Consider the following 286130-nt stretch of genomic DNA (forward strand, 5'->3'; position numbering starts at 1 on the left):
TGAAACAGGATTCTTCTGGGTTTAGAACAGCGCCTGGCATGTGATAGACCCTTAATACTCACTGAATGAAGTGGCTTGCCCAAAGTAGTGGCAGTTGAGTGAATTTACTAGAAGAGGCCTGTTTTGCTCAAAGAAATTAAAATCAGTTTCTTTTGGTTGCAACCCGATCAAAAGAACTTGTGTAAACATGTCTGAGAGAAAAACGAGGGCATGGGGTGTGAGTAATCAAATATGTCCTGAGCCCTCACTGCTTATGTGTCAGATGCCATACTTGGAGCATCTTGGAGGATTAAAAGCTGAATGAGACATGGTTGCTGATAAGGAATGTGTAGTCTGGTTCATTATTCCAGTACAGGGTGAAAAGTATTATGATACAAGGTGCTAAGTGAACACAAACCAGGGACCACAAATCAGGGAGTCAGGGAGAAACTTCATGAGAAGGTCAGTTGGACAGGAAGTAGATAAGAAGAAAGAAAAAGACATTCCAGGAGAGAGCAATGTGTTCAAAAGTAGTGACACATGAAACAGTACTATTTGTTTAGGAAAAAACAAACAGGTAGGTGCAGTGGCTCACACCTGTAATCCCAGGCCAAGGCAGGCAAATCACTTGAGGTCAAGAGTTCAAGACCAGCCTGGCCAACTTTGGAAAACCCTGTCTCTACTAGAAATACAAAAATTAGCCAGCTGTGGTGGCACGTGCCTGTAATCCCAGCTACTTGAGAGGCTGAGGCACAAAAATCACTTGAACCCAGGAGGCAGAGGTTGTAGTGAGCCAAGATCGCATCACTGCATTCCAGCCTGGGTGACAGAGTGAGACTCTGTCTCAAAAAAACAAAAACAAGTAACCCTATATTGATGCCTTGATGACTTCATTCACATCTAGGATAAAGGAAACCAAATTAGGTTAATTTTAATATACTTGAAAGAATGACATATTTACTGGTATTGGTGTTATTTATTGTATTGAATAACTTTCTATCAGGCACATCATAGGCTCTGCATCTAAAATTGGCCTAGGCCAGGCACAGTGGCTCACGCCTATAATCCCAATGCTTTGGGAGGCCAAGGTAGGTGGATTGCTTGAGCCCAGGAGTTCAAGACCAGCCTGGACAACATAGCAAGACGCTGTCCCTATAAATAAATAAGAATAAAACTGGCTTGGACTAACGCGAGGTGATTTTTTACCTTTTTTTCCAGCCTCAAAAGCTTTCTATGATTATTATGTAAAAATACCAAAATTACTTGTTCCAAAGAAGATGATTTTTTTTATTTTTTGAGACAGCGTCTTGCTTTGTTGCTCAAGCTGTACTGCAGTGGCATGATCATAACTCACTGCAGCTTCAACCTCCATGGGCTCAAGTGATCTTCCCACCTCAGCACCTCAGCCTCCTGAGTAGCTAGGACCACAGGTGAGGGCCATCAGGCTGGGCTAATTTATATTTTCTGCGGAGACGGGGTTTGCCATGTTGGCCAGCCTGGTCTCGAACTCCTGAGCTCAAGCAGTTTGCCTACCTCAGTCTCTCAAAGTGCCAAGATTACAGGTGTGAGCCACCATGCCTGGCCCCAAAGAAGATTATTTTAGCGCACTCCAAACCTTTCCTATAGAGCAAAATAATTCAATTAACAGGTAGTACTTTAAGACAGAAACTGGGCTTAACCTCCAGCATGTGAAAAGGGAGAACCACTCCACTTAATGCTAACACATGATTACGTTGGGAAAAGTACCTGTCAAGAACCTAATAAAATATCATAAGGTTTGTCCGGACATGGTGGCTCACGCCTGTAATCCCAGCACTTTGGGAGGCCAAGGCAGGTAGATCACTTGAGGTCAGGAGTTTGAAACCAGCCTGGCCAACCTGGTGAAACCCTGTCTCTACTAAAAATACGAAAGTTAGCTGGGTGTGGTGGTGGGCACCTGTAATCCCAGCTACTCAGGAGGCTGAGGTGGGAGAATCACTTGAACCCTGGAAGCAGAGATTGCAGTGAGTCGAGATCATGCCACTGCACTCCAGCCTGGGCAACAGAGTAAGAGTCCATCTCAAAAATAAAATAAAAATAAAAAATGAATAAAATTGCTTCTTTGTCCTTTGGCAGGCAAAATAGCTTTTTTATTTTTTGACACAGGGTCTCGCCCTGTCACCCAGGCTGGAGTGCAGTGTCATGATCTCAGCTCACTGCAGTCTCCACCTCCTGGACTTAAGCCACCTTCCCACCTCAGCCTCCCGAGTAGCTAGGACTACAGATGCATACCACCACACCTGGCTACTTCTGTTTATTGTTTGTAGACACAGGATCTCACTATTTTGTCCAGGCTGGTCTTGAACTCCTGAACCCAACAGATCCTCCCACCTCAGCATCCCAAAGTGCTGGGATTACAGGTGTGAGCCACTGTACCCAGCCCAAGAGAGCTTCTTAATTATGGAATTTCTTCCCTGTCCATGTCAGCTGATGGTGAAATGTTTATTTTTTATTCATTAGCAGTGGTCCTTGTTCCACCTGCATTTAGCTGTGGTAGCACCATGGCTTATTAGGAGGTCACCAACTTCTGGTGGGAGATACGCAGTCTCTAGTCTTCTGAGACATAGAAGTTCTGACTGCAATTGACTATGAAGCAGGACTGGTCCTCTGAATGTTAACATGCATCTTGAAGACTTCTTAGAGTGACCCTGGGATGATGATGGAGGTAATAAGAATATTCTCAGATGGGGCTTGACTCACTCATTTGGAATATTAAAGGTGAAGTTACCTGGGACAAACTCAGTGACTTTATGAGGAAACAATCAGAGAAATACATAATGGCGGACAAGAACCTTTCTAGCCTTGGTTTCCTCAAAAAGTTAAATTTAGGGGGAAGGCCAGGCACGGTGGCTCACACCTGTAATCATAAAACTTTGGGAGGCCAAGGCAGGCAGATCACTTGAGGTCAGGAGTTCGAAACTAGGCTGGCCAACATGGTGAAACTCCATCTCTACTAAAAATATTTTAAAACGTTAGCCCAGCGTGGTGGCAGGCACCTGTAATCCCAGCTACTTGGGAGGCTCGGTCAGGAGAATCACTTGAACCCAGAGGCGAAGGTTGCAGTGAGCTGAGATCGCGCCATTGCACTCAACCCTGGGCAACATGAGCAAAACTCCATATCAAAAAAAAATTAAAATTGAAAAATTAGGGGGTTAAAAAAAAGAGGGGGACTGTTCTAGATTAAAAGAGACTAAAGAAACATGAAATTCAAATGCAGTGCATGAACCTTAGGTAGAATCCTGGTTCCAATTTTATTTTTTAAGAGATGGGGGTCTCACTCTGTCACCCAGCCTGGAGTGCAGTGGCACCATCACAGCCCACTGCAGCCTCAAACTCCTGGGCTCAAAAGATCCTCTGGCCTTGGCCTCCTAAAAGGTTGGGATTACAGGTGTGAGTCACCACGCCCAGCCCCTTGGTTCCAATTTTTTTAAGCTATAAATAATATTTTGTAAAGAATCAGAAATTTAATATGGACTGGATATTAGATAGTATTAGGAGATTACTGGGTTTTTTAGATGTAGTAATAGTAATATTAAGAATATCCTGGCTGGGCATGGTGGCTTATGCCTGTAATCCCAGCCCTTTGGGAGGCTAAGGCGGGAGGATTGCTTGAGCCCAGGAGTCTGAGACTAGCCTGGGCAACATGACGAAACCCTATCTCTACCAAAAATTAGCCAGGCAATATGGCACACAGCTGTGATCCCAGCTACTCGGGAAGCTGTGGTGGGAGGATTGCTTGAGTCCAGGAGGTCAAGGCTGCAGTGAGCTATGATTGCACCACTGCACTCCAGTCTGGGCAACAGAGCAAGACCTTGTCTCAAAAAAACAAACAAACAAACAAAAAAACCAAAGAAAGAATGTCCCTATTTTTATGAGATGTGTACCAGAATAATTAAGGACAGAGTGTAATGAGGTCTGCAAATGGTTCACACAAAAAATTAATACTGTATATATCCATGTCCATAAAGAAAGAGAAAATATGGCAAAATGTTTGCAATTGTTAAATCGAGGAGCTATTCTTTATACTCTTATTTAAACTTTGAAATTTTCTTTCTTTTTTTTTTTTTTTTTGATATGGCGTCTCGCTCTCTTGCCCAGGTTGGACTGCAGTGGCGTGATCTCAGCTCACTGCAACCTCCACCTCTGAGGTTCAAGTGACTCTCGTGCCTCAGCCTCCCCAGTAGCTAGGATTACAGGTGTGCACCATCACGTCTGGCTAATTTTTGTATTTTTAGTAGAGATGGGGTTTCACCATGTGTGATCCACCCACTTTGACCTCCCAAAGTGCTGGGATTACAGATGAGAGCCACCACATCCGGCTAAACTTTGAAATTTTCATAGCAAAATGTTGTAAGGTAGGATGAGATGTGCCCTTTATATTTCAAACTAAGAAAGCAGGATATTTCAGTAATTTATTTATTCATAAAGATCTTTTGAATGCCTGCCATGTGCTAGGCACTGTAATAAGGTCTGGGTGTACCTTGGTGATTAAAACAGTAATGTTTTCTTTTATAAATGTTATGCTGCATTACCCAATCTCTCCTTTAAGACTGAAGGATTTATTCCCCCAGCTTTTGGGAAGCTTGTATGCTGACAGCCTTCTTCAGTGACTGTCTTGCTAAAGAAAGCTGCCTTATTCAAGGTCCAGTCACCTTCTAGGGGCAGCCTGCAACAAATGACTAGTCAGTGTCGGAATGTTAAGACCTGATCCACGGTGGTTCATGCCTGTAATCCCAGCACTTTGGGAGGCCGAAGCTGGTGATCACTTGAGGCCAAGAGTTCGAGACCAGCCTGGCCAACATGGTGAAACCCCATCTCTACTAAAAATATGAAAAATTAGCTGGGTGTGGTGGCTGGTGCCTGTAATCCCAGCTACTTGGGAGGCTGAGGCAGGAGAATCGCTTGAACCCAGGAGGCAGAGGTTGCAGTGAGCCAAGACTGCACCACTGCACTCCAGCCTGGGCCACAGAGCAAGATTCCATCTCAAAAAAAAAAAAAAAAAGAAAAGAAAAAAAATACCTGTCCCTTTCACCTCCTCAGGGAACATCTCTGAAGAGTCATCCCAGCTTTAGAACTCCCCACGGGGTTGGCTGAGGGCTGGTTGTGACTACACTGCAGCCCACTTTCTCTTTCTGCCAGTTTTGCTTCCATCCTTTTCCTCCACAGGTCCCAAGAGCATCTACCATTGAAAAGGCATTAAATAACCAAGTGGAATGACTCAGCCAGTTGATGTCAGCCAGCTTTTTCATCAGCCACCCTAGTCCTGGCACAATGGATTCATAGAGGAGACATGGAAGCAAAGGAGGCTATCCATGGGCCCAACTGCATGATGTCCCACTTACCATTGTTAATCTAGCTACTGTCACAGCCAAATAATCACCCTGACACCAACAGAAACTGTTGCTGAAACTCAGTACAACAATATCCCTTGAAGATACCAACCAGCCACTTGATGGCAAGTTGACCCTATTGAACTCTTTCCATAATGAAAGGAGCAGCCATTCATTTTCACAGGAATAGGCAGGTATTCTGTGTATGGGTTTGCCTTTCCTGCCTGCAGTCTCGTCAAACATGACCATCCAAGGGCTTAGCTGTATTTGATCCACCAAGGTGGCATTCCACATATCATTGCAGCAGACCAAGGGACCAGCTTTACAACAAAGGACATATAGCAGTGGTCACATGACCATGGAATCCACTGGACCTATCATATGGCACACCACCCAAGCTACTGGCCTAATAAGCAATGGAACAGCCTGTTGAAAGCTTGGCTAAAGTGCCAGCTTGGAAATGATACCCTGTGAGGATAAAGCTTGGAATGCTTTTACACTGTTGGTGGGAGTGTAAATTAGTTCGACCACTGTGGAAGACAGTGTGGTGATTCCTCAAAGATCTAGAACCAGAAATACCATTTGACCCAGCAATCCCATTACTGGGTATATACCCAAAAGATTATAAATCATTCTACTGTAAAGACACATGCACACCTGTTTACTGCAGCACTATTTACAATAGCAAGGACTTGGAACCAACCCAAATGTCCATCAATGATAGACTGGATAAAGAAAATGTGGCACATACACACCATGGAATACTATGCAGCCATAAAAAAGCATGGGATCATGTCCTTTGCAGGGTCATGGATGAAACTGGAAGCCATCATTCTCAGCAAACTAGCACAGGAACAGAAAACCAAATATCACAGTTCTCACTCATAAGTGGGAGTCGAACAATGAGAACACATGGACACAGGGAGGGGAACATCACACACCAGGGCCTGTCGGGGGGTGAGGGGCAAGGGGAGGGAGAGCATTAGGACAAATACCTAATACATGTGGGGCTTAAAACCTAGATGACAGGTTGATGAGTGCAGCAAACCACCATGGCACATGTTTACCTATGTCACAAACCTGCACATTCTGCACATGTATTCCAGAACTTAAAATTTAAAAAAAAATTTTTTTTTAAAAAGCACTACCCTCCAGGATGCAGTAATGCCTGAAGTCAGTCACCATTATATAGTGCTGTATCCCCAAGAGAATACCTGGGAGATGAATCCATGGTGTGGGAGCAGCAGTGTCCCCACTTGCTATCAGTCCCAGTGACCCACTTAAAGAATTTATGTTTTCATCCTCACAAATGTAGCCCACAGGGTCGAAGGTCTTGGTTTCCAACAGGGAAACATTTCCACCAGGGAACACAGCAAGAGTCTTCATTGAACTTTAAGCTACCTCATCATGCAGGCACTTTGGGCCTTTCATGCCAAGGGCCAGCGGGCAAGGAAAGGATCCCGGTTGGGGTGATTGACTCTTATCATCAAGAGGCAGTCCAGCTGTTGTTACACAATGGAGGCAGTAGGCATATGTTTGATACCCAGATCATTGACTTGGACATCTGTTAGTACCAGCTTGGCCAATTTTGATGGCAAATGGACAAGTGCAGCAGCTACACCCTGAGAAGGTACGGCAAATGGGACAGAATGCCTCAGTTTTGAGAGTCTGAGTCACCTCACTAGAAAAGTCACCTAAACCTTCACAGGGACTTGTCGATGGTGAGGAGAATCTAGAATTCACAGCAAAGGGGTGGGGGGATGAATATCAGCTATAGCCTCAAGACCAGCTGCAGCTGCAGGGAGGCTGTAGTTCATCCTACCAACCCTCCTTTTACAAGTCATCCCCAGGAAGAGAGGCCCACCAGTGTCCCAAAGGAGCCACTCCCAGAATTCTTGTAAAGAAAGTAGATCTGAGTGACACTTGCTGTATTAGGCTGTTCTCACATTGCTATAAAGAAATATCTGAGACTGGGTAATTTATAAAGAAAAGAGGTTTTGTTGGTTCACGGTTCTGCAGGCTTTACAGGAAGCATAGCGCTGTTTTTCCGTTATGGTGGAAGGTGAAGGAGAAACAGGCAAGTCACATGGTGAAAGCAGGAGCAAGTGAAGGGAATGGGGTAGATGCCACACACTTTTAAAACTGCCAGATCTCATGTGAACTCAGAGCGAGAGCTCACTTATCACCAAGAGGATGGCGCAAGCCATTCATGAAGAACCCACCGCACCCTCCCCTGTGATCCCAACACCTCTCACCAGGCTCCACCTTCCAACATTGGGGATTACATTTCAACCTGAGATTTGGGTGGGGACAAATATCCCTATGCTATCACGTGCTGTGGACTGCCTTGCCTGGGTTATAGCTGTCATCCCTCTGGGGATGGCTTTAGCTGAAGAGAGCTGCCTCAGCGTAAGGCCTGTGCCAAACAGCTAGTGTACGGCGACTGAGTGATGCCCAATCCTATTTCCTGTTGTTCAATGGGTGTTGATTAGAGTGCCCCCTCGTAAACTTCCTATGTGCTAATCTCCATCTCGCAGTTGGCTTCTGGGGAACATCTTATCTGTGACAGTCTCTCCAGTGTAGATTACAGTTTGCAGAAGACAGCAAACAAGCAAAGGAGATTTGTGATTTGTACACTGAAGGAAATGAACAAGATGCAATGATAGCAGATAACAGGGAGGTGTACCTGGAAGAGGTGACACTTAAGCCAAGAACTATAAACAGATAGATGCCAGCCATGTGAAAAGCAGGTAGGAGAGTGTGTCCCAGAAAGAGAAACAGTTCTGATAAAAGCCGATCGCAAAGAGTCAGGCATGTTTAAATACCACCCAGAGCTTTGTAATCTTTTTAAAAGTTTTTCTGTGGCCAGGCACGGTGGCTCACACCTGTAATCCCAGCGCCTTGGGAGGCCAAGGCGAGTAGATCACCTGAGGTCAGGAGTTTGAGACCAACATGGCAAAACCCTGTCTCTACTAAAAATATAAAAATTAGTCGGGCATGGTGGTGCATGCCTGTAATTCCAGCTACTCAGAAATCTGAGGCACGAGAATCGCCTGAACCTGGGAGGTGGAGGTTGGAGTGAGCCAAGATCACGCAACTGCACTCCAGTGGTGCGATCACATCTCACTGCTGCTTTGACCTCCCCAGGTTCAGGCGATCTCCCACCTCAGCCTCCCAAGTAACTGGGACTACAGGCATATGCCACCATGCCCCACTAGTTTTTTTGTAGAGACGGTTTCACCATATTGTCCAGGTTGGTCTCAAACTTCTGGGCTCAAGCAATCCATCCACCCTGGCCTCCCAAAGTGCTAGGATTACAGATGTGAGCCACCATGCATAGCCTAAAGGATTTTATTTCAAATGCAATGGAAAGCCTTCAAAGGGTTTTAAGACAAGAGAGTAACATGCTATGATTTACATTTTTAAAAAATTCTGTCTGGATACAGTGTGGAAAACAGATTGGATGGGGGGAACCATTAAGAAGGTTATTTGCAGGGTGGGGTGTGGTGGTTCACACCTGTAATCCCAGCACTTTGGGAGGCCAAGGTGGGTGGATCACGAGGTCAGGAGATCGAGACCATCCTGGCCAATATGGTGAAACCCTGTCTCTACTAAAAATACAAAAATCAGCCAGGCGTGGTTGTGTGTGCCTATAGTCCCAGCTATTCAGGAGGCTGAGGCAGGAGGCTCACTTGAATCCAGGAGGTGGAGGTTGCAGTGAGCCAAGATTGTGCCACTGCACTCCAGCCTGGGCGACAGAGCAGGACTCCATCTCAAAAAAGAAATAGAAATTAAAATAAAATAAAAATGTTATTGCAGTATCAAGGAAAGATGCCCACCCAAAGTCTGTCCCTTTGCACTAAACCATAGTCCAAATGCCCAAGACCTTGGAATTCCATGCCCAGACAACTCCAACCCACTTCCAAGATTTGCATGGGCCTCTTCCCTAGGTCCTTCTCCTCAACAGCAGACTCCACACACCTAGAGCCATGGGGTGGCCTGTCTGTTTGTGGGGAATGTGGACAGAGTTTGGAAGAGAAGTATCCACAAGCATGTGGGTGAAGCCCCTTGCAGTGCCAGATGAAGCCAAGATTGGAATGGAGGGGGATGAGGTGAGGGGAATGGGGCCAGGGTGGTAATTGTGGGGAAAAGCAAGAGAGATCAGATTGTTACTGTGTCTGTGTAGAAAGAAGTAGACATAGGAGACTCCATTTCATTCTGTACTAAGACAAATTCTTCTGCCTTGAGATTCTGTTAATCTATGACCTTACTCCCAACCCCGTGCTCTCTGAAACATGTGCTGTGTCAAACTCAGGGTTAAATGGATTAAGGGCAGTGCAAGATGTGCTTTGTTAAACAGATGCTTGAAGGCAGCATGCTCTTTAAGAGTCATCACCACTCCCTAATCTCAAGTACCCAGGGACACGAACACTGCGGAAGGCCACAGGGACCTCTGCCTAGGAAAGCCAGGTATTGTCCAAGGTTTCTCCCCATGTGATAGTCTGAAATATGGCCTCGTGGGAAGGGAAAGACCTGACCGTCCCCCAGCCTGACACCCGTAAAGGGTCTGTGCTGAGGAGGATTAGTATACGAGGAAGGCATGCCTCTTGCAGTTGAGACAAGAGGAAGGCATCTGTCTCCTGCCTGTCCCTGGGCAATGGAATGTCTTGGTATAAAACCCGATTGTAGGTTCCATCTACTGAGATAGGGAAAAACCGCCTTAGGGCTGGAGGTGGGACATGCGGGCAGCAATACTGCTTTGTAAAGCATTGAGATGTTTATGTGTATGCATATCTAAAAGCACAGCACTTAATCCTTTACATTGTCTATGATGCAAAGACCTTTGTTTACGTGTTTGTCTGCTGACCCTCTCCCCACAATTGTCTTGTGACCCTGACATATCCCCCTCTCGGAGAAACACCCACGAATGATCAACAAATACTAAGGGAACTCAGAGGCTGGCGGGATCCTCCATATGCTGAACGCTGGTCACCCGGGTCCCCTTATTTCTTTCTCTATAATTTGTGTCCTTTTCTTTTCCAAGTCTCTCGTTCCACCTTACGAGAAACACCCACAGGTGTGGAGGGGCAACCCACCCCTTCAGTAATCACTCCCTACACTGCCAAGTTCCAATATGGAACCCTTAGGATTTCTAAATTCAAGGTATGGCCATCCAAGTCACTAAAAAGCTGTATCTGTCAAGATAGGAGGATAGGCTGGGTGTGGTAACTCACACATGTAATTCCGATGCTTTGGGAGGCTGAGGCTGGAGGATCATTTGAGCCCAGGAGTTTAAGACCAGCCTGAGTTACATAGCGAGACCCCCATCTCTAAGAGAATAAAAAAAATAATTAGCCAGGTGTAGTGGTGCATGCCTGTAGTCCCAGCTACTCAGGAGGCTGAGGCAAGAGGATTGCTTGAGCCTGGGAAGTTGAGGCTGCAGTGAACTGTGATTGTGCCACTGCACTCCAACCTGATGGATGACAGAATGAGACTGTGTCTTAAAAAAAAAAAAAAAGGAGGATAGAACATATTTTATTTAACAAGTTATTCGCTTGATTTCTGACTTAAAAATTTTTAGACATATGGTATCCCCCATTTGTAATTTTGCACTGGGTGCTACAGATGTTCAGGATAGCCCCGAAAGTCACGTTATCTATAAAGAAACAACAAGAGACCGAAAGCTGGTTTCTTATTTCAAACAGTAGATAATGCACAGAGGATAATGCAGTATCTTCAAAATGAAGGGGAAAATTTCTGTCGGTTTAGAATTTCCTGTCTAGTTAAACTGGTATTCAAAAGTGAGGATAAAATAAAGACATTATCAAACCAAGACTAAGAGAATTTCCCACTCACAGACCCTTGCTGGAAGAAGTCCTGAAAGATGTAGTTTATTTATTTATTTTGAGACAGAGTCTTGCTCTGTCACCCAGGCTGAAGTGCAGTGGTGCAGCCTTGGCTTACTGCAAACTCCACCTCCTGGGTTCAAGCAATTCTTCTGCCTCAGCCTCCAGAGTAGCTGCGACTAGGTATGCACCACCATGCCTGGCTAATTTTTTCGTATTTTTAGTAGGGACGGGGTTTCACCATGTTGGCCAGGCTGGTCTCGAACTCCTGACCTCAAGTGATCTGCCCGCCTCGGCCTCCCAAAGTGCTAGGATTATAGGCATGAGCCACCGCGCCTGGCCAGGATGTAGTTTAGAAAGAGGAAAAATAAACCCAGCAGAAAGGATCAGTATGTGAGGCTTCATGATGAGCAAAGAAATGACTGATTTTTAGAGGATAAGCACAGAGTGGAACTAGACTAGTACCTAGCAATCAAGTGAAAGGTGAGAGGCAAGATTCACAGTTAAAACAGTCTAAGATCTTTATGATGTAAGGTATACAATTTAAACTTTTTCAGCTATAACTTTTTAGTTTTTTTTAATCTCAGAAAAAAAATATGGAATGCTTCACGAATTTTTTATTTTTGTGTGTGTGGAGATGACGGGGTCTCACTATGTTCACCAGGCTGGTCTTGAACTGCTGGCCTCAAGCAATCCTTCTGCCTTGGCCTCCCAAAGTGCTAGGACTACAGATGTGAGCCACCTTACTGGGTCTCAGCTATAAATTTTAATATTTTTAAAGTAACTATGTTAAGCAAATATGCAAAAAGAAAGAAAAGAAGTGAATAGTTAGGATGAAAGACCCCCTCCCCCAAAAAAGCAAAACAAGTTTAGTTGTTAGTACATATAAAATAGTCCTCATTTCAATATGAGAAAAGGCACTAATTTTTTTTTTAAGACGGAGTCTTGCTCTGTCGCCCAGGCTGGAGTGCAGTGGCACAATCTCGGCTCACTGCAAGCTCCGCCTCCCAGGTTCACACCATTCTCCTGCCTCAGCCTCCCGAGTAGCTGGAACTACAGGCACCCGCCACCATGCCCGGCTAATTTTTTGTACTTTTAGTAGAGACGGGGGTTCACCATGTTAGCCAGGATGGTCTTGATCTCCTGACCTCGTGATCTGCCCGCCTCGGACTCCCAAAGTGCTGGGATTACAGGTGTGAGCCACCGCACCCGGCCTACTAATTTATTTTTTGTAAAACTCCTCTAACCCAAACCACTGGCTATAAAATACCACCTCTGCCATAATTGTCCCACAAATACAAGTTATTTTTCATCTGTGAAGGAAGCTTTATGAGAGCTATTGCACTTTATTCTTATAAAACTCCATGAAAGATAGACATTAAAATGTTTGCAGAAATCTCATAAACTTGGCTTTTCAATGAATGAGTCAGTCATCAACAGCTATTTGCACAAAACTTTACTCTTTTCTCTGAGCAATACAAAGAAAACAGGACAGTCCCTCCCATGAAGGAGCTTAAAATCTGATTTGGCAGACGCAAGCTGTATAAACTCACCTGGAAATAAAACCTGGGATAGAAGACAGCAAATAGTGAAAGGCTGCAATTGGTATAACCCTTACATATCTTGGAAGGCTTTGACTCAATACATGAAATTTGAGCTTTAAGAGAGGTAGAATATCGTTAGAGAAAACTGGGGACTGGCATAAGCATAAAGCACTAAAACAGCAAAAGGTGTTAGAGCCAAGACAGAAGATATTTTCAAAAAAGAAGGGTAGCTGGGTGTGGTGGCACATTTCTGTAGTCTTGTAAATGCCCAGTGGGTTCGTTTTCCTCGCTGCCCAGATAGAGCTGATTTATCCAGACAGGGGAGTCATGATACAGAGTTTAACTCACACAGAGCTGGCTGACAGGAGACCAGAGTTTTATTATTACTCAAATCAGTCTCTTCAAAGATTTAGAGACTAGGGTTTTTAAAAGACAGTTTGGTGGGTACAGGGCCAGTGAGTCGGGAGTGCTGATTGGTTGGATCAGAGATGAAATCATAGGGAGTCAAAGCTGTCCTGAGCTGAATTGGTTTCTAGGTGGGGCCCACAGGACTGGTTGATGAGTCCAGGTGGACCCATTGTTCATCAGAAATGCAAAAACCCAGGCCGGGCGAGGTCACTCATGCCTGTAATCCCAGCACTTTGGGAGGCCGATGTGGGTGGATCACAAGGTCAGGAGATCGTGACCATCCTGGCCAACATGGTGAAACCCCGTTTCTACTGAAAAAAAAAAAAATTAGCCGGGCATGGCGACGTGCACCTGTAGACCCAGCTGCTCAGGAGGCTGAGACAGGAGAATGGCGTGAACCCGGGAGGTGGAGCTTGCAGTGAGCTGAAATCATGCCACTGCACTCCAGCCTGGGCGACAAAGCGAGACTTCGTTTCAAAAAAAAAAAAAAAAAAAAAAAGGCAAAAACCTGAAAAGACATCTCAAAAGGCCAGTCTTAGGTTCTACAATAGTGATGTTATCTGCAAGAATAATTGAGGAAGTTGCTAATCTTGTGGCCTCCACAATAATGGTTGGTAATATTTTAGCTAAGCCTGTATCTTAATAGAATCCAGGCCCCTCCCATCCTCCTAACTTGACCTTCCATTAGGTTTACAAGGGCAGTTTAGTTTTGGGGGAGGGCTATTATGGTTTAAACTATAAACTAAATTTGCCCCAAAGTTACCTTGGCCCACATCCAGGAATGAGTGAAGACAGCCAGCCTGTGAGACTGGAAGCAAGATGGAGTCAGCCATGTCAGATTTCTTTTACTGTTGTAATTTTGCAAAGGCAGTTTCAGCCCGAGCTACTCAGGAGGCTGAGGCTTCACTTGAGTCCAGGAATTCGGGCTGTAGTGCACTATCATGGTGGCTGTGAATAGCTGCTGTACTCCAGCCTGGGCAATGTAGCAGACCCAGTCTTTAATTTAAAAAAAAAAAAAAAAAAAAAGGACATATCCTAATCTGTCATGGGATTAGAGTTTAAAAAAAAGGGGGGGGGGGGTAATCATTATGTGAAATACTGAGAGAAATCATTTAATGAATCATAATATGGACTGAAGTAAACACAAGGATGAAATAATTGAAAATACTGTTTTCAATATGACACCAACTTCAGTATTTTATCTCATTTCCCTTCTTGTATATGCCATTAAAATTTACAAAAAATGTAGCAAATATAAATACAAGATGTTGACTTTCTGTGAGTTACATATATGAATAGCTTACAGTTTTACTGCTTCTACATGCAACTTTGTTTCCTAGACTTTCTCTAGCTTAAAAAAATCCTGCAGACAAGATCACCATTATATTGCTTGTGTTTTAAGTTCAGGGCTGTAGGCTTCTGGTTTGCAATACTGAGAGAAATGCTATTAATAGTATTCCTAAAGGCATAAAGCTTTCCTCCAAACCATGACTCTCGGACCAAGGCTCCTTTCATTTTGTGGCCCTGCCATCTTCAACAAGTGGTTTCCAGGGTCTTTGCAGAAGGGGAAAGAACAAGGAGGACCACCGTGGGAGAGCTGCGTGTGAGCTTAGCCTGGAAATAGCACGCTTCTCTTCCTTTTGTTACAGTAGGTAGTAGGCAGACATGAGCAGGGCAGGAAAGCACCCCCCTACCACAACCAGGAATGTCAGGAAACCATCAGGTAATGGTCAGGCGGTTGTTAACTGTCTCTCTAAAATAATAATTGGTTGCAGCCAGCGCCAGAGAAAGGCAGGCTCTCAATAAATAGAAAACACCCGAAACTGGTGATCAGCAGCTTCCTGGTAAGATCTCAGGAGTTGGGTGAGTGGGCTCAAGCATGAAAACTAAGGCAAAATGGCAGAGTTTAACCAGTATATGACCTTCCTCTAGAACACTCAACAGGTAAGGGAAAAACGCCTCAAGTGAGCATGTGCACGCTTCAGTAAACACACTGCACATGCGGCTCCTCCCAAGTGCTGGCAGGCCGGTGCGAATGCAGACAGCCCACCCCAAACGAAGAACTGGGAGAAGAGATGTTACCCGCTGGAAGCATGCCAGTGTATAAAGCCCCGAGTCAAAGGTCAAACTGTACACTTGAATCTTTCACGTTACCTGCTTGGCCCTCTTCCAAGTGTACTTTTTTAAAATTCCTGCTCTAAAACTTTTTAAAGACTTTCACTCCTGCTCTAAAACTTGCCTCAGTCTCTCCCTCTGCCTTATGCCCCTCAGTCAAGTTCTTTCTTCTGAGGTGGCAAGAATTGAGGCTGCTGCAGACCTGTACAGATTCACTGCTGCTAACACTTTCACATTCCACTGATCAGGACTCAGTTGCATGGCCACAGCTAACTTAAGTGAAGATGGAAAATGTGGTTTAACTGTTTGCTCAGGAAGAAAAAGAAACAGTTTAGTAAACAGTTGGCCAGTCTCTGCCATACATACGTTTTTCCCATTTAATCCTAACAACTCTATAAGATATGTGCAGTAACTTATCCCACTTTATGGATGAGGAAATTGAAATCTTTTTTACGTGTACAAATTTATGGGGTACATGTGAAATTTAGTTACATGTATATAATGTGGACTAATCAAGTCTCGTTTTTTTTGTTTTGCATTTTTTTTTGTTTGTTTTTTCTTTTTTTTGAGACAGGGTCTTGCTCATGGCTCACTGCAGCCTTGACCTCCCAGGCTTCAGCAATCCTCCTATCTCAGCTTCCCTGGTAGCTAGGACTATAAGTGCATGCCACTGTGCCTAGCTAATTTTTTTATTTTTTGTAAAGACGGAGTTTCACCATGTTGCATAGGCTGGTCTCTAACTCCTAAGCTCAAACCATCTGCCCACCTGGGTCTCCCAAAGTGCTGAGATTACAGGTGTGAGCCACCATGCCTGGAAAGAAACTGAAATTTTGATAGGCTGAGTACCATACCTAATACCTCACAGTTAATAAATGGCAGAACTCAAACTCAAACCTAGGCAGTCCAACTCCAGAAACCATATTCTTTAAAAAGCTACTGTAACATGACTGATATTCCTTTTACTGAAGAAGAATATTTAAGCCTTTTTTAGTTGTAAGAGGGGTATGATAATTATGGAACTTTAAGTAAATACAAACCCATCATTTTGGAGAAGATGATACTGAGATTTAGAGGCGGAATGTTCTACTGAAGGTTAAATCATTGCTGCCTATGTACCATATGATGTAAAGTAACATTTTTTAAAGAGAACGCAATCTTGGCCGAGCGCAGTGGGCCTGTAATCCCAGCACTTTGAGAGGCCGAGGTGGGCGGACCACTTGAGGTCAGGAGTTCAAGACCAGCCTGGCCAATATGGTGAAACCCCGTCTCTACTAAAAATACAAAAATTAGGCCAGGCACGGTGGCTCACACCTGTAATCCCAGCACTTTGGAAGGTCAAGGCAGGTGGATCACCTGAGGTCAGGAGTTCAAGACCGGCCTGGCCAACATGGAGAAACCCCGTCTCTACTAAAAATACAAAAAAAAAATTAGCCAGGTGTGGTGGCACATGCCTGTAATCCCGGCTACTTGGGAGGCTGAGGCAGGAGAATCACTTGAACCTGGGAGGCGGAGGTTGCAGTGAGCCAAGATCATGCCATTGCACTCCAGCCTGGGCAACAAGAGTGAAACTCCGTCTCAAAAAAAAAAAATTAGCCAGGCGTGGTGGTGGGCTCCTGTAATACCAGCTACTCGGGAGGCTGAGACAGGAAAATCACTTGAAACCAGGAGGTAGAGGCTTCAGTGAGCCGAGATCACACCACTGCACTCCAGCCTGGGGGACAGAGCAAGACTCTGTCTCAAAAATAAAAATAAAAAAAAAGAAAATACAATCTTCACAACTTAATAACTTATGTTATTCTTTCTAAAAATTAATTTCCTAAACCATGTAGTTTAATGTGATTTAATGTAGTTAAATACTAGCATTAAAACTTGTTTCTTGAAGGGCGCAGTGGCTCACACCTGTAATCCCAGCATTTTGGGAGGCTGAGGAGGGCAGATCGCCTGAAGTCAGGAGTTCGAGACCAGCCTGGCTAACATGGCGAAAACCCATCTCTAGTTAAAATACAAAAATTAGCTGGGTTTGGTGGTGCATGCCTGTAATCCCAGCTGCTCGGGAGGCTGAGGCACGAGAATTGCTTGAGCCCAGGAGATGGAGGTTGTAGTGAGCCGATATCGCACCACTGCACTCCAGCCTGGGCTACAGAGACTCTGTCAAAAAAAAAGAAAAGAAAAGAAAAGAAAAGCAGAAACTTGTTTCTTGATGAAGTTTGTTTTCCTGGGATCACACACAGATCTCCCACGGTGGTCCTTCTTGTTCTTTCTCCTTCTGCAAAGACCCTGGAAACCGCTTGTTGAAGATGGCGGGGCCACAGAATGAAAGGAGCCTTGGTCCCTGAGTCACGGCTTGGAGGAAAGCTTTATGGCGTTTAGGAACACTATTGTTTGTTGGTCCTGAAGAGGAAGTACTTCACAGAGCAAGCCTGCCACCATGTGGCACGGGCCCAAACCTAGCATCAGTTAAAGGTTCATTCTCATTTACTTTGTTGCCTCTGGTTCACTTACTAACCAATCTAGATTTAATGCTGTCTAATAAGAAATTAATACCCAGGTGTATTCTATAAGTTTAAGTAGTTTTTAATTTCAAGATACATTTCTTCAATTCTGAAATTATTGCAATATTTCCAAACTGGCTACAGGAGTGACCACAACATTTATAATATGATCCAGGCACATTCACAAGAGGACTACTTCAGTGCATCACAAACATGGAAACAAACTCAGCAATTTGTAGGATTTATCTCAGTTCACTCAAAAGTTGGTCAATGAACCAGATTAGAAGGCAGAATTCCGGCCAGGTGTGGTGGGTCATGCCTGTAATCACAGTGCTTTGGGAAGGTGAGGTGGGAGGATTGCTTGAGCCCAGGAATTTGAGACCAGCCTGGGCAACAGGGTGAGACCTTGTCGCTATAAAAAATAAAAAAATAAGAGGCAGAATTCCTTGGAATGGAAACAGGTAGTGTGAAGGACTGCCAAAAATGGATGAAAAACCCTCATGGAAGGAGAGTCAGAACTTAACAGTTTCCTAGAGTTTTAACACCGTATAAGCTCACTATGTTCTAGCATGCCAGGCTGACGTTTCCCAGAACTCTCTCTACATTTATCAAGACAGGAATGACATCGGAAGTTGTTTGCAAGACTATAGGTCTAGCAGGTGGCTAAGAGGAAGTCTGGTATTGCTGCTGCGTCTATTTTTATGTATTTATTCATTTATTTTTTAAGACGAAGTCTCACTCTGTTGCCCAGCCAGGAGTGCAGTGGTGCAATCTCAGCTCACTGCAACCTCCACCTCCTGGGTTCAAGCAATTCTCCCACCTCAGCCTCCTGACCACCTCCCAGGTTCAAGCAATTCTCCTGCCTCACCCTCCCGAGTAGCTGAGATTACAGGTGTGTGCCACCATGCCTGGCTAATTTTGTATTTTTAATAGAGGGGTTTTACCATGTTGGCCAGGTTGGTGTTGAACTCTTGGCCTCAAGAGATCTGCCCACCTCAGCCTCCCAAAGAGCTGGGATTACAGGCATAAGCCACTGTGCCTGGCCTTGGTATAGCTGCTGCTTCTAACACTTGCTTCTAATGATTGGTGGGTGGAGGCAGCAGTACTCATATTCTGATACAGTTATTAAATGTTCCTTTTTTTCTTTGGTCCTGTTACTACTTCTTTCTTTTTCTACCACTGCAAACTCTGAAATATCTATTACATGTAAAATGTCAACTATAACTCACCTGATTTCACTGTAGAAAGCAATTAAAAGGGAAAAATTGTATTTACTTGAGGGTGAAAAAAAAACCCCACATCATCCTTTTCTTTATGTTCCTTTTTTACACTGATATATAAACTTGTTATTTCCACCTAACTAAATTGATTCATTTAATCCAGTGACTGTGGTTAAATTGAAAAAAGGTTTGAAAAGAGGGGGTGTCTATGGAAACCCAAACTTCTTCACACTCCAGCTTTTTCACTACCTTCTCACCTCCCCAGCTTCTATATTTTTGCAAGCATGGGTATATATGTCCCAAGGCTGTGGTTCCCAGGGGCCAAAAGTATATGAATAAGCCTATATTATGTAAACCTTTCATCTTTTAGGACATGCTGTGCCTTCCATTTAGAGCATTTATCATCTCCATTCTGATCACCATGTAACCAGATATGATGGGCCCAGTGATAGCTTCCCTAGAAGCCTCATCACTCCTTGTTCTAGAAAGGTCAGGTGCAGATGGCCTGACTCAGCCCAGCTCTAGAGACTGGGACACATCTCTGGTTCTTGTTCCTTCTTCTCTTTGGCCTATGTGTTACAAATCAGCCTTCCTTATCATTGAAGTAGTATGTGTGGGCTTAGGAAAGAGATCACTTCCTTTTTCTTAAAGAGCTCACCATATGGTCTAATCTAAACTAGCTCAGCAGGATTCTATAGTGGGATCTGGGTTTTAGCGAAATTAAATGTGCTATTTAGATGAATATTGTCTAGATTCCCTATTTAAAGTAAAAATGGCTCCTTTCCATATAAAATAAATGTATTGTTTCTGTAAGAAATTTCTTACATTCTTTTCTCTAATCATCTCTTTGCAATATGTGATGGATATTGCTTTTTTTTTTTTTAAGAGGCAAGGTCTTGCTCGCATGATCATAGCTCATGGTGGCCTCTACCTCCTGGGCTCAAGTGATCCTCCCACCTCAGCCTAGCTGAGACTACAGCCTACCTGGGACTACAGGTGTGTGCCACCATGCCTGACTAATTAAAAAAAAAATTGTTTTTGTAGAGACAGGATCTCACTATGTTGCCCAGGCTGGTCTCAAACTCCTGGCTTCAAGCAATTCTCCTGTCTTGGCTTCCCAGAGTGCTGGGACTACAGGTGTGAGTCACTGTGCCTGGCCAAGTTATTGCTAAATATTAACTGAATTACAATTGATAAAAAATAATATCCCACTTATGTTCTAAAATATTCCAGACTAAAATATAACATCCTTAAATATTATTTGCTATTGTATACTAACCTTTACCTATGTAGCCAGATTTCACAAATCTTACAATATAAATTTTCCCCAAGTCTTCTCCATGAATTATATTCCTTTGTATATGAAGAAAAACAAATGGCAACTGCTGTTTCTTTGTATGTGCTCATAATTGAATTTAAGGGGTCCTCAAACTTATAAAGGATATCTGTCAAGAACCTAGAGAAAATATTACATTTAATGGTAAAACATTAGAAACATCACCACTGAAGTGATGTATGGATTTTTACAAAATATGGTCACAAATTCTTTGGCACCCCACCCATTGAGAGGTGGCATCTTTGTACCCTCCCTTTGAATTCGGGTAGACTTAACAATTTGCTTGCAACCAATAAAATGCAGAATAAGTGGTACACACTGAGAAGTGTGGCTTCTCAGGCTGGGTCAGAAAAGGTGACACAGCTTCCTACTTGTTCACTGGAACACTTGGTCTCAGATCCCTGAGCCTTCACATAAGTGGTCTGACTACCCTGAGAATGCCATGTTGGAAAGAGGCCAACTAACATGTAGAGGCCATCTGTAAGCACTCCAGTTGATAGTCTCACTGAGCCCCCAGCTGACAGCAGCATCAACTGTCAGCCATGTGAGTGAGCCATTCTGGACATCCAGCCTAGGTGAACCATCAGGTGACTTCATCCCCAGCTGACATCTGACTGCAGCTGCTTGAGATACCCTAAGTGAGAACAATGTGATCTAGCCCTTCTTGAAATCCTGACCCTCAAAATCATAAGCAAAACAAAATAATTGTTTTAAGCCACTAAGTTTTGAGGTAATTTGCTTCACAGCAATAGTAACAAAAACAGACAAGGATTAGGAAAGTATGCCCTCTGTCACTGCTGTTATTTAATATTCAACTAGAACTTATGGACCAATAAGTAAATGAAATGGGAGGCCTAATGTTGGAAGGAATTAAACACGACCATCGTTTGCAGACAATGATTGTCTCCATAGACAAGTCAAGAGAATCCACTAAAAAAAAATTAGAACAAAGAAGAGTTCAGTATAAGTTTAATTTAATATAAGAAAGACATATAAAAATTAATAACTAATTAGAAAATGTATTTAGACAAAAGCGCCATTACCAATAACAGTAAAAACCCTAAAATACTTAGTAATAAAGTTTAAAAATACATAAAGGCTATATGGAGAAAATGTCTAAAGTTCACTAAAGGGCAGAATTTCTAGGAACAGTATCATAGAAGACATTGGGCAATTTCTTCCATAGATAATGATTATAAAAAACTGGACAAATTTATTAAAAACAACTATTTGTTGGTGTTTTTGTTAGATGACTCTTGAGAAGGGTTTACTCTTGAATGACGGATACTGCATCAGGTAAAAACTAAGAGTTTGTGACCCCTAAGCAGGGGGTCACTCCCCAACACCCTCCAGCTCTAGTGGCAGAAAACCACAGCCATACCAGCTTGAGGTGTCAGATAATAAAGTTTAAGGCAGCAGACAACTGGATATTCAAGGGGGAAATCCTGTAAAAATGAGAGCCAGAGCCACAGAAGGACTGAATTGAAAAGCTGAGTATAAGCTCCGCTCAAATCCCTGCCTGCCTGCTAAACTGCTGAGACACACAAGAGACCCCAGGCAGCCCAGTGAAAAAGCAAGCAGAGACTAGAGAGGCATCTACCCCTGTGAGACAGAACTGCTCCTGGTGAGGTTTGTGAGTTTGCTGCACTGTTGACTTAACATGCACAAAGCTCAGGTCTTGCAGAAAGCAAAAACCTTATTGGCTTGAGGTGCCATTGGGCAGAACTTGGGGCTGGCAGAGCAACTGGATATTTAGGAAGAAAGCAAGGGAGCTGTACAGTAGGTAAGCTTCAAAACCTGAATATAAATTCTTTCCAAATCTGTGGCTGACCCTAAACTACACAGGCTCAGGAAAGACTCCCAGGCACTAAGCCAAAAAAGAAGCAACTGGATCCTGAGAAAACTGTGCAGAACAATACATCAACTACTATAAATTGCTGGGGACAGATTTTTCAGTTTAAATGCAGGCAGGTTAACTGCCTACTAGAACAATATGGCAACAACCCTCAGAAGAACAAAACAGAATCTTGAGTGGGTATAACATTACTACAATGTCCAGTGTTTTTTGGTTTTTGTTTTTTTGTTTTTTTTTTTTTTGAGACGGAGTCTCGTTCTGTCGCCCAGGCTGGTGTGTAGTGGCGTGATCTTGGCTCACTGCAAGCTCCGCCTCCTGGGTTCACGGCATTCTCCTGCCTCAGTCTCCCAGGTAGCTGGGACTACAGGTGCCCGGCTAATTTTTTGTATTTTTTTAGTAGAGACAGGGTTTTACCATGTTAGCCAGGATGGTCTTGATCTCCTGACCTCATGATTCACCCGCCTCGGCCTTCCCAAAGTGCCGGGATTACAGGCATGAGCCACTGCACCCAGCCTACAATGTCCAGTTTTAAACCAAAAATTACTAGACATGCAAAGAATCAGGAAAGTGTTACTACTCTCAGGAAAAACAAAATCAGTCCATAGCAACTGAATCATAGTGGGCTCAAATGTTGGATTCAACAGACAAAGACTTCAGAGCAGCTATTGTAAATATGTTCAAGAGTTAGTAAGGCACATGTTTAAAGAACATAAGGAAAGTATGGCATTACTGAGTGAACATGTAGGAAATATTAATAGAGAAATGAAAATTCTAAAAATGAATCAAGTAGAAATTCTCAAGCTGAAAAGTATAATAGCTGAAAGTTCCATGAAGAATACAAAGGAAGACTTGCATAAATGGAAAGGCAACACATATTTCTAGATGAGAAGTCTCAATTGTGTAATGATGTCAATTCTCCACAAATCAATCTATTAAAAGCTACCCCAATTAGAATTCCAACATTATTTTTCCACCAAAGTGTTTAATGACATTTGAAAACATGATCTTAATGTTCATATGAAAAAGAGAGTACAGACTGGGTGTGGTGGCTCACGCCTGTAATCCCAGCACTTTGGGAGGCCAAGGTGGAGGATCATCTAAGGTCAGGAGCTTGAGACCAGCCTGGCCAACATGGCAAAACTCCATCTCTACTAAAAATACAAAAATTAGCTCAGTGTGATGGCGTGCACCTGTAATCCCAGCTACTAGGGAGGCTAAGGCAGGAGAATCACTTGAACCCGGGAGGTGGAGCTTGCAGTGAGCCGAGATTGTGCCACTGCACTCCAGCCTGGGCAACAGAGTGAGACTGTCTCAAAAAAAAAAAAAAAAAAAAGTACATTAAAATGACCACAAGATTTTGTAGGTAAAATGTAGAGGGCAGGAGACTTTTCCTATCAAATACAATAACATTAAAGATATTCATTAAACTAATGTGATATTAGCAAAAGATCCACAAATAGAATTGTGGAATGGAATATAGAAGGCAGAAACATCCAAACCCACACATACATATAAATATATGAATTTAGTGTACAATAACAGCGATACTTCAAGCCAGAAAAAAAGATAGCTCATTTAATAAATAATGCTTATTAAATTCATCTAAGTTGTTTGTTATATCGGCATAAAGTTTTCTATAATATCCTCCTTGTCAGCTTTTCTCCAGCTTTACTGAGGTATAAACTGTACATGATTCATGTATACAATTTGGTGAGTTTGGACATATATATCCACTCATGTTACCATAACCACAATCCAGGTAATAAATATATCCATCACTTCATCACCTCCAAAAGTTTCCTTGTGTCCCTTTGTTTATGTTTTTTGTTTTTCTGTGGTAAGAACACTAAATTTGAGATCCACCCTTTTAACACAATCCTAAGTATGCAGTATCTTATTGTTAACTATAGGCAATATGTGTACAGCAGATATGTGGACTTACTCAGCTTGAATAAATGCAACTTTATACTTTTAAAGTACTTCCCATGTCCCTCTCCCCCGATCCTCTGGTAACCACCATTCTGTTGTCTACTTCTACACCTTCAACTATTTTCGATGTCTCACATAAGGGGAATGATGTAGTATTTGTTCTTCCGTGACAGACTTACTTCACTTAGTATAATGTCTTCCAAGTCCATTCATGTTATCACAAATGATAGGGTTTCCTTCTTTTTTTTTTTTTTTTTTTTAGATGGAGTCTTGCTCTGTCACCCAAGCTGGAGTGTCTCAGCCTCCCAAGTAGCTGGGATTATAGGCATGCGCCACCACGCCTGGCTAATTTTTGTGCTTTTAGGAGAGACTGGGTTTCACCATATTAGGCTGGTCTCGAACTCCTGACCTCAGGTGATCCACCAGCCTCGGCCTCCCAAAGTGCTGGGATTACAAGCACAAGCCACCACGCCCAGCCCTGGGTTTTCTTCTTTTTTAAAGCTGAATATGCCAAGTGCAGTGGCTCGCGCTTGTAATCCCAGCACTTTGGGAGGCCGAGGTGGGCAGATCACGAGGTTAAGAGTTCGAGACCAGCCTGGCCAACACAGTGAAACACTGTCTCTACCAAAAATGCAAAAATTAGCCAGATGTGGTAGCACGTGCCTATAATCCCAGCTACTCAGGAGGCTAAGGCCGGAAAATCACTTGAACCCAGGAGAACAAAAATGAGCCCTTGGACATTTAAAATATAACAGCAGAAGTAAATATTGTGATGGAAGGATCGGAAGATAATGTTGAAGAAATCCAGAAAGTAGAGTGAAAAGGCAAAGGTGTAAGAAAGGAAAGAAAATATTTTAAAAATTAGAGACTAAGCAGAATGCAACAATCAAATAATAGGAGTTCCAGAAAAAGAGAACATTAAAAATGGAGTGGAGGCCAGGTGTGATGGCTCACATCTATAATCCCAGCACTTTGGGAGGCCGAGGATGGTGGATCACCTGAGGTCAGAAGTTCAAGACCAGCCTGGGCAACATGGTGAAACCCCAACTGTACTAAAAATACAAAAATTAGCCCTGTGTGGTGGAGCATACCTGTAGTCCCAGCTACTCAGGACGCTGAGGCAGGAGAATTGCTTGAACCCAGGAGGCAGAGGTTGCAGTGAGCTTGATCATGCCACTGTACACCAGCCTGGGTGACAGAGCAAAAAAGCTATTACTGATTAAGCACATTATACATTATATCTACATTAATTTATTTACTCCTCCCAACACCTCTGAGAGGTAATTTTTTTGTCCCCATTTATAGATGTGGAAACTGAGGCTACATAAGATTAAGTGCCTTGCCTCAGACTAGTTTTGTTGTTTTTGTTTTTTTAATAAATAGACACAGAGTCTTGCTAAGTCACCAGGATTGGTCTCAAACTTCTGGCCTTAAGCGATCCTCCTGCCTCAGTCTCCCAAAGTGCTGAGACTATAGACATAAGTCACCACACCAACCAGCTTAGTTTTTTCTTTTCACTTCTAAATATTACATCATTTTGCCAACAACTACTTTTATATATGTGAAAAGGGATCAATACAAAAGCTAAGAAAGAAGCAAGCACAACTCTATTTTTATTTATTTATTTATTTATTTTGAGATGTAGTCTTGCTCTGTTGCCTAGGCTGGAGTACAGTGGCAAGATCTCAGGTCACTGCAACCCCCGCCTCCCGGGTTCAAGTGATTCTCCTACCTCAGCCTCCTGAGTAGCTGGGATTACAGGCGCCTGCCACCACGCCCAACTAATTTTTGTATTTTTAGTACAGTTGGTGTTTCACTATGTTGCCCAGGCTGGTCTCGGACACCTGACCTCAAGTGATCCGCCCACCTTGGCCTCCTAAAGTGCTGCGATTACAGGTGTGAGCCACCACACCCAGCCAGCACAACTCTTTCTAGAAGGGAAGAATGACATTGCTACTATTGGATGAAGACTCCCAGGAGAAGATGATGAGTTGAAGAGAGTCTCTGGGTCAGAGTCTGAATTTCACTCCCTTGGGAGCCTTACAAGAGCCCCTTCTGGGAAGGACCGTGGACAAAGCCATATCTTAGGAAGGATAGGCCTCAGCATATTGGGGCAATATTGACAGACCTTTAGTGCAGGCCCAGCTCTATCGTCCAGCAGGAATATGGCCTTGGGAATGAACTACTGTGCGCGATCTACTTCAAGACACAGCTCCAGTCTCATGAGTGAGCAAATCAGAATACGTCTTGTGGGTTGAAGGGAGAATCCTTAGCTGGTTGTGGCTGTAGGGCCTGGATCCTGTGCTGATGAAGTTTCTCCCTTCCCCTTCATGCAAAATAAATACTTTGCTCATTGATGCACAGGGTAATGGTAAGTCATCTGGGAAATACAGCCAAGTCACAAGCACTAATCTTAGTTTCTAACTATGAAGTGACCTTCCAACCTCCTTCCTAATCAAGTTAGGTTTTTTTGGTTTGTTTTTCTTTTTCCTGCCAACTAAAAATATCCAGTTCAGGAAATGTGGCTGATTGAATAGCAGCTGCCATGGAGGACCTACTTTGGATATTGAAACAACCTTGGAAGAAGATCAGAAACTCACTCCCATCAGCTCCTGTTTTGAGGCAGGCCTGGAGCTCATCACCCAGATTAGTCTTGGCCTCCACATTGTCCTTCCTGTATATTTTTAGGAGAAAGTATCTGGCCACTGTTTCTTTTTCCTCTCAATGCTAGGAAACTTCCTGTAATATTGGAAAAGTAGAAGTTGAAGCGGCTTCAGTGCAAAACTAACATTCTCTGGATCTTTCTCACGCTGTTCGGAAAGTAGATCACCCACTGTTATTTCCTTTTCCTGGCTTTTTTTTTTTTCCTAAGAGACAAAGAGATGCACTGCCACGATACTATTTCCGTTCAGAGGGGGAGAGAGAGCAAAAAGAGACAGGCAGAAACATTTTCCCCAGCCTTGCCACATTCTTCACTCAGTTATAAAGAAACGCATTGCCAATAAAATAGAAAACAGAAATAGCAGGAAAATTCTGAAAGGTGAGCTGTGCTGTAAATGTAAAACACAAGCCACTTAACGCATAATCATTCAAAGTACAGTTTGTAATGAAAATAAAGACATTTCAAAAGAGCCCATAATCTGCTTACATTACATTCTGTATCTAATTGTTATAGTATGTTTTATTCCTCTTATACAAGAAAAAATGTTGACCTCCCTCATTCATATGGCATGCAGATGCATTTGAGCAGGGTTTTTTGGGTTTAATAATGTGATAGACTGGCTGGGCACTCATGCCTGTAATCCCAACCCTTTGAGAGGCTGGCAGACAGATCACTTGAGGCCAGGAGTTCGAGACCGGCCTGGCCAACATGGTGAAACACTATCTCTACTAAAAATACAAAAATTAGCTGGGCGTGGTGGTGCATGCCTATAGTTCCAGCTACCCAGGAGGCTGAAGCAGGAGGCTGAGCTTGGGAGGCAGGAGACTGAGTTTGGGAGGCAGAGGCTGCAGTGAGCTGAGATCATGCCACTGCACTCCAGCCTGGGTGACAGAGTGAGACTCCATCTCAAAAATATATATATATTATAGAATATTAGAGCTTTAGACATTACCTAGTGCAAACTTCTTGCTTTACAGATTAGAAAATTGAGGCTTAGAAAGTCTAAGTAATGGCCAAGCACAGTGGCAAATGTCTGTAATCCCAGCCCTCTGGGAGGCCAAGGCAGGAGGATTGTTTGAAGCCAGGAGTTCAAGACCAGCCTGAGCAAAACAGACAGACCCCCCCCAATCTCTACAAAAAAAATATTTAAATTAGCGAGGTGTGGTGGCATGTGCCTGTAGCCCTAGCCCTAGCTACTTGGGAGGCTGAGGCAGGAGGACTGTTTGAGCCCAGGAATTTGAGCCTGCAGTGAGCTATGATTGCACCACTGTACTCCAGCCTGGGCAACAGAGCCCGACCCTGTATCTAATTAATAATAACAAAAAGATTAAATAACTTAACCCAGGCAACACAGATGGAAAGTAGCAGAGCTGGGGGCTAGAATCCAGATCTAAATCTTCAGCCTGCATTCTTCCTAATTTATGTGGAGCCTCACACTGTCTTGCCCTGTCCCATGTGCAAGATAGCAGCCGAGAATGACTACTGCAGCATTCCTTCTGATTTCTTAATTTCTGACTTGAATATGCTACACCAGTAACAAAACTATGAGCACCCAAGACACAACCACACGCATGTGCACACACAGAGACGCACACACATACTGTTAACAGATACTGAGACAAAGATCTTGGAAGACAGCATTGTCTTCTGAAAAGATAATCTTCTGCTATGGAATGTCTGGGAAGGAAGTGTGACAGACGTTTTCGCTCACCCAACACCTTTCCCACTTTCTTCTTGCTACAAGTAGCATAATTTTATTCAGATAGCATGGAGTGGGGGCAGACGGGGTGGGGGCGATGCGCTCAGAGAAGGTAGACCCAGCCTGGCCAAGCCAAGTAATTTTATTCTCCTGGTCAGGAAGATGTATGGAGAAATTGGCTGGTAGGCTTTAGGAAAACATTTCATTTTTTATTACACAAATGCACACACATGCACACAAGCAGCCAAAAACACTTACACCTTTCCCTTTCTTCCTGCCTTTTTTTTTTCTTTGAGATGGAGTTTTGCTTTTGTTGCCCAGGCTGGAGAGCAATGGTGCAATCTTGGCTTACTGCAACCTCTGCCTCCCGGGTTCATGTAATTCTCCTGCCTTAGCCTCCCAAGTAGCTGGGATTACCGGTGTATACCACCATGGCCAGTTGATTTGTTTGTATTTTCACTAGAGACGTGGTTTCACCATGTTGGCCAGGCTGGTCTCGAACTCCTGACCTCAAGTGATCCACCCACTTTGGCCTCCCAAAGTGTTGGGATTACAGGCCTGAGCCACTGCACCTGGCCTCTTCCTGCCTTTCAATTCAGTTTTGTGAGAATAAGATATTTGATGTTGCTGCACAACATTGCTGGGGAGTCATCACACCTAAGTTGACAGTGCCGAAGCAGAAACATGGAAAGAGACCGGCTCTTTGATGACACTTGAGCTGCGAAACTGACCTGGAATGACCTCCTTCCAGATGTATTGTCATGAGAGAGAATAAGACAATCTCACTGTTTCAGCCACTTGCAGTGGGTGTTTTATAACTTGCAGCTGAAAGCATAGTTACCTCTCTGAGCCTCAGTTTTTTCCTTTAGAAAATGGCGATAACACTACTTACCCAGCAGGTCGTAGGAGGAAATGGTATAATACAATGCCTAACATAAAGGAACTCAGTAAATCGTAGCTAGTCATATCATAATCATGATAACCCTCATAGCAAAATCCTCAGTGGTGGGAATGTTTTCTCCACTCCGCCAGTGTCATGGCATCGGGTTGCTTCTCCCTACAGTGGTGGTCTGGAGACAGTTTGCCCCGCTGCCACCTCTTCTCCAAGTGCTGAGGAGATCAGGCATGGGAGCTTTGGGCCTGGGAGCTTTGGGCCGGGGAGGTAGGGAGTCCAGTCTGTAAAGGAAAACAATAAAAATGAAAAGCAAGCATGTAAAATCATAATAACATATTGAATAATCTTAGCAAGCCACAAAGTGTTCTTTATTTTTTATTTATTTATTTTTTTGGGACGGAGTCTCTCTCTGTTGCCCAGGCTGGAATGCAGTGGCATGATCTCAGCTCACTGCAACCTCCCCCTCCTGGGTTCAAGCAATTCTCCTGCCTCAACCTCCTCAGTAACTGGGATTACAGGTGCCTGCCACTGCACCTAGCTAATTTTTTGTATTTTTAGTAGAGACGGGGTTTCACCATGTTGGCTAGGCTGGTCTTGAACTCCTGACCTCGTGATCCGCCCGCCTCAGCCTCCCAAAGTGCTGGGATTACAAGCATGAGCCACCGCGCCCAGCCAAGTGTTCATTTCTTATGTCCCAGAAGTCCCAACTCTGGCAATCTAGCCCATAGAAATAATCCAAATGAAGAGAGAAATTTTACTCACCAAATCTTTAATTCAGATTTTTTTGCAGCCTTTAGACGTAAATAATAATCTATCCCCTTGATATAATATAATTATGAAGCCAACACAGTAATGTTTATTAGAAACTATGTAGGGGTGGCCCGGCGCGGTGGCTCACGCCTGTAATCCCAGCACTTTGGGAGGCCGAGGCGGGCGGATCACGAGGTCAGGAGATCGAGACCATCCTGGCTAACACGGTGAAACCCTGTCTCTACTAAAAAAATACAAAAAATTAGCCAGGCATGGTAGCTGTAGTCCCAGCGACTCGGGAGGCTGAGGCAGGAGAATGGCATGAACCCGGGAGGCAGTGTTTGCAGTGAGCCTAGATTGCGCCACTGCACTCCAGCCTGGACAACACAGCGAGACTCCGTCTCAAAAAAAAAAAAAAAAAAAAGAAACTATGTAGGAATAAGGCAATGTAATTCTTAATATAAATTAAATGAAAACAAAATCAGAATACAAAAGTGTATGTGTGCTCTGCTTACAACCACGTGGAGCACAGCTATAATTAAAGCGGGCTATACTTGGCACACTGATTGTTAAATAAGTGCAGCGAACACAGGAAATAAGGGGGCTGCGGGTTGTTGAAGAAACTGGCCAGAAAACGGAACAAAGAGGAGAGAAGCTAACGGTGCTCATCGTGTGGCACGCAGGTGCGTTGTTTTCTCTCCACTAAGGCTGCTGGGTGGGGCCAAAATAGTCCAGGCAGCCAAGTGCAGAGGCGTTGGGGGCGGCAAAGATGCAAAGGATCTCCACTGTGGCTGCACCCCGAGGAGGAGTCCGTGGCAGGAGGCCCACACCCAGGACCCGGCGCCAACAGTGAGGAGACGAACCTGGAAGACATCCCGCTGTCCAGACACCGCGAGGGAGGCGACTGGTGCTCGCAGCCTGGGACTTAGGAACACAGGGAAACAGCTTCCACATGCCATTTGCTGAATAAATATTTCTTGCAGGATGTTTCCTATGGATTCATTCTCTATCATGAAAGCTTTATTTGTGGTCAGCGTCCTAGGAAAGCAGAGGCAGACAGATTTCTGTTCTAGGGAGTTCTGTGGAGGGTTACAGATCAGCAATATTCCACTGAAACCAAATACCTAGGAAAAGCATGGAAGGACACACAGAAATCAAAAATTATTATATTATATTATATTATACTATATTATATTATATTATATTTATTTTTTGAGACAGGGTCTTGCTCCGTCATCTAGGCTGGAGTGCAGTGGCGCAATCATGGCTTACTGCAGCCTCAACCTCCCAGGTGCAGGTAATCCTCCTGCCTCAGCCTCCTGAGTAGCTGGGACTACAGCTGCATGCCATCACACCCGACTAATTTTTAAATTATATAGTTGTAGACATGGGTTCTCTCTATGTTGCCCAAGCTGATCTTGAACTCCTGGGCTCAAGCAATCCTCCTGCCCTGGCCTCCCAAAGTGCTGAGATTACAGGCATGAACCACCGTGCCTGGCCAAAATGTATATTTTAAAAAACATATAAAAATGGAGTTGGCTGGGCGCGGTGGCTCACGCCTTTAATCCCACCACTTTGGGAGGCCGAGGCGGGTGGATCACTAGGTCAGGAGATCGAGACCATCCTGGCTAACACGGTGAAACCCCATCTCTACTAAAAATACAAAAATTAGCCAGGCGCGGTGGCGGGCACCTGTAGTCCCAGCTGCTGGGGAGGCTGAGGCAGGAGAATGGTGTGAACCCAGGAGGTGGAGCTTGCAGTGAGCCGAGATCACGCCACTGCACTCCAGCCTGGGCAACAGAGCGAGACTCTGTCTCAAAAAAAAAAAAATAGAGTTAATAAATATATCTATGTGTTATAGATATACATAAAATGTGTTTGCAATCATTATCTACTGTGTCCTATAACTAATTAAGATCTTCACCCATAAAAATCCCAACCCTATTATGAATTTGGAGTACTTTCTGGTGGTGGACTCACACTTTTTCATGCAAGCTCCTTTGCCGCCTATGCAACCACTGCCCACGTTGGCAAGGCAGTGTTGTGCTCCAGGGCAGACCATAGTTCACAGGCGGAAGCAGGTGCCATCTAGGAATGAGACCACATGTACCACGAAGCAACGGAGCTCACTGATTCAGAGGCAAGATGCTGGCCCCTCTGGCTGTCACCATGGATGACTGCTGATTTAAGGTCTTTCTTGGTCATCCCACCTGGCACCACCACTTCTGGTCCCTTCTCTTCAGTTTCCTCTACCCAGCTATGTCCTCCTCTACTGATAAGCCCTGAAACAGAGCAAGTGGCCTCTTTTTTAATGTAACAAATATTTTACAATATTCATTTGTAAAGTCTAGAAATGAAAATAATACACAATAGCATCTACCTAGCCACACAATCTTGAAAAACAATCAGTATAATGCTGTAACTATAATGTAAGAAATAAATGAAGGTATTTATTTATTTATTTATTTATTTTTAGAGACAGAGTCTTGCTCTATAGCCCAGGCTGAAGTGCAGTGGTGCAAGTGGTGCAGCCTCGAACTCCTGGGCTCAAATGATCCTCCTGCCTCAGCCTTCTGAGTAGCTGGGACTACAGGTGTGCACCACTATGCCTAGCTAATTTTTAACTTTTTTGTAGAGACTGGGTCTTGCTATGTTGCCCAGGCTGGTCTTGAACTCCTTGTTGAGGATCAGTGGGAGATGAAAGGGAGGAGAGACAGTGAGGAGCCCTTGGCACTACCCACCTTCCCTACCCACCAGCAAGTCCCCAATGAGTGATGTCCGGTATGGGGCTGGGCGGGGCAAGTGATCCTCCTGCCTCAGCCTCCCAGAGTGCTTCAATTACAGATGTGAGCCACTCTGCCCAACGGAAGGTAATTTGAAATAAAATAATATATGTTCCCATACATAAGTGCTCAGGACAATCACATTAATGAAGTTGTCACGTTCTTGCATCTAAATATAGAATCCACATGAGCACCACGGCAGTGGATCGCCGTTTTGGTGCGTCTTATCAGCAACTTAAATGCCACGCTGTTATTCAAAGCACTGCTGTCAGTGATGTGATTTTCCAAAATAATGAGCAGCTCTTGGAAAAGCTCCAAACAAAACAAAGTGCAAACTTTCCTCAATGCACACAGTAGTTGTGTTTCTGGAAAGTGTAGTGTATATGAAAACCACATGAAAATAGTCTGCGTTTACATATAAAACAAAATTAGGTTCTAGGATCAGATAGTTTTTATTTTATTTTATTTTATTTTTGAGACAGAGTCTCCCTCTGTTTCCCAGCCTGGAGTGCAGTGGCACAATCTTGGCTCACCACAACCTCTGCCTCCCAGGTTCAAGTGAATCTCCTGCCTCAGCCTCCCAAGTAGCTGGGACTACAGGCACGCTCCACTATGCCCGGCTAATTTTTGTATTTTTAGTAGAGACGGGGTTTCACTATATTGGCCAGGCTGGTCTTGAACTCCTGACCACGTGATCCGCCCGCCTTGGCCTCCCAAAGTGCTGGGATTATAGGCTTGAGCCACCGCGCCCAGCCCAGATAGTTTTTAAATGGTGTTTTTTTTCTTTAAACTACTACATAAATGTTTGGGACATTCAAAAGTGAAATACAAATTTAAGAAACATTTTTTTCTTGCACAAAATATTCTTGGGTGTTATAGGATGTCTAGCATCTCTAGTCCCCACTCACTGAATGTCAGGCACATGCTCTAATCAAACTCTCCAAGAGTGGTCATTGAGAACTACTCTTTCCTGTATATGAGTAGACCTTGTACTCTCTGTCCACTTTTCTCCACATCTGGGGAAAGCTGAATCATGGGCATAAGTACCTGTAAACAGTCACTGATACACATGTTACACCTGTAGCAACCACCCCAAATTCAGATATATAGCTTAGGGCCCCATGGGTTGCCTAATACATGATGGTCATAGAGGGAGGAAATTTCTCGGAGAATTTCATTCAACTTTCAGCATGATTGGAGCATTGGTTCTCACCACAGTACCCACAAAGGTAACTTGTACCCCACCCAGCCCCATCTTATACATCACTCACTGGGGACTTGGTGGTGGGTAGGAAAGGTGGATGGTTCCTAGGGTTCCTGGCTGTCTCTCCTCCCCTTTGTCTCCCACTGATCCTCAACACAGCTCATGGCTGAGAACTTCTGATTGAGAGATTTATACAAGAAATTGCATTCCTCAAAGTAAGTGATTATTGAGGGAAAAAAAAAAGGAAAACCATGAAAAAAACCCCAATGCACCCTACTTGCTTATATGTGCATAGAATATCTCTGGAAAAATGTCTAAGAAACCAATGGTGTGAGCTGTTTCCCAGGGAGGGTCTGGCATGGCTGGAGCACTGCGGTGAAAGGAGAACGTCCTTGATGCTCTACTCTTTTGTACCTTCAGAATTTTGTATGGATGGCTTGAAAATAGAAAGAAATAGAATTTGATTTTTAAAAGAGGCAGTCCCTGGAAAAAAGTTATTAATTTGCATATTGCAAGTTGAGAAAGTGAGAGACCAGAGCAAGAGGAGGTCACAACAAGATAAAAAGGTGGGGGCCGTTATGGAGCCCAGGGAAAGGAGGGCTGGACAAGAGACTCCGTCCATGTTTCTCTAGCACTTTCCAGGAGAATAAAGCTCTTGTTCTAGCACTCTCCTCCTTTGGACCTATCTGTAGAGAGCAGAAAAGTGACCACGAGGCTCTGTTGCATGATAAACAACCCCTTAAAAACCACCAACTTTCCATGGTCTTCCAGCAACCCATTTGGATGTCGTCCCTACAGTTGACTCCTTCAGTCCCTGTGTGCGTCCTCTGCGTGCCCCTGGCCCCCTGCCTTCCCTTAGCTGTGCTGCACAGAAAACCGCCCCAGCTCTTGGGTCAAACAGATCCCATAAGAAACATCAGAAGAAGCATCCTGGCTTACAAGTTGTTTTTTGGTGAGTGCAATGGGCGTGCCGTGCTCCTCCAGGCCTGACCACCTGTATGAGAGTTGGCAGGAGGACATTTCTAAACTCACACTCTTAGGGCAGTAGAGATGGGGCCTAAGACCTTTGTCTCTCCTGGTATCAGTGAGCCCCGTGTAGCCCCTTTTCCTTATTCCAGGTCTGGAAGCTGCAGTCACAGACACACAAAGGTGCTGGGGCTTGCACATTCACCAGCGTCACTTTCTCCAGCCACACCACTACGTTTGAGGGCTCTCCTGTCCTTCTCTAACAGAACTAGTCTGGGACTAGACACCAGGCTTTGGGCTAAGTACTTGATGTGTCTTCACTTATTTAATCCTTCCAATAACCCTTCAAGTTAGGTACCATTATTATCGTCATCAACCCCATTTTATAGAGAAGGAAACTGAGGTGCAGAGAAATTCAGGTTGAGGTTCACAGCAAATAAGCAGTGGAGGCCAAGTGTGCCCCCAGGTGGACCCAAATCAAAGCCACACTGTTACCTTCTGCTCTGCGCTGCCTCCCGGGGCAGTAGCCCTCATGAGCCTCCCCACGTTGGGGTGTCTAATGAAAAGCTTCCCTGCTGGTTGAGCTGAAGGGGTCAGGGTCGGGGGTGTACGGAGAAACTCAGGCCACAAGGGCCTTTGGGCAGAACTGGGGTCACAAAGTAATCATGGTTTCCCAGCGAACACAAGACTTTGGCCCTCAGGCAAGGCTCCTTGATGTCTGGGGGAGCCTGTGCCCCCCAGCAGTGCTCACAGATCCACCCCTGACTGCCAGCCAGCCCCTTGATGGCGGTGCCTGTCTCAGATTCTGTGGTCAGTGCCACGCAGCTACCTCCAGAGGCAGCCTGCAGCCTGGCCATGTGGCCCCAAGCTCCAGGCTAGAGGCCAAGGGGAGTGTCCCTTCTCTCTCTGTATCACCCAGGGCATAGGTCACCCAGGCAGCCTGGCATGATGCCTCCAAGCCACTGTGCTAATGCTTCTACAGCTTCTGCTCCCTCCCTGCCTCCATGGGGCCCAAACCTAGCCCTGGTGCTGCTCTGGGAACTGGGTCAGAGCAGCACCCCAGCTCCCCCACCCCCAGGAGCCCCTCAACCTTGGCCTGCTGTCATCCTCGTCCGGCCCCAATCTTCCTGCAAATCGGGCCCTTGCAGGATTCCTGCTGACTCAGCAGCTGGGCCTGGACAGGACTTAGTCCCAGCGTGAGCCGATCCCGCTGCAGTGTGGGCGAGAATGACAAGCCCTCCACCAGACGATTCTTTATTGCTCTGAGACTTCCCTGGGATAATTCCACCCCCAGGAGCACCCTATCTGTTTCTGTCTCCTCCCCACACACCCCCTGGCCTTGAAAAAGGATGATCACCGACCACAGGCACTGAAAAGAGCAAACCAAGAGCAGCATCAATACCCTCACACAGTGGTGCACATAACACACTTTGAGTTTCTGACTTTTCCTAATCAGTTCTTCCTGCTAAAATACAGTAGCTTAACAAAAACAATGACAACAACAATCTGGTGTTTGCCATTTACAAGGCACTTTCTGTGTGAGTAGCATGACATGGTAAAAGAGAAAGAGATGAATTATAAAACGCAGCAAGATCATGAGTCAATGATTCACCCTGTCCCAGCCTGCTTCTTTTTTTTTTTTTTTTTTTTTTGAGACAGAGTCTTGCTCTGTCACCAGGCTGGAGTGCAGTGGCGCGATCTCAGCTCACTGCAACCTCCGCCTTCCGGGTTCAAGCGATTCTCCTGCCTCAGCCACCCGAGTAGCTGGGACTACAAGTGTGCGCCACCATGCCCAGCTAATTTTTGTATTTTTAGTAGAGACGGGGTTTCACCATGTTGGCCAGGATGGTCTCGATCTCTTGACCTTGTGATCTGCCCGCCTCGGCCTTCCAACCGAGCCTGCTTCTTTGCTTGTAAAATGGAAGAGTCATAACATCCAACTTGAGTCTTGACATTTTAATGAAATAATGCATGGGAAAGCAGAAAACAGCACAAAGATTACTGGTTATAAGAGCTAACTCACTGTGACTCCAGATCCAAATTCAATACCTACTGAATCAGTGGTTTCTGACTAGTCAATTTTTTTCTTTTTTTCTTTTTTTTTTTGAGACAGAGTCTCCGCTGGGTGCAGTGGCTCACACCTGTAATCCCAGCTCTTTGGGAGGCTGAGGCGGGCAGATCACTCGAGATTAGAAGCTGGAGACCAGCCTGGCCAACATGGCAAAACCCTGTCTCTACTGAAAATAAAAAAATTAGCCAGGCATGGTAGCACATGCCTGTAATCCCAGGTACTCGGGAGGCTGAGGTGGGAGAATTGCTTGAACCTAGGAGGCAGAGGTTGCAGTGAGCCGAGACTGTGCCATTGCACTCCAGCCTGGGCGCCAGAGCGAGACTCCATCTCAATTAAAAAAAAAAAAAATAGGAGAGAGACAGACAGAGTCTCACTCTGTCTTCTAGGCTGGAGTGCAGTGCTGTGATCTCAGCTCACTGCAGCCTCCACCTCCTGGGCTCATGCAGTTCTTGGGCCTCAACCTCCCAAGTACCTGGAACTACAGGCACACATCACCATGCCTGGTTAATTTATTATTTTTTGTAGAGACACGGTTTCGCCATATTGGCCAGGCTGGTCTTGAACTCCTGAGCTTGAGCGATCCTCCTGCCTTGGCCTCCCAAAGTGCTGGGATTATAGGCATGAGCCACCATGCCCGGCGACTAGCCAATTTTTTAAAAATTACATTTTCTAGAGGTGTCATTTTTACTGGGAAAAACACAGTGACACCATTCAAGAAAAAATTGAATGGTAACTTTAATCACTACATTAACACAATTTTAAAGTTTGATCTGCATCATACATACCTTTTAAAGAATGTTTTCATCATATGTAGACAGCTTTTTTTGTTTTTTGTTTTTGTTTTTGTTTTTGTTTTGAGGCAGAGTCTCGCTCTGACACCAAGGCTGGAGTGCAGTGGTGTGATCTGGGCTCACTGCAACCTCCGCCTCCCAGGTTCACGCCATTCTCCTGCCTCAGCCTCCCAAATAGCTGGGACTACAGGTAGGTGCCACCACGCCCAGCTAATTTTTGTATTTTTAGTAGATACGGGGTTTCACCATGTTGGTCAGGCTGGTCTCGAACTCCTGACCTCGTGATCCACCCACCTCAGCCCCCCAAAGTGTTGGGATTACAGGCCTGAGCCACCACGCCTGGCCATAGACAGCTTTTAAAAGAACACATGTGCAGCCTGGCCATCATGGCGAAACCTGTCTTTACGAAAAATACAAAAATCAGCTGGGCATGGTGGCACCTGCCTGTAACCCCACTTGCTTAGGAGGTTGAGGAGGGAGGATCACTTGAGCCCTGGAGGCGGAGGCTGCTGTCCAGCCTGGGCGACAGAGCAAGACTCGGTCTCAAATAGAAAACAAAACAAAACAACAACAACAACAACAACAACAACAACAACAACAACAACAACAAACAACCATGTGTGATTCCAAGCAAATCAGAGAATCTCTAGCCACCAGAAAAACCTTGAGGCATGTACTGAAAGGAAGAGGTCAGAATTCTCTGCGAGGAGCTCAGAGGATTCTGAGGGAAGAGAGAACGCGGCTGCGCTTGGACACAGCTCCGAGCTCGTGCTCCCTCCTTCAGGCACCCAAGTCTGAGTTGCTAAAAAATGGAGCTGTCACTGGGCCTTGCTCTGCCAGGACCTGCAGAGCCGGGGACCTCTCTGTGGCAAGCCCAGCAGGATGACTGCTCTGAGGCGCCCTAGGGCTGAGGGAGGGGCCGTGACACCAGCCCCGCCCCCCAGCCACCTGGGAAAAGGAAGCACAAAAAGGAGAAGCAGCAACGGCTGCTCTGCTTCCTTCCCATCTCGCTCTTGGGTCATGCCTGCCCAGCAGAAAGCAGCTCCATAGGGGAGGAGAGCCACGGAGGATCTCACAGCTGCAGTCTAATAGTAACACAGAGGTAATTTTAACTTTTTACTTTTCTACCCTTGGGAGTAGGGATGAGTAGAGGCTTACCTCCTTCCAGAGGCAGCTCATATCCCCCCACCCCCATTCCCGGAAGCTGAGATGTCTCTTCTCTGTTCCACGCAGGCATCGTCTAAGTTGGGAACAGGTCTTATGTCTTAAAATTTGGGATTCTTTAAAAACATATGTGGCCGGGCACAGTGGCTCACGCCTGTAATCCCAGCACTTTGGGAGGCCGGGCAGGTGGATAATTTGAGGTCAGGAGTTCAATACCAGCCAGGCCAACATGGTGAAACCTCGTCTCTAATATAAATACAAAAAGTAGCTGGGTGGTAGTAGTAGCTGTAATCCCAGGTACTTGGGAGGCTGAGGCAGGAGAATCCCTTGAACCTAGGAGGCGGAGGTTGCAGGGAGGCAGAGGTTGTGATGAGCCAAGATTGCACCACTGCACTCCAGTCTGGGTGACAGAGTGAGACCCTGTCTCAAAACAACAACAAAAATGTGTGATGGCACATGCCCATAGTCCCAGCTACTGGGGAGGCTGAGGTGGGAGGATGGCTTGAGCCTGGGAAGTCGAGGCTGCAGTGAGCTGTGATCATGCCACTGCAGTCCAGCCTGGGCGACAGAGTGAGCCCCTGTCTCGAAAAAAAAACAAAACAAAAAAAACAAAAAACAAACAAAAAAGCACATGTGGAGTGTTGTAGAAGTCATTGACCTTGGTAAGACAGTGGAGGAAACTGCTTTGCTCTGACTCATAAATTTGCCCCCAGTAAACAGTATTTATAAATAGCCCCAGTCAGGCACTGCATGAAGACATTTCAGTCAACGACAGACCACATATACAACGGTGGTCCCATAAGATTATAACAGAGCTGAAAAATTCATATTTTTCAGCTTAGTGTTGTGGCGCAACCACTACCTTTTCTATGTTTAGATACACGAATACTTAGCACTGTGTTACAATAGCCTACAGTACCCATTACAGGAATGCTGTACCGGTGTGTAGCCCAGGAGCAATGGGCCATACCATATAGCCTAGGTGTGCAGTAGACTAGACCATCCACGTTTGTGTAATTACAATCTATGATTTTGTAAAATGATGAAATTGCCTAATGAAGCATTTCTCAGAATGTGTCCCTGTCATTAAGTGACACCTCACTGTGTTTCCAAGACATAGTACTGGTCCTTGGGAAGCTCTAAAGAGAGGTCACCGTGAGCTGAACCATCCTTCTCACTCTGTGCATGGAACCCAGCTTAGCTTCCATTTCAGCATTTAGGCTTATAGGAGGAGAACAGGTTAGAAGCCACAGACCAGCAAGAATTGAAGACATCGTTCTGTAATTTCTACTGAACCAGGTCTGTCTGACTGGAACCTCATTTTGCCTCTTTGCTTTAACTCCTCAGGAATGTCTTCCAGGAGGCCCCTGATCTTCTCTGCTCAGGGACCACTCTTATCTGACCCAGAGACAGGTTAGCTGATGGTGACTCACACACCCTCACTTCCTTCAAAGCCCAGGCATCTGTTTAAAATCTGACCCTGTGAAGACTTTTCCTGTTTTGGAAAAGCTCTTCTGTTGTTTGCCTGCACAGATTTGTGCTCCATTTTTAATTTCAATTTTTGTAGAGAAGGCGGGTCCTTGCTTTGTTGCCTCGGCTGGTTTGAAACTCCTGGGCTCAAGTGATCCTCCTGCCTTGGCCTCCCACAGTGCTGGGATTACAGGTGTGAGCCACTGCACCAGGATGGATTTGTCTTCCTTCAGAAGACAGTAGCTGATGTGTGCCCTGGCCTTTCTCCCCTAGGATTCAGCAGTGGCCACCATGGGTTCTGTGAATTCCAGAGGTCACAAGGCGGAAGCCCAGGTGGTGATGATGGGCCTGGACTCGGCGGGCAAGACCACGCTCCTTTACAAGCTGAAGGGCCACCAGCTGGTGGAGACACTGCCCACTGTTGGTTTCAACGTGGAGCCTCTGAAAGCTCCTGGGCACGTGTCACTGACTCTCTGGGACGTTGGGGGGCAGGCACCGCTCAGAGCCAGCTGGAAGGACTATCTGGAAGGCACAGATATCCTCGTGTACGTGCTGGACAGCACAGATGAGGCCCGCTTACCCGAGTCGGCGGCTGAGCTCACAGAAGTCCTGAACGACCCCAACATGGCTGGCGTCCCCTTCTTGGTGCTGGCCAACAAGCAGGAGGCACCTGATGCACTTCCGCTGCTTAAGATCAGAAACAGGCTGAGTCTAGAGAGATTCCAGGACCACTGCTGGGAGCTCCGGGGCTGCAGTGCCCTCACTGGGGAGGGGCTGCCCGAGGCCCTGCAGAGCCTGTGGAGCCTCCTGAAATCTCGCAGCTGCATGTGTCTGCAGGTGAGAGCCCGTGGGGCTGAGCGCGGAGACAGCAAGAGATCTTGATCCAGACAGAGCAGCATATCTTTGCTCATACAAACTAGAAGAACCAGCTGATCCTTGAGAAATTTACACTCAGTCTATCAAACAAGAAATGCTGGCTTGGCCCGGTGGCTCATGCCTGTAATCCCAGCACTGTGGGAGACCACGGTGGGGGAATCCCTTGAGCCCAGGAGTTGGATAGCAACATCACAACACCCCATTTCTACTAATAATCAAAAAATTGGCCGGGCATGGTGGCATGTGCCTGTAGTCCCAGCTACTTGGGAGGCTGAGGCAGGAGAATCGCTTGAGCCCAGGAGGTAGAGGTTGCAGTGAGCCAAGATCACGCCACTGCACTCCAGTCTGGGCAACAGAGTGAGACTCTATCTCAATAATAATAATAATAATAATAATAATAATAATAATAATGATGATACTCTAAGAAAAAAATCTCAACATACTTCATTTAATAGCTTGTTACCAAGTGTTAATGAAGCAATATGTCATAATAGAGTAGCCACCGGTTGCATAATAATAGAGACCTAAATTCTCAAATAGGGAAAGAGGTTTTAAAATCAAATTTGAGGCCAGGTGCAGTGGCTCATGCCTGTAATCCCAGCACTTTGGGTGGCGGAGGAGGGCAGATTACTTGAGGCTAGGAGTTCAAGACCAGCCTGGCCAACATGGTGAAACCCCATCTCTACTGAAAATACAAAAATTAGGCATGGTGGTGCATGCCTGCAGTCCCAGCTACTCAGGAGGTTGAGGCAGAAGAATCGCTTGAACCCAGGAAGTGGAGGTTGCAGTGAGCCGAGATTGTGCTGCTGCACTCCAGCCTGGGTGAAAAAGACAGGCTGTGTCTCCAAAAAGAAAAAAAAAAGTCAAATTCAAATATCATCTGGACATGTCACAATGGATCACTTATGAGTGATCCTTATGAGTGATTTTCCCCAGTGGCCCCTGGGGATGTGCCACTGTCACTCAGAAGGCAAGCTAGGCAGGGCCCATACAACAGCAGGGGTCTGCAGGTTAGACGTTCCCTGCCCTGGGACGCTCACCCCTGGGCAAGAGGCTGGAAGTTCACACCATCCAAAATTTATCCTTGTTTTTTTTCTGATGCTAATTAGCCTCTCCCGATTTTATGACATCTTGTGTTGATCTTTTTCAAAAACTCATTTTCTTTTTTTTCCTTCTCTTTTCTCCTTCTTGTAGCACATATCTTTCCTTAAAGATCAGATCAATAAAATATTTTATTTATTCATTAATTTAACAAAAAAAACAGAGCATTTAGTTTGTGGCAAAAACACTGAGCTTTCGAATATGAATCATGTGCTTTAGGTGGGAGTTGTGAATTCTGAAGATACAGATGACAGTGATGAATGCCTTCTGTCTCATGATTGACAGGGAAAAGGACGGTTGACCATAGCATCCTAGAAGGTTCATCAGGTGATCATTACCTAGCATCCATGAAGCACCTGAAATTATTTGCAAAATGTTACACTTTGGACCATTTTTCCGGGGAAGGAGATCCAGAACTTTTTACCAGATTTTCAAAGACATCTGTGACTCCCAAAAGTTAACAATCACTGATGTGGTTGTTGTATCCCTCATCCAACCCCAGAACACTTTCTGTAATCTGAGTTTTTTAATGGCAAGTGGCCTATATTTAGCACCTGTTCTCATGTTAAACAGCTCTGAATGTTAGATATTCTTTCTTATCCTGGACTGGTTCTCTCTCTCTCTGGAGTAATGCAGTATAAATTGGCCATCAGTACCCTCCTAAAATCTGAGATCTGCCAGGCCCCTCTTCTAACACCAGGTTAGGCATGCTTGGTTATTTCCAGTACTTGTCAGTCAACATGTTTCAAGACGCTGTGTTAGACACTAGGGATGCAAAGATGAATGAGATAAGGCCTCAGGCCTCATGGAAGGTGAGACAGTAAAGACATTACTCCCATAAAAATGTGAGGAGAGAGACTCAGTTCAGCAACTGTTTATTCTGTTTATTGAGCACTTACTTGGACCAAGCGCTGTGGTCTTGGTGTTTTACATAGACTGTCTCTAATTCTCACAACTCTGCAAAATATATATATTCCCATTTTATAAAACTACAAACTGAGGCTCAGAGAAGGTGTGACCTCTTGTTGCTTGAGGCACAGAGTTATAAAGTAACATATCTGGAATTTGAAATCAGATCTGTTTAGGGCTAATGCTGCATTTTTCTACAACATCATGCTTCTAGAAGGTTTAAGCTAGGTAGGCTTTCAGCCAGGAGACATGATGGGGAGAGCCTTCTAATAAGAGGGAAGAGACTGCTTGGAAGCATGAAGGGAGGTGTAAGAAAGATAAGTCAGTGTACTTGCAACAGAGGCTTGGGATGAGGGGTGGGTGAAGTTGACATCACGATAGAAAACAAAACTGGAATGGGAGTTTAGGTCCAATTTGGGCAAGGTTGTTTGAATTTCAATAATCAGGGGTTTGGGTCAAGGAAGAAAAATCATGGGACTTGCCATTTAGGAGGATAATTTTGTGGTAGTGTGGAGGTGAAATAAAGAGAAAAGGGAACCTTGGAGCTGGGAAGGCAGGAAACCGGCTAGATGACCATCACACAGCAAAGGAGGGAGTGGAAGAGAGATGAGAAAATTGAGAGCTATTATTAAGAAAAACAGTTGAGAGAGGAAGAATTTGAAGAGGGCTCAAGATTTTGAGTCCACATGACAGAAGGACTGGAATGCCATGAACTGGAGAAGGTGAGCGCTGAAGAACCAGGATGGGACGGGGCTGGAACAGCTGGGTTCAGCTTTTGAAGGGTGGGTACATGTTTGGTTATAGCTGCTTTCAGATTGTTTCATTATCTGTACTCCCAACAACCCTGCCGGATATATTTGTTGGCTTTCACTCACGGAGGCTCATTTCCTTGCATGATTTGTCACTTTTGATTGTGAGCTCATCTGCAGTAGGAGTTGTTTATCCTGTGTGACTCCCATGTGCCCTGGTCTGTAACAACATTTCTACAGAGTGGTATCTACTAGGATCCTGGGGATTTCAATTATTTTAGACCAAATATTATGTCAGTTTCTCTGCCTGGGGCTACTGGACCTCAGAGGTAGTATACATCTGAACTGTGTACCCATTCAATGCACAGGCCCTAGGGATTCCATATGTGACAGGTGACTTTTTTTCCTTGCCTTTATGTTGTAAGACAGACAGCCTGCCTCCTCAAACTTCCCTGAGCTGGTGGGCAGCATTTTTTGAACCCTCTTTTAAGGAGGGGTCATCTCTCTGATGCTCTTCTTTTTTGCTGAGCTCAGATTAACATTTTCTACCTGGGTGCAGTGGCTCATGCCTGTAATCCCAGCACTTTGGGAGGCCGAGGCGGGCGGATCATGAGGTCAGGAGATCGAGACCAGCCTGACCAGCATAGTGAAACCCTGTCTCTACTAAAAATACAAAAAAATTAGCCAGGACTGGTGGCGGGCGCCTGTAATCTCAGCTACTCGGGAGGCTGAAGCAGGAGAATTGCTTGAACTTGGGAGGCGGAGGTTGCAGTGAGCCAAGATTGCACCACTGCACTCCGGCCTGGGCAACAGTGCGAGACTCCGTCTTAAAACAAACAAACAAACAAATAAAAAAACCATTTTCTCTCCTCCAAGCAAGCCTAAGGCCACATGTCCTATTCTCACACAGGTTTTAATTTCAGCCCAGTCTCTAGAGCCTAAATTTGGCTCCTCTACAATTTCCATGGGCTCTAGGTTTCCAGCTTATACTTACTGCTTTGGCTGTGGTTTCTCTCTTCCATTTCTACCACGTGAGGATTTCCTTTTATTTTGTTTAAAGACAGCACGCATTAAAAAAAACTTTTTTTGTTATCGTTTACCCAACATTTCTATGTTCTTTTCCATGGGAAGGCCATCTGCCATAATGCTAGACGTCCTGAACTTGTTTTGATATGTGACCCTGAGCCTTCCCGGGGTGCTGGCAGGATGGTGACATGATTAGATCTGTTCTTAGGAAGATATCCTGGGCAGCAGCATTTGGGTAGAGGTAGCATCCTGAAGGCAAGGAGACAGGTTAAAGAAAGACCAGAGGTGTCTTTTGACCCAGGTAGACACTACTGACACATTGGTCTGCGCAAACAGTTCACCACAGCTGCCCTTTCATGCCATAGGCTCGATTTTTCCTGTTCTCTTGGCAATCCCTCTGGTTCAGCCAGGACAGTAGCCTCCTCTCTGACACCAAGATGGGCCATGCTCTTCCCCAGCTCCAAATGTGTGCTCCTTGATGGAATAGACACAGTGGACAAGAGGACCCTCAGGTGGCTTTGAGTATTTGCCTCAAGCCCATCATCCCTGAAGGCAGATGTGCTTGATCTTAACAGAGCCCAGGAAGTCTCCCCTCAGATACAATTTTGGAAAAAGGACAATGAAAACAAAAAGTCATAACTGTCTAGGTTCTTTGCATTTTGAACAAAGAATTGGACAAAAAGCACAAACAAAGCAACAAAAGAAAAGCACAGATTTATTGAAACAAAAGTACGCTACACAGAGTGGGAGTGGGCTCGAGCAAGCAGCTCAAGAGCTTTGGTTACAGAATTTTCTGGGGTTTAAATACCCTCTAGAGGTTTTCCATTGGTTACTTGGTTTACACCCTATGTAAATGAAATAGTGGCCCACGATCAGTCTGATTGATTGCAGAAAGCAACTAATCAGAGGCTGAAGTGAAGATACAAAGTTACACCCTATGCAAATGTCTGATTGATTGCAGAAAGTGACCAATCAGAGGCTGAAGTGAACTTACAAAGTTATACTCCTCTGCAAATGAAGACTTGGCCTGTGACCAGCCTGACTGGTTGCAGGAGGGGACCAATCAGAGGTACTTTCAGTTTTCATCTGCAATGCAGGGGAAGTTGGGGTGTTGCAAAGGGAGTAGCCTCTGATCCTTTTGTTATTTGGGTGTGGAGAGGTGGGCTTTTCTTTTTGATTCAGTTCTAGGAATTCGGTGCGAATCAGCCTTAGGTTCCCTGCCTCCAGACCCTACTCTCCTGCCTCAATAGCCATGCCCAGTTAGTGTTAACTGTAACTCCCTGCTGGTCTGCCTCCTGCTAGGAGGGACTGAACATCAAATCACTCGCATCGAATTACTCAGCAGGTGAGTTCTGGGGATGATAACCACACAATTCTCTCTGCACGAAAGATGGGTTTGAGAGCCTCAGAGTCTGGGGGAAGCTCTGCCAGCCATCCACTTACTGGCTTACTGTTTGCCTGAAGTAAGCATGGGAATCCCACAGGGTACAAGGTCCCACATACCCTTCTGGGATTTCTGATGCCCTCTTTGCATGTGCTCTGGCCCATCAAGCTCCCATGCCAGGTGCAGTGCTTGTAGTTGCAGTAGTGACCATAGCAGTGGCAACAGTTCTACAGGGTCACAGAACTTTAGGGAAGCCTCCTAACACCCTTGCTCTTCGTTAGGCTGCAGCTGCTTTCCTGTCCATGATTTAAGCATCCTTAGATCCCAGCTGTCCAGGAAGCTCTCCCCACACACCTCAGCCTAAGTCCAGCCTCCCACTGAGCTCCCATGGCATGACTGTCCAGGCCCCAGCGCCCTTGTGCCCTAACCGGGGCTGTTCCATGTTGATATGTGGTCTCCTCAGGCATGGTGTACACTCCTAGAGAGGAGGGGCCAAGTCTTCCATCCTTCTGACCCTCTTCAAAGCCTGGAACAAAATTAGATATTGAGAGTTGTTCATTAAGTACCTGAGTGAATAATGAATAATTGATTAAAGCCAGAGAATCGGGTATCACAGTAAGGAGTCCCTGGGTCCTCCAAACTGTCCAGAATAAAATTCCAAAATGAGAACACCAAGAGGTTCCCTGGCTTGAGAGCCAAAATGGCAGCACAGACCTATATCTCAGGCACACTTTGTGGTAAAAACAAGAAGCCAGACACACTCTTTCTAGACACACGTCACACCCAGAATGACTTAGCTTTTAGTCTATGGAGGAAAAGGGTGGAAAGTGGAGACCTGGAACCAGATGAGAAGTCAACGGGAGCAGTAAGTTCAGTGTGTGCCTCCTGTCCCAGCACCTGGGTCAACATGGGCAAGACCTGATGGGGTGGTGGAGATGCTGACCTTTGCTGCTGCCTCTTGGGCCTGTAAGAGCAAATACAATTAAAAAAAAAATTTTTTTTTTATTTTTTTTTTGAGACAGGGTCTCTCTCTGTCACTCAGGCTGGAGTGCAGTGGTGCGATCTCGGCTCACTGCAGCATTCACCTCCTGGGCTCAAATGATCCTCCCACCTGAGCCTCCTGAGTAACTGAGACTACGTGGAGTAGCCACCCCACTTGGCTCATTTCTAATCTTTTGTAGAGACATGGTTTTGCCACGTTGCCCAGGCTGGTCTCAGACTCTTGGCCTCAACGAATCCTCCTGCCCTGGCCTCCCAAAGTGTGGGGATAACAGGCATGAGCCACTGCGCCTAGTCTGCAAATTCACATTGAAAGAAGAGGCCTGTTTGATAGATCAGTAGGGTGACTATAATTAACATTAATCTAATATGCGTTTCAAAAAAGCTACAAGAGAATAATTTGAATGTTCCTAGCATAAAGAAAGGATAAGCGTTTAAGGTGATGGATATTCCAGTTGCCCTGATTTGATTATATTAATGTTACCAAATTATTACACATACTTCAAAAGTATATACATCTATTATGTATCAACTAAAAAAATAAGAGTTTTAATTCTCCTTGTGGAAAATAAGGGAAGAGACTTCACCTCCCTCCCTTTTCTTAGAGATTTTACTTTAGGAAACTTCAACTTTTAAGTTCTTTCCTCTGTCTCTTTGAGATGTATGTAAATCTTTTAAAAAGCTAAATAAGGGCCAGGTGAGGGGGCTCACGCTTGTTATCCCCAGCGCTTTTGGAGGCTGAGGTAGGAGGACTGTTTGAGGCCAGGAGTTCAAAGTTACAGTGAGCCATGATTGCGTCACTGCACTCCAGCTGGGCAGCAACAGGGGCCCTGTGCTTTAAAATAATAATAAATAATAAATTTAAGAAGCTAAATAAGCCTCTTGGCAGCTTTAGGACTTAGAAATATCTTTTTCAAGGACCAAGGAGCCAACCTTTTGAAACATAATCATCAAGAGTTTCAATGGGAGGGTAGGAGCCTGACCTGGCAGGTGCCTCGCTCTAAGTTGCAAAACTACCTCCTGTCCTAAAGCTATGAGAGGTTTGTTTTTCCTTTGGATAAAGCCAATTAGCTAACATAGATGGTGACATCAGTTACCAGGTGAATCTGTGGTAAACTCTGTGCAACAAATGGGGCTGTCAAGTCCTCTTACTTGAGGACTGACTAGCTATTGTCTATGTGGAGAACCTGTCTGGAATAGGTCACCTCTGCATGACTCTATAAAAGGGTGAGGTCTCTTTCTGTCTTTGTAGTCTCTTAGGGGATTGTGTGGGATGTGCATTACGTTTTAGTTGAATGCTTATTCACTAATGAAACAGTTTTCTTTCTCCACTCCCTTTGTGGAGAGATTTCCTGGGTTGGCAGAGGTTTACTTTTAATAATATTTTCTCCACAGGCCCGTCGTCCCCTGACTCTGTGAGCTTTCAGCCACACCCAGGATCAGTCAGATCAACTGCTCAACTCAAAGGCATCCTAGTGAGCAAGGGAAAAGTCAAGGCGGTTTTTGGAGGGCGCTTAGTTAGGAAATGATGAACACAGTTCAACATGACTTGCGGCCCTCCCCATGGGCAAGAGTATGAACACCTGTGACTGTTCCTGAACTCACTAAGGAAAGTCTTTTACAGTGTGTGAAGGGTGACCTGGAGTTTCCTTCCCACATGGCTCATAAGAGCAGCAGCTCAGGAAAAACAAAACAAGTATCTATTTATTTATTTATTTATTTATTTATTTATTTTTAGAGACGGGTTCTCACTCTGTCACCCAGGCTGGAGTGCAGTGGCACAATCATGGCTCACTGCAGCCTCAACTTCGTGGGCACCAGTGATCTTCCCATGTCAGCCTTCTGACTGGCTGGGACTACAGGCATGCCCCCCATGTCTGGTTATTTTTTAAAAATTTTTATTAGAAGGCCAGGCGTGGTGGCTCCCGCATGTAATCCCAGCACTTTGGGAGGCTGAGGCAGGCAGATCACCGGGCCTGGTGGCTCACGCATGTAATCCCAGCACTTTGGGAGGCCAAGGTGGGAGGATCACCTGAGGTCGGGAGTTTGAGACCAGCCTGATCAACATGGAGACACCTCGTCTCTACTAAAGAAAAAAAAAATATTAGCTGGGCATGGTGGTGCATGCCTGTAATCCTAGCTACTCGGGAGGCTGAGGTAGGAGAATTGTTTGAACCTGGGAGGTGGAGGTTGTGGTGAGCCGAGATAGTGCCATTGCACTCTAGCCTGGGCAACAAGAACAGAACTCCATCTTAGAAAAAAAATGTTTTTATTAGAGACAAGTTCTTGCTTTTTGCCCAGGCTGCTTTTGAACTCCTGGGCCCAAGTGATCCTCCTGCCTTGGCCTCCCAAAGTGCTGGGATTACAGGGGTGAGCCACCATGCCTGGCCACAAAACAATTTTAGAAAAGAAAAAAGCCTTTTATTTTCACTTAATTGTCTTGATTTCCACTCCTCTGAGACATTCACCCCCAGGAAACTTGGCTATGTAGCTATAGATGATAAGTATTTTTAAATTCTCCTTGAGAAATGGCATTATTCTGCCTTAGATCTCGAGCTAGAACCTGACAATGAGTCCTCCTGCTTGCCCCTGATCTGGGGCACACTGATATTTTTGCAGGTTCCTTCAAGCATGAAATTGCAAACCTAAACAAACTGGTTCTCATAAAAGCACTTCCAATCCTTCAAATAAAAGGAGGCAGCCTAATTATAAATAATCTCTGGATTAGAAACATCACACACCACATCTCTTGCAATTTTTATTTTACCTCGTCTTTGAATTCCGTGAACTTCAATTTCATGTGGTGTTAAGTGCTGGCTTAACCTGGAGAGAAAATATAAAGGATATAAAGAAATGTATATAAAGATTTCTCAGAGTTATAAAAATACTTCTGTGAGAGAATTGCTACAAAAAGGGAGATGCAAGACCACCCTTTGTCCAAACTGGCATTGTCTAAATGCAGTTGAGTGTCTTGCCTTAGAGTCTGGGCTTGAAGTCAGTCAGAACTGACTAGAACACCAGCCCTACCCCTCACCAATAGGGTACCCTTGGGCCAATTATTTAACCCTTCTAAGCCATAACTACCTCATCCGCAGAATGGAAATGATGCTAGGAAGTACCTGACAAGGTTCTTGTGAGAATTAAGTGAGATCCTGTGTTCATCTAGTCAACTTGTATTTCTTTATTTTTAATTGTATTATATATTTTTAGAGATGGGGGTCTTGCTCTGTTGTCCTGGTTGGAGTGCAGTGGTGTGATCACAGTTCACTGTATTCTCAAACTCTTGGGCCCAAGGGATCCTCTGGCCTCAGCCTCCTGAGTAGCTGGGACAACAGGTATGGGCCACCATGCCTGGCTAATTAAGATTTTTAAAAAATAGAAATGGGGGTCTCACCATCTTGCCCAGGTTGGTCTCCACCTCCTGGGCTCAAGTGATCCTCCTGCATCGGCCTCCCAAAGTGCTAGGATTACAGGCATGAGCCACTGTGCCAGGCCTTGACTCGTGTTTCTTGAGCAAATCACTGAGCTATGTTTAAGAGATACACAGATGAAGGAGATATAAACCCAGTCCCTGCCCTTAACTTACAGCCGAGCTTTCAATAAGGGAGAGCTATTAATATTAAGTCCCACTGATGGATGTTAAAATGTAAATGAAGCATAGAGTTCTTAGGGCCTAGGCTCTTCTTGATGTTCCCTTCCACCATCCTTGGAACTCTCCAGAACGAGACTTGTTTTGGGGGAAGGAGGGTCCCTTGGCTGATGGAAAGTGTGGGGGTGGGGGCCGAAGGAAATGCAGGGCCTAAGACTGTTGTTCTTAAGCATTCTGGAGGCTGCTGGACATTTAGCTCCCAGCCTCCTCTCTACCACAATGAACACTTCTATCCCAGGACTTCTCCTCTCCCCCTCCTTAGACCAAAGCTCTTGCAGTCTGAGTACTGGAAAGCCCAGCATGAGCCTCTCCACGCACTTCGAATGCACCCTCCTCCAGCAAAGGCTGGTAAGTTGAAAAGACAGGAAGGATTTCAGAAGACTGGAAATTGAATCCCACACTCAGCTCCTCTTTGAAACTCTACAATGAGTGCTTCATTCCTTGGACTTCAGCTTTTCAAAGAAAACATCCCTAGAAGAAGGACAGCAGGGATAGTCATTTACCTTTTAATGAGAATGAATTATCCAGCCCTTTTCAGGACAGCATTTGTGAGGCAGCAAAGCTAAATGTTGAGAAGAGCCTGAAAGAATGATGGACTGACGCTGCCAAAAAGAGAAAGGGCGGGACCTTCACAGCTTTGCCTAAGGCCATTATGAATTTGGACCAAATAGGTATTATCATCCACACAGGCAGGACCTCCTGGGTAGGGGGCTGCCACCTTTTCCAGGCACTTGGAAGGGTGGCCTCCAGCTGTGGAGCCACAGAACTAAATAATATAGCTGGCCCAGGAGCACCCCTTTAGGCTAGGGAAGGAATAATAATCCGGCTTCTCCTTCCTCTGACCCTGAGATTTCGGCCAAGTCTCCATTAGAGATTGGCCTCCTAGAGTGTAAAACAGGGTGGACAAGTTTGGAGAATGGATCTGGGATGGGGTGGGGAATGGCAAATGGAAAAAAGGCAGCACAAACTCTTTATTGTCATTCAGAGAATGCTGAGGTCCAAGGCACAACCAGCCAGAGGGTTGCTTCAGCCTTTCACTGGAAAAGCCACATTTTCCTCAGTTGTATCCTCACTTCGAGTGAGGCTTCTCCAAATGCAGAAGGACAGCATCATGACCCAGGCCGAGAAAGTATGATTGCAAAATTCCATGGGCCTAACCCTAGTGGGGGAGGGAATCCATTCTTTTAAGCCAGGGTTTAAAACTCTTCAAGCAAGTCATCTGCAAAGGTACCGCTTCTACCATTTTAAAGATAGGATTATGTTCCCTAGGACAACTGGATGAGCCCTAGGAACCAAGAACCCTGTGCAGTTGGGGCAGAAGCCTGAGGGTTGTTTTGTTCCCCCACAGCTGTAGGTCACAAGGTTCTTACACAAGCTTTGGGGTGGCCCCACCCCACACCCTTCCTTCCCCTCAGTCAGTGATGACTCAAGAGGTTTTGGGAAGGAGCTCAGGGAACACTCAAGCAGCAGGCTCAGCTTACGGCACTTCTGATGCATTTTCTAGATAACATTAGGAGCTGGTTCCAGACAGGACTCAGAAGTATGGACATTCACTCCCCAGGCTTGGTCATCAGTGCCTTGTGAGTTCAGGAATACACTACCTAAAGGAGATCTTTAGGAAGGAGAAGGAGAAGAGAGGAGAGGAGGGAAGGAGGGAAGGCAGGAAGGAAGGAAGGGAGGGAGGGAGGGAGGGAAAGAGAAAGAGGGAAGGAGAGAGTGAGGAAGGAAGGAAGGAGAGAGAAAGAAGAAAGAAATAGAGAAAGCAAGAAAAGGAAAGAAAAAGAGAAAGAAAGAAAGAGAATGGAAGGAAGGGAGGAAAGAAGGAAGGGAGGAAGGAAGGAAGGGAGGGAGGGAGGGAGCTGGCCGAACGTGGTGGCTCATGTCTGCAATCCCAGCACTTTGGGAGGCCGAGGCAGGTGGATCACCTGCAGTCAGGAATTCGAGACCAGCCTGGTCTACATGGCGAAACCCTGTGTCTACTAAAAAAATGAAATTAGCTGGGCGTGGTGGCAGATGCCTATAATTCCACTTACTTGGGAAGCTGAGGCCAGAGAATGGCCTGAACCCGGGAGGCGGAGGTTGTGGTGAGCCAAGCTCGCGCTACTGCACTCCATCCTGGGCGACAGGGCGAGACTTCATCTCAAAAAAAAAAAAAAAAAAAAAAAAAGAAAGAAGAGAGAAAGAGGAAAAAGAAGAAAGAAAGAAAAAGAAAGGAAGAAAAAGAGAGTCATTGAGACTTGTGGCTTAATGTTGTGAATGTATATGTATGTTTAACTGTATATATAACTGTATGTATATGTATGTCTCACCAGAGAGAGAAAGGGATTAAAAAAAAAAAAAAGCCAAAACCTACAAAGGCAAAGCAGAAGAAAGAGTACCAGACTGGAGATAGCAATATAATTACAGAAAATGGGAAGTGACCGCACAGACCAGAGAAATCAGAAACCTACATCTGCTGGGGGTTGGGGTGTGTGTGTGTGTGTAGCCTCAAGGATTTACTCCGTGCCAGCCACTGGTCTAAGGGTTGAAGGTATATTCACTTTCACGATCCCCCAAAAATGCTAGCAGGATTTGTACCCTAATATTGGAGACTAGGCACAGAAAGGTTTAATTTGCCCCAAGTTACACAGCAGAATCTGAACCTCTCCGAGGTTCGGCTCTAGAGACCACGCTTGACACAGCCTCACAGTCATGAGCAAGCCCTTAGGCACCAAACCCCAGGAGACCTCAGGCTGGCAGATCAGGAGCACCGAAGTGGGCCTGGAAACAGGACTGGGGGAAAGTCTGGAGGAAAAGAGACCCTCGGAATCCTTCCCCATTTTACTTAGGCAGGCAGCTGCCCTCTGCTCCCGGGCAGAAGGCTGTGGGTTTCTTTAGGAGGCTTCCCCCAGTTGAGGATGGGGTGAGACACCTATTAAAACAAGAGAATTTAGGCCAGACGTGGTGGCTCATGCCTGTAATCCCAGCACTTTGGGAGGCTGAGGCGGGAGAATCATTTGAGCCCAGGAGTTTGTGACCAGTCTGGCAACATAGGGAGACCCTGTCTCTAAAAAAAAAATAAAATTAGCTGAGTGTGGTGGCGGGCACCTGTGGTCCCAGCTACTTGGGGCTGGGGCTTAGGTAGGGAGGATCACTTGAGCCTGGAAGGTTGAGGCTGCAGTGAGCCGAGATCACGCCACTGCACTCCAGCCTAGGTGACAGAGCCAGATACTGTCTAAAAAAAAAAAAAGAAAGAAAACAAGAGAATTCAGTGAAAATCTGAATTCAGCTCCCATGTGTTGGCAGTGAGGCCCACACACCCCAGGCAGGGACTGGGAGCTCCTCTCCAGGAGTGCTGATTGGCTGGGGAGAAGACTGACGGCACTAGCATCCGAAGGTCCCTGCTGGAATTGCTGGTTCACCAACTGACGAGTCCTGGCCACATACACGGGGCTCACACAACCTTCTATCAGCTTTTTGTTACCTCCCCCTTTTTTCCTACATTTTTATTATGGAAAAATGTAAACATACAGAAAAACAACACAAACAGTACAATGTGCCCACTCCCTCTGTTCTGCAGTTGTTAGCACCTTACCATATTTATCTTTAGATATGTGTGTGTTGTGTATGTTGTTTTTCTTTTCCTTTTTTTTTTTTTTTTTTTTTGAGACACAGTCTCACTCTGTTGCCCAGGCTGGAGAGCAGTGGCACAATCTCGAGTCACCACAACCTGCACCTCCTGGGTTCAAGTGATTCTCCTGCCTCAGCCTCCTGAGTAGCTGGGATTACAGGCATGCACTACCAGGCCCGGCTGATTTTTGTATTTTTGGTAGAGATGGGGTTTTGCCATGTTGGCCAGGCTAGTCTCGAACTCCCAACCTCAGGTGATCCACCTGCCTTGGTCTCTCAAAGTGCTGGGATTATAGGCATGAGCCACCACGCGCAGCTGTGTATATTGTTTTTCTGAACCATTTGAAAATGAGCTGCAGCCATAATAATATTTTCCCGTACATATTTCAGTATCTATCTTCAAAGAATAAGGACATTATCACACATAACTAAATCCATGACACACCTAAGAAAATTTAACACAATTTTCTAATGTTGTCTCATGTTGAATCCATATTCTAGCCTCCTGCATTGGCCCTAGAATGTCTTTTCCATGTGCACACATTGCATTTGGCTCTTATGTCTCTTTATTCTCCTTACTAGAATATTCCCAACCTCTTGTTTTCCCCACAATGCTGACTTTTTGAGTAGGCCAGGCCATTTAGTGGAAGGAGCATCTCATATCTGATTTGTCTGATTGTTTCCTTGTACCGTCATTTAACTTGTACCTCTATATCTTGTAAATCCCATAAACTGGAAGTGAGATCTAAAGGCTTGACTAGATTCAGATCAGACACCTTTGACAAGACACAGAGCTCAAGTTTTTGTTTTTTTTTTTTTTGAGATGGAGTCTCCCTCTGTCACCTAGGCTGGAGTGCAGTGGTGCTATCTCAGCTCACTGCAAGCTCCGCCTCCCGGGTTCAAGCAATTCTTCTGCCTCAGCCTCCCAAGTAGCTGGGACTACAGGCGCGTGCCACCACGCCTGGTTAATTTTTTGTATTTTTAGTAGAGGCGGGGTTTCACCGTGTTAGCCAGGATGGTCTCGATCTCCTGACCTTGTGATCTGCCTGCCTCAGCCTCCCAAAGTGCTGGGATTACAGGCATGAGCCACTGCGCCCGGCTGACACAGAGCTGAAGTTCTATCCTTCATGTCGCATCGTATCTGGAGACAGCGTCTGCATAGGTCACTAGCAGTGAAGCGAAGTTTGATCACTTGGTGGAGGCAGTGACTGCTGGATCTTTCCACTGTAAAGGCACACGTTTCCCTTCGCCAATGACCTTCGGGTAACACACCCGGGCACAGTGTGAATATCCTGCGCAATGCCTTACTCAGATATGGACAATAAAGGATGACAGGAAACGGAGAAAAATCTTTCAACATGAAAGAGGGAGACAGAAACAAACAGGAAAAAGCTTTCAACATGAAAGAGGGAGACAGAAACAAACAGGAAAAAGCTGACTCAGAGGAAAGAGAGACCATCGCAGGAAGCAAAAGAAAACTTCCCCTAAACAATAAATAGCCTTAAAAGTGAGAATATATATTACATTCATAATTGACAAGATTGCTATGAAAAAAATATTTATTTATTTATTTTGAGACAAGGTCTTGCTCTGTCACCCAGGGGAGTGCAGTGGCATGATCATGGCTCACTGCAGCCTTAAGTGCCTGGGCTCAAGCAATCCTCCTGCCTCGGCCTCCCAAGTAGCTGGAACTACAGGTGTGCATCACCACACCCAGCTAATTAAAAAAATTTTTTTTTGTAGAGATGGGCTCTCGCTGTGTTGCCCAGGTTGGTCTTGAATTCCTGGCCTCAAGTGATTCTCCCACCTCAGTCTCCCAAAGTGCTGGAATTACAGGTATGAGCCACTGCACCTGGCCAAAAAAAAATTTCAAAAAGAAGATAGTGCTCTTGGGCTCCACACTGAAAAATCCACTGCAAAATTGGAAGGTAAAGTACAAACAAAAATTTCTTATAAAGTAGAACAAAAAGATGAAAAATAGAAACTGAGGCCAGGTGCAGTGGCTCACACCTGTAATCCCAGCATTTTGGGAGGCCAAGGCAAGCGGATCATGAGGTCAGGAGTTCAAGACCAGCCTGGCCAACATGGTGAAACCTCATCTCTACTAAAAATACAAAAATTAGCTGGGTGTGGTGGCACGAGCCTGTAATCCCAGCTACTTGGGAGGCTGAGGCATGAGAATTGCTTGAAACTGGAAGGCGGAGGTTGCAGTGAGCCGAGATTGTGCCACTGCACTCTAGCCTGGGTGAAAGAGCAAAACACCATCTAAAAAAAAAAAAAAAGAAAAAGAAAAGAAAGAAAAATAGAAACTGAAAACACAGGAAAACTAAACAATTAGTCCAAAAGTTTAGCATCAGAATCATGGCAGTTCCAGAAAGACAAAAGAGAAAAAGTAGAGAGCGTGAATTATCAGAGAAATAAAGCAAGAACAGGCCAGGTGCTGTGGCTCATGCCTGTAATTCCAGCACTTTGGGAAGCTGGCGGGGAGCGGATCACTTGATCCTAGGAGTTTGAGACTAGCCTGGGCAACATAGTGAGACCCCATTTCTACCAAAAATAAAAAAGCAAAATTAGCTGGGCATGGTGGCTTGTGCTTGTAGTCCCAGCAATTCAGGAGGCTAGGAGGTGGAGGCTGCAGTGAGCCAGCCATGTTCATGCCACTGCACTCCAGCCTGGGTGACAGAGTGAGACTCTGTCTCACAAAAAAAAAAAAAAAAAAAAAAAGAGGAAGAAATAAAGAAAGAATGAAACTATAGTATATGAGATGATGGGTATGTTAATTTGCGTGACTCTAGTAATCAGTTCACTATATACATCAAGATAAGTATATCAAAATATTATTTTGTGTACTTGAATATACGGTATATTTAAATATAAAATTACATACAATTTAAAAAATACCTTTTAAAAAACAAACACAAAAGCACAATATTGTGAACTTTCTGAACATCATAAAAGAGGAAAACAGTTCACATACAAAAGATCAGGAATCAGAATGGCATTAAACTTTTTAATAGCAACACTAAAATCTAAAGGATAATGGAGCCAGGGCCGGGCGCAGTGGCTCATGCCTGTAATTCCAGCACTTTGGGAGGCCGAGGTAGGTGGATCACCTGAGGTCAGGAGTTGGAGACTAGCCTGGCCAACATGGTAAAACCCCATTCTTACCCAAAATACAAAAATCAGCCAGGTGTGGTGGCACATGCTTGTAATCCCAGCTACTTGGGAGGCTGAGGCAGGAGAATCGGCTTGAACCCAAGAGGCAGAGGTCGCAGTGAGCTGAGATTGCACCATTGCACTCCAGGCTGGGCAACAGAGCAAGACTCCGCCTCAAAAAAAAAAAAAAAGAGGATAATGGAGCCAGGTGCCATGGCTCACACCTGTAATCACAGCACTTTGGGAGGCTGAGGCAGAAGGAACACTCGAGGCCAGGAGTTTGGGACCAACTTGGGCAACAAAGTGAGACCTTGTCTCTACAAAAAATAAAATAATTAGCCAGGCCTGGTTTCATGCACCTACGTAGTCACAGCTACTTGGGAGGCTGAGGCAGGAGGATGGCTTGAGCTCAGGAGTTTGAGGCTGCAGTGAACTATGATGGTGCCACTGCACTCCAAACTGGGTGACAGAGTGAGACCCTATCTCTAAAACAATAAATAAATGGGGCCGAGTGCAGTGGCTCACGCCTGTAATCTCAGCACTTTGGGAGGCCAAGGCGGGCGGATCACGAGGTCAGGAGATCGAGACCATCCTGGCTAACACAGTGAAACCCCGTCCCTACTAAAAATACAAAAAAGTAGCCGGGCGTGGTGGCGGGTGCCTGTAGTCCCAGCTACTCTGGAGGCTGAGTCAGGAGAATGGCGTGAACCTGGGAGGCGGAGCTTGCAGTGAGCCGAGATTGCACCACTGCACTCCAGCCTGGGCGACAGAGCGAGACTCTGTCTCAAAAAATAAAAAATAAAAAATAAAAATAAATAAATAAATAAATAAATAAATAAATGATAATGGAGCAAAGCCTTCTAATTTCCGAGGGCAATTTGAACAACAAAATTGTCCAGTGACCCATAGGATAAAATAAATATGAGTCAGTGCTAATAAAAATAAATAATTGAATGACTAAATAAATGGAGAAGAAATAGCTCTACCCTACAAGAGAATTCCAATTAATAAATGTAAAAGAAATGAGGAAAAAAGAAAATCACTATTAGAACACTACAGTAATAATTGTTGCAGGCAAGATTCATCAATGAATGCTATAATTAGTTGGTAAAAGTTTGAGGATTAACAGGATATTTACATAGTCTCAAAGTATGTCCACTAATATATTTATTATCTGCAAAAGGAAAAAACTTTATGATGGAGAAACTAGCAGAAACCACTTTCACCACATGATCAAGGTTAGCATCACCAGTAATAAGTCTGATCAACATCAAGCACCCAACACGATGTACTGAGAAGGGCACGTTACCTCCATGGTATTCTTGCTCCAAACCCATAACTGTCTAATCATGAGGAAAACATCAAACAAATCCAAATTGAGGGACATTCCAAAAAAATAACTGACCAGTCTTTTTCAAAACTGTCAAAGTCATGAAAGACAAAGAAAGACTGCCTAGGACAGGAAGAGACTGAGAAGACTTAGCAACCAAAGCAAAGTGGAATCTCAGATTGGATCATGGGAAAATCAAACGACATTGGAAACACTGGTTATATCTGAAGTCTGTAGTTTAGTAAGTAGTAGTGTACCAAAGTTATTTTCTTAGTTTTGATCATTGTACTATGGCTATGTGAGCTGCATAAAGACATTACATAGAACTCTGCAGTGTCTTTGCAGCTTTTCTGTAAGTCCAAAATTATTTAAAAATAGAAAGTAAAAATTCAGAGGAGGAATTATTTCCAACCTAGAATTTTATACCTAAACTATAAATCAATTGTGAGCATAGCATAATGACATTTCTCGGACATGCAAGGGCTCATTCACTTTCTGTTAGGAAGTGACTATAGTTTTGCTCCCTTAAAAGAATGAACCAAGATGCAGACATGGCATCTAGGCAACGTGGAATTCAACACTAGAGGGAAGCAAAGGAATTTCCAGAACTATGGCTAAGCAGAGGCTTCCAGAACAACCAGTATAGATGGGAGCAAGGGGACTAATTGTTCCTAGAGGAAGGATGTTGCCAACCAACCAATCACCACCAACAGTTTACCTAACTATTTGATTATATCGGGGAAGTTTTCCTTTTTGGCAGAGTGTGGGATTGAATTATTGATAAGTATGCAGAAAACTAAGCAAACAGAAAAAAAAAAAAAAGACAATGATCAGCTCTTGGGAAAACAAAATGTTGTCCGGAAAAGAAAAGTAATCATAGTATCCTAAATGACTCACCTGTGGATAATTTTTCCATAGTCACGATAATGTAAATACCAAATACTCATTTAACTAAATATTTATATTGGGAGGAGGGAAGAAGGGAAATATGTGTGTGAGTGGAGTATAGGGATAAGAATTAAATTCTTGTTTTCAAAGGTGAGAAGCAAGAAAATCTCTGTCCAATGGGCTCCCAGCCCCAAGGCAAGCTGCACCTTTTAGGTATCATTATCTGGGTGGGAATAGTGAGGGTGGTGTGGCAGACGTGAACACACAGGGGAATCCTCTCTTCTGCTGTCCTAGGCAAACTGGTGGCTAGTGGAAGGAAGCCAAGGCTGAGTGGGATTAGGGCTAGGAAGATGGGCCAGGCTGTGCTGGCTCATGATGCAATGACCTCAGGTTCTATTTCAGCAGGGTTCAGTATCTAAGGAGATGCCATCTAGGGTGGAGTGCAGCCACAAGTCAAAGCAGCTGATAGCTGTCACGAGGTGGCTGTGGCCTGGTTTGGGCCTTGTTTTCAAGGTAGGTTCTGTGAAACACTACTTCTGAAGGATGTAAAGAACTGACCTGAAAAGAGGGTTCCTTGGTCCAACATGCTTGAGAAATGCTGGATTCAATGACACTAAACAAGTTTCTCCAGTGCAGGACATCTCAAAACCCTTCATATGATTATGGGAATATCCAATCTCTAAGGCATGGCATGTGGGGGAGATGGTGACAGAGTGTTTGATCATGACCATGGAACCCTTTCTATGCAGAACTTAACACTGGACTAGAGAACTACTGACAACCCTTTCCAGAGTAGGGGTCGGCGTCAGTCAGGGCTGGCACTAACAGGAAAAGCACCTGGTTCCTTGTATCTTCACATCTTTACCACCACTGCCAACCCCTTTCCACTGGCTAGGTCTAATTAGGGTTTCGGGGCCAACAGGCAAATGAACTGAGGTTTGAGACAGGCTCTGCTCTCATGAAAAACTGAAGTGTTAACAAGACAGAAATGTAGGCAGAGGCCCAGTTATAAGGTACAGAGGCACCCAGCAGGGGCGGGACTCAGCGGCCCCCAGACCTGTAGCATGCTGACAGGCCCACGCAAAGCCAAGATCAAACCTACAGCAGCCCTTCTCCATCAGCCCAGCACCCTGAGTCACATTCCTTGGTCAGGCTCTGGAAATGGTAGAGGCAGCTGCTGTGGGAAGGTGAACCCCAGGGGTTCTGGCCCAGCTTGTTTGGGGCAAATGCAGGAGCTGACAACTTACAATCACAGCCTGTCCCCACTCACCTGCTACAGAGGGCTCAGTCATTTCATTTCCCTGATTTCTCCAGGTCTCTAGTGGGGGTTCCCTGGTGCCGACACCATTCCATCCAGGAGCTGATGAAAACCCCTCTTCTCTGAAGCACAGGCAGAATGTATCCTTAGAAAGGAAGCCAGGGGGCCGGGCATGGTGGCTCACGCCTGTAATCCCAACACTTTGGGAGGCTGAGATGGGTGGATCACCTGATATCGGGAGTCCAAGACCAGCCTGGCCAACATGGTGAAACCCCATCTCTACTAAAAATACAAAAATTAGCCAGGCATCATGGCGTGCACCTATAATCCCAGCTGCTCGGGAGGCTGAGGCAGGAGAATCACTTGAACCCGGGAGGTGGGGATTGCAGTGAGCCGAGGTTGCGCCACTGTACTCCAGCCTGGGTGACACAGGGAGATTCCATCTCAAAAAAGAAAGACAGACAGACAGACAGACAGACAGAAAGAAAGAAAACACAGGGTTGCTAAGGCCAAGGCATCACAGACTTAACACCACCAAGTCATTCCAGAATGAAAGGAACGCAAATCCAGTCTCAGGCTGTCTGATTGACGAAGCTTCTGGATGCACGGCTTTTACATTTTTATATTTTATTCTCTGTGATGTGCCCAGCTCAGGAGCCGCAGGTTTCGGCCAGTTGTTCTGCTCTAGTCCTGAGCACCCTGGCATGTTTTACAGTTCTGAGACTGTCCTATATTCAGGGCCTGTACCATGGACAGATGCAAAGCCACTAAATGTGTGAGCTGGAATAGACAAGAACAGTTATATTGAGTGTTTACTACATGCTCGTCCTCACAACGTTAAGTGCTAAGCACTAGGAGTCGCAGTTTTTGGGGTGCGGAGGCTGAGGATGAGGGCAGTTACATATCTTGTCAAGTCTCCCCCTGGCAAGGGGCAGTTGTAACTCAGCACTTCCTGGTGGCACAGCCTGGGCTCTGGGCTCCCCCCCCCCACCCTTCGCAGGTGGCCTGGCTGCCACTGTTCCCCATGGCACTGGGCAGGCCGCTCACCTTTTGTTGTTGCCAGGCTCTTCGATAATCCCTGTCCATGGGGTTCATGAGATTATAGCGAGGATCAGATAATGCAATGAGCAGAAAAGTGCTTTGGAGTGGAGTGAATACACACATGGGGTGCCAATCACAGCCAGTCCTTTTCCTAGATACCCAACAATTTGGCATCCCAAAGGGATCACCCTCTCTAGCGCGTGTTTATGAGCTGACTAGAAAAAGGCACGTAGACGCAAGAAGACAGAAGTGTGATTTTGAAAGTGGGTACCCCTTTACCCAGAGCTGGAAGGCATGAAGGAGGTAAGGGTGGAGACGCACCGTCTAGAGGCTTTGAACTGAAATCTTGGAAGAGTGAACTCTCTCAGACCTCATGGCTGCCCCCACCCCCTCCCAACCCTTCCCCTAAAGGCTTTAGACACTAAAAATACCCCAGCCACCTGCTGCCCTGGGAGGCAATAAATCATTGGCCATCTAGCACCAGAATCCGGGCCAACATGGCAGCGGACACAGACCCAAGGGGTCAGTTCCCTTCCTCCCACCCAGGCCACCATCAAGAGCCTGCCTGCTGCTGGGGGTGGGGGAGGGCGGGGCAGGGGGGTGGGGGAGGGTGGGGCAGGGGGGCGAGGGAGTGTGTTCAGAGGACACAGGACCTGCTTGGAGGCTTCTGGGGCCAGAAGTGCTAAGTGGGTGTGGGGTAAGTGGAAGGGAGTGAGTCACTGGAGGGGGTCCTGGGGAAAGGGCGGTGGCCCCTGTGCCGTGACAGCCACCTGCTTTATTATATAGAATAAGGTCATCTCATCAAAACCACAGCTGAGCCGCCCAACTACTGTCCTACTACTCCAGGGCCACCAGATGTCAGTGTTAAAGGGAGCATAGATATTGGTGATCAGATGTCAGGACAGGGACTGAATGTATGGAGACTGTTCAAACCAGGGGCGCTCAGGGGCAAACCTGTGAAATCGGTTTCCTGCTTCCAGTTCTTAGCAATTAGATCCTACCCCCAGGGACTGAAATCAGTCCAACTCCCAAAAGGTAACCACAAAATGCCAAAGATCTGTTCATCTTCACTCTCAGCACAATACCATGTATCAGAAATGAGAGGCAAAGGCAGAATTTCTAATTTACTTATTATTAAAATGCATCATCAACAAACACACCATAGTGGGGAACACGAAGCAATGTGTTGTAGTGTAGTGTTGCTCAAATGTGAAAAAGCAGCGACCCCTGAGAGTCTCCTTTGTTTTGTTACCTCTCTCTCTAGAAAAAGCACTGCATTGTAAGTGACTTGGTCCAACCAGTGAAAAATACAAACAGGACCATTCATAGACAAAAAAGTGAAGAATAAAATTCAGTGGCCACTCAAGTATAATGAATAGACCCAAATGATCAGAAATGTGTTTACGTTGATTGTTTTAGAGCATTAAAAAATCCAAAAATTTGGGAGGCTAAGGTGGGTGGATCGCTTGAGTCTAGGAGTTTGAGACCAGCTTACACAACATAGTGAGACCCCATCTCTACATAAAATTAAAAAATTAGCCAGGTATGGTGGCATATGTCTCAACTACTCAGGAGGCTGTGGTGGGAGGATCCCTTGAGCCTGGGATTGAGGCTGCAGTGAGCTGTGATTGCACCACTGCCCTTCAGCCTGGGCAACATAGTGAGATCCTGTCTCAAAAAAAAAAGCTATGTGACCTTGGGGAGGTAATCTGACCCAAGTGCCTCACTTTCTATGTCTATAAACTGGACCTCTCCAAAGCCCCTTGAAGTAATGTAAGATTCTAGGATTCTAAGTGTGACTTTGAGAGGTTCCTGTGGAGCTAGGAAGGTGAATGTACAAAAATTCCAATGGAATGCCACCCAGGGCCACTTCAGTAACATAGACAAAGACTGAGAATTCAGAATGCCTCCCTCCCAACTCCTCGGGGACCCACGGAAGGCTTCTGGAAGACAAGGGATTACACCCCTATGACCTAATGCTGTAGCATGATCAAAATACTTGATCTCTTTTTAAGAGTTGGGAGGTGGCCAGTCAGATATTTTAAGATGTCAACTTGATCTGTATCATCATCAGCATCTAAGGAAACATTTTGTTTCCAAAAACAAATGATCACTGCTATCTATAAACCTCTGTAAGCACATGAAATTCTCAAGAATGGGGCCTTTTCTGTAATACTCTTCACAGCTGGTTTTGTGTGTACACGTAGAACTGCTGCTTCCTGAACGATAAGTTTAGGGCAAGGAAGAGAGAGGGGAAGAAGGAAGGGGGAGAAAGTCTTTCTTCAGGAGTCTCCCCAAAATGTTAATATATGCACAGAAAAAAGTTTGAAAAATAGAAACAATGGCTAGGAGCAGTGGCTCACACCTGTCATCCCAGCACTTTGGGAGGCCTATTGCTTGAACCCAGGGGTTTGAGACCAGCTTGGGCAACATGATGAAGCCCTGTCTATATAAAAAAATACAAAAATTAGCCGGGCTTGATGGTGCTTGCCTGTCGTCCCAGGTACTTGGGAGGCTGAGGTGGGAGGGTCTCTTGAGCCCAGGAGGTTGAGGTGGCAGTGAGCCGATACCATGCCACTGCACTCCAGCCTGGGTGACAGAGTGAGACCCTGTCTCAAAAAAAAAAAAAAAAAAAAAGCAAAAGAAAAAAAAGAAACTAACTTTGTAACAGGTAACTGTAGTTCTGTCTGATGATACTGGAGGTAATCATTATTATTTTTTGCTTATCTGAATTTTTCATTTTTCAGCAATGAACATGTCAATTTGCGTAATAATTTTTTTTAATGCAAATACATGCAGGAAGGGTAATACATCAAATCATTATCCGTTACTAACTCCTTGATGTTAGTGAATGGGTGTGATTTGTTTCCTACACTGGTAAGAAGTGGATTTTGTTAGGTCTGGGGTCTGCAGATCTCAAGGTGGCACTTGAGGCAGTAGAAAGGGAAGAGAGAAGGTGGAGAGCCCTCAAAAGGGGAGTGGGTGGAGAAGGTTGGCTCACACCTTAGGCCCGCCAGCAGCTGCCTGTAACCTTGAGGGCATTTATTTATTTTTATTTTAAAAATTATTTAATTTTAGTTTTTGTAGCAATGGGGTCCCACTGTGTTGCCCAGGCTGGTCTTGAACTTCCAGCCTCATGTGATCCTCCTGCCTTGGCCTCCCAAAGTGCTGGGATAACAGGTGTGAACCACTGCTCCTGAACAGAGGGCATTTAATAACAATTAAGGATAATAACAGTTAACCTTTTCTCATGCAAGGCTTTGCCCAATTATTCTCTTTATAAATAACTTCTCTTTAGAGTCAAACTCAAGTGTTCATAACAAACAAGAAAAACAGCACATCGATTTTAATAATTTTAAAATAATGAAAAACAAATGATTCTTCTCCAAACTTTTTCATTTTGATTTCCATCAAAACTTTGAGAAGGTTTTCTTTTACAATTTCCATATTGGAATCTATAGACTTTTCTTTAAGCTCCAGTATAAATACTTCAGGAATTATAGAGCTCGCATAATTAAATACAAGCAAACATCACCATTTAAACACTTTTAAATAGGTTATGCGGACTTTTGCCCCAATATTTTCTAGAAAGGAAGAGTTTGCAAAGGAAATTTACAGTATAAACAACACTGGGGAGGTATCTTAGTCCATTTTGTGCTGCTGTAACAGAAAACCTGGGTCTGGATAATTTATAAAACATAGATTTATCTGGCTCATGGTTCTCAAGGCTGGAAGTTCAAGATTGAGGGACTCTGTCTGGTGAGGGAGTTCTGCTGTCATCTCATGGCAGAAGGGTGGAAAGGCAAAAGGGCACAAGCATGAGAGAGAGAGCGAGAGAGACAGAAAGAGGGAGCCAAACTCATCCTTTTATCAGGAAGTTGCTCTGCTGTGATAACTAACCCACTCAGCAATAATGGCATTAATCCATTCATGAGAGCACAGCCCTCATGACCTAATCACCTCTTAAAGGTCCTACCTCTCAACACTGTTGCACCAGGGATTAAGTGTCCGATACATCTTTTTTGGGAGACACATTCAAACCACAGCAGGAAGGATGGATTCTTTGCATGAATCACTCCCTACGATATAAGCTATTCAAAACCCATTGCGAATCATTTTATATATTCATGAAAGCATGCCTTCTATGGCTGGCTCCCTGGCAACAAATGTGATGGGCAGAGGATAGAAGGTACCAGAGTAACAGATCTCTAAATGTCGAAGGCAAAATGTAGACTTTTAAAATAAACTCTACCAGGTGCAGTGGCTCATGCCTGTAATTCCAGCACTTTGGGAGGCCAAAGCGGGAAGACTGCCAGAACCCACAAGTTTGAGACCAGCTTGGGCAAAATTAGACCCCATTTCTACCAAAAAAAAAAAAAAAAAAAAAAAAAAGCCAGGTGTGGTGGCTGTGCCTGTGGTTCCAGCTACTTGGGAAGCTGAGGTGGGAGGATTGCTTGAGCCTGGAAGTCGAAGCTGCAATGAGTTGTGATTGTGCCACTGCACTCCAGCCTGAGGTGACAGAGAGAGACCCTGTCTCAAAAGAAAAAAAAAAGAAGGAAAATAAATTCCAACTGTTTATCAAGTAGTTGGAGATATTGAGGCTTGAAGAGGGAAGCAATATTGAGGCAGTCCCTTGTTCATTGAATCTAAGAGGCCGTCAAGCGTAAGATGTACTGTACTTTGGACAGAAAAAACTGGTAGGGTGTGGTGGCTCACACCTGTAATCCCACACTTTGGGAGGCTGAGGCAGGCAGATTGCTTGCCCAGGAGTTCAAGACCAGCCTGGGCAACATGGCAAAACCCTGTCTCTTCAAAACGAACAAACAAACAAACAAAAACCCAAAATGACAAAAATTAGCTGGGCATAGTGGTGCATACCTGTGGTCCCAGCAACTCTGGAGGCTGAGGAGGGAGGATCACTTGAGCCTGGGAGGCAAAGATTGCAGTAAGCCAAGATCAGGCCACAGCACTCCAGTGAGCCAAGATCAAGCCACTGCCCTCAAGCCTGGGCAACAGAGCGAGACCCTGTCTCAAAAGAAAAAAAAAAAAAAAAAAAAGAACCACTGCCAACTAAATTATGACATATAAACTGCAAAATGCATCCTAATTTTAAAAATGTTAAAATGTGGGGGAAAGTACCACCTTGGATCAATGAACTACAGCATTCCCTCAGTCTGCTTGCTCCCACCTCCTTGTCAGGGTGTGACGGGATTCTACTCACAGTGCCTGTGGCTCCTTAACTGCTACACGGGGACACCAACCCTCCTCCCAGCTCACTTCACTGTGAAGGCATTTAGACGTGTCCTTACTTGGCAGTAGAGTGGGTCTGTACTCCAAGTTCCTGTCAGAGTATAATCCCCATTTCTCTCCCATTTGATACTCAGCAAAAACTCAATGGAGAGAAATCATGCTTGCAGTACTGCCGGCAGGATTGGCAGCCCATCCATTTTGCTCTACTCTGTTTACCCTTGGATTGAGCCAGATCAGCAGAGAGCAAAGCCCTGGAACCACGCTGGGTAATCCCTCATGGGAAGGCCTGCGCAGACGCTCCTGATGGCGGGCTGTTGGCCCACGCCAGGGAGGCTGTTAGAAACAGCCCGAGTTGTCCTGAATTTGCTGTCAAGGACACAGCAATGGGTCTTCATGAGGACCACTGGAGACATTTTTCACGTCTTCATACCAGAAATTTAAAAAAATAAATACAAATTTTAAGAAATGGAGGATATGATCACTACGCATTACATACATGCAGCAAATTTTCTCATGTATCCCATAAATGTGCGCAAATTAAATAAATATGAAGGTGTTTTTCTTAATGCAGTTGTTATAATCATGAAAAGTTGTGCATGGATGATGTATTAGTCCACTGTCACATTGCTACAAGTAACTACCCGAGACTGGGTAATTTATAAGAAAAGAGGTTTAATTGGCTCAGGGTTCTGCAGGCTGTATAGGAGGCATGGCTAGGGGAAGCCTCAGGAAACTTACAATCATGGCGGAAGGCAAGGTGAAGCCGGCACTTCCTACATGGCCGGAGCAAGAGGAAGAGAGCGCGAAAGGGACATTGCTACACACTTTACAACAGATCTCGTGAGAGCTCTATCATGGGACAGCATTAGGGGGATGGTGCTAAACCATGAGAAACCACCCCCATGATCTAATCACCTCCCACCAGGCCCCTCTTCCAACACTGGGAATTACAATTCAACATGGGATCTGGGTGGGGACACAGAACCATATTAGGTGATGTAAAATTCACTTCCTTACAAAGGTTTCTGACTATGGTTAAAACACATCAGCCTGAGTTTGGCCCATGGGGAAGTAAAGAATAACTACTGATAATGAACCAGGAAATCTGACTGAATAAATTACCAAATAAAATGATATTATGAACAAAAATAAAACACACCTTGAGCAACATAGTGATACCTTGTTTCTATTAAAAATTTAAATTACCTGGGCGTGGTAGCACATGCCTATAGTCCCAGCTGCTTGAGAGGCTGAGGTGGGAGGAGAGCTTGAGCCTGAGAGGTTGAGGCTGCAGTGAGCCATGATCTTGCCACTGCACTCCAGTGATAGAGTGAAACCCTGTCTCAATATAAATAAAAAAGTATAACATATATACAGAAAAGTACATAATTTATAAATGTACAGCCAAATATCACAAATTATAACTACCCCAAATGAAAAAAATAGGACATTACCAGAAGCCCCTATGACTTCTCCCCATCACTGCACCCATCTTGTCCCCCAAAGGCAATTTCCATCCGGATTTCTTGATTTTTCATTTTTTATTTTTGGTTTTTTATACAGAAAGGTCTCACTATATTGCCCAGGCTGGCCTTGAACTCCTGGACTCAAGCAATCCTCCCTCCTCAACCTCCCAAAGTGCTGGGATTACAAGTGTGAGCCATTGTGCCTGGCCATCCTGATTTCTAACACCATCGATTAGTTTTATATTTTTAAACTTTACATCAATAGGATCACCGAACATGTATTCTTCTGGTCTGGCTCCTTTTGCTCCTCATTATGTCTGCAAAATTTCTCCATGTTGTTATGAGTAGCAGAAGGTTGTTCATTTTTTGAGACAGGATCTTGCTCTGTCGCCCAGGCTGGAGTGCAGTGGGGTAATCACGGCTCACTGCAGCCTTGACTTCCCAGGCTCAGGCAATCCTCCCCACTCAGCGTCCTGAGTAGCTGGGACTAGAGGCGCCACCAAACCTAGCTATTTTTTTTTTTTTCATTTGTGGAGTGAGGGTCTCACTATGCTGCTCAAGGCTAGTCTTGAACTCCTGGGCTCAAGTCATCCTCCCGCCTTGGCCTCCCAAAGTATTGGGATTACAGGCATGAGCCATCATGCCTAGCTGGTTGTTGGTTTTCATTGCTGTACAGTAATCCATTTACGTATAACTTATTCATTTAGATTGTTTCCAATTTGGGATTATTATGAATAATGCTGCCATTCTGGTGCATATATTAAGCATTTCTGTGAGGTACATACCTAGGAGTCAAACTGCTGGGTTACAGGATATAGATGCTTGGCTAAGCTCTGGGGGTGACTACGGGATGACCACAGAATGGACCACCCCCAAGGGCAGCACTACCAGTGAGGCCACCACTGGGGCTACTCAGACCACAGACCTGCTGCTCCAGCCATGACTGCCTCTTGATACCCAGGGAGTTGGACACTTGGTATAGTAATGCCAAACTCTCACATTTCCATGACCTTACTTGTCTGCACAAAACAGAAAAGAGGGAGAGAGACAGAGATAGAGGGAGGGAAGAAGACAGGAGAGAGAGAGAGAGAGAGAGAGAGAAACAGTAGAAAATGGCCTCTATATTTTCACCCTCCAAATCTCTCAAGTACTTCTGAAAGGTAAAACCAATTTGGCATCTGGGACCAGGGCCTGCAGCCTCTGCAGGGTAGGAAGCCAACCTAGAAGGAGAGTGGAACACAGACTGAGCTATCAGAGCTACAGCATCCGCCACAACATACCAAGGGCCTGGTCTATGTGCTGGGCAAGGCAGAGATCAGATCTGTGAGCTCAAGAGTCTAGTAAGAAAGGCAAGCGCTGAACAAGTTAATGTAAGTACCTGCTCCCCAGCCACCACAGAACTGCTAATTCATCTCCCAGACGAGTGTTTTCTGAAATGCAATGTAATCACGAGTCCCTCTTGGTGCTGAGGGTAAGTGCCAAATTGGTGCTTTCCTTCTCTCAATTCTGTAGAAGGTTAGGGCATGCATTTTGCATATTTATTTCATGCTCATCTTATTTCTCTCTCACTCTCCCTGTGTTCCTATTTCCTGATTTACTTTTCATCATAATGTATTATGTATTTCTGCAAGGCATCTCCAATCTTCCTCCTTGAAAAAGGACAAATATAAATCAATCATCTCTCTGCATGGGGCCCCAGTGTTTACCCATTTACTCAGGAGGAGTCAGCTCACTCACCAGCTCCTATTTGGGTTCACAAACTTTAAATAGTATAAATATAAAAACAGAAGCTTTCAATTCATTTCTGGTTTCACATTGGTAACCAAAAAAGACTGGTGAGAAGATTAAAAGATGAGGCAAGAACATTTCCTTTGGAATAAAAAATTAATAGAACACTGCAGTATTCTAAGATAATTGGTTTTACTAATGTGGAACAATTAATGCCAGCCATAAAATGTATAATTAAACATTTTATTATTAATAAAATGTTTTTATTAATAATAAAATTCAAATTTGTTCTTTTCCCTATATCACCATTTAATTGAACAACAACACAACGAAAACTGGTCGCCTTAAAACCAATTTGAAACAGGTTGTTCACGAGCAACAATACAAAAACAAAGTGTAGACTGGAATGTATTACATTTTGGCCAAACAAAAAGATTTGATTCATTCTGGCTCATGAAGTTAGATAATGGTGTTTATGGTTTTGAAAGTTCACTGAAACTTCTTCACTGAACTGGTTTCTTTCTGATGCATTTTCTTGAGTTCTACCCATGACTGCCACAGTAGCAGTCCTGGGATCAGAACCCACACACCGTTAAAAAAAAACAGGTAAAGCCAACAGTACAGCCAGTTGCTGGTGTTGAGGTTGGGGCTTCTGGTGAGCCACTCTGGGAGGAAGGTCATCCAGCAGCCATACAGCTCGCACACACACAGGGTGATCTGCAGGAAATGCCTGTTGGAGAGAAAGAAGCCCGGGATGAACCACCAGCTTGGCACAGTTTGGCATCAGAGTCATGACATCTTGTCTGTAATGGCGGCATCAACAGTCTTCGCTATGAAAACCTCCCTAAGTTGGGCCTCAGATGTTGGGTGGTGCTATTTTGATGGGGGCAAATCAATCTAATTAATGAAGGCTCATTCTTTCCTTAGAGGAGCAACACTGCCCTTTCTAGATTATTCTCAGAGTTAAGTAAGGACCCTCAGGGATCCTGACCCATTCTTAGGGAAATTTGGTGAGATCACACCTGACTTAACACAGAGAGGCCTGACTCTGAATCTCACCATGAGCCATTATAAAAGGGGAGAGTGAGTAATAACCCCTTCCTCAAACAGTGTAGTGCAGACTAAATGAGATATGAGGATAAAGGGCCAAGCAATGGGCAAGTAAAAGGCTCAATAATGCAAATATCACAAATGTTTAAAATAATAAACACATGGGCACATGTAGTAAGTTTGCAACCAGCGTCATGGAGTGAAAAATATGTCAAGGTACCATGGAAAAATTTAATTTTTATTGCCAACTATCTCTCTAAAATTGGGTGGGGAAGGAAGCTTTAAATAAGACTTCTTCATTACAAGATGGTGGAAAATGGAATGCAGCTGTGCCTACTTGAAATTGTTTTAGGGATTCATCTCAGGATGGCAATCTATTCACCCCAGGCCACTCTGTCCCTAAGGAAAGAAAAGGAAGGAAGGGAGGAGAGTTTATAGTCTCTCAGAGTCTGATAGGATGGATAATTTTTTCATTTTTTTTTTTTTTTTTTGAGACAGAGTCTCGCTCTGTCACCCAGGCTGGAGTGCGGTGGCACGAACGTGGCTCACTGCAACCTCCACCTCCCAGGTTCAAGCAATTCTCCTGCCTCAGCCTCCCGATAGCTGGGACTTACAGGCACCCGCCACCATGCCTGGCTAGCTAATTTTTGTATTTTGAGTAGAGACGGGGTTTCACCATGTTGGCCCAGCTGGTCCTGAACTTCTGATCTCGTGATCCACCTGCCTCGGCCTCCCAAAGTGCTGGGATTATAGGCATGAGCCACCGCACCTGGTCTCTCTGCACTCCACCTGCCCCATATCCTTCACAATCTGCTTCTGAGAAGATTTCCTATTTATCTTGCAAGTCTGACTCCAAATTATATAAGATAATTTACTTTTTGTCAAGTGGGACAGGAGTTTTCTTGAATGATTTGGGGGGAAAAGGATGGATGTATTATGGTTTTATTCTCCAAAGTATTGGTGGCAAATCATCCAAGAGCGTTAGCACCATTCTTGCCTCTACAGAGTCTAGGTTGTTATTAAAATAATATTTCTCATATTTTTGATTCTGAAAAGTCTGAAATGATCCTAGTAGCACCATCACCCTTATCTCACATAAAATAATTTTCATTTCTCTTCTGCTTTTTTTTTTGGAGACAGGGTCTATGTCACCCAGGTTGGAGTGCAGTGGCGTGATCATGGCTTACTGCAGCCTTGACCTCCTAAGCCCAAGTGATCCTCCCACCTCTGCCTCTTAAGTATCTGGGACTACAGGCGTGTGCCACTACGCCTAATTTTTAAATTTTTTTATTCCTTGTAGAGACAGGGTCTCATTGTATTGCCTAGGCTGGTCTCAAACTCCTGGGATCAGGTGATCCTCCCGCCTCAGCCTCCCAAAGTGCTGGGATTACAGGTGGGAGCCACTGCACCCAGCCTCTATTCTTCCACCTTTTATCTAACAAATATATGTGGTCACAACCTACTCCAAAGGTCACCTAAGTGTTGGGACATGTAATGTCTCCCCTCCTTCCAGCAGGACAGAAGAAGGGCACCTACCGGTAATATTTTTCTTTGACTATGGCATAAATGAGGAACAATGCCAGAGACCCATCCAGGGCGACGGTCAGAATTTCCACAGACACAATGGTTGGATCAAAATAAACCCATCTTGCATCAGCTTTGCCATATTCTTTCCCTAAAGACAAAATCCATGTTGTTACTCAAATGGCAACAATTTTTATGACAGTTCATGGAAATGACCTTTCTTTCCTTTAAGGTGGAGATAAAATAAGTAATCGCCACTCTCTCTGCATTCTTCACGATGCCTTAGTGGAAGGCAGGAGAAGCCCTGGGACCAAAATGCGTTTACCACCTGACACAAGCACTGAGAACAGCAGCAGGTTTACAGGTGTTCAATCATTCAGTTTCCAGCATGCTTTCACATACACGCCCTCCTCAGCCCCACCCTCTTCAACATAAGTAGCAGAATTTTAAAAGAATTCAACATGGTCAGATTTTGCAAAGACAATCTCCAGTCATGATCTTGGTAAATACATTGTAATTCCTTACTTCAAAATTTCCATATAAATTCTGTAAGTATAATGGAGATGTGGGAAATTTGTTATGAAGGACATGTTTATAAAAAACACGTTTATGGCCAGGCACGGTGGCTCTTGCCTGTAATCCCAACACTTTGGGAGGCCAAGGCAGGCAGATCACGAGGTCAGGAGATCGAGACCATCCTGGCCAACATGGTGAAACCCTGTCTCTACTAAAAATACAAAAAATTAGCCAGGCATGGTGGCGGGCACCTGCAGTCCCAGCTGAGGCAGGAGAATGGCATGAACCCAGGAGGCAGAGCTTGCAGTGAGCCGAGATTGCGCCACTGCACTCCAGCCTGGGCGACAGAGCGAGACTCCGTCTCAAAAAAAAAAAAAACAAAAAAAAACGAACAACCAAAAACTTGTTTCTTGGCCAGGCACGGTGGCTCACGCCTGTAATCCCAGCACTTTGGGAGGCCAAGGTGGGCGGATCACTTGAAGTCAGGAGTTTGGGACCAGCTCAGCCAACATGGCGAAACCGTGTCTCTACTGAAAATACAAAAAATAGCTGGGCGTGGTGGCGCATGCCTGTAATCTCAGCTACTTGGGAGGCTGAGGCAAGAGAATCGCTTGAACCCAGGAGGCGGAGGTTGCAGTGAACCGAGATTGCACCACTGCACTCCAGCCTGGGCAACAAGAGCTAGACTCTATCTCGATACAACAACACGTTTATTAATAACAGAAGAGAAACTAGGTGCTGAAGGGACAGTGGGCAGGGAGGGGAGGAGAGAGCCCAGACTGCAGAATGAATCGGAGTGGGCAGAGGGGCATCTCCGCCCACAGGGACAGGGAACTCACAATGGCTCTCACACAGTCTCAGCTGTGCTGCTTGGGGAGCCAGTGTGCTCTCAGAGTTCCATCCAGACCCATTATCAGAGTGGTTTCTTCTCGGGAACACCATGACTCAGAAAGTCTTTTCAGGGCTGGAATGATGGCCAGGTATTATGGAGGCCATTAAAAATTATTTAATTACTTTCTTAATTTGTAAAAGTAATACATGCTGGTCCTAAGATCTCAAATGATTACAGTGAAAAAATGGAAGTGATCACACCTCGTCTCCCCCTTTAATACTGCCTCGCATTATTCAGAAAAGGTGTGAAGTCCACAGAGGAGCCTGTGATCTGCTACTGAGCAGCACACAGTTCTTGTCTCATAAAGACCAGAGGAAGGATCCCTCAGGGCCTGGGACAAAGGTTTCTAACAAAAGGCTGTCCTAAGAGAAAGGACAATAAGAGGATTAGCTATTTACTGGGATAACACACAAGGCACATGCTGAGGGAATGTTCTGTGAGAGGCCACCGAGAGTCATCAGCCTGTCCTTAGCTGACTGTCTGCAGTCTCCTGTGCCCTCTAATAACTAACTGGAAAACAATGTCATATTGAAACGTTTCTCCTCTAAATTTAAATATACATACAATAGGTGAAATGTACCAGTTAGTGCACCTAAAATCTAATAAAATATCACCTAAGTAAAATGTTAGTTCTTTAGGAACAAAAAGAGATATTGACCAAGTCTTTTTTTTTTTTTGAGAAGGAGTCTCACTGTTACCCAGCCTGGAGTGCAATGGCATGATCTCGGCTCACTGCAACCTCTGCCTCCCAGGTTCAAGTGATTCTCCAGCCTCAGCCTCCCAAATAGCTGGGACTACAGGCACCCACCACCACACCCAGCTAATACTGATTGACTGAGACGGAGTCTCACTTTGTCACCCAGGCTGGAGTGCAATGGCCAGATCTTGGCTCACTGCAACCTCCGCCTCCCGTGTTCAAGCAATTCTCCTGCCTCAGCCTCCCAAGTAGCTAGGATTATAGGCACTCACCACCATGCCCGGCTAATTTTGTATTTTTAATAGAGATGGGGTTTCACCATGTTGGTCAGGCTGGTCTTGAACTCCTGATCTCAGGTGATCCACCTGCTTTGGCCTCCTAAAGTGCTGGGATTACAGGCCTGAGTCACTGCACCTGGCCTAATTTTTGTATTTTTGGTAGAGACAGGGTTTCACAATGTTGGCGAGGCTGGTCTCAAACTTAACCTCAAGTGATCCATCTGTTTTGGCTTCCCCAAATGCTGGGATTACAGGCGTGGGCCACCGTGTCCAGCCTTCAACAAGTCTTTTTTTTTTTTTTTTTTTTTAAGCATTTGGAAGGTGTTATGGTAGGCCCTGATAATGCAGCTGCAAGTAGGACCATGTTGGCCCTTAGTGGCCCACATTCTAGTGAGGCTGAAAACCAGGCAGTAAGTGGCGGTTAGCGAATATGAGGGCAGGGAAGAAGTGGCACTGAAGCCAGACTACGAACTTCAGGGAAGACTTCCTGGAGGAGGTGTTTTGATCACTGCCTCTCTTCCCTGTTGGTGAGGGATGGACTTCTGCCTGAGGGCTATGGTGATGGCTGAACACACAAGACCCAACACTGGGCAGATGAGATGGAGGAGGTTTATTAGTTGCATACACTTGTGGCCCGGGAAAGGAGGACATCTTGCCATGCAGGGCCACATAGGGGTTGCACCTGGGAACAGTGTTCGGGCAGGGGCCACGCAGGCAGGCTTTGCAGTAACAAGAGGAGGGGGTGGGATGAGCCCTGGTTCCCGACAGAGGATGTGATTGGCTTGTCTGGATAATTCCACGGGCAGACTGGTGGGAACTGAAGCCTGCTACTGAGGGGACAAGCATTTGTCCCCTCCAAATCTGTGCCTGCTCCCCTTGATAGGGAGAGCTATCTGGTTAGGGAACCTTATATGTGGAAGCAGAGTGGGGGAGACTTGCAGTTTGGCCATCTGAGGCCCCCTTGGATCTTACCAGGTATCAAAGCAGACATAATACTGAATCCTGGCCAGGGAGGGTGGCTCACACCTGTAATCCCAGCATTTTGAGAGGCCGAGGCGGGTGGATCAGTTGAGGTCAGGAGTTTGAGACCAGCTTGGCTAACATGGTGAAACCCTGTCTCTATTAAAAATACAAAAATTAGCCGGGCGTGGTGGTGCACACCTGTAGTTCCAGCTACTTGGGAGGCTGAGGCAAGAGCATCACTTGAACTGGGAGGCAGAGGTTGCAGTGAACCAACATTGCGCCACTGCACTCCAGCCTGGGAGACAGAGCGAGACTCTGTTAAAAAAAAAAAAAAAAAAAAAAAGGCAGACATAATACTGAATCCTAATTTCAGGCCTTATACCACAAGAGGTGACTCCAAATCTGAGTGGAAAATAAGGGTGTTTCAGGGAGGAGCATGTGCAAAGGCCTGGAGCTGAGATGTAGCGTGTCTGAATCTACAGACAGTTTAGCAGAGCTGATGGTGGGGGAAGGTTAATGCGTGAGAGGAAGGTAGGGGACGGATAATAAGGGGCCCTGGAATCCACCAGTCCCAGCGCATCTCCCTGTGGCATCTCCCTCTGGCAGTCCCTCTGGCATCTCCTCTACTGCTAAACTTTAACCATCTCTTTGCTTATTAAACACTGAAACAATAAAAAGGCAAACAGGAGCATTAAAAAGCCTGACGATGTGATCATTTCCATTGATTCTGTGACTGATAACTGGGCTTAGGTGAGGTTTACAAGGAAAAGATGCAAACTAAGGGTCAGGGTAGATTTCCTCAACCAGAGCCATTGTTGTGTCCTCAACCAGACAGTGGAGACCAGGAGACGCTGAGTATTCATGAGGTTTATGGCTGGCTCTGCATCCCAGTGAAGCCAAGGTCAGAACACAGGTCATCATCAGAAGGTCCTGCCCTAGACACACGGTATCAGAATCTGCATTTGAGTAAGATTCCCAGGTGATCTGGGGCACTTTGGAGTCTGGGAAGTACTACTTGCTTTACATTATCTACTGGATTTTTACTTTCATGAAAATAAAGGACACCTTCATTAAATGAGTTTTTACTGCGTTTTGGTTTTTAGAAATACGGTCTTACTGTGTTGCCCTGGCTAAATTCAAACTCCTGGGCTCAAATAATCCTCCTGCCTCAGCCTCCCAAGTAGCTGGGGCTCCAGGCTCGTGCCACTGCACCCAGCTAGTTTTCACTTCTTTAAGGTGCATAATATAAACGTGAAGATGATAGAGAAAGCCTGTGTTAGACATTTGCATTTCATGGGATTGAGCCAAATCTGGGCTGTTTGCTTTCTCTCATGCCAGGCAGGGCAGCCAGGGGAGGAGGTGTCAGCATGGCATCTGGCAAAGGGGAGAAGAGGACACTCAGCAGGGAGGAGCCATGACTCAGGCTGGGGTCCGTCAGCCTCTGGGCTTCACCAGCAATCCCCAGGCAGAGTTTAATGCAGCCAATCAAAAGTGCATAGCTGCATTCAGCTGAGCCCTGGATCTGAAGTGGCTCTACTCTGGTCAAGGGGGCTCAAACTCCTTGGCTAGGACTTGAGGCATCAAAGATGACACCTTTTCCTTTGGGAAGTACTAATGAGCCTACTCAATTCTCTAGATGTTTCCTAACACTAGTGGTAAACAGGAGTCCCCCACACAGATCCTAGCTGGAGATGATTTTAGAGTCACAAAAGAAATGAGATATATGGGCCAGGCGCGGTGGCTCACGCCTATAACCCCAGCACTTTGGGAGGCCGAGGTGGGCAGATCACGAGGTCAGGAGATCGAGACCATCCTGGCTAACATGGTGAAACCCCGTTTCTACTAAAAATACAAAAAAATTAGCTAGGCCTGGTGGTGGGCGCCTGTAGTCCCAGCTACTCAGGAGGCTGAGGCAGGAGAATGGCGTGAACCTGGGAGGCGGAGCTTGCAGTGAGCCGAGATGGTGCCACTGTGCTCCAGCCTGGGGGACAGAGCGAGACTCGCCTCAAAAAAAAAAGAAAAAAAAGAAATGAGATAAATGATGCAAAGTTTCAGAAGCAAAACCTGAAAGCAGTTATCCTGAGAAAGGCAGTTTTATAAAGTGGTAAAAAAAAATACCTGTTGGTATTGACACAGTACATGGTAGAATATCAATACTAATTGAATATTGACTGACAATGAGCATGAAGACTTTTGGAAAGGATCTACAAGACCACAAATATATATGTACAATAAAAAGAAAGTTGATATTAAAAGTATGGGAAAACCACCCAGTTTAAACCCCACAAGCTCTTCCATCTGCACTCACTACCAACATTTTTTTTTTTTTTTTTTGAGAGGGAGTCTTGCTCTGTCACCCAGACTGGAGTGCAGTGGCGTGATCTCGGCTCACTGCAAGCTCCACCTCGTGGGTTCACGCCATTCTCTTGCCTCAGCCTCCCAAGTACCTGGGACTACAGGGGCCCGCCACCACGCCCAGCTAATTTTTTATATTTTTAGCACAGACAGGGTTTCACCGTGTTAGCCAGGATAGTCTCCATCTCCTGACCTCGTGATCTACCTGCCTCAGCCTCCCAAAGTGCTGGGATTACAGGCATGAGCCACCACGCCCGGCCACTCACTACCAACATTTTTTATTTTATGTATTGTTTTTTAGAGATGGACTCTTGCTCTGTCGCCCGGGCTGGAGTGCAGTGGTGCAACTGTGACTCAATGCAGCCTTGAACTCCTGGGCTCAAAAGATTCTCCCGCCTCAGCCTCCTGAGTAGCTGGGACTACAGGTGTGCACCACCACACCTGGCTCATTTAAAAAACTTTTTTTAAAGATAGGGTCTTGCTATGTTGCCCAGGCTCAAATATTGTTTAACATAATAGCTTTATTAAGATGTAATTCACATGCCACACAATCTACCTATTTAAATAATTGGTTTTAGTAGAATCACAGGTTTGAATCACCACAATCTAATTTTAGAACATTTCATTACCCCAAAAAGAAATCCGTGCCCATTAGCAGTCACTCCTCATTTCCCCCCAACACCCCCACCCCTACCCTCATTCCCAGGCAACCAGTAATCTACAGTATCTCTACAGACTCACCTATTCTGGACATTTCATATAAATGAAATCATACAGTATATAATAGAGGCGTTTGACAGTCACACTTGCAATAAACCTCCTCCAACATTTCAAACGCAAACGTTTTTAATTACTTACATAAAGAAGCAATCAAGCCATCGGAATTTGCAACGTTTCCTACTAAAGACAAGTAGACAAAAGGGCCTTCCTAGAGAGGAGAAAATGAAGACATGCTCTAATACAGCATCACAACCACAGGATGGCACCGTAGACACATGGCATTGCCTGGCTCCATCCCCCACCCTTCTCCATGGCTCACATCCTGGCCACAGCCTGGAAACATCCACACAACCTTGTGGGATACAATCTTGGGACCTGGTTACCTGGACCTTGGAAATGGGTATGTCTCACCCTAATGTACAATTAATGTTGTTTTTCAATGATTGGCACTGTAAAAGCAGAGATGTGTTCTTACGTGGAAAAAGTGAAATTTTTGCATAAGAGTTTAACTACTGTATTAAATAGAGTAAGCTCTAGATTATTCCAGGGATCTTAAGTCTTTGCGGAGAACCCCACAGAAGTTCACTTTTTTTTAACTCAAAAAAATCTTAAGATCTTAAAGAGAAAGGCAATCAAGTTTATACCAGCATTGAGCAATCCTCCCCCCTTCTCCTATATAAGGGCAAGTTTAGGAAGATTTAAAACAGTTACAGGCTACATTTAACATTCAGGTAATAAAATATCTGCAATTACAGTTAGTATTTTCCCATCACTGAAGTGCTTCTTTGCCTAAGATTTCTAAAACTAAACAGCTAGAAGCCACTGGGATATGTAATTGTCATGTTGGTCCTTTGAACAAATTTTGCTGCTGGTCAATAAAACTTTTTTCTCATTCCTTTCAAACAATCATTTGTATGACATTAAAACTGGGTCCTGCCACCCCAGAGGTCACCACTCTCAATCACATCTCTTTGCAGTTCCCGCGGTGATTTCATAATATACTTACACTGCTATTTCCTTTGACTACTAGCAGGAAAAGCTATTGTTTGATTGATACTCCTTCCCCTCCCGTTTCCAGTCCTTCGAGTTTCTGATATATTATTCTATTACTTACCCAAATTTGTAACTTAAGTAAAAAAACTGAAAACCTCAGCTCACTCACTCATCAATGTTGTGCAGTCTCTGGGCTTCTAAACCACGAAAGAGTATGACAGCCTCTACCAGGCTCCCCGCACCCTTTTCCCAACTCTCAATTTCTGTCCAGTTTGCTTGTGCATTGTTGAGACTGATTACATGTCCTTTCTTGTTCTCTAAACATATTTGTTTTCCCTGTAACTGGATTCTAAAAGCTGAAAAGCCAATTAACAGCATTTACAATGTTGTGATTATGGAAACAGCGTTCACTGTAATGGGCCACAATTTCTTTCCTTAGGGATCCCGTATCCTGACTCCTGTGTCATTTAAGGATAATGCTGCAAATGAAATATCCTTTGTTTTCTTTTTCTGAGATAGTCTCACTCTGAAGCTGAAGATAGGCTGGAGTGTGGTGGTGCAACCTCAGCTCACTGCAACCTACGCCTCCCGGGTTCAAGCAATTCCAGTGCCTCAGCCTCTCAAGTAGCTGGGACCACAGGCGTGTGACACCACACTCAGCTAATTTTTGTTATTTTTAGTAGAGACAGGATTTCACCATGTGGGCCAGCCTGGTCTCAAACTCCTGGCCTCAAGTGATTTCCCCACCTCGGCCTCCCAAAGTGCTGGGATTACAGGTGTGAGTCACCATGCCAGGCTCCAAAAATCATATCCCTTAAAGGACATTAAAAAAATCATATGAGACAAATAGCTGTGTTTTTAACAAATAAGTACTCCCCAGTCCACTTACTTTGCAACACTTTATTTTTACCAGCCAATTTTTTATTTTTAGCAGAGCCATAGGGTGAAATCCATACCACTTCCTTGCTCTGGCCTGAGAACTTTCTACACAAAGCACATCCACTGGGCTGGCCAGTGGGGCAATGGGGCTGGACTGGATTTGACCCTCTCTAGGCCTCAGGCCATCTATCTGTAAGATGAAGGACTTCCTTCCTATAGATTGTAAATCTCATCCTAAAACGAAATGCAACCTCCACTGGCGACCTCTTTCACTGGACCCATTAGTAAGATGTGGAGTCTGACACCAGGTTGCAGACCTTTCCACAGAAGCAACTCTGGGTAAGAGCAAGATGGGGAACTGGAAATCAGTAACATGCAGGAACCTATGAGTCTATAACAAATCCGTTTCCTTTTACATCTACTTGTTGAAGCTCTACTCATTTTTCAAATCCCAGCCCTAATCCCCTTCTTCAAGAAACCTTCTTTGACCTCCTAGTGAGAATTAATATCTCACTCTCCTAAATATCCCATGTGACTAAGTTTGTTTCTGTAACCAGCAGCTATCTGCTCGCTATGGACCCCCAGCTCCCATTGGATCACACATCATTGGGATCTGGAATACTGTCATCTCTACCTTAGAATCCCCAAGAAACATGACATTTGTGTTCCGTGTTTGCTAACCTTGAATTAAGTTCATACAACAAATTACTTATAAAGAAGGATGCCCTGAAGAGGCTTTTAGACTGCCCTATCTCTTACTGTATTAATGTCCTAAATGTAAAGATAGTATAATACATATCAAGTGTAACGAATATTCATGCCTTCAAACGCTGATCAGGTGTCACCTCCTCCAGGAAGCAAGATTTTACTATTCTCCTGCTGGGAGGTCAGTGCCCTCCTACACAGAAACTTGCTCACTTGTCTCTTCCCAAAACTGCCAGTTCTCTGAGGGCCAATTCTTTGTCTTTTATCTCTGTATTGCAAATGGCTAACACATAGTACATGCTAATAAGCGTTTCCTAAAAGAGTAAGAAATAAAAGGGATAATAGAAAACAAGACAGTTAAAAATAATAATAACAATAATAATAATAATCTGGTTAGAAAATGGGCAAAAGAAATGAATAGACATCTCACCGGAAAGTACATAAAGATGGCAAATAAGCACATGGAAAGATGTTCAACCTCATTAGCCACCAAGGAAACACATCTTCAAGCCACAGTGAGGTATGACTGTATAAACTATCAGAATGGCTAAAATAAGGTTGGGTGTGGTGGTTCACGCCTGTAATCCCAGCACTTTGGGAGGCCTGGGCGGGCGAATCACGAGGTCAGGAGTTTGAGACCAGCCTGGCCAACATGGTGAAACCCCACCTCTACTAATAATACAAAACAATTAGCTGGGTGTGGTGGTGTGTGCCTGTAGCCCCAGCTACTTAGGAGGCTGAGGCAGGAGAATCGCTTGAACCGGGAGGCAGAGGTTGCAGTGAGCCGTGATTGTGCCACTGCACTCCAACCTTGGCGACAGAGTGAAACTGTGTCTCAAAAAGAAAGAAAAGGAAAGGAAAGGAAAAGAAAGGCTAAAATAAAAAATAGTGGCAACATAAAAAAAATAGTGGCAACATCGAATACTGGTGAGGATGTGGAAAAACTGAAACAAACACAGATTTCTGAAGGGATAGAAGCGATACAGCCACTAAAAAAAACCAGAGTTTGGCAGTTTCTTCTAAAACTAAATATGCGATGACCATACGACCCAGCAATTCCACAGTTGAGTATTTCTCCCAGAAAAATAAAAACTTATGTTTATACAAAAACAACTACACGAATGTTCATAGCAGTTTTATTTGTGGTAACTAAAAACTGATGTCCTTCAAAAAGCCAATCCCAAAAGATTACATAATGGTTACATTTATTTTTATTTCTGTATTTATTTTTTGAGACACAGTTTCGCTCTGTTGCCCAGGCAGGAGTGCAGTGGCTCGATCTTGGCTCACTGCAACCTCCACCTCCCATGTTAAGGGATTCTCTTGCCTTAGCCTCCCAAGTAGCTGGGATTACAGGAATGCACCACCACGTCCACCTAATTTTTGTATTTTTAGTAGAGATGGGGTTTCACCATGTTGGCCAGGCTGGTCTTGAACTCCTGACCTCAAGCGATCCACCCGCCTCAGCCTCCCCAAGTGCTGGGATTACAGGCTTGAGCCACCGTGGCTGACCCTGTGGTTACATTTATATAACATTTTTCTGAAATGATAGATTTTAGAAATGGAGGACATTGTTAGTGGTTGCCAGGGGTTAAGGGATGGAGGTGTGGGGTGGGGGCATGTGTAGTTATAAAAGGAAAACACTAGGGATCCTTGTTAGTGCTGGAACTATTCAATACCTGGACTGTTGTGGTCGATATGTGAATCTACCCAGTTGATACAATTATATGGAACTTAATACACACACACACACACACACACACACACACACACACACACACCACACAAAGAAACTGACAGTCTGAAAAAGATCAGTGGACTGTATCAATGTCCATATGATGGTTATATTATACTATAGTTTTACAAAATTTTTGGTACCAAAATTATCAAAATAGAAAATAACTTTTTCTTTTTTTAGACAGAGTCTTGCTCCCCAGGCAGGAGTGCAGTGGTGCGACCTTGGCTCATTCAACCTCCGCCTCCTGGGTTCAAGCAATTCTCCTGCCTCAGCCTCCCAAGTAGCTGGGGGTTACAGGTGCCCGCCACCATGCCTGGCTAATTTTTTGTATTTTTAGTAGAGATGGGGTTTCGCCATGTTGGCCAGGCTGGTCTTGAACTCCTGACCTCAGGTGATCCACCTGCCTTGGCCTCCCAAAGTGCTGGGATTACAAGTGTGAGCCACTGCACCCGGCTGAAAATAATTTTTTAAAAACCCACCAAAATGTTAGCATCGTGGAAACCTGGGAGAAGTAAACAAGGGACCTCTGTATTATTTCTTACAACTGTATGTGAATCTACAATTACCTCAAAATAAAAAGTTAATTAAAGAAACAGAGAAAGACATGGGAGAAAGAGTACCATGACTAAGTGAATGGGCTTTTTTTTTTTTTGGCAACTGTCGGGACTTAAAAAAAAAAAATTTAGAATAGGCCAGGCTCTGGCCTCAGAGAGCTTATTGTCTAGTTGGATAACAATGACTTCCAATTCAATAAAGGATGGAGGAAGATGAGGGAGCTGTAGCTGAGACAGTGAGGAAAAATTTCAGAGGGAGGCAGGCTGAGAGGTAGGAGGACAGGGATGGAGCCCAGAGGATGGTGTGAGGCCCGTGGGTCCAGCTTTTGCCCTGCTCAGCCCTGTGGCACAAACAGTAGTGCTCAGGGGTACTGGGTACATTAACAATGTGTGCAACCATCACCACCATCCATTTCCAGAACTCTTCATCTTCTAAAACTAAAACAATGTGCCCACTAAACACTAATTCTCCATTTCTTCCCTCTCTCAGCCCAACACCCAGCACTCTATTTTGTGCATCTATGAATCTATTTTAGGTACCTCGTGTAAGTGACATGAGACCAGTCATGCTAAGCCTCACAACGGTGATATGCTCTGAGAAATGCATCATTAGACAGTTTTGTCATTGTGTGGACATCATAGAGTGTATTCACACAAACCTAGGTTGTGTAACACTTACCTCACACGTAGGCTATATGGATAGCCTTTTGCTCCTGCGTTACAAACCTGTATGGCATTACTGTACTGAATACTGTAGGAAATTATAACACAATGGTATTTGTGCATCTAAACACAGAAAAGGTAATGCACTGCACTACAACATTATGACAGCTATGATGTCTCTAGACAATAGGAATTTTTCAGCTCCATCATAATCTTATGGGACAACCATGGTATATTCAGTCCCTTATTGACTGAAATGTCCTTATGCAGTGATGACTGTATTTGTCCTTTCATGTCTGGGTTATTTCACTTAGCATAGTGTCTTCTAGGTTCATCCATGTTGTAGCATGTGTCAGAATTTCGTTTCTTTTTAAGGCTGAATAATATTCCACTGTATGCAGGCACTGCATTTTGTTTATTCATTTGCTGATGGACATTTATGTTGTTTCCATTTTGGGGTTATTGTGGCTCATAAGTCTGCTGCTATGAACACTGGTTTGCAAGGATCTGTTGGAGTGCCTGGTTTCAATTCCTTTGGGTGTATATGTAGAAGTGGAATTGCTGGATCTTAAGGTAAATTGTTTAGCTTTCTGAGGAGTTCCCACACTGCTTTCTGCAGCGCTGGCACCATTTTGCATTCCCACCAACAGTGCACCACAGTTCAAACTTCTCCACATTCTTGGCCAACACTTGTTATTTTCCTTTGTTGTTATTGTTTTTTTTTTTTTTAATAGTACTCATCCTAACGGGTGTGAAGGAGTATCTAACTGTGGTTTTGATTTGCATTTCCCCTAATGACTGACTAGTGATGCTGAACATATTTTCATGTACATATTGAGCTCTTTGGAGGAATTTCTATTCAAATCCTTCGCCTACCTTTGAGGTTTTTTTTAATTGTTAAGAATGCAAGTTTTAAAATGGAGATATCATCACTTGGAATTTGAAACCACTGGGCTAGACTGCCCCATGGGCAAGATGAACCAATAATTCTCAAAGCATTTGGTAAAGCAGAGCAGGGGCCATTTTCATAAGAATCTGAGAACAAGATCTGCCCACTCATCATGAGGGCAAGGGGTCTGCAGTGAATCTTGAGTCCCCCCTCCCCTGCTGCCTGGTAACCTCCTCTTCGGTCTTTAAAACCCTAGTGAGGCTGGGTGCGGTGGCTCATGCCTGTAATCCCAGCACTTTGGGAGGCTGAGGCGGACGGACCACAAGGTCAGGAGATTGAGACCATTCTGGTTAACATGGCGAAACCCCGTCTCTACTAAAAATACAAAAAAATTAGCCGGGCGTGGTGGCGGGCACCTGTAGTCCCAGCTGCTGGGGAGGCTGAGGCCGGAGAATGGTGTGAACCCGGGAGGCGGAGCTTCCAGTGAGCCCAGATCATACCACTGCACTCCAGCCTGGGCGACAGAGCAAGACTATGTCTCAAAAAAAATTAAATAAATAAATAAATAAATAAGAAAGAAACCCCGGTGAATCCTTCCTTCCTCGGTGCCACCTCTAGGCCTGGACAGAGTCTTATCACTCACCAGACTGCATGACAATGATTTGTTTCCCTCTCTGCTTTCCCTACTATTAAAGCTCCTTAAGGGCGGGGCAAGGTTGATTACATGCAATAAACACCAAATACACATACAGTGAGATTTTATAGATAATCCCAGGCTGATTCTCCAGACTTTCCACAGCTATCCCTGAATCATGTGGTATTAGCCGGGCCACCTAATTCCTTAGTCCTTCCTAATTTTTTTTTAGTGATAGCAGAGATGACATGGGTCCAGAGGTGTGACTTGCAAAAGTCCTTTGTTGAAACATTCAGTATATTAAAAAAATGCTCTCGTGTGATTTAAAAAATAGGACCACTGCAGACATGGGCAGGTCTGGTGGGTCAGTGTGCACTGGCACTGTCTAAATAGCAGGTGATCCTTTTCTGGGAAGGGGCAGTGGTTCTACATGAGGACACTGCCCTTGTGTTTTATGTAAAAAGGAAGCCAAATAGACCAACAAACACTTGTCTTTTCTTCATGAAGTAGGTAATACACCAGTAGCAACTCCCTGATTCTTCCCTGAAACAATGCTAAGAGCTGGTATCCCTTCCCTGTATCATCACACTTGTCCACTCCCACTGCAGCCCACGTCAATCCTGCTGCATCCCACCCCAGGAAGGTCATTCAGATGAAAGTCAGAAAAAGCACATGGTGAAAAGGAGGTGAGCCTGCCAATATCAAGAGTTCCAGGTGACATCTCTGAACATTCTGTGATTCTGAGACTGGCTGGCTCTTACCCTAAAGAACTCACAAATATAAATCAGCAAACACAGGCCCACCACTTTAGGCTGCACCATCCACAGCTGATTCTCATCAATAAAGACGCCATGCAAAAACAAACAAACTAGGTGTGGGAGGCAGAGGCCCCAGCTTCAGAATGAGACCTGCTATTATGGTTTTAAAGATTGTAAGGGCTGGACGTGATGGCTCACGCCTGTAATCCCAGCACTTTGGGAGGCTGAGGCAAGCAGATCACCTGAGGTCAGGAGTTCAAGATCAGCCTGGCCAACAGTGAAACTCCTTCTCTACTAAAAACACAAAATACAAATATTGTGTCTGGAATTGGTGGGTTCTTGGTCTCAACGACTTCAAGAATGAAGCCGTGGACTCTCGCGGTGAGTGTCAGTTCTTAAAGATGGTGTGTCAGAAGTTTGTTCCTTCTGGTGGGTTCGTGGTCTCACTGGCCTCAGGAGTGAAGCTGCAGACCTTCGCAGTGTTACAGCTCACAAAGGCAATGCGGACCCAAAGACTGCGCAGCAGCAAAATTTATTGCAAAGAGCTAAAGAACAAAGACTCCACAGCGTGGAAGGGGACCCGAGCCGGTTGCCGGGGCTGGCTCGGGCAGCCTGCTTTTATTCCCTTATCTGACCCCACCCACATCCTGCTGATTGGTCCATTTTACAGAGAGCTGATTGGTCCGTTTTGACAGGGTGCTGTTTGGTGCGTTTACGAACCTTGAGCTAGACACAGAATGCTGATTAGTACATTTACAATCCTTTAGCTAGACACAACAGTTCTCCAAGTCCCCACTGGACTCAGAAGCCCAGCTGGCGTCCCCTAGTGGATCCCGCACCAGGGCCGCGGGCAGAGCTACCCGCCAGTCCTGCGCCGCACGCCGGCACTCCTCAGCCCTTGGGCGGTCAATCGGACAGGTCGCTGCGGAGCAGGGGGCAGCGCCCTTCAGGAGCGGGGGTGGTGCCAGCTCGGGCATGGCGGGCTGCAAGTTCCGAGCCCTGCCCCGTGGGGAAGCGGCTCAGGCCCGGCGAGAATTCGAGCGCAGCGCAGACGGGCCAGCAGTGATAGGGAACCCAGCTCACCCTCCACAGCTGCTGGCCCAGGTGCTAAGCCCCGCCTTAACTGGGGCCGGCAGCACCCACCAAGCCCGCGCCTACCCGGAACTCTGCCCGGGAGCGCCGTGCGCAGCCCAGGTTCTCGCGGGCGCCTCTCCCTACACACCTCTCCACAAGCAAAGGGAGCTGCTCTGGCCGCGGCCAGCCCAGAGAGGGGCTCCCACAGTGCAGCCGCGGGCTGAAGGGCTCCTCAAGCATGGCCAGAGTGGATGCCGAGGCTGAGGAGGCACCGAGAGCGAGCGAGGCCTGTTAGCACGTTGTCACCTCTTAATATTAAAAAATACAAAAAAATAAAAATTAGTCAGGCATGGGTGGCACGCGCCTGTATTCCCAGCTACTCAGGAGGCTGAGGCACAAGAATCGCCTGAACCTGGCAGGCAGAGGTTGCAGTGAGTCAAGATCGTGTGTGTCTGTGCCTGGGTGACAGAGTGAGACTCCGTCTGAAAAAAAAAAAAAAAAAAAAAAAAAAAAAAAGACTATTCAGGGGCTTTTGAATAAAATCTGCTCTAACCACACAAAGACCGAAGATCAAAGCCACTGAAAACACTACTTACTATTTGCCAGGCACCAAAATTATCTGTGGAATTGTAGAGAATGGAGACAGTTATAGTTCCTCCTGTGAATTCATGCTTTATATTAAATGAACTGTACAGTGCTTTCTTTCTTCTCCCTTAAAATTGTTTTTAGACTCTGGGGCATGAAGTTTATGTTAAATAACCAAATAAACATGGAAGGTTATCAGCTCCAAAGTCTTTAACCACAACGTATGATAGAGATCCAGCCATCTGGAACTAAGATTCATGTTTGAGCTCAACAAGCACTGAGGATCTAAGGATCAGATGAAAGGTGCCTGGTCAACAGCAAAGGGCCACATGCAGGATGTTGCTGTAATTGGGAAGGCAGGGCTCCACTAGGTGTCAGGCGTGATATGGTTAAGCTTGAGCAAAAGCAAGTACAACAGATTATATTTCTTTCTTTTTTTCTTGTTCTGTCACCCAGGCTGGAATCCAGTGGTGTTATCACGGCTCACTGCAGCCTCTCAGACTCCTGGGTTCAAGCAATCCTCCTGTCTCAGCCTCCAAAGTAGCTGGGACCATAGGTGTGCACCATCATGCCAGGCTGATTTTTCTTTTTTTAATTGTAGAGACGGGGTCTCGTTATGTGGTTGAGGTTGGTCTAGAACTCCTCGGCTCAAGCGCCTCCTCCCTCAGCTTCCCAAAGTGCTAGGATTACAGGTGTGAGCCACCATGCCTGGCCGAGATCATATTTCTGACATTCATGGCTACTTTCACCTCTCCGGGCTTAAATTTCCTAACCAAGAAAAAAATAGAGTCAAGCTATATATATATTAGTCAATATATGTCTAGTGAATGAATAAGTAATAAGGAGAGGCAGGCTGGATCTGCATCTCCACCTTTTGACAGAGTCGCTCACCAATTTCCAGCCTTGAGCACAGCACTTGGAAGATGCATGTTGCTTACTGAGAGGATGGTGAGGACCCTAAGCGGAGGCCCAGGTAGTGTCTGTCAGCAGAGGGCCAGGTTGGTGGGAGGGGCCTGCTTCAGCGCCAGCACTTCCAGTGGGCATGGGCCATGAGTTCTACACCTGCCAAGACCCATGAGCCACAGGGAAGTCAAGCTCACAGCGACCACCAGGGTAGATCCCTGACTGGACATGATGAGGTCTTCGAGGACTCCTGTACTGTCATTTCTATGATAACAGGAAAGGCAGGCACCTGTCCCTGAAGAAGACCTGACTTTTTAGAGACAGACTTACTCAGTACATAAACGTAAAGTGACATGAGGTCCAGATCACTTTCCAGTACTTCAGCAGTAACAATGAAAAAGGGAGGGAGAGAAGGACAAAAACAGAAGAAAAAGTGACAGATGGGCAAGTGCAGCAAAACTTGAAAATGCTGAATCTGCTCACTGATACTGTACTAGTCTCTCTACATTTGTGAATGTTTGAAATTGTTCACTGTAAAACTTAATTTTAAAAAGATACATAGGCTTATGCCTGTAATCCCAGCACTTTGGGAGGCCGAGGTGGACAGATCACAATGTCAGGAGATCGAGACCATCCTGGCCATCATGGTGAAACCCCCACTCTACTAAAAATACAAAAATTAGCTGCGCGTGGTGGCACGCGACTGTAGTCCCAGCTACTCAGGAGGCTGAGGCAGGAGAATTGCTTGAACCAGGGAGGCGGAGGTTGCAGTGTGCCAAGATTGTGCCATTGCACTCCAGCCTGGTGACAGAGCGAGATTCCGTCTCAAAAAACAAAACAAAACAAAACAAAATACAAAACAAACAAAAAAAATATGTGACACATGTTAAAGTTAAAAAAAAATTATAAAAAGGTACAAAGCAAAGGATAAAAGCCTCTCTCCCTCCTGACTCCCAATCACGTTTCCCAGAGATGACCACTGTTAAGTTCCATGGTAGCCTTCAAGAATTTTTCAGGTTTATATTAATAAGCAGTTATAAATATTTAAAATATTTTCTCCCTGCTATGAATTTTTCTATTATTAACCCAGAGGGTGATGAGGAAAATTTCATAATACTTATTTAAGTTCTGTATATCAAAAAATTTGGTTTAAAAAATACAGTAAAGTTCCTACTGGACATATGTTATAAAACATAACTGAACTATATTTAATTGAGCTGCTAACAAAATCAGCTTAAAAATTAAAATGTATTATAGCAAATAAAGAAAGGCCAGTCTCATTTTTCTCTTAAGATGTCCCAGGCATGCAATTTTTTTTCTTTTTTTAAGATGGTCTCGCTCTGTCGCTCAGGCTGGAATGCAGTGGTGCGATCTCGGCTCACTACAACCTCTGCCTCCCAGGTTCAAGCAATTCTTCTGCCTCAGCCTCCCGAGTAGCTGAGATTACAGGCACACGCCACCACGCCTGGCTAATTTTGGTATTTTTAGTAGAGACAGGTTTTCACCATGTTGGCCAGGCTGGTCTTGAACTCCTGACCTCAGGTGATCTGCTCACCTCAGCCTCCCAAAATGCAGGGATTACAGGCGTGAGCCACCACACCCAGCCCAGGCATATAAGGGTTTTAACAACATATTTTATAGACTTAAAGACAGCTATAAGTCAAAGCTCAGATCAAACAAATGATTAAGTTATGCCAGCTATTTCCATTGATAATTAAATATCCAATTTAAAGAGCATGCTCAATTTACTCATTTTAATCCTTAAAGAAAAATTTAGCAGAAAAAGTCCTTACAGAAATAAAAAGAACACATACTGAGGCTGAGTTTATATTTGAATGTATCTGTTTTTTTGTTGTATGTTTGAATGAAGACCTAGAGAAAACATGGCAACATTCACTTTCAAGAGTGGGAGAATGAAGTGGAGCAGGAATAGAATCGGTACATAAATCCTGTCAACATTTATTAGCATTTGCAAATCTGACTCACAAAACCTCAGCCTCATCAGACTGGATTTTTGCACGTCTTGACAACAGCATACATCATTGTTTCTGGAGGGATCAGCTGCAGCAGCCTCCTACTGTCCTTTGGTGACAAGGCTTTAATGACTCCATAAATGTCTGCTGCCCAGCTGCTGCCCGCTTAATGAGACAATGATTTCCACTTGATTGAACCTGCCCAGCAGTCAGTTGTCACCTAACATTCACAGGAGACCACACTGGTCTCTTTCAGAACTACCAGGATCAAACAGTCACACGAGTTCTATGGTTCCTACAACATGGCAGTATACTGTTTGATTTAGGACTTGAATCATATTTCTCCCTTTTTAAGAATATACCCTTCTCTGCCAGAAGGTTGTTACTTCTCAGATTAAAGATGTGAAAGGAAACCTTCCAAGGCTCATCTTAATTGGACATATACATCGTCACTTTAGTATACAGGGATGGGATGACAAATGCTAATCCGGGTATGGAATATGGCAAGGAGGATTCACACTAAGAGGACAGAGGAGAAGAGAATTACATTTACTGAACTCTGGCAACTGCCTGGTGCCTTACATCTTTGCCATTCAAACACGGTTCATGAACCACAGCCTGGCACTCACTTGGGAGCTGGTTACCAATACAGAATCTTGGATGATCCCTGGATGATTTGTGTGCATGGCCAAGCTTGAGAAGCACTGCGCTAAGTTATAAGGCTTTATTTAATTCTCACAGCCGTTTGAAGAAAACATTATTTCCATACTTCACAGGTAAGAAAACTAAGAAAATTTCCTTCCTTCTTTTCCTCCTCATTACAGAAAGGATTTGCAGGGGAAAGGGGCATGCCCAAGTTTCTGAGCTGGTCATCGGGAAAGCTGGCATTCAAGGGTGCATCTGCTGCATCCCAAAGGCCCTTGCTCTTTCCACCTTCCCCCACCGCCCCAGGCTCCTTGAATGATGGTCAGACTCCACCTAGAACCGTGTTTAGGAACTGGTACTGCATTCATTCTTTCATTCATTCATCCATTAATTTATTGAGCTAGAGTCTCCCTCTGTCACCCAGGCTGGAGTGCAGTGGCGCCATCTTGGCTCACTGCAACCTCCACCTCCCAGGTTCAAGCTATTCTCACACCTCAGCCTCCCAAGTAGCTGGGATTACAGGTGTGCACTGCCACGCCTGGCTAATTTTTTGTATTTTTAGTAGAGATGGTGTTTCATCATGTTGGCCAGGCTGGTCTCGAACTCCCAACCTCAGGTGATCCGCCCGCCTCAGCCTCCCAAAGTGCTGAGATTACAAGCCTGAGCTCACGCTTGTAATCCCAGCACCTTGGGAGGCCGAGGCGGGCAGATCATGAGGTCAGGAGATGGAGACCATCCCTGGCTAACACGGTGAAACCTCGTCTCTACTAAAAATACAAAAAAAATTAGCTGGGCATGGTGGCAGGCACTTGTATAGTCCCAGCTACTTGGGAGGCTGAGGCAGGAGAATGGTGTGAACCCGGGAGGCGGAGCTTGCAGTGAGCCGATCGCGCCACTGCACTCCAGCCTGGACCAGAGAGCGAGACTCTGTCTCAAAAACAAACAAACAAACAAACAAAAACAAAAACAAAAAACAAGCCTGAGCCACTGCACCCGGTCTGGTACTGCATTTGAAAATGCAACCTGTGGCATGTATGAGGGTGACAAGTTTTAGTCATATACATCTATCAGAATGACTAAAAACAAAAGTAAAAAACACAAAAATGCTAAGTTTTGGTGAGGCTGTGGGGCAACAGGAACTCGCACACAATGCTAGTGGGAATGCACAACAGTATGGCCACCGTGGAAAGCAGGATGGCAGTTTCTACTAAACTGAAAGAATCCCACTCCAAGGCCTTGGCCTAGGAGAAAGAAAAATATGCCCACACAGACTTGGATGCAGATATCTATTAGCAGCATTATTTGTAATAGTAAAAAACTAGGAATAACCTTTTGTTCATTAACTGATAAATGGATAAATGAATTGAAATACATCCATGACTGGAATACTACTCAGCAATTTACGTTAAATGAAGACTATGTATGTATGATTTCATTTTTATGAAATTATAGGACAGCAAAACTTTAAAGACAGAAGGCAGATGGGTATTTGTTGGGGCTGGTGATGGGCACTGGGATCATCTTCAAAGGGACATGAGAAAACTTTTACTAGAAGCGTGATGGAAACGTTCTGTACTACGATTGCAAGGGTGGTTACACAACTCTACACAATCACCCAAATTCACCAAACTGTACACAGAATGGGTTTTATTATACATAAATTATAACAATAAAGCTGGAGAGAGGAAAAGGGGAATTTAGAAAAGTGGCTGGTAACCATACAAATATAGGTATATCTCAACAGCTTTCACTATAATAACAATAATCAGTCCAAATACAAAGGAGAGAGGCCAGGCGTAGTGGCTCATGCCTGTAATCCCAGCACTCCGGGAGGCCGAGGCAGCTGGATCACTTGAGGCCAGGAGTTTGAGACCAGCCTGGGCAACATGGTAAAACCCCATCTCTACTAGAAACACACACTAAAAATAGCTGAGCACGGTGGCACGTGCCTGTCATCCCAGCTATTTGGGAGGCTGAGGCAGGAGAACTGCTTGAACCCAGGAGGCAGAGGCTGCGGCGAGCTGAGATCGCGCCACTGCACTCCAGCCTGGGCGAACAGAGTGAGACTGTCTCAAAAAATAAAATTAAATTAAACAAAATACAAAGGAGAAATACAGTAGCAATGAAAATATAAAATGTTTTGAAATAAACTTTAAGAGACTATAACAGAAGATTTAAACAAATTGAGACCTACCCAGTTCTTAGAAGGCAGACTGTATCATAAAGATATCATTTAATCTCAAACTAATCTATAAAGTTAAGAAAACCACAATCAAAATACCGAGTATTAGAACTTGGCAAAGTGAAATTATTTTTTATTTTTGAGACAGGATCTTGCTCTGTCGCCCAGGCTGGAGTGCAGTGGTGTGATCTCAGCTCACTGCAAACTCTGCCTCCGGGGCTCAAACGATTCTCCTGCCTCAGCCTCCTGAATAGCTGGGACTGCAGGTGCATGCTACCACGCCTGGCTAATTTTTGTACGCACCTGGTCAGCAAAGTGAATTTAAAAGTACATCTGGAAGGATAGATCATAATTTTAAAGTGTTTGAAAAAGAATAGTGGGGAGAAGTTTGCTTTATCAGATATTGAACTACATTATAGTGCTGAAATTATTAAAACAGTGGCTAGAACTGGAACCAAAAGATTCCTGAAACAGAACTAAATTCAAAAATCCCCAAACATATCCATACATATAAAATACTTTAGTATATGATAAAGCTGGCATCTCAAATAAGTGGGGAAAGAATGGATTAGTCAATAAATGGGGCTGACAACACTTTCTTGCCCTTTCTCCCCAAAAGCGTAATAAAGTGTGGGTGAAATTGTTTGTACTAATATATGAACACCTTTTATAGATCATTAAGGAAAAGACAAACATCCCCATTGAAAAACAGGCTATAGAAGGAGGATCCCAAGATCTACGCCCCAGAATCTCGTCCCAAAGCCTAGCACCAAAACAGCAAAGCAGTCCTCCTTCAAGAAAACTGAAGGCAGCTGGTCATGGTGGCTCACGCCTGTAATCTCAGCACTTTGGGAGGCTGAGACAGGCGGATCATGAGGTCAGGAGTTCGAAACCAGCCTGACCAACATGGTGAAACCATGTCTCTACTAAAAATACAAAAATTAGCTGGGCATGGTGGCACGTGCCTGTAGTACCAGCTACTTGGGAGGCTGAAGCAGAAGAATTGCTTGAATCTGGGAGGCAGAGGTTGCAGTGAGCCAAGATCACGCTACTGCACTCCAGCCTGGGCGAGAGAGAGAGAGAAAAAAAAAAGGGACAAGAATTAGAGACTGGAATTGTGGCAGTGGGCAGTGAGGAACACACGGTGATGTGAACTGGAGAAGGGTAATGCCCAGCTTCAGAGAGGGCGTGGCACAGCCACTGGGCCTCAAGATTTCTCAACGAAAAACCATTCACAGGTGTTAGGTGGGATGCATGGAGAGCCAGCCAAGGCCCAGGTTTTCTGTGACAGCTGTGCTTCACCCTGCAGGACAAGGCTAAGCAGACTACACCATGACAAAAGTGTGGAAGCAACAACCAGGCAGAGGTTTATTAGGAAACAGGTCAACCTCCATGGCCAAGCACACATCAGACAGCGAGAGCTGCCTGCCGCGTCTGCACTTTTACCCTTCTTCGGCCATCCTCTCGCCCAGACCTTCATCTTCAAAAGAACCAAGAGCCCCCAGCCTGCCCCGAGGTGCCTCTGGAGCTACCCTCCTGCTCTTCCTACTCCCACCACCAAACCTCCTGCAGGGCTTTCATCTACTGCCCAGCTTCTCCTCTACCTGGCCTATAAGCCTTTGGCTTCTGGAGCCTCCCTCCCATCAATCCCACTCTCACCATTGACTTCCTGGTTGCCAGGTGCCTCACCTTTTATTTTCTTTTTTTTTTTTTTAATGGTGCTACAGCAATTTATCAGTGTTCTTGAAATTCCATTCTGTGGATCCCAGGACCCCAGCACTCTCCTGGTTCGTGGTCTTGCCCACTCTCTCCTAGGATAGATATTTTAAAAGATCCTGCTCTTATTCCTCAGCTCTTTTACCCTTCTGTTCTCTCTAGCTCAGCAAAAGCAGTCATACCTGGGGCTTCGTGCTATCTCTCCCAACTCAGAAAAGAATTCCCAGCACTCTCTCTTCTGCCCTGACTCTGTCTCTCCAACTCAATTCACATTTTTCAATTGCCTTCTGGCCATTCTCTCTCTCTTCTTTTTGAGATGGGGTCTCACTCTGTCACCTAGGCTGGAGTGCAGTGGCGTAATCATATCTCACTGCAGCCTCAATCTCCTGGGTTCAAGTGATCCTCCCACTTCAGCCTTCTGAGTAGCTGGGATCACAGGCATGCAGCACCACACCCAGCTAATTTTTCGTAGAGATGAGGCTTCACTATGTTAGCAAGGCCTCACTATGTTTGCAAGGCTGGTCTCGCAACTCCTAGCCTCAAGCAATCCTGCCTCGGCCTCCCAAAGTGCTTATTACAGGTGTGAGCCACTGCCCAGCACTATTCTCTCTTAACTGCACACTAGGACCCCTGACTCATAGTTCTAAAGCCAGATTTTGCTGTCTTAGTTAACATGATCACCATTACCCATGTTGCTCAAGCCCTAAGCCCCAAGATCATGTCCACCCCCAATCTACAAGTGGCCACTTTGACTTACCACATTCTCCCCTGGAAAGTCTCTTACAGTTAGCTTTCCTTCCCATTTTAAGTTCCAACACCACCTCGGCTTGCCTCTCTCTTTTTTTTAAATGACTCCCCACACTACAGCAGTTGCTTTTTGTTGCTCTTCTTGCCCCTCAACTCCATCCTTTCCAATCCAACCTGCACCATGTTGAGAGACAATTCTCCATGAATATCTCACATCCTGCACTGTCTGGGTCTCTGAGCAAAGACATTTATATCAATTTTAAGAATGTTTCTATAATGAGCCTTTCCAGAGTAGTAAACCTGGGAGACAGCTCCCTCCAGAGAGGTTCTAGGGTGGTAAAGATCAAGACCTCACCTTCTCCTCCTCAGAGGTTTACCTTCCTAAGATAAGGTCTCTCCAGAGAGAAGTATGGACAGGCCACCACCAGCTCACAATAAGATGGACGCGTAGTTCTGGAGTTCCTTTCTTGTAACGCATCCCACTGCATGTACAGGCAGTAACATCTGGCCTTCATTATGTTGTCCTGTGGGGTTTGGGCCTTGGGGAATCAAACTGGACTACCTTGTTAACTTCTAAGTTGGGTAAAATCTCGGACGCTAGAGTTTCTGACTTAACACATCACCACTAAATTATCTTTATAAAGATCTGCTTTGGCCACGTGACTTCCCTGCTTGAAATCCTTCAGTGGCTTCCCACTACAGAATACAATTCTTATCTGTCACCTTTCCAGCTGGTCCTCCCACTTCTTCTGTAAACCCTGTGCTCCTGTCAATCTGGACTACAGGATGTGTTCCATACACAGGCATTCATATCTTGCCTCATGTTTCTGGCCATGCCTGAATGCTATACTTAGATTGCAGAAGAGATAAAATTTTATCCATGAAGCACCAGTGCCTAGGCTGCCCACAGCGACCTCAGAATGGTGACCCCACCATTTCCTTCTTCTAGTATGTTGCCATGGCTCCTTCCAGGTAGGCTGATGGGAAGTCAGCCTGCCCTCTGCTGTAGTCATAACGAGCTGAACTGATGACCAGTGCTGGGGCCCAAGGTGACTGCACTCTGGTTGGACATCTGGGAAATGAACTGCCCCTGGGAATGCTTGGCTTGAAACTGTCCAACAGGATAGCTTTCAATTTGATGGCAGCCAAAAAACCTACAGAGCTCCTCTCTTTAAGAAGTGTCAGGGGGTGGCCAGGCGCAGTGGCTCACGCCTGTAATCCCAGCACTTTGGGAGGCCGAGGCAGGTAGATCACGAGGTCAGGAGATCGAGACCATCCTGGCTAATATGGTGAAACCCTGTCTCTACTAAAAATACAAAAAATTAGCCGGGCGTGGTGGCGGGTGCCTGTAGTCCCAGCTACTCAGGAGGCTGAGGCAGGAGAATGGCGTGAACCCGAGAGGCAGAGCTTGCAGTGAGCCGAGATCGCGCCACTGCACTGCAGTCTGGGTAATAGAGCGAGACTCCGTCTCAAAAAAAAAAAAAAAAGAAGTGTCGGGTTAAGGAGAGGCAACTCATCTTCTAGTGAACAAGTGAGTTTTAATTTTGGTTCTCCCCTAAGCTCTACATCTTAGTCTTGGCTTGTCCCACACTTCTGGGTATTCTTGCAATAAACTCCCAAGCAAAGACAACATGGGCATGTATTTTCTTGCAGCCTCAACTGCTTAATTCAAGTGCTCTCCCCACTGATCTCTGAGACACATGTACAAAGACGTTGGTAGATGCATTGTTTGTAATGACAGAAAAATGTGTCCACTAATATGGGCTGGTTAAGTGATCGTATTCATCAAATGTAAGATACATCCCAATTTAGAGACATTAAAATATCAATCAAATGGCCTACAGTAGTTACATGATGTAGTTGATTCTTCTAATATGTGAAAAAATGTGGGTCTTAGACTTGGAGAACTAAAGTATGGTGTATTCACACAGTGGACTACTTTGCAGCTGGGGTAGGTAATGGCACAAAAGGAGGTGTGTGTCGTGTTACCTGTAACAACCTGAGCTTGAAAAGTAAACAGTCTTAAACCAAGTGGTGAACACACGCATATAGTTTAAGTATTTTTACAGCTTTTTGTTTGTCTAAGATATGTTAAACATTTTTCTTTTTTTTCCCAAGATAGAGTCTTGCTCTGTTGCCCAGGCTGGAGTGCAGTGGCTTGATCATGGCTCACTACAACCTCCACCTTCCAGGTTCAAGCAATTCTCCTGCCTCAGCCGCCCGGGTAGCTGAGATTACGGGCACCGTCACCACACCTGGCTAACTTTTGTATATTTAGTACAGACGGGGTTTCACCATGTTGGCCAGGCTGGTCTTGAACTCCTGACCTCGTGATCCACCCGCCTCAGCCTCCCAAAATGCTGGGATTACAGGCATGAGCCACTGTGTCCGATATGTTATACATTTTTATACATATACATTCTGATATGCTATATACAGTTATACCCGGCCAATATGTTACACAGTTTTCTCTCACTGGGCCTAGCAACATTTTTGTTATGTTATACATTTTGTTATACATTTTTTCTAACCGGGCCTAGCAATCTGCTTTATCTCCCCTGTTCTGTGGGAAATCTTGTGTTCAAGTGATAGCTTAAAAATCAATTCTCGGCTGGTGGCGGTGGCGGTGGCTCACACCTGTCAACCCAGCACTTTGGGAGGCCAAGGCGGGCAGATCATCTGATGTTAGGGGTTTGAGACCAGTCTGGCCAACATGGTGAAACCTCATCTCTACTAAAAACACAAAAATTAGCTGGGCGTGGTGACGGGCGCCCGTAATCCCAGCTACTCGGGAGGCTGAGGCAGGAGAATCGCTTTAACCCAGGGGGCGGAGGTTGCAGTGAGCCGAGATAGTGCCACTACACTCCAGCCTGGGCAACAGTTAGACTCTGTCTCAAGAACAAAAAAACAAAAAGACAAAAAAAAAAAAAAAAAAAAAAAAGAATTCTATAAATAAAGGAGTTGAGAGAAACATTCACCGTCCCTTATCTCTACATGCTGATTATCAGAATAAAAAGAATTCCAGCAACATCAGTCATGGGCACAAAGCCAACCCGTAAACATTTACAGAACTCGATGATTACCCAAAACTCGGCTTGCTTTCTCAATACTACTGACTTTGGCTTCACATTAGCCACAGGTGTGTCTAGAGTTAAACAAGGTCAACTTTACAAAAAAAAAAAAAAAACAAACTGATACTTGGGCATAGTTTAAAAAAAACTTAAAAGTGTGTGTGTGTGCGTGCGCGTGTGTGGTGGGGGGCGGGGCATTTCAATATAAATGCCTTAAACACAACCTTCCTGGCTATTTTATAAAATGGGTTGAATCTCTAAGGACACATATTTCCTAAGACCTCGACTGATACACAAAGTGCAAACTTGGGAGCCAGACTAGACTGCCTCAGAATCATGCCAGCTGTGTGGCACTGGAAAGTCACCTAATTTTGCAGCGCCTACCTTCACCTCTGTAAAATGGGGAACAATAATAACTAATTTATGGATGCTGTAAAGATCTGAAATTTTAAACTCAGTAATGCGCCTGGCACACATTAGACACGGGTGTTTCGTTTGTCTTGGCAAAGGCTTCGGGTTTTGCGACAATAGCCTTGCTGCCTCCGGAGCAAGCATCTCTCCTTGCCCCCTGTGGGGCATTTAAAAATGACCTCAATTCTACTCTCAATTATGTCCAGTTCAACAGTTACGTGCAGGTTACAAAGCCGAGGAAGCTGAGGTATCTTCTAAACTAACATAGCACGTACAGAATTTTTTTAAAGTTTGGTGGAGGAATCGGCAGCACAAGGTAAGCGGCGCTCTGTTCACAGACCTGGGAATCAGAACTCTGGCCGCCGCGGCCTCCAGGCGCCTCTCAGCTAACAGACTTCCTGCAGCAGGGGGAGGGGCGGCCAGCTAGCTGCAAAAAGCCGCAGGACCCCCTCACCCCGCCTTGCCGCCCCCGCTCCCACTCTCTGGGATGGGGAGTGAAGGGTCTAGGCGATGGCACTTACCAGCGCGAAGTGCACCAGCGCGTCGTAGCAGAGCCAGATGAGCGCCCCGCGGTCCGCCGCCCCCCGCCCGCGGCCCAGGCGCAGGCCCAGGGCGCAGCCCGCCGCCAGCAGCGCGGCGCACAGCAGCAGCGAACCGCCAGCCTCGGCCCCCAGCTCCCACTCAGCGCCCATGCTTCAGGCTTCCGACGCCAACGGCCCAGGACCATGCGGCAGAGGAAAGCAGGGAGAGAAACGACGGGGCGAGGCTGGCCGGGAAGGGGCGGAGCCGGATGGCCAAGGCGGTCCGGGGAGGGACGGGGCTCCCCGGCCGGGTCGGGGCCAGAGCGAGGATTCCCTGCCCGCCTCGCACCCTGGCCAGCCTGCTGAGTCCGGTGGTTTTGCCAGGTGCCGCGCATGGAGGTTCCGTAGAAGGAACGTGCTCACCAACTTGCGCAACCGCCTCGACCAAACCTGTTCCCAAACCGAGCCCAAAGGATTGGTAATAGGGCCACACCTTTTGATGTTGTTTTACTTTTAACAAGGCTCAAACTTTAAGCCACAAAGTGAAGCCTAGGTAGTGGAAATTTTGCCAGTAGACCGGGGCAGAATTTTAGGGGCAAAAGGTTTTAATTAGGCTGCAGCAAGCCTTACCAGGGAGGTTGGGGGCCAAGGGAGTTTTCAGCCACCAGCCGGCTTAAAGCCTTTATGGCCTACTCTGACAATCTTTCCATTTCTTAAAAATCCAGAAAAGTAGAAGGGTGGGTGAGAGGAGCGGTAAGTCCTATTGGCTTGGCGATAGATGCGTTTAACCTGCGGCAGGCCAGGTTTCACTATCGCAGGCCTCCATCACAACTGTTCCAGCACTGAGTGGTTAAATTAAATATTAAAAGCTGAGGCCGGGCGCGGTGGCTCACGCCTGTAATCCCAGCACTTTGGGAGGCTGAGGCGGGCGGATCACGAGGTCAGGAGATCGAGACCATCCTGGCTAACACGGCGAAACCACGTCTCTACTAAAAATACAAAAAATTAGCCGGGCGTGGTGACGGGCGCCTGTAGTCCCAGCTACTCGGGAGGCTGAGGCAGGAGAATGGCTTGAACCCGGGAGGCGGAGCTTGCAGTGAGCCGAGATCGCGCCACTGCACTCCAGCCTGGGCAACAGAGCGAGACTCCGTCTCAAAAAACAAAAAAAAAAAATTAAAAGCTGAAAGAGTCAGTGCCCATATACCAAAGTCTGGAATGTAACAAAAGCCCACCAGGAGTTTTCTTAGGCCTTTCTTGGGCCTTGAAGCATGACAAGATAACTAAGGAATTTTTAACAGGACCCGTTTAGGATTAAACAAGTTTTACTGGGGGTCTGAAGAAACTCCCCAGGCCTCCAAAAACAAGTTTATTGGGAGTCTGGAGGAATTCCACAAGCCTCCATGATTTAGCAGGAGACAAAATAAGGGTAATCATCCCAGCACCCAGACCTATTTAGATGAAGTAAATTTACTGAGGCTCCAGAGGAAGGTCTTCAGGACTAGAAGTTGTTAATCACTTACGTCTTTAGGTGAATGCACTCTTACACGTAGACATATAGCTTAGAAGGTATATAGGCTCTGGAAAAACTTTGTAATTATGAGTTGGTCTGGCAATAATTTCCAGACCTTCTCCCTGTAACCGGTTGCAGAAATAAAAACTCTTCTTCCCCAGTTCATCTGCACCTCGTTATTGGGCTGCCCAACCCCCAGTTTGGTCCGGGAACAAACCTACATTATTTAACTTCACAACAACCCTATGAGGTCGGTGAAATAAGCCAGTCACAAAAACATACTTATGATTCCACTTACAGGAAATATCTAAAATAATCAATTTGCAGAAACAAAATAGAATGATGGTTACCAGGGGCGGGGCGGGGCGGGAGTGGGGGGGGGGCGCGGGGAAAAGTGGAGTGTTATTTATTCGGATAGTTTGATTTGCAAGATGATGTTCTGGAGATTGGTTGCACAACAACGTGAACATACTTTACTGAGCTGCACACTTAAAAATGGTTAAGATGGCAAATTTTATGTGTATTTTACAATTATAAAAAAAAATGCTGGCACTGAACACAAGAAATTTTTCCCCTAGTCACTTCCTATACCATTTTTTATAGCAGTTAACACCAGATAGAATGATCCTTGTTTACACACTTATTGCTAATCTCCTGCCACTATAATGTAAGTCTTCAAGGCCAGGGGTTGTGGCTAGCTTTTTTATTGCTGTATCCCTGGCACCTATTACAGAGTTTGGCATATATTAGCTGCTCAGTTAAATAACTGGCGACTGAGTATGGCCAATCTAGCCACCTATGCTCTGGATCCTGTCCTGTAACTAACTTATCATCCTTTAGGGACCATTCTGCCCACCTCCCCTTCAGAGCAAAATAGAAACTTAATGAAAAAACTGATCAGATCCCCTGTCTTCATGTCTTGACCCTGCTCCTCAGTCCTTTCTACTCTGGTTCCTGCCTTATCACACTGATATAGCTCTCACTAAGGTGACTACTGGCCTCCACATCACTGAACCCCAAGAGCAGTTCGTTTTCTTAGTGTAGTTTACTTCTCAGCAGCATCCCAGCACTGAAATATTTTTCCTTTGGTTTTCTGAGAATACAGCCTCCTTAGCCATTCTGTTTCCTTTGCAAGTGCATCTTCCACTACAAATGCCTAGTGAATGCTGCAGCTCCACAACCCAGTCCTCGGCCCTGTTCTCACTCCAGACCCCAGATCCAGGCAGTCTCATCCTTACCCTCTGCTTTAATGACCAGCAAAACCCGCAGAGAACTCAAATCTCTAGCCTGGTCCTATTCTCTGGACTCCAGATCAGTATTTCCAACTGCCCTACTTGACAGTCACTTGGATGTCTCAATATAACCCAAACTGAGCTCATCACTTTCCACCCCAATGTCTGATTCTCCTTCCTATCTCATGTTACTTCCACTCATCAGTTACTACAACCCGGAAACCTAGAAATCATCCCCGATACTTCTCTCTCCCCAAACTTGGCATCTAAGGCATCACCAACTCCTCCTCAGCAGCCAAGTATTTCTTGATTCCATGCATTTCATGGACCTGTTCACCATCTCGTCTGTGCTTCACTCACTAATGTGACCAGCGACCTCTACATCACTAAATCCAAAGGACATTTTCTGTCCTTAGCCTTACCAACTAGTGGTCTTTATTAATCTATTATCCCTCTTGCTTAATGATGATCTTCCATATAGAATACCAAAATCCTTTTTATGACTTACTAGACTGTGGGGTCTGGCCCCTCCCTATCTCTTTAGCCCTTTCCCATTCCCCTATTAATCCTCCTCTCCATTATAATCTTTCATCTAGCTATACCTGCTTTCTTTCACTTCCTCAAATGCCCCATGGTGCTTCCCACAAGGCTTTGTACAGACTCTTCCCACTGCTGGAAAGCTTTTCCAGTCAATCTGCCCAATAAACTCCTGCCTTTTCACCACGATCAGTGAAATTTTGGCTGGCACTTTTTAAGGGCTCAACATTAGCCTGGTTATCACCTTTCTCAGTAGCCAATTTCCTCTACTATGTGTATCATTGTATACCTCTTTTTTTCTAACATTTGTCAAAACTTGTCTTTTTTTTAATTCCTGTTATTTTTACAAGTATCCTGTGCCATAGCACAGTACCTGGCACGGGACAGAGTATTCAGTATTCAAATGTTTCTAAAGGCTGTCAGAATTCTTATTTATATAAGACTGAAGACATCGAAAGGATACATATGTAGAATGTGATCTCATGAGAAAAACTAGGCTGAAGTAAATATGAAATTTATTCTTATGTTTAGAGTTGAAAAGGGTAGATGCCCAACGATTTGGGTTAAAGAGAGCTGATGATAAAGAGGGTGTGACTTGATCACAAATCTAATTATGATGAAGCTGGTAAAATAACTGAAAGAATCCCCCCACATTAATAGAATCAAAAGTCCAGATAATGGAATGTTCCCATTCATTCCAAAGTACTCAGAAACCAGTCACACCACACTCCTTATTGTTGGAATCCTTGGAGTACATCACGCTGACAGGAACCAGGTCCAGCAATGACTTTATAATGAGAATGGATGAAATGCAAGGGGTGTTCGAATAAAAGAAAGCTGATTTAAAAAATGGATGAGTCTCCTCTGCTATCTGGAAATAACAAAGTCTACTCCCAATCAAAAACAGTTAATTTACAATGATGGAAATTTAAGTTTCTTTCTCTTTTGAGACAGGGTCTCAACTCTGTGGCCCAGGCTGAAGTGCAGTGGCACGATCTCAGGTCCAGTGTATGGCAGCCTCAGCCTCCAAAGTAGCTGGACCGCCAGGCCCAGCTATTTTATTTATTTATTTTTTTTGTAGAGATGAGGTCTCACTATATTGTCCAGGCTGGTGTCAAACTCCTGGACTCAAGTGATCCACTGACCTTGGCCTCCCAAAGTGCTGGCATTACAGGTGTGGGCCACTGCACCCAGGTTAAGAAAGGATCTTGTAGCAAGCAAAGCTAGCCAATAAATACAAGCTCCCTCAAAATGAGTACCTTGTTTCTCAAGCTCTTCTAACTTACTCCTGCAGGAATGTTTCCATAAAATACCCTGCCTCAAAAATCAGATTTTATGTTTAAAATATGTAAAATGTATACTTTATAACACTTTGGCTTGTATTACCAATAAAACTTTTACTTACCACCTAGTAAAGTTGCTGTCCCACGAAAGTGTTCCTTATCTTATGGTTTCTCACACTATTTGGCACAAGGCCCCATGCATCTTTGGGTACCACAGTTTAAGGGAATTCCTCAAGGTGTATGGCAATTTGCTAGGGTAGGGAAGGGGGATGCTGTAGAAGAAATTCCCTGCAGAGAATACTTTCTTTATGGCATGGCTCGGCCATAGTTTCTGTTTTTAATAATTTAATAGATGATTGTAAGTTTTCTGATGGGGCCAATCTCTCAACAATGCTTCAAGTGATCTTCAAACTATGCTATGATTTTCTAGTACAACTCCAATTTTCCCTAGATAACTTAAAGATTTTCAACTAGAAGTGTTTGAAAAACACTGCCATAGGGTGTTGAGATTTGGGCAATTAACACATTTGATTGTTTTACAACCCTGTTTTTTAGCCACAGGATAAATTTAAGAGGTAACTAGTTGCTCCATATTTCTATTTCTTTATCCCAAGTCCCTTGAAATAGATGTTCAGTACTACCTGGAGTTTCCTACAGATGATTTGGGAAATTAGGTTAGGCCTGCCTTCAATTTTTCCTAAAACTCAGAATGAAGAAAAGGCACATTTGTGTCTCCTTTTTTCATCTTATGCATCTGAGGAAAGCCTGGGACTGTTCATACAACAAAAAAGTCATGATTTAGGCTGTCTCATTTGAGTGGAGTTTTCTATAGGAATTGATTTAGGACAGTGGTTTACAATCAGGGATGGTTTTGGGCCCCCAGATGTTTGGCAATGTCTGGAGACATTTTTGGTTGTCTTAACTTGGGGAGAGGAGAGAGGTGCTACTGCTATCTAGTGAGTAGAGCCCAGGGATACTACTAAACATCCTACATTGCACAGGGCAGATGACACACAACAAAGAATTATCCAGCCAAAAATGTCAATAGTGCAGGGTTTAAAAAACCCCAATTTAGGCCAGGCGCTGTGGCTCCCGCCTGTAATCCTAGCATTTTGGGAGGCCGAGGCAGGCGGATCACTTGAGGTCAAGAGTTTGAGACCAGCCTGGCCAACATAGTGAAACTTGTCTCTACTAAAAATACAAAAATTAGGTGTGGTGGCAGGCGCCTGTAATCCTAGCTACTCGGGAGGCTGAGGCAGGAAAATCGCTTGAAACTGGAAGGCAGAGGTTGCAGTGGGTCATGCCACTGCACTCCAACCTGGGCTAAAGAGCGAAACTCCATCTCAAAAAACAAAAAAACAATTTAGGCCTAAGTTAGTTGAGGGATTTTATGGGCAAACAGTGGCATTAGGTTGCATTCCCACATCCCTTTTCCCACACATTGTATATAGCACTTTTGGAGAATCATTCTATCACTGTTTTTTAGCCATCTAAACAACATTTATACTCACAGCTTCATATACAGAAATTGTATTTCCTTTCCCCCAAAAAGAGTTAAGTAAACTTTCCCAGTTTAACTAGGGTTTAAAAAATTAACCATCACTGTAAGACAACGGACATTCATGAATGTCAGGTGCTCTTGTTTACTTGTTTATCTGCATTAACTAATCCCCTGAAAAGGAGGAATGACGCTTCTTAAAAAATTTTCTTTTCATATAAAAATAGAATTTTTTTAAAGATGGGGTCTTGCTATGTTGCCCAGGCTGCTCCCAAACTCCTGGGCTCAAGTGATCCTCCTGACTCAGCCTCCCAAGTAGCTGGAGCTACAGGTGTCTGCCACCAACCACGCCCTTCAGGATGACCCTTCTGAAAGAAATGATGGCAAGATTGTATGAGTACTATCACATTTACTTATACACCAACTTCTTTTAAAAGTAATTTGCAGTGGCATTATACAAAAGTAAACATTTCTATACTCAAAAGTTTGGCTGCTCCTTTGTTCTTTTAGTTAATGCAAGATTTCATTTAGTGCCATAACCTTTACCTAACAGGTTAAAACTTTTAGGTTTGCTCTGATTACTATTTTCCATAGTTACATGTTTTCAAGGGGTAGCCAGGTCTTAAAGTTTGAGTTTTTGTTTCATCAAAGTCACAATCATACCATCATCTCAAATACATGGACTTTTTCTAAGTTATAGTATTTAAACCTGAGACACATAGGGAGAATGCCATGTGATGACGGAGGCAGAGACTGGAGTGATGCAGCTACAAGCCAAGGAATGCCAAGGATTGCCAGGAACCACCAGAAGCTAGGAAGAGGCAAGGAAGGATCATCCCCATCAAAGTCCCCAGACAGAGCATGGCTCAGTCATCACCTTGATTTCAGACTTCTGGTCTCCAGAAGTGGATGACAATATATTTCTATTGTCTGAAACCACCTGGTTTGTGGTACTTTGTAATGGCAGCTTAGGAAACTAATATAGATTTTGGCAATTCTTACTTGTCACAGAATAGTCTCAAATCTAGCATTATTATCGATCATCCTGGTTTGTTAGAGTTGAGATGGAACAGGAACCCCTCTTAAGGGCCTGCCAGGTGCCCCCCCAAGCATGGAAATAAAGGAAAATTTTGAGTTCCTTCAAGGGAAATTCCAGGCACCTAGCTAGCCCTATGAATAAATAAGCAACTTGATAAGCAAGAGAGTAATAGTAGCTTAAAACAACAGCCAAGGAAGTCACAGGATGTTTGGTTCCTTATAGAAACTAAAGATAACATCTTAACATATGTCCCTGAGTTGTTCTTCAGACACCTGGACCCCCACCAAATGGTCCACTGGCCAGGGAAGGGGGAACTGAGGACTGAGCTCTGACTGCCATTCTTTGTTCTAAATGTCTTCCTGAGGGGCCTATAGGAAGTCACCCCCATGGGGCAGACTTAGCATTCTTTTCTGCTGACCCCAAGTTTTTTGACAAAGCTTTGATTCCTTAATCAACTGCAAATAAGAAAATCTGTGAATTCACCTATGACCTATAAGTCACCCCCTCCCACCCTCGGCTTCAAGACAGCCCACCTTTCTAGGCCAAACCATTGTGTATTGATGTACAATTCTGCCTGTAATTTATGCTTTCCTGAAATTCACCCCTGCCTTTAAAAACCCTTGCTTGTAAAGCCATGAGGGAAGTTGGGTCTTAAGTGTGAGCTGCCTCATTTTTCTTGTTTGGTGCCCTGCCTGCAGATAAATGCCCTCCTTTTTCCTGCTGCAAAACCTTGCTATGAATGTTTGGCCTAACTGTGCCAGGTGAACAGACTCCAGTTTAGTTCAGTAATATGGTGTGAAGGAGATATTAAAATACAGTAAAAGAGTAATTCATGATTTACCTCCATTGTGATTTTTAAAAAAATAATTCCAAATTTAAATTTAACCATACAGAAAACAAACAAGTTATTTTCAGAAATAAGTTTTCAATGTTTTATCATATTTGATAGCAGCTTTTTTTATTGGTTACAAAACCTAAGCCCATATACAAAATTAGGAACACATTTAGATGCCTCTTTTGAAAGAACGTTTTAGTCTTTTTAAACTGAGTTTAAAAAAAAATAAAAACAATGCAATTTTTAAACACTGTTTTGAAAACTTAAAAGTGCAGCAATATACTTAGTTTCCTTTATCTACGAAATGGTGCAATTCCAATTCAAAACTGGTAAGGTCACAAATTGAATCAAGGAAATGCATACAAGTGTCTGCACTACTTGATGCTAATGTTCACTTAAATGTTAGTTTGCACTTTAAAACATGAGAGGAAATAGGAATCATCACAGTAGAGGCCCAATTTTAATCATAATGTGTGCAAATTTTAAAAGGTAACTGTCAGTTAAGTAAGGAAAGTCCAGAAGAAACTAAACTAGAAGGGGTACAGTTCACAATATCAAGAAGATTTGGACTTTTAAGGGTTTCACCGAAGTTTGTGACCTTAATTAGCTTTTACGTTGTTATTCCTACTTTTAGCGAACACCACACAGTTTCAAAAATTTAGACTATAGTGTCCGAACAGGATGCAGTTACCATATGAAGCTTTAACTCAAAATTTGGATAAAGAAAAAAAGGCACAATGAACTTCAACTCAATTTTATGTGCACAAGAGTTGAAAAATCTGAGCCACCTTAAAGAGAAATTGATTCTAAAATTTATAAAACCTATAAATAATCAGAGGCCAAACCACTATATTAAAACAGATTCTCTAGCAAGTAAAAATCTTGCAGTTTAAACATACGCTTGTATCCACTTTAGATACAAGACAAAACTCACTCTTTAAAGTGGCTCCACCTTGGCAGATACATATATTTGTAATGAATGCACACCTGCTATGTGTTGTTTATCAGTGAAAACACCCCAGCTGATTCACAAAGCTCTGATGGCATCTGTCTCATCTTCATCACAGTAAATACACCCCCCAATGGATAACTAAATTAGTTTAGATTTTCTATCCCTTCACATCAATGCATTGGGAAATTATACCCAGTAAACAAGAGCAACAATACCATTTCTGTGACAGCACAAATTATTTAGTTTAAAATTTTTTAAATCCATATTCTTTCATTAATATCTGGGTCAGACAATTTACCAAAAGCAATAACTTGACATAGTAATACCGGATTTTGCAGAATTACTTAGAGATCACTGCAAATCAGGTTTATGTTAAATAACTGCAAATTACTCCTCTACACAGATCCCTGTCTGAATCTTTTAATATGTGAAGATGCTTTTTGAGTAGGATCTGAATTAACTTTCCCAATACTCAAAGAATGAACTCTTATGACACTTCTAAATAGTTGCTGGTTTGTTGCCAACCACATTATCAAAAGCACTGTTACTAAGTAAAAAATATTTTAAGACTAAATTACAGTAAACATGAAAGCTCCACAGTTTAAACCCAATATAAATCAACCATATCCAATTATCAAATTAAAACAAAGAATATTAACTCCTGAAAGCTGAAAGCAAGATTTTTTTAAAAAACATCACCAATGGGTATTTTAGACTTTTGCAGGTTTTTTTTGTTTGTTTTTTGTTTTGCTGTTTTTCCTTTATACTCAGGGACTCTTGCTTTCAACTTAAACAGAAGTTCAAGTCCATAACAGGTTGCAGCTCAGGTAAAATACCATGCACAGCATTTGATTACTTCAAAACAGCAGGAACACACAGGCTGAAGAGAGTGGTCAAATAGGGCTTGCTGTTCTCAAAAATTAGGTATAATGGCAAAAGCATTAATATCCATATCTAAAGTTCTTCCTCCAACCCTGGCTTCTGAGGCAGATAATAAACACATCAATTACTGGTAGATGAAGTAGTTTTTTTTTTAAAACTTATCTGTTTATTCAATAACCAAGTTTCTTGTTTTTAAGTTACTTTTTTTGTGTCAGTTCCACCAATGAAAATCATTTGGCTTGTACTTTAAAATCTATTCTTCCACATAAAGAATATGAAAATATGTTTGTGGAGGACAATGATGGAGGCTCAGATCACACTGCACCTCTTTAGTCTTCCAACTTGTATATGCATCATACCAAAGTGTCTTGATCCACAGCGCACCATTTTCCAAAGGAGTATCAGTGGACAGCTGACATGTCACCACTATGGAATATTTATTCTAAACTGGAGACTGCAGTTGTCAGCCTGTGGCACCAGGGAACAGGGAAAAATAGGGTAGTTGAGATTGTTAAGGAGAGTTCTAAAACAGTTTAGGAAATCATGCATATGCATTTACAGTCCATGTGATAGTGACTTTTGGCAACTGCAAAGTGACTGAGACATGGCTTGCTTTAGAAGCATCAAAACAAAGAGGCATGTGTGTTTTGGAGCCTTTTGTTGCTGTTGTTCTTATCATTTGGTAGCCATCTGGTGGTGCTTCATATTGAATGTGGGAAAGATGCTGCACTCAACTGAATTTAAAAATTAAATTCTTTTGTTTGAAGGTTGGCTGTTGGATCAAAATTGTAGGTACCTCCTTGTGTTGCTTCAGGAATGAGGCAGGGATCTTCATCAATCTGTAAAAAACAAGAAAAAAATCCTTATTAGGTTATGATACTACACATTATGATGTAAGTGGAATTGACTTTTTACCTCTTAGCAAATAATTCTATGTGAATGCTTTAACCAACTAAAAATATTCGAGTAAATCAATAATTTTATTAAGAAATTTAACAATTTAAAATTTAACACGTTTCAAAACTGCATTGTTAAGTTTCTGTATCTGGGACCTAGATTTATTTAACCTATCTGAACATATATCACTTATATAATTACTATTTCTTCCTAGTTAATAGATTAGAAATGAAACAAGAACTGTTTTTACAACTTTACCTTATAATGAAGTTTCAAAGTATTTAAGAGAAAGTGACTGATGGAATGTCTAATAGAAATACAGTACAAACTTATGTCATCCTAATAATAAAAGGAAAACTCTTAGTAAATTTACATCATGTATAGGTTTTCATTTACATGAAGATACACGCTATTTTAATATCTACTTACATCATCACCAGAGAAATACTGATCTATGATTTCAAATGCTAATTTATATATGTCTTCATTTTCATGTTGCTGTAAAACTTCAATTTTCTCCAAACCTGGTAAAAATAAAATAATCAAAATAACTGGTTAATTGATAAGGAGATACTAATCAAAACCACACTCATTTTAATCATGGAGAAATCCTAAGGAACTCAGAACACACTGCTCCCCCATCTAAGATAGTGGTTTGTCTAAAAAACAGACAAAACACGGGGCTGCTTCTAGTTGGAGGACCAGAATCCCACTAATTTTTTCCTTCTTAGAAGCCCTTGAGGTACCCGGATCCCTGAGGCAGACAGTCTAAAAAAACACCCAAACAATCCATTTGACAGAGGGAAGCTGTGGCATAAATATGTAAAGAGACTTATTTCAAGTTATATGGCAAGTTTGTGACAGTACTAGAACCAACTCCCCCACAGTGCTTTAATATAAATTTACTAATCTATTTTTATTTTTATTTTTTTTTTGAGACGGAGTCTCGCTCTGTCACCCAGGCTGGAGTGCAGAGTGCAGAGGTGTGATCTCGGCTCACTGCAAGCTCCGCCTCCTGGGTTCACGCCATTCTCCCGCCTAAGCCTCCCAAGTAGCTGGGACTACAGGCGCCCGCCACCACGCCCGGCTAAGTTTTTCTGTTTTTAGTAGAGACGGGGTTTCACTGTGTTAGCCAGGATGATCTTGATCTCCTGACCTCGTGATCTGCCCACCTCGGCCTCCCAAAGTGCTGGGATTACAGGCGTGAGCCACTGCGCCTGGGCATTTTTTCTTTCTTTCTTTCTTTTTGAGACGGAGTCTCACTCTGTAGCCAGAGCTGGAGTGCGGTGGCACTTCTCGGCTCACTGCAACCTCCACCTCCTGGGTTCAAGTGTCTCCTGCCTCAGCCTCCCAAGTAGCTGGGATTACAGGTGCCCACCACTATGCCCAGCTAATTTTTTGTGTTTTTAGTAGAGACGGGGTTTCACCATGTTGGCCAGGCTGGTCTTGAACTCCTGACCTCGTGATTCGCCCGCCTTGGCCTCCCAAAGTGCTGGGATTACAGGAGTGAGCCACCGCACCCGGCCAATCTTATTAATCTTACTGCCTCATGAAGTAATTTGTATCTTTCTCTTTGTTTTCCAAATGTTATTACCTTTATATAACCACAAAATGAGTTTTTAGAACCTTATAATTGGTATAAAAGATATAAAGATTTAAATTTTGAAAAACTTTCTTTAAAAAATGAATAGAGGTCTTATGTCCTATAGCCACAATGAACCTGGGAGAAAATATTTCCAGAACAGATATCATAGAATGCCTTCATTTATATTTCCAATATATTTACTCCACACATCATATACATGTTTATCAATTTCAAACCTTAATATTCTTCCTTGAAATGTCTTTTTGAAGGTTATTTTAAAATAGTTGCATTTTTTTCTTATATACTAATAAACCAGAAGAATGGGGGAAATCGTTGCCAAAGTGCTTTATATAATTATAAAATATTAATATGTATCCTATTACTCCTATAGACAAAAGTAACTGTATTGATAAAAAGCTGAAGAGTAGTAATTCTCTAAGTTGCTCAAACTTACTGTGTTATGAACCTGACCACAATGCTAATTTTTAATTATCTTAATAGTAAGAAGATCTGGATTTTAACTTTGCTTCTATCACAACCTACTTCTGTCACCTTGGACAAGACTCCTTAAAATCTGTGGGATAATTTCTTCTCAAGAAACCCTCCCGGCTGGGTGCAGTGGCTCACGCCTGTAATCCCAGCACTTTGGGAAGCCGAGGCGGGCAGATCACCCGAGGTTGGGAGTTTAAGACCAGCCTGACCAACATGGAGAAACCCTGCCTCTACTAAAAATACAAAAACTTAGCCGGGCGTGGTGGTGCATGCCTGTAATCCCAGCTACTAGGGAGGCTGAGGTAGGAGAATTGCTTAAACCCGGGAGACGGAGGTTGCGGTGAGCCATTACACTCCAGCCTGGGCAACAAGAGCGAAACTCTGTCTCAAAATAAATAAATAAATAAATAAATAAATAAATAAATAAATAGAAAGAAATCCTCCCAGTCTGAATATTCTACGGTACTACTGCATTTGTTTTCTCTTAAAATAAATAAATAAATAAACAATAGAATATTCATATAAAGTAGTCAATGAAATGTAAAATCTAAAACATGACATTATGATAAACTAATTTAAGGTTTAAACATGTTAGTACATATTGAACATGTACATTTAAAAACAGAATTTTAACATATGTTTCACATGTCATTAACTAAAGAATAATACAGTATGTCGAATCACAATTATTTCTCATTAAAATTTCAAAGTAACTGCCACAGTAATAACTTCAGGATGTAGTTGTGGAAATCCTAAGAATCATTACAAGATTGAAACAAAATATCTAGGTGACTCAGAAGTCAGTAACCTTTTCCAACTACATGAAATAATATTTCCTAAAGTGGGGTCCACAGAATTACATGGTAATAACACACAAAAAAAGTGTTTCATTGTTAAGAAGTTTAAGAAATGCTGGATTAAATAAAGCTTTAAAATTTATGTAGTGTTGTAAGGGCTCTTAAATTTGCTGTCATGCACTGTGACTTCAAGAGAAGTATTAGTGTTTCCTAAAATGCAATGTCAGGCCAGGCGCAGTGGCTCATGCCTGTAATCCCAGCACTTTGGGACGCTGAGGCAGGTGGATCACTTGAGGTCAGGAGTTCGAGACCAGCCTGGCCAACATGGTGAAACCTCGTCTCTATTAAAAACACAAAAATCCGCTGGGTGTGGTGGTGTGCGCCTGTAATCCCGGCTACCTAGGAGGCTGAGGTGTGAGAATTGCTTGAACTCGGGAGGCAGAGGTTGCAATGAGCTGAGATTGTGCCACTGCACTCCAGCCTGGGCGACAGAGCAAGATTCTGTCTCCAAAGAAAAAAAAAAAAGCTATGTTGTCAATCTCTAGAAGGCTATACAGTGACTTTCACAACCTGATTTTGCAAAGTATGGACTACTGTCTTCTGGAAAATCCTCTTGGAATGCAAACATAGTGAATAAAGAAAAGCAACATACTGTGATCATTTAAAAACAACGTATCCTAGTAATTTTCTGTCTAGTAAGTTGACTTTAAAGAACTTATGTTTCAGAGTTCCAGTGCTCAAATACTCTTCTTCCATCAATCCACTCTTACCTCCACATTCCTCTATTATTTCAGCTATTGTGCTTGCTTCATCACCGGCCATTATCAGAATGTTTTTTAGACCATCTAGAACCACCTGAACCACTTGAGAATCTTTCACTGACAGTAAATTACAGAACGGTGGTATTACATTCTGCTGTACAAGGTACTCAACCTAGACAACAAAAGAGAAGAAATCTTTTATTTATATAATTATCTATTTCCCAGTAGGGTGTCGTGCTACATGGAAGGCTGAGGCAGGAGGCTATCTTGAGCCCAGGAGTTGGAGGCTGTAGTGCGTTATGGTCACGCCTGTGAATAGCAACTGCACTCTAGCCTGGGCAACATAGTGAGACTCCATCTCTTAAAATAATAATAATTATCTTTTCCCCCAAAAAAACACAATACAGTCAGCAACTACTAAACATAAGAGAGCAGCATGCTTTCCAGTATTAACAATCATGACAGTTACAGGTTTTCAAACTCACCTGATCTTTTCTGCCACTTATTGTTAAGTTGCTGATTGCCCAAGCAGCTTCTTTTTGTGTTCCAAAGTCCCCCTGAAGGTTAAAAATGAGATCATAAAATGGACTCTTTATCCAAAAAGTCTTGGTTATTAACAGATTAACAGACACGGTGAACTCATAATATGACCAACCTTAGCAAGCTGATGAATAATCATAGGAATTAATCCAGCATCTATTACAGCTTGAACTTGTTGCTGGTTGCCTGCTGTTATGTTGGAAAGGAACCACACTGCTTCCTATAATTGAACAAAATATAGGGCACCTTTATTTGAAAAATAATACCTTTAATGTCTTTCTAATATATTTTATATAGACAATAACAAAATCACCTGAATTATGTTAAAGAGACTGCACCTAAAAAGTGATTAGGTATACAAAATCTTCCATTTTAAACAAGTTATAAGGAAATTTCCGTTAATTATATTTGGGCTCCAATAACCTGGCATTTATCCATTCATTAATATATAGGCTTACTATAAGCTAGGCATTATTCTAGGAAATGGTGATTTTATAGAAATGAACAAAATAGAAATCTTTATTCATGGAGCTTACATGTCTGTGCATTAGCTTCCTCTAAAAGACAGAAATATACAACTGAATTTCTTTTTTCTTTTCTTTTTTTTTTGAGACGGAGTCTCGCTCTGTCGCCCAGGTTGGAGTGCAGTGGCGTGATCTCGGCTCACTGCAAGCTCCGCCTCCCGGGTTCACGCCATTCTCCTGCCTCAGTCTCCCGAGTAGCTGGGACTACAGGCACCCGTCACCACGCCCAGCTAATTTTCTTCTATTTTTAGTAGAGACGGGGTTTCACCGTGTTAGCCAGGATGGTCTCGATCTCCTGACCTCGTGATCCACCCGCCTAGGCCTCCCAAAGTGCTGGGATTACAGGCATGAGCCACCGCGCCCAGCCACTATACAACTGAATTTCTAAAACTACTTAAAAACTACTTCTAATAAAGGTGATTTCTTTTTTAATTTTAAAAAATATTTACTCACAAGATATAGTCATTCAAGTATTCCATAAAAATTAACCATCTAACTAGTCTAGCATGGGTCTATATAACATAAATATTCTAAAACTAAGGGATTTATAAGTCATAAACACGTCTGTGAGCTGTTTACAGGTTAGTATCACATGTGTATCTTCCTCTTCCACAACTGAATTTGTTTTGCCATCCAACTGCGGTAAGTTGTTAATAATTGCTGAATCTGTGTTTAGAGTACATGGGTGTTCACTATACTATTCTTGCACATTTTTTGTAGATTTAAAAAGTTTCAAACAGAAATGCTGAGGGAAGAAAATCAAGTTGGTAACTTCTACTTCCAGGGTCCTATGATAGTCTCAAAATGCAAGTAACAAATTTTCAAGGCAAAAAATTTTTGAAGTAACTAATTGCTTGCTGAAGTTGAGATGGCATTTCTATGAAATTTTCCTCTACCCCCACGATACCCTCACTTAAAAGCATACTACATCACAGGCCGGAACCTTTCTCTGCTGACTTCTGCCCAGCTTCCTCACTTCTCAGTTGTTTCCAATTATGGAATATATTCATTTAGCTAAAAAAAAAAAAAAAAAATCACCTATATTGTTAAAAATTTCTTTAGTAAAAGTAACTGGCCCAGAGTCTGAAAGTCTCTAGCTTCTTTGTCTTCACTGGAACAAATGTATCTATAAAATGTGTTTTTTGACACCATACTTTTCTATAAGAACCCAACAGTCAAATTATACTCAAGCAACTATATAAATATAGTTATGATGACGAAGAAGAAATGATCAGTTCTGCTGGGTTTGGGTGATGGTAGTATATTAGGCAGATAAAACTTTAGTAAACTAAATGTAAATTTATTTCTTTTTCTTTTCTTTTTTCCTTTTTTTTTTTTTTTTTTTTGAGACAGAGTCTCGCTCTGTCGCCCAGGCTGGAGTGCAGTGGCACAAACTTGGCTCACTGCAAACTCCACCTCCTGGGTTCATGCCATTCTCCTGCCTCAGCCTCCTGAGTAGTTGGGACTACAGGCGTCTGCCACCACACCCGGCTAATTTTTTGTAATTTTAGTAGAGACGGGGTTTCACTGTGTTAGCCAGGATGGTCTCAATCTCCTGACCTCGTGATCTGCCCGCCTCGGCCTCCCAAAGTGCTGGGATTACAGGCGTGAGCCACCATGCCCGGCCAACTAAATGTAAATTTAAACCACAATGAGACACGACTTCACATCTACTAGGATGTCAGTAATTTTTTTTAACAGAAAATAAACGTTGGCTAGGATGTGGAGAAATTAGAATTCTAGTAACACTGCTGGTGGGAACGTAAAACAGTGCAGCTGCAATGGAAAACGGTTTGGTGGTTCCTCAAAAAGCTAAACCCAGAATTAACATATGATCGAGCAATTCTACTCGCAGTTATATATCCAAAGAAATTGAAAGCGGGAACTCAAATAGGTATTTGTATGCCAATGTTCACTGCAGCATTCTTCGTAATAGTGAAAAGGTGGAAACAACCCAAGTGTCCATCAACAGAAGAATGTAAAAACAAAATGTGGTGTATACATACAATGGAATATTTATTCAGCCATACAAAGAATAAAGTTCTGACACATGCTGCAAAATGAATGAACCCTGAAAACATGCTAGATGAAATAAACCAGGCATGAAGACTTATTACATACTAGTAAGTACATATTACACAATTAATAATAAACTTGTCTATGAAGCTTGAAATCTTAAAAAGAGTAATTTTTTATGATCCTTGAATTTAGGCACCTCGTCTTTGGGTCCAAACTAATTTTGCTGGGAGATCAAAATTTTTATGATCGGTTTGTTTAAAAAAATACCAGCCCATTCAAATGGCAGATTTTGTCTGCACTTTCAAGTGGCTACTAATTTAATGATTGTTGCTATGCTCAGTCTACTTAAATAGAAACACAGGTAGTCTAAAAATGTTTTTTACTCTGTGATGACCAGGGAAGCACCTACCAGAAGCGATTAAAAGTTGAAAAAGGCTGGGCGCGGTGGCTCACGCCTGTAATCTCAGCACTTTGTGGGGCTGAAGCAGGCGGATCACAAGGTCAGGAGTTCGAGACCAGCCTGGCCAATATGGTGAAACCCCGTCTCTAAAAATACAAAAATTAGCTGGGCGTGGTGGCGGGCACTTGTAGTCCCAGCTTCTCGGGAGGCTGAGGCAGGAGAATCGCTTGAACCCAGGAGGCAGAGGTTGCAGTGAGCCGAGATCGTGCCACTGCACTCCAGCCTAGGCAACAGACAGACTCTGTCTCAAAAAAAAAAAAAAAAGTTGAAGAAAAACATTTGCAGAGGTGATTTAAAATAATTCTCATCTACGCTGCAGTGGCTTTTAAGAAAAACATACAAGTAGCAATAGAAACAAGGAGACAGTTAAAAATGAGACATAGAAAGAAATAGCATAATGAGGACATTATATGCCTTACCTTATTTATCTTCTCTTTTGGGTGTGATAAGAGATTTGGGAAGTGTGACAGGACATCACAATTGAGAACAACCTGGGTCTGCTCGTCGGTGCCAGTCACTATGTTGCCAACTGCTCTGAGGGCTGCTGTCTAGGGTGGGGATAAAATGTTTTCTATAAATTTATTTGCTTATAAGACTAATTCTATATTTTTCATAATCCTGAGAAAAAGTAAAAATGCAAGGCATAAATAACACTTATTTCATCCTTTCACAAAGCACCAAGCAGTCTGAGAGCTATTCTGAATTTTAAATAGTCTCTTGTGAAAAACTGAAACTTTATGAAAAAAAAAATTGTGTGAAAATTGGTTGGAAAAAGATTCATAAAATAAAAGGAAATTAAAATTTTAGAAGAAGTCCAGTTTCTTAAGGCTGGGCATGGTGGCTCATTCCTATAATCCCAGCACTTTCGGAGGCCGAGGCGGGGGGGATCACCTGAGGTCAGGAGTTTAAGACCAGCCTGGGCAACATAGTGAAACTCCATCTCTACTAAAAATACAAAAATTAGCTGGTGTGATGGTGCATGCCTGTAATCCCAGCTACTCTGAAGGCTGAGGCAGGAGAATCACTTGAACCTGAGAGGCAGAGGCTGCAGTGAGCAGAGATCGCGCCACCATACTCCAGCTTGGGCGACAGAACAAGACTCCATCTCAAAAATATATATAATATTTTAATAAACGCCTGGAATGGGCACACACTTCCACCTAGAAAGTCACTTTGGTAAAGCAGGATGAACAGATCTAGCAAGTGCCTACCCCTAATTAGAGTGGGAGAGAGAAAGAAGAAATGCAATTAGGTTATTGCAATTATTTGGGGGAAAGATAGAGTCTTGAACTAAATCTGTTTTTCTAGATAGATAAGGAGAGACAGATTTGAACCTATATAAGAAGAATTGAAATGATTTTGTAATGGAATGGGAATTGCAAGGAGGAATCAAAATTTCTAGCTTAGGCCATGCTGTTCACTGAAGGTAGACAAGGAAGAAGAGCAGGTTTGTGGGAGATGATCGTTTCATTTCTGTCTAGTTAACCACGGAAAGCTTGAAGGAGTTCTTAGATGATATGTACAAAGGGTCAAGAACAATTGGCTATACAAGTGTGGAACTCAGCAAAGAAACTGGGTGAGATAAAGATTTGGAAATCAACAAAATCAGGCTCAGGGACTAGCAGAAGAAATGTGGAAGATAAGCACTTACAGATAGAATTAAAGCCTAGTTGTACAAGTTAACTGGTTATAGCAAACACAACTGTATACAAATAAGAAAAATTTTAAAATACTTACTTGAACTTTGACTTCCTGATGGCTCAGAAGGGGCACAAGAAAGGGCACAACTCCTGAATCAATAACCATCTGTATCTGCTCATTACCTCCATCTGTCAAGTATGACAGAGCCCAAACAGTGTCTACAAGAATCTACAGGAAACACAAAAGAAAAACCATTTTACATATTTGTTTGAATGCTTTACTTGTTCAACACACCTCAGGAGTAGTGACAGAAAAAGTAACCAAATTTCAAGTTTTAGCTTAGTGGCAAAAATATCTGCTTAGCTGATTAATCTATTAAGTAGAAAGTACCTTATCTTTCTTTCAGTGCCTACCTCAGATCTTTCTTCACAGAAAATGAGACACAGAAGTCTGGGAAAACTTCTATTCCCACTTCTGCATTTATGTATCAGACAGATGAATTTAAAAACAGGCAGAAAAGTAATTCTCCCTGCCCTCACAAATTAGCTACCTAATAATCCCACAGAAAAACACTATTTACAAGAATGAGGCCAACACACCATACTGTTTCAAGTTCAGAAGAGAACAGAAAGGTCATCTATTTACTCTACTGATTTTCCAACATATTTAGCAATGCAATTTTTCAGGCTACTAAAGTAAACCAATAAAAGAAATGACTTGGCACTTTAACTTCATCTGGGGAAAAAACTGTTTGAAAATCTCCTGAAATGTGTCCCAACTGAAGTATAAACCTGGAGTATAAACCATGCCCTAGGCCCATCCTAACTTTGCAACCACATAGAAGAAAACAGGCTTAGTGATCTGGTGATTCATTCAAGGTCAAAGATCTTGTATGTGGCATTGCTTAGTGTTGTCACAGAGGAATATAAGCACTGGTTGTAGCTTATGCAAAATCAAGATGTTTCCTATTAAGTCATCCAAATTGAAGACATCACATCTTTTTGCCCTAAAATAATAGCAGGCACCTGAATTCACATACCCTTCAAAAAAGGATATAGATGAATAAATAAAATAGAACTACACATATAACCCACACCCCTTCAGCATTACTAACAGTCAGAGAACACTAAAAATTTCCATTATCTGTAAGAGGAGAAAAAATTAAATTCTAGCTTTTGTCTGGACCTCTTGCCTCAAGACTGTGTAAAAGAGAGGACAGAAGCTGGGCCTAAGAGCTGAGCCCACCTACCAGCCCATTTCCCACTCTGGAAGTGAGGAGGCCTCCCCGCTGGAGGTGTCTGCAGATGCTGGGTCTGAGAACAAAGTCTGGCTACTGCCCACCCTGGCAGTAACAGTAACTAGATTTACCTAGAAACAGGGGTCTCAAAGCATAACACCAATATGTGTAGGCTACAATGGAAAATAACCCTTCATACCAAGATCCAGGAAATTCTCAAAAGAGAAAAGACAGTCAACAGATGCCAATATTGAGATGACACACATATTGGAATTATCTGACAAGGACTTGATAAGATTTTAAAGTAACTATCATAAAAATGCACTGGTGAACAATTATGAACACATTTGAAACAAATTTAAAGTGGGAATTCTCAGCAAAAAAACCCGACATGATAGAAGGGGGAAAAAAAATAAATGAACCCAAAGATACATCAATAGAAATCATCCAAACTGAATAACAGAAAAAAAAAAAGATTAAACAGAAATTAACTCTCAGGAACTTCCAGCACAATAACAATAGATCTAATATTTGTGTCTTCAGAGTCCCTACAAGGAAAGGCGGAGCTGAAAAAAATATGAAGAAATATGTTCCAAATTTGGCAAAATAGATAAGTCTAGAATCAGATTAAAAAATGGGAGGTTGAGGCAAGAAGAGAAAATAGAATAAGCTCATGCATCATTGCACAGGTAAGAGACAGAAGTAAAAAAATATATCATTTAAAACTGTCAAAACAGATAGTAAGAGAGCATTAAAAAGGTGTAAGAATAAAGGTAACCACTAGAACAAAAATACAAACTTCCCCAAATACCAAAAGAAAATTGAAAAAGACAAAAGTATGCTTAGCAGAGAAAAAAAAAAACACAGGGACATTATTTCACAAAATGACAGTTCAAATCAATCTATCAACCTATGTGAATGGGCCTAACTAACCTATTAAAAAAAAAAAAAGATTTTCAAATTGGCCCTGGCTCTCAAAACAAAACCCAATTCCACGCTGTATACAAGAGACACACATAAAACAAAGAATTTGGAAAGGCTAAAAATAAAGGGATGAGCAAAAGTATGCCAAGTAAATGATAAAAAGAAAGCTGAGGTTGTAACCCTGTTAAAAGACCAGTAGAATTTAATCTAAAAAGAATTACAAAGAAAAAAGGATACTTTACAAAGTTAAATCCCACAATGTATCATGAAAATACAACAGTTATAAACATCTATTAACCAAATAGCCCTGCAATCAGTTTTAAAGCAGAGAACACACACACACACAAATATATGTAAAAACATACTAATAATAGGAGGTTTTAACATACTACTGTCATATGAGGGAAGTCAAATAGGCAAAAAATAAAGGTATAACTCTTATGAATATATATTGAACTTTATACCCTGATAATGGCAACTACAACTTGCACATGTACAAATATCATATTAGGTTCAAAGAAAACATCAATAAATTACCTAAGTCAGAAACATTATAAGCCTATCACAAGGCAATAAACTTATACATTAATAAAATGAAAACCAAAAAGGCTTTTCTATATAGAAATTTAATAGCCTTATATTAAACAGCTCTTAGGTGAAACACACACACACACACAAAACAGAAAAACCCAACAACAAAATTTCTATTTTTCTTTTCTTTTTGAGACAGAGTCTCACTCTGTCACCCCGGCGGGGGTGTAGTAGCACAATCTTGGCTCACTGCAATCTCTGCCTCCTAAGTTCAAGTGATTCTCCTGCCTCAGTGCCCCGTGTAGCTGGGATTACAGGCGCGTGCCATCACAGTCAGCTAATTTTTGTGTTTTTAGTAGAAATGGGGTTTCACCATGTTGGCCAGGCTGGTCTCAAACTCCTGACCTCAGGTGATCAGCCCGCCTCAGCCTCCCAAAGTGCTGGGATTACAGGCATGAGCCAAAACGCCTGGCCTAAACTCAACAAAATTTCTAAAAAGTTAAAACAAAAATGCCACACATCAGAATCTATGACATTTATTTAAAACAGTGATTAAAGGAAAATTCATAGCCTTAAAAATTTATACAAATTTGTCTGAACCCATAGAATGCACAACAGCAAGAGTGAGTGAACAACAGTGTAAACTATGGATTTTGGGTGATTATGATGAGTCAATGAAAAATACAAAAGTAATGAGATAAAGAATAGAAAAATCATAGATCTAACTAATAAACTGAAACCCTGGTTCTCTGAAAAAAACAAAAAACAAACAAAAAAACAACTAAGAAAAAGTCCTACCTAACTTAATTAGAAAAGAGCAGGGAGGGGGCACAAATACACAAAATCAGAAATGATAAAATAACCCTTAAAATAATAAATTAGAACAAAAAACTACCCTGCACACTTTAATGCAAGTAAACGTAGATGCAATGAATAATTTACTAGAACAAGTTTATAAAAACTGACCTTCTTTAGAAAGAGTGCTTAAACAAGCCAACTTCCATATCAAAAATAAAGAAAATTATCATGAAACTAACTCCACAAAAAAGTACCAAAACCCCAAAGGATTTAAGAGGGAAACTATCAAATCTTCAAAGGTCAGACAGACTCGATGCTATATAAATTGTTCCAGAGTACAGAAAATGAAGGAAGCATAACATTAACACCTCAACTTTAATAAAACAATAAAAGTATAAAACCTAATACATCATGATTATAGCACCATTAACTAACTGTATTAACATAATTAAATTTAATATTAATATTTGTAATTAATGTAAATTACTGCCTAATAAATTGAACAAAAGCTAAACTGCAAACCAATATCACTTATGTGAATGCTGATGTAAAAATCTGAAATAAAATATTATTAACAGAATCACATACTACATTGAGAAACTAACATATAATGATCAAGTGAGATGATTCAAAGAATGCAAGGATGGTTCAATTTTTAAAAATATCATTAATATAAGTTTTATTAATAGATTTAAGGAGAAAATAATAGAATTTTCTCTACAGACACTGAAAAATTCATTACATTTTTTCAGTGTCCTTGATAGAACACCCAAAAAAGGAATGTATAGATATTTCTCTAACATAAAACATCTATAGTTCAGACAAAATGTAGATACAATTTAAAAAAATTGATAAATTTGATTATATACAAAAAGTTCACATGGCAAAACATCATAGTCAAAGACAAAAGACAAACTAGGGATGTATTTTAAGTATGGCAGAACTAATATCCTTAATATATAAAGAACTCTTAAAACCTAAGAAAAAGACCAAAAATCCTACAGAAAAACAGACAGTAAATATGACTAGTCTGTTCGCAAAGATACAAATTAAAATGGCCCTTAAACAAATGAAATAATGTTCAACGTCATTCATAAAAAGTAAAATGCAAATTAAAACTGAGATACTGTTTCTCACCTATCAGATGAGCAAAAATTTTAAATGTGACAACACACTCTATTGGCAAGGATACTGAGAAAGTCACTTTCACTTTTGAATGCATACTGCATACACTACATAATAGATAAAGGAGTCGAAAAATGTCATTTAAAACTATCAAAACAGTAAAAAAGAAAAGATATAAGAATAAGGGCAACCACAATAAAGGCAACCACTAGAACAAGAATACAAACCTTCCCAGATATCAAGGCAAAATGGCACAACCCTTACAGCAGGGAATTTGGCAGTATGCAACGAAATTACAAATGCATTCACTCTTTGACCCAGCAATCCTGCTTCTAAGAATATACCCTGAAGATATACCTCCAATAATATGAAAACACACAATAGTCATTGGTATAATACTTTTACATTTGCAAAATTCAGGAAATGGCCTAAATGCCTATCCATAATAGTGTGTTTAAATAAACTGTGTCCACAAAACAGAATCCTGTGCAAAACGACATGATGCCTTAAGATGTTTCTCCATTACATGGTCACTACTATTAGCAGAAAACTATTTTTTTTTTTCTAACTAATATAATAATGAAATTGTAGACTGAGCTCAACTAATGGTTTTCAGTGGGGTCTCCATGACAATATCTCAAAGGCTGGGAGAAGATAAGCTACAGCTGGGTGTTAGGCACCCTGAAACTGCAGATACTTGTAGTCTCTAATTTTTTATTTTTAGAGATGAGGTCCCAGTATGTTGCCTAGGCTGGGCTTGAACTCCTGGGCTCAAGCGATTTTCTTGCCTTTGATCTATATTAGCCTTTGAGCTATCAACCTAAAATAAAAATTTGACCATTTATTCTCTGGCTCCTTATCTACTACATAAAAAGGGTATGCAGTTCTTTAGACAAGACTATATGATCTAGAACCTATTAAATCTCTGCCTTATTTTTTCCCCACTATTTGTTCCACATTTTATGCTTCTATCACACTTTAATTTTATTTAATTATTATTTTTTTAACACAGCATCTCGCTCTGTTGCCCACGTGGGAGTGCAGTGGCGTGATCTCGGTTCATTGCAACCTCCACCTCCCCGACTCAAGCGATTCTCCTGCCCCAGCCTCCCAAGTAGCTGGGATTACAGGCACGCATCATGATGCCCAGCTAATTTTTGTATTTTTAGTAGAGACGGGGTTTTGCTATGTTGGCCAGGCTGGTCTCAAACTCCTGACCTCAAGTGATCCGCTGTCCTCAGCCTTCCAAAGTGCTAGGATTACAAATGTGAGCCACCGTGCCCAGCCATCATCATACATACTACTTTTAAAAACTCCTTTGTTGGTTCTTCTTCCCTTGCTGCCATTCCTGAAACGCCAGGAATTCCTAAGTTACATTTTTAGCCCTCCTTCCGAAATACAGCCTCCCCCAGGTGATCTCATTCAATGCCCAGGTTTTCATCAATCCCTTAAATACTGACGAATCCAAAATCTGTATTGTCTTTTGCTTTTGGAAAATACCGCCACTGAGGAACAACAAGTTCCAAGTTCTACTCACTTTATTTCCTAACACTCAAAAGTTTTTTCTCCCTTAACGATTCCTATTATTGCAATTTAGTAATAGTCCATGCCTTCATCAACTTCCCTAAACCTATTATGATAGCAAAATACATCTACCTACAGTCAAACTTTCCCTACTTCAAACCTTCCATACCTTTTCTGTGTTGTCTGTTACAGATAATTTTATCTGTATAAAACAGAAATATCATTTCTCGATTTAAAAAATCTACAATGACTCTGCAGTCATTACAAGATAAACTTAAAACTCTTTAATATAGAATCAAAAACTCATATAAAAAATTAGCAGGGAGTGGTGGCATGCACTGTAATCCCAGCTACTGGAGAGGCTGAGGCAGGAGAATCCCTTCAACTCGGGAGGCGGAGGTTGCAGTGAGCCTAGATCGTGCCACTGCACTCCAGCCTGGGTGACAGAGCAAGACTCCATCTCGGAAAAAAAAGAAAAAAAAAAAAAAAGAATCAAAGACTCTGCAAATTAACTGCTTAGCGAACGTATTAGATTATTATCTACATGTATTCTCTTAAACCTCCATGTATTCTTGAGTTCTTAATATCTTCCCCCGTGTTCTTGAAATGACTTTCTCTCAACCTGTGAAAATCCTATTCATCCTAGTTATATGACATGAGACAAATTACTTAAGTACCTCTGCTTCTTTTACAACGTTTGTAGATGATGGAGATAATGAGAGTACCAATCTCACAAGACTTTTGTAAGAATTAAATGGGTTAACATAGCAAAAGTGCTTAAAACAGTGCCTGGCAGATTTTAAACTCAATAAATGGTAACTATGAACACTATAATCTTTGACTCTGTCCCCACTTCTGTCTCCTTATAATGCTCGTCTCAAATGTTACTTTGTCAACGAAGCTTTCTGCTTCGCTAGCAAAATTATCTGTGCTTCCATAATATAGCACTTTGGTCATTGCTCTATCTTACTTTTTTTCTTGTTGGCTTTCATACCATGTTTTATGTTTATGTGCTTATGGTAAGATTTTTTTTTTTTCCACTGTGAGCCTATGGATTATACTGAATATGTGATCATGGTATGAAAAAGCACAGGCCTTGGACCTGGCTTCAGTTCTCAGGTATGGCTCTCATTCATTGCATGACCTTAGAAAGATTATTTAACTTTACTGAGTTTCAATCTCTGTATTTGTAAAATAGAAGAATAAAACTTATCTTACAAGGATACTGGTAAGATAAAAGGAGTCTACAGAGAGATCCAGCACAGCAATTTCTTGACATAAGTTCTTTCCTTTTAACTCTTTTTACATCTTTAATGTTAAGGTCTTAGAAGGCACGGTCTCTTTATGTCTTATCACTGAGTGTACAATTCATGGCACAATTCTGGCTTTAAGTGGAATAATTTGTGAGTGTTTGCTAAACTTGACTAATATACCTGTAACTACAGTACACTGCCACTTTAATACCCCAGCTTTCACATAAACACAACCAACAGATGGTGAAAGCTTTTATTTGCCTATAATTAATTCTATAATGTTCTGGGGGAAAGTCCTGAGGCAAACAGCAGATATTTTGCTTATTCCCCTTTTAATCTTTGCTGTCAGAAAGCTTACAACTAAACTTAACTTTCAACAGCAACAACTAAACTTCTGTATAAATTTTACTTTTTCCTTTACAGATATTATCTTATATGTCTTTTGTTAAGTCACTTTATATCCATTTTGGAAATAAGACGGCATATAAACATGTTTTACTTCATTTTAATGACATTTTAGGCTGTGTCAAACACGAAGTGACTTTAGCTACCTTTAAAAGATTCCATCCTAAGAGCTTAAAATCTGCAAATGAGCTAGAGTAATGTGATACAATTTTTATATACAAATTCTATTGCCTTGTGAGAAAGGTAAGCAAAGATGTATTTCTTTGTCCCAATGATAAATTACACACAATTCACAATTCTGCCACACATATACACATATATATGTACATGTTATGTGTATGTAGATAAAGATAAGATTACAAAAACACAAATATACAACAAATCAGAAAGAGATGTTAGTTAGAATAAAAGAAACTGGATCAACACTAGTCACCAAAATTTATCCACTGTTTTACTCCATGGAAAAGTAACAATTTACCTTACTGCATTTAGGAGAATTTTCAGATTGCCTAGATAGTATCAAACTTGCCAGAATGTTGACAGTAAATGCTTCACTAAATCTGAATATAATGAAAAAAAATCACCTAAAAATGCCTTGCATTTAAAACTATATATTCTTCTATACTATATCTAAAAAGACTGTAGCATAAAAAGGCAGCATGGTTTTGTGACAAGTACCCAAGACCTGTTATGAGAAGACTTTAATTTGAATATTGACTCTGACCCTTACTAGCTCTTCCACTTCAGATAAGTCATTTAATCTCTCTCTGAGAGTCCGTTTCTTCTTATTCTATAAAATGGGGGGAATAATATCTAGCCTATCTGTTGTAAGAACCAGTGAGATTTTTTTAAAAAAGTAAGGTGTTTCATGAGGTTTTACCGCTTTACAAATATTAAGGTTTAAAAACACTACTTAATAATGACAGAAATAAACTACATATGCAGTAATTTCTCAAAAGTGAGCATTTTTGCTGTCTGGCTGTTACTGCTTACAGATTTAAGCTATAAACCTAATTTAAGCTTAATCCTATTTCTGAAAACTGTAAATACATTGTAGAAACTTGACAAGTTGATAAAATGTATGCTGACACTTACATAAAAACCCTTTCTGTCCCATCAAGAGCAAAATCCCACATTTAAGCTGCTTCTTAACTTACGTTTATATCTGTATGGTATATGAGGACACATAAAGCTGGCAAAATCTGAGGAAAGAAAATAAACAATACTTAACATTAGTTAATTAATATGTCTGTAAAAATAAACAACTTTGACATAAAAAGCGGTAAATATGGTTTGTAGGGCGAGAAAGACAATGTTAAATTTGTCTGAATATCTTTTAGGAAAATGAAAACCTGATAAATTCAATCTAAAAAAACCAAAAACATATCTCAAATGTTAAACTGAAATATGTTCAATTAACAAGTTAAAATATCCAAATAAATCTGGCAGAAGTTAATGTACCTTAAAATAAAAACATTTGTTTTTAATAACCTTCTTTATGGCATAAAATGTCAAGTGGAAAAAATGGAGATGCAAATATACAGTTACAGCTATTTAAGAAAAGCTACACTTAAAACTGCCATAATTGTCTCACTTACCTGCTTAACGTAAAAATACGATTTCACTTAATAAGCTACTTAAGTCAAATTAAAGTTTTCAACTTCACCTTTAGTCAAGAAAATTCGAACCAGTACAAAGTACAAAGCTTTGCTTGTTAAATTCAGGCCCCAGAGATATCTTTTTAAAATATGGGAGAAAGGGAGCAGGGGGTTGTAGGAAATCACACAAAATAACTTTGCATAGCAACAAAAAGTAGCAGGTACTAGAGAAAGATGTCCATTATAAAGATACACAGTTGGCCAAGTGTGGTGGCTCATGCTTGTAATCCCACCACTTTGGGAGGGTGAGGTGGGTGGACTGCTTGATGCCAGGAGTTCAAGACCTGCTGGCCAACATGGTGAAAACCCATTTCTACTAAAAATACAAAAATTAGCCTGGCATGGTGGCACATGCCTGAGACATGAGAATCGCTTGAACCCCGGATGTGGAGGCTGCAGTGGGCAAAGATTGTGCCACTACACTCCAGCCTGGGAAACAGAGCGAGACTGTCTCAAAAAAAAAAAAAAAAAAAAAGAGATAACACAGTCAACAGTGAATAAAGGTTATGTAGGATTTTTTTTTAAATGCAAAGCACAAGGATCTATTTACATATCAAATGTAAATAAAAAAGTTTTTACTTTGTTTTAATTAGTAGATTTAACAAAAAATATGTCACACTTTTAAGAACTCCAATTTTGTCAGTAATAAATTGGAGTTAGGCCGTGGGGGCAGTGGCTCACACCTGTAATCCCAGCACTTTGGGATACTGAGGTGAGCAGATCACTTCAGGTCAGCAGTTTGAGACCAGCCTGGCCAACACAGTGAAACCCCATCTCTACTAAAAATACAAAAAGTAGCCGGGTGTGGTGGCGCTGGCCTGTAATCCCAGCTACTCAGGAGGCTGAGGCACGAGACTCGCTTGAACCCAGGAGGCAGAGGCTGCAGTGAGCTGAGATCATGCCACTGCACTCCAGCCTGGGCAATAGAACAAGACTGTCTCAAAAGAAGAAGAAGAAGAAGAAAAAAAATCAATTGGACTTAAAGCAAACTCATTCAAGAACATTTGCATGTAAGTATACTAGTTTTGCCTGTAGCAACCCCCTTTTATAGCTTTAAACCAACAATGCAATACAGTAATAAAACTTTGAGATTGTTTTCCTTTTGTATTTTTCTCTCTGAATTTTTATATTTTCTTTTTATGCAGATAATCAAAAAAATAGGCATTAGGATGAACTGACATTCTTTCAGGTACAGTAAGACACTCAACTTTTATTTCATAGGAGTAATTAAATATGGTACGTTACTTTTAAAATCTTACACCTGCGGCTGGGCGTGGTGGCTCAGGCCTGTAATCCCAGCACTTTGGGAGGCCGAGGCGGGCAGATCACGAGGTCAGGAGGTCGAGACCATCCTGGCTAACATGGTGAAACCCCGTCTGTACTAAAAATACAAAAAAATTAGCCAGGCGTGGTGGCGGGTGCCTGTAGTCCCAGCTACTCAGGAGGCTGAGGCAGGAGAATGGCGTGAACCCAGGAAGTGGAGCTTGCCGTGAGCCAAGATCACGCCACTGCACTCCAGCCTGGGCGACAGAGCAAGACTCCGTTATCAAACAAACAAACAAACAAACAAACAAAAAACTCACACCTGCAATGAAATCAGTATATGTATTATTTTGTCCCCTGTACATGAATTCCTGAAGTACAAACATAGGGAAAATATACCATCTGGCCTTTACAATTCTTCATTTACCTCCTGAACTGTCTCCATAGGCGGTGGGGGATCCTTATTCCTGCAGAGATTGACAATGACCCATGTGACGTTCCGAAGGAAGGTGATGGGGATGGAGGGACTGATGAAGGACAGAAGAGGTTTGACAACTCCCAGTGATATGACATAATCTCTACATTGAGGACCATCACCTACAGAAATGAAAATTGTATTTAAAAAAAACTTACATTCAGGATGAGAAAGTCTGAAATGTATGCAATGGCTCATGTGGGAACACTGACGTTCTATGTTTCCTCACCATTAGTCAAAGGCATCAAGTGTTGTTTCACCAGATTTTGATTTGGGGAACATAAATTTAACCTACCAATGCTAACAGCAAACTGTATATCCTTTTCAAAGAGTATCAGCTTAAGTCAGTACTTATGAGGCAAGAAGAGAGTCAACACACATTAAATTCAGAGGAAACATAGTATGTAATGGCTATGCCAATGTAGGAAAAAAGTTAATTTAGATTCTTAAGAGGATTCCTTTCAAACCACTTACCTATAATGTTTCCCAAAGCCCATACTGCTTGTTCACAAACATTCTGATGTGGTGAACGAAGAAGTCTCAGAAAAAGAGGTACTGCATCTGTAATAAAGAAAAACTAATATTTATACTAGCAACATGTTGAAGAGTTTACAGATTTCAGATCAAAGAAATTGATCAAATACACAGCCTGGCATATTGTAGCTGGAAGAACAAATGTGGCAAATATCTTTACCCTAAAAAGAATCAATTTCAGTATTTTCCCCTAGTAATAGTCAAGTACCGTAACCAACTGGCAGTATCTAAAGGTTGCTATCATACCATTAACTAAAAGAAAGCAACGGCATGAAATCCTTCCTATAATCCATTAAAAAAAAAAAAAAAAAGAGTTTCTACCCCAAACATGTAACCTTAAAATGTAATGCTTTAGTCTACAAAATCTCAATTCCTGATACGGCGATTAACCAAAGAACTGATTAATCTCATATCAGGTCTATCTTATACTTTAAAATAATTTCTCATAATCCTTACTCTTTACAGAATTTATACATTATACCCATTTCCAGCATAAGCTAGATCACTTTTTAAAAATTTCAATCAACTGTGCACTACCTCATTTTTTTTTTTGCTGTATCTGTGTATTACTTGTATTATTTACTTAAAATTTAAATTAAAATTCAGTTTTAACAACTTTACGGAGATATAATTACAATAAATTTACATTTAAGTGTGTAATTCAATGACATTTCATATTTATACAGAGTTGTGAGGACATCACCACAATCTAATTTTATAACATTTCCAGGACCTCAAAAGAAATCTTGGCTGGGTATGATGGCTCATGCCTGTAATCCTAACACTCTGGGAGGCCGAGGCAGATGGATCACCAGGTCAGGAGTTCAAGACCAGCCTGGCCAAGATGGTGAAACCCTGTCTCTACTAAAAATATAAAAATTAGCCGGGCGTGGTGGTGGGCGCCTGTAATCCCAGCTACTTTGGAGGCTGAGGCAGAGAACTGCTTGAACCAGGGAGACGGAGGTTGCAGTGAGCCAAGATCGTGCCACTGCACTCCAGCCTGGGTGACAGAGCAAGACTCCGTCTCAAAAAAAAAAAATATCATACTCAGCCGGGCACAGTGGCTCACACCTATAATCTCAGCACTTTGGGAAGCGAGGCGGGCAGATCACGAGGTCAAGAGGTTGAGACCATCCTGGCCAACATAGTGAAACCCTGTCTCTACTAAAAATACAAAAATTAGCTGGACATGGTGGTGTGTGCCTGTAGTCCCAGCTACTTGGGAGGGTGAGGCAGGAGAATTGCTTGAACCCAGGAGACAGAAGTTGCAGTGAGCTGAGATCACGCCACTGCACTCCAGCCTGGCGACAGAGCGAGACTCCGTCTTAAAAAAAAAAAAAAAAGAAAAAAGAAAAAAAATCTCATACTTAAGGCAGTCATTCCACATTTGTTCCTCTGCCACACATTCCCCAAGCGGCAGGCAACCATTAAATATCTGCTTTCTGTCTTTACAGATTTGCCTGTTCTGGACATTTCATACAAATGAAATCATACTGTGTTTTTTGGGGGGTCTGACTTCACTTAACATTCTTCAGGTTCATCCATGTGGTAACAGGTATTGGTACTTCATTCTTTTTTACTGCTGAATTGTATTCCATTGTATACACCACATTCACTTTATCCACTCATCGGTTAATGAACATTTGGGTTAGTTATGAATAACATTGCTGTGAATATTTATGTACAAGTGTTTGTATGAATATGTTTTCATATCTCTTGGTTTCGCCTAGGAGTAGAACTGCTGGGTCACATGATAACTTTTTTTTTTTTTTGAGATGGAGTCTCGCTTTGTCACCCAGGCTAGAGTGCAGCGGCACGATCTCGGCTCACTGCAAGCTCTGCCTCCCGGGTTCACGCCATTCTCCCGCCTCAGCCTCCCAAGCAGCTGGGACTACAGGCGCCCGCCACCATGCCCGGCTAATTTTGTTTTTGTATTTTTAGTAGAGACAGGGTTTCACCATGTTAGCAAGGATGGTCTTGATCTCCTGACCTCGTGATCCACCCGCCTCGGCCTCCCAAAGTGCTGGGATTACAGGCGTGAGCCACTGCACCCAGCCTTTGTTTTTGAGATAGAGTCTCACTCTGTCGCCTGGGCTGGAATGCAGTGTGCAGTCTCGGCTCACTGCAACCTCTGCCTCCCTGGCTCAAGCGATCCTCTCGCCTCTGTCTCCTGAGTAGGTGCGACTATAGGCATGCGCCACCATGCAATGCTAATTTTTAAATATTTTGTAGAGACACGATTTCATCATGTCACCTAGGCTGTTCTTGAACTCCTGAACTCAAGTGATCTGCTTGCCTTAGCCTCCCAAAGTGCTGGGATTAGAGGCATGAACCACCTGTGGGTCTGGTGAGAATAGTATTCTCAATACATGATTCAATGTAACTTACTGCCATATCACATGCTACTTAAAATCACCTTGATTACCACACCCAAAATTAGCTAAGTGTCCCATACTATAATAACGTACGTGGTGATTTCTAGTACTTTTCTAAAGAGCTTGTGTTAGTGTCATTTAACAATAATTATTAGCCCATCTTGAGGAAAGGAAAATTTAAAATATGTCATAAGCTAAAAGGCAGAAGCCATTCAGCATCTTGAAGATATCAGAAACGGAATTTAAAATCCTGTTATCACAGCATGATGTCTACTCCAAAAGATAAAACTCTACTCTTCTTTTAATAACCACAATTAAAATTTTTTCATGATAAATTAATGACGGCTATGAAAAAGATATCGGTCATCAAAAGTAACTTATAAAAGTCATCATTTAAAAAATGTTACAAGATAAAATTTCTTTATTACAAAACTCTACTTCCTTGCCATCATTAAAACATAAAAAGTTCAGACAGTAAGGAATTTACTTACTAGACTGCACAACAGCTTGAGTCTGTGCAGAAGTTCCCGATGCTATGTTAGTTAATGCCCAAGCAGCTTCAAACTGTAATGAAGGACTGTAAAAAAACAATAACACATCTTTTTAGACACATAACTACCACTTAAAGAATCTTAAGACTGATAAGATATGGCTATTCTTTGCCTTGTCCTTGAATTTCACCTTGTTATAATCCAATTGCCTGCTAGCCAACCCTACTTTTTTTTTTTTTTTTTGAGATGGAGTCTCCCTCCATCACCCAGGTGGGAGTGCAGTGGCGCCATCTTGACTCATTGCAATCTCTGCCTCTGGGGTTCAAGTGATTCTCGTCTCCGCCTCCCAAGTAGCTGGGATTACAGGTGCACATCACCACACCTGGCTCATTTTTGTACTTTTAGTAGAGATAGGGTTTCACTATGTTGGCCAGGCTGGTCCTGAACCCCTGACTTCAGGTGATCTGCCCACCTCGGCTTCCCAAAGTGCTGGGATTATAGGCATGAGCCACTGCACCCAGCAGCCATCTCTACTTAAAAAATCTCTTTGGCTCCCAAAGCCAGTCACTATGAACCTGCTTCTTTATGTCCACTGGTATTACAACATTTAGCCAGTCATTATTTCCCTTGACTTTGACTTCCTCTCCACAGACACATCTAATCAATATATCATGTCGATTTTACCTCTTAAACATTTCTTACATTTATATAATCACCCCTAATATCAAGTGCTAGTTGAGGCCCTCATCATCTCACTTTAACCACTATCACACGCTCTAGGCTGGTCTTAAAGCTAGAACCCCATCTGTCTCCATTACACCATCTGCTTTACATACTAGGGATATTACAAGGCTGTATAATTTTGTTGAAAAAACAAGATCATTATATTTTCGAATAGTAATGGAAGATCTCACAAAGAAAGTGACAACTGAACTAGCTTTTCAAAGATGGATTTAAAAAGAAAGGCAGTGACAGTGGGAAATAAAACAGGTATCATGCATGGAAGGATCATGATGTGTAGGAACGACAAGGATTAGATCAAGAGAGCTGAAACTAACTAAGAAGCAAGTAACAGGGTGTTTGTGCATGTGTGTGTGTGTTTCAGGATGGGAGTGAGGAGTGTATTCTACAGATATGCTAAGGATGGGGCATTGAAAAAGGGAGGAAAGAAAATAATGTTCAAATCAATGGTATGCAGAATGGCTAAAAAAGGTTAAAGGCTGATATAGGAGAGACCTATTAAAAGACATGTTGGGGCTTACACCTGTAGTCCCAGCACTTTGGGAGGCTGAGGCAGGCAGATCGCTTGAGCCAAAAAGTTCGAAACCAGCCTGGGCAACACGGTGAGACCCCATTTTTACAAAAAATAAAAAAATCAGCCAGATGTGGTGGTACACACCTGTAGTCCCAGCTACTTGGGAGGCTGGGCGGGGGTGGGATGGGGGGATTGCTTGAGCCTAGGAGTTTGAGGATTCAATGAGCTGTGATTGTGTCACTGCACTCCAGCCTGGGTGACAGAGTGAAACCCTGTCTCAAAAAAGACATAAAGGAAAGACCTGTTAAAAGGAAATGATAGATATTAAGTTAGGATAGCTGAAAGAGTACAAATTCCCTTAAGTGGAATACCAAGGATTGGGGGGATTTAGTCAGCAAAAATTAAGATTAGACAAAGGTTAGGGAGTTTGAAGAAAAGCCTATATAAACAGGGAAGAGAGCAAGCAAGGTTGTTAGTATCAAAAGGTTAAAGAAGTCCGGGCAAGGTGGTTCACACCTGTAACCCCAGCACTTTGGGAGGCCAAGGCAGATGGATCACCTGAGGTCGGGAGTTTGAAACCAGCGTGGCCAACATGGCAAAACCCCCTCTCTACTAAAAATACAAAAATTAGCTGGACATGATGGTGCGTGCCTATAATCCCAGCTGCTCGGGAGGCTGAGGCAGGAGAATCCCTTGAACCCGGGAGGCGGAGCTTGCAGTGAGCTGATATCGTGCCACTGCACTCCAGCCTGGGCGACAGAGCGAGACTCTGTCTCAAAAAAAAAAAAAAAGGACAAGTCGATGTTGAAGATGAAATCCACAGCGGCAAACAATCAACAACAATATCTGAGGAAAAAATTAATCTTGGTCGTGCCCTAACGGAGGATGATTGCTGATTAACAGCAGAAACAATAACCAATACCAGACATCTTGATTGGTTCAGCTTACACAATTATGACTGAAAAATTAAAGTTGAGCAAACTTTCCCCTTGATAGGTGTCAAAACCATTGTGCCCAGATAAGCCGTAGACAACAGCAGAGCTTTCAATGAAAATTTTAAACCAGAGGGATCAAGATCCTGAAGTATTTCTTCAAGGAATTGTAAAAGGAGATGAAACATGGCTTTCCCAGTATGATCCTAAAGACAAAGTACAATCGAAGCAAAAGTGGACTGGTCAGGAGGAAAGGTAATGACTAAAAAGTTTTTGGGGATGCTCAAGGTATTATTCTTGTTGACCTTCTAGAGGGCCAAAGAATGACAACACCTGCTTATTATGAGAGTGTTTTGAGAAAGTCAGCCAAAGCTTTAGCAGAAAAAAGCCTGAGAGAGCTTTACCAGAGAGTCTTTCTCCACCACAACGTTTCTGCTCATTCCGCTCATCAAACAAGAGCAATTTTGCAAGAGAATCAATAGGAAATCATTAGGTATCCACCTTACAGTTCTGATTTGGCCATCTTGTGACTTCTTTTTGTTTCCTAATCTTAAAAAAACAACCTGTAAAGGGCATCTAGTTTTCTTCAGTTAATATCATGAAAAAGACTGCGCTGACATGGTTAAATTCCCAGGACCCTCAGTTCTTTAGGGATAGACAATGGATGGTAGTATCACTTACAAAAGTGTCTTGACCTTGATGGAGCTTATGTTGAGAAATCAAGTTTATATATTTATTATCTTTCATATATTTTATTATCTTTTGATTCCATTTTTCCACAAACTTTTAAAATTTCCCCTGTATATGATGAATTCTAGCAGAAGGCAGGAAATAAGATGGTATATCAGAGGCAGGGAAGAAGTAAAAAAAACAGTAAGATCAAAAACAGTAAGACAGTATATGTTGCCTCAGACTGGAAGGAGAAAGTTATTAAGCTGGTTAGGTGGTTTGGCAAAATACTGGGAATGGGGGACTTAAATGAGAAAATGGATAAATGTAAAAAATAAAATTATAAAGCCAGAGAAAGTCTTTCAAGATGTCATGTGGAAAAATAAAAAAAAATGAGAAAAGATATAGAAAAAACGAGTGCAATAACAAATGGACATTTATGGCCGAGTGCGGTGGCTCACGCCTGTAATCCCAGCACTTTGAGAGGCTGAGGTGGGTGGATCACAAGGTCAGGAGATCGAGACCATCCTGTGAATGGTGAAACCCCATCTCTACTAAAAATAAAAAAATTAGCTGGGCGTGGTGGCAGGTGCCTGTAGCCCCAGCTACTCGGGAGGCTGAGGCAGGAGAATGGCATGAACCCAGGAAGCGGAGCTTGCAGTGAGCCAAGATTGTGCCACTGCACTCCAGCCTGGGCAACAGAGCGAGACTCGGTCTCAAAAAAATAAATAAATAAAAATAAAAAATAAATGGACATTTATCATAAGTTTGACATTGTGTAGAGTGCTTTGTATGTATTATTTCCATTCCTTACCATCATCTAATTTTTATAGATGAGATAGCTGAGGTTCAAAAGCCACGTGGATTTTTATCAACAGCAAACCCTGGATTTGAACCACAGTCAATCTGGCTCCAAAGTATATGGCCTTTTACATTATAACACAACATCCCATGACAAATCCATAAAGTCAGATCCAAATCACGGAAAATTTTCTGTTTTTGCTTTGGGTGGTGGTTACAGAGGTCTGAGTTTTGTAATTATTTATTAAGCTGTATATATTTTAGCATATTTTTCTGTATTATATGTTATGTTTCATAGACACAGACACACAAATGAGTCTACATATAAAAGACTGGAAAGAAAAGGAAAAAAAGAAGAAGAGAAGTTGGCCACAAACAAGGGGCCCTAGGCCGGGCCCAGTGGCTCATGCCTGTAATGTCTGCACTTTGGGAGGCTAAGGCAGGAGGATCACCTGATGTCAAGAGTTCGAGACCAGCCTGGCCAACATGGTGAAACCCCATCTATACTAAAAATACAAAAATTAGCCACACCTGTAATCCCAGCTACTCAAAGAGGCTGAGGCATGAGAATCGCTTGAACCCGGGAGGCAGACATTGCAGTGAGCCAAGATTGCACCACTGCACTCTACCCTGGGCAACAGAGCGAGACTCTGTCTCAAAAAAGAAAAAAAAAAAGAACAACTGGAGGGTCCTAAAGGTAGAAGTAGAATAGAACTTATTTATTTATTTATTTATTTTATTATTATTATTATTATTATTATTATTATTATACTTTAAGTTTTAGGGTACATGTGCACAATGTGCAGGTTAGTTACATATGTATACATGTGCCATGCTGGTGTGCTGCACCCATTAACTCGTCATTTAGCATTAGGTATATCTCCTAATGCTATCCCTCCCCCCTACCCCCTATTTATTTATTTATTTTGAGACGGAGTCTTGCTCTGTCGCCCAGGCTGGAGTGCAGTGGTGTGATCTCGGCTCACCGCAACCTCCGCCTCCCAGGTTCACACCATTCTCCTGCCTCAGCCTCCCGAGTAGCTGGGACTACACGCGCCTGCCACCACGCCCGGCTGATTTTTTTTTGTATTTTTTAATAGAGACAGGGTTTCACGTTAGCCAGGATGGTCTTGATCTCCTGACCTCATGACCCACCTGCCTCAGCCTCCCAAAGTGCTGAGACTACAGGTGTGAGCCACTGCACCCAGCCGAATTTATTTTTTGAGTCAGGGTCTTGCTCTGTTACCCAGGCTGGAGTGCAATGGCACGATATTGGCTCAGGACAACCTCCACATTCCAGGCTCAAACGATCCTCCTACCTCAGCCTCCCAAGTAGCTGGGACTATAGGCATGTGCCACCATGCCTGGCTAATTTTCGTGTTTTTTTTTTGTTTTTTTTTTGTTTTTTTGTACAGCTGGGATGTTACCATGTTGCCCAGGCTGCTCTCGAACTCCTGGACTCAAGCGATCCACCTACCTCGGCCTCCCAAAGTGCTGGGATTACAGGCGTGAGACACTGCGCCCAGCCAGAATTTATTTTTTCAACAGCTAAAATAAAACTTACCTTTACTTAAGTAACACTGTTACAGAAAACAAACATGATAGTATTTTAAAAAGTGTTACAGGCCTGGGGGTGGAAAGTGGGAGAGGTTGTGGCACACAACGAAAGCAAATGGTATTTTTAAATACTAAAAACCCTTAGTGGCAACATTTATATACCACTATTCTTATCTAGCCAACTGAAAATTCCTTGGACAACATTTAGCAAAATATCCCAAGTTTCAGTCTAGATGCTCTTAAATGCAAAAAAAAAAGCATTTGTTTTAATATGTTTTGGAGTTCAAACTTATATTCTCCCCAGTTAATCCAAATTAACAAAGTTTAAAGCACAGCACTGAGATATCACTAAACAAAAATGGAAATAGGGCCAGTTCCTCAAAAGATATCCAGTGGAGTTTTACTCCTTCTCTCCTGGGTAAATATAACCTGTCCCCTTATTCTTAATTTGCAGCAAACAAAAAGTCTGACATTGGACAACTTATCATGGATGAAGTTCTGTTAAAGACAACACAGAGGATCAGTAATCAGCTGGAAGATTCCCAGGGTAAGAAAGAGCCACTTAGTTCTGGAAACCATCCATGTTGACTTAGTCACGAGGTTAATCTATATATAGGCTCATAAGCAAAGAGTGACTCAAACATTATTTCGGTTGTTTTAAAATATTACTAATAAAAAATCCTAATAAAGACTATAAATATTTGAGATAAGTTAAAACAGGCAATAAACAGGAGATAAAAATTTCCTAGAAAACATACACATCCTTCGGAAATGAAAACGAGAAGCACTCTGGGTCTGCTAAATATGATCACAGAATAAGAAAATTAAATTAAAATATATGACGATTGAAAAACATCATAAGTACAAAACCAAACTGAACTCACTGGTTAAGTAATAATCCAAACTTTTAAGTTAACTGAAAAAAACTGAATAGGGAGTCAAATCCATACTTACTTATCATCCCTTTCTAGACATTTGACTAGAATTGGTAAAATCCCAGATTTTATTAAGTCATCAATCGGTGGATTTCTGTCACTGGATAACAGTTTTCTAGGAAAATAAATATGAGAAATTAATTGCTATAATTTTCAAACTGTGAAAAGAAATAACAACATATTAACTTCTAGACTACCAGGTAACACAACTGAGGAATGACATAATTCTCTCTCTGGACAAATTAGTATTTACCTTGCTGCCTGGACAGCACTCAATTGGACCACTGGGTTATCACTTGTGGCATTCTGCAATACCAAATGTAAATTTCAGAAATGAAAAAAAAAAAAAAAATCAATTTCAAAATACTTCAAAACGAGAGTATTAAATTAATAACATACCTGCAATATAGCTTCTAGGGTTACATTTTGCTTAAAAAGAAAAAAAAATAGTTCAGCAGAGTTTATTAACAAAATTACATTCATTAAACAGTGTACCTGAGTTAATATACTTTCATTATCATTATAAAGTTGGTCTTATATTAAAAATGAAGTTCTCACAGTTACTATAAAATTATTTTAAAATCACTATTAAAACATGGTAACTTACTGCTTTAAAATCAGCATCAACATCTGAATCTTCTAGACTTTCTTCTTGGGGAACATTTCTCTTTTTCAATAAGTGTTCATCTCTTTTGTTCTGAAAGGCAACCAATAAATGCTTAAGAAGTCATAAGGACTACTGTTAATGAAAAATCCATTAAAACTACTTCAACTTTATTAGGCAATTATGAAACAAATACTGAACACATAAGGATAATATGAATTAAATGTGCATACTGCAAACCAATGACAAGGGTCACATTCTGGCTTCGGTAACAAAATTTCCTGGCTTGCTTTTACACACACACACTTCATTAAGCACCCACTGTGGTTTTTTTTTTTGTTTTTTTGTTTTTGTTTTTGTTTTTGTTTTTTTTGGAGACAAGAGTCTTGCTCTGTCATCCAGTCTGGAGTGCAGTGGCACAATCTCAGCTCACTTCCAACCTCTGCTTCCTGGGTTCAGGTGATTCTCGTGCCTCAAACTCCTGAGTAGCTGGGATTACAGTCGTGCGCCACCACACCTGGCTAATTTTTATATTTTTAGTAGAGATGCATTTTTGCCATGTTGGCCAGGCTGATCTCAAACTCCTGGCCTCAAGTGATCCGCTTGCCGCGGCCTCCCAAAGTGCTGGGATTACAAGCGTGAGCCACTGCGCCTTGCCTATTTGCGTAAGTTTGCTCATACTTAAATTGTAGATTGTTTGCAAAAATGGCAGTAATTCCCCTTCCCATATCCAGTCCCGCACTGACTGTAGGCATGGCTGTGTGACTTGCTTTGGCAATGGGACATTAAGCAAACAGACTTGAAAAGTGCTTACACATCAGGGACAGGTTCTCTTCTACAACTTTTTTCCTGAAATCACCTTGTGAACACTGAGCCATGGAGAATAAGACTGTGTGGACAACAAACAAGTCCCAGCCAAGTTACCTGAGACCATGTTAGATCATCTAGTCACCAACCAACCCTGTCAGCTGACCAGAGACAGTAAGGGAAGCCTGCAGAAAACAGTTGAACTGGCCTGTGCCAGAAAACCCACTCTGCCAACCCACAAAATTGTTAGCTCAATAAAATGGCTATTGTTTAAGCTACATAGTTTGGAGTGGTGTATTATGAAGCAAAAAACTAGATGATGCACTCATGTTTTTAAATTTATGCTGTATTTAAATTAATATGACTTCTAAAATTCCTGGTATTTTGTTGTTGTTCCTTCTCTCTACTTGCTATAAATTTGTCTCCTGAATTACCACTTTAACTGTATTCTACAGGTTCTGACATATAATAGTTTTCCTACTGTTCATTTTTAGGTATTCCTAGAATCCATTAAGATTTCTTTTATACTCAATATATTCAGACATACTTTAAAACGTTCACAACTATGAGGTTTTTGTAACTGTCTTATTCAGTGATTTCTAATTTAATTACATTGAAGTCAGAGAACATGTATGTACAATACACTGAAATTAGCTGACATCTGCTTTATACCAGAAGTTCCCAAACTTTCTCAGTCCACAGTGTACGCCATAGTAGTCATTTGGGAAAAAGAAAAGAAAAACAAATAAACTAAAAGAAAAAATTATTTCACTCTTAGATAAAATAATTGTAGAAAGGAATGTAGTGTTATTTAAGTGTTTAAACTGTGGACTACCTCGAGATCTAATAGTTCTGTGGTGTCTGAAAGATGTCACTGTATTTCTCTCAAAACTGAAATATCCCAAAGACCCTTTCAGGTCACTGTGGAGCCCCATGTTACCTCAGCGCAGAGTTTGGAAACTATATCTTATTCTATCATAAAACCAGTTTCCAAACACATATGTGGTTTTACATGTGTCTATTAGTTAAAATTTGTGAATTAAATTATTCAAATTTTCTATCTCTTCTTGTGTTTATTCATTACTAAGAAGAAAATCTCCCACAATGATTATATCTTTGATGAATTTCCCCTTCTAATTTTGCAAATTTTGACTTTATATATATATATATATATATATAGAGAGAGAGAGAGAGAGAGAGAGAGACATTCTATTAGGCATATACTAGTTTAGAGCTATTATAGCTTCTTTGTAAATTATTTCTTTTATCAAACATTGGGTAACAACCCCTGCATTTAAATTGAAAACATCCTAACATAGACCAAAATATCTATGGCACAAGAACCATATTTACTTATTTTTTATTTTTTAGATGGAGTTTTTGCTCTTGTTGCCCAGGCTGGAGTGCAATGGTGCGATCTCGGCTCACTGCAACCTCCACCTCCCGGGTTCAAGTGATTCTCCTGCCTCAGCCTCCTGAATAGCTGGGATTACAGGCATGCACCTCCACACCTGGCTAATTTTGTATTTTTAGTAGAGACGGGGTTTCTCCATGTTGGTCAGGCTGGTCTCGAACTCCTGACCTCAGGTGATCCGCCCACCTCAGCCTCCAAAAGTGGTAGGATTACAGTCGTGAGCCACCGCGCCCGCCCCATACTTTACTCTTAACAAAAATATGTATAAGCCAAGGAAAAATAATCACTGGGCAGGTTTCTAATGGTCAGATTAATCATTAAAACCAATAACTTAAACTGTCCCTTCAGTTGATACCTAGAGATTTTTACCCTCCTGAAAACTGCACTACAATAAATTCAGCATCCGTAAAGGGTATACTTTTCTTTTGTCAGGTGAGAAAGCAGCTCAGAGGTTATGGGAACTTACCTAATTTCAACACCCAACCAATCCTTAAACACACATATGGATTAAATGGATTTCTTAAATTCCTTTAAAAATCCATTATTAATCTATTATCCACGTATGCATGTATTTACCTAGCCCTTTTGGATCTTCTGTTTTTTACTAGGTTGAACCACATGAACTGCTTTGTAGGTCAAAGCGGTTAACTATGGGCAATTTCTTATAACCCAACTTAATATATTGTTTGAGTTAGTAAGTTCTGTATGTTATTAAACTCTATATAAAGTACTTCCTTTTCATTCCCAAATTCCTCTTTCCATCTTGAAAAACTGGCTTGCAATTCTATACCTAAACTTGTGGAGCAAGTTTGATGCCAATTCTTTTAAATCTTATGAAAAGGATAATTACATTATTTATCAGCCCCCTTTCAAGCTTGAAATAAGTAATTAAATCTGTTTTTATCCAATAATACCCTCACTTTAAATCTTCATCTAGCTTAGGTTTTAGTTCCTTGGGTTTTGTTTTGTTTTTTAAGAAATAATCCAACCCTGGTTGCATCTAAATGCTTTTAATGAGGTAGGAAAATATACTCAATGAAAATTCCCCTCAATATTAACATTTATGAAATGATATTACTGCTGGGTGACTACATGGATATTCACCCACAAGTTTTATAAGTTATATTTATGTTTTGGGCACTCTGTTCAGTGTGTTATGCTTTGATTAAAACAAATTTTTTAAAATAACACTACTGGTTCATGAATCATGTTACTGACAATCTAATGCATGTTTCTTTTTTCCCTGCAGGATAATTTAATTCATCTTATCAAATAGCTGCTTTTTTCGATACTAACTTAGGCTTTTTTTGGTAACTGAAATTTTTATTGAGATAATTGTATATTCACATGCAGTTATAAGAATATGGAGAGATCCCTTGTATGCTTTGCCCAGGTTACCCCAAAGGTAACACTTCGCAAAACTATAGTACAGTATCACAACTGGGATACTGACATTGATACAATCCACTTATTTTATTCAGACTTCTCGTTTTACATGTATTTGCATGTGTGTGTGTGTATTACATCCCATACAATTTTATCACTTGTATAGATTCATGTTATCTACCACCACAGTCAAGATGGTAAACACTTCCAAAAACACAAGATGCATTCCTCCTGACCTTTTATAAGCAAAATCAACTCCTTCTCATCTGACACCGTATATAACCCTTGGCAACTACTAACCTGTCTTCCATTTCTAAAATTTTATCATTTCAAAAATTTTATATAAATGGGATCATATGGTATATAACCTTTTTATGACAGAATTATAGGCTCAGTATAATTGTCTGGAGATTTATATAAATTGTTGCTTGTATCAACAATTGTTGCTTATATAATTGTTCATTTTTATTGCCAAATAGTATTTCATCATATACATATACTGTAGACATATTACAGTATGTCTATTTACCCATTAAAGGCCATCTGTGTTGTTTCTAAGTTTTGGCTATTAAAAAATAAAGTTGCTATATAGACATGCATGTACAGATTTCATATGAATACAAATCTTCCTTTCTCTGAGATCAATGTCCAGGATTGTAAGCACTGGGTTATACAGAGGTTGCATGTTTAGACAAAAAACTGACAAACTGTTTTCCGGAGTGACTGTACCATTTTACATTTCCACCACTAACATGAGTGATCAGTTTCTCCACATCTTCGCCAGCATTTGGTGTTGTCACTATTGTTTATTTTAGCTGTTCTGATAGATGTGTAGTTGTGGCTTTAATCTCTATTTCCCTAATAGCTAACGATGCTGAACATCTTTTCATGTGCTTATTTAATATCTGTATGTCCTCCTTTCAATGAAATGACTCTTCACATCTTTTTAAATTAGACTGTTTTGGTTTTTCTTACTATTTGTGTGTGTGTGTGTGTGTGTGTGTGTGTGTGTGTGTGTGTGTGTGTGTGTGTAAGAGCCAGGGGTCTCTCACTATGTTGCCCAGGCTAGAGTGCAGTGACTGTCCATAGGCAACATCATAGCATACTGCAGCCTCCAACTCCCGGGCTCAAGAGTTGTTTTTGCCTCAGCCTCCTGAGTAGCTGGGAATACAGGTGTTATGCCACTGCACCTGGCTCTTACTGCTGAGTTTTGAGAGTTCATTATATGTGCTGGATACTAGTCTTTTACTGAATACGTGGTTTAACAGATATTTTCTTCCAATATCTAACTTGTCTTTTCTATCTTTTCATATGGGCTCTCACACAGCAAAATTTTTTAATTTAATCAGGTCCAATTTATCAATTGTTTCTTTTATGGATTAGGCTTTTGTGGTCAAATATAGCTCTTTGTCTCCAGATCCAGAAAATTCTCTATGTTTTTTCCTAAAACTTTTATAGCTTTGTGCTTTACATTTAATTCTATAATCCATTTTGTATTTTTGCATAAGGTGTGAAGTTTAGGCTCAACATTTTTGAAAAAGCTGTCCTTCCCTCCATTGAATTGGTTTTGTAACTGCTAAAAATCAGCTGGAGGTATTTGTGCAGGTGTATTTCTGGGTTATATTTTCTGTTCCATGGTCTATGTCTTTCCTTCTACCAATAACACACAGTATTGATTACTATAGCTATATACTATAAGCTTTCATATTGCGTGAAGTAATTTCCCCTTTTTTCTTGTCAAGATTGTTTTAGCTATTCTAGAGACTGTGTCTTTCCATACACATTTTTAAATGTCTATCTATGTCCACAAAATATCTTGGTTGAATTTCAATAGGAAATGCATTAAACCAACAGATCAATTTAGGGAGAATCAATGTCATTATTTCGTTGAGGCTTCCAATCCATGAACACAGTATACATCTCTCCATTTACTTAAGTCTTGTTTCATGTCTTTCACCAGTATTTTGTAATATTCACTGTATAAATCCTGTACATGTTTGTTAATATATATTGAAGTATTTTATTTTCTTTGAATTGTCTAAAAATTGTATTGTTTTTAATTTTGGTTTCTGCATGTTCAGCATATATAAATGCGACTGATTTCTTTATTCTGTGACCTTGCTAAACTCACCTGTTAGTTCCAGGAGCTTTCTGATAGATTCCTGGGGATGTTCTACATAGATAATCACATTATCTGCAAATACGGACAGTTTTAGTTCTTCCTTTACAAACTACATACCTTTCATTTCTTTTTCTTGCCTTATATGGCACTGGCTAGAACTTCCAGCATTATACTGAATAAGAGCAGTTATGATGGACATCCTCACCTTGCTTCTGAATCTCAGGGGAAAGCATTTAGTCTTTCACCATTAAGCGTGATGTTAGCTGTGAGGTTTTTGTGGTGCTCTTTATCAAGATGAGGCAATTCCTTTCTATTCCTTTTATCAGAAATGAGTAACTGATATGATCATATTTTTCTTTTTTGGCTTATTAATATGGGGGAATTTAGAGTATTTTTTAAAAGATCTTTCAAACAATTAACTAAACAAGTACTGGATCTTATCAAGCAAGTGGGGCACTTGGATGGATTTTTTCTTTATGTAGGATCTTAAACTTGCCTCACCTCCAAATCTAATGAAAATAAGGGCCTATGGCCTGACTGACCAATCATCAAGAAAAGATTAGGTCAAATTTAATATAATGTGCCAAAAGTTGAAAATATAAGTAACAGGTTTTGGGCTCATTCTCAACCCACGAAGCATTATTCAACCAACACACATGTATTTTGAGAGGCATTATAGCATAATGGTAAGAGCTCTGCCATTTATTAGCTTGTGACTATGCAAGTTACTTAATTCCTATATAACTCTGTCTACAATGTGATAAAAAAAAGAGGTACAGATGTGTGTTTAAGTGTTGATGCATAAAAGCCTCTCTAAATTGGGAAGAAAGAGAGCAAGGAGGTAAAAGAAAAAACAATTCACACGAAAGGAGTCAGAGGCCAGGTAAACAGTACCTATTAATAAACAGATGTCATCTGTCATCCTCAATTTTGACGGATCAGTATCTGTTATTTGAAGTGTGATCCTTACACTAGTTAATAATTCTCAAACTGTTTGTTACAGTTCTGCTACAAGATAAGGAGCTTTTACCTTCAGGGTGATAAGCCTCTAAAGTAACAAAAAAAGGTGGGGAGGTGAGCTTGTGCCAGAATGTAAATCAACTGTGAAACTAAGCACACTGTTTAGTTCAGCTCTTTATTTAGACAGAAAGACCTGCTTTAAACGTATTATTTTTAAAAAGTTGACAAAAATTCTATATATGTATTGAGTAAAACATGATGATCTGAAATATGTATAAGCTGTGGAATAACAGCTATGAGTTAATAAACACAGCTGAGTGCGGTGGCTCATGCCTGTAATCCCAGAACTTTGGGAGGCTGAGGCGGGCAGATTGCTTGAGCTCAGAAGTTCAAGACCAGCCTGGGCAACATGGCGAAACCCCGTATCTACCAAAAATACAAAAAATTAGCTGAGCAAACTGGTGAGCACCTGTGGTCCCAGCTACCCAGGAGGGTAGGAGAATTGCTTGAGCCTGGGAGGCAGAAGTTGCAGCGAGCCAAGATTGTGCCACTGCACTCCAACTTGGGTGACAGAATGAGACCCCATCTCAGAAAAAAAAAAAAAATTAACACATGCATTACCTTACATTTCATTTTTGTGTGTGTGGTGAAAACACTTAAAATCTACTGTCAGTGATTTTTCAAGAATATAACACATTGTTATTAACTATAGTTCATAACCATGTGATATGGTTTGGCTGTATTCCCACCCAAATCTCATCTTGAATTGTAACTCCCACAATTCCCGTGTGCCGTGGGAGGTGATTAAATTATGGGGGTGGGTCTTTCCTGCGCTGTTCTCATGATAGTGAATGAGTGTCACAAGATCTGATGGCTTTAAAAACAAGTTTGCCTGCACAAGCTCTCTTGTCTGCTGTCATATGGGATGTGCCTTTCACCTTCTGCCATGATTGTGAGACCTCCCCAGCCACATGGAAGTGTGAGTCCAATAAACCTCTTTCTTTTGTAAATTGCCCAGTTTCAGGTATGTCTTTATCAGCAACGTGAAAACTGACCAATATACCATGTTCTACAGTAAAGGTCTTGAACTTATCCCTCCTATCTAACTGAAAGTTTTTATACTTTGAATCAATATCTCCCCAAATCCCTGTACCCCCCACCCCTGGCCCCAGCCCCTGGTAACCACCATCCTACATGAGTCTAGCTTTTTTAGACTCCATGCATAAGTGAGAGCATGTGATACTTGCCTTGTTTGCCTGGCTTATTTCTGGTAATGTAATGTCCTCCAAGTTCATCCATGTTGTTGCAAAAGAGAGGGTGTCTTTCTTTTAAGGCTAAAAGTATTCCACTATGTATACATACCACATTTTCTTTTTCTATTTGTCTACTGGTGGACATTTGGGCTGATTCCTTATCTCGGGTATTGTGATGCAATAAACATGGGAGTGCAGGTATCTCTTCAACATACTGGCTTCATTTTTCCTTTGGATATATACACAGTAGTGGGATTGCTTGATCACATGGTAGTTCTATTTTTAGGAACTTCCCCATACTGCTTTCTATAATGTCTATACTAATTTACATTCTGACCAAGAGTGTACAAGAGTTTCCTTTTCTCCACATCCTCACCAACATGCGTTATCTTTCATCTTTTTGATAATGGTTATTCTAACAGGTGTAAGATGATATCTCACAGTAGTTTTAATTTTATTTCTCTGATTAGTAATGTTGAACAATTTTTAGTATACCTATTAGCCAGTTCTATGTTTTGAGAATGTTTATTCTGCTCTTTTGCCCCCTTTTTTTTTTTTGAGATGGAGTCTTGTTCTGTCACCCAGGCTGGAGTGCAGTGGCGTGATCTCGGCTCACTGCAAACTCCACCTCCCAGGTTCACGCCAATCTCCTGCCTCAGCCTCCCGAGTAGCTGGGACTACAGGCAAATGCCACCACGCCCAGCTAATTTTTTGTATTTTTGGTAGAGATGGGGTTTCACCCGTGTTACCCAGGATGGTCTCGATTTCCTGACCTTGTGATCCGCCCGCCTCGGCCTCCCAAAGTGCTGGGACTATAGGCGTGAGCCACCGTGCCCAATCCTTGCCCATTTTTTAATTGTTAGTTTTCTTGCTATTGAGTTCATTATATAATATTAACCCCTTATCAGATGTATGGTTTGCAAATATTTTCTATAGGTTCTCTCTTTATTAATAGTCTCTTTTGCTGTGCAGAACCTTTTAAATTTGATATAACTGCATCTGTCTATTTTTGTTTTGTTGTCTGTGTTTTTGGGGTCATATCCAGGAAAACATTGCCCAGACCAGTATCATGGAGATTTTCCCCTGTGTTTTCTTCCAGTAGTTTTACAGTTTCACATCTTATGTTTGCATTTTAATCTATTTTGAGTTGATTTTTGTATATGGTGTGAAATAAGGGCCTGGTCTCATTCGTCTGCATGTAGATAGCCAGTTTTTCCAAGACCATTTATTGAAAAGACTGTCCTTTCCTGTTGCATGTTCTTGGCACCTTTGTCAAAAATCAACCAACTACAAATTTGTGGATTTATTTCTGGTGAAATAAATTCTTGCGTGTCAGAGCATATCTTTTCAAATATTCACCTTAGTTGCCTTAGACACCCCTTTCTTTTTCTCTGGATAACATTATTTCCTTTCCAGTTACTATGGTTCGATTTCTGAAAATACTTGTAGTAGGACCAAAAATGAAATTAACTAAAGAAATCTCAAGTAATTTCTTATTTCAAATTTAAGCATTCCCCAAGTAAGCCGTAGAAAGCAAACTTTTCTGTTCCACTGTTCTGTGTGTGTGTTTTTATGTCTCTATCATGCTGTTTTGATTATTATGGCTTTGCAGTAGATTTTCATATCAGGTAGTGTGATGCTTCTGGGTTCATTCTTTTAAGATTGCTTTGGCTATTTGGGGTCTTCCGTGGTTTCATATAAATTTTAGTTTTTTTTTTCTATTTCTGTGAAAAATGACATTAGAGGTTTGATAGAGATTGCACTGAATCTGTACATCACTTTGGGTAGTACTGATATTTTAATAATACTAATTCTTCCAAATCCGTGAACATGGGAACATGGGATATCTTTCAATTTACTTCTGTCAGAAAGACTCTCTTGAAGGAAGCAGTGCCTTCTTTTACATTTTGGCACAAGCTCCCTAACTTGTCACAGATCAGGACTTTTGAGTAGCACAGCCTATATCTGAAGTATTTGTCTTAAAACTTCAATACATGACTTAAATATAAGTGCATATTTTTAGAGATCATAATTAAATTTAATTCATGAATATCAGCACTTAATCGACTACATAGCCACAATGTGATTAGGCATTTTGAGATGGGCTAAGAAAGAGACTTAGGAGTTATTTGGGAGGCTGGGGTGGAGGGATGTAGATGGATAGTGAATGTGGTTATTATCTGCACTTTAGAAGCTTACAATCTAAGGGAAAATGAAATATTCAAAGCAAAATCCCATGGAGTAAAGTGAGTTACAATTGACAGATGATATCCACTAGTTCAATTTCTCAGTGAAACTCTGGGGACTAGCTCTCTTTTGTTTTCAAGAATCTCAATGTCACTAAATAAAAACAATGTGATTCTCTCCTCAATGGAGCAATAGAGAGAGCAAGGCCTGGAATCAGGGACAGATACTCTGACCATAAAGAGTGGAAGAATTTTCTCTTGAAGAGCTCTCCACATCTCTGTAAAATCACATCAAAATCAATTAAGTTTTGTCTGAATAAACTTCAGGCGTTGTTTCAGGAAAAGTTTGCTTTCTACTGCTTACTTGGGGAATTCTTAAATTTGAAATAAGAAATTGCTTGAGATTTCTTTAGTTAATTTCATTTTTGGTCCTACTACAAGTATTTTCAGAAATCGAACCTTAGTAACTGGAAAGGAAATAATGTTAGCCAAAAAAAAAAAAAAAAAAAGAAAGGGGTCTCTAAGGCAACTAAGGTGAATATTTAAAAAGATATGCTGTGACATGCAAGAATTTTTAGTTCTATAAATTAGAGAAGGCAGCACAACAACAGGAGGAGGATCAAGTAACCAAATATAATATATAAATTAGTAGCTTAGATTTATAAGCACATTAGAAGGGCTAAAATGATTAAACAAGAGGAGGCTTCTGAACTAATACAAAAGTTTTAAAGTTGAATTGCAAGCGTGAAAAGTTAAGGAAAAGTAAGGGCCCATATCTGGTGGCAGATGGTGTAATGTTAACAGATGGCAATAATTACTAATTACTTAATTCCAATTTTACTTCTATTGCATCTATTAAAGAAAGTAATCTTCATTTGGTGGATGAAAATCCAGACAAAAAAGGACGCACACTATTCTACCTATATAGAGTTCTAAATATGCAAAATAATCTGTTAGAAATCAGAATAATGGTTACCTTTGGGGATAACCAATACCTAGAAAGAGGCCCTGGGGTATTCTCTTTTTTGATCCAGGAGCTGGTGGTTACACAAATGTGTTCACATTACAAATATTCATCAAGCTGGATACTTACGACGTGTGGACTTTTTGTATGTATGGTGTATGTCAACAAAATGTGAAAAAGAAAAAAAGTTTAAAGTGTTAAGACTGGAAAAAACACCTTACTTTATTAAGCTAAGGCTTAGCTCATTTCTCTGGTCTAAATGACCCAAAGATCTGAAAGAACTTGCAAATATGATTACCAAAGTATTGTTGTGTCCATAAAGGAGTTGACAGGGAATGGGAATTAGCAAGTATTTTTATGCTTATGTTAATGTTTATTATGCTAATGTTTATTAATATACAAAATGATTGATGATTAATAGATAATAGACATAAAATAATTCTATCATTAGTTGTTAATCCATTGATGATTGAAACAAAAAAATGATCTTCCTTGTTAATTTCCTAATTTTGGAGCTACTGGACTAATTACATAGAAAATATTCTATGTTGTGAGTAGCTGGAACTACAGGTGCGTGCCACCACACCCAACTAATTTTTGTATTTTTAGTAGAGACAGGGATTCACCATGTTGGCCAGGCTGGTCTCGAACTCTTGACCTTAGGTGAATTTTTTGAAATTTAGTAAATATATACTACAACTCTTAGCAAGTATTTTCAAAATTTACTTTTAAAAAGGGGGTGGGGAAAGGGTACAGGAGAATGGATGTCAGGAACTATATACTACACCAATGAGCATGACATTGATTTGCAAAAATTCAAAATATGGTTATTTAAACACTTAGAAAAAATAAGCTAATTCCAATTTATCCTTCAGGTTTCAGCTTAAATGTTATTTCTTCAGACAAGTCACCTTTGAATGCCCAATTTTAAAAAAACCTCACTCTGTTAACTTTCATGGCTATTTTTCCTCCATAGCATCATCCACAATTTGTAAGGATATATTTGGTTATGTGATTATTTATCTAGTGTTCACCTCCATGAGACAATTGCTCAAATGGTAATGCTTGGTTGAATAACTAAATGCATTTCTGATGAAGACCTTATGAATGTAGTTAAAATGAGCTTCTGGCAATATTGTTGTAAAACTACAGATTTGAAGAGCTACCTAGCCCGTGTATGAAACAAAGTGTGTATTTAAAATAATTCTTAAATAATAAATGCACAAGTCTATTTCTAGTGACTCTAAGAGAATGTGTACTTTCAGAATCAAGACCTCCTTCCTTCTCCCTATAACTGAAAAGTTTCAAGACGGTAATTTTTTTTTTTTTTTTTGAGACAGAGTCTCGCTCTGTCACCTAGGCTGGAGTGTAGTGGCGTGACCCTGGCTCACTGCAGCTCCTGCCTCCAGGGTTCAAGCAATTCTCCAGCCTCAGCCTCCCGAGTAGCTGGAACTACAGGTGCATGCCACCACACCCAACTAATTTTTGTATTTTTAGTAGACAGGGTTTCACCATGTTGGCCAGGCTGGTCTCGAACTCTTGACCTGAGGTGATCTGTCCACCTTGGCCTCCCAAAGTGATGGAATGACGGCATGAGCCACCGCACCCAACCCAAGATGGTAATTCAATATAGGAAGGAGTTTTAGGAGTGAATTACATGAGGAAAAGTCTAACCTAAGACAAACACCAAAGATCTGAAATAAGTGTTAAATTTATTTTTTAAAAGATATATGTATAGGCCGGGCACGGTGGCTCACGCCTGTAATCCCAGCACTTTGGGAGGCTGAGGCGGGCAGATCACGAGGTCAGGAGATCGAGACCATCCTGGCTAACACGGTGAAACCCCATCTCTACTAAAAATACAAAAAATTAGCCGGACGAGGTGGTGGACGCCTGTAGTCCCAGCTACTTGGGAGGCTGAGGCAGAAGAATGGCATGAACCCGGGAGGCGGAGGTTGCAGTGAGCCGAGATCACAGTACTGCACTCCAGCTTGGGCGACAGAGCGAGACTCTGCATCAAAAAAAAAAAAAAAAGAAACGTGTAAAGAAAGAGAATTCACTATTATTTTCTGGATTAGCAATTTAAGTATTTGTTTCAAATAAAATGTGTTCACATGAAAACACAATTTGGGCCAGGCATGGCAGCTCAAGCCCGTAATCCCAACAGAAGGACGATTGTTTGAGTCCAGGAATTCAAGGCCAGCCTGGGCAACATAGTGAGACCTAGTCTCTACAAAAAATAAACAAAAATTAGCTGGGTGTGGTGGTGTGCCTGTATTCACAGCTGGGTGTGGTGGTGTGCCTGTATTCATAGCTACTCAGCCAGCTGAGGTGGGAGGATCACTTGAGCCCGGGAGGTCAAGGCTGCAGTGAGCCAAGATCACACCACTTCACTCCAACCTGGACAGAGTGAAACGCTGTCTCAAAAAAAGAAAGAGAAAAAAGAAAACACAATCTGATGAAGGTAACTCTAAAATCCTCCAAAAATAATGGAAGAAAATACAATAAATTTTAATAGCAGTTGCTTTCAGTTGGGAAAACACAAGGTTTTTCTACTTTTCTACTTTTATTTATTTCTGTAAAGTATCTTTAACGAGGATGTGTAACTTTTACATAAGCAAAGGGAGAGGAAGCCCACAGAAAGAGGATGTCAAAGAAAATGTATCTAACTTCATCAGATGTTATGAGAATTTCAGTGATGGTAAAGTGCTTCACACAGGGCCTAGTACCCTCTCAGTAAATGAAAGCTATTATGAATAAGTACCATGATAAAGTATCCAGTGATGTGTGGTTTTAGGGATGACCACTAATTTGCCACAGTATTTTCATTATTCAAGATACACAGAATTTTAACATCAGAAAAATCTAATTACTTTTCTTTAAATGTAAATCAACCTTACCTTCCGCAGTTCCACTGTCACTTCATTTCTATGTCTTCGCATTGTCTAGAAAAGAAAAACAAAGATTACAAATGTATCAAAATACGGATACTGCTAGTATATAAAGATCTCAGCTGGGTGCAGTGGCTCATGCCTATAATCCTAGCACTTTGGGAGGCCGAGGCGGGCAGATCACTTGAGGTCAGGAGTTCAAAACCAGCTTGGCCAACATGGCGAAACCTAGTCTCTACTAAAAATACAAAAAAATTAGCCGGGCTTGGTGGCAGGCACCTGTAATCTCAGCTACATGGGAGACTGAGGCAGGAGAACTGCTTGAACCCGGGAGGCGGGGGGATGCAGCAAGCCGAGGTGGCGCCAGTGCACTCCAGGCCTGGGCGACAGAGCGAGACTGCATCTCAAAAAAAAGAAGAAGAAGAAAAAAAAAAAACTCAGGTATTTGAGTTAGAAGTCATTTAATATTGGCTGGGTGCAGTGGCTCACACCTGTAATCCCAGCACTTTAGAAGGCTGGAGGATCACTTGGGGCCAGGAGTTCGAGATCAGCCTGGCCAACATGGCAAAACCCCATCTCTACTAAAAATACCAAAATTAGCTGGGTGCAGTAGCACGCCCCTGTACTCCCAGCTACTCCTGGAGGCTGATGCTCAAGAATCGCTTGAACCTGGGAGACGGAGGTTGAAGTGAGCTGAGATCATGCCACTGCACTTTAGCTTGAGTGACAGAGCGAGACTCTGTCTCAAAAAATAAATAAATAAGAAATTTATAATCTCAATGACTGATACATCTTATACTTTAAATGATGAGCTACAATTAGTTAAAAAGCCAAATTCTGTATTTACTGGATATCTGTTGGTTAATTTTGTGGAAGGTGGGACTTGGCTGCCTAGGACCCATTTCCCTGCCCTAACTGTACCCAGTCATCTTTGGGGAATTACATCCTTCCCATCCTGTAGTCTTAATGAGACCTAAAGTGGCTCACTCTCTCCTAGCTTAAGTAGGTCACAAGACTCAACTACACTATCAGAATTATCTCCTCTATAACTCTGAATCTTAAGGAGAAAGGGAAAAAAAGGCACATTAAATTCCAAAGGAAGAATTTTGGACAAGGTAGTAAATAATGCCTATATCCTTGACTTGCTCAATTCCCAGTTCTTCCATTTCTCTACTCATCTTATGAACTACCTTACATTCTTCCAATGAATTATGGTTTTGCTTAAGTCAGCCAGGGATGGTTTCTGATGTCTGCAATCAATGAATTATATCTCTAATGATTCATATTTTTAAAAAGTAAATTCATTGCCATGGCCTTAAAAACATGAAAATAAAAATAAGTTTGAGATAGATGTTTTGTATCAAAAGGTAAGGTATCCTTCTGAGTTTAAGAGGATCTATCAGGCATGCCTTATGGGGAAACACTGAAACAATATATATCTCCCCTCTAACATACTGATATAATGGATTCTTTTATTACACATATAAGCATGGTTACATCTTTATATTATTGGAATAAAGGCTATATGGTCATGGTATATTATTATTTTAATATACTGCCAGGTTCAGTGTGCTATATTTTATTTAATAATTCTTGTGATATCTCTTTCTTAAACCACAGTGATCTTAAGAAAAAAAAATCTCATAAAATCCAAATTATAAAGTTTGCTAACTATACTGAAATAATCTAGATATAAACTTAAACTTAAATACAGATACATATTAAATATAAACAAAACTGCCAAACAAAATTCAAATTAGTCATATTCATTTCATGTGATGGAATTATATACAGATAAAAACTATTATCCCTCCCTGATAAGGTTCGACACTAGAAAGAACCTTGAATTTAATTCTATATTTAGTATGTTTCTATATTGTGACTTTAGTACTATTAATACAGAGAATGTCTTACGCATAAGTTCATAAAAATGACAAATGTTGAACAATCTTCAAATACCAACATTAATGAAGTGTTATTTGACAACTCTATAAGCTATCTTTATTCACTGGAAGATTAGAACTCTACCACTGTTAAAAATTTTACCTAAATGAATATTTACTTCAATTTTTCCTATAACTGAAAAGAAAAATATTTTCATTGCAATATTTGCAATACTTAACTATTTATGAATTATTAAAAGATGATGCATAACAAAAAGATCCAGGCAGCATATCTGCTCCAAAATATGATTTTCTGCTCTATCATCTTAATTCACACTAAGATATTTCGGTATAGACAGAATTAGTGAGTTAAATTCTGAAGAACCACACTAAATTAGGAAACCACACTTAAGAGGTGATTAATTTAATGTTTTAAACACCCCTAAACAGGAGTTAGCTCCCAGGTAGTAAGTGCTTCGAATATGAACATCTCAATTTATAGACACTGGTTTGATACTCTGCATAAGGAAAGTTGGAAATAGATTTTTACTGCTAAAGTAGAACAGTTATTCAAGATATACGAATTGACTAGAAATACAGGCACCTCAATTCTTACTCGTTTGGGGTCTAAGAATCCGGCAGGCCCTACAGCACAACTTCAGAGAAGTTTCTGTGTCTAGAAACCCCCTTGATCCTGTGTTCCATCCCTTCTTAGAGAACTGTATCACCTAATCCTAGTCAGAACACTGTGGTATCTGCTTAGGGTTGAAGTTTTCTTACAAGGTGGTAATCTCCAGTCTAAAAGTACTATACCCATGAAACGAACCATATGACTTTTGTGACTGCTTACTAATACATATTTATATATGCAGCATAATTCTAAGATTTGTGTATATAACTCACTAGTAGCAAAACTTCAAAGGCGAAAGTATCTGTTACCCTCACCTATCTCTAATAATTAAAGACCACTTATTCACCCGAAAGAATCATATAAATGTAAATGGCCAAACTCACTTAGGTCAGTTAAGAAGAGGAGGTACTGACTACCATACCTAAGTACCTCTGAGTTAGTCATGACTTACTATGCTCTTTGTTTAAATTACAGAAAAAGATGGACTCCCTTATATTCTCCCTTATATTCTTCCCAAGTGATCTCATCTACCCTCATGTCTGCAATTACTGCTTCATGACCACTCCCAAGTATCTATTTTTAGTCCACTCTGTCTCTTAAGCTCCTAATCTATAAGTCATTCAAACATTCAACAAAAATTTACTCAATACATTTAAAATACATTGGGCAATACATTTGCCAACCGGGAAGCAAGTACAGAATTCACAGTCTAGCACAGGGATCGGCAAACTATAACCTGTGTATCAAATCTGGCAGGCTATCTGTTTCTGTAGGTCCCAACAGGAATGGTTTTTACATTTTTTAAGTGGTTACATTATAAATGATATTAAGTACCTACATCATGCTCTTATTTTTGCCTCTTTGCCCTCAAATGCTAAAATATTTACTATTTGTCCTTTTAAGGAAAAGTTAGCAGACTAGGTGCAGTGGCTCACGCCTGTAATCCCAACACTTTCGGAGGTCGAGGCGGGAGGATCACTTGAGCACAGCCATGCTCAGCTGATTTTTCATTTTTTGTAGAGGTAGTATCTCATTGTGCTCATGTGTGCACCTACAGTTCCAGCTACTTGGGGGAGCTGAGATGGAGGATTGCTTAAGCACAGGAAGTCAAGGGTGCAAGGAGCCATGATGGTGCCACTGCATTTCAGCCTAGGTAACAGAGTGAAACCCTGCCTTGGAAAAAAAAAAAGGTTTGCCAGCACCTGGTCTAGTGGAAATGAGAGTAATAATGAGTGATAAAAATGTGTTAAGCTGGCTGGGCACAGTGGCTCATGCCTGTAATCCCAGAACTTTGGGAGGCCAAGGCAGGCAGATCACCTGAGGTCAGGAGTTCAAGACCAGCCTGGCCAACATGGTGAAACCCCATCTCTACTAAAAATATCAAAATTAGCCGGGCACGGTGGCGCACGCCTGTAATCCCAGCTACTCAGTAGGCTGAGGCACAAGAATTGCTTGAACCTGGGAGGCGGAGGTTGCAGTGAGCCACGAGTGGGCCACTGCATTCCAGCCTGGGCAACAGAGTGAGATTCTGTCTCAAAAAAAAAAAGTGTTAAGCTTGAGATAGGAAAGTAAATGTTAAGATCTGTATCAAGAGGAGGTATAATCAGAGGGACAGAAAAAAGCTCCCAAAAGAATTAAAATATGTGCATATGTGTGTTAAGGGCTGGAAGAGAGATGGTTTAAAGGCTTCAAACTCAGTATGCTTAAAACTAATATACTGGTTCCCTTCCTAACACCCTCACCAAAAAGATCCCCCACATCTCCTCTCCTGTCAATACTCCTAATGTTAGGAAACTGTACAACCATCCAAATAGTTTCAAGAGACCAATCCTGGAAGACTATCCCTGTCTACTCACTTTCAATCCTCTGAAATCAAACAAGTCAACCAGAACAGGATTCAAACCTCCCAGCTCCACGGCCACTATCTAAGAGTAAGCCACCATCATCTAATCTGGACTACTAAAATAGCCTAACTAGTCTCCTTCCATGCACTGAATCAATTTTCCACAATGCAGCCGGGGGGGTTCTTTTTAAAATGCAAAATCTGTGTCATCTTTCTCTTGAATAAAATGTGTCAATGATTTTTTTCATCTCTTGGCATCCCCTGCCCCACACAAAAAATGTCATCAGAATAGCCAAACTTAAACTCCACAGACAAAACCTACAAGAGGGCCAGGCACAGTGGCTCATGCTTGTAATCCCAGAACTTTGGGAGGCCGAGGCGGGAGGATTGCTTGAGCCCAGAAATTTGAGACCAGCCTGTGCAACACAGTGAGACCTGTCTCTACAAAAAAATTAAAAATTAGCCAGGTGTGGTGGCGTGCACCTGTGGTCCCAGCTCTTCAGGAGGCTGAGGCAGGAAGATGGCTTAAGCCCAGGAGGTCAAGGCTGCAGTGAGCCATGATCATACCACTACACTCCAGCCTGGGTGATAGAGACCCTGTCCCCAAAACAAGCAAACAAACAACACCTACAAGGTTGGGAGACAAAGTATTCTAACGAATTCTCAAATACAAGCAGGGTCTGGTTAAATCACCAGCTACAGGATTCATATGCATATATGCAGAAGAAAATGGAAGGGCAGAAGTTATGGGGCGATTGAAGACCCTGAGAACAAGAGAACTCCCAAATCATGAATGACTAGAGACTTTGGAAAGGCAACTTGAGAACAGTTGCAAATGGAAGGGATCTTTTGCACACATCAACATTGTTAAGTATGATGGAGCTAGACACAAAATCAAAGAACTAAAATCCTCTTCCTGGACAATGTCCTACAATGAACAGAGCCAGACCTCAGAAAATAGGATAATGCCACCCCCTTAAAAAAAAATCATCTTGTAACAAACAACAGAAGAAAAAGATCTTGAGTGGTGAAACTAGAAAGGCTACCCTGACCCACTTCTTGCTCTTAAAAGTTCAGGAAAATCTATCAAAAAATGGACAGGAAAGGATTGGCGTTGAAGCCCATGCTGTAAGAAATGAGAGAATAGGAAACAGAGTGTTGCTACTGAAAGCCTACTGAAAAGACATATACACAAAAGTGATAAAAACTATCCTAGAAAATGATAGAAAATGTGAAATAACATTATCAATCAGAATTAGAAAAACTCAGAAATGAGGTCCTAGCAATCAAAAAAAAATTAGAAATAAAGCAAAAAATTATTTCAGAAAGGAACCTAGCCAAGAGCAATCTTAAGAGCCAGTAAACAACAGATAATGCTTAAGAGAAACAGACTATGTAAAGAAAAAAACTGTAATCAGAAATGAAGGTGAAAATTATCAGAAGGGCTGGGCACGGTGGCTTACGCCTGTAATCCCAGCACTTTGGGAGGCCGAGGTGGGCGGATCATGAGGTCAGGAGATCGAGACCATCCTGGCTAACACAGTGAAACCCCATCTCTACTAAAAACACAAAAATTAGCCGGGCGTGGTGGCGGGCGCCTGTAGTCCCAGCTACTCGGGAGGCTGAGGCAGGAGAATGGCATGAACCCGGGAGGTGGAGCTTGCGGTGAGCCGAGATTGCGCCATTGCACTCCAGCCTGGGTGACAGAGCGAGACTCTGTCTAAAAAAAAAAAAAAAAAAAAAGAAAATTATCAGAAGGAAGTGACAATAAAGGCACTTAGATTTTAAATTCATATAATAAAGACTCTTCAAATAAGAAAACCGAAGCAATGAAATAGAGCAAATACTTAAAACTATAAATAAAAAAAAACTTCCTGAAATTAGAAGACTTGAACTGAAATACTGAAAGTACACCCAAGTACCTGGGGAATCCATCCAGAAAAACCAACACTGAGAAATATACAAGTGAAACTAACGGACTTCCAAAAAGAAAAGAAGAGAAAATTGCATCTGGACATTAGGCAAAAAATATTGAAAATGTGAATCAAGGACTTTATATCCAGTCAGAACCACTAAATTTAAAGTATACAAGTGGCAAAACAACTGTTATAAACACAACTCAAGGACTACTGTTTATATATGAGCACTTTCTGAAGAATCTAATAGAGAATGGTCACCACACAACCAAAATAACTGGAGAGACACTGATAAAAGGTGACCGTGAGCAATGAATTTATTTACCTGTAGAACTAAGATTAAATAGTCCTTATAAGGTAGGCCCAAACCCTGGGCCGTGAACTGGTGCCAGTCCATATAGCCTGTTAGGAGCCAGGCTGCACAGCAGCAGGAGGTGAGCATTATGGCCTCAGCTCCATTTCAGATCACGGTTGGCATTAGATTCTCATAGAAACACAAACCTTGTTGTGAACTGAGCACGTGAGGGATCTAGGTTGTGTGCTCCTTTTGAGAATCTAACTAATGCCTGATGATCTGTGGTGCAACAGTTTCAACCCGAAACCATCCTCCCCGACCCGCCATTCATGGAAAAACTGTCTTCCACAAAACTGGCCCCTGGTGCCATAAAGGTTGGGGACCACTGTTATAAGGGAAAAAATATAGTATTTAACTGCTACATGCCCTGACAATGTAGACACAAAATTGAAGAGGAAGACAAAACATGCATATGAAATACTGAGTAAGTGGGCCAGGTGCAGTGGCTCTCACCTGTAATCCCAGCAATTTGGGAAACTGAGGCGGGTGGAGCATTTGAGGCCAGGAGTTCAAGACCAGCCTGGCCAACAGGGTGAAGCCTCATCTCTACTAAAAATACAAAAAATAGCCGGGTGTGGTGGCGTGCACCTGTAATCCCAGCTATTCCCGGAGGCTGAGGCAGAGAATTGCTTGAACCTGGGAGGTGGAGGCTGCAGTGAACTGAGATCACGTCACTGCACTCCAGCCTGGGTGACAGAACAAGACTCCATCTCAAGAAGAATAAAAACAAAAAAACAACTAAGTGTATTGATTGCCTTATTAACTATTAACTGGTGAGAAAAGGAAATTGCATCACATCAGATGCTGAAGTAGAGCAGAAAAGAGGTTAAAGCAGTGCTGAGAGAGAAATTTAAAGCACCTAATGCAAACATTAAGAGAGAAAGTCTCAAATCAATAATCAAAACTCCCAGCTTCGACACCCTACAACATAAAAAGCAAAACAAACCCAAAACAAGCAGAAGGAATAAACAGAAATCAATGAAATTGAAAACAAAAAAGTAGAGAAAATTAATGAAAAGCTAGTTCTTTCAAAAAAAAAAAAAATCAGCAGACTGGCCAAAAAAAAAAAAGAGAAAATGCAGAGTTATAATATTAGAAATGAAAAAGGTACTATCACTACAGACTTTGCAGACATCAAAAGAACAAGGGAAAACTACAAACAACTCTACACACACAAATTTGACAATTTAGATGAAATGGACCAATGACTCAAAAAGCAAGAACTATCACACCTCACTCAATATGAAATACCTAATTTGAATAACGCTGTTAACTATTAAGATGATTATATTTGTAATTTTAAAACTTCCCTTCAGGGTTTGGATGGTTTAACTAGAGAATTCTTCCAAATGCCTAAAGAAGAACTAACACCAATTTTATATAATCTCTACAAAAAACAGATGGGTACACTTCTCAATTCACTTTATGAAGCTAATTACAAAATTACCTGAATAACAAAACCAGAAAAGACAGCATTAAAAAAAAAAGAAGAAAAAGAAACTGCAGGCCAATATTCTCAATGACTGCAGATACAAAAATCCTTATCAAAATGTTACCAACTAGAAGTCACTATACTAGCAGGCTTCATTCTAGTGATACAAGGCTGGTTCTGTATTTGAAAATCAATCAATATAAACCATACTAACAGACTAATGAAGACAAATCAATGATTATATTATTCAATGCAGAAAAAAATGACAAAATTCAACATCCATTTATAGTAAAAACACTCAGAAAAATAAAAGCCTAGAGTTAACATTCTAGTGGTGAAAAGTCTGAATACTATGTTTCCCTAGATTGAGAACAAGAAAATGGTGTCCACTCTCACCACTATTATTCAACATAGTATAAGAAGTTCCAGCCAGTAAAATAAGGCAAGAAAATAAAGTAAAAGGCATATAGATGCAAAAGAAAGAAAATAATCCCAGCCAGGTGCTGTGGCTCACTCCTGTAATCCCAGCACTTTGGGAGGCTGAGGAGGGCGGATCACGAGGTCAAGAGATCAAGACCATCTGGTCAACATAGTGAAACCCCATCTCAACTAAAAACACAATTAGCTGGGCGTGGTGGTGCACGCCTGTAGTCCCAGCTACTCGGGAGGCTGAGGCAGAGGAATCGCTTGAACCCAGGAGGCGGAGGTTGCAGTGAGCCGAGATCGTGCCACTGCACTCCAGCCTGGCGACAGAGGGAGACTCCATCTCAAAATAAAAAATAAAATAAAGAAAACAATCAATTATTTGCAGAAAAGATGATTTAAAAATTCCAAGGAATATACCAAAAACTTTCCAGATCTATTAAGTGAGTTCAACAAGGTCACAGAATACAACATAAAAATCAATTGTATTTCTATATACTAGCAATGAACACATAGACACTGAAATTAAAAATACAAACAACAGCCGGCTGTGGTGGCTCACATCTGTAATCCCAGCACTTCGGGAGGCCGAGGCAGGTGGATTGCTTGAGCCCAGGAATTTGAGATTAGCCTGGGCAAAATGGCAAAACCTCATCTCTACAAAAAAAAGCAAAAAAAAATTTAGCTGGGCATCGTGGTATATGCCTGTAGTCTCAGCTACTGGGGAGGGTGAGGTAGCAGGATCTCTTGAGCTCGGGAGACGGAGGCTGCAGTAAGTGGAGACTGTGCCACTGCACTCCAGCCACAGCGACAGAGATAGACCCTGCCTCAAAACAAACAAACAATGCTGGATGATGGCTCAAGTAATCCCAGTGCTTTGGGAGGCCAAGGAGGGAGGACTGCTTGAGCCCAGGAGGTCAAGACCATACATAGCGAGACTCAGCTTCTACAGAAAATTTAAAAATTAGCCAGGTATGGAGGCAAGTGTTTATTGTCCTAGTTACTTGGGAGGCTGAGGCAGGAGGACCGCTTGTGTCCAGGAGTTCAAGGCTGCAGTGAACTATGATTACACCACTGCACTCCAGCCTCAGTGACAGAGCAAGATCCTGTTTCTAGTTTAAAAAAGAGAAAAAATGGAGGGGCATATTGTGTTCATAGATTGGTAGACTCAACTTGGTAAAGATGTTGATTCTCCTCATACTGATATACAGGTTTAATGCAATTCCTATCAAAATCCCAGCAATATATTTTGCAGATACAGAAAGAATTATTCTAAAATTTATACGGAAAGGCAAAGTAAGTAGAATAGTTAAAACAATTCTAAAAATGAAAAACAAAGTGGAAGGAATCAATCTAGCCAATTTCAAGATATATTACATAGCTACAGTAATAAACATTGTGTGATATCAGTGGAAGAATATACACATTGAAAAGAACAGAGAACCCAAAATAAGCCTACACAAATATATCCAACTGATTTTTTACAAAGGTGCAAAAGCAATTAAATGGAGGACATCAATAGACTTTTCAGCAAACAGTGCTGGACCAGATAGATATTGACAGACAAAAATATTAACCCTGACTTAAGCCTCACACCTTAAAAAAAATTTAATTAAAAATAAATGTGAAACTATAAACTTTTAGGAAAAACCATAGGAGATAATTCTTTGGGATCTGGGGCTAGGCAAAGAGTTCTTAAACTTGACCGTAAAAGCATGATCCATAACAGAAATAGTTGGTAAACTAGACCTCATCAAAATAAAAAACTATTTTGCTCTTTGAACACCCATGTAAAGAAGATAAAAAGAGAAGCTAGAGACTAAAAAAAAAAATTTGCAACCACATATCCAAGAAAGGACTAGTATCTAGAATTAAAAAACAAAAACAAAAAACCTCTCAAAGCTCAACAGGTAACCAACCAACCAATGGAACTAGAAAATGGGCAAAAGAAATGAAAAAATATTTCATGGAAGAGGATATACACATGGCAAATAAGCACATGAAAAGATGTTCAATACTATTAGCCATTAGGGAAATGCAAATTAAAACCACCATGAAATCTTATTATACATCTAAAATTTAAAATTGTGATACTTTCAAATGCTGGTGAGTATGGGGAGTTTTCATACATTGCTTGTGGGAATGTAAAATGACAGCACCTTTGGCCATTTCTTAAAGTACACATGTAACAACCACAGGACCCAGCAACTACACATTGGACATTTATACAAGATAAATGAAAACTCATCTACACACACACACACACACACACACACACACACACACACACCTGTACGCAAATGTTTACAACAGCTTTATTCTTAATAGCTACAACCTGGAAACAACCCAGGTATCCTTCACGCTTAAACTGTGGTACATCCATACCATGGAACACCATATAGCAATTAAAAGAAACAAACTGCTGATACAAGCAATGACTTGGATGAACATAAATACTGTACGAGCATCTTGCAAGATGTTACCACTGGGGAAACTGGAGAAAGGATAAACAGGATCTCTCTGTGTTATATTTTACAACTGCATGTCAATCTACAATCACCTCAAAATAAAGGTCAGTTTTTAATAAAAATTTTAAAGGATATACATCAGATGCTGAGGGGGAAGGAAAAGAGAAGGTCACAACTAATTTCAATAATGTACATGATGGGGAATCAATAGAAAATAACTAAGAAAGAGAGGACTAAAGAAAACAAAAACAAAACCACAAACTAAAGGCCAAAAGTATACTAAAACAAAAAATAAAACAGATCACATACAATGACTATTTTACACATAAATATATAGGTGATGACAAGGAAACTAGGACTTGACTTTAAAACCATGAAAATAAACTGTGTATGTATATGACAAAATCAAATTTAACAAGAAAAGCAATCCCTAAAAATACAGAAATGAACCTAAACGTGTATCCATTTGGTAGCATAATCACACTATCCTGTGTAACTTTTCAACACAGCAATTTAACCCTGCATCTCCAGTTAACCCTAAAGAGAACTACCAGGAAAACTCCAAACTGTTCTCGGTAACCCTATTACTGGGTGCAGCGCTGCTGGTGTTGTTATTCTGAGACTGTTATGTGTCTATGTGGAATAAAGCAAATGAGTAAAAATGTCATATTCTATTATTCCTGGTGTCAGAAAAAAACAGGAAGTTTGGCCTAGGAGAAAGACGGATATATGATAGAAGTAGTTTAGTAAAATCCCATAGTCCTGAATTTGAATTGGAATATCAATATATGCATTATATGTGTGTGTTTATGTGTGTATGTATGTATATAAATATGCATATAAATATGTATACATATAAATATACATACACACACACACAAAATTTTGTTTTAATCCTATATCTATCCACCCCAAGATGTCTACTTGGAGATGTGTATCTCCAACGCCTAGAAACAGTGACCAAATCAGTGAGTGCATAGACAATACTCTCAAAAATACCACCAATAGCAAACAGAACTGGTTCATTCCAACTAATGGGCAGAAAAGGTACAAGGTAAGCCTGCAATATCTTAACATACCAAATATCAAAGATATTTACGAGACTAGAGTCTTGTAAAAACTACTCAAGAGCTAACATGAAGAGGCTCCAAATGTTCAAAGACAGTACAATTATTATCAATTATCAATAAGACAATGAATTCAAACACATAGATTTCAATCTGTAAATCCAGGAAATGGAAATAAAAACCCAAACAACTAAATTGTCATCACTGAAGGATGATAATGAACTACCTCATTATTTTGAAAACTGATAAAGGAAAAGAATCAAGCATTTATTTTACTGTTTCTAAACAAATTTTATCATGGGGTAATCTAACCAATTAATAAATTAGAGGAAGGTTTCTCTTAATAGATGTAGTCTAGCTCAGCTGTTCCCAAACTTTTTGGCACCAGGGACTAGTTTCACAGAAGACAATTTTTCCATGGACTAGGAAGTAGAAGGAGTGGTTTCAGAATGATTCAAGTGCATGACATTTATTGTGCACTTTATTTCCATTATTATTATATTGTAATATGAAATAATTACACAACTCACCATAATATAGAATCAGTGGGAGGCCTGAGCTTGTTTTCCTGCAACTAGAGGTCCCATCTGGGGATGATGGGAGATGGTGACAGATCATCAGGCATTAGATTCTCATAAGGAACATGCACCTAGATCACTCGCATGTACAGTTCACAGCAGGGTTTGTGCTCCTTTGAGAATCAAATGCAGCTGCTGATCTGACAGGAAGTGGAGCTCGGGTGGTAATACAAGCAATGAGGAGCAGCTGTAAATACAGATGAAGCTTCACTTGCTTGCCTGCTGCCTACCTCCTACTGTGCAACCCAGTTCCTAATGGGCCACGGACTGGTAGTGGTCCAGGGTTGGGGATCCCTGGTCTAGCTTAAAGAAGGAGTGATAGATTATCACCATTTTACAAATCCTAGTAAATAACAGACTTAGACAATGTTCCTCAGTGGTGATGTCAACATAACAGAAAGAGACAGCCAGACACTACGTGCCTTTCTGATGGAAGAGAAAACCATCACATATGATGCAGTCATGTTCCCAATTCCCCCAAATCATATGAATCTGATAAAGCCTCCAGCTTCAACTTTGAATTTACAGGAAATACAGAGGGTCAATATACATGTCAAGTGACATGATAAAATGTAAAATCCAGCCGGGCACGGTGGCTCATGCCTGTAAACCCAGCAATCCAAGAAGACTGCTTGAGCTCAGGAGTTCAAGACCAGCCTGGGCAACATGATGAAATCCCATCTCTACCAAAAATACAAAAAACAACTCAGCCAGGAATGGTGGTACATGCCTGTGATTCCAACTACCCAGGAGACTGAGGTGGGAGGATTGCTTGAGCCCAGGAGGCAGAGGTTGCAGTGAGCCAAGATCACACCACTGCACTCCAGCCTGGGTGACAGAGTGAGATCCCATCTCAAAAAAAAAAAAAAAAAAAAAAGCAAAATTCAGATTATGAGAACCTCCGTGAACCCAGTTTCTCCAACAATAAAGTGCATAAAAAAGACAAAGATGGTGAGATTAAGAGACCATAAATTAAAAAGGAGACTTTGAGTTCACATCAATCAATCAATCGCAATGTGTGGACCTTGTAATAGTTGATTCCAGGTGTCAACCTGACTGGATTAAGGGATACCCAGATAGCTGGTGAAAGCATTAATTATCCTCAGTGGTTCAGACAGCACTGAGCTCGTCCCTCTTCTGCTGAAAGGAAAACCCAGGCGGTCAGGCATTTGATTAGAATGACTGGGCTGTCCCAGTGCCTGTGAGGGTATTTCCTGAAGAGACTGGCATTTGAGTTAGCAGACTGATAGGGGAAGTTTCACTCTCAATGTGGGTGGGCAGCATTCAATAAGCTGGGGCCCAGATGGAACAAAAAGAGGAGGCAAGAGTAATTCTTGCTGTCAGAACTCCAGATTCTATGGTCTTCGGATTCCAGGACTTGCACCAGCACTGCTGCCCTTTCCCCCCATGATCACATTGGCAAGTGTGATAATGGTATCGTGTTTTTAAAAAGAATTCCTATATTTTAAATAACATACATATTCTTAATAACAAAAAAGTAGGACAAAAACAGTATATGTTACTTCTGAAAGACGTCATACTTTGGGAGGTCACCTGTTCTACAACAACTGGATCCTGGCTATTAACAGAAAAAAATATTTTTTAATGCAGTGCTGATGTCATATAAGTAGTAGAGAAGAGGGTCCCTCTCCCTCTCCCCACAGTCTCCCTCTCCCTCTCCCCACGGTCTCCCTCTAATGCCGAGCCGAAGCTGGACTGTACTGCTGCCATCTCGGCTCACTGCAACCTCCCTGCCTGATTCTCCTGCCTCAGCCTGCCGAGTGCCTACGATTGCAGGCGCACACCGCCACGCCTGACTGGTTTTCGTATTTTTTTGGTGGAGACGGGGTTTCGCTGTGTTGGCCGGGCTGGTCTCCAGCTCCTAACCGCGAGTGATCTGCCAGCCTCGGCCTCCCGAGGTGCCGGGATTGCAGACGGAGTCTCGTTCACTCAGTGCTCAATGTTGCCCAGGCTGGAGTGCAGTGGCATGATCTCGGCTAGCTACAACCTCCACCTCCCAGCCGCCTGCCTTGGCCTCCCAAAGTGCCGAGATTGCAGCCTCTGCCCGGCCGCCACCCCGTCTGGGAAGTGAGTAGCGTCTCTGCCTGGCTGCCCATGGTCTGGGATGTGAGGAGCCCCTCTGCCCGGCTGCCCAGTCTGGGAAGTGAGGAGCGCCTCTTCCCGGCTGCCATCCTGTCTAGGAAGCGAGGAGCATCTCTGCCCGGCCGCCCATCGTCTGAGATGTGGAGAGCACCTCTGCCCAGACGCCCCGTCTGGGATGTGAGGAGCGCCTCTGCCCGGCCACGACTCTGTCTGTGAGGTGAGGAGCGTCTCTGCCCAGCCGCCCCGTCTGAGAAGTGAGGAGACCCTCCGCCTGGCAGCTGCCCCGTCTGAGAAGTGAGGAGCCCCTCCACCCGGCAGCCGCCCCGTCTGAGAAGTGAGGAGCCCCTCCACCCGGCAGCCGCCCCGTCTGAGAAGTGAGGAGCCCCTCTGCCCAGCAGCTGCCCCGTCTGTGAAGTGAGGAGCCCCTCCGCCCGGCAGCCGCCCCATCTGGGAAGTGAGGAGCGTCTCCGCCCGGCAGACGCCCCGTCCGGGAGGGAGGTGGGGGGCAGCCCCCGCCCGGCCAGCCGCCCCATCCCGGAGGGAGGTGGGGGGCAGCCCCCGCCTGGCCAGCTGCCCCGTCGGGGAGGGAGGAGGGGGGGCGCCTCCGCCCGGCCATCGCCCCGTCCAGGAGGTGGGGGGCGCCTCTGCCCAGCCGCCCCTGCTGGGAAGTGAGGAGCCCCTCTGCCCGGCCACCACTCCGTCTGGGAGGTGTACCCAACAGCTCATCGAGAACGGGCCATGATGATGATGGCGGTTTTGTGGAATAGAAAAGGGGGAAATGTGGGGAAAAGATAGAGAAATCAGATTGTTGCTGTGTCTGTGTAGAAAGAAGTAGACATAGGAGACTCCATTTTTGTTCTGTACTAAGAAAGATTCTTCTGCCTTGGGATGCTGTTGATCTATGACCTTGCCCCCAACCCTGTGCTCTCTGAAACATGTGCTGTGTCCACTCAGGGTTAAATGGATTAAGGGCGGTGCAAGATGTGCTTTGTTAAACAGATGCTTGAAGGCTGCATGCTTCACCACTCCCTAATCTCAAGTACCCAGGGACACAAACACCGCGAAGGCCGCAGGGTCCTCTGCCTAGGAAAACCAGAGACCTTTGTTCACTTGTTTATCTGCTGACCTTCCCTCCACTATTGTCCTATGACCCTGCCAAATCCCCCTCTGCGAGAAACACCCAAGAATGATCAATAAAAAAAAAAAATTAAATTAAAAAAATAAATAAATAAAGTTTACACCAAGGCTGGCTTAAAAAAAAAGAGAAGAGGAGAGGTCGGTCAAGTTGAACCCAAGAGGGAAGTCATAAAAAGTAATTAAGTGAAATGAAAACTATGAAGGTAGCTGCCTATTTCATACTGGGAACAAATTAAGTCCTGACCCCTGATGCCAGGTTGGAGAGTTAAACCTAAATTAACACTTAGGTTATACAACATAAAATAACTACAGCAAATATTTCAGGAACAGAAAAATGGAAGTAAAATATATCAGCAAGCCAGAAGAAATGATCAGAAATGACCAGATCTGAAAAATAAAAAAAGAACCAAACAGAACTCTGAGATATGAAAAAATAATTATTAAGTTAGACACATAACCAAAATCAAGAACTGAACAGATGGGTTTTACAGCAAATTTAAAGTAGTTTAAGAGATTCTGTGAACTTTAAGACAGGTCAGAAAAAACCGTCAATTATGAAATAAAAGAGGGCCAAAGACGACAAATATAGAAAAGAGGGTAAGAAACATAAAGGATACAATAAAAAATACAAAACAGTGTTTGTTTGGGTTCCTCTGGACAGAAGCAACTGTTAGGAGATAATAGCTAAGAATTTTCCAGAATTGATAAAAAACAGTAAACCACAGATTCAAGACACCCAACAAACTCCAAGTGGGAAAATAAAAAGATTTCTTTTCCCAGGAGGAAAATATCCTAGAAGGAGCCAGAGAAAAACAGATTATCTTCAAAAAGCAACAGACTAAAAACTGGCCAGGTGCAGTGCCTCACACCTGTAATCCCAGCACTTTGGAGGCCTAGGTGGGCAGATCATCTGAGGTCAGGAGTTCAAGACCAGCCTGGCCAACTTGGTGAAACCCCATCTACTAAAACTACAAAAATTAGCCAGGCAAGGTGGTGGGCACCAGCAATCCCAGCACTTTGGGAGGCTGAGGTGGGAGGAGTGTTTCAGCCCAGGAGTTCAAGAACAGGCTGGGCAACATAATGAGACATCTCTACAAAAAGATTTTTAAAAATTAGCTGGGTGTGGTGCTGTGCACCTGGAGTCTCAGCTATTCGGGAGACTTGAGATGGAAGGATCGCCTGAGCCCAAGAGGTTGAGGCTGTGGTGAGCTGTGATTGTCCCACTGCACTCCAGCCTGGGTAACAGAGAGAGACCCTGTCTCAAAAAAAAAAAGAGTCAGTTTGTCAGTTTTTAGTCGGTTGGGTTTGTTTTGTTTTGTTTTTTTGAGACAGAATCTCGCTCTTCCTGTTTTTGTTTCCTTCTTATATAGTCCTCATACTTCATCAACTCTAACTCTTGTACTTCTATCCTGTTGCCCTGGTGAAAAGTTAACTCTGGGTTGTTTCAATTCTCACTCCAAAAGCTGAGTTGCTAAGTGTGCAACAGAAAAAATAAATTACTCAACCTCCATTATAGGTATAACAAATTCTAGGTCTCTAACCTCAATTAAGCTCTCAATGCTTACTGTCTGGAAATCTTTCCAGGCTTTCCTAGTTAGATTTTGCACAAAAAGCTACTGCTCAAGCCCCCTTCCAAATCCTCCTTCCTCTCAGCAGAAGACCAGGCCTCATATTTATTGAGAAAACAGAAACTATCAGATAGTAGCAACTCCCTCAACTTCCTAATGTGCACGTCCAAATCTCCTCCCCAATCCCAAGATCCCTGTCTCCTTTCATCCTATCACAATGACAGTGCAAGAGGTGGCTAGCTGTGCACTGAATCTAGTTATTCTCTCATCAACTGTCCCCTTGCTTCATCAATTATCCATCTCCTCTCTCCCATCTTTCAAGTATTCTATTTCCCATATCATGAGCATGCCCATGTCTTTCACTTAAAAAAAAAAAAGAACCTTTCTCAATCTACATTTTCTTCTAACTAGTTCCTGTTCTCTTTTGCCAAAATTTTTGAAAAAGTAGTCTAGACTGTCTTCACTTCTACTTATTTAGTCCACTCCATCCAAAATTCCATTGGCTCTGCTCTTGCCAACATTATCAGCAACCTTCCATTCATGGAACGCAATTCTTAATTACATGGTATCTTTGCAGGAGAACACTTCATTCATTCTCATCTCCTTGACTTCCATAACACCACATTCCTGGTTTTCCTCCTCTTTGGTCTTCCTCCTTCATCCATCCATGTTGCTCTTCCCAAGGTTTTGCCTATTCATCTAGTTACTCTACAAACCCTTTCTAGGTTATCATATATATCTCCATGGCTTCAATTATCAATTAAGTATTAATAACTCTGGATAATCCAGATTTGTTTCCTGATGAATTCTGAATTGTGCAGTAATATGTAACTTTTCAATGTTATAAATAAAATACATATAAGGGAAAATCTAGTTAATCTTTAAATACAGAAAAATATTCGTATCTGGCATCTAAAATGTACTATTTATTATTTTGCTCACCTGTATATATTCTAGGTTATGATTAATCAATACAGCAAAGTGGAACCATTACCTTTTTTGTCATAACAGCTTTGAGATATAATTCACTTACCAAACAATTCACCTAAAGTATACATACAATTCAATGGTTTTTAGTGTATTTCACTGAGTTATAAAACTATTAACACAATCAATTTTATCATATTTTCTTTTTTGAGAGGAGGTCTCACTATATTGCCCAAGCTGGTCTCAAACTCCTGGGCTCAAGTGATCCTCCCATCTATGCCTCCCAAAGTGCTGGGTTACAGGCATGAGCCACCGCGCCTGGCCTATATTTTCATCACTACATAAAGAAACCTTTTATCCTTTAGCAGACACTTACCATTCTACCCAGCTCCCCATCTCAGTCTTACAAAACCATTTATCTACTTTTTGTCTCTATAGATTTGAAAATGCTGACATAAAATGTCAGCTGTCAGACGTCAATCACCCCTCCAACTATAGCTCCCTTTAGCTAGCATCCTTTAAGTAAACTGCTGTATTTGTAAGTAAACAGATTTTGGTGTGTTCTGCAAGTCCCATAACCTTGGGAATTTAAGCAGCTTAAAATTTTAAGCCCGGATCTCTCTCCTGAACTAAAGTATCTCCTGGATCACTCCCTAGAAAACCCCACATGTTCCTTAAGACATTCAAAACTGAGTTCATCATTTTCCTCACTGGTCTTACTTAATTTACTGTTTTCACCTTATCTGTAGAAAACAGCACTCTCTAAAAGTGGGATATTCGACTACCTCAAAAAGTAGTTCCAAGAATTAAATAAAATAAACATTAATAAAAGCAGCTCGTGTCACCAAGCAGGCAGTCATCAATGTTTGTTTCCCTTTTCTGTCTACAGGTTGTAATCTCCATTTCCAATATTAAATGCCATTACTTTTCCTGTCCATTGAGGTTTTAACATCAATGATTTTTCATTTCTAGCAAAAGTTTATTTTTGTAGTACTTCTTAATGTTTTTAGGTCCTTCTTAAAATGATTCAATCATCTTAAAAATATTTATTTTACAGTCTTTCTCTGATTACCTCTATTGCTGAATTTCTTAGGAGACATAAGACTGACGTTTTTGGTGTCTGTATTATCTGTGATATATTTCTTCCTGTGTTTTATAATTTTGGATTATGAACCTGTTCTCTTCCTGTGCTAGTGAGACCATCCAAAATTTGAAACATTTAGCCTCTCTATAAGAGTAACTAAAAATCAAATAACTTAGAATCTAAATAGCAGAAATTATATTAAATTTGCTATTTGAATGGCATCCTCTCTGGAAGACAAGCATTATTTTGATCTAAAAAGTCTTTTCTAGTATGTGAAATTAAGAATAAATCGGAAACTTCAAACTTCCTTCTCTATCCAGTCCCACTGGTCTGCCAGTTACAGATTAAAAAAATATAGCAGGGGGTGGAGAAGTTTATTAATAAACCTAACATCAAAAATTAAAGCTTGTTTTACCCTTCCAAAAAAGCCTATTCCTACTCCACTGCAGACAGAAAATTCCATTGCGTTAATATTACAAGATATCAACTAGAATTTTTTTAAAAAATTAAGAAGGGAGTGAGATTTTTCACTTTACAAATAACTGAAATGGGATTCCTTTTTTTTTTTTTCCCTCTTCACAGAGGTAATCAAGTTAGGATTTTTTTTTTTTTTTTTTTTTTTTAATTTTAAGTTCTGACTGGAAAAAGAGAACTGGAAGTATAGGTTTAGGACTAAACACAGGACATTATGTCCTAAGAGTTTAAAATTTTAGAGCGATACCATGAAATAATTTAATGCAAGAATAATATCAATTAGGCCTGCGCAGTGGCTCACGCCTGTAATCCCAGCATTTTGGGAGGCCAAGGTGGGCGGATCACCTGAGGAGTTCGAGACCAGCCTGACCAGCATGGTGAAACCCCGTCTCTACTAAAAATACAAAAATTAGCCAGGCGTGGTGGCACGCACCTGTAGTCCCAGCTACTCAGGAGGCTGAGGCAGGAGAATTGCTTGAACCCAGGAGGTGGAGGTTGCAGTGAGCCGAGATCACGCCACTGCACTCCAGCCTGGCGACAGAGCCAAGACTCTGTCTCAATAAAAAAAAAAAAAGAAGAAAAAAAGAATAATATCAATTAAATTAGAATAAAAAGAACTATTACAAATTATATTTTCATTATCTTGATTGTGGTGATGGTTTCATCAGTGTATGTACGTGTGTGAAAGAGTATCAAATTGTGTACAGTTTAAAGCTGCTTTAAAAAATGTGATTCAAATTGCAAAAAAATCTATTCCTATGTACCTTCTTAGGTATTAAAGCCACAAGAGCTACACAATGGGAAGACCATAAGAGTGGCTCTGTCACTAACTAGCTATGTGATCCTGAACCTATTACTTAACCTCTCTGAACCCCAGAGTCCCCACTTATGAAACGAGGATATCACAATCTATCTCTGGGACAGTATAGTGAAAGTACCTTCCATAACAAGTCCTTACTGAACATCTACAAAATATGACTTGTTTACTGTACAAAGTAAAGTATACCTATATAAAGCATTCATTAAAACTTGTGCTTTATTACTAAGTTACAATGTGAGTACCAACAACAAACAAACCTACCTTACATAGTCCAAAATGTACATATCACTATTATATTTTTTCATCTTTCTACTTTCAAACTGTGTCTTTGTATTTAAAATGCTGCTACACAATCCCAGCACTTTGGGAGGCCAAAGCAGGCATATCATAAGGTCTGGAGTTTGAGATCAGCCTGCCCAACATAGTGAAACCCCGTCTCTACTAAAAATACAAAAAATTAGCCGGGCGTGGTGGCAGGTGCCTGTAATCCCAGCTACTCAGGAGGGTGAGGCAGGAAAATCGCTTGAACCTGGGAGGCTGAGGCTGCAGTGAGCCAAGATCGCGCCACTGCACTCCAGCCTGGACAACAATGCGAGACTCTGTCTCAAAAAAAAAAAAAAAAATGCTGCTACATAGAAGCCAATATGCACTGTAGCCAAAATGCACTACATAGTGCAAAATGTATTTAAAATGGACAGTATGCAGTTGGGTCTTGCTTCTTAATCCAGTCTGACAATCTCTGCCTTTTAATTGGGATGCTTTAGTCAATTTAAATGTATCATAATGACTGATATTGTTGAAATCAGGCATTTCATTATGGTATTTTTGTTTTTGATCATCTCGTTTGTTTTTTATTTCTCTTCCTGCCGGCCTGTCTTCATTTGGGTTAATCGATTTTTTTTTTTTTTTTTTTTTTTTTTAGCATTCCATTAGATATTCCTCTCCTGGCATTTAGGTTCATCTTTTAATTTTGAGATTTCTCACTAGGGATCACAACTGTGACTTTAACTTAAAACAATCTATTCAGAGTTAATGTTCTACCTACTAAATGTCAAGAACCCAACTTGTGTGCCACACATACATGTACTACACATGCCACCACTGCATGCATAGTATTTAAAAACTGCCAAGAATTTGGACAGATCTTATATGCGAATTTTTTTGGACTCACTTTCTTTGTAGCTGCCTCTCTTCCAGGATTTACCCACTAAGTTTCTTGCTGTTCTGTTAGCCCAGAACTCTGTACCCTTACATTTCATGCAAATAAGGTTGTGGTATTCTTCACCAAGTAGCAGGAGGATTACAGAGCACCCTCAGACAAAAACCCACCAACTCATGAATTTCACAAGATAGTTATGTTTTAAGAATAGGCTCTCCTCCAGTTTGTCTGCTTTTGATCACTCTCCAGTACCTTTAAAGAAAAATTAATATATTTTGTCCAGATATTATCATTGTTATCTATAGGAAGGTAACTCTACAGTATTGCACCATTACTAGAAGCCAGAATGCCACGTTACTTTTACTACATAAACTCCATTCTGAAAATGACTTAACTAGGTAATTTATGCTACTATTAGGTATATTTTTCCTTCATACAAATGGAATCATATAATATGTGGACTTTCATGTCTGGCTTCTTCACTTAGCATGTTTTTGAGATTCATCCATGCTGTAGCATGTATAAATACTTTACTCCCTTTTATTGCTGAATAATATTCCACTGTATGGACATACCCCATTTTATCTACCTATTCTTCCATTCAAGGACATTTGGGTTGTTTCCACTTTGGGGATATTATGATAATGCTATAACAAGCATTCATGTACGTGTTTTTCATCTTTTGGACACATACCTAAGAATAAAATTGCTAGGTGATATGGGAACTCTGATTAACATCTCGAACTGCTATTTTCTAAAGTTGCTGCACATCCTACCAGAAGCGTATTAGAGTTCCAATTTCTACTTATCCTTCCCAATGCTATTATTTGTTTGATTTTAGCCATTTTAGTGTACGTGAAATGATATCTCTTGCTTTTGATTTGCACTTCCCTAATGACTAATAACATTAAGCATCTTTTCATGTGTTTGTTGGTCATTTGTATGCCTTCTTCAGGGAACTGTCCAAGTCCTTGCCCCTTTTTAAACTAGACTGTCTTTGTATTGTTCAGCTGTAGTTCTTTACAAATTCTGGATGTTAAGTAGTACCTTTAATGGATGTATGATGTGCAAGTTTTTCCTCCCATTTGTGGGCTGCTTTTCTCCTTTTTTTTTTTTTTTTTTTTTTTTGGAGACAGGGTCTCGCTCTGATGCCCAGGTAGGCATGATTACCACTTGCTGCAGCCTCAACCTCCTGGGCACCAGTGATCCTCCCACCTCAGCCTCCCAAGCAGCTTGGACTACAGATGTGCACCACCACACCAGGCAAATTTTTAAATTCTTTATAAAGACGAGGTCTCACTACACTGTTTAGGCTGGTCTCGAAATCCTAGGCTCAGGTGATTCTCCCACCTTGGCCTCCCAAAGTGCTGGGATTACAGGTGTGAGCGAGCCACTATGACTGGCCACTTTTCTACTTCCTTGATGGCGTATTTTGAAGTACAAAATATTTTAATTTTGATAAAGTCCAATTTACCTATATTTCCTCTTGTCACTTGTGCTTTTAAGGTGGTACTATGAAACCAGTGCCAAGGTTACAAAGATCTACACAGATGTTTTCTTCTGAGAAGTTTACACATTTTAGTTTTTACATGTATATCTTTAATCAACTTTGAGTTGGTTTTTGCATACTGTGTGAGGTAAGGCTCCAGTATTCTCTTGTATGTGGATAGTCATTTGTTCCATTTGTTGAAAAAAAAAAAAAAACTATTCCTTCCTTGTAATACTGTTTTGCCACCCTTGCTGAAAATCAATTGACCTACCCACCTACCAAAAAAAAGAAAAGAAAAAACCCCCGAAAATATAACTGGTAAATGTGAAAGTTTCTTTCTGGACTCTCAATTCTATTCCATTGGTCCATATGTCTATCCTTATGCCAGTATCACACAGTCTTAATTACTATAGGTTTGCTTGTTCTGTAAATTCTGAAATTGCTAAATATAAATATGAGTCCTTCAACTTAGTTCTTATTTTTCAAGTTTTGCTTTGGGTATTCAGGGTCCTTTGCAATTCCATACAAATTTCAGAATCAACTTGTTGATATTTCAAAAAAAAAAAAAAAAAGAAGAGGAAGAGAAAAAGAAGAAAAAAGAAAAGAATAGAAAAAAAGAAAAAAGGCAAGTCAGTTTGGATTTTATGGGAAATTGCATTGAATCTCTTAGTTCATTTGGAGAATACTGCAGCTTAACATTAACTCTTCCAATCCATGAACATGAAATATATTTCCATTTACTTAGATCTTTCTTTCAATGAAGTTGTAGTTTTCAGCATACAAGTCTTAAACTTTCAGTAAACAATGAATTCCTGATAAAGAAAATAAGTCTTACACTTTTGCTGAATTTATTCCTGAGCATTTTATTCTTTGTAATGCTGTTGTAACAAAATTGTTATTTTGTTTTTTAAGACAGGGTCTCACTCTGTCACCCCCGCTGGAGTGCCAGTGGCGCAATCACCATTCACTGCAGCCTCAACCTCTCCAGCTCAAGGCTCCCTCCTCTGCACCCAAGTAGCTGGGACTACAGGCATATGCTACCACACCCAGCTTTTTAAATTTTTGATTTTATTTATTTTTGAGACAGGGTCTCACTCTGTTGCTTATTTAGTCTCACCCAGGCTGGAGGCTCTACTGCTCATCATAGTAACACAATTACAGTTCACTGTGGTCTTGACTTCCCAAGCTCAAGCGATCCTCCCACCTTAGCCTCTAGAGTAGCTGGGACTACAGGTACACACCATCAGACCTAGCTAATTTTGGTATTTTTTTTGTAGTGATGGGATCTAGCCATGTTGCCCAGGCTGGTCTTGAATTCCTGGGCTCAGGCAACCCACCTGTCTCAGCCTCCTAAATTTTGGGAAGTATAGGCATGTATAGGCCACCACACCTGGCCTGTTTTAATTTTAGATTGCCCATTGCTGGTATACTAAAATACAATTGATTTTATATACTGATCTTGTATCCTGCAACCTTGTTGAAATCATTTATTAGCTCTAATAGTTTTTAAGTGAGTTCTTTAGAATTTTCTATCCAGAAGATCATATCATTTGCAAATAAAGAGTTTTAATTCTTATTTTCCAACCTGGTTATCTTTCATTTTGTTTTCTTGCCTAATTGTGTTGGCTAGAAAATCTGGTACAATACTGAATAGGAAGAACAACAATGAATACGGTTGTCTTATTCCTGATCTTAGGGGGAAAGCTTTACACTTACACCATTAATATGATGTAAGCTGTGGATTTTTCAGATGCTCTTCATCAAGAGAATGTGAAGAATGCAAAATAAAACCATAATAAGACATCTCTACACACTTGGTAAAATGATGAAAATTTAAAAGACTGGCAAAACAAAGTATTGGTGAGGATGTGGAACAATTAGAATTCTCGCACTGTTGGTGAATGTAAAATAGGACAACCACCTTGGAAAAGAATTTCAAAGTTTCTAAATACTGTTGGGCTGGGTACAGTGGCTCACACCTGTAATCCCATCACTTTGGGAGGCCGAGGTGGGTGGATCACCTGAGGTCAGGAGTTCCAGACCAGCCTGGCCAACGTGGTGAAACCCCATCTCTACTAAAAATACCAAAATTAGCAGGGCATGGTGGCGCACGTCTGTAATCCCAGCTACTCAGGAGGCTGAGGCAGGAGAATTGCTTGAACCCAAGAGGCAGAGGCTGCAATGAGCTGAGATCATGCCATTGCACTTCAGCCTGGGTGACAAAAGCAAGACTCTGTCTCAAAATAAATAAAGACAGTTAAATACACACTTATATGACCCAGCCACTCTATTCCTAGGTATTGATACAACAGAGAAACACATAGACTTGTATTGATCCAAAAGACATACACATAGCTTTATAAACAAATATTCATAGCAGTCTTACTTACAATTGCCAAAAACTAGTAACAACTCAAATGGCCAACGGTAGGTAAATGGCCTACTGTTGTGGTATATTCATATAATGAATATGAGTCAGCAATTAAGAAGAATGAACTTTAGGTACACAAAATATTAATGTTAATATTAAGTTTTTAAAAAATCAGACACAAAAGGAGTATGTATTGTCATCACATTTAAACAAAATTCTGGAAAAGGCAAGCTGATCAATGAAAGAAAGCAGATTAATATTTGCCTAAGGGTTAGGGACAGGAAGGGGTTACTGCAAAGGGATATGGAGGAACTTTTGGGAAGACAGAAATATTTACATTTTGATTGCAATGGTGGTTACAAGGAGGTAATCATTTGTCAAAACTCATCAAGCTAAATACTGATGTGTATTACTTCTGTAATTTTTTAATGTTAATTATTCTGAGAAGTACTTAAATTATTTGAAGTCCTTTCTAAATTAATCTGCCTCAAAGATTTTTTCTATGATATAATTACCAATGACCTAATTTTTTATCCTATTAATACCATATTATGCACTTGGATCTGTGTTGCTTATCAACACTTGGGGCAGCTGATAAATATTCCCTGTAATTAAAAAAAATTGTAAGCAGTCAAAAACTAATAAACCTTCAAGAGTGTTATAAATAAATAAAATTTACAATAACATTTACATGACACCTATTTTAATGTTTTGTCCATTTTATGTTCCAAAGATAATTAGGACTAAGTGGTGAGCAGTTCATGTAAAAATGACTTTACAGTAGTTATAAAACCAAACTCACACTGCTGAAGTCTACTAGGCAGAAGAACTGAACAAGAGCAGGAAGGTGTTATATATTTTCTGAAGGTCCCTAAAACAACTCTAGGCACCAGATAACTCCTACCTCACCAAAAGAAAAAAGAAAGGAAGAAGTAACCATATTCTGAAAGTCTATAGCACCAATACTATCCCATTCATAGTCATCTTTTTGAGACAGGTCTCGCTCTGTCACCCAGTCTGGAATGCAGTAGTGTGATCATGGCTTGCTGCAGCCTCGACCTCCCAGGCTCAGGTGATCCTCCCACCTCAACCTCCCAAGTAGCTGGGACCACAGGTATGTGCCACTAAACCCAGGCTAATTTTTTTTTTTTTAAGGGATGGGGCTTTGCCATATTGCCCAGGCTAGTCTCAAACTCCTGCGCTCAAGTGATCCCCCTGCCTCAGCCTCCCAAAGTGCTAGGATTACAGGTGTGACCCACCACACCAGGTCTTAGTTCTTTTTCTTGATACAAGTCAGCAGAGACTCCAATTTCTCCACTTCAATAAATTAATGGATTCTTTAAAAAGAGAAAAAGATTAATTAAAGCCACATGAGCCACAGCCCCAACAATCTACAGTTATACCCCGAATTCAACACCTGGCAGCAGTCATAACTAGGGGTCTCCTATAACACCTAGGCCTGGATGTCCAGCTGCCTGGTTTCCTCTGGTTTATAAATTCAGAACTTTTAGATTTCTCTTTTGCTCATTCTCCCTTCTCTGCCTTTTAGACAAGAGAGCTCTGGACCTCCTCTCAAGGCTATCTTTACCCTAAGCAGATCTGCCCAACATCCCTTCCTCCCTAATACCTGCACTGCTGTAAACACTATACAGTTCTCTCAGAAATAGGTCCAATATTTACTATGTTACCAAAACAAAAGAAAAGCATAGGGAGGGATATGTTGGTTAAATTATATTTAAAGTTTAGCCATGACCACAAGCATATCATGTCCTCACATAATGTCATCACATTCACAAATACAAAAACTTAGAATGAAGGTGATAAACCTGGCTGTGCCCCCTAACTGCTGCATGGAGCTATGTCTAACGTTATCAGAAGACTCCTGCACTGGTAACTAATACAACTAATTAGGAATGTGTTCTCATTATGAAAATATTCGGCCAGGCATGGTGGCTCATGCCTGTAATCCCAGCACTTGGGAGGCCAAGGCAGGTGGATTACCTGAGGTCAACAGTTCAAGACTAGCCTGACCAACCTGGTGAAACCCTGCCTCTACTAAAAATACAAAAATTTGCCACTTATGGTGGCACACACCTGTAATCCCAGCTCCTTGGGAGGCTGAGGCAGAAGAATCCCTTGAACTGGGAGGTGGAGGTTGCAGTGAGCGGAGATCATGCCATTGCACTCCAGAGTGAGTGCACTCAGACGACAGAGTGAGACTCTGTCTCAAAAAAAAAAAAGAAAGAAAGAAAAAAGAAAAAAGAATATATTCTAGCTATTTTTGACAAACACTAAGCAATATACTAAAGAATTTATTACCAGGAGAGAAATATTTAGTAAGTTAAAATAGTGCTTCCCAACCACTTTCATATCATGGCACGCACAGAAAATATTTATACAGCATACTGAGATAAAAGGACAAGGCTACATAGGCTCCACCACCCAAGTCCCCGGGTGGCCACCCCTAGGGCAGCACACCACATGGGAAACACTGACTTAACAGGCTCTCATGCTAATACCCTGGGTCACTGTGACAAACTAGGGAGAAGTTCATCCATATGGCTGTACACTGTCACAAACAAACCAGCTTTAAAAAATACTTGTTTCTGCTTTTCTAACTTATACATGTTCATCAAACCATGAAACATTCAAGGCCCAGTTCATCCCCACCAAGAAGCCCTCGCAAATCTCTAAGGCTGTAATTCACACCTATCTTTTCTCTGTGTTCCCAAACTTCCTTTACTCTTACTAAACTATCCTGTTCTGTTTTATAGTTGCCTTTAGCTATTATTTACCTTATTAAATATGTCCCTTGAATAGAAGGATCTTGTTTCATTCATTTTTATTTCCTTCTTGCTCCACAATATTGAAAAAAGAGTTTGTACAACCTGTTTGTTCAATCGGACTTGGGGTGGGTCATATTCAGTGACAATGCTTTTTGTACTACAATAGCCCATGTACTTTCTCCCTCTGTATTCCGAAATTGGATTTATTTAGTTCCAAGCCTCTCAAATATCCCAAATTTTCCAGTTTCAAGAGTTCAACAGGATACACAAAAATGTTTGTTTGCACTAGCCCCACATCCACAAAATTTAGAAAACAAATGCAAATATCCAGCCCCTATCGAACTTTTTTATTTTTTATTTTTGTATTTTTAGTAGAGACAAGAGTTTCGCCATGTTGACCAGGCTGGTCTCGAACTCCTGGCCTCAAGAGATCCACCCACCTCAGCCTCCCAAAGTGCTGGGATTATATGCATGAGCTACCATGCCAGGCTGTACCCCTACAGAACTTTAACATCCAAGTATCAATTTTTCTTCCAAGCAAAAACAAGGTTTCCAGAACTCAACAGATAACTGAAAACCACACTGTTGTTACCAGCCATAGTCCCTGACAGTAACTTTAAATTGCCCAAGAGCAGTGAGGAAGCATTTTAAATTATTTTCACATCTATTGAAGGATTCTAGCCAAGAGAATTTATTCTTATTATACAGGAGTAAATACGCATTTTATCATTAAATAGTATGATAATCCTAACCAGGAATTATCAGCTTATAAATTTTCTCTGTAATATCTGTGAATCTATCTGAATGCTAAGATTTTATTTAGAATCACAATTTTTATTTTCATCTTCCCCTTCCCTTTAAAAAATAGTTAATTTTTAACTACTAGTAAGTAGAATAGAAAAATAACTATAAGTGTATACTTAATATGAATTAGTACACAAATTAAGTTATACAAGGATCATTCCCAAAATATTTATTGAAAAATGCTTCTATCCATTTCTGATGTTTTTCTGACCCTTGTTTAAAATACCAGATGCTAAAGTTAACTAAAATATATTTATGCATAATCTAAAAAGACAAAAAAAGCACCTCAATAAGCATTCCCAAGTATATATTATTTCAAAACCAAGATACATACAGTCATGGAAGTAGTTTCAAATTTACAGTCAGTTCAAATTTATAAAAAGATACTAACTGTATAGTCCATTGCTCTCTGCTAGCTGAGGTTAACACTGTACAAAAGCTGGTTTCTACTTTTTCTCTACCACCCATATATGCATCTCTACAATCTGTAGCCCAATACTTAGCCAACATGATCATCCTTCTCAGTCTACTGAATTCCTTTTTTCCTGCTGATTCAAATGTTGAGGAATGCACACGCAATATCCAATCCCTCTAATTATTTCAATGCCTGTTCAGCTACCTTCCTCCATACTCTATTCAGCTTTCTACCTTTCAGTCCCTATTATTATCATTTTGCATAAAGAAAAATAACAACAGTATCTGTCTTAACACCCTCTGTAAACACCACAAAGATATGCTGAAGAGTTGGATCTGTACCCCTTTTGTGTTTCTGAAACAGGAAATGCAAAGAAAGTATACAGGTTCCAGGACCTCCTAATACCAAAATCCAAGGATGCACAAGTCCCTTTATATAAAATGGCATAGTATTTGCATATAACCTATGCACTCCTCCCACATATTTTAAAATCACCTCTAGATTACTTATAATACCTAATATTATATCAATGCCACATAAACAGTTGTTACACTATTTATTTTTTTCTTTATTTGAGACAGGGTCTCACTCTGTCACGTGGGCTGGAGTGCAGTAGTGCAGTGCTTGGTGAAGCCTTGACCTCCTCAGGTCAAACAATCCTTGTGCCTCAGCCTCCCAAGGAGCTTGGACTACAGGCACACGACAATGCACCCAGCTGATTTTTTTTTTTTTTTGTATTTTTTGTAGAGGTAGGGTCTCACTTTGTTGCCCAGGCTGGTCTAGAACTCCTGGCTTCAAGCAGTCCTCCCACCTAGGCCTCTCAAAGTGCTGAGATTACGGGCATGAGCCACATGCCTGGCCCGTATTATTTTTTAGTAAAATCACTTTCCAAAATACTGCAATATGAGGAAACCTTTATTCCAAAAAGTCTACTCATAATAACTTATAAACATCTTTGGAAGTTAAAAATTAACCACATCAACCTGCTTAGCCCACATAACCCACATTAACCCACATCAACCTGCTTAGCCCACATAATCCACATTAACCCATATTGTGGTTTATGTTTTAAAAGGAGAAAAAACACTGAAACTACCATATGTCTTACCTTTTAGGCATACATGTTAAAATTTTGGCAGATGAAACATAATACTGATAGATGACGCTTCAAAATAATGCAGGGAAGAGTAGAAGTGGGTAGAGATTGTTAAATCAAGTTTAGTCTAAAGCAGTCTCCTTACATATTTGAAGTTCAGTCTAAAGGTTTCTCTGTACATAGTGAACTATAAATGTATCTAAATGGAGGTGTAAACAGACTGTAACCTACTTTTGTGCCAATCACCAAGTTTTGGCCAGTTAAAAGGGGCCAACTGTTCAAACCATGTTCAAATAAGGCAAATGCCGAGCTGTAACCAATCTGACTGTTTCTGTACCTCTGTCTATACATCTTCTTCCACCACCTGGCTGTGCTGGAGTCTCTCTGAACATACTGTGGCTCAGGAGGCTGCCCTATTCACGAATCATTCTTGCTCAGTTGAACTCTTTAATTTGACTACGGACTTTCTTTTAACAAGATATAAATTACACAAACGACCATAAATTATAATTGTTTTAAAATGCCACATGGGAGTTCAATATATTATTCTCTCTACTTTTACATATGTTTGAAAGTTTTATAAAAGAGAGCTTTTGTTTTTTTGTTGTTGTTTTTTCTGAGACAGTACAATCTCAGCTCACTGTGGCCTCCACCTCATGGACTAAAGAGATCCTCCCACCTCAGCCTCCCAAGCTGGGACTACGGTTGTGAACTTCACACCATGCTTGCCTACTTTTTAAATTTTGTGTAGAGATGAGGTCTCACTGTATTGCCTAGGCTGGTCTTGAACTCCTAGTCTCAAGCAATCCTCCCTCCTGTCTTCCAAAGTGCTGGGATTACAGGTGTGAGCCACTGTGCCCAGCCAGAATTTTTGTTAAGTGTGTTATGATAAAACACGTAATTAAAAACAAGTGATTTTTGATTTTCTGAAATCAGAAAACCTGGTTACCAACTAGATGAGTGGACAACATTCATTATTTTTCTATGCCTTAAATTTTCACATCTGTGAAAAAGGAGTTGGACTCATTAAATTCCAACGTTCCTGCTAGTTCCATTTTTTTTTTAACAATTCAACTGAATGACTTCTACACTTTGAATTTGGTTTAACAATTCTAACTAAAATCCAGAATGCATTCATAGCTAAATCTTATATAATTAACTGAAAATTGTTCATTACTGTTACCAAAATAACAATCTAGTACAGTACTTACCTCAGCTGGGCCTTCATTACTATATAAATCCTATTTTGCTTACCCTGAAACACCTTTCCTTCAAGTATTACCTCTTAGACCCTTCATTCTCTATAGTTAACGTTGTCAAAGAAAATAGAGGCCACTAAGTATAATTTGTTCCAGTTTCCCTACCCCTAATGCAGCCCATCCTCATTTCTGCCTGTACTTCAAGTCCTTTCCACCTGAGGCTGCTTCAAGATCTCTCCACATCTCACACATCTCTTATATTTCTTATTCCCTTCCCCAACAACTTCCTACTTACTCTATCTAGGCTCAGTCGTTTGTTCCTTTTCTAACCAAGTCCTCAGGTCTCTTTTGCTCTGGCTTCTTCAGTTTAGCCTACAGTCAACACCACCCTTCTTAACAAATAAAAAACAACGAACAGCCTTCTTTCCACCCTACGTCTTCCTCAAGCTAACCTGATTCCTCCTTCCCATGACTACCAAATATTTAAATCAAAGTTCTAACTAGTCTAAATAGCTCAACTCCAACTCACTCCTTAGCTCATCATGATCTAGCTTCCAGCCTCCACCACCCTCAGTTTTCCCTTCTCACTGGCCCCCAAAGAGCAAATACAATGAATGGCTTATTATAAGGTCTCATCATGCCTCTCCTCTCTGTAGCATTTGATACTGCAATTACTGCCCCTCCTTCAGGAAACTCTCCTCCCTAAGTTCTTATACACCATTTTCCTGCTAAGCTTCCTACAGACTCCCTCAGTACCATTTTCACCTCGTCTCCTAATATGATTTGGTTCCTCAGGGTTCTTTCCTCCCCTGCTCCTCTTTCCTTCTTATCCCTACAATCCCTCACCTATATTATCACCTTACTCTAGCCATTGCTTGAGCTATTAATCTTCACCACTGGACACGCTAGCCTAGAAGGGCCTGTGAGCAAAATCTAGACCCCCAACTGATTTCATAAATAAAGCTTTATTAGAATACAACCACACTCATTTGTTTGCCTACAGTCTATGGCTGCTTTTGCGCTCAAGACACAGGTGAATAGCTGCAATACAAGCAGAATGGCCCTCAAAGCCCTAATATTTAGGCTTTTAAAAAATATTATGGCTCTTTACAAAAAACTTGCCAACCTCTATTCTATAAGGTAAAATATGCCAAAAGATTAGTCCTAATAACTTTTTCTGCTTTTCAATCTCAGTGCCAACACTATAGTCAGGCCACCCATCTGAGACCTTGAGGGTTTTCTGTTACTCCCAAACTCCCCATCTGAGACCTTGAGGGTTTTCTGTTACTCCCAAACTCTCTTCTCATCTTCACCAATCCATCCCCTATGGTATAACCAAAGCAATGCTTCTAAATGCACAAATCTATTTCACTGTTTAAAATGTTCCCCAGAGAAAAGGTTTTTCACAATCTGGCTCTTGTCTGTCCTACCCAAATTTCAAATTACTCCACACCTGAATATTGAAAAAAAAAAAATATATATATATATATATATATATTTTAAGATGGAGTCTCACTCTATTGCCCAGACTGGAGTGCAGTGGTGCAATCTCGGCTCACTGCAACCTCTGCCTCCCAGGTTCAAGCGATTCTCCTGCCTCAGCCTCTGAAGCAGCTGGGACTACAGGTGCACGCCACCACACCCGGCTAATTATTGTATTTTTAGTAGAGACAGCGTTTCACCATGTTGGCCAGGCTGGTCTCAAACTCCTGACCTCAGGTGATCCACCCGCCTCAACCTCCCAAAGTGCTGGGATTACAGGTGTAAGGCCACCGCGCCCAGCCAGAAATACTGAGTTACTTTAGTTCCCCAGAATGTATCACACTATCTCTTACTTCCAGGCTTGCCCAAGATTTACCATAAATACCTACACATTTTTCTACTTTCAGCTCACGCACAATCACCTCCATGAAGCCTTCAGTGACTTACCCAGGCCAACTCAGGTGATTCTTTCCCCATGTGCCTGCTCCACTAGGTACACACTTCCATTACAGGAAATATTTACTTGTTTTCACATAATCTGCCTACTAGTCTATACATTCCTTGAGCAGGAACCCTGAGGTAGAGTAGGAAAATGGCTATTAAGGGCATGGAGTTTTAAAGTTGGAAATCTGGGACTCAGTGCCAGTTCTGCCCCTTCCTAACTGTATGTTCTTAACAAATTAAGAAGAAAATGAAGAAATGAAGAACTCATTTTCTTCCTTTGTATAATGTAAACTTTGTGAGGATTATTTAAGGTTATTCTTATAAACACAGTGCCTTACACATAGTTAAGTGCTCAACAATTACTGGTTATCATTATTTTCATTGTTTTATCCCTCACACTCAGTAAAGAATTCGAATAGCTGCTGAGTGACATAACTGAAGCAAGCTAGTTCTGCACTGTTTTCAGCTGCATACTGAATATTTTCATCTGAACAACATTTGGATCCCGAGAACTCATTATCTTTATGCCCAAACTGTTTCAATTAGAGCAATCAACTTGTTAAGGTTTGTCCAGGACTTTCTCTGTTTGAACACTGAAAGTCCTGTATACTGGGAACTACCTCAGTTCCAGGCAAACCAAGACAGTTGATCACCTTAGAGTTATGTTGCAAACAACAGCAACTGACTTGGGTAAATTTAAGAAGAAATAAAGAGAAGAGTGAATTTATTGGTAGAATATATAGAGTAATTCACAAAACCAAGACAAAGCTGAAGAATCAAGCCTACGAAAGCAACTCCCACATATCTAGCCGGCAGGAATTAATGGATGGTTACCTTCACAGTACTTCTGACAAGATGAATCAATTAGGTCTCAGTATCAGCTCACTCAAGATTTAAATGCCAGGGACAAATTAGCCTAATTTGTGTTAGCCAGAAAAATGTGAGGCACATTAATTAATCAGAGGCAGGAGCACCTACATTAAAAATCCCACCATAAGATAGCCAACGGCAGAAAAGTAGCTTCCAAAGGCCAAATCAGAAGGTTGTTTCCAAAAGCAGGGGGAATGGATACAATGCCCCTCATATCAGCTGCAGCTTAAACACGCCAAGCCTTTAGACTCCATGACACAGTCACTGTTATTCATGCTATTTTTCTTTCTGAGTTGGCAAACTCATCCTTCAAGACCTAGCTCAAGTATGACCTTCTGTGTAACCTTACTAATTTCCCCAGGTACAATCACACTTTTTCTATACTCTTATAGTACTTTACAAATTATCTACCTGTATCATAGAACTTATCACACTGTACACTAGCCATATGCTTAAGTATCAGTCTCTCCCACTAAACTGAACTTCCTTAGATCAGGGAATATTTTCATATTTATAATCTTTGGCACCTAATGATGTCTACATAGCATGTAGAAAATACTAAATAGGCTGCGCGCGGTGGCTCATGCCTGTAATCCCAGCACTTTGGGAGGCTGAGGTAGGTGAATCACTTGAGCCTAAGAGTTTGAGACCAGCTTGGGCAACACGGCGAAACCCTGTCTCTACAAAAAATAAAAAAATTAGCTGGGCGTGGTGGCGTGCACCTGTCCAGCTACTTGAGAGGATCACTCGAGCCTGGGAAGTTAAGGATGCAGTGAGCCGTGATTGTGCCACTGTACTCCAGCCTGGGTGACAGAGCAAGACCCTGTCTCAAAGAAAAAAAAAAGCTAAATAAATGTTTAATAAATCTGTTCCCCAAGTCACTAGAATATGTAAAGCATCAAATAAAAAGAAACATAGGGGCTACCACAAGTAAATATGCTGACAGTATCAAAAGAAAGCTGATAGACTAAAAGCAAGGGAAGGACAAGCCAAAAAAATTAAGAAGAGCAAAAACTCCACAAGTGTAAAAATCAAGAAGAAAATTCTGTTAATTTAACAACCTGAAGGCATCACTTATGTAAAAGCAAAACCCAATATCCATATGCATAATGGTGATTCTCAAGAACCAAGAAAACAACTAAATTATATTCTATTTAAGGCAAGTGTCAAAATAAAGTAAAATCTAGTATGTATACAACCTCCCTAACCCAGAAAACCAAGAATGATTAATTCCAAGTAAATATAGTCATGATTTATTTTACCATATTTTAACTGCTGATGTTGGCTATGCTGTAAGAAAATTTTTCTTAACAGCAAAACTGCAAGAAAGGATAGCTACATCCTCCTTATACTTTTAATATTCCTTCACCTCCACTTGAAAATGAGAATACAGTCCTCCCTCTGTATCCTCGGGGGGGTTGGCTCCAGATGCTCCCTCCCCCGAAGATACTAAAATCTGCAGATGCTCAAATCTCTTCTATAAAATGGCACAGTACAGTCAGCCCTAAGAATCCACAGGTTACAAAGGGCCAGCTGTACAGCCAAACCGTATGCTAACTAAACAAAAGGTCAACTGAGGAGTGGTGTCAGTCATAGAAAGAAAATCCTACTGACTCTGAAGTTAGAAGTTCTAGATATACACTTTGTAACTCCTTTACTGGATACCAAGAAGTTACTTTTTTTTCCACTTCTTGAAATGTCATCCATTTCACGTCCCATTTCCCCCAAATAACTAAAATTCACTTCACAAACTGTTAAGTAACTTTCACATTGATGGCATTAAACTATTTGTTCTTTATCACCTGAACCCTACGACCAATCTTATTATCATTACTGAGATGTATTCTAAAGTACACACTACCACCAACTGAAGTTTAAATAAATAAATAGAAGCTTAACTTGAAGCTAATCAAGACTTTAAATCAAACTTCCAGTTTAGACTGGGCTCAGTGGCTCATGGCTATAATCCCAGCATTTTGGGAGATTGAGGAGGGAGGACTGCTTGAGGACAGGAGTTCAAGACCAGCCTGGGCAACACAGCAAGACCCCATCGCTACAAAAAGTAAATAAGCTGGACATGGTAGTGTGCACCTGTAGTCCTAGCTACTCAAGACGCTGAGGCAGGAGGATCGCTTGAGCCATGATCGTGTCACTGCACTCCAGCCCAGGTAACAGCAAGATTCTGTCTCAAAAATAATGTTTAAAAATTTTTTTTTTAAAAAGCTTCCAGATTACAAAAAATCTGAAGGGTGGTAAAAAAACAAATAAGAGGAACCAGTTAAGCACCACCAGAAGGAAACAGACAAACCCAGTAATTAGGACAGTCTATTAGGCTAAATATGAAATTGCCAATACTTGGCTGTTGTTACAAACCTGGAAAAAAGCAATTTCATATAGTGCAATTTAATATAAGAAAACTGACCCGAACAAATTAGTGGCATTTTTAAATGGTTGGGAGACAACAGACTAAAGTTGGAAACAATCCAAGTATTCATCTATAGATGAATGGGTAAACAAAATGTGGTATATACATATAATAGAATGTTACTTAGCCATACAAATTAGCCTTAATCACTAATTCATTCACTATGTATATACATTAATCTCCCAGAACTTTACCTGTCATAATAAAAAGCTTGGAGTTGATTTGAGAAGCAGTAGGAAAAGGCACTAAAAGAGTAAACGTTTCAGTTCAAAAATACACATGAGAAAAATTATTGTGTCTGTGGTGCCTATGATGTATTTATTCAAGGAATATTTTAGTGCTTGCTTGGTTCTAGCCACTGTACTAAGTGGTAGGCAATGAAGATACATAGTCTGTGCCCTCAAAAAGCTCACAATCTAGTAGGAAAAATAAAATCTAATTAAAATACATTATCATAATTGCAACGAGAAAGATACACTCAGACTTCTTCCAGGAGCAAAGAATGGTACCTACCCAGAGTTGAGTATTTAAAAGTGGTAGGAATTAGCCAGGCAACAGGAGGCAGAGAAGGATATTCCAGTCAGCAAGATGGCCCTGAGAATAGAAATAGCACTGGCGAGGAGGGGCAGGCGGGATTCCAGATTATGTATAAGCATATAAGAAGTTCAGTGTTGCTAGGGCTTAAGGGGGTGGGGGAGGAAGGCTGAATCTGGAGAAATAATCAGGCATCAGGCTCACTGAAAAATCTCATAAACTACAGGAAGAAAACCACTTTGGAGATAGTTTTTAAACAGGAAGGTGACAGGTAATAAGGCCTAAAGTAGGCTGGAGGCAGCAGAATATAGAGGCAGGGCCAAAATCCAGAGACAGCACAGAGATTCAAGCTACATAACTGGCATCTGACTGAATGTGGAAGAGGAGAAAGAAGTCCAAGAAGCCTCTCAAGTTTCAAATTCAGGTCACATTGAGGGTGATGATGCCATAAACAGAAAAAAGAAAAAACAAAGGCAGAACATGGCTTTAAACACTTTGAGCTTGAGAAGCTAAAAAGATGCTCATGTGAATAATTTCCAGCAGATGATTTTAACAAATTTAAGTCCCCGCACATTGAAATGATGATTAAAGCCAAGGGAGTTGCTGATATGAGCAAGAAAAACAGTCTACAGATAAAAGAATCGTAGACAGAATCCCAAGCCATGGCTACTACATTCAAAGGGTAGGAAGAAGACTTACCAAAGCTGACTGAAAAAGAGTACCCCAAGAGAACCAGGAAGCAGTATATGCCCCATTAGTGAATTCATGAAAAAAAAAAGTTTGTTTGCTATATGGCATATAGATTCCTGAAACACTTTACACTCTCCAGACTTAGGAAGAAGAGGGAAATGCACAGGATGGATGGTCGTTAAGCACCTTCAGACACTGCATATGGTTAAACAGAGCCAAGAGGCAGAACATGGGTGCATGGCCAATATGCATACTCCTGGGCTTGATCCGTTCAACTGTTTCTGTACTTTATGTTCAACTGTTGTTATTTAAGAGTGCTAAACATTAATGTGATACTAAAAATCACATATGAACCAATATGAACTTTGCCTTAACATTTTTTTTATTAAACATTCAAGTATGAGCGAGTGCATGTTACAGAAATACATTATAGGAGAACAGGCTGTTCAAGGAGGGCTAGGCAACAGTATCAATGTCATGGAGTCAACACCAAAAGAAAATTAATGTCTTAGAATAATACTGAACCTTTCATTCCCAAATGTAGACTTTTTTCAGGTATATCATCTAGTCTCTCTTCTCATTAAGTTTCATGTTTCAAGTTACATCCAAGGTATCTATTCTCACTGAGCTTCTCAACAGAGCCCAAATACTTTAATAGCTATACAAACACAGAATTTGTTGTACATCACAGCAATTTATCCCAAATAGGTGAAGGAAAATTCACCTAGGAAAACACTAGAGAGGAGGAAAAGAATAGGGACTGATAGTACCAAGTATGCTGTAAGTCAGGAAAGGCTCATGGAGAACTTTTAAAGTTTTTTTTTGTTTTTGGTTTTTAACTAGAATGACATGGTGTGGCAGAATTGTAATCTTGGTGTTCCAGAGATATATGAAGGAGTCTCACTGAAGAGATAGGTTGCCAGAGTGAACCCCAACTCAACAGATAGTCAAAAGAAGGCACACAGAACAGCATATACAAAGGCATGAAGAAGAAACTACTGGTTACTCAAGCATCTCCAGTACTTTATCACAGCTGGCACAAAGGAGATATAAGGAAAAGTGCAAGGTGAGGTAAAAAAGGTAAGGTCTTACAACTATGTGTGGCATGCTAAGGACTTTTATCCTGAAGTCAATGGGAAGGATCATAAACAGGAAAGTAACACAGAAAGATATGAGAAAGATCAATCCACAAGATACACTGGGGAGAGAAGATACTGAACACAGAAGAGCTAGGTACACTATTATACTTGTTCAGGCAACAAAGATAAGGGTCTAAACTAGGGGCAGAGGAAGTAAGGTTGGTAACAGGTACAAACATGAGGGTTCTTCAGATAACTAATACAAAGAAGGGTGAAGGAGGGGAAGAGAAGGGAGTCAAGGATAGAATCTTAAACTTGGACAATCAGATAGTGCCACTTAGCATTGGAGGTTCCAGAGACAGAAGCAAGTCTGGTAGAGCTAACTGAATTTTGCAGGTGAGAAAACATATATTAGCCCTGGTATCAGAAACTAAAGCATAAAGCTTAAGTGTTAAGCCCAAAGATACGGATTATCATTTTTTGGTAAAACCAACCAACTGGCTCCTTGCTGATAAGAAGGAAACTTTGCAAGAGTAAAAAGATAAAAAGGCAAATAAATCTAATAGTAAAGTCCATCAAAAATTTGCAAGGTTTTAAAGTATAGAAATAGCAATTTCTGTGATATAGTCAATATTTCTTCAAGATTTTCCCCATTCACTAACTTTCAGGCGTGGTTTGTACATGTCAAGTCTTAGACTCCCTTCGGTGGAGTACAGCACAGTAAGCAAGAGTTCTAGCTTTAGCATCAAGCTTTGTTTGTTTGTTTTTGAGACAGAGTTTCACTCTGTCGCCCAGACTTGAGTGCAGTGGCATGACCACAGCTCACTGTAACCTCTGCCTCCCCAGTTCAAGTGATTCTCTCACCTCAGCCTCCCTTGTAGCTGGGATTACAGTCATGAGCCACCAGGACCGGCTAATTTTTGTATTTTTAGTAGAGACAGGGTTTCACCATGTTGGCCAGGCTGGTCTCGAACTCCTGACCTCGGGTGATCCACCTGCCTCGGCCTCCCAAAGTGCTGGGATTACAGGCGTGAGCCATTGCACCCAGCCGCTTAGCATAAAGCTTTGATATATTGTAAGCCCAGGCTTTGCCACTTAACACCCAATGGAAGACTTAAGGCCACTTACTTAAGGGTTGTAGGCCTCAAGTTGCCTCAGCAGTAAATGGGGATAATAATAGTACTTACTTGATATAAGACTGTTGTGAAGATTAAATAGATAATCTATATAAAGTACTTAGCACTGATATACTGTAAACAATAAATGTTAAGGTTTTTAAAATAATTATTAATTACTGTTACTAATGAAAATGTCACACTCTTGAGGTATACAGCAGCAAGAAAATGAGAAGTTGACCTGGATTGCAGTTACCTGAGCATTTGTTTTGTAATTATTCATTAATCAGAACATTTCTGTTTTGCACACTTTTCTGTAAGTTATCTTTGAAAACAGGAAAAAAGTTTTTAAGAATCAATGCCTTACATGAAAAGGTCTAGTATTAAAATGCACATTCCAGGACCGGGCATGGTGACTCATGCCCCTAATCCCAACACTTTTAGAGGCCAAGGCAGGAGGATAACTTGAGCTAGCAGTTTGAAACCAGCCTGGGCAACATGGCAAAACCCCGTCTCTACAAAAAAACACGAAAATTAGCCAGGTGTGGTGGCATGCGCCTGTAGCCCCAGCTACTCAAGAGGCTGAGATGGAAGGACGGCTTGAGCCTGGGAGGAGGCAAAGGTTATAGTGAGCCGAGATTGGGCCACTGCACTCCACCCTTGGCGACAGAGCCAGACCCTGTTTTTTTTTTTTTTTTTTTTTAAAAAAAAGCACATTCCAGAACAAATAAAAAGAAATGTTTCCCTTTCAATATGTACTTCTTAGTTTTTGCTACAAAATGCATCCCCTACCCAAGCTCCAAATTTCTATCAGTGATGATAATTACTCCCTCCCTTCCTCCATTTATAAACCTCAGAATAACCTTTACTCCCTTTCTCTTCAGTGATCTTTACAAAGGGAATGTGAAGGAGGAGGAAGAGGGAGGAAGAACAGCATCATCAAATCCTCATTCCAGGTTGTAGCCATTCCCAGTCTCAATTTTTTGGAAAACTCTTCTTTGCAGATCAGACAACAGCACTATTTCTCCAAAATGAATTCTAGGTATTACTGCCCTGTCACCCTTTCCATTGCTCTAATCATGTTACATCTCCTCTTTGCTCTGGAATAAATTCCTTCACATCTCCCTATCAAGAAAAAGCTTCCAAGCAACTCTTTGCCACAAGATATTCTTGCATCAACACAGGCCACCTGGAAGTCTCCTCTCTTTAATATAATCACTCTTCTTTTTTACCTGGATATTTATTCACCAGTTAACATGCCCCTTTTAAGTTTGGTACATATTTCCTATAAGATTCACTAACCTCATTTTTTTTTTCCTCTCCAAAGATCTCTTAAAGTCTCTCTCGATTGAATGACAAAGAAATTTTCTTCCTCAACCCTCTCTCTACTCAAATGCCCTGGCATAACTCTATCCTTTTATTTTCTTTAACAGGTATGGATCTTATTCTTGCACCTAACATCTTGTGTATCAGCTGCTTCTATAATTTATAACATGTTTTAGCTTTTGTCTATCCTATATGTGAAAAAATAGGCATCATAGCTTATCAAAGTGCATCTCACTGTTTTGGAACAGCCTGATAACCACAACTACTCAGTTACAGAGCTAAGTTGTACTATGTTTCTAATGGACAAGACTAAGCATGGTTACCTACTCTTAGATATGCCTAAATCCCCAATAAAAGCCCTTCATCAGATTTGACCCCAGTTTACCCTTTAGTCTCTCTCTCTCCTACATTTCTCTCAGGACTCTTCAATTACTGCTCCCTCTAGTCTGGAATGCCCCTTTCTTCCACCAGCCTTCTCCCGCCCTTTGCCTGGCCACCTTTCTTTCATCCTTCACAATCAGCTCACTCCCATTCATCCATTAGAAATCAACCAGAGTATCTTCCCTTTCTGCTCACCTCCAAGTAGTTTTTTTGGCATGCATTTTCGGAATACTACACTGTAACAATTGTTGTTCTGCATTGTAATTATCACCCCCACTGGACTGTAAACTCCCTGAAGTACAGACTGCATCTTATTCCTTATCCCCAAGACCTAACATTGATAGATACCCAATAGACAATTAGTGAATAAATAATACCCATATCCGCTGAGTGACATGCACAGGCTACATAAGCACACTGGGGTTTTTTATCTAAAGTTCCAGCTGGGTGTGACGACTAGCATCTGTAGTTCCAACACTTCGGAAGGCCGAGGCGGGAGAATCACTGGAGCCCTGGAGTTCAAGACAAGCTTGGGCAACAAAGCGAGACCCCGTCTCTAAAAAAGATTAAAAAATTAGCCAGGTGTGGTGGTGTCCGCCTGTAGTCCCAGCTACTTGGGAGGCCATGGTGGGAAGATTCCTTGAGCCTAGAAGTTTGAGCTTGCAGCTGAGCTATGAGTGCCTGAGCACTCCAAACTGGGTAAAGGAGCAAGACTCCGTCTCAAAAAATACTTTACTCATGTAAAGTGGGGATAATGCCACACTTCATACACTTGTTACACAGATTAAATAAGGTATCATGAAGCTCGTAACAGTGTCTGCCACATTAGAACTACCATTTGAATGTCTATTTCACGTTTTAGTTACACTATAGAATCCCAAGAAATGTAATATTGTGACCAATACCAGGCTGAATGGCTTAGCAACCATGCTCTTTTTCATGCATCTAAAAGTCACGGGTTACATTCTTATCATCAGCAAATATTTGTTGTGTACCTATTATGTGCAGGAGTCCTTACTAAGTATCACTGAGCTACCAGAACACAATAATAGAGGTAAACAATGAAACAAAAACCTGTATCAATATCCGAGAGAAGAATGTTACTGGTTTTTCTGTACAAACAATGAGTATTTTTCAATAAATTTTTATTTGGAACAGGATAGGCTTCAAGAAAAATTCCTAATGGGAAAAGTTCAAAATTAACACTTGTCATCAAGTGGACCAATAACAGGAGGCAGTTCCAAAATTTCTTGTTCCTATTCCCAAGTTTTACTTTCGCTTAGATGTATTTCTTACAAAGGGTATTTAACCATGACCAGGAAAGAATATATGATCTTTATTTGACTCATTTAAATGGGAATTCCACGGATATCTCCCTAGGTTCTTTCCTACTAGTATTTAATTTTGTAGCTCTGAAAAACGGCCTGAGTTTGTCTGTTTCTCTACAAAATAGAACACTGAATGGTATATTTACCCCACAACCTTCCTTAAGACAGGATAAAACACACCTCTTAATCACACTAGCTTATCAAAAATTACAAAACTGCAAATCATGTCGCCTAGTATTAGCAAAGAAGGCTGTGGCCTTAAAACCATTTTCCCCCTAACAAATCCAAAGGTCACGGTCCCAGTGAAGTTTGTGCATTATACTTACTGTTTTCAGTAGCTGCAGAGAGACCTCTAGCGCTGCCTCAATAAGCCGAGTTTGCAAATAGTACCTGCTAATGTCACCTTAATGAGACAATGGCAACATGCTGAGTAGCAACTAACTGAGTGACCGCGATGAATGTTTAGTTTTGCAACCACTTGGAAATTCTACTGGCTTGGAGCAAGAGGTATGTAAGAGAATTATGAACCTGTGTATCCAATTTATTTTAGTAAAACGTGTCAAAGAAATTATCACCCTATGCACACCCCACTCCAAGAAAGGCTAAGAAAACAAGTCCTATGAGCGGAGGTCGGAGCAACCTCTTTTCCGAAGCCTGAACACAATAGATGGCAAACTATTGTCCACCTTCAGCTCGCTCCAAATGCCAGCAGTTGCAGGAGTATGAGCTGGAACAGCTCGGCACGACTAGTCCAAAGACGAGCACTGGAATATAAGAAAATGGTCCTGGCGCATCCTACCCTCCCCCATCGATCACCCTCAAACAAGTCAGTTACCCGGCTGGTCCCCACCCCCCTCTGCGGGCCGCCACCGCCCGCCTGGGCCCGGCTCGCAGAAGGTAGGAGCCCGGACCGGCAGAGCCGAGGCTCCATGTGAGCCGCGCGGGAGGCGCAGAGGGGGCTGCACCGGGCGGAAGGTTGCACCGGTGGCGGGCGCAAGCAGCGGCCGCCCCCTCGGCTGTGCGGTCGGAGGGCCCGGGCGGCAGCATCCCCGTTCATCTGGGCGGCCCTGGCCCGCGGACCCCGCCTCAGCTCCACATCCCCTCCTCGCCGACACCAGGCCGCGCCCGCGTGACGGGGCCGAAAACGCCGGCATTTCCCGGTCGCCGCGCCGGCAGCTCCGGGGGGTGACTGCAGCGGGGGGGCGTCTCGCCGCCCGCTCCGCCCAGCCCGGGGCCGCGGTGACGGGAGGCGGCGGCCAACTCCGGCCGACCACAAGCCGGCGAGAACCAGCCCGGCGCCGGCCCCCCGCCCCTCCCCGCGTCGCCGGGCCGGCGCGGCCAGGCGGGCCCAGACCGCGGAAGCACACTCACTTCCACATCGCGGCCCTTGTTCTTGAAGCTCTTGATGCGGTGGTTCTCCAAGCTGGGGTTCTCGGCCATGGCTGCGCGCGGCTCCGGCGGCGGCTACTCCTGCGGCTGCGGCGGCGGCGGCGAGTCTTGGCGCGGGTGGGGGAAGAGGGGGAGAGCGGGAGGGGGGAGGGGGAGATAAGAGCACGTTCTGTGACGCCTCCGAGCGCGAGGTGGCAGTAGCGCCGGGGGAGGCGCGGGCCGACTGCCGGGCCGGGTGGGGCGGGAACGGTGCTGAGAGCGGCGCGCGGCCGCGGAGGCTGGCGACACGTGACCGGGGGCGGTGACCGGCTTGGGCGTTCGCCGGGCTGTACGTGCCCGTTGGTTCTCGGGATGACCCTGCCCTCTTCCCCTGCAAGGGCTCTCCACAACCTCTCGGTGCTGCAAGTTTTGTGCCAGAAATGGAGCCGGACCTGGCGGCTTTTACTGCTCCTCAGGCGCGGGGCGGCGGTCGTCAACTACAGTTCCCATCATGCCACGATCCGCCTGGAGTAATTCTCCACGCCTAGTGAGAACGAGGAGAATGCCGGGACCCTTCCGCGCGCGGCTCTTTGCGCGCCGCGCTCATATTGCTGGGCACAAAGCTCCGCCCCCACAAGGCCGCCTCTGGGCGGGGAAGAGCGGGGGAGCGTCCCTGGCACCTTGCGCCCTATCAGGAGGAAGAGGGCGGGCCTTCCTGGGAGCGCACCTCGCTGCCTGTAGCTAGAAGATCAGAAAAGGAACAACCGCGAGTGCTTTGCAGTCTCGCTTTTTTGGGGGTCTTCTCAAATAGCAGCCACCTTCATTCGCTCTTCCCATGCTCTGCTTCAGTTTTATAAATAGCATTTATTTCTACCTGACATGTACATGTGTATGTATGTGATACGAGTGTTTATATGCGTTACCTAGGTGCCCGCGCGGAAATTCAGCTCAATGAGAGCAGGTACTTTGGTTGAATTACTGCTGAATCTCTAGTGTCAAAACAATGCCTACCACGTCGTAGATACGCAATAAATACTTGTTGAACTGGTGCTTTAGTGTCGCCCAGTTTCTTCATCATCCTTCCAAGCCCGGTTCTGCAACCTTCACTCTGGCAGTCCCTGTATTTACATGCCCCCAACACTTCTTGTTCTACCACCACACAGAAAGCCTTCAGGCAGCAGCCCAGCCCTGGTCCGCAGACTCTCCTGTGTAGCACTCCCACTCCCTCTGGGGGCATCGAAAGAATGAAAGAGGGAAATTTGGATGGATTACACTGATAAAGAGCTGCTTTCGGCCGGGTGTGGTGGCTCACGCCTGTAATCCCAGCACTTTGGGAGGCCGAGGCGGGCAGATCACAAGGTCAAGAGACCGAGACCAGTCTGGCCAACCATGGCCCGCATGGTGAAACCCCTTCTTTACTAAATATACAAAAATTAGCTGGGCGTGGTGGCGCATGCCTGGAGGCTGAGGCAGGAGAATCGCTTGAACCCGGTAGGCGGAGGTTGCAGCGAGCCGAGATGGCGCCACTGCACTCCAGCCTGGCGACAGAGGGAGACTCTGTCTCAAACAAAACAACAACAACAACAACAAAAACAAAAAGCTACTTTCTGGAGCAGGTGGGCTTCATTTGCTTGTATGTTAATTTTCAGAATCTATGGTAGACATGAGCAGGTATGTAATGTTGTAGTACTTATAATTGAACTGAGGTCAAAAATTGGTAGGACTATACCATGAAGAGATCAAAAAGGACAATCTTTAAAGCGAAAGGGCCTTGGCTGGGTGCGGTGGCTCACGCCTGTAATCCCAGCACTTTGGGAGGCCGAGGTGGGTGGATCACAAGGTCAGGAGGTCGAGACCAGTCTGGCCAACATGGTGAAACCCCACCTCTACTAAAAAAATACAAAAATTAGACGGGCATAATGGCGCATACCTGTAATCTCAGCTACTTGGGAGCCTGAGGCAGGAGAATTGCTTGAACCTGGGAGGCGGAGGTTGCAGTGAGCTGAGATCGTGCCACTGCACTCCAGCCTAGGCGACAGAGTGAGACTCCATCCCCAAAAAATAAAAATAAAAAATTCAAACAACCCAACAAAAACATGCAAAGGACACTGATCACAGAAAAAGAATAAATATATGAGGAGATACAGAAAAAAAAAAAAAAAAAAAAGCGAAAGGGCCTTAAAGAACCTGAGGCCCAGAAGTCAGGAATTCAGAAGCCTTTGGTGGCCAAGCTATGTCCAGGGGCATTCGTCTTGTGAGTGGTGGGGTGTGGCCTATTGATAAACACAGGCTTCAGATCCTCTGGTCATACTGGACTGTGGCCCAGTGTTGCCAGAAGATTCCACTTTTCAAGGAAAACCAAAAAGGTAGATTCTTTTTCTCTTTATTTTTAAATGTTAATTCACATTTTGTTAATGGACTTAAGCATTTCAGTCACTTGAGAATATCAGGTCCTCAGTTTGCAACACCTGATCTTAGTCTAACCACTCATTTGAAGGGAAACACACACACACACACCAGCTATGAATTTAGAAGGAATGCATTAGGCAGGGCACAGTGGCTCATGCCTGTAATCCCAGCACTTTGGGAGGCTGAGGTGAGAGGATCACCTGAGGTCAGGAGTTTGAGACCAGTCTGGCCAACCATGGCCCACATAGTGAAACCCTTTCTCTACAAAAATACAAAAATTAGCCGGGCATGGTGGTGCATGCCTGTAGTCACAGGTGCTCAGGAAGCTGAGGCAGGAGAATCGCTTGAACCTGGGAGGCGGAGGTTGCAGTGAGTTGAGATCGCGCCACTGCACTCCAGCCTGGGTAACAGAATGAGACTCTGTCTCAAAAAAAAGAAAAAAGAAAGAATACATTAGCTCAACTCTGGGTTTTAAGGAAACAGAACTTGTGTGTTTGCCATTCTCCTTGGCTAAATGGAAGAGAAATTTTCAGACTGTTGCTCAGTCTCTATTATAATTTAGTAGGTATTCCCTTTTCAGGTTACCTTATGCCACCTTTCTTCACACCCAGTCCAAAGCAGGGCTGCCCTTTTGCCTGGATCTAGTTTAGTCATTTTTATTCTTTGCCAGTACCCCTGGTAACTTCAGCATTCACAAATGTGGCACCCTCACACCACAGTCTTTCTACATCCTTAACTTCACCAAGTTTTTTACCACTCAAGTGGTAAAAAGTGCAAGCCTGCACCAGACCTTGGAGACCTTAATCTCTGGGAAATGACCACCTCCAGGGACTCAAATTTGGTGCTTCTCATTGTTAGAAACTATCTCCTTCTCTTTTGCCTCACTCTAATCATCACCCTTGGCCTGAAACTTCTCTGGACAGCTCTTCTTTTAAATGGATTTATTTTCCACACATATTGTGAGTGTCTACCATATACCAAGCATTGTATTCATCGGGCACGTGTATGAAGGACTAGGGGGTCTCGGGGGAGACAGGAAGGAAGGGCCCTCAGCCCAGGGGTCAATCAAATCCTCTGACTCACTCTCCACCTTCCCAAGGCATGGGGAGTCATGCCAGCAGTCAGTCAGGTAGCAGTATGCCGTAGGCAACACAAGCATAACAGATGGGAAAAGGACTTCATGATTTGCCTCCTAAGTCAGCTTCTTTCTGCAAACTCACCCCTCTGTTACTGGCATAACCATTCTTCCAGGGACACCTCTCCAAGCTAAGAGCCGTCTTTACTTCTTGTCTCTCTCCCTCAACTCCCTCACCTAGTCACCATGTTAATTCACCACTCAGTGTTTCTGGCATCTCTCTCTTCTTCCCATGCCACCCACGAGACTACCTTAACACCTCCTAAGCAGTCCACCTGCCTCCCCAATCCCTCCACAGCAATCTGACTCACTTCTCCAGATCTTCCTGACTTCATCTCTGCTACCAATCAGCATACCCTTCTCCTCTGCCATTGTCTGTCAAATCATTTCTAAACTCAGTCTAGGGCCAGGCTCCGTGGCTCACGCCTGTAATCTCAGCACTTTAGGAGGCCGAGGCGGGTGGATCACCTGAGGTCAAGAGTTCAAGACCAGGCCAGGCACAGTGGCTCATGCCTGTAATCCCAGCGCTTTGGGAGGCCGAGGCAGGTGGATCACGAGGTCAGGAGATCGAGACCATCCTGGCTAACGTGGTGAAACCCCGTCTCTACTAAAAATACAAAAAAATTAGCCAGGCGTGGTGGCGGGTGCCTGTAGTCCCAGCTACTCGGGAGGCTGAGGCAGGAGAATGGCCTGAACCCAGGAGGCGGAGCTTGCAGTGAGCCAAGATCGCGCCACTGCACTCCAGCCTGGGCAACTGAGCAAGACTCCATCAAAAAAAAAAAAAAAGGAGTTCAAGACCAGCCTGACCAACATGGTGAAACCCCGTCTCTACTAAAAAAAATACAAAAAGTTAGCCAGGCACGGTGGCACACGCCTGTAATCCCAGCTACTTGGAAGGCTGAGGCAGGAGAATCGCTTGAACCTGGAAGAGGGAGGTTACAGTGAGCCAAGATCGCACCACTGCACTCCAGCCTGGGCAACAAGAGCAAAACTCCACCTCAAAAAATATACATATTAGAATAAATAAACTTGTCTAGTGGTTAAGATCATATGTAATGCAGCCACAGTGCAAGATACTTTTTCTTATTTTTGGTTCCCCTGCACATTGCTCATGCTTCAGCTAACATGTTCTGCTCACCTTTTTCCAAGTATATCTTAACCTTTCCAGTTTTTACATCTTTGCCATTTGACTTGCTCAGATGGCCCTGCCTCTGTCTCTGCCTGTCAACATCGCTTCCTCTTTGAATACTCATCCCACATGGTCACCTTCTCCATGAAGCTTTCCCAGCGTGGTACTGTGGAAGGATCTTCAGAACCTGAAAATTCAGGTCCCAGGGCTGATCCTATCAGATCAAGCCCAGGTAAGTCAATTATCTGCCCTCAATCCTCTTTTCATCTACAAGTAAGGATCCTGAATCACTGGGGTTTTGTGAGAATCAAATTCTAAAATGCATGTGGAAGTGCTTTGAAATTGCTCTATTAATATTAGTTGTTACTATCTTCCTAGCCAGGAGTAATATGTTTCCCTCTGAACCTCAGAAGAACTTTACTTATGGTTTTGTATTGCTGCAGTTTGTGTAGTCTTATCTCTCTCTTACCTATTGCTATGGTGTAAACATCTATGTCCCTCCAAAATTCATATGTTGGAAGCCGATACCCAATGTGCTAGTATTAACACGTGGAGTCTTTTGGGAAGTAATGAAGTTTTCATAGCTCTGCCCTCATGAATGGATTAGTGCTCTTATAAAAGAGGCTGCAGCCAGTGTGTACCTGTGGTCCCAGCTACTTGGGAGACTGAAGTAGGAGGATCATTTGAGGCCAGGAGTTCAAGGCTATAGTGGGCTATGATCACACTCGTGACCAGCCACTGCACTGCAGTCTGGGCAACATAGCAGGACCCCATCTCCAAAAAAAAAAATGTTGAAGGGAGTGCCGTAGTGCCTGTTGCCCTTCTGTCTCTTCCACCATGTGAGGACACAGTGTTCATCCCTCCTGCCATGTGAGGACACAGCAACAAGCAGAGAGCAGCCTTCACCAAACACAGAATCTGCTGGGACCTTGGTCTTGGACTCCAGAACTGTAAGAAATAAGTTTCTGTTGGCTGGGCGGGGTGGCTGACGCCTGTAATCCCAGCACTTTGGGAAGCTGAGGCGGGCGGATCACAAGGTCAGGAGATCGAGACCATCCTGGCTAACATGGTGAAACCCCGTCTCTACTAAAAATACAAAAAATTAGCCGGGCGTGGTGACGGGCGCCTGTAGTCCCAGCTACTCGGGAGGCTGAGGCAGGAGAATGGTGTGAACCCGGGAGGCGGAGCTTGCAGTGAGCCGAGATCGCACCGCTGCACTCCAGCCTGGGTGAGAGAGAGAGACTCGTCTCAAAAAAAAAAAAAAAAAAAAGAAAAAAGAAATAAGTTTCTGTTGTTTATAAATTATCAGGTCTCAGGTGTTTTGTTCTATCAGCATGTTCTATCATGCATGTTTGCTGAATGAACAAATGAATTAATGAGTGAATGAATAAACTCCTTTCTTCCCTCATGATCACCTTTTGGCTAATTCACCACACTTTAAGCACACCTGAAACAAAGAGCAAATACTGAAAATTGAAGAAAATGACATCCAAATGCATCAACCCAGCTACCTAGCAGTGCTCTTACCTCAGTGGTAAAGAAATGTAAAATAATAAGTGTTTTCATTTACTGAATTCCTGCCAGGAATTTATATACATCATCTCTAATCCCTGTGAAAGCCCTGCATGGTTGAAATTATCATCTTCATCTCTCTCTGGGGCAGGCGGAGCTTGGAGCTCTGGTTCCAAGGCATGGTGAGGGTCTGTGGTGTTGGCAGGAACAATGGAAGCAAAAAGACACAGAAAGACAAGTGGTTTCTCTTGTGGCCAATGTCTAGAATAGCAGTAATGAAGACCTCCACTCTCCCCAAAGAACAAATACAGTCCTTAGACTCTAGGAAAGTAAGGTCTCCTCTCCAAGGGGTGTCCCCTGTGCGGGGAGCATCAGTCATGGAAATGGGTGTGCCTAGCAGGGCAACCATCTCGTGATCCATGATAGTCAGTAGCAGCAGACAGCATTGTAGCAGTAAGGTGAAAAGTCAGAGAGGAAGAACCAGATAAATCCCCAGAAATAATTGGGGACACCTCAAGCGAGGCTAGTGTCTGGCCAGTAAGCACTGATACATAATTATGTGGATAACACAAATAAGATAACCTCAATGCATAATAATGGGCTAATGGACCTGGGACACACACATTGTCCCCCAATATCATTTTCAAATAATTAGACTACAATAAAATAAACAATGTTAAAATTGTAGTGGGCATAATTTAGAATATACTTACTGTCTCTAGGTCATGATTCTGCATGATTTTACACATATGTGAAATCTACATGATTTTACACATATGTGAAATCTACATGATTTTACACATATGTGAAATCTACATGATTTTACACATATGTGAAATCTACATGATTTTACACATATGTGAGATCTACATGATTTTACACATATGTAAAATATAATTTTATACTACTAGATATTATAGGACACATATATAAATATAATTTTAAAATACTAGATATTATAGTACATATATGTAAAAATATAATTTTACAATACTAGATATAGAACCAAATGGTACCTTAGAGATGAACACAGTCCTGGAAGTTTAGTAACTTGCTGGTTCTTTAAATAACAAGCAGTGTGTCCTTGAACAGGTTATTTCATATAAGTAGCAAGTTGCTCACTTGTGAAATGAGCACGTTGGACTGGGTGATCTCGAAGCCTCCTCTCACAGGCATAATGCTTTGAACCTGTGAGCCCACCACTCCAGTCCAGCAGCATCTCTTCTCCTGTCTCTCCCTATTTTATAGATGAGAAATACAAAGACAGTAAATGATCATAATTGTCAAACGGACCGAAAGTTGAGTGTTCTGATTTTTTTCCACTCATGTCCAGTCCTTCATGGGCCTTCTGATTTTCCAGAAGCTGCCACTGTGCTCAACCCACCAGGTCTTCCCTGTCTCAAATGCATTAGGCCACCAAATCACCCTCAAACCAAAGTTTTCGCTCTCAAAATAGTTGAGATAGGCTGGGTGCAGTGGCTTGTGCCTGTAATCCCAGAGACTTAGGAGGCTAAGGCAAGAGGATCGCTTGAGCCCAGGAGTTTGAGGCTGCAGTGAACTGTGAATGCACCACTGCACTCCAGCCTGGGTGACAGAATGAGATCCCATAGCTGAAAAACAAAATTAAATTAAAAGTTATTAAGATAAATCATTATCTCAGATAAGAAATAATTCATTCACGTTAAGGTATGAATGACCTTATTAAACCATGTGAACTCCAGCAGATGGAATGTCTGATATATCTAACCTATTATTAACATCCACCCTCCCCTCCCCACACAAGAAAACAAAAAGCAACCCTTTGGCATCCAATTTCAGCTGATCCCTGCTGGAAGTTATTTTGATAATACTAGGCCTACTGGGAAGTGACCTCTTTGAACGAATACCAGATTTGTTATCTGTTTCTGCATCATCTTCTCCAGTAAACATGAGTACCTGGAGGAAAGCATTTATGTCTTACTCATTTTTGGGTTCCCTGTGTCTAATATGGTACATAGCACATGATGGGGCCTCAACAAATGCTAGGTGGATTAATAAATAAACTCAAGTAGAAAAAAAAATTAACCTTACCCATTGGAGGGGAATCCATAAAATGTTTGGTATAATAAAAATGAGGAGCAGCCGGGCGCGGTGGCTCATGCCTGCAATCCCAGCCCTGTGGGAGGCTGAGGCGGGTAGTTCACGAGGTCAAGAGATCAAGACCATCCTGGCCAACATGGTGAAACCCCGTCTCTACTAAAAATACAAAAATTAGTTGTGGTGGCGCACGCTACTCAGGAGGCTGAGGCAGGAGAATCGCTTGAACCCAGGAGGCGGAGGTTGCAGTGAGCCAAGATCGCGCAACTGCACTCCAGCCTGGCGACAGAGTGATACTCTGTCAAAAAAAAAAAAAAAAAAAGAAAAAGAAAAAGAAAAGAGGAGCACATTTCTTTTTTGCATTAAAAAGTCATAGTCTGGTGAAGATGGGGATTATGGTTATAAAATAATAATAGGCTGTGGTGGCTCACGCCTGTAATTCCAGCACTTTGGGAGGCTGAGGCAGGCGGATCACTTGAGGCCAGCAGTTCGAAAAAATTAGCCGGGCATGGTGGTGGGTGCCTGTAATCCCCGCTACTCGGGAGGCTGAGGCTAGAGAATCTCTTGAACCCAGGAGGCGGACGTTACGGTGAGCTGGGATCATGCCATTACACTCCAGCCTAGGTGACAGAGGGAGACTCCGTCTCAAAATAAATAATTAAGTAAATAAATACATAAATAAAAAATAATCGGGGGATGGCAGGGAGCGGGGGAGAGCATTAGGGAAAAGAGCTAATGGATGCAGGGCTTAATACCTAGGTGATGGGTTGATAGGAGCAGCAAACCACTGTGGCACATGTTTACCTATGTAACAAACCTGTACATCCTCCACGTGAACCCTGGAACTGAAAAAAATAAAATAAAATAATGATTTTTAAAAATCACCAACATGTAGAGACGTAAATAGGAAAAAAAAATGATCAATGACAACTACTGAGTGTGCACCATGTGCCAGGAACCACGTTAAGCCTTTTCTGGGATTACTTCTTTTAGTTCTCACAACAGTATTATCAGATAGAAACTATTTTTATTCCTATTTTATAGAGGAAGAAACTGAGGCCAAAAAATGCTAAGTAACTCTTGCACAGTCAGGAGGAGAGAGGGTCCATGCAACTTGATTGCAGGGCCCATGTCTGTAATTTGGTTTTCTGCAGGCAAGCACGCAGAGAGATGGGGGAGAGCCATGTGTCCTGTCTGGGTCACAATACCTAGAGATACCTCCTTGATCCAGCACAAACAAAAGGGTTTCCACAGGACAATGATGTTATATTTAGTTGCAAAACAAACAAACAAAAAAAGGTCTAGGTAAACTGGTTACCAAAAGAGGAAGAATTAAACAAGTGTGAAAAGCTAGTCTCTACTGAAAAGAGATTTTTATCGCCAAGTCAGCAGGACTAGGAGAGGACTCAGACAAACCACTAAATCCACAAGTCGGACAAAAAAGGGCTTGTCATCTAGAGTTGTATTAAGTAGATAACTTTTTATCCTTTGCATATTGCCATTTGGAGGAGACATACTCTGCTTACTAATTATGGAGCGTTAAAGACTCCAGTCTGTAAATATTCAGCTCTAAAGTCATTCCTGGAAAACAAGGTAACGGGAGGCAGGAGACACCTGAAAGTAGCCATCCAAAAGACTGGTTCATTAGTTTGATTGTAAACATTCTCCTCTGTCCCTACTATTTGAGGAATTTATGATTCCCTAGGTTGGAAAATACCTAGAGAACTGAAATGTGCAGTAATAATGCTTTTTTTTTTTTTTTTTTTTTGAGACGGAGTTTCCTTTTTTTTGCCCAGGCTGGAGTGCAATGGTGTGATCTCAGCTCACTGCAACCTCCGCCTCCCGGGTTCAAGTGATTCTCCTGCATCAGCCTCCCAAGTAGCTGGAATTACAGGCATGTGCCACCACGCCCAGCTAATTTTGTATTTTCAGTAGAGACAAGGTTTCACCAGGCTGGTCTCAAACTCTTGACCTCAGGTGATCTGCCTGCCTTGGCCTCCCAAAGTGCTGGAATTACAGGCGTGAGCTATCGCACCCAGCATTTTTTTTTTTTTTTTTTTTTTTTGAGACAAGGGCTCGTTCTGTTGCCCAGGTGGGAGTGCAGTGGCGCAATCTCAGCTCACTGCAACCTCCGCCTCCCAGGTTCAAGCAATTCTCATGCCTCAGCCTCCCGAGTAGCTGGGATTACAGGTGTGTGCCATCATGCCTGGCTAATTTTTGTATTTTTAGTAGAGATGGGGTTTCGCCGTGTTGGCCAGGCTGGTCTCAAACTCCTAGCTTCAGGTGATCTGCCTGCCTCGGTCTCCCAAAATGAACAATACAGTTCTGGGCACACTGTTTCCCCCCTATTTCAAATTTCTATGTCCCTTATAATCAACATTGCCAATACATTAATAATCCTTAGTGAATGGCCAATAGAAATTTTCTAAAAGAAATTTTTCTTACCTAACTTGTATGAGTCTTTTAACTTTTAGGTCTATTTCCCTTTAAATCCTGCAGTTTAAATAACTTTGCTTTGGCCAGGTGCGGTGGCTCAGGCCTGTAATCCCAGCACATTAAGAGGCCAAGGCGGGTGGATCATGAGGTCAGGAGTTCAAGACCAGCCTGGCGAAGATGGTGAAACCTTATCTATACTAAAAATACAAAAATTAGCTGGGCATGGTGGCAGGTACCTGTAATCCTAGCTACTCGGGAGGCTGAGGCAGAGAATTGCTTAAACCCGGGAGGCGGAGGTTTCAGTGCACCAAGATCGTGCCACTGCACTCCAGCCTGGGCGACAGAGCGAGACTCTGTCTCAAAAAACAGAAAAGAAAAGTAACTTTGCTTTGGATAAAATGTGTTTTTTCCTCCAACTACACTTTCACATTTTCTCTCTTTGATACGCAGATGTTCTATCCATGAGATCATATAGCTTAAGCATTTATAGACAAGGCAGTGTGATGTCCTATAGCTATGCTCTCCAGTACAGCTGCCACTAGCTACATGTGGCTATTTAACTTTAAATTTAAATTAATGAAAATTAAATGTAACTAAAAATTAAGTTTCTAGGGCCAGCACAGTGGCTCATGCCTATAATCCCAGCATTTTGGGAGGCCTAAGCAGGGGATCTCTTGAGACCGGGAGTTTGAGACCAGCCTGGGCAATATTATGAGACCCCCGTCTCTACAAAAATTCTTTTAAAAATTTCTTTTAAATTTTTAAATTTAAGCCACTCCTAGCTACTCAGAAGGCTGAGGTGGGAGGATTGCTCGAGCCCAGGAGTTCAAGGCTGCAGTGAGCTATGATTGTGCCACTGCACTGCACCCTGGGCAACAGAGAGCAAGACCTGTCTCAAAAAAAAAAAAAATTGAGTTTTTCTTCATACTAGTTTCATTTTATGTGCGCAATAGTCACCATATTGTGGGGACTGTATTGGTAACAGAGATATAGAACCTTATCACAGAAAATTCTGTGGCTACCCCAGAAAGAACACAACACACGTTTAGCAACAGACAGACCTTCATCTTTTCAATTTCCACCTTAATCTTTTACTAGACTTGTGACCATGGGAAGTTTCTTAAACTTTCAAAGTTTCAGATATTTAAACTATAAAATAGAAATACAGGTGGGTGCAGTGGCTCATGCCTGTAATCTCAGCACTTTGGGAGGCCAAGGCAGGTGGATCACCTGAGGTCAGGAGTTCGAGACCAGCCTGGCCAATATGGTGAAACCTCATCTCTACTAAAAATACAAAAAATTAGCCGGGCATGGTGGCAGGTGCCTGTGATCCCAGCTACTCAGGAGGCTGAGGCAGGAGAATCGCTTGAACACGGGAGGCAGCGGTTGCGTTAAGCCAAGATCACATCACTGCACTCCAGCCTGGGTGACAGAATGAGACTCTGTCTCAAAAAAAAAAAAAAAAAAGAAAAAAGAAAGAAACACAAACATACCTACACCTGTGTGGTGGTAGTCAGTAATGCCCAACACACTTTATTGCTTAATAAAACTATTATTATTAGTGCTTAGGGATCAAACATTCCCTTTTTGATCCAAAGTAAAAAAGCTTTTGAGGCCAGGTGTGGTGGCTCATGCCCGTAATCCCAGCACTTTGGGAGGCCGAGGCAGGCGGATCACCTGAGGTCGGGAGTTCGAGGCCAGCCTGGCCAACATGGTGAAACCCTGTCTCTACTTAAAATACAAAAATTAGCTGTGCGTGGTGGTGCACCCCTGTAGTCTCAGCTACTTGGGAGGCTGAGGCATGAGAATCGCTTGAACCTGGGAGGCGGAGGTTGCAGGGAGTAGAGCTCGTGCCATTGCACTCCAGCCTGGGCAACAGAGCGAGACTCCGTCTCTCCAAAAAAAAAAAAGAAGCTTTTAAGATTCAAATTAGATATCAATATTTTCTTCATACCTTGAGTACTCAATAAACCTTGCAGACTACCAAAAATTTAGATTAAAAATGTCATAGAATACTTACACGTTTTTGTTCCTTCTCTAGGAGAAAAACAACTTGAATTGCCGTGGAGAAACCTTAGACTCTGGTAGCTGTTTAAACTCATAAATTGTCCCAGAAGATTTCTAATTCCCAAACCATCAAACCATCCCTCACATTTAATTCAGGAACATGTTCGGCAAATGTTTGTGTTTGTACACGAAGTCTCTCAGCGATCTAAGTTTGACTTGAAGAGCAATGAGGCAAAATTCCCATCTTCCTACCCCACTTTAACTTGGAGATAAAACCTACTCAAGTTATACATACCAGTACTTTCAAAAACCCTTCAACTTATCTAAGCATCTCTCTAGCCCCACACTCTTCCCCTTTTCATCTCAATATGGAACTTTGTGTAAAAGCATCCAAAGCTGAAAGACAGAGCTGTGGATTATGTGCCTGCAGAGCTTAATCCCTGCCAATCTTACAGAGGGGCACGTTATAGTTAGGAATGTGTGCAACCAGAGCCAGGATAAGTTCAGACTCATCAAACGATTGTTTTATCAACCACAATTACACAATACAACTAAAACAAAAATAACCTTGAGAAGCAATGAGTAAACTACAACTCATCATGATATGAAGTTCAAATAATTGCTAATGCCACACTTGGACAGTCAAGTTTTTCAAGCTTCCCCCTGCTCCCCCTGCCCCCCAAAATAGACAAGATTATGCAATGAGAAGATAAAGGAGATAGAAGACAACGCTCCAGGGCCAGGCGTGGTGGCTCACACCTGTAATCCCAGCACTTAGGGAGGCAGAGGCAGTTGGATCACGAGGTCAGGAGTTCAAGACCAGCCTGGCTAAGATGGTGAAAGCCTGTCTCTACTAAAAATAAAAAAAAAATTAGCCGGGCATGGTGGTGGGCGCCTGTAATCCCAGCTAATCGGGAGGCTGAGACAGAGAATTGCTTGAACCCGGGAGGTAGAGGTTGCAGTGAGCTGAGATCACACTACTGCACTCCAGCGTGGGCGGCAAAGTAAGACTCCATCTCAAAAGAAAAAAAAAAAGAAAAAAAGAAATCAATGCTTCATCCTTATTATTCAAAGCTAGATTGCAAAATATACCTAAGAAATCTTTAGTTTTTCTCCTCCCTATAGCTTTAGTTGAGCTTTATGTAGGGTTTCTTTCTTTTATACAAAGAAGCACAAATATCTCTCTTGGAAGACTACAGCTCAGTAACTGATGGGAACATGCAAGGGCAGGTGAAAACACACAGGACAACAATATAAGAATGTTTTCTGATGCACAATATGAGCAAATACGGTTCTAGTCACTCTCTTTCTGCTAAGCAAAAAATCTGAACCAAGCCAACCCCTGCTATCTAAAATGGTCATTTTTGAAAAATGTCTTTATTAGTAATCATTTGTTTTCTGTAGAAATGGGAATAATAATAGCTAGCATTCATTGAGCATTTAATATGTTTAAAGCACTATTTTAAGTAATTTGCATGTATTAACAACAGCCCTATGTGGTAGGTAGAGAATATCATCTTTCGTTTTACAGAGGAATACACCGAGGCATAGAGAGGTTAAACAGTTTGCCCAGGGTCACCCAGCTAATAAGTATTAGAGCCAGAATCTGAGCTTGGGCAATCCGGCTCCATTTTACACTCTTGTCTCTGTTGGCAGTTGAAACAAAGATGCACTTACATGGACATTGATTCCTTGCTACACACAAACCTGCAACCATATGTCAAGACTAACATCTTATAGTTTATGGTTACTTGTAGAAACCAAATTAAATGAGGAACCCAAACATTTGATTGGAACCTATTACTGTCATCAAAACCCACTTCTCCTTGGTTTTCATAATTCCCAGTGGGAAGTGTATCTCAGCAATTTTGTCTGTCAGGAATTTTGAAAAGTCAAGAGGTGAGTCCTAGTGACATTACTTCAGCTCCAAATCATAGCACACCTGAAGTTGGAGCCATCCATGAATTTTTCTTCTTTTTAGTTATGTGGCTAAATAAATTCCCCTTTTAAAATGGCCGTTTGAGTTTCAACTGAAAGACTCATAACAGATAAACCCCCTTCTCCAGCCACTGCCATCCCCACCCCCACAGTGAGTGTCTCACAGGTGGGACCATGACCTCAGCCGGTCTGTTTATTCAGAGTGAACCTCAGGGCTTTTGTAGACATGGCCAGAAAAGAAGCTCTCTTTCCATTGGACTTGAACCTGGAAAGACGTGAGCCTGGAAATACGGCATCATCTAAGGCTGCTGGAGTCTGCTGCACAGAGCTGGGGTAATAGCCCATCGAGGGTGAAGGTGGAGTTAAGAGAAGCAGGGACATTGAACCCCGCGGGCATCATTTGAGTCCTGAACTTTTTAGTGTTGGAAGCCACTCAACCTCCAGCTATCTATTCCTGCCTTACAAAGACCCTAAATGTAGTGGCTTAAAACAACAAAAATTTATGATGTCTCTCAGTTTGGCAATCTGGGTGATTGTCTGGATTTACTAGTCAGCTTTACCACAGTAACAAATGACTTCCTAAATCCCAGGGGCTTGTAACAACCCATGTTCCTCACTCTGCCGTTACACGTCTGCCATCACATCAGTGAAGGCTCTGATTCTGCTCCATGTGTTTTCACATTCGGGGACCAAGGCTGCAGGATGAGCCCCCATTCAAGCAAGACCTGTCATCCCCTTGGCAGAATGAAAAGAGCAAAATACCCGATGGCCCTTTAAAGCCTCAGTTCAAATACGGTGTATGTTATGTCCTTTGATACCCCATTGACCAAAGCAAATCCCAGACTTTGAGGACTCCCTGTAGCTGTCTGGGTAAATTAGGTTAGCACCCGAGGCCCTTTGTGAGAGTTTAAAATAAGGAGATATGCACATACAGAGAAAAAGAGAGACCGAGGCAAAGAAGGAGAATTTATGTGTATTTCTACATGCATGGTGTGTGTATGACTTTTTTTTTTTTTTTTTGAGATGGAGTTTCGCTCTTGTTGCCCAGGCTGGAGTGCAATGGCGTGATCTTGGCTCACTGCAACCTCTGCCTCTCGGGTTCAAGTGATTCTCCTGCCTCAGCCTTCCAAGTAGCTGGGCTTACAGGCGCCCGTGACCACGCACAGCTAATTTTCTGTATTTTTAGTAGAGACGGGGTTTTACTATGTTGGCCAGGCTGGTCTCGAACTCCTGACCTCAGGTCCACCTGCCTCGGCCTCCCAAAGTGCTGGGATTACAGGCATGAGCCACCGCACCCGGCTGGTGTATAACGTTCTTAAGGCAACTTCATTTCTGTGTGGAAGGTTGAAGGTCAGTCCCAACCTGAGATATAGGACCAGTTCTTTTCTAGTCAGGGAGAATTCAGGAAGCCACGTTCCAAAACAGTAAGTCAGACTTCTGTTGAGCCTGCTCTGATTTCAGACCTTCGTTCTGCTAACCGGGATCCAGCCTTTGGCCCCATCTGTAGAGTCACAGCAGCTCTGCTGCTGCTCATCCGCTGGGGCTACTGCCAATTGCTGCTCAGTCCCTTGCTGTCATCATAGAGCCTTGGTCACAAGCTTCTTCTCGAGGACAACTACAGGGTCTGCCCCAGGTACATCCCCACCCATGAGCATCTAGTTTCCACCTCCTTTCTGCCTACCAGTCAGGAGCTAAGATAATACTGATAAAATAGTAATAATAGCATCTGTCATTTATTGCATATAGTAATAATAGCATCTACCATTTATTGCATATAGTCTCAAATTCTTATGTATCCCAGAAGTGCAGCTATTTCCAGCTGGGCCTCTGTTTTCATTAGGCATCATTCTTAATATAGATCTCAACCCTTCTTCAAGTCCCCCAGAACAATCCATGAACAGCAAAAGTATTCACGAGCCATGTGTAATTGACTGAGGCTTCCCCAAAACAGTGGAGTAGAGATTTATAGGGCACACCCAACAGAAGCAGCTTTTCTCTAATTTCCTTTTCTGCTGTGCTACCATCAAGGCTCCTCCTTCTCCCCACATCTCGAAGCTTAGCCTTCTCAGTCGTATGCTGAATGCATACTGAAGTAACAGATAATGGAATATGTAACTACATAAAGCTTAAATAATAGGGTTTATTATCTCTGGGGGTATCATTTTCAGGCTTTGTTAATTCAGGGACCCAACAACATCATCAAGCACTCAACCCATGTGTTTTCTACTTCCCTCTGTGCCATCCCCAGCCTGTTGGTTTTCATCCTCAGAGTTTCCCTCATGGTCACAAGAAGGCTGCCACAGCTCCAGGAATTACGTCCACACATAACTATATCTAAAGATAGGAAGAGGACCATTATTCCTCCTCCCCACATCATAAAGGAAAAACTTTCACAGAAACATCTCAGAAGACTTACCTTTAAACTCCTCCACTGGGGTTGGGTTACATGCTCATGCCCTAATAATAAAAGTTATTCAGCTGAGACAGGAGAATCGCTTGAACCCAGGAGGTGGAGGTTGCAGTGAGCTGAGATTGCGCCACTGCATCCAGCCTGGGCGGCAGTGCATGACTCCTTCTCAAAAAAAAAAAAGTTGTTCAGGTTGAGTATCCCAAAATGCTTGGGACCAGAAGTGTTTCAGAGTTCAGATTTTTTTCCCTCCCGATTTTGAAATATTTGCATTATACTTACCAGTTGAGCATCCCTAATCCAAAAACCCAAAACCTGAATGTTCTGATGAGCATTTCCTTTGAGCACCATGTCGACACTCAAAAAATGTTGGATTTTGAGGCATTTCGGATTTCAGATTTTGAGATTAGGGATGTTCAAACTTTATTGACATTTTTAGCCTCTGGAGTTGGAAAGTGGATTCTGACAGCAAGGATGAAAGATGAGGAGAGAATGGCTGTTGGGAAGAAAACCACCAGACTCACCCACCCTGAGTAGCTTGGTGTCCTACTCACCTGTGTGCTCTGCAAAGTACAATGCCCAACTATGACTAGGCCATGCTCTTGAAGCCCGGGTAAGAGCCATCTAACATTACTCAGGAAGGCCTTTAGAGTCCGACCTCTGCCCCAACCCTAGCAAGGTTATTAAAGCCAGGGATATCAAAACTCCTTCCTTAGAGGAGTTTTACTCATCTTTATACCTTTACTGCTTCTCCACATGCACAGCAATTCTGCAGTCTGAGAATTATCTCATTTTTTCAGATATGGAAGCTGAGTAGCAGAGAATTTAAGTGACTCACTCAGAGTCAGATAACTACTAAATGGTAGATCAATATTTGAACCCAGGGCTCTCTGGTTCCAATGTCCTTGCTGTCAATGAAAGCAGAACAAAGACCTAAAAGAAAAAGCAAAGAAGACAGACTAAGCTTAAATTTTAGCAGAAGAGTAAATATCTTCTTGGTCCTTTAGTAACTTAAAACCATTACAAGTTTCTACAGGGGAATGTAATTTCTGTCCTTGGTTATCTGGAAAAGATAAAACAGAGCCGTGCTTTCAGTACTTGGCCGAGGACATGGGGGCATTTTAAAGTGTTGGAATGATTGAACACAAGCCATGCTGCTGAGTCCTGGACACCCAACCCTTTAAATGAGGCCTGGGGAGACATTTACTGAGGATCTGGCCCCTGCCCCAAGAAAGGGGGTCCCAGGCCAAAAAGCTGAGTAAACAGATATTTTTGCCACAGTGTGGTAAGTGCTATTATGGAACTATGAATAGGTCTGTGAGAGTGTGGGTGGGGGAGAGGGGCGGGGAGGGTGGACGGTAGAAAAACCCCTGACTGAGGTCATCCCTGTGTTCCAGGACAGTGCAGTCACTCATTGCAAAACAGGGACCCTGAGTCATGAGGAAAGAGCTAAAGTAAATTCAGTAGACACCATTAAACAAGGCAGGGGATGGGAGATGTCTTGGAACGATTTCCTTCCAATATGGTTTACAGGAAAACATTTTAGCAATTCTGAATGTAAATTTCAGGGGTTTGTTTGTTTGTTTTTAAGCTTACTTTATGGAGCATTACACATGGCTTTATGAGGATTAGTTCTTACTTCATGTAATATAGTAAGTAATTTGCATACACTATCTCATTTAAAGCTTAAAATAATCCTGTGAAGTTGATAGTTCTATTTTCCCACTCAAAAAAATTTTTTTTTATTTTCGGTGTGGAGTGGTAACTCATGCCTATAATTCCAGCACTATGGGAGGCCGTCAAGGAAAGATCGCTTGAGTCCAGGAGTTTGAACCAACTTGGGCACCATAGTGAGATCCCATCCCTGTAAAAAATACTAAATAAAAAATTAAATTTTTTTCAAAAATTTTAGTTGCTTCCCCCAACACAGTGCACACTATTTTAGGTACAGCAATTGATCAGAGAGGCAAGACAGCTTGTCCAGGGTCTGTCAGTTCTCCATTGGCAGAGTTGGAATCAGACCCTCCCTGTCATGAGGCCAAGGTGCCTTCTGAAAAATTCACTCCCAGCAAACACATGATTTCCTGGGAGAGGTGGTTATAGCTTAGTATACTGGATCCAGATAGAAAATAGGTGTCCTGTGCTCACAGTGGAAAAGCAACAAAAATGGTAATGAAGGTTGAATGATCATCAGTAGAAAGAACCTTTTTTTAAAAAATGGATAATGGACAATGTTCTATCCTCATATATTTCTGTAACAAAGAATTAAGGAATTCAAAGTTTTAAGGAGAAAAGTTTGTCACCCTGTATTTTCTATAGCTTGGGCAAATTGACAGACGTGCTACAAAATGGAAGCAGTTAAACAATATCCAATCCAGACCATTGCCACTCAGAGTTCCTCATCCCCTGGTTGCTTGTTAGAAATGCAGATTCTTGGGCCCCTTCCAGGCCTACTGAATCAATTGAACAGGAACCCCAGTTGATTTGCATGCACATTAAATCTGAGGGGCTTGCTGCTCTACATAGATACCTTTCTCTGCCATTGTTTCGTCCATTGCAGATAATGTCTTACGAGTCTATGAAAATCAAACACATGAGCAGGTCATGTTGTGAGCTGCAGAAGACAAATTTGACAACAAAGCAACATTTGCTATCTTTTTTAACTGAGTTTAATTTTAACTTAATCTAGTAACTTCTTTTGAATAGGTTTTTGGGAGGATTTGTGGTCCTACAAGAGGAGAGGGAAGATAATGGGGAAAAAGAAGTCAGCAGGAAGGAAAAGGAGGGTATTTTCCCCAATGGCGCCAACCAATCATATGACACCCTTAATGTGTTATCAAATTTCTACAGGGGTCAGATGTGAAGCCCATTACCTGACATGCCCGCTGGGTGGTCTGGACTTTGAACAATGGCTCCTCCCATCTGGAACCCTCTGCTATTTTGCAAACGTTTCAATGGCTCTGCTGAAAGCCAGGAAACAACAGCTGGTGAATAATCTCATTTTATATTAATAGAGCAGCACTGACCTATCCAGGTCCCTTAATACTTCATGAAACAGAACATCCTTTCTTTCCCAGGGCAAGGAAGGGAAGTCTCAGCCATACCACATTACAGCATGAGTAGGGGCCCTGAAGAAGAATGAACAGAAAGAGTTTTTTCTTGCAAACCCACCTCACTGGACTTTTTCAGATGAGGATTAAGTTAAGCTAAAGGAGATGGAAGAGAATATCTGCATTAAATCCCTGGACTTTACCTATGCAAAGAAATAACCAGAAAGTAAGAAGATTCTTGCCCCAGCCTTGCCTCTGTCTTCTGTATGTGCAGCTCTTTCTGTGAAATCAAGGTAGAGATGTCCAAGTTAAGTGACAATCTGAAAGATAAATATGGACTATTTTTAATACCAGGGCTAGCTGGTGGTTTAATGTTAGTGGAGTCAAATAAAACAGAATGTGACAACACCACCAGTTAATGAGTGTTTGTGTCTGTGCCAGTAGCATTTTTAACGCTGTAGAGAATTGCAAAGGAATAAGGTATAATCTGTGATTTCAAGGAACTTCATTTTGCTGGAGGATTTCTTCAACACAAATGACTAGAAGCAAGGATGTAAAATATAAACTGAAAGATACATATCTTAGCCAATTATACCATCACTGACACATACAGAAAAGGAAGATTAAAATGTTTTGATTAAGCAACATTTCTAGAGATTCTGTCAAAACTTAAACAAACAAACAAAAAATCCTGGAAAACAGTAATGCTTTCTTTAACATTTACAAAAGTTCAATTGGGTATTCCTGCTCCAATTTTCTCAGTGTGGAATAGATGGAAAGTTGCTAGAAGGGAGTGGTTACATGCCACCAGAGTAAGCAAGCTGGACCAGGCATAGAAACTAGCTGATGAGAGGTAGGGAGAATGGCAGAAACTTCTTAAAACAGTAGTTCCTAACCTTTGCCTTTTGTTTGGGTCAAGGACTCTGTGATGGTTAATTTTATGTCTCACTTTGGCTAAGTGATAGTGCCCAGATGTATACGGTCAAACCTTATTCTGGACATTTCTGTGAGGGTGTTTTTGGGTGAGACTAACTTTTCAATTGGTGGACTCTGAGTATAACAGATGGCCCTCCCTAATATGGGTGGGTCTCATTGAATCCACTGAGGGCCTGAAAAGAACAAAAGACTGACTCCCCCTGAGCAAGAGGGGATTCTCTGGCCTGACGACCTTCAGACCTTAACTGAAGCCTTGGCTCCTCCTGGTCTCCAGCCTGCCAGCCCACCCTGCAGGTTTGAGACTTGCCAACCTCCACAGTCATGAGCCAATTCTTTAAAATAAATCTCTTTATAGACACATCCTATTAGTTCTGTTTCTCTGGAGAACACTGACTAACACAGACCCTTTTGTGAGTTTTTAGAAGGAATATTTATTGAATGTCTTCTATGTGCCTAATTATGGACTCTGATCCCAGAAAATTGCACATGAACACAAAATTTTACATATGGTTTCCAGGGAATCACCAAACCCTTGAAGCACATCCATGGACTCCCTCCCTTCATTTAAAAACTCCTGGGCCTCCAGCCTTTTATATAAAGGAGACGTGGCTGAATATTTCCCCATCCAAATATTCCTGCTCTGAAAGCAGTTACCACCTGGTGGGTGAAGTAAGGAGTCTACCTGCCCAGAGCTACAGAAGGACCAGGAAGGCGTCCGGCCACATAACTCTCTCTCCCTCACCTCTCTGGGAGGCCAAGAATTTCTACGTTAGCATCAGCACTCTGGGGTGGACGTTTGTTCACTTAACTAGAATAAGGCATTGTTACTACCCATGGTATGGCTGAGCCTAGCTGGTTGTTCTTAAGCTTAAACATCAGCACTGCCTTCCTTGACATTCTCCTTATCTCCTCGTCCTTGCTGATGGACTGTGAGTGAAGGTGATGTGTGTCACCTCCAGTCAGAGGCCATGCAGATGGGGATGCCTTTCATGCCCTTTCCCTGCTTTCACCAGACTCAGTGAAGGACTTCTCTGAGGTATTGACAGAGGCCTCAGATGGCCAAGGGGCCAGATCCTCTTTCTCCTGCACTCCACACTGGATTGTGACACAAGCAAAAGATCATCCTTTATTTATGTTACTTATGTTAAATGACTGAGATCTGGACCTTGTTTGTCAGCTTATCCTGACTAATGCATACAGGAATTTTGCCATTATGAGAAAGACAGTAAAAATATTAGACAAATACCAACTTAAAAATTCTAATATGATCTAGGCTGGGTGCAGTGGCTCACGCCTGTAATCCCAGGACTTTGGGAGGCCGAGGCGGGTGGATCACGAGGTCAGGAGTTCGAGACCAGCCTGGCCAACATGCTGAAAGCCCGTTTCTACTAAAAATACAAAAAATTAGCCGGGCATGGTAGCACGCACCTGTACTCCCAGCTAATCGGGAGGCTAAGGCAGGAGAATCACTTGAACCCAGGAGGCGGAGGTTGCAGTGAGCCAAGATCCCACCACTGCACTCCAGCCTGGGTGACAGAGCAAGACTCTGTCTCAAAAAAAAAAAGATTCTAATATGACCTAAGCCATTATTACCCATTGACCTTAGCAGAGACTAAAGCCTGGGTCCTGAGGAAGTAGCTATGTTTAGGACTAAGAACTCCAAACTCAGAGACCGCAGGAGAAGACTAGGCTTCTGCTGGAGGCAGTCATGCTGCACAAGTCCAGGAGGCTCCATTCACCCAGATTCTGTAGTTCCCTGGAGTTGTACAGTGCACTGCCTGCACAACTGTACAAAGTAGCCCTGCTACTGGTAGTGGCAAAGCAGCACAAAAGAGGCAGGAAGAAATAAAAGAGAGAGAGGAAGGGTGACATGGGAGCCTGCTATGCCTCTCTCATGACCTCATCACCCAGTCAATGCTGGCCCTGCTCATTGCTGAGATACCTGAAAAGTCCACCCACACCTCAGCTAATCAGATTCTAGGACCAGCCTTGGTTTGGGGGCCTTTTTGTCTATGAAAAGAAGCATATCTCCCCTGAACTAGTTCTTGAGGGTCTACCTTAAATTATTGGTTACTAAAGGAAAAATAGTACAAAGGGTAACCTGTATGTTGGCCCTGCAGTTAGAAAATAGGGATTATTATTCCCATTTGTCACAGAAAACCTTTCTTTCTTCTTTCTTTCTTTTTTTCTTTCTTTCCTTCCTTCCTTCCTTCTTCCTTTCCTTTCCTTTCCTTTCCTTTCCTTCTCTCTTTCTTTCTTTCTTTTTTTTGACAGAGTCTGGCCTTGTCGCCCAGGCTGAAGTGCAGTGGTGCGATCTTGGCTCACTGCAACCTCCACCTCCCGGGTTCAAGAGATTCTCTTGTCTCAGCCTCCCGAATAGCTGGGATTACAGGTGCCTGCCACCACACTCGGCTAATTTTTTTTTTTTTTTTTTTTTGTATTTTTGGTAGAGACGGGGTTAAATCATGTTGCCCAGGCTAATCTCGAACTCCTGAGCTTAAGTGATCCGCCCGCCTCAGCCTCCCAAAGTGCTGGGATTACAGGCGTGAGCCACCATGCCCAGCCACCCTCACACCCACTTTTAAAACACTTTATATTATAGAACACTTCAAAGATATACAAAATAGGAAAAATAATGTAATGGACCATCATTAGGCTTCAACAATTATCAACGTGTGGAAATTCCATTTCATCTATTTCTCTCTAACCCTTATTCTCTCCCCTATTTTCTACCGCTTTTCTGGATTATTTTGAGATGCATCCCAGACTTCATATCATTTCATTCATACATATTTTAGTATGTAGCTCCAAAAAAAAAGGATTCTGTTTTTTAAAAAAGCATAACCATGACGTCCTTATCACACCTAAGAAACTTCGTTAATATTGACAAATATTCAGAGTTCAAATGTCTCCAATTTTCTCATAATTTTTTTCTACAATCTGTTTAAATTAGTATTCAAACATGATCCACACCTGCAGTTGGCTAATATGTCTACTGGCTCTCTTTTCAGTAACAAGCTGCCCTGTCTTCTTTTCTTTTCTTTTTTTTTTCTTCCAATTTATTTGTTGGAGAAACTGGGCCATTTGTCCTGTTGAGTTTCCCACATTCTGAATTTTGCTGATTGCATCCCTGTGGTGTCATTCCACCTGTTTCCCTAAGTCCTATATTTCCTGAAAAGTGTCTGCTAGATCTACAGCCTTGATCAATTCCAGCTTGATATTTCGACAAGGTTATTTCATAGGTGGTGTCACGAGCTTTTGCATCTCATCAGGGGCACATGTCTGCTTCTCTCCCATTTTTGTAATGTTAAGATTAATTAGTGGATTCGGGTATTGCCAGCTTAGTCCATCCGTTAGAGAGTTCCCCATCAGCATTTCCCCTAATAGTTTTAACAGCCATTGATGACCAGTGCTTGGATACATTATTTCTATGATTGCAAAATTATGGTATTCTAATTCTATCATTCCTCCTTCATCTATTAGCTGAAATGCTTCTAAAAGAAGACCTTTCCCTCAACAACAATTTAGTTACCCTGAAATACAGTTCATATACAAAAGACAAATGCTCAATTCTTTCCCTTTTTAAATCAGTTTTCAGAGTAATGAGTTGGTTCCCTAGCAACCCGTAAAGGTGACCTATGAGAATTTTTTTGCTGGTATAATTATAAACTCATGGATTTTAACATATTTGATGTATTTCAATCCAGTGTGGATGCTTGAATTATTCCATCTTTGAACAGTGAGTTTCTTTCTATTGGTTCCTAACCTAAGCATTTAGGACACAATCAAGTCATCTCTGAAAGCTTCGTTACTTTCCAGCATGTCAAAATGTCTATTTCTTTTCTTTTCTTTTTTTTTGAGAGAGAGAGACAGAGAGTCTCCCTCTGTCATCCAGGCTGGAGTGCAGTGGCACAATTTCAGCTCACTGCAACCTCCGTCTCCTGGGCAGAAGCAATCCTCCTGCCTTAGCCTCCCAAGTAGCTGGGACTATAGGCACTTACCACCATGCCCAGCTAATTTTTGCGGTTCTTTTTTTTTTTTTTTTTTTTTTTTTTTTGAGACGGAGTCTCCCTCTGTTGCCCAGGCCGGAGTGCAGTGGTGCAGTCTCGGCTCACTGCAAGCTTGGGCTCACTGCAAGCTCCGCCTCCTGGGTTCACACCATTCTCCTGCCTCAGCCTCCCGAGTAGCTGGGACTACAGGCGCCCACCACCATGACCGGCTAATTTTTTTGTATTTTTAGTAGAAACGGGGTTTCACGGTGTTAGCCAGGATGGTCTCAATCTCCTGACCTCGTGATCCGCCCGCCTCGGCCTCCCAGTGCAGTTCTTTTTTTGTAGAGACAGGGTTTCGCCACGTTTCCCAGGCCGGTCTCAAACTCTGGGGCTCAAGCAATCTGCCTACCTTAGCCTCCCAGTGTTTTGATTATGGGCGTGAGCCACCAGGCCCGGCCCAAAATGTCCGTTTCTTGCCTCAGCTCTGGAATCAGTGATTATCCAAGGACGCCCTGGTTCCCTTTAGTGACAAATTGGATTTAGAAACCACAGTCACAGAGCTGGCCACCTCCCTACCTAGGAGCCCTCTCCCTCAGGTCCCTCACATCTTCATTTGATCCTACTTTTTTCCCCCAATCCTTGACTGTCCCAGCTTTTCCACAAGGGAACAAAAGATTAATAGCTAAAGGAAACTCATGATATAGTCAAGTGTCACCTAATAACAGAGATGTGTTCTGAGATATGCATCATTAGGAGATTTCGTCATTGTATGAACCCCGTCATGTTCTCACACAAACCTAGATTGTACAGCATGCTGCATGCCTAGGCTAATGCTATAACCTATCCCTCCTAGGTCACAAACCTGTACAGCATATTACTGTACTGAATATTGTAGGCAATTGTAACACAATCGTACGTGTATGTCTATCTAAACATATCTAAATATAGAAAAGGTGGCTGGGTGCAGTGGCTCATGCCTGTAATCCCAGCACTTTGGGAGGCCGAGATGGGCGGATCACAAGGTCAAGAAATCAAGACCAGCCTGGCCAACATGGTGAAACCCGTCTCTACTAAAAATACAAAAATTAGCTGGGCGTGATGGCATGCTCCTGTAGTCCCAGCTACTAGGAAGGCTGAGGCAGGAGGATCACTTGAACCCAGGAGGCAGAGGTTGCAGTGAGCTGAGATTGCACCACTGCACTCCAGCCTGGGTAACAAGAGCAAAATTCCGGAAAAAAAATTAATTTAAAAAAAAACGAAAGAAAGAAAAGGTACGGTAAAAATTCAGTGTTATAATTTCATGAGATCACTCTCCTATATGCGGTCCATCATTGACTGAAATGTCTTTATGAGGTGCATGACTATAACTGAAAACAGTTATCACCTTGATACAGGTGAAGATTGAGACAAATCTCTTCTTTAGTGGAACGTGTCTAATTCCCTCACATGAATAGCCTACACTCTTTCCCTTGGTTATAAGGGCTCCAAAACTACTGAGTCCCCAAAACCAAGGAGGTAGGGGGTTGAGGGACATTTACCTTTGCCTAATGAAGGTTTTTTTTTTTTTTGAGACGGAGTCTTGCTCTGTCGCCCAGGCTGGAGTGCAGTGGCGCGATCTTGGCTCACTGCAAGCTCTGCCTCCCGGGTTCATGCCATTCTCCTGCCTCAGCCTCCCGAGTAGCTGGGATTACAGGCTCCCGCCACCATGCCCGGCTAATTTTTAAAATATTTTTAGTAGAGACGGGGTTTCACCGTGTTAGCCAGGATGGTCTCGGTCTCCTGACCTCGTGATCTGCCCGCCTTGGCCTCCCAAAGTGCTGGGATTACAGGCGTGAGCCACCGCGCCTGGCCTGAAGTTTTATATATAATACAAGGAGAGCGCATCCTTTCTCTACAGGTGTCTTTTGCACTCTGGTAATCAAACAGTTGTTTGATTGTATGGTTTCTCATCAAGCATTTTTACCCTTCAAGTTTTATCTATAAGTCTAGTGTAAGACTGGGGGATATTTCTAAGTTGTGGTTTGATGAGTCCCTGACTTCAAACCCAACCGGTACATTACAAAATAACAATGCTCTGTAGTCACCAAAATCTTTAGATCTACCTGAATGGATGTGGACCTATCTCCTAGATAGATTAGGTGGAAAACAGTATTTATTACATTATCATTTGTGTAAAAGGGAAAAAGAGCTTGAATATGCACAGAACATGTTTGAATCTATAACAGATTGGTATAGAGATAGAAGGGAGACTCACATTTCACCATATACCTTTTGGTTGTAGTTTTGGCATTTTAATAATGTGCACGAATCATCTATTCAAAAAATTTATTTTAAAAAACCTGAAGAAAGCACTTTAGTAGAGAATCAATACTGTCTGATTGATTGATTGATCGGCCTCAGCTTTCCAAGGAGTTATTGTAGATGGAAAGTGAAGAAGGGTATGCTTTTACAGGAGTATATTTATGTCTTAGGGAAGGCTTGAAAGCCAGAGGGGATGAGGATAAAGAGAGTTTGAACAGATACCCAGAAACAACTGCACTTGAAAGAACTTGTGAAATGCTTAAGTTCTCTGACACTTAGAGAATTATACCCTAGCTGTGATACCATTATGAGATGTGAGAGTGTGCTTGTTTAGAAAGCACCGGAACTTGACTTCAGGTTCTGGAGCCAGTCAAAGAGTCTCCTCTCTCTGTCTGGAAGGGTTGTGTCAAATTCATGCACATTCTCAACAATGACTGTCTTTTTCTAATGGGGGATGGGGAGAAAGGGCAAATATTCAAAGCCAGGCAAATGTGGGGGCGGAGTCAGGAGGCTTTTGGACTTTGACACCTTATCTCTGTTTTTGCCATCTTACTGGGGAGTGGGGAACAGAGAAGAGCTTGGTTTATTCTCAGGGAAATGTCTGGAGACTGCCCCATGGCCTCAGGTCACCCTGAATTTAGGATTTAGTTCTAATAAAATTTTATTCTGGGATGCAACCTCCCTCTAGTTGTTAAGACTTCTGGTTGTCCAGTCTAGAATCCATATCAAAGCCAAGCTTACCAATGACTTCCAATAAAAAGAGCTTAGAATGGAAGAAAAGAAATAAAGAGAAAAAGAGAAAGATGATCTTTAGTTAAAGCCAAATCACTGATCACTTACGGCAGGCCCTTCACTTTATCTCTCCTTTCATCCACCTTCCCTATCAACAGCACTTCTAGTGAGGTGGCATTTTGGAGTGGGAAAGACCTAGGTTTGAATCCCAGCTCTGCCATATTAGTGGAACAACCTCGGGCAAATTACATAAATGCTCTGAACCAATGTCCTCTTTGGTAATGTGGGACACTGATGGCTACTTTAGTCTTAAGTTAGGATCAAGTGAGAGCATTTATACAATACAATAAGCATTTTTTGAGTGCCTATCATGTGATAGTGAGATAGAAGACCAGCAGAACTTGCTTTCTGGTCACAATCCCGCTGACCAAAACAGAATCTAGTCCAGACAAGATAAAGTGAAGAGCCTGGCCAAAACCAGCAGATGGTGACAAAAGCAATCCCTAGCTGCCCTCATTGCTCATTAGCATAAGACACTCCCACCAGTGCCGTGACAAGTTACAAATGCCATGCCAACAACCCCGAAGTTACCACCCTTTTCTCTGGCAATGCCCCAGAAGTCACTGACTCTTTCCTAGAAAGCTTTAAATAACCCACCCCTCAATTTGCATTAACCCTCCCCTTAATTTTTCAAATAGTTGAAAGTGAATATAAGTGAGTATAAGTACAGTTGCTGACAGCCCATACCTTGCTGATTCTAGGCACACTGCCTGTGAGTTAGCCCTGCTCCACAAGAAGCAGTACTGTTCAGGAAAAGGTTGCTGTCTAAAACCACTGGCTTGCCCTTGAATTCTTTCCTGGGCAAAGCCAAGAACCCTTCTGGGCTAAGCCTCAATCTTGGGGCTCACCTGTTCTGCATCATCTGGTGGCCACAAAGGGATGAAGATAGTGAGTGGGAGGAAGTGACCAATGTGGCGTCGAGACAGCAGAAATGGCAGTCATCAGCGGCAAGATGGCAAGACAATAGCAATTAGCAAAGAGGCCAAATGATAAGAAATACTTGAGAGATGGAGAAATGGTGAGACAGCAAGATGGCAAGACAGTGACCAGTGAGATGGTGAGAGGCGGCAATCAGAGAGAGGTGGTGATGTGGCAGTCAGTCAGTGCTGTAAGGATCAAAGCTGCAGAGAGCTGGAACACTAACCAAAGGTTCTTTTCAGGACCATCATCTTTCCTGGCAGATGGTTGAGCTGAGTGGATAGGTGAGTAGCCATAGTGCAGGGATTCAAAGCTCTGGCTGGGGGGCTGCAGGATCACATGCCAATTCCCTCACAGCAACCAAGCCTGCCCAAGCCAGCGAAACCTGGGGAGCAAACCTTCACCTGCACCGTACATCAGAGACCAGTTGGCCCTATTTTGGCTCCTGTGGACAGGTAAGTATCCCTTTTGACTCATCCCCCAAATATCAGGTGAGCCAGGAAAATAAGGCCTTTGGCTTAGACAGTCAATTCAAAGTCCGCCATAGCATACCTAATTACATCCCTATTGCCCCTTTTCTAGGTCGTTTCTCCTCTAACACGATTTTATTTTTCTGTCAGCCATTTTATTTTATTTCTCACCTTGAAATATATGTTTTCTTTGCAGTTTTTGCTTTGGCTTCCTGCTAACTCTATTTGGACAATTGTTTAAGGCTGAACACTTGGTTATGAGAGGTACCCTGTTGTGTTGACCCTGGGATGCCAGAGTCATGTTGTTCTGTGGCCCCAGCTTGGTCTTTGGCCGCCCCCTGGATGCTCTGGGATTTTTGGCATTGGGTGTGGGGACTCTCATTGGCCACTACTCGGTTACTGTGGGTTTTCAGCATTTGGTATTGTTGGCCGCCCCAGGCACTCCGGGGTTTTTGGCATTGGCATTCCCTCTAGGATTGTGGGGTAGGAGCCTACCTAAGGGGAATCTTGGTCTTGCCTTTTCTCATTTTCTACCCTAAAGTTATCATTTCCCATAACAGCATTTCCTTTTGTTATTGCCACTTTATTTACACTTTTCCCACTATAACTTGCTTAATAAAAATACTTCTTTTGTCACATTTCATTCACTTTATAAGACACTTTCATAACACGTTGCTACCTATACTTACACCTTCTCTGCAGGAAGTGGAAATTGGAAAGGAAAATACAAAGAGCCCCGTTGCTTTCCCTCTCACTAGACTCAGAAGAACTTCTATGTCCAGTAGAAATCATCGTTAGACATGGAGACAATGATAAGCATACCTGAGGACTCACCATTAGGATGCCTTTCAGGCTATTGGAGCAAATTCAATTTTGGCTTAAAGAAAAAGAAACTCATTTCCTATTGCAACACCACTTGGCTCCAGTACAAATGAGAAGACCAAGAGATTTAGCCTGAACGTGGTTCTATGCATTATAATGCTATTTTACAATTAACATTAAAAAGAAGGAAAATGGGACGAGGTCCCTTATGTACAGGCTTTTATGGCCCTTTACCGACTCAATGTTACTTCAAGGCACCAGGAAGCCACGCCTAAGGGATCCCCTCCTAGCTGCTTCTCTTAGAAGGCCTATTCCCTCCCCAGAGCCTCCTCAGTCTCCCAATTTGGAGGGGTTCCTGCCAGTTCTCTAACACAGGACTCCACCCAAGGTCATCAGGCATTCCTCCCCGTTATTCAGCTAGCCCCAGCCTAAACTCTCTGCTGTCGGAAAAAGTAGCCCAACCAGTACCCCTAGAAATGGGGCTCCATATCAGCCCCTGAAGTCAAAGCTGTGTCCATTGTGGGAGGTAGTTGATGGAGATGGGGGGACACTTAGAATACACATGCCATTTTCTATGTCTGATTTGGCTCTATGCAAGGAAAAATTCTGCCAATTTTCAGAGAATTCATTAAAGTTTACAGAAGAGTTTGTTAAATTGACCATGTTCTTTAGCTTGGTATGACTTGCAAGCATTGTTGCCCACTTGCTATGCCATAGAGAAAAAGCAGAGGAAAGTGTGTGGCTAAGCCTCTAAGTTATGAAAAGGTTAGAGATGTAATTCAGGGTAAAGATGAAAATCTCACTCTTTCTGGGTAGTTTGGTGGAGGAACTCAAGAAATATACTAATACAGACTCAGACTGCCCAGAAGGGCAAGCTCTCCTGGGTAGGCATTTTATTATTCAATTTGCTCTGACATTAGGAGGAAGCTACACAAAGTAGCAGTGAGACCTCAATCCCCTATGAACCAAGCCTTAAACATGGCCTTTAAAATTTATAACAATAGAGACAGGGCAAAAATGGAAAAGACCAAAAGAAATAACCAAAAAGAACAATTATTGGTGATGCTGTAAGCACCCTTCAACCTCAGGGTTACCCATCCCCAGAAAGTGTCTCGACATTGGTGTCTGGGATACCTAGACAAGAGCCCCAACTTGCTAGCCCCCAGGACAGAATCAGTATGCCTACTATAAGCAAAAGGGTAATCAGCAATAAGAATGTCTTAATCATCCCTCCTGAGATGAAAAAGCTCCCTGTCCATGTTAGAACTAACCTTCTTCCACTAGCCCCAACAAGCTGCCTTGCTCAAGTAAGCCAGAGCTTTGAAACCCTGCGCTATGGCTGCTCATCTATCCACTCAGCTCCACCATCTGCCAGGAAAGATGATGGTCCTGAAAAGAACCTTTGGATCAAGTCCCGGACCCTTGATCCAATGTTTAGCTTCCCACAGTGGCAGACAAGTAGCCACCCAAACATTCTTCTTCCGTGTCTCTGCTGCTGGGTGACCTCTCTAGCAGCTCAGGGACTCTGAGGTCTCCCCTTTAGCAATGGGCTTTGCCCCTTCCTTTCCTTATTTGATGCTACAAGATCCCCTTCCCTGCCTCTTCCTCTCTTCCATACCTATTGGAGCAAACGATATTTGGCCAGGTAGACAGGTCCCAATTTTGTAAATAACAGATCCAGCTGTCTTGTATAGGTCACTTCATTTGTGTGATGTGTGTGGTGTCTAGCATGCTATCAAATTGGTTCATAGGCTGGGCACAGTGGCTCAGGCCTGTAATCCCAGCATTTTAGGAGGCTGAGGCAGGTGGATTACCTCAGATCAGGAGTTCGAGACCAGCCTGGCCAACATGGTGAAACCTCACCTCTACTAAAAGCACGGAAATTAGCTGGGTGTGGTGGCGTGCACCTGTAATCCCAGCTACTCTGGAGGCTGAGGCAGGAGAATCACTTGAACCTGGGAGGCAGAGGTTCCAGTGAGCAGAGATCATCTTGTTGCACTCCAGCCTGGGCAACAAGAGTGAAACTCCATCTCGGAAACAAAAATAAAACAAAACAAAACAAAACAAAACCAAAATATTGGCTTATAAATAAAAGAGCACTCATAAATTAAACAAATAGGACTAAATTTGTTAGTTTGAAGGGAATATTGTGACTTCTAAAATTTAACTTTAAGCTTTTTACTTAGATAAAATACTGATTTTCATAGGCTTTAGAATGGTTAAAATGGCTTTAAATGTTGAACTTTTTGTGTAGTTTAAAATCTTAAGATTGGCTGGGCATGGTGGCTAACACCTGTAATCCCAGCACTTTGGGAGGCCAACGCAGGCAGATTGCTTGAGCAGGAGCTTGAGACTAGCCTGAGTAACATGATGAAATCCCGTCTCTACAAAAAATACAAAAATTAGCTGGATATGGTGGCATGCACCTGTAATCCCAGATACTTGGGAGGCTGACATGGGAGGATCACTTGAGCCCAGGAAGTGGAGGTTGCAGTGAGCTGAGACTGTACCACTCCACCCCAGCCTGGGTGACAGTGAGACCCTGTCTCAAAATAAATAAATAAATAAATAAATAAATAAATAAATAAATCTTAAAATTATAGAGTGGTTCTCATCTATAGAATGTCAATATCTGATAGTTCAGGATTCTTTGCTTTCTAAATTTATATAAAATGTACCAGGGAAGATATATATTCTTTATTGTGAAAAAGAATAACTTGTTCAATTCAGAAATTATTAAAAGGGAGGTTCAAAATATAAAGGAATCTGCGAATAAAAAAGAGAGATATGAGGTGAGTTATGGATAGAAGACTTTTTTTTTTTTGGTGGGGCGGAATATATATATTTTTAAATGATCTTGTGTAACAAGGAATCTTGTGTGGTAGATTCTTGTACTAGAATAAAGTCACTGGGGTTTGGGAGGGAGGTGATGTAGGATGGGTCAGAGGGTACAGACATGTCATGGACGGTCTGTGTGGGCTGTGAGGGGCTCATGAAGGGGAATTTGTGAGGGGAGTTAAGTGTTTGACTAAGCTGGCTATGATTGATGGGAAATTGTTTGTGGTAGACTTTCTAGAAAATGATCTATGTGCCAAGCGCAGTGGCTGACACCTGTAATGCCAGTACTTTGGGAGGCCAAGGTGGGCAGATCACCTGAGGTCAGGAGTTCCAGACCAGCCTGGCCAATATGGTGAAACCCCGTATCTACTAAAAACACAAAAATTAGCTGGGCGTGGTGGTGTGAGCCTGTAATCCCAGCTACTCGGGAGACTGAGGAGGAGAATCGCTTGAACCAGGAAGGCAGAGGTTCGAGCAGTGAGCCGAGATCGTGCCATTGCACTCCAGCCTGTGTGACAAGAGTGAGACTCTGTCTCAAAAAAAGGAAAAGAAAAAAAAAAAACAGCCTATGTGTTGAAACTGGGTTTTCTTTAGGTGTTCATTTGCTAAATTACCAGAACTTTTGCTTTTCCATTCTGTGATATATTTCTTTTGAAAGCTTTTCAAATTTGTGTAACTCTCTCCAGCTTTTTCATCAGCTCCTGTGACTTTTTCTCCTCCAGTTCTGACAGTTGCTGTGGTCTGATGCTAAAGTGTTTTGTCTTAGAGGTCTGCGGGACCAGTGTTTTTCCCGAATACAGCTTAATTCTATGCTCGTGGTTTTCCTTGAATATAACCTTATTTTCGGCTTTTAGTTTTTGACTCTCTTTTTCTTTTTTTTCTTTTTTTTTTTTTTTTTTGTTGAGACGGAGTCTCACTTTGTCACCAGGCTGGAGTACAGTGGCTGAATCTCGGCTCACTGCAATCTCTGACTCCCTGGTTCAAGCAATTCTCCTGCCTCAGCCTCCTGAGTAGCTGGGATTACAGGCGCATGCCACCACGCCCGGCTAATTTTTGTATTTTTAGTAGAGATGGGGTTTCACCATGTTGATCAGGATGGTCTCAACGATGACCTCGTGATCCACCCGCCTCGGCCTCCCAAAGTGCTGGGATTACAGGAGTGAGCCACCACGCCTGGCCAGTTTTTGACTCTTATATTGCTTAAAAGGGCTTTGAGGGCTAATGAATACATGCCCACCTCCACTTCTATCTGGCCTAGAATGTTTAATTGGCTACAAGTCATTGGACTCTAAGTCTGTTGGCCAAAGAGAATCCCTCACCCTGCCAAAAAAATGGAAAAAGTAACTCAGGACATGACAGGAAACAGAGAGTCAGATGCCTCACTATGCCTTTCCCTTGGAATTTAGGCCAGGTTCAAAAGGTCTTTAAAAATTTTGAAAATAAAGTATTGGCCTTTCCCACAGAGAAAAATAAATAGCTCCTCGGTTCAATCAGAAGACTTAGTATTACTAAAAACTTCAAAAAAAGTTCCCCTGATCATCAGTTAAACCAAAATGGAAGGGCCCCTTCAGGTATTGATAAATGCTGTCACTGCTGTTAAGCTTCAGAGAGTCACTAGCTGTGTACACCTGTCCAGGATTAAACCTGTGTCTTATGAGTTCCCCATGGGCATAAAAGGAGCACACCACAACCTACATTTATGAGCCTAGAAACTTAAGGCTGTTGTTTTGCAAGCACATAGATAAATAACAGGATGCTGTGGGTGGGGGTAGGAGCATTAATTTTTCTCTTCCTCCTAATTGTAATTTTCTTGTTTAGCCTCCCTTGTAAACTTTGTATCTTCTAGATTCCACATAAAGATGATGCCAGCACAAGGCTTCCAACTCATCCGGTCTTTGGACCTGGAAAAGAAAAACATCCTGCCATTGGGCCTCTTAGGTCAGGTATCCAGAGACTTTTACACTGCCAATACTAGGCGGGGTCTATGCCCATAAAATCAGCAAGAAGTAGTTACAGAAGATGGACCTTCACCCCTCTGCAGCCCCCTTAAGATTAGGAGGCTTTGGCCAGACACAGTGGCTCATGCCTGTAATCCCAGCACTTTGGGAGGCTGAGGCAGGTGGATCAACTGAGGCCAGGAGTTCGAGACCAGCCTGGCCAAGATGGCAAAACCCCATCTCTACTAAAAGTACAAAAATCAGCCGGGTGTAGTGGTGCTCGCCTGTAATCCCAGCTACTTGGGAGGCTGAGGCAGGAGAATTGCTTGAACCCAGGAGGCAGAGGTTGCAGTGAGCCGAGATTGTACCACTGCACTCCAGCCTGGGCAACAAGAGCAAAACTCCATCTCAAAAAAAAAAAAAAAATCAGGAAGTGTATCTAATTTCTAAGGGGGAAGTGAGGTAGGAGACTGATAGGACTTGTTTTCTGGTCACAACCCTGCTGACGAAAATAGGATCTAGTTCAGACAGGATAATGTGAAGAAACTGGCCAAAACCAGCAGATGGCAACAAAAGTGCTCCCTACCTGCCCTCCTTGCTTATTAGTGTGAGACACTCCCACTAGTGCCATGACAGTTTATAAATACCATGGCAATGACCCAGAAGTTACCATCCCTTTCCAAGAAGTTCTAAATAACCCATCTCATTTTGCATTAACCTTTCCTTAATTTGCATATACTTAAAAGTGGGCATAAGTGAGTATAAATATAGTTTCCAAGTGCCCATATGTTGCTGACTCTGGGTGCACTGCCTATGAATTCGCCCTGCTCTGCAAGAAGCAGTACCATTCAATAAAAGATTGCTGTCTAACACCACCAGCTCATCTTTGAATTTTTTCCTGGGTGAGGTCAAGAATTCTCCAAGGTTAAGCCCCAGTCTAGGGGCTCTTTGGTGGATCATTGAGCCCAGCAGTTTGACACCAGCATGGACCACATGGCGAAGCCCCATCTCTACAAAAAAAATACAAAAACTAGCCAAGTGTGGTGGTGCATGCCTGTAGTCCCAGCTACTTGGGAGGCTGAGGCAGGAGGATCACCTGACTACAGGAGGGTCGAAGCTGCAGTGAGCCATGATTGTGCCACTGCACTCCAGCCTGGGCGACAGAGTGAGATGCTGTCTCAAAAAAAAAAAAAAAAAAAGTGGCCGGGCAGGGTGGCTCAAACCTGTAATCCCAGGACTTTGGGAGGCTGAGGCGGGCAGATCACCTGAGGTTAGGGTTCAAGACCAGCCTGGCCAACATGACTAAACCCCATCTCTACTAAAAGTACAAAAATTAGCCAGGCGTGGTAGCATGTGCCTGTAATCTCAGCTATTCAGGAGGTTGAGGCAGGAGAATTGCTTGAACCCGGGTGGTGGAGGTTGCAGTGAGCCTATATCATTTCATTGCACTCCAGCCTGGGCAACAAGAGCGAGACTCCATCTCAAAAACAAAAAAAAAAAAAAAAAAAAGAAAAGGAAAAAAATGGATAAGGGAATCCTTGTGCTAAAGGGTGTCAGAGACAATCTGAGAGGTAAATGCTACGCTATGGACTAACAGTAAGGGGAAAAGAAGATGGTAAATTTGCAGAGAAGATCAAGTTTGATCAGTTTCCTGGCCTGAAGGTAGGACAATGACAAAGGCTCATTTTAGGGGCTTCTGGTATACAAAGGTGTAGGGGCACTACAAAAAAGTCATTCTGACACTTGTTGAAATGCTGTAAGGAAGACTTTATTTAAGACTATTGCAATAGGAGAGAGAGATCAGGCTCAACTCTGAACACAGCTTGGACAAATGGATACTTATAGTCAAGGAGCAGAGTGACGGGGTTGGTGGGTGAAAAATTACTAGGAGGAGACATCAAGGGTAGAGAGATTCTTGCTAAACTGAACTAGCAGGATTCTCACTGAAGGAAAGCCAAGGACTTAGACATCAAAGGTGGAGGATGAGGAACTTGCTCAGGTATCAGTGGTGATCAGACCACAAAATGGAGGGAATTCTCCCTAAACTGACTTAGCAATATTCTTGTTCATACTGGGCTAGGCAGGCCAAAGACAGGACAGGTGCCAAGGTCTTAGTGGAGTCTAAGTGGAGAAGAAGGCTCAGAGGAGCATGAGTCAGGTTTGGTCAAGGAGAGGGTCTTTGTTGGAGGGGGAAATTAAATGGTGTGGAGGGGAATTTTAGGTGGTTCAACAAGGAGGCAATGTAGTGAGTGGCAGCATGGGAGAACTGAGGCTGGAGAAGTTCTCAGCCCATGCTGTTGCCCCTGTTTTGCCCCTTCCCTCCCTCTCTCCCACAGGAGCAGTTGACTGGCTGCCTCTTGCTGTGGTTCCTGTGAAAGGCGGCTTTAGTTTGGATCTTCAGTGGGGTAAGGGGCTCTTGTTCAGAATAGAGGCTTCCAAATATGCATGAACGGAAGTAACACAAGCAAAATGCATGGGACACAGTAGGTGTGCAATGCCTATGGGTCCTCTTCTCTTTCTCCCACTGCTCCCTTTTCAGTGATGGGCCCAGAAAAGCTATAGTTCTATACCCTGTACACATGCTCGTCTCTCACTTTGAGGAAGAACAATTCCCCCAAACACTTTTAAAAAAACAGTAACATCTAGCAATAAATTAACAACTGGCAATGAACTGTTTCCTGCAATTTAAATTGTTTCTGAATGCAGTGTCATTAGGTCCTGGCTGTAGGCTCTTAGGGACTGCACACCTGGAAGGCTGCTGGGCAGAAGTGTCATAACCCATACCCCCAGCTCTTCCTTCTCTCAAGTGTCACAGTCGTTTTGAACTATTTGGAATTTCCACCTATTCCCCCAAATTGGCAGCCTCTCCTGACTTTTATAGCTTTTGAATTTTGTACAAAGTGCATGTGTTAACTATTTAAATTTTTATATTTTCAAAAAACGATGATCTCTGTTACAGCAGCTAAAGTGGATTTTCCCCACCCCAGTAACTCACCACCACATTTCCCTATTTTATCTTCTTAGTAGTACTTGCCAGCATATTGTTTTTATACTGTGCCCAGTCTCCCTCCACTAAACCATAATCTCCTCCAGCCAATACTCTGACTTGTTCTCTATGAAATCTCTAATATCTAGAGTATTTATTTTCCTTCCTTTTCTCTTCTCTTCTTTCTTTTTTTTCTGTTAGTATCTTATTTATATTTTTAGATTGAGATGCCTTCATACAATGTTTTAGAGATTTTTAGTGGTTTTTTTCCTATAGCCTGAAAGAGTTTACATAACAGAAATTATCTATTCATAAAGCAATGCTACTCAAAATGTGTTCTGCAGGCACTAAAGTATAAATCAAACATACTATTTAGTTCGAATGTACTATTTAGCTGAGTTTTGTTTTTTGTTTTTTAGCAAAGACTTTGTTGATGAAGGAAGCAATATACTGATTTATGTTCCAGTGCAAGCTCCTTAACTTTTTGCAGGCTGGTAACAAACAGTTCTGTAACCAGCTACCTGAGTAGCACTGCGGTAAAGGGTAACAGAATACAGATACAAAACCGCCAGAGACTGGTGCTTTTTCAACTGTTAGATTTAAATTGCCTTTCTAGTCTCTTCCGTGGGCATTGATCTGTTTAGATTTTCTTCCTTTACTTGGCTCAGTTTTGCTAAGTTATATTTTACTAGAAAGCTATCAATTTCCTCTATTTTCAGATACATTTCTAGAGTTGCACAGAATAGTTTCTTTTAGTTCTCTTTATCTCTTCCATATCTGTTTTGGATCCTCAGGAGTAAATAGAGGAACATGCAGTAAAAAAAGATTGAGAAAAGATGCAAAAAGATTAGAGTGCAACCAGGAAAGGTCAGTATTATTCTAGTCACTGGAGATGCAAAAATATGCAAATTCTCGAGGGGCTTCATATTTTATCTCTTTTAATTATCCTGAAATGGTTTTATTATTAATTGCTTTTTGAAGAAGTAGATATTGCCTATTAAATTATCTACTTAGAGACTGGTCAGAGTTTCATGTTCTTTTTTTGTTACTTGTTTTGTTTCAAAATTTTTTATTTAATTATTTTTATTTTTATTTTACAGGTGCCCACCACCATGCCCAGCTAATTTTTGTATTTTTAGTAGAGACGGGGTTTCACCATATTGGTCAGACTGGTCTCAAACTCCTGACCACCAGGTGATCCACCTGCCTCAGCCTCCCAAAGTGCTGGGATTACAGGCGTGAGCCACTGCACCCAGCCTTCATTGTTATATGTTCATTATATCACTTATAATGTATTATGTTTATAACATATAACGTTTGTAAGTATTATTGATAGGTTTGGCTGTGTCCTCACCCAAATCTCATCTCGAACTGTAGGTCTCATAATTTCCACGTGTCATGGAGGGAGGGGGACTCAGTGGGAGGTAACTGAATCACGGGGGTGGGTTTTCCCATGCTGTTCTAGTGATAGTGAATAAGTCTCATAAGATCTGACGGTTTTACAAAGGGCAGTTCTCCTACACATGCTCTCTTGCCTGCCACCATGTAAGACGTGCCTTGCTCCTCCTTCACCTTCCACCATGATTGTGAGGCCTCCCCAGCCATGTAGAAGTGTGAGATTAAACCTCCTTTCTTTTATAAATTACCCAGTCTGGGGTATTTCTTCATAGCAGTGTGAGAACCGACTAATACAATTATGTTCTTGATGTTCATTCAAGTATAAAAAGTGCATCCCTTTGGGTTCTTATCCTATTTCTGCCACTGACTGCTAAGTGATCCTGGGCAAGTTCCTCAGGCTCTCTGAACCTTATAAGCTGCAAGATTGAGAGGTTGCTCTAGATAACAATAGCTAAAATTTATCAACTGCTTACTGTGTACTAAATACTGACCTAAGTGCTTTACATGAATAATTTCATTTAATCTCTATGAATTAGGTACTATTATTTCTTTCATTTTACAGATGAGGAAACTGAAACCCAGAAAACTTGCTGATGTTTCCTGAAAAAATAGAATCTAAGTCAATGCTCTTGGGAGGTGCAATTCTAGGGATGTGGGAGTGAGGGGTAGGGGAAGTGAGGCAGGGAAGATGGGAAGCAAATGCAAGGCAATGAGTTTCCACACTGGCTACCACTTTACTGTGAGCCATGAAGCAGCACACCTGGTCTCATGGCAGGAATGGCTTCTTGGCCTTAGGGAACACTGGCTGCGTGGAAAAACCACACCTCAGAATGATCCATGGGAGAGGAAAGGGGAGAGGGAGTTTGCTGCCATCTCTCCCCTGTCTCTTGTCTCTACTGGCCCAAGTTTGTCCCATAGGGAGTCGAGAATGCCTTCCTCCTGGGTGGTGTCATGCAGCCTCTTTAGCAGGCGCTGGGGAAGTTAGTTCCAAGGCCTTGTGGGTTGGCTGTTCATCTGAGTCTGGAAGTGGTTGGAGGAGCCATAACCCCAGATAGGGAGCAGGTGTGTGGGCCACACACAGTAGCTGAGGCAAAACAGGCAGCTGAGGAGGCAGATAAGGCTGAGAGAAGTCTGATATTCATGGATGGGTGTGGTGAGTAGTCATTGAAATGCAGACAACTGGGCTGGGCATGGTGGTCCACACCTGTAATCCCAGCACTTTAGGAGGCCGAGGCAAGCGGATCACTTGAGGTCAAGAGTTCGCAACCAGCCTGGGCAACATGGTGAAACCTCATCTCTACTAAAAATGCAAAAATTAGCCTGGCATGGTGGCGTGCGCCTGTAATCCCACTACTCAGGAGGCTGAGGCAGGAAAATCACTTGAACCCAGGAGGAGGAGGCTGCAGTGAGCCAAGATCAAGCCACTGCCCTCCAGCCTGGGCAACAGAGCAAGGCTCCATCTCAAAAAAAAAAAAAAAAAAATTGCAGACAACTGGACTCTAGGGCCAGACCACTAGCAATATGCTGCACATCTCTGAGAGCCCTTAGGTATAGAAAAAATATTATTATTATTTTTTGAGACAGGATCTCACTTTGTTGCCCAGGCGGAGTGCAGTGGTACAATCACAGCTCACTGCAGCTTCGACCTCTGGGCTCAAGTGGACTACAGGCATGTACCAGCATGCCTGGCTGATCTTTTTAATTTTTTGTAGTGATGGAGTCTTGCTATATTTTCCAGGGTGGTCTCGAACTCCTGAGTTCAAGCGATCTTCCTGTCTCAGCCTTCCAAAGTGTTGGAATTACAGGTGTGAGTCACTGTGCCTGCCAGAAGAATGTTTATGGTCAGGTACATACAGGCCCAGTCCTTGTTTTCTCAGTGTTCAAGTCTTCAATAATAATATCCCCTCTGTTATCTTCCTAGTGAAATCCTATTCCTTTCTCAAATCCTATTTGGATAACAATTTATCTCCAAGCCGTTAAGACTCAATCACTCCATTCTCTCAATTGTTTTGGCACCTTGTGCATATTTCTCTTCTTGCATACATGATATTTATTGTAGCCTGTATTAGAGCAGGCTGTATGTTTACTAACGGCAGGAACCCTATTGTGTTTTCAGATCCTGTAACCCATGTCTGCCTAGAGAGAGCCTTTGGTATGTGCCTGCAGAGCTGAATAATAGACAATTTTACATTTGTGGCCAGGTGCAGTGGTTTACGCTTATAATCCCAGCACTTTGGGAGGCTGAGGTGGGCGGATCTCCTGAGGTCAGGAGTTTGAGACCAACCTGGCCGACATGACAAAACCCCATCTCTACTAAAAATACAAAGATTAGCCGGGTGTTGTTGTGGGAGCCTGTAATCCCAGCTACTGGGGAGGCTGAGGTGGGGAGAATCACTTGAACCCAGGAGGTGGAGGTTGCGGTGAGCTGAAATCACGTCACTGCACTCCTGCCTGAGTGACAGAGCGAGACTCTGTCTCAAAAAAAAAAAAAAAATTACATTTGTGTAGGTTTAAAAAAAAAAGTTTAAATTTTAGAACAGTTTTAGATTTACAGAAAAATTGCAAAGATAGCACAAAGAGTTCCTATGTGCTCTGCACCCAGTGCCCGTATGATTTGTATCTAACATTAGTATGGCACATTTGGCACAAATCATGAGCCAATATTTGTACATTATAATTAATTAAAGTCCACACTAAGTCAGATTTTCTTGGTTTTTACCTAATGTCCTTTTTTCTGTTCCAGGATCCCACACTACATTTACTTGTCATGTCTCCTTAGACCCCTCTTGGCTGTGATGGTTTCTCAGACTTTCCTTCTGTTTAATGATCTTGATAGTTTTGAGTAATGCTCGTTAGGCATTTTGTAGGGTGTTCTTCAATTGTGATTTTTCTGATGTTCTTGTTCTGATTTGACTGGGGTTGATCTGGGGAGGAAGATCAGATAGTTAAAGTGCCACTGGGGTCACATCCTATCAAGGGTACGTACTGTCAATATCACTTACCATGATGATGTTGACCTTGATCACCTGGCTGAGGTAGTGTCTGTCAGGTTTCTCCACTGTAAAGTTGCTCATTTTCCCCCTTTCCATATTGTAGGCTTTGGAAGAAAGTCACTGTGTGCAGCCCACATTTTAGGAATGGTGGTTTATATTCTATTTCCTTTAGGGTGGAGTATCAACATAAATTGTTTGGTATTCTTCTGCCCTGGGGATTTGTCTATCCTTTCCCATGTATTCAGCCATTTATTTATATCAGTATGGACTCATGGATATTTGCTTTATACTTTGGGTCATCATCTAGTACTGCTTCATTTTATTTTGTTTTAATTTTTGAGATGGAGTCTTGCTCTGTCACCCACGCTGGAGTGCAGTGGCACAATCTCGGCTCACTGCAACCTCTGCCTCCCAGGGTCAAGCGATTCTCCTGCCTCAACCTCCTGAGTAGCTGGGACTACAGGTGCATGCCACCATGCCTGGCTAATTTTTGTATTTTTAGAAGAGACAGGGTTTCGCCATGTTGGCCAGGCAGGTCTTGAACTCCTGACCTCAGGTAATCCACCCATCTTGGTCTCCCAAAGTGCGGGGATTACAGGCGTGAGTCACTGCACCCGGCCTAGTACTGCTTTATTTTGTTGCTCAAATGTTCCCAGCTCTGGCCATTGGGAGCTCTGTCAGTTGGTTTCTGTGTCCCTTTGGCATACCCCAATCATTGTGGGGGGGTTTGGGTTTGTTTGGGTTTTTTAACACTTTATTACTTTCTGGCACTAAAGATGTTCCAGGCTCACCTTGTGTATTTCCTGACCCAGTCCTAGAGTCAGCCATTTCTCCAATAAGCCTTAGTTCCTTTTCGTGAAGAATGGTATTACAAACCAAGAGCTGGGCTCTAGCTGTGTCATTACCACTGGGGTGTCATTAATTCCAGGCCCTCTCAGCTGACAGAGCAGGAAAATATATGTGTGTGTAATAGTCAGGAAGGTTCCTTTAATCTTACAAAGCACACTTTGAAAAATTGGACCAATTTAGAGTTCTCTGGCTGCTCAGTCTCAATCTCTTTTGTTTTCCTTTTCCCAGTGCCTGCTCCTTTGTGCAAGTCCAGACCAGTTTGTCCTCGCATCCCTTCCTTGCCCTTCCTCTGCTCCACGGCCTCCTGCAGGGAGCTGATCCCTGACGTCTCCTAGGTTCCCAGGTCAGCTGGCTGCTGGCTGGACTCTGGCCAGGCCAGCGGTGCACCAGTTGGAGGTGGGGGCAGCACTTCCAGATGCAGCTCCAGGGCCTGCTGGACAGGCCCCCTGTGATTCTGCCTTCTTCTAGGCTGTAGTGACATCACCCCTGTCCTTTGTCCCTCCTGCCTGGAGGTGTCAATGACTTCTGACTGGGGTCTCCCTGCCCCTCATGGGCTTCTCAACTTCTTCTGTCACATATGTAACCATTTCTCTGAATAAATTCCCTTTGTTTAAAACAGTGCTACCTACTTCCCCGGTGGGGCCCTGGACAGAACTGTGGGTAGGGAGTTTCATTAGGAAGGGACTCCAGGAATGGCAGTGGTGTCTGAGTAAAAGCAGGATGGAGGGAGAGTGAGTCCAAGGCAGTATTCTCAAGCCAGTCACTGCTGTGGGCCCTAGGAAGCCACCCCACTGGGGACTCTGAGTCACTGGGGAGAACAGCCCTCAGCATTGTCTGACAGCCCCAACTGCTCGAGACGTGCCCAAAGGTGAGGAACTCCCTAGTACTTCCAGGTTTTCACACAAATCTGAATGGCTCAATGGGTCCCCACAGGGATCCCCAGGCCCCGATAGATGCTAGAGATTCGACAGGAGGCTGAGGGGAGGGATGGATGGGGTATCAGCCGAACCCACTGCCACAGCAATAACTGAAGTTTAAACAAAATTAAAAAGGATGGGCAGAGGGTGGGAGACAGGCCCAGAGGTGTCTGGGATGCTGAGCTCCCCTCTGCTGGGGCCTTTCTCATGGCTCTCTTTTCCTCTCAGTCTTCACTCTTTCTGAGCAATCTCTTATACACCCCGGGGTTTCAACAACTATCTACATGATATGGGAGGATCAGAGTTTGCTTTGTGCTTTAAAAATAAATCTATTGAAGCCCCTGACTGGCTTTACTTGCAGAAATTCCCTTTGCAGAAAAGAGAGGCTTCCAGACACTTTGCCTAACTAAATAAGAAAATGGACAGTTTATATAATAATTGAATTACATTAATGAGGTCATTCTCAGCAGGTATGTATGACAAGGCTGGGGAGCAAATGCAACCTTCTAGAAAAACCACAGTGGTGGTCATTTTAAGTGAAGAAACACATTCTTTGTTTTGTTTTGTTTCATTTTTGAGACAGGGGTGGGTCTCACTATGTTGCTCAGGCTGGTCTCGAGCTCCTGAGCTCAAGCGATCCGCCCACCTCAGCCTCCCAAAATTCTGGGATTACAGGCGTGAGCTGCCATGCCTGGCCTAAGAAATACATTTTTTTTTTTTTTTTTTTTGAGATGGAGTCTCGCTCTGTCACCCAGGCTGGAGTGCAGTGGCAGGACCTCGGCTCACTGCAACTCTCAGGTTAAAGTGATTCTCCTGCCTCAGCCTTCTGAGTAGCTGGGACCACAGGCGCCTGCCAGCACGCCCGGCTAATTTTTTGTATTTTTAGTAGAGACGGGGTTTCACCATGTTAGCCAGGATGGTCTCAATCTCCTGACTTCATGATCTGCCAGCCTCGGCCTCCCAAAGTGCTGTGATTACAGGCGTGAGCCACCGTGCCCGGCCAAGAAATACATTCTTTACCACAAACATTTCAACAAATGCAATTTTCTCTAACAAATATGCATAGTTTCAAGGTTACAAGTCAACTGTCCTTGGAAGAGAACTATTGAAATTAAACTCTATGACAAGAAGGCTTTTTGCCCTTCTAAGTACCAGAAACCCAACTACATGATGTCCAACTACAGAAAGAGTACAGACTTAACTTAAATATTATGGTAAGCAATACATAAATATTCGCTAACCTTCCCCCTTCATCTCCACGTGCACAGTCATCGCTTTGGATCCTCAAAGCGATTGTGTTTTGGTTTTCTTTTTTCACTCAGAGTTTCTCGTTAAGTGTCACTGAAACTTGTGGCATAAGATCGATCAATGGTATTAACCCGAATTGAATCAAAGCAGATAAAACAGCTTGGGCAACGGCTGTTTTAGCCCTTTAAAGATTCCAAATCTGGCCTTGTTCCCCATCCCAAATGGAAGCTGCTGACGCTGGAGACTGTGGAGAGAAAAGGGTGGGGCCCAGCACAGGGGCCCAAGGGGTTCAACAAGCCAAGGTGCCAGGTGGTGGCTCAGGGACTCACGGGGCAGACAGTGTTTGTTATTTATTTTAATTAATGGCCTACACTTAAAAGGAGTTTCACAAGTAAACTTCTGGCTTCTCTGGAAAAAATGGATAGCTCTTTCTTTCACCCCTGGACCGGCAATTTCACATGCCAATGGCAGCAGCCGGGCAGTGGTGGCCCCTTAGACCTCATACACGCTCACTCTCTTTTTGGAGAGGAGAGACACTGTCACTGTCTTGTGGCCATTTCACTTATTCATGCCTGGGCTGGCTCCTGCAGATATTGGTGGTAAAGAGATCAGAGGGTATGGCCAAATTCCAGTGGCTCTAAGAACAGATCAAAGGACACACACATACACACATACACACACACACACACACACACACACACAGCTTTGTATCTAAGCTCCATCCACAATGAAGTTCCCCCAGTTCCTCTCACCTTGTCTCCTCTCAGCCTTTGCTCAAGCTGTTTTATCTGCCAGAAACACGCTCCTCTACTGTCCCCTGCCCACCTGGTCACGTTCTATTCAACCTTCATGATGTCACCTCTACAGGAAGCCTCCCAGCCCCCCAGTGAAGGTTCAGATGGATGTCAGAGAGACCCAAAGTAACAGCAACTTAAAAAAAAGGCAGACCTTTAATTCTCTTTCAAGGGAGAGTCCTGCCCAGTGAAGGCCCTCCCAGTGCCTGGACTCTTCTATGTGCCGACCTATCCGTGAGGCACAGCAGACACAGTGCCTAGGACCCATGAAAACGTTTTAATTTCATTTAGAATCAGAAGGAAAAAAAGAATATAATGATAAATCCAGCCTGAATTATTTTTGCCATTTTACTAATACAGTAGTAAAATATAATTTTTAATTTATTTTTAACAGAAGAAGGAGCCCACAAAGGCAAAGGTGCTTAGGGTTCCCAAAAGTCATAATGCAGGCCAGGCACGGTGGCTCACACCTATAATCCCAACACTTTGGGAGGCAATGATGGGTGGATCACTTGAGGTCAGGAGTTCCAGACCAGCCTGGGCAACACGGTGAGATCCCGTCTCTAATACAATTACAAAAATTATCCGGGTATGGTGGCACGCGCCTATAATCCCAGCTGTTTAGGAGGCTAAGGCAGGAGTATCACTTGAACCTGGGAGGCAAAGGTTGCAGTGAGCCGAGATCTCATCACAGCACTCCAGCCTACTGGGCGACAGAGCAAGACTCCATCTCAAAAAGAAAGTCATCATGCAGCCCTGGGTGGTTACTCTCATCTATGTGGTCCACGCTGGCTCAGCAGTACAATGGAGGGAGAGAACAAGGAAGGAGGGGATAGGACATTTCTCTTTAAGGGTTTAATTTGGGAGTTGCACATACTATTTTTCCACTCAACCCATTGTCTGAACCTTAATCTCATGGCCACACCCACCTATAGAGGAGGCTGAAAATGCTGTCTTTATTTTGGATTGTCGTGTGCCCAAATAAAAAGTGTATTGCAATGTGAGAAGGAGAGGGCCGCTATTGGGAGAACTAGTTCCCTCTGCTAAGTGACCTTTCTAGTTGCTTTCATGGCTCCAAGAGGGAGCAGGCAGAAGCTGCAATGTCCTTGATGACCTAACTTCAGAAGCCACATGCCATTGTTTCCACAATCCTATTGGTGACACACAGGCCAAGCCCATCCTGTGTAGGAGGGCCCCACGCCAGGCACGAACATAGGGAGGGGAGAATCACTGAAGGCCATCTGGTGACTTTCTAATGTCTGGGAGGCCCCTGTGAACTTCCTGCATGGGATTCAGTGAGACCCTCCTTGCTCTTAGAAGAGTGGCCCCCCTCCCTTTTTTACTTGTGTCTATTAAGTGCATTTCTATGTCCTTGGAGCAGACAGACCCTAAGAAAGCGATGAAGGGAGAAAAAGACACTATTATTGGTCCCATCTCCTGTTAGTAAATACAGGGGTCTCTGCAGCCTTGTCTTCTTGGTAGCCTGGTGTTTCTTCCTGGTATGTGGCATTCCAAGCTGGCCCCCACTCATCTGCACAACAAGAGTGAGCATCAGGCCTCAGGGATATGGCCCCAGACAGAACAAAGTCCCTGCTCTCTGGAACTTTCCCTCAGTAAGGAGAGACAGACACCAAAGAAACACAGAGCATACCAGATGGTGGTGTTATAAACATAATTAAAGCTGGATAAGTATGTGTATGCTATTTTACAGAAGGTGTGAGGGAAGGCCCCTCTGCAGAGGTGACATTTGCACCAAGACCTAAATGAAGAGAGGAAGTGAACCATAAGAATATGGGAGGAGGGCCAGGTGCAGTGGCTCACGCCTGTAATCCCAGCACTGTGGGAGGCCGAGGCAGGTGGATCACCTGAGGTCGGGAGTTCAAGGCCAGCCTGGCCAACATAGGGTGACCCCATCTCTACTAAAAATACAAAAAATTCACCAGGCATGGTGGCATGTGTCTGTAGTCATATATATATTTATATATGTAGTCATATATATTTCCTTCCATATGGAAGGAAAAAAGTCTGCAGGAATTTCACAGTGAAGAAATGGACAGGAGGAGTGAATGCAAGATCAGGAGAGAGTCTTTCAAGACAGGACTAGAACAAGATGGGACTAGAACGTGTCTATAGCCAAGGAGCAACTCGTGATTCAGGGAAGCAGAAGAGAGGTGAAATCCAGAGACCAATGAAACGAAATGGCCTCTGACCGGAGCTGAGCCCCATCTCCCACTGTATTAATAGCAGGAGGGGGCTGGGCACGGTGGCTCACGCCTGTAATCCTAGCACTTTGGGAGGCCGAGGCAGGTGGATTACTTGAGGTCAGGAGTTCAAGACCACCCCGGCCAACATGGTGAAACGCTGTCTCTACTAAAAATACAAAAATTAGCCAGGTGTGATGGTGGGCATCCAGCTACTCAGGGGGCTGAGGCAGGAGAATTGCCTGAATCAGGGAAGCAAGGTTGCAGTGAGCCGAGATTGTGCCACTACACTCCAGCCTGGGTGACAGAGTGAGACTCTGTCTCAAAAAAAAATAAATAAATAAATAAATAAATAACAGGAGGGAAGGCAGGATGTGGATGCAGATGGAAGCAGGTTGGAGATGTGGTGACTGGAAGGTGAAGGGGTTTCGTATGACTGCTTCTGGTTTCTCAATGGAGTGTGAGGCCCAGGGTGATGGCCACAGGGGTTCAGAAGATTTGAGGGGGAAAGAAAAAGATGAAAATGAATGACTGTCCTGATGATCCAAAAAACAAACCACTAGGGCAGTGCTTCTAAACTTTAATTGTGGAAATGAATCATCTGGACGCCTGGGGACCTTGTTACAATGCAGATTCGGATTCAGTAGGTCTGGGTGGGGCCTGGCCTCCTGCATTTGTAACAAACTCCCCAGTGATGCCTGTGCTGTTGGTCCAGCACCACGTTTTGGTTAGGAAGGGAAGTGCTATGGTTTGAATGTGTCTTCTCCAAAATTCATGTTAAAATTTAATCCCCAGTGCAACAGTATTGAGGTGAGGCCTACAGGAGGTGGTGAAGTCATGGGGGCTCAGCCCTCATATGGATGAGATTCATAGCCTTATAAAAGGGCTGGAGGGAACTAGCTGGGTCCTTTTGCCCTTCTGCCTTCTCCATGTGAGGACACAGCATTCATCCCCTCTAAACGATGCAGCAACAAGGGATGGTGATGTTGGAAGCAGAGACAGCTGCTTTCACCAGACACTGAACTTGCCGATGCCTTGATCTTGGACTTCCCAGCCTTCAGAACTGTGAGATAAATTCCTACGACTTATCAATCACCCAGTCTGTGGTATTTTTTTATAGCAGCACAAACAGACTAACACAAGAGGTGGATAGGATTTGTGAGCATGGACCTTGGAGGTTTGTGGCCTCAATTTAAAGTGAGTACATTCACCCAGCTGGTGTTTTTCTCTTGCTGCTTGGGCACAGAGCTGGAGTAAGTGGGTCTAATCAAGGATAAAGGGAGAGCCAAAGAGATAGTAATATTTGAAAGGAAGTGTTTTTAATGATGTACCATGTAATCTGAGCTGGGTCAGGAATGAAGTGAAAAACTAAGAGATGATGGATGATGATAGGGGCTGTGAAAGGAAAACAAATCTTGGGGCCCCCAAATCACTAAGCTAAAGGAGAAAGTCAAGCTGGGAACTGTTTAGGGCAATCCTGCCTCCCATTTTATTCAAAGTCACCCCTCTGCTCACTGAGATAAATGCATATCTGATCTAATCAGAAACTCAAAAGAATGCAACCATTTGTCTCTTATCTACCTATGGCTTGGAAGCCCTCTCCCCGCTTTGAGTTGTGCTGCCTTTACTTCGAGTTGTCCCGCCTTTCTGAACCAAACCAATGTTCATCTTATGTATGTTGATCGATGTCTCATGCCTCCCTAAAATGTATAAAACCAATTTGTGCTCAGACCACCTTGAGCACATGTCATCAGGACCTCCTGAGGCTGTGTCCAAGTGTGCGTCCTTAACTCTGGCAAAATTAACTTCCTAAATTGACTGAGACCTGTTCACAAGGCCAATGAATCATGGTTCTTCATAAGATTAAATAATTGCTGGTGTGGGAGCATTAGAGCCACTAAACTGGAAAGAGAGGACAAGGTGGTCAGGAAGTGAGGCGCTTGAAAGTGAGAATAAGGGGCGACACGGTCATTGGCGATGACAAGGTCAAGCAAGTGACCTCCAGAGTAGGAGGCTCGAGATCATTTGAGGCACAAAGGTCAAGGAACGGAGAGGCCAAGGTGTCAGACGGATCACTCTCCAAAGAGTGACACTAGTAGATGGTCAAAATGAAAGCAGTGAGCCCAATGCTCAAGCCCGTAAGGGACAAGGAGGAATGACCAGGGTACTGGCAGGTGACAGCAACCAGGAGGGAGGCAGGATTTTAGTCTGATGACATGAATTTCAAGAGAGCTTTGTGCAGCATCTACAAGGCACTGGGACAGAAGACAGACATAGTCTCCCTCCTAAGTGAAGTGGGTTAGGCAAGGAAGGGTTCTAGGCAAGGAAGTTACATGATCCAGCTAGATTTTGAAAAGATCTCTTGGACTACTGTATAGAGAATGGATTGGAGGGAGGTTCGGTGGCATTAGGAGGCTATTACAGTTACTTAGACTGAGGTTGTCAAAGGGTGGACCCCAGACTAGCAGCATCAGCATCACTGAGAACTTGCTAGAAATGTACATTTTGGGGTCCCACCTCAGATCTACTGAGTCAGAAACTCGGGGTGGGGGCCCTGCCATTGGAGTTTTAACAAGCTCCCCCAGTGATTCTGATGCAAGCTGAAGTCAAACGAAAATGGTCACAGGATTATGGCAGTCGAGAGGGAGTGGATGAAGCTACAGCTTGTTAGGGGAAGAATAAGGACAAGGTAGCAAAGTGTAGCAGGGAAGGAGTGGGAAGCACCAGGTTTCTGGGAGGAGGAAGTGGACTGTTGGGAGTTTCCTGTACCCCAAAGGCACGGGGAAGGCTGGAGGAGGAGCCGAGGGGCAGGGCAAGATCAAGAGTTTGGTTCTGTCCACAGCATGGGGCACATGTGTTCTAGAGAAGCTGGCTGGAAAGTAACGCTGTGGGCAAGAACTATATTCCGCCGTAGTTCCCAGGAGAAATGCAAGACATGCTCCTGGAGGAAAGCTACGCTGACGGCTCTGGGACATGTCGTGACAATGACACACAGTGGCTCTCTGTGGTCCAGTTAAGCTTGCCAATATTACACACTTGCAATTGAGGGCATGGTGGAAAGCACACTGAGCTTGGAATCCAGAGGAATCAGCCCCTGGGGTTAAGTCTTTTCCCACCAGTCATTTCACCTCTGTGAGCCTGTTTCTACATTTCTTTGTTTTTATTTTATTTTATTACTTATTTATTTTGTTTCTGATTTTTTTTTTTTTTTTTTTTGAGACAGAGTCTCACTTTGTTGCCCAGGCTGGAGTGCAGTGGCATGATCTCCGCTCACTGCAACCTCTGCCTCCTGGCTTCAAGCAATTCTCTGCCTCAGCCTCCTGTGTAGCTGGGATTATAGGCACCTGCCACCCTGCCCGGCTAATTTTTTCGTATTTTTAGTAGAGATGGGGTTTCACCATCTTGGCCAGGCTGGACTTAAACTCCTGACCTTGTGATACACCCACCTCTGCCTCCCAAAGTGCTGGGATTACAGGCGTGAGCCACCACACCCAGCCGTTTCTGCATTTCTTAACAGGGATTATGATATCTGCCTGAACTACTTACAGGGTACACTGTTAGAGCCAAATGAGCCAATGCAAATCCAAATTTATTGATAATTCTAAAATTGTTTCAATGTAAGTCCAGCAGTATTCCAAATAATCTAATAATTATTCTAATATTCTATTATCAAAACTGCTTTTTTTGCTGGTAGCTGCCCACCTGCTATCATGTGATGGCAGTAGAAAGACGACCAATCTCTTTAAACACACTTTCCTTCCTGGTTATGGCCTTCAATTCACTGTATGAGGTCAATCCTTTGACTGAAACTTTTGCCTATAAAATTGCAGTACACCTGGAATGGTAACACTACAAAAAATACCTACCTTTTATTTACTGTGTACTACGTGCTGGTGTTTCATATCCACTATTTCATATGCCTTGAAGGAGTCTTGTGCACTAGATATTGCTATGCTCACTTTATAGATGAGGACATTGGGCTCAGAGACCAGGGGACTTACCCAAATTCATAGAGCTCGTGGAGGGCAGAGCCAGCACCTGACTGTTTGTGCCTGCCTGTGATGCTGTAGTCTCCCTGCTCTTGCAAGCAGCTTTGGATGGGCAGGGTTAGGGCACCGGTCACCAAGCCTGGGAAAAGGGAGCTTAGCTGGACAAGGGAAGGATGCCAAAGGCTGGGGCTTAAGGATCAGATTCAGTTGACCCTACCCAAGGCACAGGAATTGTTCTATGGACTTTCTGCTCTGCTCTTATGACTTTTATTCACAAGCAGCTTTCTAATGTCTCAACCTTCCATGGCACCCAATACTATTTGCTTAGATATTTGGTGGTGAAATCTTTCAACAGAAATGATGGAAGAACTAAGGGCCCAGGGAGGGCTCCAGAGGAAGGTGGGCTCCTTGCGTCTTCTAACCTATAGAACAAATGCACAGAGGGGCTGGGCGCAGTGGCTCACGCCTGTAATCCCAGCACTTTGGGAGGCTGAGGCAGGCAGATCACCTGAGGTCAGGAGTTCAAGACCAGCCTGGCTAACATGGTGAAACCCTATGTCTACTGAAAATACAAAAATTAGCCGGGTGTGGTGGCAGGCACCTATAATCCCAGCTACTTGGGAGGCTGAGGCAGGAGAATTGCTTGAACCTGGAAGGCAGAGCTTGCAGTGAGCCAGGATCATGCCACTGTAGTCCAGCCTGAGTAACAGAGTGAGACTCGGTGTCAAAAAAGCAAAACAAAACAAAAGAACAAATGCACAGAGGAGAGGGGAAGGAGGCTGCCACAGCCCTGGGGTCTCTTTTCCAGGGGTATTTTTTTTTTTTTTTTTTTTTTTTTTTGGAGACGGGGTCTCGCTCTGTCTCCCAGGCTGGAGTGCAGTGGCGCAATCTCGGCTCACTGCAAGCTCCGCCTCCTGGGTTCACGCGATTCTCCTGCCTCAGCCTCCCGAGTAGCTGAGACTACAGGCGCCCGCCACCACACCCGGCTAATTTTGTTTTTGTATTTTTAGTAGAAACGGGGTTTCACCGTGTTAGCCAGGACGGTCTCGATCTTCTGATCTCATGATCCATCCGCCTCAGCCTCCCAAAGTGCTGGGATTCCAGGCGTGAGCCACCGCCCCCGGCCCAGGGGTCTTAATACAGTTCATTTTGCACACGAACAGCATTATGCCTTGTGAATTTTGGTGCAGGCGGGAGAGCGATTAGAGGAGTTTCAAGACTGGTAGTCGATGATACCAGCATGTGACATGAGAGATCGGCCGAGCCAGGAAGGAGCCCATGTTCCTTATCTCATATACACAGAAACCAAGGGCCTTGTCCCCAGGCCCAGGATTGTTTAGCACAACAGAATCCCAGCCTCCCCATGTGTTACTCAATCGCTTTAATCCTCTTAAAAAGAATTGCCGGCCGGGCGCGGTGGCTCATGCCTGTAATCCCAGCACTTTGGGAGGCCGAGGGGGGTGGATCACGAGGTGAGGAGATCGAGAGCATCCTGGCTAATGGTGAAACCCCTTCTCTACTAAAAATACAAAAAATTAGCTGGGTGTGGTGGCGGGCGCCTATAGAGCAAGACTCTGTCGCAAAAAAAAAAAAAAAAAAGGGTTTTCTGATCGTGCTCTTGATACCAGTTCTTCTGAGAGTGAGCTTCACTGTGCTGAATCACAAATGTCCGGTGGAAAGACAGCTAGCTGGGGCCATCTCTCCACAGCCACAGCACAGAGCCTTGCATGAGAGGGAGGGAGGGAGGGATGGATGGGTGATTGCCGGAAGAAGATGCAGAATATCCCCTGGACTGCCTCCAAATACAAGTTCAGTGATATAGAACTTCAAATTGGTTAGTTTTTCTGGCAAGAAAGGCTATGTCTTGGGGGAACACCTCTCCAACTGCCCCGCAGTGTAGATACCAACAGTCGAGTATATGTAGTTACCACTGTTTTTGTTTTTTTTAATGGGTCCTGGCTCCTTCAATGGAGAGGCAGTAAGCAATTAAAACCCGCTTCTAAACCATCCTAAGTACTCCTTTGGAGTGGCTGCAAAAATCGATCATCCTCACGGATACAAAGGGGGAGAAAAGAAAAACAAAAGGAATTACTTAACATCTTCATTTTCAGACTAGGTTAGGGCAGTAAAAAAGATGACCAGTGGAGGCAAACACTGGTTTAGGGCTGTGGCAGCGGCAGCGGGGTTCCGGGGAGAGAAGGGAGGGTAACAGAGGCTCTTCTGACCCTCCTTGCTTCTGGGGTCTCTTGCTGGGCCTCTGAGTAGGTCTGCAAGTAGGGCTGGGCATCGGGGCTCATTTTGACCACAAGTGTTTGCTGGTTTTGGAGTCAGGCAGACATGTGTCACTGCCTGGATTTAATTCCCATAGCTGTGTGACCCTCGGCCGTTTGCTTAATGTCTCTGAGCCTTAATTTACTCACCTGGGAGGAACAATAGGACTGTTCAGAGTAAGTGAAGTAGCACACTGGGCGTCAGGGCACGTTCGGGGCCGCGCCGGCACGCAGAGAACCTCGCCCGCTCGGCATTACTGTCTGGAAACGGCTTGCGGGGACGGTGGAGGATAACAGGGGGCGAGCACCGCCCGCGGCCGGAGTAGCCCTCGCGTTTTTTTTTTCCTTGCCAGCGCGGCCGAGCGCCGCTGCGGGTTGTGGAGACTGTCCGCCCTCTAGTGGTCGGCTTCAAAAGTTGCTTCAAAGACAAGGCTGAATGAAAAGCGTTGGGGCGCCCTAAGCCGATGCACTGCATGGAAAGGGGGCTACCTTTCCCTTTCCCTTTACCAGAGCAGACAAAGGCTGTTCCATCTTTTTTGGGAGCCATAGAGGGGATCCGGTTGCACTAGCCTGCATCCTCAGGCTGCTGAACTGACCACGGTGGGCTAAACTGGAAAATTTCTTTGGGCAGGAAAGACTCAGATTTAACAAACATTTACTGAGCACTTACTACGTTCCTATCTCTGTGCAGGATGCTTTCACTTACTTTACCCATTTAAACCTCTCAGTAAGACCGGGCACGGTGGCTCACGCCTGTAATCCCAGCACTTTGGGAGGCTGAGGAGGGAGGACCGCTTGAGTTCAGTTCAAGACCAACTAGGCAACAGTGAGACCCCTCTCTACAAAAATTAAAAAGTTAGCTGGGCATGGTGGCACACTCCTGTGGCCCCAGCTACTAGGGATGCTGAAGTGGGAGGATTGCTTGAGCCCAGGAGATTTGAGGCTGCAGTGAGCCACGATTGTGCCATTGCACTCCAACCTGGGCAACAGAGCGAGACTGTTTCAAAAAAACAAAAACAAAAAACCTCTCGGTAACGTGTGAGTGAGAGTTTAAATATTGTTTTTCTGATAAGATGGTGAAGCACTCTCAGGAAAGTTATTGCACACAGTGGAATCATGGCTACGTGGCTACCTCAGGATTTGTATTAGTCCACTTAGGGCTGCTGTAATGACCTAAACCTGGGTGGCTTACGGCCCATCCTAATAACCTCACTTTAATTGGATTACCTCTGTAAAGATTCTGCTCTAAATAAGGTCACATTCTGAGGTGTAGGGGTTAGAACCTCTACATATAAAATTTCAGGAAAGTAATTCAACTCATAACAGGATTTTTTTTAATTTCTTTTTTTTAGAGATGAGGTCTCGCTATGTTGCCCAGGCTGATCTTGAACTCCTGAGCTCAAGTGATCCTCCCACCTCGGCCCTCAAACATGCTAAGATTACAGGCATTAGCCACTGCACCTGGCCCTATAACAGGATTGAACCCATAACTCCTGATCCCAAGCCTGATGGTTACCTGTATATTCAAGCAGTGCTTCTTAAACGTGGATGTATGTTGGATTTCCTGGAGAATTTTAAAAAATATATTGATGGGCCAGGCGTGGTGGCTCATGCCTGTAATCCCAGCACTTTGGGAGGCCGAGGCGGGTGGATCACCTGAGGTTAGGAGTTCGAGACCAGCCTGGCCAACATAGTGAAACCCCTTCTCGACTAAAAATACAAAAATTAGCCAGGTGTGGTGCCACACGCCTGTAATCCCACCTACTCAGGAGGCTGAGGCATGAGAATTGCTTGAGCTCAGGAGGTGGAGGTTGCAGTGATCTGAGATGGTGCCACTGAACTTCAGCCTGGGCGATACAGTGAGACTCCGTCTCAAAAAAAAAAAAAGTGTGTATGTATATATGGTTTTGAGTTCACCTCAAGAGATTATGATTTAATTGGCACATAGTTGACATAGTTGTGCCAATTAAATGTGTATAGACACTGGATTAAAAAAAAAAAACTCCTCAGGTGGTTCTAAGGAGAGGTCAAGATTAGAACCATTGACTTAGAGCACCTTCCCATCACCATTTGATAGGCTCCACCTCAGAGGAAGGATAAGCCCTCTCCTTGCTTCGCTGCCAGGGAAAGGAGGCCGAATTTGTCTTTAGTTCTGCAATCTTGGCTCCATTTCGGTTTCTATTTTTCTTATTCTTTTTTTTTTTTTTGAGATGGAGTCTCGCTCTTTTGCCCAGGCCGGAGTGCAGTGGCATGATCTTGCCTCACTGCAACCTCTGCCTCCTGGGTTAAAGTGAGTCTTCTGCCTCAGCCTCCTGAGCAGCTGGGATTACAGGCGCCTGCCACCACACCTGGCTAATTTTTGTATTTTTAGTAGACACGGGTTTCACCATATTGACCAGGCTGGTCTCAAACTCCTGACCTCGTGATCCGGCTGCCTCAGCCCCCCAAAGTGCTGGGATTACAGGTGTGAGCCACCACACCAGGCCAATTTTTTTATTCTTCAAGCACATCTGCTCTTCACACATGTCAGACTCACAGCCTAGTACATGACACACATTAGGCCCTTAACAAATATCTGAAGAAGAAAAGGAGGGAGAAGAATCACAAGGGAAGAAGTGCAAAGGGATGGGATTGGAATAGGGGAACTCTTGAAAAAGTGATGTTTCTGGAAAAGGAGGATTTCATGGTACCCACTGGGGGAGAATATTAGTGCAAATAGTGCCCAATGATGGATAATCATCCAGGGATTTGCCTCCCAGTGATACCACATAAGGGCATCAAATCACATTCACAACCTTAAATTTAATAGTTGTGCATGAGGTGAGGACGAATTACCTTGGGGTATCAGTTCCCCTTCCCACCAAACCCCCAGAGCTGGCAAATGACAGTCCAACAAGGTCTCCTCCGAATGCTGAGTGCCCTGGAAGGCAGAGTGAAGCTCTGACCCCATTGTGTTGTGAGGTGGAGAGTAAATGACAGTGGTTTCCTTGTGCCCTGGCTTGTTTCTCCCCCTTGGGCTTCATCCATTCTCACCCTCAGAGCTAACTGGGGCTGACTGGGAATGAGCTAATTAGGACTGGCCTTTCCCTATATGTGTTCCCCAGAAAAGGAGCATATACCTTCAGGAAAACATGAATTCACAGGTCAAAGTAGCAGATTTCAGAATCACAACTATGTGAAATGAAACATAGCATTTTAGATTACAGAATCCAACTATATATATAAAAACAGTTGCATAGATAATGTGATATTGGCCTAATAAATATACAAAAAGAGATAAAAGAAGATAATGACAATGTAGATAAGAAGAAGAAAACATAAAAAAGCAATATTAGATAAGTAAAATATCATAGTTGAAGTGAACACATCACATGGATAAATAACAAAATGGATAGAGCTGCAAAACTAATTGTCAACTTGGAAGACCAGGTGGAGGAAATCTTTCAGAAGAGATAAGAAAATAACAAAGACGTATAAAATATAAAGAAAACACTAGGTTATGTGGAAGACAGAAGTACTAACATCTAGGTAATAAGAATTCTAGAAAGAAGAAAAATGAACAGAAAGAAATGTTTGAAGAAAAATGAGATAATCTTCCATAACTGTAAAAAGATGAAAGAAAGATAAAAAAGGTTATAGAAAAAAGATAAGAAAAAATCCACACCAGAACATTTTATAGTAAAATTAAGAATTTCAAGGCTGGACATGGTGGCTCACACCTTTAATCCCAGCACTTTGGGAGGCTGAGGCAGGAGGATCACTTGAGCCCAGGAGTTCAAGACCAGCATAGGCAACAAAGTGAGATCCCATCTCTACAAAAAGTTTTAAAAATTAGGTGTGGTGATGCATGCCTGTAGTCTCAGCTACTCAAAAGGCTGAGGTGGGAGGATCATTTGAGCCCAGGAGGGTGGGGCTGCAGTAAACTGTGATTTCACCACTGCATTCCAGCCTGGGTGACAGAACAAGACATCATCTCAAACAAACAAACAAAAAAACCCAACAACAACAAAAAAAAGAATTCAAGGAAAATTCTAAAAGATTATAAAGAGAAAGAGAACATCACAAAAAGAGGACTGAAGTCAGATTGACATCAGATTTTTTTTTTTTTTTTTTTTTGAGACAGAGTCTCACTCTGTCACCCAGGCTGGAGTTCAGTGGCACGATCTCTGCTCACTGCAACCTCCACTTGCCAGGTTCAAGCAATTCTCCTGTCTCAGCCTCCTGAGCAGCTGGGACTACAGGCACCTGCCACCATGCCTGGCTAATTTTTTTTGTATTTTTAGTAGAGACAGGGTTTCACCATATTAGTCAGGCTGGTCTTGAACTGCTGGCCTCAGGTGATCTGCCCACCTCGGCCTCCCAAAGTGCTGGGATTACAGGCGTGAGCCACCATGCCCGGCCTGACATCAGATTTTTTAACGGCAACAACTGATGTAAGAAAACAGTGGAATGAGCTGGGCATAGTGGCTCACACCTGTAATCCCAGCTACTCCAGAGGGTGAGATGGGAAGATTGCTTGAGACTAGGAGTTTGAGACCAGCCTGAGCAACATAGTGAGACCCCATCTCTAAAAAAATATTTTAAATTAGCCGGGCACAATGGTGCACTCCTATAGGCCTAGCTTACTCAGGATGCTCAGGTGGGAGGATCTCTTGAGCCCAGGAGTTTGCGGCTGTAGAGAGCTATGATTATACTATTGCATTCCAGCCTGGGCAATAGCGTGAGACTCCATTTCTAAAAAAAAAATAAGAGAAAGAAAAAGGGAAAAAGAAAAAGAAAAAAGAAAAGAAAAAAATGGTGGAGGAATGGTATGGTATTCTCAAAATAATAAAGGCAAAGAAACCATCCTCAATTTTATTTATTTATTTATTTATTTATTTATTTATTTATTTATTTATTTTTGAGATGGTGTCTCGCTCTGTTGCCAGGCTGGAGTGCAGTGGCACGATCTTGGCTCACTGCAACCTCTGCCTCTTGGGTTTAAGCAATTCTGCTGCCTCAGCCTCCTGAGTAGCTGAGACTACAGGTGTGCACCACCACGACCAGCTGATTTTTGTATTTTTAGTAGAGACGGGGTTTCACCATATTGACTAGAATGGTCTTGATCTCTTGACTTCGTGATCCTCCCACCTCGGCCTCCCAAAGTGCTGGGATTACAGGTGTGAGCCACTGAGCCTGGCCTATTTATTTTTTTGAGATAAGAGTCTCGCTCTGTTGCCCAGGCTGGAGCCCGGTGGTGCAATCTCCACTCACTGCAACCTCCACCTCCTGAGTTCAAGCAATTCTCCTGGATTAGCCTCCCAAATAACTGGGACCACAGGTGTGTGCCACCAGGCCCGACTAATTTTTGTAATTTTAGTAGAGATGGGGTTTCACCATGTTGGCCAGGCTGGTCTCAAACTCCTGACCTCAGGTGATCCACCTGCCTTGGCCTCCCAAAATGCTGGGATTACAGGCGTGAGCCACCATGCCCTGCCCATCCTCTATTTTTATATCCAGTTGGCCATTCAAAGATAAGGGCATGATAAAAAAAAATATTATCAGGCACAGAAGTTCTCAGAAGATTTACCACACAAAGGCTATACTGAAAACTATTTTAGATGAAAGGCTTAAATAAAGGGAGAGTAAATCTAGTAGATACTGCCAAAGATATGTAAAGTAAAGATGACCAAGTACACCGGTAAAATTTCTTTGACTTAAAAGAATAGCTAAGATTAAAGAAAAAGAGAACTCATAGACACAATAATCTGGCATCAAAGTGTAGATAATAACATGATGTGGATTGGGGGCACAGAGATGAAGAGATGAGTGTATAAAGTTTTGTTCTTATGGGGGAAGAGATAGTTACCAATTTAAAGAAATGGTTAATAATATATATAGAAAAAGTGAGTCAGACTGAAAAAAAATAAAGTGGTAGAAACAGGTCCGAATAAATAATTACAATAAATATAAATGAACTAAACTCATCAGTTAAAGACAAAGATGGAAAAATTTGATATAACAAAAATTCAGGTATGTGCTATTAACAAGAGATAAAACTAAAGCATAAGGAATTGCAAAGACTCTAAGTAAATGAATAAAAAAAGATATCAGTAAAATACTAATCAAAATAAAGCTGGTTTATCTACAGCAATATTAGATAAAATGGACTTAAAGGCAAAAAGATACATAGCATGTATGAATTTAATAAAGCAAAAGGTGGCCCAGGGTGAAGGCTCACCCCTGTCATCCCAGCACTCTGGGAGGTTGAGGCAGGTAGGTCACTTGAGTTCAGGAGTTTGAGACCAGCCTGGGCAACATGGCGAGAACCCCATCTCTGAAAAAAAAAAAAAATGCAAAACTTAGCCAGGTGTAGTGGTGCATGCCTGTAGTCCCAGCTACTTGGAAGGCTAACATGAGAGGATCATCTGAGCCTGGGGAAGTTGCAGTGAGCCATGATCATGCCACTGCACTCCAGTTGGTGATAAAAGAAAAAGATTGATAAATGTTGCTTTGTTAGAGAAAGTAAAAAGTTATATATAGAAGATATTCAAAACACATAAAACTGGCAAAGGACTGGTATCATAAAGAACTTCTGCAAATCAGTAAAAGAAAAAACACATAAGCAGCCCAATAGGAAAATGGGCCAAAAAAAGAACTGTTTTCACAGAAGAGAAAACACATGATCAATAAACATATGAAGAGATGTTTAACATAATTAGTAATTGGGAAGTATAAATCGAGACTACAGTCCGGGTGTGGTGGCTCACACCTATAATCCCAGCACTTTGGGAGGCCTAGGTGGGCGGATCACGAGGTCAGGAGATTGAGACCATCCTGGCTAACATGGTGAAACCCCGATTCTACTAAAAATACAAAAAAATTAGCCAGGCGTGGTGGCAGGCACCTGTAGTCCCAGCTACTCAGGAGGCTGAGGCAGGAGAATGGTGTGAACCCGGGAGGCGGAGCTTGCAGTGAGCTGAGGTGGCGCCACTGCACTCCAACCTGGGCGACAGAGCGAGACTCCGTCTCAAAAAAAAAAAAAAAAAAATTGAGGCTACATTGGCACACAATTTTATACTCATTCATCTGGTAAAAATTTGAATGGTCTGATAACACCAAATCTTATCAATGCTGGTGAGAATGTAAAATTGTATAACTACTTTGGAAAAGTTTGACATTTTCTCCTAAATTTGGGCATTCATATACTATTATGGGTTGAATTTTGTCCCCTAGAATAAAATGTTAAAATTCTAACTCCTGGAACCTTCAATGTGATCTTATTTGAACTTTGCAGATGTGAGTAGCTAGGTTACAATGATGTCATACTGGGCCCTAAATTCAACAGGACTGGCATCCTTATAAGAAAAGAAGAGGCCAGGCACGGGTCTCATGCCTGTAATCTTAGCACTTCGGGAGGCTGAGGTGGGTGGATCACCTGAGGTTAGGAGTTCAAGACCAGCCTGGCCAACATGGTGAAACCCCGTCTCTACTAAAAATACAAAAATTTGCCAGGTGTGGTGGCGGACGCCTGTAATCCCAGCTACTTGGGAGGCTGAGGCAGGAGAATTGCTTGAACCTGGGAGGCGGAGGTTGCAGTGAGCTGAGATTGCACCATTGCACTCCAGCCTGGGGGACAAGAGCGAGACTTCATCTCAAAAAAAAAAAAAGAAGAAGAGGAGAGACAGAGACAGAAACACACAGAGGAGAAGACCATGTAAAGACAGAGATAGAAATTGGAGTGATGCATCTACAAGCCACGGGGTGTCCAGGGATGCTGGCAACCATCAGAAGCCGAGAGAGACATGGGACAGATTTTCCCTCAGAGGCTCCTATAGGGAACCAGCCCTGAGGACACTTACTGTGAGATAACACATTTCTGTTTTTTTGAGGCACCCAGTTTATGGTAATTTGTTAGAGCAGCTCTATGAAACTAATACACATACTCAATGACCCAACAATTGTACTCCTAGGTATAGACCCAACATAAACCATTTCATGTGTACGAGTGACTGCATAAGGAAGTTCACAGGATTTCAGTTCACAACAGCAAAAACCTGCAAAGAACCTAAAAGCCTAACTATAAAAGACAGAATAAATAAATTGTAGTAAATCCACACAATGGAATGTTATTCAGCAGTCAACATGAATGAACTATAGCAATGAGGGGGTCTATCTGCAGACCCTGACCCAAACGATGGATGAATGAAGTACACTGACACACAGATATTCTGCTATGCCAGTCCAGCTGAGTGTCTGGGCCACTTACAGACTCCAAGCAGAGTGCTGTAAACAGTCACGACCGTGGCCCTGACCAACTAGTGAGACTCGCATTTATTTAGTAAAGATGAATTGACAAAGGCTTGAGTCAACACCACCAGAGGGTAATTGACATTGTGGACTTCCTGTAGAAAGTAATTAAGCACTGGTGGTAGATCAAAGGTTAGTCTTAAACAACCTAGCTAGATACACTACTCTGCCTTCTTCCTTACCCACTTGAAGCTTTTTACTCAAGGTGAGGATTAGGTTGCCTTCAGCCATTGTCTTATCCTGAGACTTCTGTAAAAACCTTCAGGCCTTCCAAGAAAGTTTGTGTTTATTTTTATAACTATCTTTAATATTTTTCCCACCAGCCTGATTGAACTCCCACATAACAACACACAAAAATATGAGGAATCTTAACAATATAATAATAATAAATGAATCTAAAGAGTTTACATATTCTGCGATGCATTTTTAATAAAATTTATGACCAAGATAATAGTTCCTTTTTATGAATGCAAATACGTGCAATTAAACTATATGAAATGGAAGGCAAGGAAATTGTTTTTTTATTTTTTTGCAAACACTATGGTGACTTAAAGGCAAGGAAATTGTTAACATGGAATTCAGCAATATGGCTACCTTGAGTAGACAAAGGCAGAGGGACACGATGGGAAAAGCAACCATATGGTTAGATGTAGGTTGTTGTCAAGGTCTTAGTTTTTGCTTGAGATGGTGGGTTCATGAGTATTTATCTATGTCTACAGCTATGTTTATATGTATATTAACATAACAATATTTAATGGAGGAGGCCACTTAAGGACCACAGAGGAAAGTATGCCATAAATAGGATTAGAACTAATTCTTTTTTTTTTTTTTGTCTTGAGACAGAGTTTCACTCTTGTTGCCCAGGCTGGAGTGCAATGCCGCGATCTTGGCTCACTGTAACCTCCACCTCCTGGGTTCAAGCGATTCTCCTGCCTCAGCCTCCCAAGTAGCTACGATTACTGGTGCCTGCCACCACACCCAGATAATTTTTGTATTTTTAGTAGAGATGGGGTTTCACTATGTTGGCCAGGCTGGTCTTGAACTCCTGACCTCAGGTGATCCACCCGCCTTGGCCTCTCAAAGTGCTGGGATTACAGGTGTGTGCCAATGCGTCTGGTAGATTAGAACTAATTCTAATCCAATCCTGTGCATCTGGGGCTAAACATCCCCCAAATTGTTGGGCTTTTCCAGATTTGTCCATGATTCTACAAACTGGTGCTTCTGGCTAATTCTGATTTTCACAAGGGTCTGGAAATTGGAATATTTTTTCCACGCTAACTCTATGACCTGCAGTGTGGCTAACCAATCTAGACCAAACATGCAGCTCTGGATTGTTCAGGATTTAGTGTGCCAATTTAGATAGAAAGCTCAATTAATTAAAATAAAGAAGCACAGAGACCAAAAGTTCATTGAGTTCAAGTAGAATCAGCTCAATGGGTGGGAAAAAGAAAAAAGAATCAGTTCCTATAAAAAAGGACAGCATAGTTGCTGGAACCCTCTAGAGATGTACAGATATTAGATAGTTTTGGCAGGAAGTGGTGGCCAAAATACATGAAACAACAACCTGAAAAAATAAGAGTTAATCAGGGATTACAGCAGGGATGAAAACAAACAAGCCAAAAAGCCACAACAACAACAAAAACAGGTGGAAGATAACAGGAAAATCTAATCTTCACTGCCCATGGGCTGGAATGTAATGTTTTGGCTATGTTTTTCTTCTTCTTTTTTTTTTTTTTTTGAGATGGAGTTTCGCTCTGTCACCCAGGCTGGAGTGCCGTGGCGCGATCTCGGCTCACTGCAAGCTCCACCTCCTGGGTTCACGCCATTCTCCTGCCTCAGCCTCCCAAGTAGCTGGGACTACAGGCGCCCGCCACCACGCCCGGCTAGTTTTTTGTATTTTTAGTAGAAATGGGATTTCACCGTGTTATCCAGGATGGTCTTGATCTCCTGACCTCGTGATCTGCCCACCTCGGCCTCCCAAAGTGCTGGGATTACAGGCGTGAGCCACCGCGCCCGGCCTTGGCTATGTTTTTCTCGGTAAACATCTCTACTATCTGCTTTTGAAATGATGGAGCTACCTTTCAGTTTTAAAAACAATATATTTCAGGCATCTCAAGTAATCCACAATCTGGAGGCAAAAGTCAAGACTGAGTTGACAGAGCACAAATCTGTTTCATTTGACTACATTAAAGAGGTTTGCATTCTTTCAAGGGCTTACTAGCGAGTTGTTCAGAAGCAGTACTGACACGGAGGCCTGGGATTGTTGAGGGATGCTTATGCACAGAGAGGAAGGTTTGCTAATCCAGGAGCACTGAATCATCATGATGTAAACTTGCAGGACTTCATGGCTTCAGTGATACATCATTGATCTTGAATTCCAGTCCACAGAACTTTTTTTTATGGTAAGGAAAAGGATATGGGAAGAAAAAAGTATTATAAGCATGTTTCTCATATTTCTTCCCTCTTTTACCCTATAAATAAAAGAGCAAAGGTATTACTGAGCAAATGTTCTCTTGAAAAATTTGATTTCTTCTTATGCTTGGAAATTTTGCTATAGAGATAGTCATTGCTACTGTTTACAGTAGACATTCCAACCCTGAAAACTAAACTCTGAAGTATTTACTATGCTTAGATAAATCACATATTTGTCCTCATGAGTACAGCCTGTTCAGGTTTGTACATACCATTGCGTAATTCCCTAAGAACTCTTTCCAATTTAAAAGGATGACTTTGGATACCTTTGTGGAAGTTGATAGGAAAGATTTTTGCTCTTTAAAATACTTGTTAAATAGGCCAGTTAAAAGTATGCTTTGTACTGAATTTTGCCTTTATCAGTAAAGGCTCCAAGAATGTTGATAAAATAAGAGAAAAAGAAATTGGGCTTTTCTCCTGCCAGAATTGGAAGGGAGAGACCCAAAACTAAGAACGGAAAATCTGTCGTAATAATGGCAGAATCCTCAAAAGAAGATACACAAATAAATGCAGCTGAGGAACCTGGAGACTTCCCTGGTTTCTGTCCCTTGTGAGACTTCAAATCATAAAATACCCTAATATCTTTCTGTAATCTTCTGTCATGTTCTAAAATGTCTAAAATATTGAAACAGTCCTTATTATCAGAAAAAAAGTAATCATGAACAGAGCCCAGAATATGGTATAAAACATTACCTTACTGTTCTCATCATGTCATTGTTCAGTCCTACCTCCAAACAATGTCCCATGAGAAAACCCAGAAGACATCTCCCTCACTAAAGCATTGAGAAATGCATTAATAAATGGAGCACCTGCAACCTCTTTCAAAGGAGAGCTCTGTGGTTGCTCTCTTCTATAGGGTAGGTGGAAAATATGCCATTGACATGGTCTCCCCAATTTCAATGATGAGATGATGGGATCTCAGAGTGGCATAGGTAGGGGTGGCACTGAATCTCCAAGGACAAAGTAAATGCATCCACTGTAAAGGGCAATCAGAATGCTTTGGCCTGCAGACATATTTGATGGTGGTTAAGTTATGGTGTTCTTAGGAATGAAATAGATGGGCAATCTACCATTGTATTGCTTGATCTGTAACAGAGGGAAAAATTCTAGGTCTGGTAGCTAAAAACCTGATGAGTCACTGCAGTGGACAGTCATGGCCTCTTGTGTTGAGATCTAAGTCAATTCACAGAGCCAAAGCTCCTTGATTAAAGGAGGCTGGGAGCCAGGCACAGTGGCCCATGCCATCCCAGTGAGTCAGGAGGCTGAAGCAAGAGGATTGATTGCTTGAAGCCAGGAGTTTGACCTCAGACCCTACGAAAAAATTAATCTAAAATGTCGGGGCGCGGTGGCCCACGCCTCTAATCTGAGCACTTTGGGAGGCACAGGTGGGCAGATCACAAGGTCAGGAGTTCAAGACCAGCCTGGCCAACATGGTGAAACCCTGTCTCTCTAAAAATACAAAAATTAGCTGGGGATGGTGGCATGTGCATGTAATCCCAGCCACTCGGGAGGCTGAGGCAGGATAATTGCTTGAACTGGGACCCGGGAGGCGGAGGTTGCAGTGAGCCAAGATTGCACCACTGCACTCCAGCCTGGGCTACAGAGGGAGACACCATCTCAAAAAAAAAAAAAAAAAAAAAAAAAATCTAAAATGGATCATAGATCTAAATGTAAACCTAGAATTATAAATCTACTAGAAAAATATAGGACAAAATCTGTGGGACCCTGGCATAAGCAAAGTTTTCTTAAGTAGAACACAAAAGAAGATATACAAGAAATAGATGGGGCTTGGCATGGTGGCTAACATGTGTAATCCCAGCACTTTGGGAGGCCAAGGTGGGCTGACCACCTGAGGTCAGGAATTCGAGACCAGCCTGGCCAACATGGTGAAACCCCATCTCTACTAAAAAAAAATTAGCCGGGCATGGTGGCACATGCCTGTAATTCCAGCTACTCAGGAGGCTGAGGCAGGAGAATTGCCTGAAGCTGGGAGGTGGAGGTTGCGGTGAGCCGAGATCACACCACTGAACTCCAGCCTGGGCCACAGAAGAAAATTCCATCTAAAAAAAAAAAAAAAAAAAAAGAAAAAAAAGAAAAAGAAATAGGTAATCAGTTGGGCTTCATCAACATTTAAAACATTTCTCTTTGAAAGTCAGTTAAGAAAATGAAAGTCAGCTAGGTGTGGCGGCTCACGCCTATAATCCCAGCACTTTGGAAGGCCAAGGCAGGAGGATCACTTGAGCTCAGGATTTCGAGACCATCCTACGCAACAGAGCAAGACCCCACCTCTAGAAAAAATTTTAAAAATTAGCCAGGCAGGGTTGTGCGTGCCTATAGTCGTAGCTATTTGGAAGGCTGAGGTGGGAGGATCACTTGAGCAAAATCAAAACTGATTTTCATTAAATCTCAAAGTAATTCTGTTGACTGAAAGAAACCAAACAAAGATATATATTGTATTATTTCACTTATATGAAATTCTTGAAAATAAAAACTAACTTATGTAGCTAGACTGCAGATCATTGGTTGCCTGGGGACAGGTTAAAAGGTGCAATGAACTGCAGACAGGTATGAGAAAACCTTTAATGGCAATGGAAATGTTCAGCATCTTGTTTGTGGAGATGGTTTCATAGTTACATATGTTTACCAAAACTTATCAAATAGTGCACTTCAAATATATGCAGTTTATTATTCAAAATTATACTTCAATAAAGTTGTGAAAATGGGAGCGGGGAAGCAACAAATACTGGTGTGGGTCAGCAGCATGAACCATATCACCTTTTCTCATTTTCCAGAAGTATGCTGAGTTCCTTGGTCAGCCAAAATAACCACCCTCTCACCCATATGAGAGGATCTTCCTTGTCCATTTTCCCCCATAGTACCTGTCATTTTTTTTTTTTTTTCTGCTGCTATAACAAAGGACCACAGATTGGGTCACTCATAAAGAAAAGAAGTTTAGGCCAGGCACAGTGGCTCACACCTGTAATCCCAGCACTCTGGGAGGCCGAGGAAGGATTGCTTGAGCCCAGAAGTTCAAGACCAGCCTGGGCAACATGATGAGACCCTGTCTCTACAAAAAATACAAAAATTAGCTGGGCATGGTGGTGTGTGCCCATAGTCTCAGCTACTTGGGAGGCTGAGGAGGGAGGATTGCTTGAGCCAGGGAGGTTGAGGCTGCAGTGAGCTGTGATTGTGCCACTGTACCCCAACCTGGGCAACAAAGCAAGACCCCGTCTGAAAGAGAAAGAGAGAGAGAGAGGATAAAAAAGAGAAAGAAAGAAAAGAAAAGAAAAAAAGAAAAGAAAAGCTTACTTGGTGTTGCGGGAAGTCAGGGACCCTGAATGGAGAGACTGACTGGAGCCACGGCAGAGGAACATAAACTGTGGAGATTTCTTCTTAATATGGACATTTATCAGTTCCCAAATAATACTATTATAATTTCTTATGTCTGTCTTTAATCTCTTTAATCTTTAATCTCTTAATCCTGTTATCTTGCTCACTGCAAGCTCTGCCTCCTGGGTTCACGCCATTCTCCTGCCTCAGCCTCCTGAGTAGCTGGGACTACAGGTGCTTGCCACCATGCCCAGCTAATTTTTTTTTTTTTTTTTTTTTGTATTTTTAGTAGAGACGGGGTTTCACTGTGTTAGCCAGGATGGTCTTGATCTCCCGGCCTCGTGATCCACCTGCCTCGGCCTTCTGAAGTGCTGGGATTACAGGCATGAGCCACAGCGCCCGGCCTGATCAGAACATTTTTTAATGAAAGGATCTAGAAAGCAACTTGGAAGTGTAAATAGTCACCTCCATTTTCTCTAACTTGATCAAGACTAGTGGGTCCATGGCCCTGTGTTAGTTCCTGCATTCATCTCAGACCCAAATGAAAGTTTCAACTCCCAAAATGCAGTTCCTTAGATGCTCGTCTGGACGTGATGACGTGCCTGCCATATAAGAAGGTGCAATCATAGGTAACACAGGTAGCCAGATAGAAGACATTTTTTTTCTCCCAAAATTATTCCTTGGAGTGGGGAGTGATATGGGGGAAGAGTTCCCATCTTAAGGGGCACACACTGAGTTGCTTATGCTACTTCCTTGTTCAAAATGAAGTAACTGCCTTAATCTAAAAAAAAGAAAAGAATATTTACAACACTGAAAATGAATGAACTACGATTTATGTATAGCATGGATGAATTTCATAAACATTGGACAAAAGAATCCAGACACAAAATAGTGGTTGCCTTTGGGCAATATAGAAGGGTGCAAGTGGAAGTGGCCTCGAGGAGTTTTCTGGGGTGCTGGTAAGGTTCTATTTTCTAAACTATGTGGTGATTAAATATGTGTATTCACTGTGTGGTAATTAATCAAACTATTTACTTTTTTTTTTTGAGACTGAGTCTCGCTCTGTCGCCAGGCTGGAGTGCAGTGGCGTGATGTGGGCTCACTTCAACCTCTGCCTCCTGGGTTCAAGTGATTCTCCTGCCTCAGCCTCCTGAGTAGCTGGGATTACAGGCACACGCCACCACGCCCAACTAATTTTTTTGTATTTTTAGTAGAGACGGGGTTTCACCATGTTGGCCAGGATGGTATCAGTCTCTTGACCCTGTGATCCACCAGCCTCGGGCTCTCAAAATGCTGGGATTACAGGCGTGAGCCACTGCGCCCGGCCAACTTTTAAAAAAAAATTTAGGTAAAACCCACATAACATGTAATTGACTATCAGCCATTTTAAAGTGGACAATTCAGTGGGATTTAGTGTATTCACAACGTTGTGCAACCACCACCTCTATCTAGTCCCAAGATATTTTCCTCACCCCAAAAGGGAACCCCACCCATACCCATCAAGCAATTGCTCCTCATTCTTCTGAGCTGTTACTTTTCTACACTTTTCTACAAGCATGTTTTACTTCAATTTAAACTTTAGCCCATGAAATCTAGGCAAGACGAGGAGGAGAATGAAGTCATATAGGAGCTGATGAATGTCAAGCCATGGTGGGGTGGGCCACTGGGTTGAAGATTTTGAAAAGGTTGAAGAAGTATGGTAGTGGACGCACTTCAGTAAGTGAATTGAAAGGAAAGAGGTAGTGGTCAGAGGGTAGGATGCTTAAATAAAGATTTCACAAATGCGTTCATTTCTGTTGATCCCAAGGAAGTGACCGTGTGAGTGTGTAGCTGAGGTGGAATGGTGAAAAAGATCATTGAGGACACATCTGTTAAAGACCTAAGAAGCCAGAGCATTGAATGGTTCAACTACATGGCGTTAGGTGGTTCCAACCAATCAATGCTGAGGTCACAAAAATGGGTAAAAATGACATGGCAGGAGTTGGGGAGGAGGGGAAAAGCAGGAAGCTAAGTGCAAGTCTCTCCTGCATGGAGGGGCATCGCCGAGAAGTAGCTCACAGCTTCAAGGAGGAGGTCAAGGGAGTTAGATGACCTGACCTTCAGAAGAGCTGAGGATTTTGGAGGAGGGAATAGGAATTGGAAACTGCAACTGCAGGCCATGAGGACACTGCCTAATAATGCCACAGTGGCCTTGGGGACAGCCATGTTTCAGGTAGGGCAAGAGAAGAGATGGAGGATGTGGGAGAGTTTAAGATCACAGAGAGGAGCTTCTGAGAACACAGCGAGGTGTGGGAGAGGCAGTGCTTGCATCATATTGGAGGACAGACATGGCAACACAAAGACAGGTGGGTTGGGGGTGACTGGAAAAGAGGATGGAGGCTGGACTGGATTCAGCCTGAAGATACACTCAGGGTGAGGGTGGCAACCAGACCCGACGACGTGTGTCCTGGCAATTTCTCTCCAAGAAACCACTAGTGATGAAGCAGTGCTTTAGGTGCTTGGGGGTTGAGCACCTTCCTGATATGTAGTGTTAACAGCTTATAAATGGCTATGTGTGACTTTTTTTTCTTCTGATCAACGCTGGTCCTTAATCACCATGTTGGATTACCTCCTGCTATGGTTTGAGTACTAGTCCCCTGCAAAACTCATGTTAAAATTTATTTGCCATTATAACAGTATTAAGAGGTAGAACTTTTAAGAAGTGATAAGACTATGAAGGCTCCATCTTCATGAGTGGATTGATGTTGTTATAAAAGGGAGAGTTTGACCCTCTTTTGTCCTCTCTTGCCCTTCTGCCTTTTGTCATGTGATGATGCAACAAGAAGGCCCTCACCAGATGCCAGCACTTTGACACTGGACTTCTCAGCCTCCAGAACTGTGAGCTAATAAGTTCCTGTTTATTGTAAATGACCCAGTCTCACATGTTGTTATAGCAGCACAAAAATGGACTGAGACACCTTAAGAGGGAGATACATGTTGCTGTGGTGGATATATTAGAGATTAATTTAGAAAGATTATTAAATCACTGAAGACCTTTTAAAAATTAATTTCCTTTGGCCAGGTGCGGTGGCTCACACCTATAATCCCAGCACTTTGGGAGGCCAAGGTGGGTGGATCATGAGGTCAGGAGATCGAGAGCATCCTGGCTAACACAGTGAAACCCTGTCTCTACTAAAAATACAAAAAATTAGCTGGGTGTGGTGGTGAGTGCCTGTAGTCCCAGCTACTTGGGAGGCTGAGGCAGGAGAATGGCGTGAACCTAGGAGGCGGAGCTTGCAGTGAGCTGAGGTAGCACCACTGCACTCCAGCCTGGGTGACAGAGCGAGACTCTGTATCAAAAATGAAATAAAATAAAATAAATTTTCTCAACTACGAAGACAGTGAGATCACAATTATTATCATGGTCCTTAAGATTTTTTTGACATTGAAAAGTACTTTGTAAAGATATATGTGATAAAACACTTGAATTCAGACTACATAAAGAACACTCAAAACTCAACAGTAAGAGAACAACAACCTAATAATGGGGAAAAAATTTGAACAAACACTCCACCAAAGAAGATACACAAATGGCAAACAAGTACATGAAAAAATCTCAACGTCATCAGTCATTGGGAAAATGCAAACTGAAACCACACACAGAAACTGTGAAAATTAAAAAGACTGACCATGATTAGCTATGGCAGGGACATGGAAGAACTGGGACTCTCATACACTTCTGGTGTAAATATTAAATGGTTAAATGTTGGAAAACAGTTTGGCAGTTTGGTAAGAGCTAAATGTACACCTACTGCATGATCCAGCCCTTCCACTCCTAGTATTTATTCTGAGAAATGAAAACATACGTCCACACAAAGACTTGTGTGCCAATGTTCATAGCAGCTTTATTTGTAACATAACTAAACTGGGAATAGCCCAAATATCCATTAACAGGTGAATAAACAAATTGTGATACATCCATGCAATGAAATACTACTCAGCAGTGAAAAGGAATGAATGGTTGATACATACCACAACATGGGTGAATCTCAAAATAGTTATGTAGAGTGAAAACAGCCAGATCCCCTCCATTAAAAAGAAGTATATACAGTATGATTTTATTTATATAAAATTCTAGAAGATTAGATTTAATCTGTAGTGACGAAGAGACAAAGGAGGTGGGATAGAAAGAGGCAGAGACGGGGGTTACCAAGGGGCAGGAGGAAAGTTTTTGGGGTGAGATGGGTATGTTTTGTCTTGAGTGTGGTGATGGTTTCATGATTTATACATATGTCAGAACTTATCAAAGTTCCGGCATGGTGACTCAAGCCTGTAAACCTGGGGCTTTGGGAGGCAGAGGCAGCAGGATTACTTGAGGCCAGGAGTTTAAGGCTGCCATGGGCTATGACTGTGCCACTTCACTCCAGCCTGGATAACAGAGTGAGACTCTGTCTCTAAAATTATTTTGCCAGGCATGGTGGCTCATACCTGTGATCCCAACACTTTGGGGGGCTGAGGCAGAAGGATTGCTTGAGGCTGGGAGTTCAAGACCAGCCTAGGTATCAAAGCAAGACCCCATCTCAACAAAAAGTTTAAAAAATTAGCCAGGTGTGGTGGCACACATTTATAGTCCCAGCTACTCTGGAGGTGGGAGGATTGCTTGAGCCCAGAAGTTCAATGATGCAGTGAGCTGTAATAGGGCCGCTGCACTTCGGCCCAGGTGACAGATTGAGACCCTGTCTCTCTCTCTCTCTCTCTCTCTCTCTCACACACACACACACACACCTCCACACATACACACAATTGGGATGATAGTAGTAACTATGTCAGAGGCTTGTGGTGAGAACAGAAAGCATTCAGAATAGTCTCTGGCACGTATAGACAGTCAATAAATGTTAGCTAATTTTAGAAAAATATTTCTGGCAAAATATACATAACATAAAACTTACCACTTTATATGTGGTAAAATATCATTTCAACCATTTTAAGTGTATAATGCAGTGGCATTAATACATTCACAATGTTGTCCAGCCATCACAACTACCTATTTCCAGAACTGTTTCATCTTCCCAAACTGAAACTTCAAAGCCATTAGACACTAACTTCCCATTGTCCCTCCTCCCAGCCCCTGGCAACCTCTATTCTACTTTTGTCTTTATGAATTTCACTACCCTAGGCACCTCATATAAATGGAATCATACAATATGTGTTCTTTTGAGTCTGGTTTATTTCACTTAGCGTATGTCTTCAAGGTTCATCCAGGTTGTTGTGTGAATTAGAGTTTCCTTCCTTTTTCAGGCTGAATAAAATTCCTTGTATGTAGACACCACACTTTGTTTATTCATTCATCAGTTGATGGACATTAAGGTTGCTTCCACCTTTTGAGTATTGTGAATAATGCTACTATGAACATGGGTGTACAAATATCCCTTTAAGCCCCTGCTTTCAATTCTTTGGGGGTATATACTTAGTGAAATTGCTGGGTTATATAGTAATTCTATTTATTTTTTTGAGATGGAGTTTTGCTCTGTTGCTCAAGCTGGAGTGCAGTGGCATGATCTTGGCTCACTGCAACCTCTGCCTCCCAGGTTCACACAATTCTCCTACCTCAGCCTTCCAAGTAGCTGGGATTTCAGGAGTGCACCACCACGCCCAGCCACTTTTTGTATTTTTAGTAGAGACGGGGTTTCTCCATGTTGGCCAGGCTGGTCTCGAACTCCCAACCTCAGATGATCTGCCTGCCTCAGCATCCCAAAGTGTTGGGATTACAGGCATGAGCCACCACACCTGGCCGGTAATTCTATTTTTAACTCTTTTATGGAACTGCCAAACTGTTTCCAAAGCGGCTATACTACACTCCCACAACAACATACAGGGATTCCAGCTTCTCCGAGTCCTGGCCATTCCTTGTTATTTTCCAACTTTTTGATAATAGCCTTCCTAATGGGTATGAAGTAGAAAAAAAAATTCCATTTTTTCCAACAGATGCTGCAACCCGGCCGTTGGCCTATACCTTTTGTTTGGCCTTGAATAGTTTTATACGTAGGAGCCAATACTTTGAAACCAGCATATTTTACAGGGAGAGAGAGAGAGAGTGAGCAAGCAGGAGCTGGCTTCTTTTGGAAAATCATATGGAAACTCTGAGCCCACATTCTTGAACCTGTGAATGAGAGGTAGTTGCCCTTGAGGTGGGGGCAAGGGCCACCTGCTTCCCTCCGGACACACATGGAAATTTTACAGGATACTGGGGAAGTGAAGAGGGACGTGCTCAGCTCAGCTCAGCTCAGCACTGGCTGTCCCGCACACCTGCACTTGAGGGTTGGGTTGGGGTCCGGGCAGTGTCTGACCTGGTGGCCTCCCACCCTTCCCACTTCCCCCAACTCACAGGACTAAGCCAATGCACGTGCCCTCTGCCTCATTGTTTATCGTGTCTCCCTGCCCTCATGGGTCTTTGAGTTTGAGACACTCTGTGCAAGAACTAAGCCTGTGACAAGAGCGCTTCTGTCGACTACTCTGTCATTAGCAAGGGTAGAGGCCACAGGGAATAGTTCATTAGTTCCTTCACTTTCATCCTCCCCTGCACCAACACAATCTATCCTGCAATTAAGGGAAAGAAACCCAGGGAAGGGACCTTGGTGGCCTCCATGGAAAGCCCTTGTCAGCCAGTGGAGATGGGACATTGAGTTGCAATCTAGAGTGACTGGAGTGATAGTAGTAAGACATAATAATAACAGGAAGACATAGCAAGACGTTGTCTCTACAAAAAAACAAAACAAAACAAAAAAAAACTGGGTGATGTTGACTTGATCACCAGTTGATTATTTCTTACTTCTTGGACCCAACATATATTGAGCACCTGCCATGTACCAAGCACTTGGCTAGGCTCTGGGAACACAGGATGGTTCCTGCTCTGTTCCAGGAGGATTTGGGAGCTCTTGAGACACTGAGCTTGGTTGAGTCATTATTTTATTCATCATGAAATCACTAGAAAAAGATGGAAACTTGAACTGCGAACATTGCTTGGATTTATTCTAAGGCACTGGTTCTCAAACCTGAATGGGCTTCAGAATGACCTGGTGGGCTTGTTAAGACATAGGATGCTGCCACCCCCCAACCCCACCACCAATACAGTTTCTGGTTGAGTAGCTCTGGTTCAGGGCCTAATAACTGACATTTCTTTTTTTCTTTTCTTTTCTTTTCTTTTTTCTTTTTTTTTTTTTTTTTGAGGCAGGGTCTCCCTCTGTTGCCCAGGCTGAGTACAGTAGTGCAATCATGGCTCACTGCAGCCTTGAACTCCCAGGTTTTATTGATCCTCCCACCTCAGCCTCCCAGGTAGCTGGGATTACAGGTGTGAGCCACCACACCTGGCCTGATAATTGGCACTTCTAACAAGTTTTCAGGTGATGCTGATGCTGCTGGTCCAGGGACACACTTTGAGATCCACTGTTCCATGAAAATTATGCCAGGGCTGGTCTAAGAATATTCCCTTTCCTTCATTTGTTCTCCTTAACCAATCATCCTGACCCATATGGCAGCCATTGCTGTTAGATGTTACTGGAAGATTGAAATGACTGGCTGTCTCCATCGCAAACCTGAATAATTGTAGGGCTAGAAATGAGCTATCCCTTTGGCTGGGCTGCGGCTTGGGGAAGTAATTACCTCAGAATAATGAAGCAGTCACTTCCAGAGTCATTACTTCTGCATGCAGAGACGGTTCAAGAATCCTTGGAGAAACCCTATCAAGTCCTGGCCTACTTGAAGTCAGTATTGAGGCTTTCCCTGGCAGTGAAACTACTGAGGCCAAGATTGCTTTCCCAAGCTGGAAAAAACGGCATCCCAGATGACCACCCTGTTCCTGCAGACACACATCTGGGCTTCTAGCCACTGGGGGCACCAGAGGCTCACCGTTTTAACTTTTTCTGAGCAACCAAGCTGCTCTCAGCTTGTTGATTCAAGAACACTCAACCTGAAAAGTCTACAGGCTCTTATTTAAAATTTGTCCCAATCAAGAAACAAGTATTATTATTTTGTGTATTCCTGAAGTCTATGCTAGAAATGGAGGAGAATGGGAGGAACCCGCAATCAACTGTCCATTGTGGGTGTAGATTAGTATCTGCAGCCACATGGGTGATTTTTTTTTTTTTACTTGCAGTTAGCATTTGTCCTAATTTGAGAGAAATCAGGACCTTCATGGTGGCATAATAATAAACAACGTTTTACTTAAAGCAGTGGTTGTCAGCGTTGGTTGCACATTGGAATCACCTAGCTTTATAAAGGATCGAAACTGATAGCCAAAGCTGGGACGATTTAAGCAACAAAATTAATAAAATAGTATTGGACCCAACATATAAATAAATATCCATGAGTCCATACTAACATAAATATACAATTAAATTAATTAATTATTTAATTTGTGGTGGGAGAATTCCTAATAATGTGCACAAGAATTCCAAATAATGTATGTAGATACTCCACCCTCAAGGAGCTAGAGCACAACTCCCTATAACTAAAGTGTGAGTAGCAAACAGTGACTCTCTTCCAAAGATTACAGTATGGAAAGGGGAGAAAAGTAACTTTCCAATGGAGACATCTTAGCCAGGTGTTCAAGTCAGCATCAGTAGTGGTGAATCATGTTGATTGTATGTACTCTTGACATGATGTGATGACAATGGCACTTTACCTCTGTGCTCTTCCTCCCAAAAGCCCATGGCCCTGTCTAATCATGAGACATCAGACAGATCCCAACCGAGGGATATTCTACAAAATATTCGACCAATACTCCTCAAAAATTTCAAGACCATCAAAAACAAGAAAAGCCTAAGAAACTGTCACAGCCAAGAAGGGCCTAAGGAGACATGATGGCTAAATGTCATGTGGGATCCTGGATGGGACCTTGGAACAGAAAAAGAATGTTAGGAAAAAACTAAAGTAGTCTGAATAAAGTATGGACTTTAGTTAATAGTAATGTCTCAACATTGATTAATTGTGACAAATTTGCGATGCTAATGTGAGATGTTAATAATTGGGGGAAATGGGTGTGGAGTATATGGGAAACTCTCTGTACCATCTTTGCAATTTCTCTATATATCTAAAGCTATTCTAAAATTTAAAAGTTTTCTCAGTGGCTGTTTAGCTTAATCGGTTAAAGCATGGTGCTGATAAAATTTTAAAGTTTATTATAAAGAAAAAAACATTGATCCATGGAATCCACCCCCGGTCCCCTCAGGGGTTCAAATTTAACTAGTCCAGAATTTGGCCTTGGCTTTGGGCTATTATAGGCAGCCAGGGTTAAGAACCATACCTTCAGTGTTAATCAAAGCCGTTTGAAAAGTTAGCATATTCTTGCCTTATCCCTTTTCCTCACACACCTCAAACTATTCTTTTGGTTCCATGAAAAAAATGTTGTTTTATAATTTTCTTTCTTTCTTTTTTTTTTTTTTTGAGATGGAATCTTGCTCTGTTGCCCAGGCTGGAGTACAGTGGTGCAATCTTGGCTCACTGCAACTTCCACCTCCTGGGTTCAAGCGTTTCTCCTACCTCAGCCTCCTGAGTAGCTGGGATTACAGGCATGTGCCATCACGCCTGGCTGATTTTTGTATTTTTAGTAGAGACGGGGTTTCGCCATGTTGGCCAGGCTGGTCTCGAACTTCTGACCTCAAGTGATGCACCCACCTTGGCCTCCCAAAGTGATGAGATTACAGGCGAAAGCCACTACGCCTGGCCTGTGTTATTATTTTCTTGAATAGCGTTATGGGTTGACTTTTGAGTCTCCCACAAAGATATGTTGGAGTCCTAACCCCCAATTCCTTAAAATGTGACCTCATTTGGAGATAGGGGCTTTGTAGAAGATCAAGTTAAATGAGGTCCTTAGGGTAAGCCATAATCCAATGTGAAAAGTGTCCTTATAAAAAGGTGAAATTTGATACAGAGACAGACAGACATGTGTCCAGGGGAGACAATGTAAAGACAGGGACAAATCATCTACACCATCAGGGAGAGAGGCCTGGACCAGACCCTTCTCTCACAGCCCTCAGGAAGGGCCTGTCGACACCTTGATTTCGTACTTCTAGCTCTGGGAATGTGACAATAAATTTCTGTTGTTTGAGCCACTCAATTTGTTACACCATTCCCTTCAAGACTAATACATATAGTATTTGCATTCTTCTGGAATATGTTATGGCTTCATAAACATACATAAATATAGACATGATTTCAAGGGATCAAATTATGCATAATAACATTATAGTATCAATTTTCCTTTCGTATGATGCAGTCCTTTGTGGAAGGACATGTGAGTGGTTTCTCTAAACTGTGACCTCCTCAAGGGCAGCTCTGCATCTCCATGGCCAGCATTACGTAACACTGTGGTTCCAGCCTCGGGAGCAGAAGCAGGGAAGGGTGGTGGCTTGGAGCTCTGGTGACGGAAGGAGGGCTCCCTTCTGTACGTGCAAGCCCAGGGCTTTTTTGGTGGGAAGCATGGTCTCAAAGGGAGTGGAGTGACCACCTGGAGAAATAAGAGATGGACTGTTACATATTGCAGATTGACAAAGAAGGCCATACTGGTTTTATGTAATTTTCTCTCTCTTTCCACAATTAATATACAGCTGTTTTTGGCAACAGCTTTATTGATATCTAATTTACATACCATATATTTTACTTGCTTAACGACTACAATTTGGCCAGGTGTGGTGGCTCACGCCTGTAATCCCAGCACTTTGGAAGCAGAGGTGGGCGGATCGCTTGAGCCGAGGAGCTCCAGACCAGCCTGGGCAGCATGGCAAAACTGTCTCTACAAAAAATATAAAAATTAGCCAAATATGGTGGTGGTGTGCACATGTAGTCCCAGCTACTTGAGAGGCTGAGGTGGCAGGATCACTTAAACCCAGAAGGTCGAGGCTATGGTAAGGTGTAATCATACCATTGCACTTTAGCCTAGGCAACAGAGTGAGACCCTGTCTCAAAAAAAAAAAAAGAAAAGAAAAAGAAAAAGAAAAAAGAGCACAATTCCATGGTTTTTAGTATTAATATATTCACAGAGTTGTGCAACCATCACCACAATTTTAGAATATTTGCATCACAGCAGAAAGAAATCCATACCCATTACCAATCACCTCTCATTTCCAATCTCCCTAGCCCTGGGAAACCACTAATTTTTTTTTTTTTGGAGATAGAGTCTCGCTCTGTCGCCCAGGCTGGAGTGCAGTGGCACCATCTCAGCTCACTGAAACCTCCATCTCCTGGGCTCCAGTGATTCTGCTGTCTCAGACTCCCTAGTAGCTGGGATTACAGGCGTGCACCACCACACCAGGCTAATTTGTTTGTATTTTTAGTAGAGATGGGGTTCCACCATGTTGGCCAGGCTGGTCTCAAACTCCTGACCTCAAGTGATCCACCTGCCTCGGCCCCTCAAAGTGTTGGGATTACAGGTGTGAGACACTGCATCCGGCCAGAAACAACTAATCTATTATTTGTTTCTATAGATTTGTCTGTTTGGGACATTTCATGTAACTAGAATCATACAGAATGTGGTTCTTTGCGATTGGCCTCTTTCAGGTAGCATGATGTTTTCAAGGTCCGTCCATGTTGTAGCAGGTATCAGTGCTTCATTTCCTTTTACTGCCAAAAAATATTAAATTGACTTGGATACACCACACTTTATTTATCCATTCACCTTTGAATTGTTTCAAAGTTTTGACTATCATGAATAATGCTGTCATGTACATTTCATATACAAGTTTCTGTGTGGACATATGTTTTTATTTCTCTTGGGTGCATACTTAGGAGTAGAATTGCTGGCTCATATGTTAACTCTTTGTTAACATACAGAAACTGTAAGACTGTGTTTTCAAAACAGTGCACCATTTTGTATTCCTACCAGCAGTGTATGAGGGTTCTACTTTTTCCATATCCTCACCAACAATGGTTATTATCTGCCTTTTTGATTATAACCAACGTAGTGAGTGTGAAGTGGTATTTCATTGTGGTTTTGATTTGTGTTTCTCTGATGGCTAATTCTATAACATTTTATAATCAGAATAAAATAAGTTCTATTCTAAAAAATAGCAACGACAGCGATTCTTCTTTAGGTAAGACATTGTCTGTGTTCCAGTTTTCTCTGACAATCTGTGACCCAATAGTCTCACAGACAGTTCTTTTGGATAAACATAGAAATTTACCCCTCTGGTCTTAAACTTATATTTGTTTTATCTGAGTTCCTTCTTCAGGAAAGGACACCCAGGACTCTCAAAAACTATCAAAGAACTGGCTATCTGCGGTGGCTCATGCCTGTAATCCCAGCACTTTGGGAGGCCAAGGCGGGCGAATCACAAGGTCAGGAGATCGAGACCATCCTCGCCAACACAGTGAAACCCCATCTCTACTAAAAATACAAAGAATTATCTGGGCTTGGTGGCAGACACCTGTAGTCCCAGCTACTCGGGAGGCTGAGGCAGGAGAATGTCATGAACCCAGGAGGCAGAGCTTGCAGTGAGCCGAGATCACGCCACTGCACTCCAGCCTGGGTGACAGAGCGAGACTCCATCTCAAAAAAAAAAAAAAAAGTTTCAAAGAACTGAAACTCACCAGATGATCACCACATCCAGAAAGTGAGATGATCTCATGCGTCATTAATCATGATTGCTTTCTTACTCCTTCCTAGTTCCTGTTTTCCCACACATTGCTAAATTTCTTCCCTGCCATATAAACCTCTAATTTTAATTGGTCAGGGAGATGGATTTGAGACTGACCTCCCATCTCCTTGGCTGTAGCACCCGATTAAAGCCTTCTTCCTTGGCAATACTCATCATCTCAGTCATTGGCTTTCTGTAGGGGGAGCAGCAGGACCTAAACTAAACCCTGCTGTTTCGGTAACAGATTTTGGTTCCCTGACCAGGAACACATTGCTCATGGTTTGGCTGCTGCAGGCCAGGAATCTCAGAAGCCCTCCTAAGCAGCTGCCCACCCAATTTTGTCTGGAGGTGAGTTTTGGTCTCCCTCTGGCCCTGCTGCTGACCCCAACCGTGTTCCTGATTGCCTAGAAAGAGCATCCTTTGAAATTTGACATCTGCATCCACATGGGATAGTGTCCTTTGTGGGTCCTGATAGCAGGATCTGCTCCTCTCAATTTGGGAAATATTTATAGAAATTTCCATTTGCAGGTTGAACAAGCCCAACTGACTTGAGAGAAGCACCCTGACTGTTTCAGTGTGGACATTCTTGGGGGCTTGTTTGTAATTGTGTGTTTTGTGTGTGTGTGTGTGTGTGTGTGTCTGTGTGTCCAGGCAAGTGAGTGTCTTGCAGGTACCACACAGCAGGACTGGATCCTCTCAATTTGAAAAATTTCAAAGGAATTTTATTTGCAGGTTGATCAAGCCCAACCAATAGAGAGAGGAAGCACCCCAAATGTTTCAGCTTGGACACTCTTGGGGCTTGTTTGTTGCTGTAGCATTTGAATTGTGTTTTGGTGATTGTGTGTGTGCCATGGGAAATCAGAATTCAATAAACTGAAATTCTTTTGTAATACTGTTTGACCCCAATATTGTTTGGAATCTGGAGTTTGCTGTTGAATGGGAAAGTGGGATGGAGTTCTGTGTATCCAGGCTTTTGTGTTGCTGTTCTAAGCAGGGTTGGGCCTGGTTATTTATTTATTTATTTTTGAGATGGAGTCTCGCTGTGTTACCCAGGCTGGAGTGCAGTGGTGTGATCTCAGGTCACTGCAACCTCCACTTCATGAGTTCAAGTGATTCTCCTGCCTCAGCCTCCTGAGTAGCTGGGATTACAGGTGCGCTCCACCACACCTGGCTTTTTTTTTTTTTTTTTTTGAGACGGAGTCTCACTCTGTCGCCCAGGCTGGAGTGTAGTGGCGCAATCTTGGCTCACTGCAAGCTCCGCCTCCTGGGTTCACACCATTCTTCTGCCTCAGCCTCCTGAGTAGCTGGGACTACAGGCGCCTGACACCACGCCTGGCTAATTTTTTGTATTTTCAGTAGAGACGGGGTTTCACTGTGTTAGCCAGGATGGTCTCGAACTCCTGACCTCAAGTGATCCACCCGCCTCGGCCTCCCAAAGTGCTGGGATTACAGGCGTGAGCCACTGTGCCCAGCCTACACCTGGCTTATTTTTGTATTTTTAGTAGAGATGGGGTTTCACCATGTTGGTCAGGCTAGTCTCAAACTCCTGACCTCGTGATCCACTCATCTCAGCCTCCCACAGTGCTGGGAATACAAGTGTGAGCCACCACGCCCAGCCTTGGGCCTGGTTATCATGCGATGTTCTCCCATGGTGCTGTTTGGCTTCAGTGTTCTTTGGAGTCTGGAGAGGTTTGGCCTTTAAAAAACAAATTGCCATGGAAACTGCTTTACCCACAATTTTGGTTCACAGCCTTCACTGGATTGCCTATCCAGTCAAACAAAGTGTAGCCACATAAACTGGTGATTTGTATTGCTATCTTATGGCTACAGTTCAAAGGCAAAGGCTATTGTATCTTTGTTTATATATGTGTGTATACATGTCTATATATGTTTATGTATGTATGTTATATGTTGTGTCTACCAAATTGGCTTATAAATAAAAAAAACTCATATATTAAGTCCAAAGTCTTTTTCAAGTTCACAAGACTTACATAAACCTTTAATAAAGAAGCTGGCTTTAAAATTATTGATAAAATAAAAGTAGAAAGGTCTTCAGAATTGTCAGCATACATTTTTGTCTAGGTTTTATATTTGTCTCTGCTAGATGTTTTGAGGTGTCATGGTTTGGCATAGAAGGTTATAAAACTGAACCCAGCTGGAATAAACAAAATAATCTTCGTTTGTGTGCCTTCTTTGACAAAAGAGATCAATTTAATGTTGTTAGCTGAATCTTCTGAGTTATTGGCAAAAAATACTTATGTATTTAACTTTAAGTTTCTTACTTAGATCCTGGCTATTTAAAAACATGGTTAGCTGGATGCGGTGGCTTACACTTGTAATCCTAGCACTTTGGGAGGCTGAGGTGGGCAGATCACGAGGTCAGGAGTTCGAGACCAGCCTGGCCAACACAGTGAAGCCCCATCTTTAAAAAAAAAAATACAAAAATTAGCTGGGCATGGTGGCAGTGGCCTGTAATCCCAGATACTTGGGAGGCTGAGGCAGGAGAATCACTTAAACCCAGGAGGTGGAGGTTGCACTTCAGCCTGGGTGACAGAGCTAGACTCTATCTCAAAAAAATAAAAATAAAAATAAAAAATGGAAATTACTTTGATTGATGACTAGTTGTGTCTTATATCTCAGTTTTCAGAAGTAATCTAGATGAACTTAAAAAATGAAATGATTGAGTACATGTAAATGGGATACATGTTACAGGTAAACATTTTGTATAATTTAAAATCTTAAAATTATTTTTGATGCTTATTGGATATCTGATTCATTTCCAATTAATAAATGGTTATGATATGGGAAAAAATAATTTTACAAATTGTGGATTCGTTCTCATCTATCAAATGCTGATATCTGATAAGCAGCTCAGGACTTCCTGACTTCCTAGGTTTTTTCACTAAAATTTAAGGTTACTAAGAATCAGAATTCTAGTTAATATATAATTCTGTATATAAAGTGTGCCAAAAAAGATGTGTTTTTATTGAGAAAAAGAATCATTTTGTCTGGTTCAGAAGTTATCTAAAGGTTAATTCAAATTATGGGTTTGAAAATGTTATTTATGAAACAAGGTAGAAAGTAACCAGTAAGTACAGGAGAGAGATGTGAACAAAGTTATGGATATGAAGATGTATTTTTGGTACAGGTTCTAAAGAAAAGATTCCAAAGAAAATAGAATAATTATGTATGAAA

At 42.6% G+C, this 286130-nt stretch overlaps 3 protein-coding genes and 2 long non-coding RNA genes across 9 annotated transcripts; 2 read left to right on the plus strand and 3 right to left on the minus strand.

Moving 5' to 3' along the window:
• The first annotated feature begins 38870 nt into the window (after positions 1-38870).
• On the plus strand, positions 38871-42671 carry ARL11 (ADP ribosylation factor like GTPase 11). Of its 2 annotated transcripts, XM_009426957.5 has the most exons (3): positions 38879-39016; positions 40426-40491; positions 40822-41564. In XM_009426957.5, the coding sequence occupies exon 3, from the start codon at positions 40840-40842 to the stop codon at positions 41428-41430; it is 591 nt and encodes a 196-aa protein (XP_009425232.1). In that variant the 5' UTR covers positions 38879-39016; positions 40426-40491; positions 40822-40839; the 3' UTR covers positions 41431-41564. The 2 variants fall into 2 exon arrangements, with proteins under 2 accessions (XP_522755.1, XP_009425232.1); XM_522755.9 differs by lacking the exon at positions 40426-40491 and having other exon boundaries at positions 38871-39016; positions 40822-42671.
• A 3236-nt stretch (positions 42672-45907) lies between these two features.
• LOC104001835 (uncharacterized) lies at positions 45908-61582 on the minus strand. Of its 3 annotated transcripts, none has more exons than XR_673815.5 (4): positions 61495-61582; positions 50360-50415; positions 47429-47557; positions 45908-47119 (listed from the first exon to the last, which is right to left on the minus strand). It is a non-coding gene; the product is annotated as an uncharacterized LOC104001835 (long non-coding RNA). The 3 variants fall into 3 exon arrangements; XR_010150495.1 differs by lacking the exon at positions 61495-61582 and adding an exon at positions 53275-53382; XR_008538810.2 differs by lacking the exon at positions 61495-61582 and adding an exon at positions 50987-51073.
• A 9558-nt stretch (positions 61583-71140) lies between these two features.
• On the minus strand, positions 71141-101939 carry EBPL (EBP like). The gene is made up of 4 exons (XM_529592.8): positions 101604-101939; positions 80101-80170; positions 73554-73692; positions 71141-71697 (listed from the first exon to the last, which is right to left on the minus strand). The coding sequence occupies exons 1-4, from the start codon at positions 101772-101774 to the stop codon at positions 71457-71459; spliced, it is 621 nt and encodes a 206-aa protein (XP_529592.2). The 5' UTR covers positions 101775-101939; the 3' UTR covers positions 71141-71456.
• A 7694-nt stretch (positions 101940-109633) lies between these two features.
• On the minus strand, positions 109634-202463 carry KPNA3 (karyopherin subunit alpha 3). 2 transcript variants are annotated; one of them, XM_016925292.4, is made up of 17 exons: positions 201490-202463; positions 156426-156470; positions 142437-142526; positions 142229-142258; positions 142083-142135; positions 141849-141944; positions 135681-135766; positions 132755-132841; positions 132233-132402; positions 130042-130086; positions 121184-121315; positions 119866-119994; positions 116559-116663; positions 116389-116460; positions 115913-116075; positions 112698-112792; positions 109634-112210 (listed from the first exon to the last, which is right to left on the minus strand). In XM_016925292.4, the coding sequence occupies exons 1-17, from the start codon at positions 201556-201558 to the stop codon at positions 112112-112114; spliced, it is 1566 nt and encodes a 521-aa protein (XP_016780781.1). In that variant the 5' UTR covers positions 201559-202463; the 3' UTR covers positions 109634-112111. The 2 variants fall into 2 exon arrangements, with proteins under 2 accessions (XP_016780781.1, XP_009425233.2); XM_009426958.5 differs by lacking the exon at positions 201490-202463 and adding an exon at positions 200445-200682.
• An 80-nt stretch (positions 202464-202543) lies between these two features.
• On the plus strand, positions 202544-215970 carry LOC107967911 (uncharacterized). Its single transcript, XR_001708719.4, has 3 exons — positions 202544-203102; positions 206230-206391; positions 214225-215970. It is a non-coding gene; the product is annotated as an uncharacterized LOC107967911 (long non-coding RNA).
• Positions 215971-286130: the final 70160 nt, after the last annotated feature.

Source organism: Pan troglodytes, chromosome 14 (genome assembly GCF_028858775.2).
Source record: "Pan troglodytes isolate AG18354 chromosome 14, NHGRI_mPanTro3-v2.0_pri, whole genome shotgun sequence".
Classification (NCBI taxonomy): domain Eukaryota; kingdom Metazoa; phylum Chordata; class Mammalia; order Primates; family Hominidae; genus Pan; species Pan troglodytes.

Excerpts from the sequence above, each read along its gene's own strand:
- KPNA3 (XM_016925292.4), bottom strand. The coding sequence starts at position 201,558 with ATGGCCGAGAACCCCAGCTTGGAGAACCACCGCATCAAGAGCTTCAAG. Across the intron at positions 119,995-121,183 it reads ATCAGGAAGTCAAAGTTCAA|ACAGCAGCCCTCAGAGCAGT; the intron begins GTAAGTATTTTA and ends TCCCCACCCTAG. Across the intron at positions 116,664-119,865 it reads CAAAAGAGAAGATAAATAAG|GAAGCAGTGTGGTTCCTTTC; the intron begins GTAAGGCATATA and ends GTTCAATTATAG.
- EBPL (XM_529592.8), bottom strand. The coding sequence starts at position 101,774 with ATGGGCGCTGAGTGGGAGCTGGGGGCCGAGGCTGGCGGTTCGCTGCTG. Across the intron at positions 73,693-80,100 it reads TGGCTTGATTGCTTCTTTAT|GGAAAGAATATGGCAAAGCT; the intron begins GTAAGTAATTAA and ends TTTTGTCTTTAG. Across the intron at positions 71,698-73,553 it reads GTCAAAGAAAAATATTACCG|GCATTTCCTGCAGATCACCC; the intron begins GTAGGTGCCCTT and ends TCTCTCCAACAG.
- ARL11 (XM_522755.9), top strand. The coding sequence starts at position 40,840 with ATGGGTTCTGTGAATTCCAGAGGTCACAAGGCGGAAGCCCAGGTGGTG.